At 38.7% G+C, this 234,691-nt stretch overlaps 5 protein-coding genes, 1 long non-coding RNA gene and 1 pseudogene across 14 annotated transcripts; 2 read left to right on the top strand and 5 right to left on the bottom strand.

Moving 5' to 3' along the window:
- The first annotated feature begins 17,306 nt into the window (after positions 1-17,306).
- LOC129656090 (uncharacterized) lies at positions 17,307-20,905 on the top strand. The gene is made up of 3 exons (XR_008716178.1): positions 17,307-17,338; positions 19,964-20,041; positions 20,418-20,905. It is a non-coding gene; the product is annotated as an uncharacterized LOC129656090 (long non-coding RNA).
- A 22,999-nt stretch (positions 20,906-43,904) lies between these two features.
- On the bottom strand, positions 43,905-56,583 carry BCAS2 (BCAS2 pre-mRNA processing factor). Its single transcript, XM_055584660.1, has 7 exons — positions 56,373-56,583; positions 56,174-56,266; positions 54,284-54,354; positions 51,548-51,709; positions 46,042-46,092; positions 45,432-45,512; positions 43,905-44,208 (listed from the first exon to the last, which is right to left on the bottom strand). The coding sequence occupies exons 1-7, from the start codon at positions 56,463-56,465 to the stop codon at positions 44,082-44,084; spliced, it is 678 nt and encodes a 225-aa protein (XP_055440635.1). The 5' UTR covers positions 56,466-56,583; the 3' UTR covers positions 43,905-44,081.
- On the top strand, positions 47,929-48,257 carry LOC129654906 (peptidyl-prolyl cis-trans isomerase FKBP1A-like; annotated as a pseudogene).
- An 858-nt stretch (positions 56,584-57,441) lies between the features above and the next one.
- On the bottom strand, positions 57,442-151,997 carry DENND2C (DENN domain containing 2C). 3 transcript variants are annotated; one of them, XM_055584655.1, is made up of 19 exons: positions 151,871-151,997; positions 97,686-98,700; positions 96,194-96,330; positions 95,665-95,777; positions 94,714-94,884; positions 88,397-88,493; positions 84,198-84,242; positions 82,159-82,346; positions 79,003-79,112; positions 77,325-77,394; positions 76,727-76,804; positions 75,974-76,114; positions 75,359-75,507; positions 74,706-74,883; positions 68,646-68,687; positions 67,409-67,514; positions 60,769-61,008; positions 60,438-60,524; positions 57,442-59,388 (listed from the first exon to the last, which is right to left on the bottom strand). In XM_055584655.1, the coding sequence occupies exons 2-19, from the start codon at positions 98,507-98,509 to the stop codon at positions 59,357-59,359; spliced, it is 2,808 nt and encodes a 935-aa protein (XP_055440630.1). In that variant the 5' UTR covers positions 98,510-98,700; positions 151,871-151,997; the 3' UTR covers positions 57,442-59,356. The 3 variants fall into 3 exon arrangements, with proteins under 3 accessions (XP_055440630.1, XP_055440628.1, XP_055440629.1); XM_055584653.1 differs by lacking the exons at positions 57,442-59,388; positions 151,871-151,997 and adding an exon at positions 151,385-151,519 and having other exon boundaries at positions 59,768-60,524; XM_055584654.1 differs by lacking the exons at positions 57,442-59,388; positions 151,871-151,997 and adding an exon at positions 99,759-100,305 and having other exon boundaries at positions 59,768-60,524.
- Positions 151,998-152,932: 935 nt separating this feature from the next.
- Positions 152,933-176,847, bottom strand: AMPD1 (adenosine monophosphate deaminase 1). Of its 4 annotated transcripts, XM_055584656.1 has the most exons (16): positions 176,749-176,808; positions 175,450-175,461; positions 171,060-171,240; positions 168,665-168,830; positions 165,460-165,625; positions 162,153-162,372; positions 161,566-161,695; positions 160,314-160,508; positions 159,900-160,031; positions 159,022-159,185; positions 157,023-157,149; positions 156,677-156,840; positions 155,709-155,829; positions 154,885-155,058; positions 154,604-154,714; positions 152,933-154,249 (listed from the first exon to the last, which is right to left on the bottom strand). In XM_055584656.1, the coding sequence occupies exons 1-16, from the start codon at positions 176,768-176,770 to the stop codon at positions 154,091-154,093; spliced, it is 2,244 nt and encodes a 747-aa protein (XP_055440631.1). In that variant the 5' UTR covers positions 176,771-176,808; the 3' UTR covers positions 152,933-154,090. The 4 variants fall into 4 exon arrangements, with proteins under 4 accessions (XP_055440631.1, XP_055440633.1, XP_055440632.1 ...); XM_055584658.1 differs by lacking the exon at positions 175,450-175,461 and having other exon boundaries at positions 176,749-176,847; XM_055584657.1 differs by lacking the exons at positions 175,450-175,461; positions 176,749-176,808 and adding an exon at positions 172,325-172,534.
- Positions 176,848-188,370: 11,523 nt separating this feature from the next.
- Positions 188,371-198,287, bottom strand: NRAS (NRAS proto-oncogene, GTPase). Of its 2 annotated transcripts, XM_055584651.1 has the most exons (7): positions 198,132-198,267; positions 197,504-197,631; positions 195,275-195,453; positions 193,159-193,318; positions 192,326-192,449; positions 191,965-192,006; positions 188,371-191,857 (listed from the first exon to the last, which is right to left on the bottom strand). In XM_055584651.1, the coding sequence occupies exons 2-5, from the start codon at positions 197,612-197,614 to the stop codon at positions 192,330-192,332; spliced, it is 570 nt and encodes a 189-aa protein (XP_055440626.1). In that variant the 5' UTR covers positions 197,615-197,631; positions 198,132-198,267; the 3' UTR covers positions 188,371-191,857; positions 191,965-192,006; positions 192,326-192,329. The 2 variants fall into 2 exon arrangements, with proteins under 2 accessions (XP_055440626.1, XP_055440627.1); XM_055584652.1 differs by lacking the exon at positions 197,504-197,631 and having other exon boundaries at positions 198,132-198,287.
- A 93-nt stretch (positions 198,288-198,380) lies between these two features.
- On the bottom strand, positions 198,381-234,444 carry CSDE1 (cold shock domain containing E1). 3 transcript variants are annotated; one of them, XM_055584648.1, is made up of 21 exons: positions 234,287-234,444; positions 226,940-227,333; positions 219,371-219,517; positions 217,543-217,741; positions 215,895-216,004; positions 215,404-215,496; positions 214,680-214,777; positions 212,244-212,325; positions 211,817-211,945; positions 211,582-211,707; positions 210,738-210,950; positions 208,939-209,079; positions 208,682-208,846; positions 207,241-207,348; positions 206,488-206,663; positions 205,755-205,867; positions 204,638-204,757; positions 201,802-201,980; positions 200,799-200,962; positions 200,110-200,242; positions 198,381-199,682 (listed from the first exon to the last, which is right to left on the bottom strand). In XM_055584648.1, the coding sequence occupies exons 3-21, from the start codon at positions 219,506-219,508 to the stop codon at positions 199,635-199,637; spliced, it is 2,535 nt and encodes an 844-aa protein (XP_055440623.1). In that variant the 5' UTR covers positions 219,509-219,517; positions 226,940-227,333; positions 234,287-234,444; the 3' UTR covers positions 198,381-199,634. The 3 variants fall into 3 exon arrangements, with proteins under 3 accessions (XP_055440623.1, XP_055440624.1, XP_055440625.1); XM_055584649.1 differs by lacking the exon at positions 215,404-215,496; XM_055584650.1 differs by lacking the exon at positions 219,371-219,517.
- Positions 234,445-234,691: the final 247 nt, after the last annotated feature.

Below are 234,691 nucleotides of genomic sequence, written 5' to 3'. Positions count from 1 at the left end.
GAACAGAAAAAAAGAAGTCTAATTTAAAAAAAAAAAATCTACTGAGACTCCCCTCTCAAGAAAAAAATCAAGAAGGAATAAGCATTCAATGTAGACTAGACAAAAAGCATGAGTAACCAATTATTTAAAAACAAAAATAAATGCATATTAAGTACATGAAAAATGTTTAAGATGCACTGGTAATCAAAAAAAAAAGAAAGCAACTGTACAAATAAAAAGTGACTTTATTTGTCACAGATCAGATAGTTCAAGAAGATATTATTCAGTGTTGTAAATGTGAAAAAATATATGTATTCCCATGTATAAGTCAAGAGGTACAAGTTGTTATTAGTTCAGTTCAGTTCAGTTCAGTCACTCAGTCATGTCCGACTCTTTGCAACCCCATGAATTGCAGCACGCCAGGCCTCCCTGTCCATCACCATCTCCCGGAATTCACTCAAACTCATGGCCATCGAGTCGGAGATGCCATCCAGCCATCTCATCTTCTGTCATCCCCTCTTCCTCCTGCCCCCAATCCCTCCCAGCATCAGAGTCTTTTCCAGTGAGTCAACTCTTCACATGAGGTGGCCAAAGTACTGGAGTTTCAGCTTTAGCATCATTCCTTCCAAAGAACACCCAGGGCTGATCTCCTTTAGAATGGACTGGTTGGATCTCCGTGCAGTCCAAGGGACTCTCAAGAGTCTTCTCCAACACTACAGTCAAAAGCATCAATTCTTTGGCCCTCAGCTTTCTTCACAGTCCAACTCTCACATCCATACACGACCACTGGAAAAACCATAGCCTTGACTAGATGGATCTTTGTTGGCAAAGTAATGTCTCTGCTTTTCAATATGCTATCTAGGTTGGTCATAACTTTTCTTCCAAGGAGTAAGTATCTTTTAATTTCATGGCTGCACAAGTTGTTATTAAGTATAAATAAATAATATGAATATTTGTTTAATTTTAGAAAATCAATAGAAGAGGGATTTCTAAGGAAGAAATTGGACAAGCACCCAAAGATATGAGAACATTTGTTGTAGCATTGTTAGATAATATATACAATTCATGAGTTCAATAGATTAGTCTATGCCTTGGAGTTGAGTTCAGTTCAATAAAAGAGATTGGTGCAATGCCTTCCAAGTTTATGAGAGTCCTAAAATTTCCCTTCTGTTTAATGTCTATATTATTGGAAACTCATTCACTGCCATCCACTACCAAGTCCTACCAACTATACCTAATTTGCTGGAAATCCTGTCAACTGTTTTTGATAAGAACAAAAGAAAGTATCAAAGTTGAATAAGAAGGAACGAAAAGAGGGTGAAACCAAGAGTAATCATCAGTTCCATTAAATGATAACTTGCTAAATAAGTAATAAACTATAACCTGCTCTCATTGATCAAGCACACTTTGTTTTTACAAAAACTTGCATATCCTTCAAGCATCATGTAGCCTAAACAGTGTCCTGAGTCTTAAAATGTTTGCCCAAGTTTGTTTTTCAGGAACTTTGAGTCAGCTGTTGTCCATTTTGAGCTGGTTAATACTGGCTGAGACCACGGATCCTCCAACTGAACAAGTGCAAGTATCCAAATGATGACGTTTTGATGACAGAAGGCCCCAAACTCCACCCTTAGAACATGGCTATTGCCAATATTTTCTGAACATTTGTTCCATAAAGAAACCTGTAGTTTACTTTCACCTGTAGAGAATGATTACCTGATAATTTCCTTATTTCCAATTGAAGTGTTTGGTTTGCTGTGTGTCAGGCAAAGGAACTTGGTTTGGTAACAGGAAGAACTGGGATTTCTCAGTCTAAAAATTTTGACTTTGTCTGTAGCTATAAGGAACTCAAGGTCTTTTGTACTAACATGAGGGAAATTGTACTGGGCTTCACATGAAATGTAAGTATGATTTAATCATTTCTAAAAGGTAGACTCTTTACTGACCCTTTTCAGGTCATTACTAACAGCTCCACTTGGATCAGTTCAAATGCCCTTGTTCTTTGTGTATAAACTATATAATTTATCATCTAAACCAAAATACTTGATGATGAAAGGGGATGTTATTAATAATTATGCTGTGATTGTCCTGAGAAAACCCTATTTATGCACCAAACGATTTTGCATGTTTGGGGTGGGGGAGGAAACAGGTCTAATTGACTGCAGATATTATTGGATGTAAATTGAAACACAAATCAGATAGACAGCTAACTCAGCTAGAGAAATAGATATTGATTGATTTGAGAAAGATACAGAGACACATGGAACAATAAATTTTAATAGCTATCCATCTTATTTTGTAATATAGTCCACTAAATTTGCTTCTCACCTGGCTTCTTCTTCTCAAATAGGCTGGTTTTTATTATAACTACCTTTACAATTTTGAAAAATGCTGTTGCTAGTTATTTAGATCCTTATCCTTCTGTTACTGAACCAGGTTCATTTGCCAGGTAGATGCTGAGGTCTGCAGCAGAGATAGGGTTTTATTCACGTGACAGTCAAGAAAGGAGGCACGGGAACAAATCTCAAATCCAACTCTTTCAAAGACAAGGGGTTTCAAATATTTATGGGTAGAGGGCATAGGATGGTCAGAAGTGCAGGGGAAGGTGATTGGAGGTAAGAAAAAAGGAAACAAAGTAACTGTTGCTCTGCACAGGTGCAGCTGGGCTTCATGCTCCTTCATAAGATGTGTGTTCAGAAAATGTTGGTTTTGGCATGATCCAAAGCTGGAATTTTTAGCCCTCTGACTCAAAAGGTCACCTATGGAGCACATGAGCACGCCCAGTTAATGGGTCCATGGTCTCAACAGGCTAGAACTGGACAAAAGCTGACTCAGAGTTCCTGAAAAACAACTTGAGCACATATCACGCCAGAGACGCTATCTGTAGCAGGCGGTGAAGTGAGTCTTATAATTCATTGTCTAAGCTACATGAAGCTTGAAGGGTATGCAGTTTTGCAAGCTTGATCAATGAAGACAGATTATAATTTACTATTTACTAGACAAATTATAGTTTAATAGATTTAACTAATAACCATCCTCAGTTTTACTTTTACATATTTTAAAATCTAAAAGGGGAGGAGTGGCAGATACAATAGGTTGGCTAATTCAGCCTTCATTTTGAACTCTTTTTTGCTTTCCTTAATCTAACTGTAGAGGCTTGTGCTCCCAGGCCCTGTTGTTGCTGAGTGTGAGGATGCAACTCAATTCAGGCTAATGAAATTTAAGTGGAAGTCCGCTGCTACTTTCTTTTTTTTCCTTCTTCCTGTTTGGAATGTATAAAATATTTGTTGCACAGCATCCATTAGTAAGAAAGCAGAAACAGGATTGCTAAGGGACTGTTTTCTTCCTGCTATATATGTGTGTTGGTTTTGTTTTTTTTTTTGGGGGGGGGAATGTGTACTTATTCATATTTCTCCTTTTTTATTATACAAAACTTAGCACAACATATATATTATTTTCTGGCTTACAATTTCTCTCCTTCTTAGTACATAGAGATCTTCTTTGTTCTTTTTAATGGCCACATATTATTTCATTGCGTGAACTTTAAATGCAAACCTCAACTTTTAATAGAAAGAAAAACAAACTTCTAGTCCTTCCCTCTCCCACCCCTGGAAGGACTGGATGTTTGGGATTAGCAGAAGCAAACTATTACTATATACAGGATGGATAAACAATGAAGTCCCACAGTATAACACAGGGAACTATATTCAATATCCTGTGATAAACCACAATGGAAAAGAATATATTCATATATATATATGTATAAATGAGTTATTTTGCTGTACAGCAGAAATTAAACACAGCATTGTAAATCATCTATGCTGCTGCTGCTGCTAAGTTGCTTCAGTCGTGTCCGACTCTGTGTGACCCCATAGACGGCAGCCCACCAGGCTCCGCCGTCCCTGGGATTCTCCAGGCAAGGACACTTGAGTGGGTTGCCATTTCCTTCTCCAATGCATGAAAGTGAAAAGTGAAAGTGAAGTCGCTCAGTCGTGTCCGACTCTTAGTGACCCCATGGACTGCAGCCCACCAGGCTCCCCCATCCATGGGATTTTCCAGGCAAGAGTAGTGGAGTGGGGTGCCATCGTCTTCTCTGTAAATCATCTATAGTTCAATAAATTTTGAAACAGAAAATTTTAATTGTATACCAATGATATAGCCTCAGAGAGAAAAATAATTCAAATAATTTTCAGTACACATTTCTCACTGTATACATTTAGTGGGATATGATTTGAAGACAAACAGAACTACAATTATATCTTAAAATTTCACTTAGAAGATTTGTTGTTGGTAGTGATATTGGTGTTGTAACTCTGAAACTCTTGTGTGTGACATAGGGAAGAGAAAATAACTGAGACTGAAACCCCAGAGTTTTCTCTGCAAGAGAAGGAAAATAAAATACGGAATTGGGGAAAGTGAGGAAAGACCTTGAGATGTTTGATTAAATTGGAGGGGTCTATGTAAACTGATGGCTTTTGTTTTATTTTATTTATTTTTTTAGAATTTTATTTATTTATTTATTTTTAGCTGAACTAGGTCTTCCTTGCTTCACAGGCTTTCCTCTAGTTCAGTGAGCGGGGGCTACTTACTCTCTACTTGGAGTGCACAGGCTTCTCGTTTCGATGGCCTCTCTTGCTGCGGTGCCCGGGCTTCAGTAGTTGTAGCGCCTGGGCTCAGCAGTTGCGATTCTCAGGCTCCAGAGGACAGACTCAATAGTTAGAGCGAACAGGTTTAGTTGCTCCGCGGCATGTGGGATCTTCCTGGACCAGGGATTGAACCTGTTGTCCTCCGCATTGGCAGGCAGATTCTTTATCATTGAGCCACCAGGGAAGCCCCTGTTTTAAGCTCTTTTCCTAGCTTTGCCATTGAAAAGGCCTCAGTTCAGTTCAGTCGCTCAGTCGTGTCAGACTCTGCGACCCCATGAATCGCAGCACGCCAGGCCTCCCTGTCCATCACCAACTCCCGGAGTTCACTCAGACTCACGTCCATCGAGTCAGTGATGCCATCCAGCCATCTCATCCTCTGTCGTCCCCTTCTCCTCCTGCCCCCAATCCCTCCCAGCATCAGAGTCTTTTCCAATGAGTCAACTCTTCGCATGAGGTGGCCAAAGTACTGGAGTTTCAGCTTTAGCATCATTGTTTCCAAAGAAATCCCAGGGCTAATCTCCTTCAGAATGGACTGGTTGGATCTCCTTGCAGTCCAAGGGACTCTCAAGAGTCTTCTCCAACACCACAGTTCAAAAGCATCAATTCTTGGGCACTCAGCCTTCTTCACAGTCCAACTCTCACATCCATACATGACCACAGGAAAAACCATAGCCTTGACTAGACAGACCTTTGTTGGCAAAGTAATGTCTCTGCTTTTGAATATGCTGTCTAGGTTGGTCATAACTTTCCTTCCAAGGAGTAAGCATCTTTTAATTTCATGGCTGCAGTCACCATCTGCAGTGATTTTGGAACCCCCAAAAATAAAGTCTGACACTGTTTCCCCATCTATTTCCCATGAAGTGATGGGACCGGATGCCATGCCTAGAAGCAATGACAACTCAGAACTGTTTCTATGTATTATTTTCTACTATGAAGAACCAGAACTCCTTAAAGAAATGGCTGAATTCAGGTCTGGGGCAGAGAAAGCACAAGGTAAGCCTGCAGTGTTTGCTTGTGCCAGAAAGCAAGGAACTGTTCAAAAGACCACTGGGAACAGAAGGACAAAGGAACCAATGTGAAGGGTCTCCCATTGTCCAGATTTGAGGCAAAATGGGAATCAAACAGCATAATGATGGGAAAGGGCTATAATATACTGAGATTTTTTTTTTTTAATTCCACAAGTTCACACTGATATGAGAGCAAGAGGGAGAGAAGCAGATGCTGCTGATTCCCTGTTCCACCTTACCCTCACAACCCACTTGCATTTTTTTTCTAGCCACAATTCACATCACCCTGATAATTCCCATCTTCTTGCCTGTTTTCTTTATCCTCTTCTTGAGATCTTTCTCAGGGACCACTTAAAGTGCATGGCTTCTGAGGGATGAGGAAGGTGGGACCATTAATACCTCCAGGACAGGTCTTAAGTAATGTGTGTTGGGGTTAGTGAGACAATTCTAAACATTCATGTGGTTTCTCCGTGGGACAGAACCCCAGTTATCCACAGCAGAACTGTTCATTGATACACTGTTTACTAACTTTTCTCCTTACCCTAACTTTCTCCATTTTCTCTGTTCCTCCAGTATCATCTCCCAAATAAATACTGACAACCAAGTTCCTGTGTCAGAGACTGCTTTGAAAGACACAGAAAGTAAAAGAGTTAAAGAGGCTAGACAAAGGGGGAAAGGGTAACCTTGCTTTATAAAAGAATGCCTGCTAATACATATAAAAGGAATAAAGGAATTGGGAAAATCACCATTCTGCAACCTCAAATTAAAATTTGATTCAGGCAAGAACTATTATTAATTTATATTTAAATTATTATGAAAGGTTAATGGGGAACAAGATATTCACACACTCTCAAAATATCACCCCTCAGTTTACTTAATGATTACAAGGAGACATACGTGTTATGTGGAAGGACTGGCTACCAACTCTAACAAGTGTATTAGTCTGCTGGGGCTGCTATAACAAAATACCATAGATTGGGTAGCTTGAACAACAGAAATTTATTTTCACCGTTCTGCAGGCTGGGAAGTCAAAATGAAGGTTCTGGCCAGTTTGGTTCCTGGTCAGATCTCTTCTCCTGACTTGCGCATGGTCACCTGCTTGCTGTATCCTCACATGACAGGGAGAGAGAGAGACTGTGCCTAACTTTTGATGTTTCATTTTTTAATGACACTAATCCCACAATAAGGACTTCACATTCATGAACTTATCTAAATCTAACTACCTGCCAAAGGCTTCATCTTCAAATACCATCAGTTTAGGGGTTAGGGCTTTAATTTATGCATTTTAAGTAAGTTTTATTTCTTTGTTGTTTTTGGCTGTGCTGGGTTTCGGTTGCTGCGCGTGGGCTTTCTCTAGTGGCAGGGAGCAGGGGCTACTCTCCAGTAGTGGTCCGCGGCTTCTCTTGTTGCAGAGCACGGGTTCTAGGTGTTGGGCTTCAGCAGTTGCATCACACGGGTTCAATAGTTGCCGTACACCGGCTTACTTGTCCCTTGGAATGTGGAATCTTCCTGCACCAGGGATCAAACCATGTCCCCTGCATTGGGAGGTGGATTCTTAAGCACTGGGCCACCAGGGAAGTCATAATTTATGAATTTTGGTGGAACAAAATTCAGTGCATTCACCAGAGATCACACTTAACATCACAATAGTTGAGCAAACTGACATTATGTACCTTCTAATGTTATGCAAGAAATAAATCCTGAATGTGGAACATTCTACAAGAAAACCCAGACTCTTCAAACAGTATAATTAAATATTTTTAAAAGGCCAGGAGAACCGTTCTAAAAATTTTCAAAAGTGAAGAGACATAACACCAGATGCAAATTGTGAACTTTGAAAAAAAAAAGCAGCTGTAAAAAAGATATTTTACAGACAATTGTGAATATTTAAATATGAGCCTAATATTAGATGATTAGACACTATTGTTCATTTTTCTAAATGTGATAAAAGCAATGTGGTGATAGGAGAATGTTCTTATTCCAAGGAAAAGGATTCTTTACCCCATTTACTTAGGAATAAAGTAACATAATATCTACAAATTACTTCTAAAAGATTTAGCAATAATACATGAAGTAATAAAGAGTTTGAAAAATAATAAATAGATTAAAATTTTTTAAATAAGGCGAGTGTGGCAAAATATTAGCAGCTGGTGGATCTAGGTGAAAAATGTTCATTGTGCTATTCTTTTAACTTTTCTATAGATTTGAAATTTAAAAAAAAACTGAGTTAACATGTAAGCTGTATAAATGTGATTTTTGTTGTCAAAGTGGAAAAATGGATCCCTGTGAATGCCTTTATTCCAAGTCTCCCAGGCCAATGTGTCATTTCTTTTATGCTCTATGATGCAGAATTCTAGGACTTTAATAAAAAGTTTGCCCTACTTCTTGACCACTCCTCTTAAAAGGTTCTAGGTCATTTCTAATGTTTCAGTATTATGAATATATTTTATGTATTATTTTTATATCCTTAAATAGTTGCTTAGAATCAGTTCAGTTCAGTCCCTTACTCATGCCCGACTCTTTGCGATCCCATGGACTGCAGCACACCAGGCCTCCCTGTCAGTCACCAACTCCCAGAGTCTACTCAAACTGATGTCCATTTAGTTGGTGATGCCATCCAACCATCTCACCCTCTGTCATCCCCTTCTCCTCCTGCCCTCAATCTTTCCCAGCATCAGAGTGTTTTCCAACAAGTTAGTTCTTCAAATCAAGTGGCCAAAGTATTGGGGTTTCAGCTTCAGTCCTTCCAAAGAATATTCAGGGTTGATTTCCTTTGAATGGACTGGTTGGATCTCCTTGCAGTCCAAGGGACTCTCAAGAGTTTTCTCCAGCACCGCAGTCAAAAGCATCAACTCTTCAGTGCTCAGCTTTCTTTATAGTCCAACTCTCACATCCATACATGACTACTGGAGAAACCATAGCTTTGACGTGATGGAACTTTGTAGGTAAATTAATGTCTCTGCTGTTTAATTAGCTGTCTAGGTTGGTCATACTTTTCATCTAAGGAGCAAGCGTCTTTTAATTTCATGGCTGCAGTCACCATCTGCATGATTTTGCAGCCACAAAAATAAAGTCTGTCACTGTTTTCACTGTTTCCCCATCTATTTCCCATGAAGTGATGGGACCAGATGCCATGATCTTCGTTTTCTGAATGTTGAGCTTTAAGCCAACTTTTTCACTCTCCTCTTTCACTTGCATCAAGAGGCTCTTCAGTTCCTCTTCACATTCTGCCATAAGGGTGGTGTCATCTGCATATCTGAGGCTATTGATATATCTCCCAGCTATCTTGATTCCAGCTTGTGCTTCATCCAGTCCAGGATTTCTCATGATGCACTCTTTATATAAGTTATATAAGCAGGGTGACAATATACAGCCTTGATGTACTCTTTTTCCTATTTGGAACCAGTCTGTTGTTCCATGTCCAGTTCTAACTGTTGCTTCTTGACCTCCATACAGATTTCTCAGGAGGCAGGTCAGGTGGTCTGGTATTCCTATCTCTAGAAGAATTTTCCACAGTGATCCACAGAGTCAAAGGCTTTGGCATAGTCAATAAAGCCAAAGTAGATGTTTTTCTGTAACTCTTGCTTTTTTGAAGATCCAACAGATGTTGGCAATTTGATCTCTGGTTCCTCTACCTTTTCTAAATCCAGCCTGAACATCTGGAAGATCATGGTTGACATACTGTTGAAGCCTGGCTTAGAAATTTTGAGCATTACTTTGCTAGTGTATGAGATGAGTGCAATTGTGCGGTAGTTTGAGCATTCTTCGGCATGGTCTTAAACTGACCTTTTCCAGTCCTGTGACCACTGCTGAGTTTTTCAAATTTGCTGGCATATTGAGTGCAGCACTTTCACAGTATTTTCTTTTAGGATTTGAAATAGCTCAACTGGAATTCCATCACCTCCACTAGCTTTGTTTGTAGTGATGTTTCCTAAGGCCCACTTGATTTTGCATTCCAGGATGTCTGGCTCTAGGTGAGTCATCACACCATCATGATTATCTGGGTTGTGAAGATCTTTTATGTATAGTTCTGTTGTGTATTCTTGCCATTTCTTCTTCATATCTTCAGCTTCTGTTAGGTCCATACCATTTCTGTCCTTTATCAAGCCCATCTTTGCATGAAAGTTCCCTTGGTATCTCTAATCTTCTTGAAGAGATCTCGTTTTTCCCATTCTATTGTTTTCCTCTATTTCTTTGTATTGATCGCTGAGGAAGGCTTTCTTATCTCTTCTTGCTATTCTTTGGAACTCTGCATTCAGATGCTTATATCTTTCCTTTTCTCCTTTGGTTTTCACTTCTCTTCTTTTCACAGCTATTTGTAAGGCCTCCCCAGACAGCCATTTTGCTTTTTTGCATTTCTTTTCCATGGGGATGGTCTTGATCCTTGTCTCCTGTACAATGTCATGAACCTCATTCCATAGTTCATCAGGCACTCTATCTATCAGATCTAGGCCCTTAAATCTATTTCTCACTTCCACTGTATAATCATAAGGGATTTGATTTAGGTCATACCTGAATGGTCTAGTGGTTTTCCCTACTTTCTTCAATTTAAGTCTGAATTTGGCAATAAGGAGTTCATGATCTGAGCCACAGTCAGCTCCTGGTCTTGTTTTTGCTGACTGTATAGAGCTTCTCCATCTTTGGGTACAAAGAATATAATCAATCTGATTTCGGTGTTGACCATCTGGTGATGTCCATATGTAGAGTCTTCTCTTGTGTTGTTGGAAGAGGATGTTTGCTATGACCAGTGCATTTTCTTGGCAGAACTCTATTAGTCTTTGCCCTGCTTCATTCTGTATTCCAAGGCCAAATTTGCCTGTTACTCCAGGTGTTTCTTGACTGCCTACTTTTGCATTCCAGTCCCCTATAATGAAAAGGACATCTTTTTTGGGTGTTAGTTCTAAAAGGTCTTGTAGGTCTTCATAGAACCGTTCAACTTCAGCTTCTTCAGCATTACTGGTTGGGGCATAGACTTGGATTACTGTGGTATTGAATGGTTTGCCTTGGAAATGAACAGAGATCATTCTGTCGTTTTTGAGATTGCATCCAAGTACTGCATTTCGGACTCTTTTGTTGACCATGATGGCTATGCTATTTCTTCTGAGGGATTCCTGCCCGCAGTAGTAGATATAATGGTCATCTGAGTTAGATTCACCCATTCCAGTCCATTTTATTTTATTTTTTTTTCCAGTCCATTTTAGTTCACTGATTCCTAGAATGTTGACAAGTATCCTTGAAATTTTCCTGATCTTAGAGGGAAAAGCTTTCAGTCTGTTACCATTGAGTATGATGCTAGATCTCAGACTTTATAATAATGTCCTTTATTAGGTTGAGGAAATTCCCATCTATTAGCAATGTATGATCTTGGGTTGGATTATTTTTTTATAAAGTATATTTTGGGGACACCTGGTTAAATCTGAATGGGGCCTAGGGTTTACATAGCATTAATTTCCTGATTTTGATTATTGCAATGTAGTTATATTGGAGAACATCCTCTTTGTAGGAATCACATGCCAATCTGTTCAGGAGAGTTGTGCATCATATGCTCAAATGAAAGTTTTCTGAACTATTCTTGCTATATATTTGAAATATATTTTTCTGTAAGTTCAATATTATTGGGTAGGCTAAAATGTTCATTCAGGGTTTTCTATAAGGTCTTATGGGAAAACCTGAACAAACTTCTTGGCCAACCCAATATTTCAAAATAAGTACTTTTTTTAGGTAAACATTTTTGTTCAAAGAAACCCACCACAGACAAATTTAACAAATGACTGAATGAGATATTTGCAATTTAAATTAAATAAGGGATAAACATCTAGAATATTAGTAAACTCTGGTAAAGCAACAGGGAACATCAGTAACTCCAACAGAAGAATGAACAAAGGATATGAACAGATAATTCAGAGAAGAGGAAACTCAGAAGGCTACCTAGTATATGAAGAAGTGCTCAGATTCACTGATAGTCAGACATTTAATTTGAAACAAAACAGGTATGTCTTTTTAGTTATTGTATTACCCAAGAACTTCATGCCCTGCTGGTGGAGAATGTAGCCTGGTGCACACTTGCGGAGAGCATGTTTGCTCAAATTAGTCAAACTAAGGATATCCATCCTCCAACATCTTCCCTCCTGGGCGTGTGTGTGTGTGTGTGTGTGTGTGTGTGTGTGTATATAATTATTATTTATAATAATAATTATAAATAATTATTATATATAATAATTATAAATAATTATTATATATAAATTATATATAATTACATATAAAAGTATAAATATATATAAATATATGTATTTTATATATATATATATATAATTATCCCATGGGACTATGCAAGGAAATAAACAAAGATATTCACTGCAGTGTTATTTGTGATCATGAATAACTGGAGGCGGTCTGGATGTCCCTGGCTGGGAGAGGGGGTACTCACCATGAAGATTCATGTAGAACTTGGTAGCAATAGGCTAGATATATAATTAGCAACATGGATGGTTCTGAAAAACACATTTTTAAGTAAACAATTATAAGAAACTGAATGATACAATACACTTTTAAATAGTGAAGACAGTAAATTTTTTTTTTACCACAATAAAAAAATGAAATCAGAGGTATGAACATACATGATTTTCCATCTTTGTTACTCATACTAAAAAGCTGTATACATTTTATAAGAACAAGTACAAAGATGCACTTTTCAAAATATTTATTTAGATTATTTAGCATCTGTTTTAATTCCTCTGCTTCTTTTGATAGATGTGTTTTCCTTCCCTACTTTTTCTTCCTTTTGGGTCAGTTCTATTCTTTTTATTTTAACCTGTGAGTACTTATTTCCCTGAGTATGTTGGCCAGTCTTTTTGAAACTGCCTATTGGAAAAGGTTGGAAAGCCAGGCCATAGTCTTTGTCAACCCAAAGAAATATAAGTAGATAGAAAGGGAGAAGTCTTAGGATGTAGAGCCATAGGCGCTACAAAACTAGTGGATCACACCACCTTCCCTTGCTCAGTCCCAACATACACACCTATTAAAAGTTCAAAACAACCTTTTATCTGCTCAGGGGGTTCTTATGATTTGCTGTTATTCCCTGAAAACCCATAGTTTCTCCAAGGTTAATCCTAAGAGTAAGAGCCAACAGCCTATCTATTTCACCATATCGGTCAAAAGATGCTATTAAACACATTAGAATGTGAGAAAAGGGGAGTTGGGGCTAGGTGATGGAACTTAAAGGGAATGACTGAATAAATAAATTAAACAGGAGAAGGGTCTTGAATGTGGCAAAAAGGCACACAGTACTCTGAATTTTATCATAAAAATAGTAATTCCTTGCCACATTACACTCTACTGCAATTTCCACAATCCCGAGCATTCAACTCTTTCAGATTTTTCTTCTGGTACTTATCTTGTATTTCTAAAAAAAAGTTTAAAACTCTTATTTCTTCTTTTTTAGTTCTTTTTTTCTTTGGCTGCACTGCACAGCTTCTAAGACCTTAGTTCCCCAACCAGGATTTCAATCCAGGCCATCAGCAGTGAAAGCATAGAGTCCTAAGCACTGGACCATCTGCTGCTGCTGCTGCTAAGTTGCTTCAGTTGTGTCCGACTCTGTGCGACCCCATAGACGGCAGCCCACCAGGCTCCCCCGTCCCTGGGATTCTCCAGACAAGAACACTTCCCTAAACTCTTATATCTTAATTTTCCAATTTTAGATGCTTTCCATTGACCATAGAGGGATATTTTTTGTTATACTAATAGAGTTTGAGTTTGATTACCTCACTTCCATAGATCTTTTAAAGGCCCCATTCTTAACTTCAAACATGTAAGCTTGTATTATTTTTCTTAAAGATCACCGCTCACATCATAGGTTCCTCTGACTCTACAAAACTCAAATGCATCCCTGATTTATTGCTGAGGCTTCCCTGGTGGCTCAGACAGTAAAGAATCTGCCTGTATTGCAAGAGACCCAGGTTCAGTCCCTGGGTCAGGAAGAACCCTTGGAGAAGGGACTAGCTACCCACTCCAGTATTTTGCCTGGAGAATTCCATGGACAGAGGAGCCTGCAGGGTTATGGTCCATGGGGTTGCAAAGAGGCAGACACAATTGAGCAGCTAACACTTTGACTTTTTGGACAGTGAGGTCTTACCTAACTTATATCCCATCCCCTTCAACACCCACCAAAACACACACTTTCTCCATTCTCAGTATTCCATAATTATAGTCTGTTTTTACTGTGAGCAAGAATCCCTTAGAAGAAATGGAGTAGCCATCTTGGTCAACAAAAGAGTCCAAAATGCTGTACTTGGGTGCAATCTCAAAAATGACAGAATGATCTCAGCTGGCTTCCAAAGCAAACCATTCAGTACCACAGTAAACCAAGTCTATGCCCCAACCACTAATGCCAAAAAAGCTGAAGTTAAACAGTTCTATGATGATCTAAAAAACCTTCAAGAACTAACACCAAAAAAAGATGTCCTTTTCATCATAGGGGACTGGAGTGAAAAAGAGGCAAGTCAAGAGATACCTGGAGTATCAGGCAAGTTTGGCCTTGGTGTACAAAATGAAGCAAGGCAAAGGCTAACAGAGTTTTGCCAAGAGAACGCACTGGTCATAGCAAACACCCTCTTCCAACAATGCAAGCGATGACTCTACACGTGGACATCACCAGATAGGTGATCAACACTGAATTCAGACTGATTATACTCTTTGCAGCCGCAGATGGAGAAACTCCATACAGTCAGCAAAAACAAGACTAGGAGCTGACTGTGGCTCAGATCATGAACTCCTTATTGCCAAATTCAGACTTAAATTGAAGAAAGTAGGGAAAACCACTGGGCCATTCAGGTATGACCTAAATCAAATCCCTTATGATTATACAGTGGAAGTGACAAATAGATTCAAGGGATTAGATCTGATAGACAGAGTGCCTGAAGAGCTATGGACAAAGATTTGTAACACTATGCAGGAGGCAGTGATCAAGACTATCCTCAAGAAAAAGGAATGCAAAAAGGCAAAATGGTTGTCAGAGGAGGCCTTACAAATAGCTGAGAAAAGAGCAGCGGAAGGAAAAGGAGAAAAGGAAGGATAGACCCATCTGAATGCAGAGTTCCAAAGAAGAGCAAGGAGAGATGAGAAAGTCTTCCTAAGTGTGCAGTGCAAAGAAATAGAGGAAAACAATAGAATGGGAGACTAGAGATCTCTTCAAGAAAATTAGAGATACCAAAGGAACATTTTATGCAAAGATGGGAACAATAAAGGACAGAAATGGTATGGACCTAACAGAAGCCGAAGATTTTAAGAAGAGGTGGCAAGAATATACAGAAGAATTATACAAAAAATACCTTAATGAAGATAACAACAATGGTGTGATCAGTCATCTAGATCCAGACATCCTGGGGTGTGAAGTCAAGTGGTCCTTAAGAAGCATCACTACAAACAAAGCTAGCAGAGGTGATGGAATTCTAGCTGAGCTATTTCAAATCCTAAAAGATGATGCTGTGAAACTGCTGCATTCAATATGCCAGCAAATTTGGAAAACTCAGCAGTGGTCACAGGACTGGAAAAGGTCAGTTTTCATTCCAATCCCAAAGAAGGAAGGGCAATGCCAAAGAATGTTTAAACTATTGCACTCATTTCACATGCTAGGAAGGTAATGCTCAAAATCCTTGAAGCTAGGCTTCAGCAGTATGTGAACCAAGAGCTTCCAGATGTACACGCTTGATTTAGAAAGGCAGAGGAATCAGAGATCAAATTGCCAACATCCATTGTATTATAGAAAAATCAAGAGAATTCCAGAAAAATATCTACTTCTGCTTCATTGACTATGCTAAAGCCTTTGACTGTGTGGATCACAACAAACTGTGGAAAATTCTTCAAGAAATGAGAATACCAGACCACCTTACCTGTCTGCTAGGAAACCTGTATACAGGTCAAGAAGCAACAGTTAGAACTGGATATGGAACTACAGACTGATTCAAAATTGGGAAAAGAGTATGTCAAGGCTGTATATTGTCACCCTGCTTATTTAACTTATATGCAGTGTATATCATGTGAAATGCTGGGCTGAATGAAGCACAAGCTGGAATCAACATTGCCAGGAGAAATATCAATAACCTCAGACATGCAGATGACACCACCCTTATGGCAGAAAGTGAAGAAGAACTAAAAAGTTTCTTGATGAAAGTGAAAGAGGAGAGTGATAAAGTTGGCTTAAAGCTCAACACTCAGAAAACTAAGATCATGGCATCTGGTCCCATCACTTCTTGGCAAATAGATGGCGAAACAATGGAAACAGTGACAGATTTTATTTTCTTGAGCTCCAAAATCACTGCAGATAGTGACTACAACCATGAAATCAAAAGACACTTGCTCCTTGGAAGAAAAGCTATGTTAAACCTAGACAGTGTATTAAAAAGCAGCGACATTACTTTGCCAACAAAGGTCCATTTGGTCAAAGCTTTGGTTTTCCCAGTAGTCCTGTACGAACGTGAGAGTTGGACCATAAAAAAGGCTGAGTGCCAAAGAATTGATGCTTATGAACTGTGGTGCTGGAGAAAACTCTTGAGAGTCCCTTGGACTGTAAGATCAAACCAGTCCATCCAAAGGAAATCAATCCTGAATATTCATTGGAAGGACTAATGGTGAAGCTGAATGTCCAATACTTTGGCCACCTGATGTGAAGAGCTGACTCATTAGAAAAGACCCTGATTCTGGGAAAGATTGAGGGCACGAGGAGAAGGGGATGACAGATGATTAGATGGCTAGGTGGCATCACCAAATCAATGGACATGAGTTTGAGCAACCTCTGGGAGATGGTGAAGGAAAGGGAAGCCTGGGGTGCTGCAGTCCATGGGGTCTCAAAGAGTTGGACATTACTGAGCAACTGAACAACAATATTCTGTTTTTAAATTTTAGATCATCTACCATGTCAGATCTTCCTGACACCAGGGCTTCCCTGGTGGCTCAGAGATTAAAGCGTCTGCCTGCAATGTGGGAGATCTGGGTTCAATCCCTGGGTCGGGAAGATCCCCTGGAGAAGGAAATGGCAACCCACTCCAGTATTCTTGCTTAGAGAATCCCATGGATGGAGGAGCCTGGTGGGCTACAGTCCACCGGGTCACAAAGAGTCCGACAGGACTGAGCACTTTCACTTCACTTCACTTCACCATGTTTTAACCCACAGATGTTCTTCTGTGCTCTCTTTTCCACATTATCCTGTTTCGTCTTGTGGATGTGAAACCAAGCAGGACTCTGGGTCTCCTGGGCACAGAAGCCTTTCCATGTCCCCAATCTTTGTAGAGAACAGGCTCCAGCCTGCATGACCTTCCTTTAGTTCCAAAGGGCAGATTTGAACAGTTGCTATTCAGAGAAGGGAGGAGATATGAGATAAGAGTGGAGCAGCCAAGAAATAATAGTAAAGCCTTGGGGCAGAGTACTGGTTCTGCCTCCAGGGATATACATAACAATATCTTTGAGCTCTTTATAGAACTAGAAGCAACAAGTGGAAGATATCAGCATTCTTCATACCAGAGAAGACCACCTGAGGTTGGGTTAAGGGAACCAAAGAAGCTCATCAGGAGATTACCTGTGATCAGATTAAAGAAGTGTAGTCCCTGTACTCACAGTAATCTTGTCAGCAACCCCACCCTTGAAATGTTGCTATAAAATTCCTCAAGAAATCCTGATTTGGACAGTTTTGGAGTCTTCTGCATCCTCCTTTGCCTGGTAAAGCAATATAGCTATTCTTTTCTACTTCATCCTAAACTCTGTTTCTGAGGTTTGATTTGGCAGTGGTAAAAAGAGGCCTTTTGGGGCATCAGATGCAATATTTTATCTCTCTAGTAACATTACAGGATTTGGTTTGTTTTATTGGATAGTTGGTTGGTTTTACAGTTTAGTTTAACTCTCTAAATTGTCTCTGTTTCTTCAAAGTTCCTTCCTTCTTCATGGTCTGTTTAGGTCTCTCTCTTATATTGTAGGCTTTCCTTAAATGTATGGTAATCCAATCACATTTTAAAATGAGGTGCTTAAAAAATGATCAGGAACACAGATGGCGGAAGTTTTGTAAATGGTGGGTGTGGCTGTTGTTGTTTATTCACTAAGTCATGTTCAACTCTTTGGGGTCTCCATGGACTGTAGCCCACCAGGCTCCTCTGCTAATGGGATTTTCCAGGCAAGAATACTAGAGTAGGCTTCCATTTCCTTCTCCAGGGGATCTTCCCAACCCAGGGATCAAACCCACATCTCCTGCATTGGCAGGCGGGTTGTTCACCACTGAGCCCCAGGGAAGCGTGTCCTTTCTCTTAGTAGGCAGGCTTAAGACGTCTCCTAGTGATCCTCAGCTCCCTCCCAATGGTCCTGGCCTTTGCAGTGAATGATTGTTACTGTGTCCGAGCTTGCTCTGCATGCTTCATGATAGGCCAATAAATCCAAGAGATGAGGTGTTGTGGCAAGGAATATGACTTTATTCAGACAGCCAGCTGACTGAGAAGATGACAGACTAATGTCTTCAAATAACCATCTTATTGGGTCTGCATGCCAGATTCTTTTATAAAACAGAAATGGGAGGAGGTAGGGAAATACAGTAAAAAGGCCATTGATCTTACAAATATCTCCTAGAATAGCAAGCCACAGGCAAAGGATGTGTTATTTCTTCCTTCCTACCATCTACAGGGGGACAGGGTTCTGAACATAAGCACTTTAATTTAACTGTCAAGCAGAGGGGCAGGATTCTCTGAGGCAGGTCTTTATGTACAATTATAATAACAAAAGCAACCAAAATCAAGTCAGAGAAACAGTTCCAACACAGAGTCAGAATTGGCTTTTCCCTGCAACAGGATTATTTTTTCAAAGAGAGTTGGTCTTTGCTCTCAGTTCCTGGGAAGTCATTTCTGAGCCCTTGAAATTTTCTGCCTGGTAAGAGTATCTTGTTTATCTGGGTCCTATGGCCATGCCAGACAGTCTATGCTAACAGTGTGATTTCTAGTGGTGGCTCTCGACCATGCAGTATCAGCTCAACCTCCAGAGGGGCTAAAGATTAAGGTTAGCCAAACAGGCAATCAAGTTTACATGATTAAGCCCCAATACAAATTCCTCAGTTGGTAGTGTTAGATGTGTATTGTCACACACTGTTGCTGTAAGAAGTAAGCAGTATCTGTATTCAGTTCAGTTCAGTTCAGTCGCTCAGTTGTGTCCAACTCTTTGCGACCCCATGAATCGCAGCACACCAGGCCTCCCTGTCCATCACCAACTCCCGGAGTTCACTCAGACTCATGTCCATCGAGTCAGTGATGCCATCCAGCCATCTCATCCTCTGTCGTCCCCTTCTCTTCCTGCCCCCAATCCCTCCCAGCATCAGAGTCTTTTCCAATGAGTCAACTCTTCGCATGAGGTGGCCAAAGTACTGGAGTTTCAGCTTCAGCATCATTCTCTCCAAAGAAATCCCAGGGCTGATCTCCTTCAGAAGGGACTGGTTGGATCTCCTTGCAGTCCAAGGGACTCTCAAGAGTCTTCTCCAACACCACAGTTCAAAAGCATCAATTCTTTGGTGCTCAGCTTTCTTCCCAGTCCAACTCTCACATCTATACATGACCACAGGAAAAACCATAACCTTGACTAGATGAACTTTTGTTGGCAAAGTAATGTCTCTGCTTTTCAATATGCTACCTAGGTTGGTCATAACTTTCCTTCCAAGGAGTAAGCATCTTTTAATTTCATGGCTGCAGTCACCATCTGCAGTGATTTTGGAGCCCCCAAAAATAAAGTCTGACACTGTTTCCACTGTTTCACCATCTGTTTCCCATGAAGTGATGGGACTAGATGCCATGATCTTCGTTTTCTGAATGTTTAGCTTTAAGCCAACTTTTTCACTCTCCTCTTTCACTTTCATCAAGAGGCTTTTGAGTTCATCTTCACTTTCTGCCATAAGGGTGGTGTCATCTGCATATCTGAGGTTATTAACATTTCTCCCGGCAATCTTGATTCTAGCCTGCGCTTCTTCCACCCCAGCATTTCTCATGATGTACTCTGCATAGAAGTTAAATAAGCAGGGTGACAATATACAGCCTTGACGTATTCCTTTTCCTACATGGAACCACTCTGTCATTCCATGTCCAGTTCTAACTGTTGCTTCCTGACCTGCATATAGGTTTCTCAAGAGGCAGGTCAGGTGATCTGGTATTCCCATCTCTTTCAGAATTTTCCACAGTTTATTGTGATCCACACAGTCAAAGGCTTTGGCATAGTCAATAAACCAGAAATAGATGTTTTTCTGGAACTCTCTTGCTTTTTCGATGATCCAGCAGATGTTGGCAATTTGATCTCTGGTTCCTCTGCCTTTTCTAAAACCAGCTTGAACATCAGGAAGTTCACGGTTTACATATTGCTGAAGCCTGGCTTGGAGAATTTTGAGCATTACTTTACTAGCATGTGAGTATCTGTATAACTCCACAGGGAAGGGAAGACTGGATTCTCTGCACTTAAAATTGCAGTGTCTCCTGGACACTGCTTTATATGCCTCTTCCCTTGGGTGATTTTGATCTCTCTCCTTTTGCTATAATAACTCGTAACCATGATTGTAATAGCTTTCAGTGAATTTTGTCAGTCCCAGCAATTTATCAAACCTGAAGGTGGTCTTGGAGACCCCTAAATATGCAATGCCTTTGTGTAATCCTCTCCTTTTGAGTGTGGATTGGACTTTCTCATTTCTAGCAAAGAAAATATCCCAGAAGTGATGGGATGTCCATTCTGAGATTAGTTTATATATAAGTTGAGGCTTCCATTCTGGGTGCTTCTTCTTGAATAGCTTGCCCAGGGAGAAGACAGCAGTCATGTCCTGAGACACCTCCAAGGAGAAGCTCACTTATGAGAGTCCAGCAGCCACATATATGTGCTTGGAAATGGATGTCATTTCAGTTGACAGCTTGACTGCAATCCCACAAGAGACCTTGAGCCAGAGGTACTCTGTTAAACTATGCTCTGATTCTTGGCCTGGAAATGGTGAGGTAATAAATTTTGTTGTTTTAAGCTGCTAAATTCTGGAGCAATTTGTTACACAGTGGGTGACCATGTAAGGTGATGAGGAGGATCCTATGTATTGAGTGTCCAGAATTGTTTTTAATCTGTAGGTATTTTTCCTGAGGCCATTCAATTTCTTTGAAGAAGAACTCTCCAATCTCCCAGAGAATATATGCCTGGCTGTCTGAGTTCAGGGGCCAGAGCTGGAAAAGGGACCAAACTTTCACTTATTCCCCCCATTTTTAGCCCCAAGGCAAACCTCTGCCTTCCAGTGTGTTTGGTGTACCTAATTCTGAAGCCTCTCCCTGGGCATCTGTCTGGAGAAGTTGTTGTAGCTACATCCAGGTGGAGAAGGGGCCTGGTGGGTCTAATTGTTTCATGTGTAGACTTTCAAAAATTTTCCTTATTTTCAGCCCAGATCCTTTTTCTCACCTTTTAAAATAACTGATATCATTCACAAAAATCAACCCCAGAACCATTACAGATCTACCACGAAAAACAAAACTGTAAAATTTTAGTATATAACATAGAAGAATATAATGACCTCAGGTAGAGAAAGATGTCTTAATATAATTTTTAAAAATATAAATTACAAATGAAAAAAATATAAATTGGTCTCCATGAAATATAAGAATTTTTGCTTATCTAAAAACATAATAAAAAGAGTAGAAAGACAAGACATATAGAGATACAACACATATCATCCACAACAGGTTCATAACCAAACTATAATATACAAAGGTATTGCAAAAATCAGTAAGAAAACAAAGGCAACCCACTGGAAAAATATGGGCAAAAAACCCTGAACAGGCAATTCACAAGTGAGGCCATTGAACAAACATGTGAAGAAATACTTAATATTTTTAGGAATCAATGAAATACAAATAAAAATCTAAGTGAGGTACCACAACATATCCATTGTACAAATGCAAATATCTATGAGTAGAAGCATCGTTAGTAAATTGTCGTTATGTTCAGACAATAGAATACTATACATCCAAGAAAATGCACAAATACATGTAAGATACATGTAACACAATGGATAAATCTTGAAACACGTTTTTAAATAAAAAAGCAAGATATGAAAAAGTAAATATAGTATGATTCTATTTACATAAAGTCCCAAGTCAGGAAAAATAAATTGTAAAATTTCATATTGATTTTATATATATAAAATATATGTGTAAGCATACCTCATAGATATTGTAGGTTTGGTTCCAGACCACCACAATAAAGTAAATATCACTATAAAACAAGTCATATGAACTTGTTTGGTTTTCCAGGGCATATAAAAGTCTATTAAATGTGCAATAGCATTTGTCTAAACCAATGTACATACCTTAATTTTAAAATATTTTATTGCTAAAAAAGGCTAACCATCATCTGTGCCTTCCACGAATCATAGTTGTTAAATGAAAGATCACTGATCACAGATCACCATAACAAAGATAATAAGAGTGTGAAAGTTTGAAATATTGTGAGAATCACCAAAGTCTGACACAGAGTCACAAAGTGGACAAATGCTGGGAAAATGGGATTGACACATTCACAACACGGATAGACGGAGAGGGCGTTATGCCAAGGGAAATCAATCAGACAACGATGGCTGCCTTGGGACAATATGGGCAATAATCAAGTAATATCTTTGTATGCTGACATATTGTAACTGGCGAGCATTTTTGAAACATATAGAAATATCAGATTACTTTGTTGTGAAACAGGAGCTATAGTAGTGTTGTAGGTCAACTGTACTTCAAAAACAAACTCAAAAAAAAGAGATCAGATTTGTGGTTACCTGAGTTCAGGGGAGGGAGAATTGGATGAAGGCAGTCAAAAAACCACAAACTTCCAGTTAGAAGATAAATAAGTCCTAGGGATGGAATGGACAACAGGATGAGTTAACACTGCTGTATGTTATACATAAAAGCTGTTAAGAGAAAAAATCTTGAGTTTTCATCACAAGGAAAAAACATATTTTTTCTGTTTATGTAATTCTGTTTCTATAGGAGATGATGGATGTAGACTAAGCTCACTGTATTAATCATTTTATGATGTATGCAAGTCAAATCATTATGCTGTCACACCTTAGACTTATACAGAGCTGTATGTCAATTATATCTCGATAAAGCTGGAAGAAAAATTTTAAAATAAATAAAAAGGGAAGGAAAAAAAATGAGGCTGATAGATTTGTTCGACACAAGGTTGCCACAAACCTTCAATTTGTTTAAAAATAATTAAAAAAAAAACAAACGCAATATCGGCAAAGCACAATAAAGTGAAGCACAATAAAATGAGGTATTCCTGTGAAAAAACAGGCAGTTACCATAAAAGTCAGGATAGTGGAGAGAGATTACCATCAGTAAGGAATGCTAGTAATGTTGCATTTCCTGACATGGGTAATGTTTAAGGAGTGTGTGCTTTATAATGATTGGTTATTCTGTATATTTTATGTATTTTTCTGTGTGTGCTATATTTATAATCAGCAGTTTAATTCCTTTTTTTTTTGGTCTTCTCTGCATTTTTGCTTACTGTAGTTCTGCTGTTTAAAATGCTCCTTATTTATTTTTCTCAAGGTTATCTTTATCATGGGCTTCCCTGATAGCTCAGTTGGTAAAGAATCTGCCTGCAATGCAGGAGACCCCGGTTCAATTCCTGGGTTGGGATGATCCCCTGGAGAAGGGATAGCCTACCCACTCCAGTATTCTGGCCTGGAGAATCCCAGGGACTGTACAGCCTATGCGGTCACAAAGAGTCAGACATGACTGAGTGATTTTCACTATCTTTATCGTTACACCTTTATATGCTATCCGTTCCCCTCTTTAAGCAGTATTTATTACTTCCCTGCCATGCACAACGTGAGCCTGGGTGTTTTTTCTCATCTCTCACCTCATTCTCTTCATCCAGTTTCAGTTAGTAACATTACCTGACTCGGTATTAAACATATTAAATATGTTTATTCTATTCCTAGGCTTCCCTGGTGGCTCAGATGTAAAGAATCCACCTGCAGTGAAAGAGACCTGATTTCGGTTCTGGTTGGGAAGATTCCCTGGAGTAGGGCATGGCAACCCACTCCAGTATTCTTGCCTGGAGAATTCCCATGGACAGAGGAGCCTGGTGGGCTATAGTCCATGGGGTCACAGAGAGTCAGACATGACTGAGCAGCAAAGCACAGCACAGCATATCCCAGGCCTCCTTGATTTGTCACCCTTAAATGATACCTTTTTGATTCTGAGCTGAAGTTTTCCAAAACTTATTCTACTTCCAAATTGTCTCCTTCCATTTTGTGATGGTTCTAGTTTCCTTACATTGTCAGAGCACGTAACAGTGCATCACCCTCACTCATAAGTTTCTTTTTCTTATCTGGACCTTTATGTTTGTTTATTTGTTTTTTATCTGAGATGATTCTCACTGACAGCTAAATGATTCTCCTTCAGCTCAAGTTTGCCTATGTTCTCTGCTGTTAGTTCTTGAGCAGTTTCCTTAAGAAAGGTTTGTATAATCAATATCCTTTGGGTTCTTGCTGACTTAAAGCTGTTCATCAGAAACCTTTATGTGTAAAGAACAGTTTGGCTGAATAAAAAATAATCTTTGCTTTTCTTTACTTTGGCAAAGTAATGTCTCTGCTTTTTAATAAGCTGTCTAGGTTGGTCCTAGCTTTTCTTCCAAGGACCAAACATCTTTTAATTTCCTAGCTGCAGTCACCATCTGCATTGATTTTGGAGCCCCCCAAAATAAAGTTTCTCACTGTTTCCATCATTTCCCCATCTATTTGCCATGAAGTGATGGGACCAGATTCCATGATCTTAGTTATTCCATGATCTTAGAGTATATTGTAGTTATTACTCTTGTGTTTTCTGGCATTCAATTTTGCTGTTTGGGGAAGTCTATGTCAATTTGTTTTTCTTTCCTTTTAAATGATTTTAACATTCTACATGCGTGTGTGCATGCTAAGTCACTTCAGTCTAGTCCAACTTTGTGACCCTATGGACGGTAGCCCACCAGGCTCCTCTGTCCGTGGGTCCTCCAGGCAAGAATACTGGAGTAGGTTGCTGTGCCCTCTTCCAGGGTATCTTCCCAACCCAGGGATCGAACCCACATCTCTTATGTCTACCTGCATTGGCAGGCAGGTTCTCTACCACTAGCGCCACCTGGGAAGCGCTATCATGTGGCTCACCAAACAATTCTTCCTTGAAATTTGGATAAATTCACTTTTTACTAGAATTTACTTATTGATCATTGGTTCTAGCAGTTCTTCTGATAGTCCCTAAAATGACATTGCAAAGAATAATAACAGAGGCCAAGGAAAGGCCTTCATTGCTTATTTCTTTAAATACTATTATTACCCTGGTCAAACTTAAAACTCAACGTTCAGAAAACTAAGATCATGGAATCTGGTCCCATCACTTCATGGCAAATAGATGGGGAAATGATGGAAACAGTGAGAAACTTTATTTTGGGGGGCTCCAAAATCAATGCAGATGGTGACTGCAGCTAGGAAATTAAAAGATGTTTGGTCCTTGGAAGAAAAGCTAGGACCAACCTAGACAGCTTATTAAAAAGCAGAGACATTACTTTGCCAACAAAGGTCTGTCTAGTCAAAGCTATGGTTTTTCCAGTAGTCATGCATGGATATGAGAGTTGGACTGTGAAGAAAGCTGAGCACCAAAGAATTGATGCTTTTGAACTGCGGTGTTGGAGAAGACTCTTGAGAGTCCTTTGGACTGCAAGGAGATCCAACCAGTCAATCCTAAAGGAGATCAATCCTGAAGATTCATTGGAAGGACTGATGTTGAAGCTGAAACTCCAATACTTCGGCCACCAGACCCATTGGAAAAGACCCTGATGCTGGGAAAGATTGAAGGCAGGAGGAGAAGGGGACGACAGAGGATGAGATGGTTGGATGGCATCACCGACATGATGAACATGTTTGAGTAGGCTCTGAGAGTTGGTGATGGACAGGGAGGCCTGGCGTGCTGCAGTCCACAGGGTCGCAAAGAGTAGGACACGACCGAGTGACTAAACTGACCCTGGTCAAAAGTAATCCTGCCCTTGTTAACTCTATTTTTCTAGACCTTTGATAGGTATCAACCCAGAAAAGAAAAAACAAAAAAAAAAGAGGCATAATTCCATCCAATAAATGCACATATTTAAAGTGTACTATTTGATGAGTTTTGATATAGACAGTTTTGGCATACATAGGCCCCACAGTTTTGGCTCCTAAAGCATGTGAATACACACAATTCTCCTTGACAGCCTTATTTGATGACTAACTCTGCAAGAAGAAAAAGAAATTTCAATCCTCCTCCAAAGGAAAACTAAACAATACACACAACAGGATGCCTGATATATCAGCTGAAATCCCCAAATACAAGTCTGAGGTTTTGCCTAAATATTCTTCAAAGTCTTTTCTTCTTCTTCTTTTTTTTAAAGGGGGGGCTCTAGTGTCTTTTCTTGTATTTTATCCTGAACATCTTTTTTTTTAATATAACTTCTTTATTTCAAGTATTTGGATAAATAATATATAATTTTGAAAAACTCTGTAAGAATTTAGAAAATATAACCCACCACAACGACAAAAGAATCATTACAACCCTTTAAAACTGTTCAAAGATCCATATTTTTATAGTGTTATTGTCTAGTCCTGAAAGAACCAGCTCATAGAAGCCACATAATACAAATTACAGTACATCTAAGTTATAATTTTATGTTCACATTACATATAAGTATTCCTCAATATATTCATAAGTAATCCCTGGACATTTTTTGTTCATCCCTGAAGGTTTTTATCCTTTTATAAAACAAATACTTTATAGTGGACAATCCTATATATGAAGTGATCATATGAAGATGTGAAGTGATCAAGGTTAACATTACCAGTAAGATATCAAATCATCGTGTTGTATTTTCAGATATCATACATTAAAAAAGGTACATCACTTTGTAGTATCCTTCCAAATAATGCAGAACCTCAATAATTATAAGAAAACGTCAGAAAACTGTGAGATGATTGTCCCAATTGTGGGATAGTGTATAAAATAACTGTATTCTTCAAAAGGGCATCCCCAGTGACTCAGTGGGTAAAGAATCCACCTGCAATACAGGAGACACAGGAGACATGGGTTCAGTCCCTGTGTTGGGCACATCCCCTGGAGGAAGGCATGGCAACCCACTCCAGTATTCTTGTCTGAAAAATCCCGTGGACAGAAAAGCCTGGAGAGCTACAGTCCATGGGGTTGCAAACAGTCAGACTTGACTGAGCAGGAGCACAATAGATAGAGAGATATGATTCTTCAAAAGTGTCAAGTCTTGAGAATTCCCTGGCAATCCAGTGGTTTAGACTCCGTGCTTTCACTGCCAAGGGCCCAGGTTCAGTCCCTAAGTGAGGAACTAAGAGAAATCCCAGAAACTGTGTGGTACAGCCAAAAACAAACAAAAAAACCATCCAGTTTTGTGTGTTCATTATTCTTAATAGTTGCAATGTATTTCATTGTATGAATGCTGTATAAATGACTTAACCAGTTCTCCATTAACACACACTTAGGATATTGCCAGTTTTTCTCTACTACAAACAATGCTCCTGTAATACTATTCTACATATTTTGGGTCTTTTTGCAAGTAAATCTGTAGAACTCATTCTTGGATCAAATACTAGATGCATTCAAAAATTTTTTATAGGTATTATCAATTTCCTTCTTCAAAAGCTAAAGCAATCAATAGTACTTTTTGCTCCAACCTTACTTTCAGCATTATGAAAGTTCCTTTCTCCCCAAATCATCTACAACACTATTATCAATTATTTTTATATTGACCAATGTAATAGAGTAAAAAGTGATGCATTGGAAGGAGGATTTGGGAGAAAAGGTGAAGTACAAAGCACCAGAAATCTGTCTCCCTGCCTAGACAATAGCTGCACTGGCAAAATCTGTCTGGTGAAGCTATTTTGGAATTCTGACATCTGTAGAAAGGCTTGCAACTTCCAGGGGAAGGCTTGGACAGTAAATTGTGGTTAATTCCGGTCAAGCTAAGCTCGTAGCTCAGCAGCAGTCCCCTATTTGTATATCCTAGTCCCACAGCAGGCAGCTGTGCACATGTTTCAGAAGGAACTTGGATGGAGCTTGTGGGAACCAAGGTAGGTAACAGGATCTTGTCCTCTAAATGTGGGGAAATCTGTTCTGACTGGTGATTGTTTCTTTTCATCAAGTGCAGACACAGAGTTGGGCAGCCGTTGCTACATCAGCCCCACGTTGTTACAAGCCTCTCCAGCTCTGTCTGAAATGACTTCCAAGGTATTTAAAGGGTTGATACTCTTTTTTTCTTACTCTTTATTTTTCTATTGTTTCCCTTTTGGAAGTCAGACTAGGACATTTAAGGACTAGGATATTCCAAAGCAACCACATATACAAAAGATTTTATCAAGTCATGCCGAGGGGAAGGTACAGGCTCAGAAGAGATCAATGGTGCTGCAGTATACACGTGGTGCATGTGTCTGTTCAAAATCTGCTTTTCTCACAATATACTCTCAGAAGGGGCCTGCTGGATCACCAGGTAGCTGAATTTTTACATTTTACAAGCATTTCTTTCTTTCTTTTTTTTTTTTTTTGCATTTTATTTATTTATTTTTTTGTAGCTTTATTATTTTTTAATTAATTAATTTTTAAATTTTACATTGCAGGTGGACATGACTGAGTGAACTGAATTAATTTAATTGGAGGCTAATTACTTTACAATATTGTGGTGATTTTTGTCATACGTTGACATGAATCAGCCATGGGTGTACATGTGTTCCCCATCCTGAACCCCGCTCCCACATCCCTCCCCATCCCATCCCTCAGGGTTACACCAGTGCACCAGCCCTGAGCACCCCGTCTCATGCATCGAACCTGGACTGGCGATCTGTTTCACATATGATAATACACATGTTTCAGTGCTATTCTCTCAAATCATCCCACCCTCGCCCTCTCCCACAGAGTCCAAAAGACTGTTCTTTACATCTGTGTCTCTTTTGCTGTCTCGCATACAGGGTCACTGTTACCATCTTTCTGAATTCCATATATATGCGTTAGTATACTGTATTGATGTTTTTCTTTCTGACTTACTTCACTCTTACAGGCACTTCTTTACTGTTCTTTACAATAGCTGTTACCATTTACATCCCAGCAGCACCATAAAAGTGTCCCCTTTTCTCCATGCCATCGCCACCACTTGCTTTTGTCGACTTTCTGATAGTGGCCTCTCACACTGGTTGAGTGATCCCTCGTTGTAGTTTTGATGTGGATGTCTCTAAGAATTCACGATGTTGAGCAAGTTTTCATGGGCATTTTAAAATTTCCAACAGTGAGTGAAAGTAGAATTTACCTGTTGAAGTTGTCTTTTGAAAATCTGCATATTTTGAAAACAATTATTTTCAACAACTTGCCATGGAAATTCTTTGAGAGCAGGTATCATTTACAGCCCAGAAGTCCTTGGGAATCTTAAGTGCCCGTAAGCAATAGGTTTCAGGTGGAACTTTTTGATAATGGTCATTTTGAGTGGTGCAAGGTGATGCCTCATTGTACTTTTGATTTGCATGTCTCTAATAATTCACCATGCTGAGCATCATTTAATATGCTTTTTAAAAAAAAAATCTTGTGGGTTGTATTTACCTCTTGATGATTTCTTCATCATAGTTAGCCCTGTCTTTAATCAGCACAGAGGCATCTATAATAATAAAAAATAAAAACAAAAGTTCAAAACAGCAAACCCTGCAGAAGGTAGAGAATCTGATTTTTAGAATTAACTATATTACTAGGTTCAAAAGTTCAGTTTTCAGCAAAAAGTCACAAAGCATACAAAGAAACAAGAAAGTACAGTCACTGAAAGGAAAGAAAGAAACCAACAGAAAGTGTCCCCCAGAAAGACAAAATGGCAGGTCTATTAGTCAAAGAGTTTAAAATAACTGTTTGAAAGATATTCAAGGAGATACAAAACAGAAAATTAAACCAAAAAGAAATTCCAAAGCCAAAAGTTACAATAAATTAAATGAAACAGGTGGGGCTTCCCCAGTGGCTTGCGGTAAAGAATCTGCCTGTCAGTGCGGGAGACACGGGCTTGGCCCCTGGTCTGAGAAAATCCCACATACTGAGGAGCAACTAAGCCTGCGTGCCGCAACTATCGAGCCTGTGCTCTAGAGCCAGGAACCACAGCTGCTGAAGCTTGTGAGCCCTAGAGCCTGTGCTCTGCAATAAGAGAGGCCACTGCAAGGAGAAGCCCACGCCCCACAACTGGAGTGGCCCCTGTTCTTTGCAACTAGAGGAAAAGCCCACATAGCAACAGAGATCCAGCACAGCCGAAATAAATGAGTAAATAAATAATTTAAAATATGAGGGAAAAAAATGAAACCGTAACTAAAGGAATTTAATAGCAGACCAGGTGGAGGAAAGAATCAATGAACTTGAAGATAGGATAACAGAAATTATCATGTCAAGGAATAGAAAGAAAAAGAAGAAAATCAGAACAGAAAATCTAAACAGAATCTAAAGAACCTAGGTGACAACATCAAATAGATAATACAAACATTGTAGGAATCCAAGAGAGAAAAGAGGGCAGAGAAATTATTTGAAGAAATAATGGCCCCAAACTTCTCAAATTGAAAAACGTTTAAGTATAAACATCCAAAAAGCTTAATGAATCCAAGTATGATATAATGAACTTGAAGAGACGCACATCAAAGTACATTATAATCAAACTGTTAAAAGATAAAGGCAGAATGTTGAAAGCAGCAAAAGAGAAGTGATTGGTTCCAAACCTCCCTCAATAAGATTGTTAGCAGATTTCTCATCAGAAACTTTGGAGACCAGAAGGCAACAGGCCAATATATTTAAAGTGCCATAAGAAAAAAAACACTAAACCAAGAATCCATGGGAAAACTGTCCTACAGATGAAGGGGGAGTTAAAACATTACCAGATTTAAAAACAAACCACAATTACTGAGGGGGTTTGTTATCAGTAGAGCTGCCCTATGAGAAAAGCTAGGAGGACTTTCCTGATAGTCCAGTGGTTAAGACACCATGCTTCCACCACAGAGGGCACAAGTTCGATACCTAATCAGGGAACTAAGATCACGTATGCTGAGCAGTGTGGCCAAAAAAATAAAAACATGGCCTCTAGGAGCCATATCCTGATGCCCAGCAGGACTGACAGATAAACAAGCAGTTCTAACATAAAATGTGATAAGTAAATATAAAAGTATGTCTACAACCTAGAGAACAGGTACAAAAGCATGTAACTGCTACATGGTGAAGGATATTAGGGAAGACCGCAAGGAGACTAAGACCCTTACCTGATCCTTGAGAGATAAGCATGAATTCATCAGCAGCAAGTGGAGAAAGTATTCTAAGGAGAGGAAAAAGCATATGAAAAGAGGCAAAATAATGAAAGGGCATGTCATGATAGGTTTGGAGAATGATGAAAATTTCACTATGGCTTAAGAATTGCATTCAGATAATGAATTGGTAGATGAGACATGAAAGATAACTTGTCTTAATTTTAGAATCTGTAGCAGAACTTAACATGTGCCACATACTGTTCCATGCATTCTATGCACTTTATGTATATTAATTCACATATTCCTTACAACAACCCTGTCAGACAGGCTCGATTGTTGTATATATTTTTCACATGGGAAGCAGACACAAAGAATAAATAAATTTGCCTGAGGTCACATAGCTATAGATGCGCATTAAGTTTACTCCTGGAAGCTTGACTTAAGCACTAGGCTGACTATCTGCCTCTCTCTGAAAAGCTTTGTATGCCACTATAAAAAGTTTAGGTTTTAATTATAAGTAACAAAGAGCCAATTAAGAATTTTAAAGAAAGGAATGACTTATTAGGCTAACTTTGAAAGGATCATTACTTTGGTAGCAGCTTTGAGGGTGAGTAGTAGCGTTCTTGCCTGGAGAGTCCCAGGGACGGGGGAGCCTGGTGGGCTGCTGTCTATGGGGTTGCACAGACTCGGACACGACTGAAGCCACTTAGCAACAGCAGCAGTAGGAAAAAATGGTTATAGGGAAAATAGGGAAGAAGCTATTCCTATCATTTAGAGATAAGGAAGACCTGAATTCATAACAAATGGCAGTGAATACAAAAGAAACCAGGATTAGTGCAACATGTCCAAAGTAAATGAATAGGATTGGGTGGCCAGTTCAATATAAGGGGTACAGAGGTATTAACACCTCTCTTGCAAAGCATCCTGGTGGAATTGTCTCAAGGTTACTGTGGAGAGGGAATTCCCCAGTGGTCCAGTGGTTAGGACTCAGCACATTCACGGCTGGGGTCTGGGTTCAGTCCCTTATTGGGGAACTAAGATCCTGCAAACCAAGCTTCTTGGCCAAAACAAACAAACAAATAAATAAAAAACTGCTGGGGAGTCAGGCTTATTGACCCCTGATCCAGATTATTGAGTCATCAGCTTATTGGTAGTAGTTGAAGCCTATGGGAATAGTAACCCCACATAAAACAACAAAAGAGAGCTTTAGGGAATACCAGAATATAAGCAATAAGCAGAAGAAGAGAAGTAGTCTCTAAAAACACAGATAAAGACTGGTAAAACAGGTAGGAAGCTAATTTTAAAAAATAGAAAGCAATAAATACCATAGAAGAGTTACAAACAAAGTAATGTGGGAGTTCAGAGAAAGATTAATCTTTCTGAGCCTCTGTTAAGTCATCTGTAAAATTAAGTTGGACTAAATGGTCTCTGAAATCTCTTTTGTCTCTAAACCTCTGAATCTATTCAATGTCTATCATACACCCACTAATATGGTAGATGAAAAACATTGGAAATGACATTTATAATTAAGGAGTGAATTTTGTGGCAAAGCCTGTGGGATGCAAACTCATAGATGAGAGTAAGATAATGTGTGTATAAAAGTTTAATGGAGAGAGAGTAGAATTGGGATTCAGATAGAGAAGAAGAAAAGTGTGGACAGAAATAAAGATGTGAGCCCACTTGCTTGACTGAACTTAAAGATCACAGTTGGGAGTTCATGGGAAGTAGGGTTTTACTAGGTAGTGTAAGGTCACAGTATGGTGGTTCCTATAAACCAGAGGAGGGGGTTTAGAATTGACCTGGAATGAGCAGAAAGCTGCTGCAGATTCTTAGGGTGACTTTTGCACAGAATGTTTACTGCTGTCAGTTTCAATGTGGTGGATGCTGGGGTGAGCTACCCTTATCACTCCCCTCTAAGTCTGGAGCATTCCAGCTTCTGGGAGAGTAGACAACTGGTAACTCTCAGCTAAGTCCTTCTCTGGATCTTGCCTTGGGCTGAAGACAGTCACCTTGTCCACTGTAATGCTACCTCACAGGGAGCAGCGTGCATTTAATAACTAGTTGACTTGCATTTACAATGGCCCAACCAAACCATCCCAGTTCAGAAAACTCCAAAAGTGTCATCCCAGCTCGAGAGCTCCCAGTAGGGATTGACCGAAGTCTTTATTGCCACAGTTCAACTTCTTTTCCTGCCCACTCCTTCTTTCACTCTCTCACAGGTTGGATCCCAGAAATACTCCCTAATAAACTTCTTGCATGCTAATCTCCATCTTGGACTTTTTTCCTGGTGAACCACATTGCAACACCCAAGATAATTATATTTTCACTCAACTTTTCATCTACACTATTTAACAATGGAACTGAAGAAAGTTTTTGAACCCAGATTTTGATTTGAGCAGTTTTCCTCAATAATGTTGACATCTGTAGTCTAGAGCACCAAGAACTACCTTTTATAAAACCTGTAATATCTATGATCACATACCTTTTTTGGTAATGTACATCAGTTCAGTTTGGGAAGAGAGTATAGCTACAAACAGCTAAGCATAAATAATAAACACCAATCAAAAGGAAATACTGAGTTTGTTGTAACCATGGCTTGGCAGAACATATACTTGGCTAATGGAGCACATTGTTGGGTGCCTTGTATAGTAATATTCTTGCAAGTCACAGGTGCTCTGCAGAGGTAGTCCATAGCTGAAGATTTTACAGAGTGCTATTTCAGGTCACAAAGAAATTGCAACACCATTTGATTTCTTTTTGTTTGCAGTTGTCCAAAATCTCTTACTTTTATGTATTTTGCACTTAGCGCCACTTAAAAAAATCACCAAAAATTATATTGCCAGATGGCTCTCAGCTAAACACATTACTGTCGTTCAATGTAAAAGCATCAAGAAAGAAGTTCAGAAATTTAAAACTTGGAATAAAAATGGGCAACAAATCATTGTCATTCTAAAATTGGTGGTAAAGTGGTTAGCATTGTTAGAAAGGTTGCCTCAATGTGTCCACAGCATCAAAATGCCTGTGAAACATATCTTACTAAGACAATGACTGGTCTGGCAGCTTTTGGTTCTTTTGGCCACTCTGCATAGCCTGTGGGACCCTAGTTCCCTGACAAGGGATTGAACCCAGGCCCATGGCAGTGAAAACTCAGAGTCCTAATCACTGAACTGCCAGGGAATTCTTGGCCTGGCAGTTTTTGAAGGAAAGAAGTGGTATGGACTGGGGATGGAGAGATTGGCCATCTATAATGCTGATGGGCTACAGACCCTTTTTTGTCCTTATGATGCCTTGTTTTTCAAAATGTCTTTTTCTAAACAATATTAATAGATGTAGTTTAGAAACAAGTAACATTCATTGCCCCCACTCCAGTACTCTTGCCTGGAAAATCCCATGGACGGAGGAGCCTGGTAGGCTGCAGTCCATGGGGTCGCGAAGAGTCAGACACGACTGAGCGACTTCCCTTTCACTTTTCACTTTCATGCTTTGGAGAAGGAAATGGCAACCCACTCCAGTGTTCTTGCCTGGAGAATCTCACAGACGGGGGAGCCTAGCGGGCTGCCGTCTATGGGGTCACACAGAGTTGGACACGACTGAAATGACCTAGCTGCAGCAACATTCATTGCTCACTGAAATTATCAAGTTTTTAACCCTGAAGTAAATAGGCTTACATTGCACTCTTCGTAATACATACAAATTCAGTAAAGGGAAACATCTATTGAAAATGCTGGGTCTGCAATTGACATATTGCCAAAGAATAAATTATATCCTGTGCTGTAATTATGTATTCAGCAATAATGAATACTAGGAGAAAATAGCAAAGTAGTAATTATACCAATTACAATTGATTAGTTGGTATTAACATTTAAAAATGTGCTCATTTTATTATACTGTACTATCTTATGCCACAGGATGACTCATGTATGAAGATATCTTGTTCCTTTTTAAAATCCCTTTTTATAGTTGATTAAATTCAGTGAACTTGGAAGAATACTGGGAATTTGTATTACCCATGATGAAATTTTATTTAATTATGCTACAATTTTCATTGTTTTATGTTACTGGGATTTCTAATTTTCTAATCTGTTTCTCCTGTGCTTTTGGAATACTATCATTGCATTTTTTTTAATCACTAAATTTCTATATAGAACAAAAAACACAAAATAACTGTAATAAGTGGAGTATATCAGTATCCACTATTGTTTATTTTTCGTTAGAAATTGAGATTAAAGGTGACAAAGTAATTCTATTCTATATAAAGTAGAACTCTGCTTCTTTGCAGATCTATAAAGTATGTGTTTGACTGTTTAGCAGAACAAGTTGATAATCCAGGAGTTGTCTTTATAGTTTTTAACCCTGAAGTAAATAGATTTACCCTGCACTCTTTATAGTACATACAAATTCAGTAAAGGGAAACAGCTATTGAAAATGCTGGCGCTGCAACTGACATATTGCTATCATCAATAGCAATTAGCGATGAGCATCTTTTCATGTGCCTACTGGCCAGCTGCATGTCTTTGGAGAAGTTTCTGTTAAGGACACACTTCATAGTTTTAACATCAAAAGTGAAGTCGAAATTAAATTTAACCTCTGAAAAAACAGAAGGATCCTTCAATATGTGAAACATCAGAGTAAGTTAATTATCTCTGTTTTCTCAAGTCATAAAAAGGAGAGCAGACAGGCATTATGAATTCCTGCATAAATAATTTACTTAACTTTTTATGACCTTGTGCCCTCTAGGGTCAGACAAAAATACTACAAGAAATAAGCAGTTCCTCAAATTAAGAGAGCATAACAGAATGTGGATTGAAGGAAAGACCTTCAACTTAGCGAAAAGTACAAGATGTAAAATAAGGCAAAGAATATTTAAGCGTGGCTAGAGAGATGTTCTCAGGGCCAACTTTAGTGAGTGGTTAAGATTTAATTACATATGTGTGCTCTCATGAGGCTAGTGGTAAAGAACACGCCTGCCAATGCAGGAGACACCAGAGATGCGGGTTGGATCCCTGGGTCAGGAAGATCCCCTGGAGGAGGGCATGGCAATCTGCTCCAGTATTCTTGCCTGGTAAATTCCATGGACAGAGGAGCCTGGCGAGCTACAGTCCATGGGGTCACAAAGAGTCAGACACGACTGAGCACACACAAGAATACTAGAATGGGTTGCCATGCCTTCCTCCAGGGTATCTTCCTGACCCAGGGATCCAACCCCTGTCTCTAGTGTCTCCTGCATTGGTAGGCAGATTCTTTACCACTGCACCACCCAGGAAACCCAAGATTTAATTACAGCTATAGCAAAAGCCTAACATATATGGCCATTAACAGAGTTAAATTTAAGAAAGTTATTTCCTAAGCTGTATATACATCTTTCCTTTGAAAGAGTTTGTACAGTATGGAGGATAAAAGGAAGACTGAAGGGAAATGAAGGTGAGACTTCCCCCTAAGGTATAGCTGATTTACAATGTTGTGTCAATCTCTGCTATACAGCCAAGTGACCTAGTTACACACATACATATCGATACATTCTTTTAAAATATTCTTTTCCATTACGGTTTATCACAGTATATTGAATATAGCTCCCTGTGTTATATATTAGGATCTTGTTATTTATGCATTCTAAATGTAATAGTTTGCATCTACCAACCCCAAACTCTCAGTGCATCCCGTCCCCTTCCCTCCTCTCTTTTGACAATCGAAAGTCTGTTCTCTATGTCCATGAGTCTGTTTCTGTTTTGTAGAGAGGTTCATTTGTGCCATATTCTAGATTCCATGTATAAGTGATATCATACGGTATTTTTCTATTTCTGACTTGCTTCACTTAGTATAATGATCTCTAGTTGTATCCATGTTGCTGCAAATGACATTATTTTGTTCTTCTTTTTAAAAAATATCTATTTAGTTCTCTGCATCAAGTCTTAGTTATCCTTCATTTCAGAGCTCGGCTCCAGACTGCGTGGGCTCAGTAGTTGTTTATTATTACTGATGATCCTCCTTTTGATGAACCTCCATGCTGTTCTCCACAGTGGCTGTATCAGCTTACATTCCCACCAACAGTATAAGAGGGTTCCCTTTACTCCACACTCTTTCCAGCATTAGTTATTTGTAGACTTTTTAATGATGGCCATCCTGACCAACGTGAGATGGTACTGCATCGTAGTTTTGATTTGCATCTCTCTAATAATTGGTGATGCTGAGCATCTTTTCATGTGCCTGTTGGCCATCTGCATGTCTTCTTTTGAGAAATATCTCTTAAGATCTTCTGCCCATTTTTTGACTGGGTTTTTTTTTGTTGTTGTTGTTCAATTGTATGGGCTGTTTTATACTTCAGAGATGAAGCCTTTGTCAGTTGCATCATTTGCAAATATTTTCTCCCATTCTGTAGGTTGTCTTTTCATTTTCTTTAATGGTATCCTTTGCTGTGCAAAAACTTGTAAGTTTGATTATGTCCCATTTGTTTAATTTTGTTTTTATTTCTATTGCCCTGGGATACTGAGCTAAGAAAACATTGGTACGCATTTATGTCAGAGGATGTTTTACCTAAGCTCTCTTCTAGGTGATTTATGGTGTCATGTCTTATGTTTAAGTCTTTAAGCGAGTTTATTTTTGTGCATAGTGTGAGGGTGTGTTGTAACTTCACTGATTTACGTGCACGCAGCTGTCCAACTTTCCCAGCACCACTTGCTGAAGAGACTGTCTTTTTCCCATTTGATATTCTTGCCTGCTTTGTTGAAGACTAATTGATCATAGGTGTGTTTCCGGGCTGTCTCTCTGTTCCAATGATCCATATGTCTGTTTTTGTACCAACACCACACTGTTTTGACTACTGCAACTTGGTAGTTTTGTTGTATTGTCTGAAGTCTGGGAGAGTTTTCCCTCCTCTTTTTTTTTCCCCCTCCAGGATCGCTCTGACAATTCTGAGTTTTTATGGTTCCATGTAAATTTTTGGATTATTCTACTTCCGTGAAAAATGTCATGGGTAACTTGATACGGATAGCATTAAATCTGTGAAGCTGAGCTTTTTACTCTCCTGAATGGTGTAATCTTAATCACTTGGACAAAAAATTTTAAGATCTAGAGAGAGGAAATCTCATATTGGGGGTATGAACACCTTTCCTTCTCATATTGTATTTAAAGCATTTCTTTTCACTTACTGAGATATAGTAGTACATTTGCAGTACCATCCATTTCATTGCTAGCTCTGCAGATTACACACTCACATGAACAAAATTTGGTTGTAACAAATGATGATGCCCATTTTAAAGGCATTTTTATCTGTAGCAAGTTTCATATAAATTAATATTTCTAGCATACTTCTTTCTATTCTGAATTGGTTTGACATTCTCTTGTAATCAATTTTTAACTGACGGTGCAAAATCAACTTTGGGAAAGCCAAAGTATAACCAAAGGTAACTCAAAACATTGCAATTGATAATAATGTCAGTTACTGTGCAGTAAAATCCCATTTTAATATCAATTGCTATGTTGTAGCCAAACCTTATTAAAATGAAAATTTCCCTCTACTGTACACAGACTATTTAATCATTTAAGTAAAACAAGTACCAAGTATATCATTCACATCACATAAGCACAGAATTCTCCTTTTTCCTTGTCTGTATACCACCATTTCTTCTAATGTGGCTCGACAGTAATTTATGGTGTGATATTAGATATGTCATCACTATTCAGGTGTAAGATTCCTGGTTGGTAAAAAATTAAGAGCAAGACTTGTACCAACAAGGACCTACTGTATAGCACAGGGAGCTATACTCAATATTTTGTAGTAACTTATAAGGGAAAAGAATTTGAAAAGGAATATGTATATTCAGTTATATACACATATATATACAACTGAATCACTGTGCTGTACACCTGAAACTAACGTGAGACTGCAAATCAACTATACATTTTAAAAAAGAGCACGACTTGCAAGTTGTGAACATTACTCAGTTCCTATCTCACTGAACACAACCCAGCCACACGGCACACATGAATGATTGGATGGAAGTTGGAAAATCAGTTTTTAATTGAGCAGCTGTGTGCCCAGCTAAAACTTCTTTATAGGAGAGGATAACACATACCAGAGAGACAAGTTATCCCTCCTACAGTAAGTCACTGAGAGAGGAAACTGAGTTTACCCCTTTCAGTTTTCATTCCAATCCCAAAGAAAGGCAATGCCAAAGAATGTTTAAACTACCACACAATTGCACTCATCTCACACGCTAGCAAAGTAATGCTGAAAATTCTCCAAGCTAGGCTTCAACAGTACATTAACCAGTGGGAGGAGAGTAGAGGTGAGGGGGAAAAAAAACCCAACAAAAAACAGTACATGAACTGAGAATTTCCAGATGTTCAAGCTGGATTTAGAAAAGGTAGAGGAACCAGAGATCAAATCGCCAACATCCACTGGATCATAGAAACAGCAAGAGAATTAAAAAAAATTTTACTTCTGCTTCATTGACTACACTAAGGCTTTTGACTATGTGGATAACAACAAACTGTGGAAAATTCTTCAAGAGATGGGAACACCAGACCACCTTACTTGCCTCCTGAGAAATCTGTATTCAGGTCAAGAAGCAACAGTTAGAACTGGACATGGAACAATGGACCAGTCCCAAATTGGGGAAGGTGTATGTCAAGGCTGTATATTGTCACCCTGTTTATTTAACTTATATGCAGAGTACATCATGCAAAATGCCAGGCTGGCTGAAGCACAAGCTGGGATCAAGATTGCTGGGAGAAATATCAATGACCTCAGATATGTAGATGATACCACCTTTATTGCAGAAAGCAAAGAGGAACTAAAAAGCCTCTTGATGAAAGTGAAAGAGGAGAGTGAAAAAGCTGGCTTAAAACTCTGCATTTAAAAAACTAAGATCATGGCATTTGGTCCCAGCACTTCATAGCAAATAGATGGGGAAACAATGTAAATAGTGACAGATTTTATTTTCTCGGGCTCCAAAATCACTGCAGATGGTGACTGCAGCCATGAAATTAAGACACTTGCTCCTTGGAAGAAAAGCTATGACAAACCTAGTCAGCATATTAAAAAGCAGAGACATTACTTTATTGACAAAGATCTGTATAGTCAAAGCTATGGTTTTCCCAGTAGTCATGTATGGATGTTAGAGTTGGACCATAAAGAAAGCTGAGCACCAACGAATTGATGCCATTGAACTGTGGTGCTGGGGAAGACTCTTGAGAGACCCTTGGACTGCAAGGAGATCAAACTAGTCTGTCCTAAAGGAAATCAGTCCTGAATATTCATTGGAAGGACTGATGCTGAAACTGAAGCTCCAATATTTTGGCCACTTGATGTGAAGAACTGACTCATTGGAAAAGACCCTGATACTGGGAAAGATTGGAGGCAGGAGGAGAAGGGGACACAGAGGATGAGATGGTTGGATGGCATCACCGACTCGGTGGACACAAGTTTGAGAAAGCTCCGGGAATTGGTGATAGACAGGGAAGCCTGGCATGTTGCAGTCTGTGGGTTCACAGAGTCGGACGCAACTGAGCGACTGAACTAAAACTCTTCAGAAGTAGGACACAACAGAACACTTCCAATAGGTCAAGGCGGGGGAGAATAGGAATTTCATAAGGACATTGAGCAAGTCACGTGCAAGTTAGAAATGTGTGCCAGCTCACCTGGGCATCCTGCTCCTCAAGGTATAAAGATGATACCATGGTAGTAGACATCTTTGTGATGAGAGCTCTCAAAATGCTTGTCTTTAATCATACCACTCCAATCCCAACTGGTTACCCTCTACTGAGTGTACAGATATAATCCTGGGATCTTCTTTCACCCATCTCCTTGGAAGAGTCCCTCTACCTTTCCCCTGCATTAGATCGGAAGAGTTTATCTTCCAGTAGCTCCTTATGATGCTCAGGAAGTAAATGTTTTTAAGATCTCATTTGACTGAAAATGTCTTTATTCTGTTTATTCTTAACTGATAATTTGACCACCTGATGAGGCCTAGGTTGTAAACTTTTTGTAAGAATTCTGAAGGTATGGCTCCATTTTTTTCTTTCTAGCTTCCAGAAATGATGTTGAATGAGCTGGAAGATATTTTGACTGATTTTTTTTTTTTTTTTTAATATGTTACAGATCTCCCCTCCCTGCGATCTTGCAGGACAGGCTTTGCTGTCATTATATCATAAACATAAACTTACCTCTGCAATCCAGCAGAAGGTAAAGAAAACATGGAACCCAAGGAACTGCAGCAAAAGCACAAAGATTATAGGAGACTGTGAGCAGATGGAGGTAGAGGGTGCTCTCCTGAGCTACAGGAGAAATGGTCTGGGCGTCAAATTTTTGAGTTGTCCACAGTCAGCAATGGTGATCTTCCTGCTGGTCTTGCTATTATTACTGGACCCAAAATACTCCATGGCTTCCACAATATTCATACTCTTTTTTAAAAAATTAATTTGTGCCAGGTCTTAGTTACAGCTCTCAGGATCTTCCATCTTTGCTGTGGTGTGTGGGATGGGCATGAAGGATCTAGTTCCCTGATCAGGGAACCTGGGCCTCCTGAATTGGCAGTGCCGAGTCTTAGCCACTGGACCACTGGTGAAGTCCCTTACTCTCTTTTCACCTTGCCAAAAATCATGTGCTTCCCATCCAACCATTCAGTCTTGGCAGTGCAGAAAAAAACTGGAGATGATGGGCTTATTAAAAATTATGCAGTTCAGCTGAGGTTGAATCTGGGGTGAAGGGAGAGAAAGAATGGGGGAGAACGGAACTTGATGTGACAGAACAGTCATGCCTACCGGGGGGGATGTTTCTTGCATATGAACCCCTTTGGGAATCTGATGTAAATTATACTCTATTAAAAATGCATACATACATATAACAGGATGTGAAGTAGTTCATGGAACCCCTGAAACTATTCATAGATCTTGAACCAGTTAAAAATATTGTGTATAACCTTTCAGATATTTGCCCATATGATAGAAAATCACTTCCTTTTGTGTATTACTTAGGAATTTTCCTAAGAAAACTGAGAAAAGTTAGAAGTAGAAATGGAGAGGGTGGGAGAAGGATGCTGTTTCCAGAAAACTAGAACATAGAAAATTCCTAAATCATACAGGACTTTTCCCTTTGAATGTGGCTAACCTTGACAAGTATATGAGCAACCCATGGTGCTCAGTCATGTTTGACCGAGTCATGTTCAACACATCATAAAATTTTAAAACATTGTTGAAATTAAAATGTAATTAATTCCCCTCCCCATTATAAAGACATACATAGCAAGCTTTATCTTCAACAGTCTTAACATGCTACTGAACTTTTCCTAGGGTTTGGGCTATTGTGATGCATTTTAGATGCTGATTCTAAATCATTTAAGATTTTTAAACTTCACCACTGTACCTTTTTTTGGACGTTTTCTAAGTACTTCATACATTTCTCTACTGTCCTTCTCTAATTAAGCAGTCAACAGCTCAGGACCAATGGGCTTCTGACTGAAGCTAAAGACTTGCCAGTTTCAACAAATTTCATATATTCATTTTCCAGTCATTTTTAAGAGCAACATATGAAAATATTTAATACATAAATACTGCCATATAAAAGATGAGTAAAGCTGATGGTATGAGCTCTACCTAATAATATTGAATATTTGATAGATCACAAATGAAACTCCATATTATTATATATCGAGAAAAAGTATGAGTGCATTGACACAAGAATTTTGATTTTTAAAAAGTCATGTACAAATTATGGACTTTTTTGTAGCTTTAAAACCACTGACCCTTAATATTGTCAATTATACTCCGCCCCCAAAAAAGGACTATACCGTCTGTAGAGTCAAAGCTATCATTTTTCCAGTAGTCATGTATAGATGCAAGAGTTGAACCATAAAGAAGGCCGAGTCTGAAGGAACTGATGCTTTTGAATTGTGGTGCTGGAGGAGATTCTTGAGAGTCCCTTGGACAGCAAGATCAAACCAGTCAATCCTAAAGGAAATTAACCCTGAATATTCATTGGAAGGACTGATGCTGAAGCTCCCAGTACTTTGGCCACCTGATGCAAAGAGGTGACTCACTGGAAAAGACTCTGATGTTGGGGAAGATTGAGGACAGGAGAAGAGGGCAGCAGCAGAGGAGACAGTTGGATGGGATCACCGACTCAATGAACATGAGTTTGAGAAAATTCCGGGAGATGGTAAAGGACAGGGAAGCCTGGTGTGCTAGTCTATGAGGTCACAAAGAGTTGGATGTGACTTAGTGACTGAACAACAAAAAGCACTATTAATATAATAGGTTTGACAAGTTCTAGGTTTTAATGCTAAACATCTTTTAACTTTTTTCTGGTGGGAGTTCATCTCAGTGATTTGTAAAAGGTCTCTGTACAGGAAGACTATGTATCCTTTGATATGTTGCAAATATTTTTTCTGAATTGGTTAGGAATCTTTTATAATTTAATTCTTTACAAGTAGAGGGATAAGAAGACACCATGGTGCTAACTACTGGATTCAAAATCTTGATGACACTTTCTAGCTAAAAAAACTTCAGCAAATTACTTCATCAGAACCTGTCAGTTTGTATATAAGAAGAATATGTAATTCCATAGGCTTTTGTGAGGATCCATTTTTTTTTTTAACTCATGTAAGTTTAGTTCATCTACCTCAAGTGCTTAGACAGTGCTCAGCACATACCAAGCTTTATGTAACTGTTGCTTACAGTGATGATGATCACAGATAACATATATGGAATCACTGTATTTCTTTAGTCTTGTTTGGTAATTAAAACTTTGTTTAGAACTACCTCTTTATTTGAAATACTTATATTAATAAACCAAAATTTCCAACTTCTTGTACATGTTGAAAACTTCCAGTAAGGATCTCTTGGGTACAAAATATGGTCCCAGTGACTCAAAATTAATTTTATGAACAAAACATTATTCTAAAGCCATACTAATCTTGGAAATCTAAAGTTCCCTTTTTTTTAAATAGCAAAAACACAAAACAAAACAAACCACCATCATGTTTAAGTTTTTATTTTACTAAAATGTACAAATAGAATACAACTACCCACATTTTATGGTTTCTAAACATATAACCACTGATGGTTTCCAAAAGATGCTGTTCTTCATAGCTAAGATGCCCGATCTGTGAAAGCCCAGCGTACCTTCCTCTCCACCCACCGAGCCAGTCTATTTCAGAAGTCTTGCCGTATGTTTTCTTTGTTTGCCTCTCCGTGTTGCTGCTTCATTTGAAAGAGCTCATTTTCTAATTGTACAATAGTCCTTTCAATCTCATAATTCTTACTGACCAGGGATACCCAGCTAGAAAAGAAAACAGAGGGGAAAATTACCTAAAGCGAAATTTCTCTTACAAGAAGATGTTTACAGTATACACATAACTATACACATTTAGAGTACACATTTTAAACCAGTATATATATATTTAACCATAATACTAACCTTCACTTTTAGCTTTATATTTTCAAAGCTGAGGCACAATTAGGGGGGAAAGTGAGTAAAGGGTATGTATATAGGACCTCTCTGCACTACTTCTTAAATTGCATGTGAACCTACAATTATCTCAAAATAAAAAGTGTAAAAAAAGAACAAATTAGAAAGAGCTGAAGAGATATGAAAAAGTGGTTGAAGTTAGTATTAAATTGGGTTAGAAAAGGATAGAAAACAGGGCAAAGGCAATAGTTAAAAATGATGAAGAAATTTCTACAGCTGCTAAGATAGAATTCCACAGATTCAAAGAATCTTCCCCTTCTCCCAGAAAAAAGTCTCTAGGACAAATGAAACAAACACACATGGACACGCAGAAGATTGTATCAGCTTGAAGAACAGCGTGGAAAGATGCAGTAACAGACTGATGACATGAGTACTCGGTGAGGGGAAGGTGGAGTAAGGACAACGGTGTGGGTGATGAAGGCAGGGAGATCAGGGAAAGAGCAAGTCAAAAAAGAAAAGAAACGATGAAAAAAATGACTGTATTCAGAGATTTGTACAAATTTGAGTATATGAAGAACAACATTAAGAAAACAAAATATATAAACAAAGGGGAAAAACTCCTGAGACATACACAAATGATCAAGAAAGTAAGGAACAGTGATGATGATCACAGATAACATATATGGAGCCACTGTATTTCTTTATTGTTTGGTAATTAAAACTTTGTTTAGAACTACCTCTTTATTTGAAATACTTATATTAATAAACCATCACTTTCCCTCCTTTAAGAGTTTAAAAATAGACTTTTTTTCCTTTTAAAAGGTGGAATTCTATTCAGAACAGTAGTAGTGGATGGAAAACAGGGGGCTCTAAAATCAGAATAAATTGGCAGTGGTTCAGTTTTTTGTGTAACTCTAACTTCCTTTCAAGCCCATACTTCAGAAACAGGCAGAAGCAGTGAAGACTGGGATTCCGGAGAAGCATTTCTTTGATACTTGTGGCACTCATTTGAATACTGTTTGAATCATATTGTTGAATCTTGATCTTAACACGTGGCAAACAATTTAAAAGGTGATGGAATTACAGATACTCACGTTGACTCCATTTCTCTTAATTTAGATCCAGCTGTGAGTTGCATGTTCTTTCGTTGCCAGTTTAAGTCTTGAATATGTTTCCTGTAAAAAAAAAAAAAAAAAAATTTATATAACCCACCTACATTCTAACGTAAGACTAAAATCAACAGAAAAGTCTATAACTAATACGTCTTAATTGCTTAAGAATGGATAGTCCTTCCTTCCATGTGCTTTTCCTTCTCTCTGATAACGTCTGTTCTGTTTTTGGTGAGTATTCTTTCAGATACTTTCCTGTATGTGTATATGCATACAGAGATTAGGGTGTGTGTGTGTTTTTAATTTAATATAAATCATATTATACATATTATTCTACTACTGTTTCCTTCTAAAAGTATCATTTCAATAATTGCAAACTTGCAAACTGCAAATGACCCCGGAGAGATGTTTTCAGATCTCAGGTCTATTTCTTTTCAACTCAGGTAGGGCAAACCCAACACTAAACGGTGGACAGAGTGGATTATCAATTATTTACTCTCATATGACCACAGTCCAGTGGTTCCTTTTCCTTCTTATTGTATTTACTAAGGATTCACCTAAACTTCATTCTAAAATAGAAAGAAAAACAATTTACCTTAACTTCTGAAGCTCTTTCTGGGCGTGCTCAATCATATGAACTAGATTTCTAAAAAAGAAAATCAGATTAATGTACATTAAAATCAAATAGTGCTAACTAAAAGTACACTGTCTAGTTGACACAAGGCCAGGTTTTTCTGCTAAAAATAAGCCAGTATTTTTTGAGCTCCCTGTGCCAAACATCATGTTAGACACTCTACAATACTAACTTAATTCTCACAAGAGTTCTTTGAGGTAGACATCATTATCCCCATTTCACAGGTTAGGACACTATATTCAGATTGAGTAACTTGGTCAAGGTAACATACATGATTAAGTCTCAGAGGTGAATTCAGGTCTTATAAACTCCTGAACCCAAGTTGTTTACTGATAATTCTGATTTCGTGGACTTATATCACGTCTTAAACTGTTATTTTCTTTACACGGAGAAGATGAGGGAATATCTGATGAGTACACTCATTTCATCACTCCTGAGTACACCTCCTTTTATCTCTATTTCTTCACCTACATTTAGTGTGTCACTCTCTCCTCCTGTCTACTGCTAACTAGAGAGAAGAAAAGAACTGTTGTGGAAGGCTGTAGATTCAGATTCCAGTCCAAATCAGCTCTAACCAGCAGAGGGGAGAAGTTGAGTTATACAGAGTTCCCTGCAATTATCATTCGAGAAATGACTCAAGGGTAGAGTTCGATCTCTCTCTTTTCCTAAACTACAGCTTTACGAAGATATAATTCATATACCCTATCAATTTCCTCTTAAGGCAGCAGAGTCCATCTCAACCATACTGGCTCTACTATGCTCTTGCTCTAGATTCAGTATTATTTCTGGGCTTTTGTGGCTCCAATTTCCTGCTCCCCTTCTGAGTTAATTCTCCTATCTCTACCAACTGACTTTCAAAAACTGACTCTAATTCTATAGAAATTTGGTCTTCAAACAGTGGTGCCTCTCCAGGCTTACTTTCAGCTCATCCCACTTTGAAAATTATTCCACCCTGAAGACAATAAAGCTTAGTACTCTATTCCTGACCTCTGACCATTAATAGGGAACTTTCCTTTGAATCACCTCTTTCTGGAAGCCCAGCGTATTTGTTGTCTTCTCCCTTCTTCTAGCTTCCCTCTTAAACACACAAGTCCCTCCTCAAGTATTCTGAATGCTGAAACTGACCACACCATACCATGGGAATCAGAAGACTTGGGGTCTAGTCTCAGCTCAGCCCTAAATAGCTATGCTTCCTTGGATGAGTCATTCAATATCATGAGGACTAAATCTGTTTATTTGTAAAATTAGGGGCTGACCCTGAAGGTTTCCCTTCAGTTTCAAGTAAAGAATTCCCTCCTTATTAATGAAATACTGTTTTTTTAAAGCAGTTCTGCACGAAGACCTACTTAAAATTGAAAAGTTTTCTGCCCAGCATATCGGACATCTGTGAATCCTATCACAAAGAAAGAAAATTTACTTTTCATAAGATATAGTATAGTTCCTCTGGAGAAACATCCATTGGGTTTGGAGGAGATAAAATAATAGGCAAAAGAAAGACCAACACTAGAAAGTGTTATGCAATTAAATGGAAAACAAGTGATGGGCACAGTGATCTGTATAGTTACTCAAAAGAGGGAGAGTAACAGAGGCAGAATTTTAATCAGGGAAGAAAAGGAAACAGATTAAAGTCATGCCTTGAATAAGTTGAATTTGGGTAGAATAGTTAAAAGGTATTTCAGGAGGAGGTAAGGCCTGAGTAAAGGCTCGGAGGCAGATTTTATGATAGTCACCAAAGAGAGGACTAGACTTTTGCTTTGAATATCAAGTTAAATAGCCTAGACCTTGCTTGGTCCACGCTGCCCGTAGCGGAGTCCATCGGCCAACCCAGCGTCCACCGCTACCGCGGCCATGGGAGTGCAAGTGGAGACTATCTCTCCTGTAGACGGGCGCACCTTCCCGAAGCGCAGCCAGACCTGCGTGGTGCGCTACACAGGGATGCTTGATGATGGAAAGAAATTGGATTCCTCCAGGGACAGAAAAACAAGCCCTTTAGGTTTGTGTTGGGCAAGCAGGAGGTGATCCGAGGCTGGGAAGAAGGGGTTGCCCAGATGAGCGTGGGTCAGAAAGCCAAGCTGACTATCTCCGCAGACTATGCGTATGGTGCCACTGGGCACCCAGGCATCATCCCACCAAATACCACTCTCATCTTTGACGTGGAACTTCTAAAACTGGAATGACAGGAGTGGACTCCTCCCTGAGCTCCCCATTCTTGGATGTGCCACAGAAGGATCTGGCGCCTCCAGACGCACACAGTGAGTCTGTATGGAGCTCTTCTTGATGTTCCACTGCATTCTATATAAACATCTTCCCAGACTGAATGTGTTCTGTCACCGGCTTTGCTCTTCCCCTTTCTCCTTGTATGTGTGTTGACCTGAACTATATGCCATAAACCTCAAATTACTCAGTTTGTTTCTGTTTTGGGGTGAAGACTGAGTTTCAGTCCTTTGGATCTAAAGTTTCCAATTAAGTATTAGTCAAGTATTAACAGCACAAGTAATGGGTTAACTTTAGACTAGGAATTGGTGTTGGGGGGGGCGGGGTGCAAGAATATTTATTATTTTGGATGAAAGTTTTATCTCTTATATATTAAACGTTCTTGCTGCTGCACTGCAAAGCCATAGCAGATTCGAGGCGCTTTTGAGGGCCGAATTATTCTCCAAGTTGAGAGATGTCCTTGGGTTGAATTGAAAGCCCTACCCAAAACTGCAGTGGGAAGGGGGAGAGCATTTGCCTCCACTGCCCCACCCTCACCCTCCTCGTAGACCCTCTGCCTTTTGAAAGCAGATCGTTTTCACTGAGATGTTGGACATTGCAGATGTCTGTTCCCTGGGCCAGCAGAGACCTCTGATACCTTCATGGCCTGGCCTTTGTTTTTTTCTTCCATCCTGTGGTTTTTCTAATGGATATCCAGGATTTTTGTAATCACATAGCTATCCAAGCTCTACTTTCTAAATTTTAAGAACTTTAATCGAAAGTTAAATTGAAGGCGCTGTTTGCAGACATGTAACACCCATGAAAGTGCAGCCATCACGACAAATCCCTGAGTGTTGTCTTAAGAAAATGCTGCTGGCCATCAGAGCTTCAGCATCTCCTGTTTTCTGATGCTCAGCTCCCCCTGCTGATCCTCAGTTTCCTGGCTCCTTGCCCCCTCTCCCCTCGGTGCCGTCCTGTGTGGTGATCTGGTGAGAGACATCGCTGTCTACTCCCCAGCGTACTCCCACCTGCTGCACCACACATGACTGCAATAAAAGTGCTTATGCTGGCTTTTCTCAAAAAAAAGAAAGAAAATGAAAAAACAGCCTGGATATTAAGTAAAGAATAATTATTAAAGCTTTACAGCTTTAATTATGGAAGCAATGTTCAATCTGAGGCATCTCTTTCTCCTCCACCCCACATCTGTTTTCCTCCATTCCTAGAATGTTCTTACTCTCCTCTAAACATCCATATTTCACCCTTTTCTGAAAACCTTGTACACTGCTGATGGGAATGTAAACTGGTACAGCTACTATGGAAAACTGTATGAAGGTCCCTCAAAAAACTAAAAATAGAACTATTAATACCATATGATACAGCAATTCCACTCCTGGGCATATATCTGAAAACAAAATGAAAACTGTAATTTGAAAAGACACACGCACCCCAATGTTTGTAGCAGCACTATTTACAACAGCCAAAACATGGACGCAACCCAAGTGCCCATCAACAGATGACTGGATTTAAGAGGTGGCACATATGTATACATCAACAATGGAATTACTACTCAGTCAAAAAAAGAAATATTGCCATATGCAGCAATGTGGATGGTGCTAGAGAATACTATGCTTAGTGAAATAAGTCAGAGACAAATACTGTATGACACCACTTATATATGGAATCTCAAAAGATAATACAAATAAAATATACACTCAAAACAGCAACAGACTCACAGATATAGAAAACAAACTTGTGGTTAACAAAGGTGAGGGAAGCGGAGGAGGGACAAATTAGGGATAGGTAACAGATACAAACTATTGTATGTAAAGTAGATAAGCAACAAGGGTATACTGTATGGCATGGGGAATTATACCCATTATCTTGTAATCACCTATAATAGAGTACAATCTGAAAAAATACCAGATCACTATGCCGTACATCTCAAACTAAAACAAAACTCAACTGTACTTCAATAATCCCCACCCTCACACCTCATTCTTGTACAATGGACCTAGTCCTTAACGTCCTTCTCTGGATCTCTGTAGTTTACAGACCACAATGCACAATGCAGCACATGCCTCCATACTACCAAAATGCACTACTTGGTTATCTGGCCTAGAATATCTTGCCTCCTCAACTAGATAAAGAAAGCTTCTTGAGAACAAAAGTCACATTTTCCCACTTTATGAAATACATGTTGTTTTGGATTAATTTGTTCTCTTAAACTTCTTAATCATCCTAACTCCACTGTTCCTTTATTTGCCTTGCAACATTCACAATAGAAACTGAATTATTTGTTCTGCAGTTTCTTAAATTCTGGATTTTGCCCACAGATCCTTATGTGACCACAGAAGTTTAATGATGATTCTGAAAACTTGAGAAAAGCTATTTATCATTTTGTGACTTTTGCTTTACTGTTTCAGGAATCATCCTCTAACAAATGGTTTTATGCAGTCATGAGGTTCAATGGCCTTAAACTGTTAATAGAAATGTGGGATTTTAGGGCTCAAAGACGCTATGGAGATCATCTAACCACTAACTTTTACGAATTGGAAACTGAACTTTAAATACTATAGACAGCAAAACCTAAAGCTAATTATGTGGAAAAGAAACAGGAATTCAGTAGCACTCTTGTTTCTAGTGTTAATTCTCTACTCACAATCAATTTTCATTATCTGCAGATTCTGTACAAGTGAATTTGCCTATTAACTCCATCCTTGCAGAGTTCTGTGATCATTCATGGATGTGCTCAAAAGTAGCAAAAAAATCAGAGTTGTGGACATGCGCATTTCCAGCTAAAGCAGAACAAGGAGATACTCCACCTTCTTGTTGCAGGTCTCATGAAGAGATAACCAGAGGAGAGAGTGTAATTTCCAACTCTGGCAAGCTACTTAACACTTCTGAACTTTGTCTTCTCTTTTATAAAATAAATAAAATACAGAACCTGTCACGGTGAGTTGTTATAAAGTGTGTAAGACTATCGTCTATGTGAGATGTGTATAGATATATATATACACATACATGTATGTTATTTCTCCCAAATACTGAAATGGTTCAGTATTTGCTAATTCAGTATTCAAGGCCACTTTAAAAAGCAGAAAGTGCAACTAATGAGAGCTGACTGTTATAAGCAACCCCTCACATTAAGGATTATAGTCTACTACCAAGCTGTTTTGTAAATCAGAACTTGCTATTGCAATGTTACACAATATATGTGTTAGGTTTAGGTCCCCTTAAACAGGTGGGATGGGTTAAAAAAAAAAAGGTTTCTTACTCGTTATACACTTTCCAGGCATTGCATCCATGCTGGGACATTAGCTCCAGATTCTCAATTCGAACTGCCTGATGCTCCAACTGCGCCATAGAATTGTTTACGCACTCTTGCCATGCAGTGATGTCATTTTTCTGACCAGAGGAAGGGGCTGGAAGTTCATATCTGAAATTAAACAACAATGAAATAAAACCACATATTCCTCCAAATCTTTCTCTCTACTCCCAACAGAATGCCTCATAGGTCTACACACACTGTAAAAACAGAAGACTGAAAAAAAAAAAAGCCAACCAGATGACTGAAGATAACATGTAGACCTTGCAATAATAAGAAGCCTATTTATCCTAAGAATCAATTTACAAGTAAGATTTAGCATTATGATATACAGTAACAAAAAACTGTTCACTTCAATGTGAAATGATACAATAAGCTACAGTATACATTCACATAAAGGGCTGTTATATTAGCTATTAAATGTTACTAAAGACTACTTAGAATATTAAAATGTTTGCAATACATTAAGGGAAAAAAATCAGGATATGAAAAACTATGCTATCATTTTGTAAAACACACCTACATCTATCCACCCTCCTACCCACATATCTACACCCCTCTAGAGAAAAAAATGGCAAAGGTATATAATGATTTTTACATTTCACACTCAGTCTTTTCTCTATTTTTAATAATACCCAGTCCTTCAAAACTGCCAATATAGCCAGCAACATACACTCTTCATAAACCCCAGCTCATTACTGAGTTGCTACAAACTAACCTTCAATTTCCATTTTGTTATTTTTATTAGATACTATAAAAACTTCACATCATTCCTATGAAAAATTGAGGGACATGCAGCTGGGACTAAGAAGTGATAAACCATTTTCTTTTTTTTAAAAAAAGCAAATTTTACACATGCATCACGAATGTAGCATTTTGAGGAACTTCAGATCATAACCCACAGTAAGAAATATTTTACACTGTGACACAGTATACAAATACACATAACTGAACAGAAGTTTTACAAAGCAGTACTTAACTTTACATGCAATGCATTCTGATATTTTTTTATCTTCCTTAAAAAAAGTGCTGTGATGTCTTACTAAACTTGACAATCAACTGCTTAATGGATTATAACCTACTTATGGGTTTAAAATATGCTGTTATGAAAGAGCTACTATTGTGAAAACCTTTAGAGCAGAAGCAGCTAGAAATGTGAGAACTAAGGAGTCTTGGAAGTTTTCCTGCTTTTATCATGTCAGGCCAGATAGGAAATGGAGCACAAGAAAAGAAGAAATCTGGTCCTTTGGTTCTATAGGCTCAAATCCCTTATAATCTGTACATATGCTGAGAGGATAACTCCACTGTTCACGTGGCCCTCTCCGCTCTGCCAGATTATATATTGGTTCTCATCATTTCAGAGTTATCTTAGAGCTGAAGGGGACCTCAGATGGTAAGCAACCGAATTCTCCATTTTAGAGAAAGTAACAAAAGAATGTTTCGGGTTTTTTCCCTGAGGAAGGAGAAACAGTTTTGTAGTAAAGTGGTATGGGAAGGGAGACAGTAGAACCAAAGTCAAACTATGCAGGCACTCTGAGTTTACTAACACTGTCTGTGTAAGAGTGAAGCACTACATGTCTAATCAGGAACATGTCCTTGGGAGTTCTTAAACATGAACTTAATTATAATTTTCCATTCTCTTGTTATTGGATTTTAAAAGTTTATATTTTAATGATGGTGGAAAGAACATTTTTGAACATTAACAAAAGATTATATAAACCATTGAGTGTAACTATTATATGAAAAAACATGTATTAATATAAAAGCAGACAAGTTTTTTTTCCTTTTCCACATTTGAACATGGCTACAGAAGTTATCAATAACCTCAGATATGCAGATAACACCACACTTATGGCAGAAAGCAAAGAACTAAAGAGCTTCTCGATGAAAGTGAATGAGGAGAATGAAAAAGTTGGATTGAAACTCAACATTCAGAAAACTAAGATTATGGCATCTGGTCCCATCACTTCAAGGCAAATAGAGGGGAAACAGTGCAAACAGTGACAGACTTTATTTTTTTGGGCTCCAAAATTACTGCAGATGGTGACTGCAGCCATGAAATTAAAAGACGCTTGCTCCTTGGAAGAAAAGTTATGACAAACCTAGACAGCTTATTAAAAAGCAGAGACATTACTTTGCCAACAAAGGTCCATCTAGTCAAAGCGATGGTTTTTCCAGTAGTCATGTATGGATGTGAGAGTTGGACTATAAACAAAGCTGAGCACCAGAGAATTGATGCTTTTGAACTGTGGTGTTGGAGAAGACTCTTGAGAGTCTTCTCTTGGACTGCAACGAGATCCAACTAGTCCATCCTAAAGGAAATCAGTCCTGAATATTCATGGGAAGGACTGATGCTGAAGCTGAAACTCCAATATTTTGGCCACCTTATGTGAAGAACTGACTCATTGGAAAAGACCCTGATGCTGGGAAAGATTGAAGGTGGGAGGAGATGGGGACGAAAGAGGATGAGATGGTTGGATGGCATCACCAACTCAAAATGGACATGAGTTTGAGTAAACTCCAGGAGCTGGTGACAGACAGGGAGGCCTGGTGTGCTGCAGTCAATGGGTTGCAAGGAGTCGGACACGACTGAGAGACTGAATTGAACTGAAATGACAGAAGTTTTACTAATAAATTAAAATTAAAGAATGATCTGAGCCCAGCTGAACCAAGAATAGGACTTACCGTTTCATACTGAGCAATTCAATTGGTTGTCGAGCAGCCAATCTTTCAAATTCATTTCTCATTATGTCTGTCTGACATATAAATTGAAGAATTATTTCCAAAACCATATCAACAAACAAATTAAAAATCACCAAACAAATAATGGATCTAACCTACTTAAATATTTATACTTTACTACTACCTATTATATAGATCACCCCCCACCCCCAACTCTTCTCTGGAGTCAGTGCTCTCTAGAATGTGAAAAGTACACAGGCATACACCCATTTCATATGGAAAGGGGCCCTCAAAGAAAAGCCGTTTTTGTTGTTTAATCACTAAGTCATGTCTGACTTTTTTGTGACCCCATGGACTATAGCCCTCCAGACTTCTCTGTCCATATAATTTTCCAGGCAAGAATACTGCGGTGGGTTGCCATTTCCTCTAGGGGATCTTCCCGACCCAAGGATGGAACCCATGTCTCCTGCATTGGCAGGTGGATTCCTTACCCCTGAGCCACCTGAGAAGCCTCTAACAATCTTACTATTTTCAAAAAAATGTGGTATAGTTCTATCTCTTTAGGTCCAATGTTTTAGTCAACATTCTATTTCATTTAGACTGAAAAGTAAGCTAAAAAGGTGTTCTAGAAGTCCATATTCACTGTTTAAAAGTTCTGCATTAAATATGTCTTCGTTGGAGAAAGCCTTTTCTGGACTACTGCTGAGCTTCACATAACTCTAAGAAAATATGGTTATTTAGTTTCCAGTAGAGACTAAGGCATTCTAGATAGAACCCTATGCGCAGTGACAGAGTAAAAATTAACAATTAGGTAAGAAAGAAACTACAAATATACAGTACAAGCTGTCTTCAGCTGTGTAACATCAGAGCCCTTACTTAACTCACGTGACAAGTGACAGATCTGAACTTTTAACTTAACTCTCTTCAAAGACTGAGGCAGCACTCACAGGGCTAAGTTATAAAAGGAATTCTAGGCATGAATGGCATACATTAAGCATTCATTAAACTGGCTTAGAAGCTCTTCATACATTCACTTCTCACCAACTCAATGACACGAGTTTGAGCCAGCTCCGGGAGATAGTGAAGGACAGGGAGACCTTGGTGCGCGGCAGTCCATGGGGTCTCAGACACGCCTAAGCGACTAAACAATTAGACCCTAAACAGTATTTTGGATGGGCTTCCTTTGTAGCTCAGTTGGTAAAGAATCTGCCTGCAGTACAGAAGACTCAGGTTCGATTCCTGGGTTGGGAAGATCCCCTGGAGAAGGAAATGGCAACCCCACTCCAGTATTCTTGCTCGGAGAATCCCATGGACAGAGAAGTCTGGCCGGCTACATACAGGCCATGGGGTCGCAAAGTGCCGGACACGACTTAGCAACTAAGCTACCACCCACAGTATTTTGGTTGCACTTCTAGGCTGAATATCCAAACGGTTCGATATGGTTCACTTAGATATTATTTGTCTCTACAATCAACGACATACATTCAGTAAATATTTAGGCTTTGAAACAAAGGCCGCAATCCTGTGGCTCTCAGAAGCTTTAGGTAATTAGGCTTTTGTGTATTTAAAAAAAAAAGCCTAGATCACTTGTTTTATACTTAGAGGAAGAGGATACCTTTGAGAATTTACGCAAAAAACCTATCTTGGAAAGACGTAACACTAATTTTTGTATTGTTAGGTCAGTTGCGGAGCCCTAGGAAGTCTTGTGGGTCTCAGAACTCTGGAGAAGGCTTATCTATGCAGCTATTTTCAACTGACTGACAATACTGACAACAGGGTAAGTAGTAGTGAAGCAAGTAACACTTAGCTGGAATTTACAATTCACTTTTAAGTGGCAAAGGCTCTCGATCCAAAAGGGTTCACTGTGCGCTGGGCTCAAAATATCACACTTACCTCAAAAGCAGAATAATCCGGGGCCGTCAGGTAGCTTAGATAGTTCTTCGTAGGTCGGTATCTGCGAGTTTCCTCTTCCACCAACGCCGCAGCCTAAGGACGAGAAGGGGCCAGGGTAGGAGCAGCAAATTGTTAGGCGCTTCTTCCGGCACTATGGGCCAGCAAGCGCTGGGCCAGTTACACAAAACCCCGAACTTACCGCTTCGCGAACACCAGGCGCTTCATAACCCTGATCAAAATACGGCAGCGCATCCACCACAACCTCCCCGGCTACCAAACCAGTGCCCGCCATCCTTAGGTTCACTGGCGTTTTCTAAGTCTGCGCGGGCTCAGGTTCACTTCAATACTCCAGTGCCCGACGCTAACGTAATCACGTCACCTGCGCCCGACACTAACGTAATGACGCCACTCGTGCATCTGCTTTGGTGCACGCCCAGTTGTTAATTCAGAGGGCACGCCCGCTAGAAATTGCTCGGCCATTTTTTTTGTTTTGGTCGGATATGACGTCACTTCGTGGTTTCCCAGAGTCCCCGTTGCGTCTGTTGCCTGTGCCCGTTTGCTCCATCTTTTTTGCCGTCGACTGACAGCGAAGTGCGGAGGATTTGGGGCTTTCGGTTTCGACCAGGATTCGAGTATCTGGAAGTGGAATCCTTTAAAATTTTTGGCGGGGAGAAAGATACTGGGTTCCCACCTCGGCATTACTCCCCTACCCTTCCACCTTCTTCCCTTAAACTTCTTTCCCTTTGCAATTCCTGTGTTCCCATTATTCGTTGTTCTCGGCGTCCTGAGAAGCTTTGCAGTGAATAAATGCAGGGAGCGGGCTCTAGTCTCCGGTTAAAATTGCGAGGCTTTAGGCCTGCAGAAGGAAATGAACCTGATCTCCCCGCCCCAGGGCGAGATGGGTGACTGCACGTTAATCCCATGTTTTAAAAAGGCTGATTTTTGCCTTCAGGGCGTGTCTAAAATCCAATCATTTTGCCTTTACACCTTTCGGTAAAGAAGAGCTCTTCTCATTGCCTCCAACCATTCCTGCTATTGCTGATGCCCGTCTGGTCCCTGGCTTCTAGTTCCCTTCGACCAAGCAGGGAAAGACCAAATAATGTAGCAGCAGTATACCCTGTGCCCGGTGTGCAAATCTAGACCTGGACTTCGCCAAGAGCTTGAAAATGTTGGCCAAGGTTATCAGGCTTGGTTACTTTAGGACTGTTTATCCTTTACCTACCATTAGATAAGTGTGTTAGCTATAGATTTAAATGAAGTAAAACATCTTTACAACTTAAGCAATTTTATTTCAAATTCTCCAAGCGCTCCATGGTATTTTTTTGTGTTTATTCATTAAAAGATCTGTGAACAATATTTTATACAAATCTTGAGCGATTATCTTACAAACATGTCCAGAATTCGTAATTCTTTACAAAAACAAAGCAAAACAGACTTAAGGAAGGAGCTTCAGATGGGAGGGATAAAAATAAGACTCCCATCCCTGAAGTAAAGGGCTCCTCACAGAGGGATAAACACTCAATTCCCAGTTACTGATTGTTCCCTCAGGGTGGGAGTGTCAGAAGAGACCAAATGGGGAAATGTCTGGTAAAAGTCCCACTGGGGTAAGCTGCTTAATAAACTTTTTTTTTTTTTTTAAGACACGGGCTCAGTTCTATTTTCTGGACCCACATCTATAGGAATTGTATTAGACAGCACCCATCTTACATGTTGTCTGCTTCAGATCCATCCACACACACCTGAATGGGTTGTAATGACAATACTGCAAAAGTCAGTAAGTTGTATCATAACACAACGATGTTTTAAGTTTGAATATTTTTTATGCAGTTAAAGCCATCAGCAGGAGTTGAAGAAAACAAACTGACACTTGCTATAACATTTATCAATTAAAATTACACCATGGCTGACAAATTTCTCTTTCAAATCACTGCTACTACTTTAGATATTAAAAGTTGGGGTGATTATGTGGTGTGTGCCCAGGAAATGTCCATATTCTGAGTCCAATTTAGAGAAAAAGTCCAACATTTCTAGAAGAACCAAGAAAAGAGTCTCAGTTGGACACCTGTAGCATGAAGTCCTGTATCCTCAGAGCTGCAAGTTGGCTCTGGTGCACTTCAGCTTAAAGCAAAAAACAAAACAAAAAAACCTTTTCCAATAGCTATAATCCCACAGAGCCCAATTTTCCATCTGTAGGAATAACCAGTTTTGTTTTAAAAAATGAATGGTCCTGGCTTCAGTTTAAAGTTATTTAAACTCTGAATTCCACTTTCTTCATCAATGAAATGAGAGATGCAAACAGTTGATTTAAAGAGTAAATTCAAGATGACATACACACACGTATCATTCATGGCACAAGATGGACACTGAAAAAAAGGTAGTTTTCATGCCCTTGAGACAAAATTTCCCTATTAGTTATATATATTTTCTCTTTTGGCCATGACCAGGGAAGGAAACTGTCCCCTGCAGTGGAAGTGTGGAGTCTTATGCACTGAACCACCAGGGAAGTCCCCCTATTAGCTGTAATTTCCCAATGTTTAATGTCGATACATGAGGGACAAGCTACCCAAGTGCCACACAATGTGGAAGGAATGTTGTAGGGTATCTATTTTTATAAGATACTCAACAACAGTGTTAATAAATAGGACTTCCATGTGAGATTCCCCTAGCTTTAAACACTTCCCCCCCGCCCCGCCCCTAAAAAAAGAGATGAATATATTCCTTAAACAGCCCATAGGTTTAAAACTGCCATGGTATTTCAGTGATGAGAATTATGTGTGAAGGGCTTGTGTCCTCTACTTATATCATGCCTCCCTAGTACCTTAAATGCAGCACTTTTCTCACTGTGCTCGACTTTGAGCTGTTTTAAAAAATGCAACACCATGTCCTTCTCTTGTAAAAGACAAGTGTCTTCATAGGCTAAACTCAAAACACAAAGAATGAGCCAAGACTCAAAAGGCCACTTGAAAAAATCTGGAGGCAGACAGAGTAAAGTAAGTATAGGTTCCAGACTACTCCCAACAATTCTCCAGTGGTTACTACAGCAGCAACAGGAGAATCCTCCAAGAACCTGGCCCACTCTGTGACCTTTCAACATTTTGTAGAATACTTCAGGGCATCCTGACTCTTGGAAAAATAGTTTCTTTGGCAGTTTCTGTTCTATTCAGGATGGAGACAGTCAAGATTTCATTTCTTCTGCAGAAATTTCATTTTACTTCCTAAAGGAAAAAAAGAGTGAACTCTCATTAGTTCATTTTTATTTAGGATACATTATTTGATGCAAGGGATTAAACCTAGTCATTCAGAACAGCCCAGGAGTAAGCTGCCATCTCAAGTTATCAGTTGATGTGTTTAACCACCAAAAAACCTAAACCAAACATACACACACAGAACCCCCAAATGTCTATTTGTAGACATAGAAGGAAACTCAGACATTATCTAATCCTGCCATTTTCAAATCTGACTTCAGGTTAAAATTGCTTTTCCTGCTCTCCAGAGATTTCCTGGAGCCTGGTGAGGGGTGGGAGTGGATTTTATTAATTTTTTTTTTGCCGCACCATGCAGCCTGCAGTGTGGGATCTTAGTTTCCCAAGAAGGGATTGAATCATGCCAATTGCAGTGGAAGCTCCAAGTTCTAACCATAGAACCTCCAGGGAATTCCTTGAATTTTCATTTAAGTTCTCCAGAGAGTCTAATATTGTAGTCACAGCTGAAAACCACTGATCTAATCTAACACTGTGGTATAAAGATGAAGTAACAGCCCTAGGCATAATTTGAAGTGTAAAATTAGAGACTTGCAGGAAATCCTCTTTTGCTTCAGATGCCCTTAACCAGGTATTTTTAACCTGGAGTGCATGGATGGGCTTCAAGGGGGTCCATGAACACCCTAAAAGTATATGCAAAATGTGTTTATATGCTCCAAGGGTATTTTTCTGGAAAAAGGTGCAGTTTTTAATAAGATTCTCCATAGGATGTGGTCTAGAAAAAGATGAATAATTATGATATGCAAAATTCTTATATCATAAGGAAGCTTCATCTGAGGAAAACAGTCCCATGGACAACTCTGACGGAGAATCCTAACATCTGAGAGTCTTGTCATTCTCCAAACACTGTGGAAATAGGGTCATGGTTTCTGGTCACTGTATGCAAGGTTATATTGTTGATGCGATGGTAAAGCTTTTGTGATGAGGCATGCGTACATAAAAGTTTATCTTTTTTTTTTTTAACTATATTTATCTAATAATAATAGGAAAACACAGCAACTTACCAAGACTTCGCAAAATTCTATTCACTCCGCTGGGCTCAGACTCAGGAATTGTTTCCAAATACTGGAGCGCCCGGACCTCAAACAAACCTACAAAGAAAACTCATTCTGCTCAAACTGTCATACACTCAAGACTGAAAATCAACTGAATAAAACTCTGTGCTCATTACCAGTGTGCTTCCGGAGCTAAAACAATATCACAAAATAAAAATTTTCCCATAATAAACAACTGATCGTGAGTCCTTGTAGCCTTATGTTATTTTTTGTTTATATTATTTTCAAATCTTTCAAGTGCTCACTAAATATAGAGGGAGACCTTTAGGATGAAACTGACCTTTCACCCCACTTTTCCGAAGCTCTCGGTCCTGGATGAATCCTGCAAACATTTGCGTTTCCATGAAGAGATCCAGGAAGTGGCGTACACTTCGGGAGGTGTGAGATTTACGAAATGGCTCCCTTTGGAATACACGCTCCCCACGCTCAGTGACAGTCATGCTCAAAGAATAATGTCCCACCAGCTCCACAAAAAACCTGACAAATGCTTCGGACACCAGAGAGTTGAGTGTCACATCTTCTGCAAGATGAAAGAAAATAGAAAGGGGGAAAAAATCCCCTAAGTTTTGTGTTTATAGGGACACTGGCTCTGGTTATAAAAGTTGACACCTATGGAATCATAGATTAAAGGTCAGAGAATAAATATAGGAATTCTAATTCTCAGCTTTCTTGCTCTCTTCATGACCAGAAAAATAGCAAATGGCTTATATCCTTACCGTCACTGTCTTCCCACACATACTGTGGTCTGCACATCTGTAATTTCCCTGGAACTGCTCTTTCAAAGACCAGTGAGAACCAGCTGGGTTTAATGTACTCTTCAATTTTTAGTCCTCCTTAAAACTCTGTGCTGCACTTGTGCTGCCCTCCTCCTCATTCCTTCTGTTCCACAATTTGATGCTCTTCCTGATTCCTCTCCTGCCTTTATGACCAAACATTTGTTTTACTCTTGACTCTTCTTCTTCTTCCTGGGATTGGTCTTTGGACCCCTTCTCTTCAACATTCCTTTCCTTAAAGAGCTAACTGGCATGGAGAGAGAGCTGACTTTCTTTGTCAATAATTCTCAACCTCAGATCTCCAGTCCTGATATTTCACATAAATTCACCTTCCACACTTTCAGGCTACATTTTAGGTGATCATCAATTGGCTGTCCCATTAGCATTTATATTCCTTTTGTCTAAAAGTCACCATCTAGGGCATTTCCTGGCAGTCTAGTGGTTAGGACTCTGTGCTATCATTGCCCAGGGCACGGGTCTGATCCCTGGTCTGGGAACTAAGACGCTACAAGCCGCTGCTGCTGCTGCTGCTAAATCGCTTCAGTCGTGTCCGACTCTGTGTGACCCCATAGACGGCAGCCCACTAGGCTCCTCTGTCCCTGGGATTCTCCAGGCAAGAACACTGGAGTGGGTTGCCATTGCCTTCTCCAATGCATGAAAGTGAAAAGTGAAAGTGAAGTCGCTCAGTTGTGCCCGACTCTTAGCGACCCCATGGACTGGAGCCTACCAGGCTCCTCCGTCCATGGGATTTTCCAGGCAAGAGTACTAGAGTGGGGCGCCATTACCTTCTCTGGCTACAAGCCACAGGGCTCAGCCAAAAACAAAAAGTCACCATCTCAGGTCCTTTTAGGGAATTGGTAGACTATAAATCACATAAATAAACAATGCATGTCAAAACCAAATTCATTATATTTCTCCACCAAATCAGTTTCTCACTCAACTTTCTCATTTCATATTGCATCATGATTACTCCTTAATAAATAATAATTTAATGAGTGCTTTTACAAATGTAGTAATAATCCAGACAGGCAGATGTATCATTTCCTTGTTACAGCTGAGGAAAATCAAGCTCAAATCAAAGACATTCTCAGGTCACCTCACCCAGTACCAGAGAGAAGCTGCAGGACCCCCAAGTCAGGTGATTCTTAACCACTGTAATCTAGCACAGTGTGTCTCTTGCTCTTTCCTGTGGGCTGACTGGGAATCTGGGACTGAGGTTTAATCAGATTTCTACCATGAAACAGCTGTATAATAGTGGGCAACTTGTTTTACCTCTCAGGGCCTCTCTTTCTGTATCTGCACAACGAGGTGGCTGATTAGGCAATTTCTAAGGTCTCTTCTGACATTACATTTTTTAAGTTTTTTATTTTATGTTGGAGTGTAGCCAATTAGCAATGTTGTGATAGTTTCAGGTTTTACAGCAAAGCGACTCAGCCATACATATATGTGTATCCATTCTCCCCTAAACCCCACTCTTGACAGTACATTTTTAATTTTTTTTAAGTTATTTATTTATTTGGCTATGCTGGGTCTTAGTTGTGGCATGTGCAATGTACTTCTCTGACCAGTGGCTGAACCTGGGCCCCCTGCATTGGGAGCACGGAGTCTTAGCCTTGGGACTACCAGGGAAGTCCTTATGTTTTTATTCTAATCTAGATTTCCATTATATTTTGTTCAACAGACTTTTTCTCTTCTGTTTTTTTCTGCAACTGAGAATCCATCACTGCTTTTATGGTCAACACTTTTGCCCCACTCTCTCATTCCTTCCAGTTAATTGTCCCATCCCTCCTCCAGTTTACAGCAAAAAATTTCTCGGAAGATTTGTTTATACTTAGGGGGTCCCTAGTGGCTCAGCGGTAAAGAATTGCCTGCCAATGCAAGAGACTTGGGTTCAATCCCTTGGTTGGGACAATCTCCTGGAGAAGGAAACGGCAACCCACTTCAGTATTCTTGCCTGGGAAACCCCATGGACAGAGAAGCCTGGAGACCTACAGTCCATAGGGTCACAAGGAGCAGGACACGACTTAGCGACTAAACAACATCCCACTTTCTTACACCTAATTCCCTTTCTTTTAAAAATTATGTTTTTCAATACCTTATCTCCCATCCTTTGTTTCTCTTTTAATGTATATACATTATACATTCTTTTACATGCATGAATATTTCATAAGCCCAGCAGTGAAATGACCACACAAATGCCCACCATCAAGCTTAGAACAGAACATCACGTGTATCTCTGAAGTTCTCTGTGTGATGCCCTCTCAGTGGTGTTCTTCCCCTACTTTGCAATAGAGGGTGACCGTTATTTGGAATTTTGGTATTTCATTTACCTTACGTAGTCTTACTACACACATGCAACCCCAACAACATAACCCCAACCCCTAACAAGGTTCTGTATGTCTTTGAACATTATATAAAACATTATCTTCTACTGAAACTTATTATTTTATTCAGTGTGTGTGTATGTTGAATCTTTTTTTTTTTGGCTGCACTGGGTTTTTGTTTCTGAGCAGAGGCGTTCTCTAGTTGCGATGAGCGGGGCTACTCTCGAGTTGTGGTGTGTGGGCGTCTCACTGCAATGGCTTCTCTTACTGCAGAGCACCGGCTCTAGGGTGTGCAGTCTCCGGTAGTTGTGGCGCACAGGCTTAGTTGCTTCAGCTTGTGGAATCTTCTGGGACCAGGGATCGAACTGGTGTCCCTGCATTGGCAGGCAGACTCTTAACCACTGGGAAGTCTTCAGTGTGTGTTTTTAAGATTCTTTTTTAACGCTATATTCTCTTGTCAGTGGACATTGAGGTTGTTTTTAGTTTTTGCTATCACATATAATACCACTACAAAAATTACTGTACTTGTTTCCTAGTTATCATGTGCAAGAGCTCTCTTGTGTATATATTTAAAATGGAATTGTTGGGTTGTACCCATTCCAGTACTCTTGCCTGGAGAATCCCATGGAGGGAAGAGCCTGGTGGTCTGCAGACCATGGGGTTGCTAAGAGTCGGACATGACTGAGCGACTTCACTTTCACTCTTCACCTTCATGCATTGGAGAAGGAAATGGCAACCCACTCCAGTGTTCTTGCCTGGAGAATCCCAGGGACGGGGGAGCCTGGTGGGCTGCCATCTATGGGGTCGCACAGAGTCGGACACGACTGAAGCAACTTAGCAGCAGCAGTAGAAGGATATATACACCTTTAACGTTACTAGATGATGCCAAATTGTTTTTCCAAAGGTACTGAACTAATTTAAACATTCTCATCAATACTTGATATTGTCAGACTTTTTAAAATTTTTACCAATATGGTGGATATAATATGGTATCTCAGTGTGGTTTTAATTTACATTTTCCTGATTTTGATGAGGTTCTATATCTTTTCATATATTTGTTGGCCTTTCATATTTCCTCTTCTATGAAATGATTGTTCATATCTTTCCCCCATTTTTCTCTTGGGTTGACCATCTTTTTACTTTTAAATTGGAGGAATTTTAAAAACTAAATTTTAGATACTATTCCTTTGTTAGTTATATTTGTTGAAAATGTCTTCATTTAGTTTGTACCTTGTTTTTTATTCCTTTTCCATGGTGTCCCTTGATGAACAGAAAATTTTAAAATTTAACATAGTCAGGGACTTTCCTGGGTGGTCCAGTGGCTAAGACTCCATGCTCCCAATGCAGGGGCCTGAGTTTGATCCCAGGTCCAATAACTGGAACCCAACAGGCTACAACTAAAAAAGATCTCATATGCCACAAAAAGATTCCACGTGCTACAACTAAAAAGAAAAAAAATCCCACATGCTGCAACTAAAGACCCAACGCAGCCAAATAAATAAATAGTAAAATTTTAAATTAGCATAGTCAAATTAATCAATCTTATCCTTTATAGTCTGTGTTCTTTGTGCCACATTTCAGAAATCCATTACTGTCCCCAAACATAAAATATTTTCTAAACATTTTAAATGTTTTACTTGTAACATTTAAGTCTTTAATTTATCCTAATTAATTCTGTGTATAATGTGGAGTACAGATCCATCTCTGTTTCTTTTCATGTGGAAAACCAGTTGTCCTAGAATTGTTTATCAAATGGTTCATTCTTTTCCCACTGCTATTCAGTGCTGGCACTGACTGACACAAATCAAGTTTCCTTATGCATGTGCATTCTCTATTCTTCCCATTTTTATTGCTCTGTTTGCTTCTTCTGAACCCAAATAATCTCAATTACTATGACCTTACAGTTAACCTTGATGTTCTGTAGGGCAAGCTCGTCAATCTTGTTTTTTTTCAGGAGTGTCTTAGCTATTCTTGGCCTTTTGCTCTTTTGCTAAAATTTTACAAAAAAATGAAGGTCATTCTAGTTTTCTCTTGAACTTACCCCCGTCTCACTTTCTTCCCACCATTTCATTGAATCTGCTGTTACCAAGGTTTCCAGAGCCCTTCCCATTGTCAAATCCACTGGTCAATTCTCAGTTTTCATATTATTGGCCTCTTTGCAGCATTAAATATAACTGTTTACTCTTTCCTTCATGGAATACTTTCTTCACTCAGCTTCTGCAATCCATACTCCTGTGTTTTCCACCTACTTCACTAGCTGCTCTTTTTAGTCTCCTTTGCTGGATTCTTCTCTTCCCAACTGTCAAAAGTTGTAAATTCAAGCACATCATTCCCAACCAGGGCTCAATCCTTAAATTGTTTAAATTTTCTACTTATACTCACTCTATTGGGTTATCTCATCTGGTTCCTCAGCTTTAAAATAGCAATGTATGTCTCTAGCCTAAATCTTTCCTCTGAATTTCAAATTCTTGTATATAAATGCCTACTTGATATCTCCAGGTGAATGTCTGCCAGATATTAGATAGGTATCCAATAGGTAGCCCAAGGGGCTTCCCTGATAGCTTAGTTGGTAAAGAATCCACCTGCAATGCAGGAGACCCCGGTTTGATTCCTGGGTTGGGAAGATCCACTGGAGAAGGGATAGGCTACCCACTCCAGTATTCTTGGGCTTCCCTTATGGCTCAGCTGGTAAAGAATCTGCCCACAATGCGGGAGACCTGGGTTTGATCCCTGAGTTGGGAAGATGAAGCTGTTAAGAGAATGATATAAATCTCTCTGAAATTATGGGCTTCCCTGATAGCTCAGTTGGTAAAGAATCCGCCTGCAATGCAGGATACCCCAGTTTGCTTTGTTCAATTCCTGGGTCAGGATGATCCGCTGAAGAACAGATAGGCCATCCACTCCAGTATTCTTGGGTTTCCCTTGTGGCTCAGCTGGTAAAGAATCCGACTGAAACACAGGAGACCTGGGTTCGGTCCCTGGGTTGGGAAGATCCCCTGGAGAAGGGAAAGGCTACCCACTCCAGTATTCTGGCCTGGGAAATTCCATGGACTGCATAGCCCATGGGGTTGCAAAGAGTTGGACACAACTGAGTGACTTTCACGTTCAGGTATCTCAAACTTAATATTCAAAACTGAACTTTTAGTTACTCCTCTAAACTTGCTCCTTCTCTAATGGTCCCCATCAGTAAACAGCCTTTGAGTTCTCATCTGTAAAATGGGGATTAAATAATAATACCTGCTTCATACAGATATTACAAGGATCAAATAAGATGTATGCTAAGTGCTTAAAACAATGCTTGGCATACAGTAAGCCACCCAATAAATATTATTCATCTTTTCATTTAACAAATACTTACTGAGTACCTATTTAATGAATGCTGTTCAAAGTATTGGAAACAGAAAACAAACAGACAGTCACTGTTCTCATAGAACTTACACTCTAGCACATCAGATGGTGATGAAGGCCATGGAGAAAAATTAGGTCAGGAAGGAGGACAGGAAGTGCTAAGGGAATGGGGACAATTGTAAACAGGACAGTCAGGAAAAGCCTCACTAAGAAAGTGACATTTGAGCATGGACCTACAAGAACAAAGAGCAGGAGCCATGTGCCTAGGGGAATAGCATTCCATACATGGAACTGAGCAAATGCCAAAGTCCTGAAAAAGAAGGGGACTTGGCACATCGAGGGTGAGCAAGGAAGCTGACTATCAGTTTATGAAGGCACAGGCAATCTCATACTACTTTTATATATGCTTTGGCAGGATGCTGGGCATTTGGTTTTTACTGTCTTGACCTTAAATCCTCAGCCACTTGTCTCATACCTTGTGAAAAATTCTGCTCCTGAGCCAATATTTCATTTCGTTCTTCCAAAATCTGTATCAGGGCAGCTTGTAGTTTAGGTGGTAGAATTTCATCCTCATCAGATACCTTAAGAAGAAAATTGAGATTTTCATGAGCTTCGAGAGAGAAAGTCTCAAACTTAGGGCCCTATTAAAGTCCCCCAGGTTCCACAGGTGGCTTTGTATGTATTTCGGCTAAAAGGAGTCTGTCTGAAGCTTCCTTCCCTACGTTGAACAGAATCCATGATGTTTCTGGTGTGGAAGTGTTAGTCGCTCAGTCGTGTCCGACTCTTTATGACCCTGCGGGCTGTAGCCTGCTAGGCTCCTTTGTCCATGGGATTCTCCAGTCAAGAGTACTGTAGTAGGTAGCCATTCCCTTCTCCAGAGGATCTTTCCAACCCAGGGATTGAACCCTGGTCTCCTGCACTGCAGGCAGATTCTTTACCATCTGAGCCACCAGGGAACATCTTAGTTAAATTTAAGAAACATAAATAATATGTCTTATAAGACTCTTTGGAAGTTTCCAAACCAAATAGTTCTCATCTCCAAGTCATATGATATATTACAAAGATCATTCCCAAATAAATGGTGCTTCAAATGTGATGAGCTGATTGATTATGAAAAAAGAAACATTCTTTTCACCCTATGTTCAGTGCTCACAAACCTATATACAGGTTACATACAGAGGGTTGCTCTAAGGCTTTTCTAATTCTCCTCTTCACTATCCAGAATAAGTGACCATTTCTTTTTGCCCCTACTGTATCTTGTGAAAATTTCAAATATATATCATTTCTAAAACTTTATGGCTATATCTGCTCCTTCTCCCCCTTTAAACTGTAAGGCCTAAGGGATCAAGCTGAGTGTCTTACTCATCTTTAGTTTCTGACCGACTAGCAGAACATCTAGAAATAATTGGTGTTGAATGCTTGTTAAATTTAATTAAATTAGAGGCCTATATATCAACCCATAAGACTTGAAGGGAGGGTTACCTCTTTTGAGAATGACATTTAATCTGTTTCCTCCTTCCTTAAATTGAGACAGACAGCTATGAACCCAAGACAAATTTTTCAGGTCAATCTTGTATGATTGGCCACAGTGTCAAGTCAAGTGTGTGTGTAGGAACTATAGGTCTTGCCTGAGTCACCTTCTCTAAGTACTTTCACATATTTTCTGGCCAATTATCCCCAAACATTATGTAATCATCTCCTTTGTCACCCACCTCCTGTAAAAACTTGTCTGTGCAGAGATCAACTATCAGCACCTATGGAATAAAGGAGCCAGACAAGTTAAACCAGAGACATTCAGAGAGAAATACATTAGGCGTTGTTAGATCAGGAAGAATGCTTTGATTCTTTCATGCAATGGGAATAGTTTTAAACTTAAAGGGTTTTTTGGTTTTGTTTTTAATTGAAATATAACTGACTTAAATATTATAAGAGTTTCCAGTATATAAAGTGATTGGATATTGTTATGCATTAAAGTTTTAGCCCATTTAAAATCTAACTCATCAACACTAGTAAAAAATATTTCAAGTTAAAAAAAATGATGGTGGCACACCTAGAGATTAAAAGAGACTAAAAAACCACACCAACCAAATACAGTGCACAGACTTTATCTGGGACCTAATTCAAGCTACGAAAAATTTATGAAATAATTAGAGATCTGAATATTGAATTTTTCTGATATTAAAACCTGTTATTAATTTTTTAGGTGTGATAATGGTATTGTGATTATGTTAAAATGATCTTAGGCTTAGATATTCATATTGTAATATTTAGAATTATGAAATAACATAAGGATATACTTCAAAATATTATGGGAGAGAGGTAGTACAGTTAGTCTAAACTTTATAAGTATTTAAAGAGGGTAATTAATTTTACTCTTTTTTCGTTTTTACATATGTTTAAAATTTCCATAGTAACAAAGTAAAAAATAGGTTAATACCAAAATTAGAAATGTTTCTATACGCTAACAATAAAGTATCTGAAAAATAAATTAAGAAAACAACTTCATCTTCAACTATATCAAAAAGAATAAAATACCTAGGAATAAATTTAAATAAGGAGGTAAAAGATATCTATGCTGAAAACTATAAGATACTGGTAAGAGGAACTGAACAATACACAAATAAATGGAAAGATATTCTGTGCTCATGGAGTGGAAGAACCAATATTGTTAAAAAGTTTGTACTACCCAAAGCAATCTAGAGTCAGTGCAATCCCCATCAAAATTCCAGTAGCAATTTTCACAGAAATAGAACAATTCTAAAATTTCTGTGGAACCACACAAGATTCCAAATAGCCAAAGCAATCTTACGAAAGAAGAATAAAGGTAGAGGCCATCATACGTTCTCATTTCAAACTATTACAAAGCTATAGTAATCAAAACAGTGTAGTACTAGTATAAAACAGACACATAGCTTAATGGAACAGAATACAGGGTTCAAAAATAAACCTCACAAATAGCCCACTAGCTTATGACAATGGAGCCAAGAACATACAACAGGGAAAGGACAATCTCTTCAACAAATGGTTATAGGAAAATTAGCTGCATGCCAAAAAATAAAATTGGATCCCTATCTTACACCATACACAAAATCAACTCAAAATGAATTAACGACTTAAACATAAGACCTGAAATCATGAAACTCCTAGAAAACATAGAGGGGTAGCATCTTTACATTGGTCTTAGCAATGATTTTTTGGATTTGACACCAAAAGCAAAGGTAACAAAAGCAAAAATAAGCAGGTGGGACTACATCAAACTAAAAAGCTTCTGAACAGCAAAGGAAACCATCAGTAAAATAAAAAGAAAACCTACAGAATGGGAGAAAAATACCTGAAATTCATATACTGGTTAAGGGGTTAATATTCAAATAAAGAACTCATACAACTCAACAGGAAAAAAAGAAACCCCAAAGAATCCAATTTAAAAACAGGTAGAGGAAAAAAAAAAACAAAAAACAGGCAGAGGAATTGAACAGACATTATTCCAAAGAAGGCATGCAGATGACTAATAAACATATGAAAAGGTACTCTACATCAAAGAAATGCAGACCAAAAAACAACAATGTGATATTATCACCTGTTAGAATGATTATTGACAAAAGACAAGAGATAACAGATACTGGCAAGAATGTAGAGAAAAGGAAACTATTGTGTACTCTTTATGGAAATGTAAATTGGTTTTGCCACTCTGGAAACAGTAAGGAGGTTCCTCAAAAAATTAAAAATAGAACCAGCACATAATTTAGCAATGCCACTTCTGGGCATGTATCCAAAGGAAACAAAATCACTATTTTGAAGAATAGCTGCACCCCCATGTTCACTGCAGCATTATTTACAACAGCCATAACAATGAAACAACCTAACTGTCCATACAGATGACTAGATAAAGAGGTGGCACATATATACAATGGAATATTATTCAGCTATAAAAAGAAGGAAATCTGGCCATAGTAACAATGTGGATGCTAAGTGAAATAAGTCAAGCAGAGAAAAACAAATACCGTATAATCTCACTTATATGTGGAATCTAAAACAACCGAATTCATAGATACAGAGAATAGATTGGTGGTTGCCAGAGATGGGTTGGGAGATAGATAAAATGGGTATAGGGAATCAAAAGGCATGAATTTCCAGTTATAAGGTAAGTAAGTGCTGGATATGTAATGTACAGCATGTGACTACAGTTAACAATACTATATTGTATATTTGAAACTTGCTAAGAGTCCATCTTAAAAGTTGTCATCACAAGAAAAAATTTTTTCTGTGTTAAGTGATGGATATTAACTAAACTTACTGTGGTAATCATTTTGAAATATATGCATGTGTGTGTGTGTATGAAGTCCTTTCAGTCATGTCTGACTATTTGTGACCCTATGGACTGTAGCCTGCCAAGCTCCTCTGTACATGGGATTCTCCAGGCAAGAATACTGGAGCGGGTTGCCATTTCCTCCTCCAAGGCATCATCATGACCCAGGGATCAAACCCATGTCTCTTATGCCTAATGCATTGGTAGGTGGATTCTTTACCACCAGTGTCACCAAGGAAGCCCTCAAATATAGGCATATATCATATCATATCGTATCATTCAGTTCAGTTCAGTTCAGTTCAGTCGCTCAGTCATGTCTGACTCTTTGCGACCCCATGAATTGCAGCACGCCAGGCCTCTCTGTCCATCACCAACTCCCTTAGTTCACTCAGACTCACATCCATCGAGTCAGTGATGCCATCCAGCCATCTCATCCTCTGTCGTCCCCTTCTTCTCCTGCCCCCCCAATCCCTCCCAGCATCAGAGGCTTTTCCAATGAGTCAACTCTTTGCATGAGGTGGCCAAAGTACTGGAGTTTCAGCCTCAGCATCAGTCCTTCCAATGAACACCCATGACTGGTCTCCTTTAGGATGGACTGGTTGGATCTCCTTGCAGTCCAAGGGACTCTCAAGAGTCTTCTCCAACACCACAGTTCAAAGGCATCAATTCTTTGGCTCTCAGCCTTCTTCACAGTCCAACTCTCACATTCATACATGACCACAGGAAAAACCATAGCCTTGACTAGATGGACCTTTGTTGGCAAAGTAATGTCTCTGCTTTTGAATATGCTATCTAGGTTGGACATAACTTTCCTTCCAAGGAGTAAGCGTCTTTTAATTTCATGGCTGCAGTCACCATCTGCAGTGATTTTGGAGCCCCAAGAAATAAACTCTGACACTGTTTCCACTGTTTCCCCATCTATTTCCCATGAAGTGATGGGACCTGATGCCATGATCTTCATTTTCTGAACGTTGAGCTTTAAGCCAACTTTTGCACTCTCCACTTTTACTTTCATCAAGAGGCTTTTTAGTTCCTCTTCACTTTCTGCCATAAGGGTGGTGTCATCTGCATATCTGAGGTTATTGATATTTCTCCCGCCAATCTTGATTCCAGATTGTGTTTCTTCCAGTCCAGCGTTTCTCATGATGTACTCTGCATGTAAGTTAAATAAGCAGGGTGACAATATACAGCCTTGACGTACTCCTTTTCCTATTTGGAACCAGTCTGTTGTTCAATGTCCAGTTCTAACTGTTGCTTCCTGACCTGCATATAGATTTCTCAAGAGGCAGGTCAGGTGATCTGGTATTCCCATCTCTTTCAGAATTTTCCACAGTTTATTGTGATCCACACAGTCAAAGGCTTTGTCATAGTCAATAAAGCAGAAATAGATGTTTTTCTGGAAATCTCTTGCTTTTTCCATGATCCAGCAGATGTTGGCAGTTTGATCTCTGGTTCCTCTGCCTTTTCTAAAATCATATCATTATGTTGTACATTTAAACTAACACAATGTTATATGTAAATCATTTCTCAATAAAATTGGAGGGGGGAGGTTAACCCATCAGTGTAATAAAGAAGAGTTTTTTCAGTAAGTGGTACTCGGATAGTAGGCTATCCATATTTAAAAAAATGAAATGATCCCTACCTCCTTTCTTTCTTTTTTGGTCATATCGCACAGCTTGTGAGATCTTAGTTCCCAACCAGGGACTGAACTGACGTCCTCAGCAGTGAAAGTGCTGAGTCCTAATCACTAGACTGCCAGGGAATTCTCCCTACCTCCTATTGTATACAAAAAAATAAAATAAAAAATCAATCCCCAGGCTTAAGAGCCAAAAATTAAAGGCATAATAATAAAGCTTCCAGGAACTAACAGAGGAGGCTATTTCCATGAAGCTAATATTAAGAAAAACTTAAGCAGTTCACACACACACACAAAAAAACACTAACCATTAAAAAAAAAAAAAAAGATTGACAGTTCTGGCCACATTAAAATTAAGAGCATTTCCATATTAAAAAAAAATCTTTCTGGAGAATGAAAAGCCAAACCACAAAGGAGTTCATATTCAGAGTATGAAAAGGCCTCTTACAAATCAATGAAAGTAATCAATTCAGCAGAAGGATAGCCTATGGATTTTACAAAAGATGACATTCAAATGGCTAATAAACATATAGAAAGATGCTCACCCTCAACCATAATCAAGGAATGCCAATAAAACCAAAATAAAATACAACTATCTGATAAGCTAAATTATATGAACTGATCACAGCAAGGGCTGACAAGGATATGGAGCAAGAGGAACTCTCATACACTGCTGGAGGAAGTTTAACTTGGCACAACTACTTTGGAAAAGCTTGACTATACTTACTAAAGTTGAAGATATGTTTTCTCTATGACCCAGCAATTCCATTTCCAAATATTTGCCCATAAAACTGCATGCACATATGTACCAAGGGTCATGAACAAGAATATTTATAGCAGCATTATTAATAATAACTCCAAACTGGAAACAACTCAAATGTCCATCAACTGTAGAATGGATGAGAAAATTGCACTACATTCACACAATGGATTACTATACACAATCAGAATGATCAAACTACTGTTAAACTCATCAACATGGGTGAATCTTAAAGATATAATGTTGCTTGAAAGAAGCCAGACTAAGAAAAAAAAAGAAAAGAAAAATATTGCTGTATGAATCCATTTATATCAGGCTTAAAACCAGGCAAAACTGAACTATATTGTCTAGGGATACATGCCCAGGATGTTAAGTTATAAAAAACAAGAAAATGAGCATCAAAATTCAAGATAATAGTTACCTTTTGCAAGGAGTGGGGAAGAGAACAGTGATTAGAGGAAAGCATGAGGGGGACTTCCCTGGCAGTCCAGCGGTCAAGATGCCAAGCTCCCAATGTAGGGGCAGAGGTTTGATCCCTGGTCAGGGAACTAAGACCCCACATGACACACAGTGTGGCCAAACAATAAATAAGAATAATTTTTAAAAAATTTTAAAACAAGAAAAAGAAGGCATGATGAGGACTTTGTTTCCATGGCTGTAATGTCTCTATTCTATTCCAGTGTTGGTTACCATTAGCATTCACTTTGTGATAATTAACTGAGCTATACATTTTGTTTGGGGCACTTATCTATATGTGTGTTATATTTGAAAGAATTTAAAAATTAACCCAGAGTAGTTTTTGTGCATGATTAAAAAAAAAAAAGACCTATTCTTCAGAATAACACAAGAATTAGCCCATGGTTCAATGCTATAAATAAGATATAACTTCAGATTCACGTGTACTATAGTATTTTTCTCATTTTAATAAGCAGATACAAAAATATGATAGCATAACAATAATAAGTACATATTATCATTAATTAATGACATATCCGTCACTGTTAAAAATCACTTGTTTTCATTTGCCAGTGCTGCGATCTTTTTCACAGGTACTAATTCTCCCATATTACCTCTTCAATGGGTAGGTCCTGGAGCTGTGGTAAGGAGCAAGACAGGATTCCAATAAGGAATGGAGTAGGTGAGCACACAATGTCAATCATAGATGCTGGCAGGACCGGGATGTAGGTATGCTGCCAGGTGAATGGATACAGTGTGGCAACCACTGCATGACCACATTTTGACAGGGTGCTAGCCAGAGGAGAAAGCAAACTGATATCACATAAACAGCAACATATGGTGGGCACGTCAGATATGACATTACAGCATTACAAACTGATGCCAGTGATCGCAGATTAACAATTCTGTGATTACTCATTAACATTCTATTTAAATTTTTAACTTAATTTTCTGAAAATCTTTAATCTCAATTCAGTTGTTTCCCACAATTTATATTGCTAAAAACTAGTGTATACTCAGAGAAGCAAGACCAATTTTTAACAAGTTTCAACAAAACACATTTTGAAGGTAAATTAATTGCAACCCTCAAAATAAACTGGTATAGCTAAACGCAAAATAGCTTTTGCATTATCCATGTCACTACAGTATTAAGTAATTGAGATCCTACCTAAATGTTTTTTGTTTTTTTTTTAATATGGCCAAATTCTAAAACACTAAGAACAAGTAAAACCCCAGTCTGATGTGACATATCTTACTTATTTCTCACCTTAGGCTGTTAGCGACAAAGATTACCCTCCGCTCCAAAAGGAGAGAGGCACAGACTCGAATGAGATGGCACACGCTCAGGCACTTAAAGAGACACTCAAAATCAACATGTTCCAGCCGTGAGTCCAGTGGTCGGCACAGTTCAATGGACTGAAATGCAAACACTTCAATCAGGGGAGCTGAGGTGGGAAAAGATCCCTAATGACAATACTAATGGACCCTGTCACTCTTTTACAGATTAAATTCAAGAGAGAGGGGCTGCTGCAGTTTGTGAAGCAGCCTACACTGATCTCAAGACTTAATACTTAATAGTTTCATGCCATAAATTTCTGGTGAAATCTTTTATCCCACCGGACAACATTTGTCATATTGAAACTGACCTCTTGCAGGTCAACTTATGAGTGGTTCAATCTACGAATAGTAGAGAAACCTCTGGTTCTTGGGGTCTAGGATCAACAATCTCACAGATGAACTGGATGTTTCTCTAGGGCTTCTGCGACTGAAACACACTCTGCGTAATTTATGAAAAGGAGAAAGGTTTCTATCACGTAAGGTCTACTAGCATAAGGACTGCGTTTTGGCAGCTAGCGAGTCTCCTCAAAATTAACTAACTTACCCCATCTCCAGCCCCAGGGAGGTAGCTCTTCACTGTGATGGTGCGTCCAGGAGCTGGGAAAGGAGCTTCCATGACACTTCGCATGAAGGGGTAAACCAAAGCTGGAGACATTTCTCTTCTTTTCTCTACTTCGTCTAGAATCTACATACACAAAACATGTCTTTTTTTTTTTTTAATTGAGGACTCAGTTCAAAAACATAAAAGAATCCTATTAAAGGAACTGAAAAACAGAAATCCTATTAAAGGAACTGCACAAACTTAAAAATAATACGATCACCAGATTTTAAGACAGATAAGCTTCTGCCACCTTTAATAAAAGTTCATTAAAGGCCTCATTTCTCTTGGAGGTATCTTTAAATCTCTAAGAAAAGTTACAAAAATAAATCAATTTAATTTTAGAAGGGAGCCCCTTTTTATATCACCAAGGAAGGGGCAAAGAAAGTAACACAATAATATCCTGCAGTTTGGTGCCTGGGAGAGACATGAGACAAGATAAACTTCAGGCAAAGTTCCGCTTTAAGCAGCAAGGTTTAGCAAACCCAAGTGAGGATTACAGGGCAACATCATGTGGTTTAGAGATCTAAGTTTAAGCCTTCAAACCTGTAGTTCGAATCTACTAAAGGAAAACCCTTTCTAAAGTAGAATGTTAAAAGTCTATGCCACTTAACATTGCCTAGTGAAGCCATCAGAAACAAAGATGTACTAAGAGCTCAGAAAGGACACCATCTTTCATAGCACCCATTCTCCACTCACCTTTGAAAAAAGGTTGAAGCAGCCTAGGCGACTGACCATGCAGTATACCTCAGGGAGTCGCTTTCCTTTGCCTTCTGGCTAAACAACAACAATAACAACAAAGCAAAAATTAAGTAGCACAAGTCTTTACTAATTTGGACTATTTATACCTCTTAATACTCCTTAGTATAGAGTAGGAACCAAAGGTCTCATTCTCAGTGAACATTGAAAGATGGAAAAATGCTAAAAAAAAAAAAGATGGTATGATTCATTCCAGCTTAATGAAGGCATCTAAGCAAGAAGAAAGTAACTCAGAGCTCCCTCGACTAGCTCATTGTACTCCATTCCTCAAACATAAGCAGACTGACTTCAGTTACAATGTCAGTGCTTTCATTATCTATTACAGACAAATAAAATAAATCCATACCCTTTCTATTCCAAAACACTCTGTGGCTAACCTCCACCCTGCTCTTACTGTTTAAAGCTAACATAGCTTCTTTGTAATATACAGATCATTGAGTAGCCCCCAGACTCATCTAGAAATTATGCTTCTGAAGTTCCTAGTCTGACTCTATTGTTTCTTGACCAAAGCTGCCTGGAACACAGGTCTGGGACTTACCAAGAGCTTCTTACAGTAACCAAACCACCGGCTCCCATCTTCACCAGTTAAGACAAAGGAGAAGGTTTCACTGAAAAAAACAGTCAATAGTTTGAGATTCAAACAACTACTTATGACATTCCTTGGAACAAGAAATTAAAAATTAGTGTCTAACAGCAGCAATTTTGTGATGTAAGAGGAAGCATCAATATTACATTTATTGCAAGTCATGTTCTTCCTGAGGGAAAATTCTCAAATTCTCAAAGGTGCAGCCCTTGAGAATATCTTGCTTTGTACTGGAGTGAGAGAACAGGTATGGGATGAGCTGCTGAAGCCACCACCTCCTTTCACTTTCTTATTTATCCGGTCCTTTTGTTGAATGCTCAGTTTAGCCAAACACATAGGTAAGCTAAAAAGGATTTTAATAAGCTATTCTTCCCTTCCAAATTCTTCTACTTAGTTTTGAGAGGTCATATGGAACAATGATAGGCAAAAGATTATATCCTTAATATATAAAAATTAATAGGAAAATTGATATCTCATTAGAAACATAGGCAAAAGATAAAATGCATAGGTAACTTACAAAATGAAGACCTAGAAAGGCCCAAGAAATAAATTCATTAACAATCAAAAGGAATTCAAATCTGAACAACATTATATATATACGTCTATATATGGACAAGAATAAAGATAGGAAGGGAACATCTCAAAACACAGTGATTATCTCTGAGTAAACCAGAATGCCAGTGATTTCTAATTTTTGCTTTTTATTTACTTCTCTGTATTTTCCATATATTTTAGAATGAACACACATAACTCTTGGGGAGAGGGAAGAGCCAACCATGGAGCAGCCAGGTCAATATGAAAGAAGCTGCCTATGTGGTCAGCAGTGCAACTGACAGCACAAAGCATCAGGATTGATGGCTCAGAGAGGACAGTGGTGATCAGGCTAAACTGGTTGTGAGAGGCAGCAGCTTAGTCTGGAGGCAACGCAGCGTGGAAGGGCACAGCCAGTTAGGCAACAGCTGAGGCTGTCTTCCAGCAGGTCATCAGCATGTGATATGGTTCACATAATCATGCTTTTCAGCCTAAATACATGACCAGTAATTCCAGTTTTGAAAGAAGCAGTCATCTATTTACAAGCAGGATATGAGATGATGATGTCTTATTAATTGAAAATAGTAATTTCCTCTAGATACTGGGAAGAAATTTCTTATTTCTTATATTTCTTATTCCTTAAATTTCTTATATTCCTTTCCAATATACTTACACCTTCCAAACTCCAGCCTCCTTTTTGTACAAGTTTGACAGGGGAACATACAATCTGGGCTATAGCTATTTCTAACAATTTGAGAGAGATACAAGATGCAGACACTGCCATGTTTTATTTTTGTTTTTGAGTTCTTAAGTTCAGTATTTTTTTCCTTTTATGTCCACTTGGTGGCATTTCTGATTGTATGTAAAGTGGAACTTCTTTTTCTGCAGAATTGGCAAATTGAAGAGACTCTCAAACTTGTTTTCCCATTAACACTGTGCTTTTCTTTTGGGAGCCCCACATAGGAAATGTCCTAATTCTGTTCCTTCCTTCCCTGCCACAGAGTACACATAGCTTCACTACTGGTTCTATCTGTTTTTCGAACATTCTGATTCTACTTTTGCAGTTTCAACAAACAGAAATCAGATAAAGTAGTCTATTTACCTCTTGAGTTCTGAGGTTGGCACCCAGTCCTTTGAATCAGGAAAACAAAATTTAGGGATAACTTTGAGCCTTTCTTCAGTGTCTCTGGATTGCTTAAAGCCATGATCACCCTGAAAAAAACAACACTGGAAGTGACTAATATTCTATGTAAGTGGAGTGCAGAAACAAAAAACTCAGCCTGTTCTCAGGAAAAGAGGTATCCAATAAGTTGAGGTAGAAACCCACTCCAGTACTCTTGCCTGGAAAATCCCATGGACAGAGGAGCCTGGTGGGCTGCAGTCCATGGGGTCACGAAGAGTCAGATGCAACTGAGAGACTTCACTTTTACTTTTCACTTTCATGCATTGGAGAAGGAAATGGCAACCCACTCCAGTGTTCTTGCCTGGAGAACCCCAGGGATGACGGAGCCTGGTGGGCTGCCGTCTACGGGGCTGCACAGAGTTGGACATGACTGAAGCGACCTAGTAGCAGCAGCAGCAGCAATCTTAGAGTGGTTTTGTGCAGTTTAATAAAACAGGAGGGCCAAGACTGTTAATCACTGAAATTTTCTAAGGAACAGTTTCCAAGTAAAAAGAATTCTGTTTTTATATAGAAAGGGTACTTGAGGAGATCCTATAATCTGATATGAGAGAAATTATTGAAAACAGTTTCTTATCTAGAGAAAGAATCTTAATTCAAGTATTCACGTACTAGTCAGAATATTTTTATGAATCATGGACTATGAAATAAATGAAAATCTATGTTATAATATAGTGATAGCAAAAACCTAGTCAGCTCAAGATACTCTGATCAATAATCCAAGATGTTTTGAAAAGTCAGATGACTGTTACTTAGAAAAAACAGTATTTTTAGAATCCACCCCACATATAATCATTTCCCTTAGCATATAATCTTTGTTACCTAATTATGGGTTTGTGACTTCCTGTAAAATTCTAGCATGGAAGACCCTTTTGTGCAAGTTTGGTATTGTACTTTAGAGAACAGTCTAAATTTAGTTAAATCAAAAGACATTTAAAAATTAGTACAAAAATAAGCAGATAAGTCTAATTACCATATTGCCTTCATGTAACTAATGTCAATGACCTACCTTTTAATTTCTAAAACAAAACAGGGTTTTTGATTTTGTATTCAAAGGCATGCTTCCTCAGGCATGAGGATCTTGGGGATAAGTGTGGACATTCACAGGTGCTCAGGGACCCTGGCTCACAATCTGGTGCACAACTGACCCACCAGCTGCGGGGTTTCCCCTCGGGCCAGGCGCAGGACTCAAACCCTGTGTCCTGACTAGGGTAGGGAAGCTGAGCCGGGGTAACTCCCTTACCATGAGCCCACCACTCCAACCCACAGCAGCTGGGCAAGCCTCAAGGGGCTGTAACCTCCACACAGGCACATGCTCAGTACTTGGACTGGGGGTATGAAAAGGCTTGCACCTCTAGACCACCCATTGAATAGGAGTAGCAATGTCCAGGGCAGGGCATTAAGACACTGCATTAAGGCATTAAGCAAGACCATGCGTTGCTTAAGACACTGCGGGGTTAATGCTTGCCACAGAGGGTGGCAGCAGCCAGTGAGTGAGGCTGGAAAGGCGGAAGCCTGACAGGACCTGGGGAACCAAGAAGTAGGAGTGAGGACACCTAGAGAACCCATTTTGGGGAGGAAGCAGGTGAGACCATGCATGAAGCCAGGCTTTAAGACTCTGGCACACGCCCCACTGTCTCATCAGACCTTACTCCTCGCTTACAAAACACAAATTCAAATATAAATTGAGAGTTGCCTGTGGAGCAGGGCCCTTCTAGGAGACAGAGGCCTTTTGTGACTACACTGGTCACATACCCATGAAGTCGGTCCTGCTCCTCACTCAGCTTCAGCCAATTCATGCCACTTAGGATTGTGGGCTGAGTGCTGGCGGTCTTTCTAGTTTCTCAGGAAAAAGCCGAAATACAGATTTCTATGTGAAATTTGACTTTTAAACAAAAAACTGACAACAAAAACTTTATTATTATTTTATTACTATATTACAGCAACCCCCCAAAAATATGTCTGTGGGCTTAATAAGCTCAGAGGCCATCAGTTTGTAAGCCCTGATGTAATGATCATGTTCTTTATTTTTACAGTCACAAAGCTCAGAGCCACATTTAGGGTCTACTTTGTAAGCTCTGTGAGGGCAGGGACCAAGAAGATCTATTTTAGTCGTGTTCTCCACATGTAATCTTGGCAAATAGGAGGTATTTATGAAATACTGATGCAATTAATGAATGAATGTTTTTGTGGAAAAGGCAGAGTAAAGTAAATAATACTGTTAATAATAGTAACCATTTATCACGTGCTTACTATGTGCCAGAAACTGCATTAAGCATGTTATATACATTATCTCATTAAATCCTCACTAATACGGGATAACATTATATTGTGCTGCTATATGCTAGACACTGTTCTAAGTGCCTTATATTAATTATTATATAATGAGCTCATTTAATCCTCACGACATGGGATAGACACTGTTATGATTACCCCTCCTTCACCAATGAAGAAAACAAGACGCAGACCAGTTTAACTGCTCTAAGTCACAGAGTTAATAAGTGGCAATTGCATAGTTGGTTCACAGTCCGTGCTCTGAACTGCTACCTTACTCTGCCACATTTATCATTCCCCTCATTAAAAATGGGGCTTCCCTGGTAGCTTAGAGGGTAAAGAATCTGCCTGCAATGCAGGAGACCTGAGTTCAATCCCTGGGTCGGGAAGATCCCCTGGAGGAGGGCATGGCAACGCACTTCAGTATTCTTGCCTGGAGAATTCCATGGACAAAGGAGCCTGGTGGGCTACAATCTGTGGGGTCAGAGTCACACATGACTGAGCAACTTTCACTCACTCACTCACTCTCATTAAGAAGGAGAAAATTGAGGCTTTGTAACTTGCTAAAGGTCACTTAGTAAGTAGTAGAGCAAAAAATAAAAACCCAACTTGAATATTGAGTTTTATTCCCCCTTGGTTGCAGCTCACGCCTGACACAAGATATCATCAGATCCATGTCCTACAAGAAGTATAGAGTTAGTAAAAGCTGATGGAGACAACAGTAAACAAGAGGAGAGGGATAAATACACAGAGACACAGGAATGCCATCCATTCCTAGATGCCTCATGGTCTCTGTGCACCTACCTTGCTAGGGAATTGTTGTATGACCTGGGGAACGTAGCTTGCTTCTGACGGCTTCTTCTGTAGAGACACCACCACAAAAAGTTCAAAGAGCTGCTGCTCCTGTAATTCAATCAGATCCCGCTCTAAAGTCTGGTAGTGCGGATTCCTCTTGGAAGACTGCTGCAGTTGTGCTACACGCTTGTGGTGACCTACGATGAGACCATGGAGCATTGTCTTCCTTTGTAGCCCTATCTTCCCTCTAGCACCCAGAGGTCACGACCCATGCGGGGCTAACCTGCATTCAGTCGTTGTTAATGAATGTGGACTAACGAACGTCTGCACCCAGACGTGCTTGTTAGGGCTATGACACGTGGAGGACAAGTGCAGATTCTCATAGGCACCTGGGGGCTCTGCAGTGGGACTGATGTTCTGTGTCCCAACTGATACCTAGGCATGTCCCAACACATACTCTGTGTTATCCCATCTTTCATGGCATGACACCAGTAAAAGCACTGGCCAGACCACAGATGCCACTGCTGAGACCATGAACTCATAGGTGGGGGAAAAGATCTGATAAAATAATTGAGTCCTATAGAAGGTAAGTACATAAAGAGACAATTTTTATAAAATTAAAACAAAACTATCCTCACATGAAACAAACTGTTGTTTTCCCTTCTCTCTTTGGCATGTATTATGAATGATGGACATATACTTATATCAATAAATGGTGCTAAACACAAGAGGAAAAGATATTCATCAGCAGATTGTTTCTCAAAAGAAAGAATTTCTAGAAGCATACTATTTATACAGTGTGAGCAATCCCACTCAAAAGTGGATAACATTTATCCTTTATTCTCATCGCTCTAAATTCTGGATAATTTGGGATAGTCTCCACTAGGGGGGACGCAGTACTTGCAGAAGAAATAATCTAAGCATCCCAGAGATTTGCTTATGTGTCATTCTAAGCCAATGACTGAAAGACTCACCCTCTAATTGTTTTGCTTTTCTTTCGAGATGTGATGCATTCTGCCCCAAAGAAGTTATGATGTGGATCAAAATATTAAGAACACTTAAAAAAGTGCTCTAGGCAAGCCTTCTTACTCCAAAGGGCTTAGCTCATATCAAGAAAATTTTAGGGCCTGATTCTCAGTAGCGACAGCACTAAGTTAGTCATCTTTACACATCCAAGTTGAACTTGATGATGACTTAGGTTTCACCTTAAATCAGGCTACTGAATCAAACACCTGAAGCAACTGAGGCTACTTGTAGGAGCACATGATTATTAATCATAAAGTCAGAATATCAGACTTAGAACTGCCCTGTTTTTGGCTTTGATAATTCACGTCTCCTACTTTTTCCATGCCTCAGTTAAACAGAAACAAAATAATTTGCTGTGAAAATCCATTAGATGCAGGATACAGAGCCTTTGAGTACTCGAACAAGTACCACCAAAAATGCATGGTGTAGTTTATACTCTAACAGAAAGTAAATGGCACAGTAATTTAGAATATAAATGCCTACGAATAAGAAACAGATCAGTGTTGCCTATCTCAATGTCAGAGGTAGCTAAGACACTTAATGAATTACACTTGACTGACTATGAAAAAATCAGATATTTTTGTCTCAGAGGATGACTCACATGCTCTGTTTTGGTTGCTGGGAAATGGCTGCATATGTGTCTGAACACGCAGCTCTGCCACTCCCCTCAGAACATTCCATCTTAAGAACTATATAGGTTTGCCTCACACCACCATAGGAGATTTTTTAAACTTTTTATTTTGTATTGGGGGATAGCTGATTAATGTTATGATAGTTAACAGCAAAGGGACTCAGCCATATACATGTATCCATTCTCAATTATGGGAGATTTTGAATGCTGTCACAATATCTGACAGTGTATTGTTTAGTTCCCTAAATCTCAACAGGATCTTATAATGAAGAAATCACCAACAAAGTGAAACTTGGTGTAGAAAACATATGCTTCATCACAAAGGTAGGTGCGACTCCACCTATAACCAGGATCATCACGCGAAAGGGAGCAGCCCCACTGACTCACTCACTCTTTGGTAGATACTCGGCATCACTTTCGTACCCACCGGGTTCACCTGAAAAGAAAGAATTTCCATTTGTATTGTCCAACAACAGCAGGAGGAACATGAGGAAGAGAATAATGGAAAAGTTCCATAGACCTGGGGATTTAAGAGCAAGGAATAATAAAGAGGCTGAAACTTTCTCCAAACCACTTAGCTGTATCAAGGCTCAGAGAAGAAACTACTCCATTCCATCTTCTTCCCACACCCACTTCCCTCCTTAATTCCCCTCACCCCTAAATCTAGACTTTAACAGCAGTCCAAACTAGCTGCAGGAAGTCTTGGTTAGAGTAGATTCTATTTCTACATTCATAGAATGTAGACATATTTGTCTTTTGATTCCCAAATAAGGTATCACAGGTAGAAGCATCAACCTGGCTAATCAGAAGTCTCAACGTGGAACAAACTATGAGTTTAGATTAACAAGAAAATGTGAAGTTAAGAAAGATTACCAAATGAGTTTATGAAGTAACATTCTACCTCTTTTAAGATGCTTCTAAGCCACCTTGAAGGCCAAACTGAACTGAACTTTACTCTGAATTCTTACAGTACTCAGATGGCTTTGAACTGCTCTTATTTTCCACAATTGGATTTTAAGTATTTTGGGGCTAAGGGGCTTTGCTTTCAGAAGGGAATATTCTGTACAATACTAGGTGTATTGTCAATTTATAAAACAACAACAACAAAGCAACCAAAAGATAAAACATTGTAAACAAGTGAATGAAAAATTTCTAAATTAAATCTAAAAAGTTAGAGCAAAATTTTAAAATGTAAAGAAAGGGGAAAAGTTTTAAGTATCAGGAAAAACGAGGACTAGGAGTCGTGATTGTATAAAAATGTAAAATTTCTAATCTAACAAAAAATCATTAGTAAATTCAAAAGGCAAATAACCTGGGAAAATATTTGTAGTATACATTGTAGACACCAGGCTGTCTTCTTAATATTCAAATAGCTGTCATAAATGAATATGGAAAAACAGCACAACAAAAGATGAATAAAGGGTAGGAATAGGCAATTTATAGAAAAAGACTGATAAATCTTGATAAACATAACTGTCCTAATTCATAATTAAAGAAATGTAAACTAAGACAATAAATAAGATGTACTTTTCAACCATGATACTGGTAAAAAATAAAAATCTCTAATAAAACACAGTATTAACTAAGATAATGAGGAAACTATCATTTTCAAAAGTTGTTCATAGAAATGTAAGCTGTTAGAATCTATTTATGAGACAATTCGGTTAGCAGTTATAAAAATATTAATTTATGTGTTCTTTAAAGTATGTGTGCTTTGATTAAGTCCACTGCTAAGAACTCATTCTATAGATGTATTCTAACCAATATACAAAATTATATATAAGTAAAAAGTGTACATCACAGCATTGTTTGAAGAGAACAAAACCTATATCTCTTTATAAACCTTAACTATCCACAGATTAAATAAAACGTTAGAAACAGCTAAATAAATTCTTTTACATTTATACAAAAAAATGCAGTACAGATATGTGGATCTCTGTATGTTGATACTGAAAGAACTCCAAAGTATATTAATTATACTTTTTTTTAAAAAAAGCAAGACATAGTATAAAGCTATTTGGGGGAAAAAAACATTTGCATGTACATAAAATTTTCTGGGAGTAGTAGCAGGAAGTTCTGGAAACATTGGCTTTTCATTTTATCTTATTCTATATTACTGTAATGTCTTGCTGTGTTCATTTTAGTTTTGTAATAAGGAAGAAGAGAAGATAAAAAAATGCTGTCTCTCCATAAGACATGCGTGAAAAGTACACAAGAAATGTTACAGAAAAGGTAGCTATCTAAATATTGTGTACTATCTAGGTTTTATAACTTCAAACTACCTACAATGGCACAAAGTATACTGGGGCTCTATCCTATTGATCAATAAGTAAGAATAAACACTGTGAGCTACTGAACCCTATCTATATCCTTGGCACCAGGCACCTCTTGGGAGCCTGTGAGGTGTCTGGGAAAAAAAGAAAAGAAAAGAAGGAGAAAATGGGAAGGGAGGAAAGGTAATTTAACTGGCAAAGACCTTACAAAAGATCATTTATATGGCTTTAACATATTCACCTCTGGGTTTTGATGACCTGCATTCCAAGACATGGAATGAAGGTTAAGGGGTTTATAAGCCAATATTGAGAATCCGTAAGGATCAAAAAAGTACTATGTTGTCCCTTTTTGATAAGTGACTTCAACACACAAAACTGTACTTTTGAAGAAGGGCAGTAAATCATTTTGTGATACTTGAGAATTGAGAGTTAGGAAATGTTTAGGTTGGAATAGATTCACTAAAACCTAGCATGTACTGGCAGAGTAGGTAAATAAAATTATCTGGTTCTACGAGGCATTGTTGATACACAGACAAAAGCTTAAGGAGGAAAACAAAAACCTGAGAACTGTGACTACTGAGCCAGGAGTCCTCAAGCATGAGAGAAATTTCTCCTGTCCACTGAAGAAGTTGGCCAGAGACTGGGTAAATGCACATTTCCTTTGAGCCATGCAAAAGAAAATAAACTTGTAGGGACTCCTCCTTTCGTGTGTATATGTTACAAGTTGGCAGTTTATGCTGTTGATTTTTTGTTCTTTTCAATAAATACAGTGAAAAAAAGGATTTGACTCTTCAAAAACTTTTCTTAGAGTCAAATTTACTAAAATCTTTCTAATCTATAAAGCATACAAATAAAATAACAGATCAGTGATAATGTACCTAGAGTAGCATATCTGGTGAATATACTTATCAACAGACTGCTGTTAATCTGGGAAAATTGATAATCTTTTCTAAGAATTTGTCCTGGTTCCAGTGTCTTGATATTTCATATAATTTGCAATTTTAATTTATTTCCTAATCTATAAAATAATAATATTTGCTACATACAGTTATTTAGAAAAGACAATCATAATGTATCTGAAAGGATCCAGCAGAATATCTGGCATTACTTTTCATCTTCTGTATCTCTTTTTGAATTACACAAATAAAAAGCATTTGACTATATCTTTACTGGATATATGAAAACATCTAGAGAGGAGATAGTCAAACTGCCAAAAATCAAGACTTATGAGAAAAACTGAGTAATTGTTGGTGATAAAGAAGAATAAGACTTTGTGGTGTCATGTTTCTTGATTCAAATCGATGCTTCCTTTTCTCACTCAGCTTCTTACTCTGTAAAATTAGGATAGTCCCTCACCTCCCAGTGTGGTCATATGTTATACACTAGATAAAGTACATAAAGAAACTATTACTTCATTCAATTAAGTAGTAGCTATTATTATTAATAATAACCAGAAGTATTTCTATAAAGACTAAAATGTTTTAATAATTGCTTCTGAAAATATGAAAATTCACATTTTAAATGGTGACAGAATGATTTTAATTACCACAAAGAAGAAAGAGCTTTGAATTGTTGAATGCAGGAGTTTATTTTCATATAGTTCAATCGTAGAATGAGGAATAGATTTTTAATGGAAATTAAGAAATTTCTGTCTTTGGAAGTCTTTGCAAAAATATGAAACATTCTTCTCTGGTATGATTTGGCTGTTGTTTCTCACTTATGAATCTCATATATAAAAATTGCTAACTTCTACATATTCTGTGCCAGACAAGCAAGTTTGTTGTAAAGAAAAGTCTAATAGTTCATCATGAGTGCTGAAAGGTTCTCAGTCAAGACAGTCTAAGTTTTATCTAGGCATCTGAAGGACAAAACTACTGAACTTATTGGATGACTGTAGGTTGAATACCACATACCTTCAGTATATATATATACTTAATATTTTCATTTCTCCACTGAATGAGTCTACACTGACAAAAGACTATAAATCAAAGGACTCCAAAATAAGGATGAAATCTGTCTATGAAAAATCATTCTCATTGGCTTATAACTATTTTTAAATTTATTTACTTATTCATCCAGTAGCTATTACTTGGCCAAGTCAGACATGACTTAGTGAGTGAACATCAAAAACCAGAACTAAATAAAAGGGATTTGAGGAAGAACAAGAAATAATCCTAAATTTAGGCTAAAGAAGTTTTATGTTTAAGTGGGAGAGACAGGAAAGTAAACCAAAAATTACAATTCACATCAACCATTAAATTATATAATGATCTGCCTAACATATGCAATAGCTATGAACAGCTGTAACAATTCTTACCTTTAGAGGGAGGTGCATCTTTTCCAGTGTAAGGGTGTAACTTTACCCTTTTCTTCCCTCTCTTAGACTCAAATATATCGTCTATTTTTAATACAAACTGAAAAAAAGACCAGAAAAGTACAAGTTAAAACAAACACCAACAAGTTTTGCGGCTTGATAATATTAACTTATTAGTGATTCTCATTCAGAGAAAGATCCATTTTAAAAATAAAGCCTTTACATTTTTCAATTTTGAATTTAAAATTATCTTTAGTAAGATGACATGCTATTCTAATACAAAATCCATTTAATATGGGTAAGATAAGTGCGAAAGGATATTTCCTTTCTAGAGGAATTCAGCACAGGCTCCTAGAGAGATTGCTTGTCATTCCATGTCACAACATGCAGGAAATCTGGCTACAGCACTCTCTGTATTGACCAAGCCTCACCAATGGGCTCAAGTTTTTGCATGCCCAGAGTAAGAAGCGAGACATTTACTCATTTGGAAGGCAGGGTGAGGAGCAGTTATTTTTGCTCCCATGAACTTTTGCAAAAAGAGGATAATCACACTTAGAAACTTTTAGTCAAAAGAAATACTCTTTTTACTACCAAGAACACTAATATCACAATTTATTTTAGAAACATGTCATAAAAGTAGGAGATTCTCAAATAGGCCTAAATACAAAAACCATGTTCCATTTAACATGCATTATTCATTACAATTCTTGCTTTGCTTCTGGGAAGTATATTTAAAAGAGAGCAAGAGAGAGATACAGACTGGACTGGGCTTAAAAAGGAGGAAAGATCAACAGCTACTTTTAAAAGGAGAAACTGACTAGGTTTTCTATGTATATTTTTCTTTTTTCTTAAAATTCCAAGTTTTTTCTTAACTATTAATCTTGATTTAACATATTTAGTGGCCAGAATTAACAACTGTTAGGAGCATTATATTAATGTAAAATGATAACCAACAAAGTTGCTTGAGAAAAATGCTTTTTTCCTTTGTCTTTGTCTCTCTAGCAATCCTGGCAATCCATAAGCAGTGAGTCAGTCCACTGCAAGAAAAATAACATGTGAGAAACATGTGTTTTAAATACACAGATTATTCCCACATTTTTGGATGAGTTTATTCTTTTAAAGATTTTTCTTTAATGATATTTGTAGCTGTAATTCAAATGAAAAGTCACCCATATTCTTAACCCATTATAAACAAATATGAGGATCCAGACATATAAAGTTATTGTTAGGGGTTATAGGAAAGATGTTTGAGAGTAAACATGCATTTTGGGTACAGAAGGACCAAAAATAGTAAAAATATTCATGTACATTTGAGAAGTATACTCAAAAGTACACTGAAATGTTATAAAGGAAAGGGAACTATCTATTCCAGAAATATGAGCTAAAGTAATAAAATTAAAATTTTGATTGTGAGCTAGGAAGAGGAGCCTATGATTGCCTTCTAGCTATAGAAAATACTGTAGAATATTTTTCCTAAGAATGATGGAAACCATATTTCTATGTACACACTAGAGACAAACAACATAAAACATTAGGAAATCTACTCTAGCAAACAATCCTACACAGATTTCCACAGTAGAGAAAGAAAGGAAGGGTGGGGATGAAGCATATGGACTAGATCAGTTATCTTCAAACTATGAAACCAGTTTCCCTTCCAGGGAGAGCTCTAGTCATCAAAGAGGAAATAAGCAAAAACTGCTTTCCTCATGGAATGTTGTTCCCAAAGATAGTCCAAAACCAAAATTTGTATTGCAAATGGAATATCCTACAGGGGTTTAATCCAACGAGGCTTACGAACAGAAATGCTAACAGTTTGTTCCTGCCTGACAATCAAGAATTCCCAAAACCATTCTGTCTTCCTTACTTCTCAAAAAAACCTTTGGGAAAATATTAGAACAGGAAAATTTGAATCATCTCACCTATAATCAGAAAGAGAGCAAGCTTTGAGTACTCAAGGGATCCACAATACATAAACACTGAGGGATGAAATCAAAAGCACTGCAAATTTCCTCGGGGCTCATCGAACTCCACAATTCACAATTTCTAAATACTTGCTAATGTTATTCCAAGAACCATATCTTAATATAATTTCTTATGTGTCTGTGTTCTAGCTCCTGTGAACATAGGATCTGTTCTGTTGTGCCAGCATGATTTATCAAAGAGAACTATGCAGAATGCCTGGCAATTCTTTTTTTTTTTTTTTTTGGAAGTATAGCTGATTTACTTGTGGGCTTCCCTGGTAGCTCAGCTGGTAAAGAATCCGCCTGCAATGCAGGAGACCTGGGTTAAATCCCTGGGTTGGGAAGATGCCCTGAAGAAGGGAACGGATACCCACTCCAGTATTCTGGCTTGGAGAATTCCGTGGACTGTATAGCCCATGGGGTCGCAAAGAGTCAGACAGGACTGAGCAACTTTCACTTTCATAGCTGATTTACAATAATGTGTTGCTGCTGCTAAGTCACATCAGTCGTGTCCGACTCTGTGCAACCCCATAGACGGCAGCCCACCAGGCTCCCCTGTCCCTGGGATTCTCCAGGCAAGAACACTGGAGTGGGTTGCCATTTCCTTCTCCAGTGCATGAAAGTGAAAAGTGAAAGTGAAGTCGCTCAGTCGACTTCATATTGTGTTAGTTCCTAGTGAATAATAAAGTGATTCAGTTATACATTATATATACATTGTTGTTGTTGCTTAGTCATTAAGCCTTGTTGACTCTTTGTGATCCCATGGACTGTAGCCCATCAGGCTCCTCTGTCCACAGGATCCAGGCAAGAATACTGGAGTGGGTTGCCATTTGCACCTCCAGGGGATCATCCCGACCCAGGGATCAAACCCACGTCTCCTGCATTGGCAGGTAGATTCTTCATCACTGAGCCACCTGGGAAGCCCTATATATTATGTATATCCTGGCAATTCTTTAAACCTCTGATTTTTAAGTAGTCCTCACCATACACAGGAGAATAAACACCTGAAAAAATTTTTTTCCAGAGAGATCAGTTTAATATTTTTTAAAAAACTCTGTGTCTTTAACACTTCACATGTTAAAGAGAGAAGGGCAGGAAGTGGATCAGAAGAATTAAAGTAACTGTGGAAAAAGTATTTCCCAAGGAACCAATCAGCAGTTACTAAACCAAGAAACAGCTATCACTTTTGTTTAAAGTTAAAATCAGATACAAAAATCATGGGCTAAATGAATACCTACAACTGAGATGGGGTTAAGAGAATAAATACTATTTAAAAGATTTCATTTCTTCATTTCAGCATCAGTTCAGTTGCTCAGTCGTGTCCGACTCTTTGCGACCCCATGAATTGCAGCACACCAGGCCTCTCTGTCCATCACCAACTCCCGGAGTTCACTCAAACTCAGGTCCATCGAGTCGGTGATGCCATCTAGCCATCTCATCCTCTGTCGGCCCCTTCTCCTCCTGCCCCCAATCCCTCCCAGCATCAGAGTCTTTTCCAATGAGTCAACTCTTCTCATGAGGTGGCCAAAGTACTCGAATTTCAGCTTTAGCATCACTCCTTCCAAAGAACACCCAGGACTGATCTCCTTTAGAATGGACTGGTTGGATCTCCTTGCAGTCCAAGATAGTAATTCTGAAAACATTCTGAATTACAGAAGAACAGAGTAACATAAAGAGTTTTTAAATATTATCATGTCTCTTAAAAATATTATGTATTACAAATAACCCAACTTTCTTCATTTTGGTTCAATGGCTCTCATCAAGATGATTTACACACTTACTTCCTTTTCTCCTTTGAGAGAGAAGTCATTTTTTCAGTATAATTGGCAAAAATTTATATTTCTAAGAGTAAAATTTCTTTTTTCCTTCCTGTGAATGGAAATTTTTGGCATATACTTTGTCATTACTGAAAATTTATAAACTCAGGCACAAAGCTGAGTTAACTTTGGCTATTACACAAATGAGCGAGAATCACTGAAGCCAGCCTAATAGAAGGCTCTTTTACATGAGATTCGAGTGCTTCCTTCACATGGGCAGCTGATTTTAATGAGAACTAAGGTAACTGGAACGGAGAAGGCAATGTCACTCCAGTACTCTTCTCTGGAGAATCCCAGGGACGGGGGAGCCTGGTGGGCTGCCGTCTATGGGGTCGCACAGAGTCGGACACTACTGAAGTGACTTAGCAGCAGCAGCAGCAAGGTAACTGGAAAAGGTCAGTTTTCATTCCAATCCCAAAGAAAGGCAGTGCCAAAGAATGTTCAAACTACCATACAATTGTACTCATTTCACATGCTAGCAAGTTTATGCTCAAAATCCTTGAAGGTAGGCTTCAGCAGTACATGACCTGAGAACTTCTAGATATACAAGCTGGGTTTCAAAGAAGCAGAGGAATGAACCAGAAATCAAATTGTCAACATTCATTGGATCATGGAGAAACCAAGGGAGTTCTAGAAAAATGTATACTTCTGCTTCATTGACTACACGAAAGCCTTTGGCTGTGTGGATCACAACAAACTGTGGAAAATTCTTCAAGAGATGGAAATACCAGACCACCTTATCTGTCTCCTGAGAAACCCGTATGCAGGTCAAGAAGCAACAGTTAGAACCTCACATGGAACAACTGGTTCAAAACTGGGAAAGTACAACAAGGCTGTAAACTGTCACCCTGCTTATTTAACTTATATGCAGAGTGCTGTGTGCTGTGCTTGGTCGCTCAGTTGTGTCTGACTCTTTGCGACCCTATGGACTGTAGCCCACCAGGCTCCTCTGTCCATGGGGATTCTCCAGGCAAGAATACTGGAGTGGGTTTCTATGCTCTCCTCCAGGGGATCTTCCCAACCCAGGAATTGAACCCAGGTCTCCTGCATTGCAGGTGGATTCTTTTACCATTTGAGCCACCAAGGAAGCCCAAGAATACTGGAGTGGGTAGCCTATCCCTTCTCCAGGGGATTTGCCCAACCCAGGAATCGAACTGGGGTCACTGCATTCCAAGTGGATTCTTTACCAGCTGAATTGCTAGGGAAGCCTACATGCAGAGTATGTCATGTGAAATACCAGGCTGAATGAGTAACAAGCTGGAATCAAGTTTGCTGGGAGAAATATCAACAACCCCAGATATGCAGATGATACCACTCTAATGGCAAAAAGTGAAGAGGAACTAAAAAGCCTCATGATGAGGGTGAAAGAAGAGAGTGAAAAAGCTGGCTTAAAACTCAACATTTAAAAAACTAAGAACATGGCATCCCGTTCCATCACTTCATAGCAAATAGAAGAGGGAAAAGTGGAAGCAGTGACAGATTTTATTTTCTTGGGCTCCAAAATCATTGCAGAAGGTGACTGCAGCCATGAAATTCAAAGGCGCTTGCTCCTCAGAGGATAAGCTGACAAACCTAGACAGTGTATTAAAAAGCAGAAACATCACTTTGCTCACAAAGATCCATATAGTCAAAGCTGTGGCTTTTTCAGTAGTCATGTATGGATGTGAGTGTTGGACCATAAAGAAGCTGAGCGACAAAGAATTGATGCTTTCAAACTGTGGTGCTGGAGAAGACTCTTCAGAGTCCCTTGGACAGCAAGGAGATCCAACCAGTCAATCCTAAAGGAAATCAGTCCTGAATATTCTTTGGAAGGACTGATACTGAAGCTGAAGCTCCAATACATTGGCCACCTGATGTGAAGAGCTGCCTCACTGGAAAAGACCCCAAAGCTGGGAAGGATTGAAAGCAAAAGGAGCAGGGGGTGCAGGGGATGAGATGGTTAGATGGCATCACTGACTCAATGGACATGAATCTGAGCAAACTCCAGGAGATAGTGGAGGACAGAGGAGCCCAGCATGCTGTAGTCCATGGGGTCGCAGAGTCAGAGATGACTAAGCGACTGAACAACAACAAAGATAACCAAAATGAAGCCCTCTAAGGGCCTCCCTGGGGGCTCATATGGTAAAGAGTCTGCCTGAAATGCAGGAAAGGAGAGTTCGATCCCTGGGTTGATCAGATCCCTTGGAGAAGGGAATGGCAACCCACTCCAGTATTCTTGCCTGGAGAATTCCACTGACAGTGGAGCCTGGCAGCTACAGTCCATGGGGTCACAAGAGTAGGACATGACTGAATGACTTTTACTCACTCACTCACCTAAAATCAATTTCACAAATCCACACACATACACACAAAAACCTTGGCAAAAGCCATTCATGCATTTTTCTTGCATGAGTAAAACTTAAAACTTAAGGCTGCTTTCCAAATCTTCTAATTCCAGTAGGTCAGTTTTATCCTGCTATTCATTTCAGTCTAAAGTTTATTTATTCTCATTTGTGGAAATGCTGAAATAAGAGTCAAAGAATGAAAATACTGGAGTTCTTACCCTTGGAAGATTTTTCCTTTTCCTGTTTGCAACTTCTCCAGCTCGGAAAAGCTTCCATTCTGTTAACGTGACTGGCAAGGTAGTATCTTTTGTGAGCTTTGACCGTATATAAGCTTGTGAGCTCTTCAGTTCCATAGTCTTCCGGTGAAGGAAATGAGGTTTGGGAGGAAGCTAAAAAAGAAGAGGTATTGGTAAGGGTAAGATCATCTAGGTGATGCCTATGTTCTCAAAGTCAAAGCTATTCTCTCCCAAATATTTATCTTTCCTTTAAAATCATCTCAAATGAGGATTCTGCCTGCAATGTAGGAGACCCGGGTTCAATTCCTGGGTGGGGAAGATCCCTGGGGAAGGAAATGGCAACCCACTCCAGTATTCTTGCCTGGAGAATCCCATGGACAGAGGAGCCTGGCAGGCTACAGTCCATAGGGTCACAAGAGTCGAACACGACTTAGTGACTAAACCACAACTACCACCACCTCCAAGTGAGGATACCATACTTTCTTTTTCACTGTAAAGAAATTTCTCAGGATTCTAATCCAAAGTTCTTCTACAACAATGTAATTGAATTTGCAGAGAACAACAGCTCAGAGTCCTCATTAGCTCAAGGCAGTCTTTGCTTTTGTGGGTGGTGAGTGCTTTCAGGGACCAGACAGGTAATTTAGGCCATAGGTGATGCAAACCTACTACGGAGCTATGGTAACTAGAGTGAACTGAAAGGTTTATGGCTTGTCCAGAGGTGTTTACATTCAAGTTTTCTGAAGTGCTAAAAAGCAAACAAAACCCCTCCCCAAAACCAAATTTAGTTTTGTGCTGCCCCCTCAAAACAAAGAACAACAAACCCATATTTCAGTGCCTCTCTTCAGTTTCGGCCCTAATTAAACCATTTTAACCTTTTTTTGTAGGGATCATAAATAAGATTCTAATGTTTTTATATTAATTCTCTGGTTATACCTTGGGTGTTCTGAAAGCACTTTTAGGGGGTGGGAGCTTCCATGCTGAAGGGGATCTCCACAGGGGCAAAGGCTGCACTGGAATGTCTTCATATGGATTTTCTTTGGTAGGATCTTGAAAAAAAAAAAAGGAAAATGAAGAAGTTTAGAGGAACATAATTACATGAGGACAAAGTGACTACATGTAAAAGGAAAAGAAAAAACTTACTGGTTCAGTTCTCTACTCTACACTGCTTTAGGGATATAGGTCTTAAAATCAGTGGTACTTTACACTTACAAACCACTCAGGCATCTAACCAATCTAAAAGAATTTGCAAGATACCACACTGCAAAAGTCTACTTCTGAACTGAAGAGTCCACTAAACTAGATGTTAGAGAATAAAGGAATTTATATAACAAAGGTTTCAGTACTAAAAAGGAAAATCTAGAGTAAGACATGCTTGATTGTAAAAGAAAATATCACACTCTATTTAAGGGCTGCCCCAACTACATACTCATTAAATTGAATTGCAGAGTTTGTGAACACCTACATATGATATCCTCATAGATATTGTCCTCAGACTGTGTGTAATAAAGTGCTGAGCCAGAATTTCTTCCAAGTTCTTCATGAATCTTCCGTGAGTTCCGATTTCGAAAGTGCTGAATGTCCTCAAACTCAAAGGATTTCCTTAAGAAAGGAGATATACTTTAAGGTTGTATCTTTTAAAACTATGGCATGACAGAAATTAATAAGTAAAGGACTTGTGTGAATAATTACAAAGATGTTTTTATCATATACCTAAAAGTAATAAATTAGGCTGGAGCCTTATATGAACCATGAGAAAACTGAAGGTTTCTAGCCAATTGCATGGGCTTCCCAGGTGGTGCCACTGGTAAAGAACACATCTGCTGATGCAGGAGACAAGAGACCTGGGTTCAATCCCTGGGTCTGGAATATCCCTTGGAGGAAGGCATGGCAACCCACTCCAGTATTCTTGCTTCAAGAATCCCATGGACAGAGGAGCCTGGCTGGCTACAGTCCATGGGGTTGCAAAGAGACAGACATGACTGAAGCAACAACTTACCATGCACACAGCCAATTACATTCATGTTCTTCTTTGGGTACTTTATTAAATTTACTCTCTATAAAAAGTGAGCCTACAGCCAGCATCCCCTAAATGAAATAGAAGAATGCACCAGCTTCCCTATATAGTTTTAAAGCTAGAAAACGGAAGTTTTTCAGAAACAGACTCACAGACTTAGAATGAGCTTATGGTTGCCAGGGGGAGGATGAGGGGAATGGATAGTTAGGGAGTCTGGGGTCAACATGTATACACTGCTATAATTAAAATGGATAACGAACAAGGACCTACTGTATAGCACAGAGAACTCTGCTCAATGTAATGAGCAGCCTGGCTGGGAGGGGAGTTTGCGGGAGAAGGGATACATGTATATGTATTATTTAGTCCCTTTGCTGTCCACCTGAAACTAACATAACATTGTTAATCGGCTACACTCCAATACAAAATAAAAAGGTTTTAAAAAATAATGTGGCTAACATGTAGTTCCACTCTCTTCCAGGTACATATATTTTATGAATATTACTTGATATGATCATTAAACTATCTCAGCACACGTAATCACATTTTTTTCCTTGTGATGAGAACTCTTAACATCTCTTACAACTTTCAAATATACACTATTGTGTTATTAACTAGCTTTATTGTGGTGATCATTTCACAATACATATACATATCAAATTGCTATGTTGTACACCTGAAACTCATATAATGTTACATGTCAATTATATTTCAATAAAAATTTTTAATTAAAAAATAAAAGTTTTTCTATGGTTGTGTCAGTAGATATTACCTGTACTCCTAATACTCTTGTAGGTATTTTCCCCTTGGGTCAATCAACATCTGTATATCAAATCAGAGGTGTAACCCACACGCGGAAATGGAAATTGGTTTGAAAAGGAAAAAGCTCAATGGTTCTATAAGGAGAATACTGAAAATCATTACTTTTCAAATAAAAACATACCTTTTAGATCTCCCTCTGATTTTTCCACCATATTTCTTTGGTTCAGGTTCCTGAGAAGAGGCCAAAGAAGATTCTGCACAAGAATTATTTTCACAGTATTTTCTGTCACAGTTTCTTTCTTTACATGGCATAACGCCAGATTCAGATAAATATCTGAATGTCCTACGAGGTTTTGGCAAAGGATTTATAGAAGGTCCACATTCTTGTCCCTCAGGCTCAGAGTAAATGTTTTCTAAGCTCTTTGTTACTCCATATGAACTATCCAGAACTCTGAAATTCAGTTCTTTTTCTGAAGAGCCACAATGCTCCAAAGCCAAATTTAAGACTTTATCTGGGGAAAGTGCTTCTATTTTCTTCCACAATATCTGTGAGGTATAGAAATTTCCCGGAGGTAATGAAGTCTCTGGATCTAAAACTTCTTTCCAGTTTTCAATTTGTTTGACCCGAGAACATACCCAGTTGGGTTCTGATTCATTTTTAAATAAGTGTGTATCATCATATTCACGTTTTTCACTTTCATCCTCACTTTGACTGTGGCTTTTGGCGTCTTCATTAATACCTTGATCAACATTTTGAGTGTTGGTTACATCCAGCTTTTTGCTCTTTCCCTCAGCAATAGGCGTTTTCTTAAGAAGACTCTCTTGATTACAGTTATTATATCTCACTCCAAAGTCCTTTGCATGCCACTTATCTGGGTTAGATATACCATTAGTTCTTCCTTCCCACTGGGAAATTTTTTGCTTGATGTTTCTGCAGTGGCTTCTTGACAGTGTATGAACAGCAGAACGAGAAAAGCCAACATCCATGTTCCCAGTTGGGTGCATGACAAACAATGAATTTTACTAAGGTCCCATCAGAAGTCACTGTGAAAAACTATATTCATTATCTCACGAGTTAGAATCCGAAAAATTCCAGTATTTTCCTTTCATCTTTAACTTGAAAATCTTTTTTTAAAAAGAAAAATTCTTATCATCGATCCTTGGTGAAAATGGCTACAGCTCTATCTTGAATAATCCTATTAAAATGAGATGATATGTTAACACAGTTTTATAATTTCCTAATTTAAATTCCACTAAAACATTGCCCACCTATCCCTAAATAACTCACTTATATTTCATATGTAAAGATGTACCTGTCATCCATTAAGTAATTCAACTTCATTAAGGCATTCCTAAGATAGTGGCATAATATTATACAGAAAATATTATTTATAGCATTTCTCAAACTATCTGCTTTCATGTTCTGCATAGTTCCTAATATTAAGTAGAATGAGGTTTTATAAGAGATTATAATAGTAGTATACAACATTATTTTGTAATAAATCAATTCTTTTTTTTAAAGAAACTTTAATATTTATTTATTGATATTTGGCTGCATATTGAGTCGTGAGGGCTTAGCTGCCCTGTGGTATGTGGGACCTTAGTTCCCTGACCAGGGATAGAACTCACATCCCCTGTATTGCAAGGGATTGAATTTTTAACCACAAGACCACCAGGAAAGTCCCCATAAATCAACTATTTATGAAACTTTCACTTAACGAAACAGGAGCAACAGAGTACTATCAGAAATACATCTCAAATACCAAAAGTTTATAATTTCAGAGGACGAGTCAATTAGTTTGGAAACACACCAACAGCTGATTTCCTTTTCTAGTCCTATGTTGAGAGATAATATTAGCTCATCACATACCCTTATTTCAACCTTGCTATTAGCAGCCCAGAATTTCATATTGTTTTGTTTTTTAGTTACTAAGTCACGTCCAATTCTGCCACCCCATAGACTGTAGTCTGCCAGGCTCCTCTGTTCATAGGATTTCCCAGGCAAGAAGACTGGAGTGGATTGCCCTTTTCTTCTCCAGGGGATCTTTCTGACCCAGGATTCAAACTCACATCTCCTGCATTGGCAGGCAGTTTCTTTACCACCAGGGAAGAATTCCATATATGCAGAGCTAAAGACAATCCCAGGTGCCGTCAACTACAGTTACTTTGAAATGTAATTACTTATTTCATCACTAACTGAACTTTCCACATCTCTGCCACCACATCCTTGACCCATATCAGCAAAAATACTTACAGCCACTGTCACATCTCTTCCTTTCATGCAGAGGCTTCACTCATTTAGGCCCATTAACTGTTTCCTCAAATGCAAAGTTTGGCAGAGAACTTTTCCTAGTAACTGAGTAAAGGATCTGGTCTCAAGTTCTACTGTATACTGGTTAAAAATAGCAACTGATTCAATACTTCCTGAGGCAGGGGTCATCCTTCCTTGAGCTTTGTCTGTGTGGCCTTGATTAACAGGCAGGAAAAAGTCTTGGCCCAGCTCTGTCAATGTCCCTGACCAAACCAATACATACACGACACACACATACACAATTTATTGTAGGCAGAGCAACTGCTAATCAGGACTTCTATCAATTTAAAATATTTCTTCAAGTTTGTAGAAAAACCAGCTCTGCTAGCAAGTAAACTTTGATGAGGGTCTGATACAAAGAAAAAGATTTTTAAAAATAAGAAATTAAACTCACATGAGTGAAAAAAAAAAACAAAACAGCACCTAAATATAAAAGCTGTTGTGCAGAATTCTTGACAAAAGACGAAAGCATAGACTCCGAACCTCAAATCAGCTTCTACTGCTCATTATTAAAACTCTGAAAATCCTTTTCTACTTTCTGATGTTTACAGAGGATTCCTAAGGCTTTTTAAAGGTGTCCTTGAGACTCAGGTTTTCTTCACTACAGACAAAATAGGAATTTTTTTTTTCTTTACTGTGAGACTAGTTGAGGTTTTTGATACTTCTTAACTTTTTCATTACTCTTCCCTTGTTAATGTGTTTTAAGTATGAATGGGTCAAATTGCGAAGAAAAAGATGAAAACTGGTTGGGCTAAAAAAAAAAAAAGTTTAACTCGAAAAGTACTGGCAACAAATGGAATTTGTTGTCTACAGAATTCATATACAAATATAAATGATGGGTGTTCATGGTGTTTCAGGGGCAACAGAGCAGCATAGCACCATGAAACTCCTAATATATTAATTGGTAGGCAGTATGCAGAGAAGTACTACTTTCTCCTAAAAAAGGAGCTTTTTAAAATTGACAAACTATTTCAAAGCCAAAAATTTTTAATGCATTCTAACTAGATTGATGCCTTCATTGATATTACAGAGACTCTATCTTTATACATCAATGTAAAGCTCTAATTTTTGCCAAATTAAACTTTTTGGAATGTGACTTGCCTAACCTTATATATAAGCTATGATTTTGTCCTATTCAAAAAATAAGAATCACCAAACCAAGAGTTACCTGTTTTTTCCTTACAGCCTTCTCACATTTGAGGGTCCTTTTTAGCCTAATTAAATTGAGTTGCTTTGCTACCCACCTCTTCCTCCCCCATGGCTCTCCTAGCCTGCAAGACTTATATCCCTTGCCCCACTCCTCTAGTTTCTTGCCTTGACCTCCACTATCATTAGACATTCTAACCCCTAAGTGCTGGCCCAGCTTTCCAGTCCTAGCTCTCTCCAAACTTCATCTTTAGAAAACTTCCTAAGCCAACTTATTCACATATTCGTCCGCAGAGATTGCTCTCTCAAGCTTGCCTCAACAGTTCTAACAGAATCACAGCTTAAGAAAATATAACAGCTCCAACAATTTTTAAAATTTTGCTTCTTAATACTACAAAATGAGTCAAAGGCTTCTCCAACTATTAAAGACCATTAAGTCAGGGAGGACTCGCACAAAGAGAAACCAGAGCTCACGAGAAGCATGATGGACAACCTCAGCAGAAGAAACAGCAACTCACTCCCTCAGGGAGCAAAAGTGTAAATGTGACAAACTAAGCATGATTTTAAAATATAATAAAACAGAATACTTGGGAGTAAATACTAGGAGAAAAAAAGGTACTAATCAATTTTTTTTCCCTATTCTTTTTCCCAAAGAGGTGATTCTTAATCATGTCCCTTTGTTTTTATTATCTATTGCTTCTGTGAGTATTACTTTGATCCAAGAAATACTCAACTATAGTTTGTCAGCTTACGATGTAATTCATAATATAAACTATTATATATAGAATTTGGTGTTCTTAGCCTTTTAAGAGAAACCAACCAAAATCCATTCAGGTAAGTGAAATTCTCTGTAAGAAAGAGAATATTAATGTTCTATTTTACTAAATTCACATCTACATAAGAAAGTTTCTCACTCCACACCCTTTAAAATATTTTATTGATTAAACAAAATCTGGCAAAATAGGAAGCATTTGGAACATTCTAAGTGTTAGTTGCTCAGTTGTGTTCTACTCTTTGCATCCCCATGAACTGTAGCCCACCAGGCTCCTCTGTCCATGGAATTCTCCAGGCAAGAGTACTGGAGTGGGTAGCTTATTCCCTTCTCCAGGGGATCTTCCTGACCAAGGGACTGAACTTGGGTCTCCTGCATTGCAAGCAGTTTCTTTACATTGTCAAAGTTGATTTTAAAACTGATAAAAGGGTATACTTTTATTTTTGGCTACACTAGGTGGTATGCAGGATATTAGTTCCCCAATCAGGGATCAAAGCAGTGCTCCCTGCACTGGGAGTATGGAATCTTGACTACTGGACTGGCAGGGAAGTCCCCAAGAGTATACTTTTAAATGGTTAATTTTTTGTTATGTGAATTTTACCTCAATCAGAAAGGTTGATGAAAGGGACCAAGAAAACCCCCACTTTTGGTATGACATAATAATTGGACTAGACTTGCCTTCTCAACATAGATAACAATAAAACTGGTTAATAAATAAATGCTTTCAGATATTGGATAACAGCAAAGAACTCTGGTTCTTGAAAAAGAAAAATGAAGTGGACACCAAGATGGTCCAGTTTTCACCTTCGAGGTTCTTTTCAAAAAACAGCATAGAACATGGTAATCATGCCGAATTAAGGAAAAAGAGACCAGCGTGTGGAGGGGCAGAGGCAAATGGAACCTTCAGGGTACAGTATCAGAGAGGAGGGAGCAGCACAGAGGAAAAGCTCCAGAAATCTAGAGGATCTACCTGAGTCGTGGGCTGAATATGTACAGAGTAATGTGCAGAGTAACACTGCACAAGGCTGGTCAACAAATTACTGGGAAAGAATAGCTAATGGCATCCAGTAAGACTAGTACCCAGAGTTAACAAAGGTCTGGGCAATGTTCAACTTCCAATGATCTACACGAGGGAGGCCTTGTCAAACAGCCAGTAATTCAGTAGAGACAGTAGGAGGTCATAGCTTTCCATAGTGCAGTTGGACTACACTAGCCCTAGAGTGCAGGATGCTTTGCAGCCACCACAGAAAAGCTTTAAAAAAGCCTTAAAAGGATCGAGTTGATTCAGAAGTAATTAAATATCCACATAAGTCAATAATTTTTACGTGACATCAAAATCTAGACATGCTACAATATAACATTTACAATATCCAACATCCAATCAAAATTACTAAACATGTAAAGAAGCCCCAAAATGAGACTCATAATCAGGAGAAAAATCAGTTACTAGAAACAGAACCAAAAGTGACAGACATGATAGAGTTGGCAGTTCAGTTCAGTAGCTCAGTCATGTCCGACTCTTTGCGACCCCATGAATCGCAGCACGCCAGGCCTCCCTGTCCATCACCAACTCCCGGAGTTCACTCAAACTCATGTTCATCAAGTCGGTGATGCCATCCAGCCATCTCATCCTCTGTCGTCCCCTTCTCCTCCTTCCCCCAATCCCTCCCAGCATCAGAGTCTTTTCCAATGAGTCAACTCTTCGCATGAGGTGGCCAAAGTACTGGAGTTTCGGCTTTAGCATCAGTCCTTCCAAAGAACACCCAGGACTGATCTCCTTTAGAATGGACTGGTTGGACTGGCTGGATCTCCTTGCAGTCCAAGGGAAATCACTGCAGATGGTGATTGCAGCCATGAAATTAAAAGACGCTTACTCCTTGGAAGGAAAGTTATGACCAACCTAGATAGCATATTGAAAAGCAGAGACATTACTTTGCTCACAAAGGTCCGTCTAGTCAAGGCTATGGTTTTTCCTGTGGTCATGTATGGATGTGAGAGTTGGACTGTGAAGAAAGCTGAGTGCCGAAGAATTGATGCTTTTCAACTGTGGTGTTAGAGAAGACTCTTGAGAGTTGGCAGAGAAAGGCTTTAAGTCAAATATTTTAAATATATTCATAAACTTAAAGAAAAATATGAACATAATGGGTAGAGAAATTGAAGATATAAAAAAGAACACAAAGAGAACTTCTGGAGCTTAAAAACACTTCACCTGAAATGAAAAGTTTGCTGGGTTATTTGAACAGCAGATTTTATACAATGTAGAGGAAATGACCAGTGAAGTTGAGTAAGTAGTAATAGAAGCTCAAAAACTAAAACAAAAACTGAAGCACAGAGAGCAGAAAAGGTTAAAAAAAAGTCTTACTAGAAATGAGGGGGTGGGAGTCAGGGGACAAATATTTCAAGAAATAACAGCTGAAATCTTTCTAACTTTGACGAACACTCTTATCCCATAGAGCCAAGAGGCTCAACAAGTGCCAACAGGATAAATATAAGGAACGCCCTACTAAGGCAAACCATAATCAAGCTGCTGAAAACTGATGATAGAAAATTCTTAAGAGCCAAAGGAAAGGATATATCTTACATACAGGAACAACAGGGTAAATCAGAAAACAATGGAGGGATTTCCCTGGTAAGTCCAGTGGCTAAGACTTCGATCTCCCAATGCAGTGGGGCTTGGTTGGATCCACGGTCAAGGAACTAGATCCCACATGCTATGACTAAGAATTCACATGCCTCATCTAAAGACCCTGCATGCCACAAGGAAGATAGAAGATCCTGCATGCCGCAACAAAGACCTGGTGCAGCCAAACAGATAAATTAAAAAAAAAAAAAAATTTTTTTTAAGAAAACAATGGAAAATATTTAGGGACTTCCATAGAAGCCCAGTGGCCAGGACTGGATGATTTCCCTGCCGCAGCCTGGGTTCAGTCCCTGGTCCTGTCCTGACCTGTGTGCTCAGGTGCTCAGTCGTGTCTGACTCTTCGAGACCCCACGGACTGCAACACGCCAGCTCCTCTGTCCATGGAATTTTCTAGGCAAGAATACTGGAATGGGTTACCATTTCCTACTCCATAGGATCTTTCTGACCCAGAGATTGAACCTGAGTCTCTTGTAAAATCTCTGATCAGGAAACTAATATCCTATAAGGCACATGGCACACCTCTCCCCTCCTCCGCCCCCACCAATAAAAACACACACACACACACACACAACAAAAATTTTAAATGCTAAGGAGAAAAAAACTGCGAATCTAGAATTCTAAACAAATCCTTCAAGACTCGTGAATTTGTCACTGCTGATCTGCACTCAGGGCCAGTGACGTAATTTGTGGGCCCCAGAACAAGTTGAAAATGTGAGGCGCCTTATTCAAAGTGCTTTAAAGGTATATACGAAGCTTTTTCCTTTTTCCTAGAAGTCTCCCTTTCAATTTGTCTCAGTTTTAAATTGATTACTTAATGTTTTCTGTAAAAAAAATTTTTTTAATCTAAATCGTTTGCAAGCTTTTACCATTCATCTATATATTTAGGAGCACCATTTTAAATGCAAACATCTGAGCATGTAACTTGAATGCAGAATCAATGAATGTAAACAATTCCTATTTTGTGGCCTGTCCTGATGGGTTACTCCAGCTGGCCACAAGAGACAAATGTAGCCAGATTCAGGAAGGTTGGAAGAAGGATGAGAGGGTCCCCTCAGGCATGGGATCTAGCCAAGAGAATGCTCTCAAGCCTAGGGATACTTGGGAGGTGAGTGCAGATCCTCACAAGAACCTGGGAGCCCAGTCATGTGATGTGGGGCATGCACATGCTACCCTGGGCCTAATGGCTGCTGGAATCCCCCGCCTGCTACCCACCAAACCAAGAGGCCACGCTCTAGCTCAGGCAAGGTCTGGGTAAGTACAGTCAGGTATCTCCCCATTTCACAGGCCTGTCTCTTTAACTCATGACAGACAGGTAACCCCTGAGAGTCTTTAAACCTCTGCCAGAACACATTCGATTTCTGGATGGCGGTGGGCAATAGACTTGTCCTTGCAAGACCAACACCTCTGCTTGGTGGCTCACCAGATATACCATGGTGCTGTCAGTATGGGATGGGACAGCCATTTATACATCCAATTTCAACCCTCAAACACCCAAGCGTCTGCTGAGAGTAGAGAGTGGCAGTAGTCAGAGGGTACAGGTGAGAAAGGGGCAATAGGGCAGGGCCAGATATGCCAGGGAGTCAGAGAGAGAAGACAGCTGAGAATCCATACTAAGGAGATGGCAGGAAGTCAGATTGTTTATGAATTGTGACTCCAAGCCCCTAGTGCACACTACATTGTCCAATCAGACTTCACTTACAAAACTCAAATTCAAAGATAACATTTATCAGAATTTCTAGATGGCTACTGCACAGCATAAAATCCCACAGGGCTCTTCTAAGTGTGGGAACCTGTGTAACTATATTGATCATATGCCCATGAAGCTCTACCTGCTTACACCATAAGAAATGCTAAAGAAAGTTATCCAAGTTGAAGAAAAATGATACCAGAGGGAAATCTGGAAATAAACAAAGAAACAATCAGAACCAAAAAATGCTACACATAGATAAATAAAAAACACACGGGACTTCCCTGGTGGTCCAGTGGTAAAGAATCTGCCTGCCAATGCAGCAGACACAGGTTTGATCCCTGGTCTGGGAAGATCCCGGACTTCCCTGGTGACTCAGACAGTAAAGCATCTCCCTACAGTGTGGGAGACTTGGGTTTGATTCCTGGGTCAGGAAGATCCTCTGGAGAAGGAAATGGCAACCCACTCCAGTACTCTTGCCTGGAAAATCCCATGGACGGAGGAGTGTAGTAGGCTACAGTCCATGGGGTCGCAGAGTCAGACACGACTGAGCAACTTCACTTCACTTCACTTCTGGGAAGATCCCATATGTCGCAGGGCAACTAAGCCCATGTTTCACAACTAATGAGTCTGTGCTCTAGGGCCCTTGTGCAGCAAAGAAGACCCAGTGCAGCCAAAAATAAATAAATAAATTTAGAAAAACACATTTTTGCCATTATTAATCTCTAAAAATGATTGACTATTTACAGTAAACATAATAAGGTACTATGGAATTTAAAATAATGTCAAAATAAATGTCAGACAAGAACACAAAGGAGGGAAAGAAAAATGGAAGTACAGCACTAAGTTTCTTACTTTACATATCAAGTGGGATATTACTTGAAGGGGATAGGTTGAAGTAGTAGTATGGTGTAAATTCTAAAGCAACCACTAAAAGAAAAACAAAGAATAGCCAAGAAGTTAATAAAAAATATTAAATGAAATTCTAAAAAATACTCAATGCAAAAAAAGATGTGGAAGTGAGAAGAGACACAAGAAAAACAGCAACCACAAAATAACCACATGGGACAAACAAAAAATGAAAACAAGATGATATACTTAAATATGACCATACTAATAATTATGGTATATAAATAAGCTAAGCTCTAAATAAAAGGCAAAGATGATCAAACTTGATAAAAAAGCAAGACCTAATTCTATACTTCTATAAATTGTACTTTGAATAAAAAGACACAGATCAAGTTAAAGTACAAATACTAAAAAAAAGTACAAATACTAAACACTATCTAAGAACACTGCATTATCTAAATTAACAGCAGACTTCTAGGGCAAGAAAATTAGCACAAATAAAAAGAGACATTTCAGACAAATAATAGAGTCAATTCATCAAGAAGAACTACAATCCTAGATGTTTATGTACTTAATGATAAAATTTCAAAATGCAAGAACCCAAAATGTCAGAGCTAAAAATGACAAATGGACAAACCCACAGTTTTAGTAAGTACTGCATCCCTGTTCATCGGTAGTAATGACAGAAAAACAGAAAATCAGTAAATATATAAGACCTGAATACTACTATCAATCAACTTGACTCACAAGTGATATTTTAGAATACTACTCCCAACAATATAATTCAAATACACATAGAACGTTTACCAACAGACTGTATGTTGAGCCATAAAAAAAGATTTGATAAATTTAAAAGGATGGAAATCATTCTGAGAATGTTTTCTAACCCCAAATGGAATTGAATTAGAAATCAGTTATAAACCAAAAGGAAAATCCCCAAATGCTTGGAAATAAACACTTATATTACAAAAGGAAAAAGAAGTTTAAAAACAATGAATGAGGATATTATTTCTTGGTGTTTTAAGTTGGAACACATTTTACCTCATTAAGTTTCAAGTTTTATTTTAATTTTCTCTCCAGATTAAACACTCTAGCTTAACATTTGTCTAAATTATTTTACAGCCAATCCAGCACAAAATCTACTGTTCTTTTCAAACCTACATTTTTCTAAACCATGCAGTGAAATTTGGGTGTTATCATTTCACCTAAGACATGAACAATAAATGATTTAATGTTCTCCCTCAAAAAGGAAAAAAAAATAAACCCAAGGCAAATAGGAGGAAATAAATAATAGTGAGTATTGATGAAACAGCAACACATGAATAATGGAAAAGTATTAATAAGACAAAAAAGTTGCTTAAAAAGATCAATAAATTGATAAACCACTAGGTAGATGAAATAAATAAAAAAGAGAAAAAAAGGACAAATTAGCAATATCAGGAATGAAAAAGAGGGCATCACTGCAGATCCCACATTAAAGGACATAAAGGACTACTATAAATAAGTTTATGCTAGTAGATTTGATAACTTAGACAAATTTCTTGAAAGAAACAAAGTGACAAAACTGAAGTAAGATCTAGGAATTCTGAAACCTCTATACTTGCTGCTGCTGCTGCTAAGTTGCTTCAGTCGTCTCCGACTCTGCGCGACCTCATAGATGGCAGCCCACGGAGCTCCCCCGTCCCTGGGATTCTCCAGGCAAGAACACTGGAGTGGGTTGCCATTTCCTTCTCCAATGCATGAAAGTGAAAAGTGAAAGTGAAATCGCTCAGTCGTGTCCAACTCTGTGACCCCATGGACTGCAGCCTGCCAGGCTCCTCCGCCCATAGGATTTTCCAGGCAAGAGTACTGGAGTGGGGTGCCATCGCCTTCCCCCAGTGGAGTACTAGTGAAGTAGTAGTAGTGAAGTCGCTCAGTCATGTCCGACTCTTTGCGACCCCATGGACTACAGCCCACCAGGCTCCTCCATCCATGGGATTCTCCAGACAAGAGTACTGGAGTGGGCTGCCATTTCCTTCTCCAGGGGATCTTCCCGACCCAGGGATCGAACCCAGGTCTCCCGCATTGTAGGCAGACGCTTTACCGTCTGAACCACCAGGGAAGTCAATGGAGTACTACTCAGTCATAAAAAGAACAAAATTTGCCATCTGTAACAACATGGATGGGCTTGGAGGGTATTATGCTTAGTGAAATAAGTCTAACAGAGAAAGACAAATACTATATGCTATCCTTTACAGGCAGAATCTAAAATCTGAAACGAATGAATCTAACAAAACAGAAACAAACTCACAGATATAGAAAACATCAGGAGGGAGATGGAAGAAGGAGGGGCAAAATAAAGGGAGGTAATTAGGAGGCATAAAGTGCTATGTATAAAATAAATAAGCTACAAGGTTATATTGCACAGTACAGAGAATATAGGCAATATTCCATAATAAGCATAAATGGAGTATAATGTATAAAAATTCTGAATCAGTTTCACACTTGAAATTAATATATTATATACCAACTATATCTCAATTAAAACAAACAGATGCAGAAAAAGCATTTGAAAAAATTCTTACCCATCCATAATTGTAAAAAAAAAAGAACTCTTTAGAAAATGAGTAATTAAATTTCTACAATGTGATAAAGGGCATCTATGAAAAAAACAACTGGTAATATCATACTAAGTGGTAAAAGACTGAACACCTTTCCCTTAAGACTGGGAAAAAGGCAACAATGTTTTTTTTCCCCACTTTTATTCAACCCTGTATGAAAAGTCTTAATCAATGCCATAAGGCAAGAAAAAATTTTTTTTAAGTTTGGAAAAGAAGTAAAACATTTTTTGGGCAAACATGATGATATATTTAGTCAATCCCAAGAAATCCACTATTATAAGCTAGTAGAATTCATGAGAGAATTTAGCAAGGTCTCAGGTGACTTTCCTAGTGGCTCAGACAGTAAAAGCGTCTGCCTACAATGTGGGAGGACACAGGTTCAATCCCTGGGTTGGGAAGATTCCCTGGAGAAGGAAATGGTAACCCACTCCAGTACTCTTGCCTGGAAAATCCCATGGACAGAGGAGCCTGTTAGGCTACAGTCCATGGGGTTGCAAAGAGTCAGACATGACTGAATGACTTCACTTTCGCTTTTCAGGATACATGGTCAGTATTTAAGATTTAATTGTACTTATAGATACTGAGATTTAATTGTACTTATAGAGCCTGGTGGGCTACCATCCATGGGGTCATACAGAGTCGGACATGACTGAAACGACTTACTAGCAGCAGCAGCATAGATACTGAGAGTGCTGAAAAATAAAATTTAAAATAACATTTATAACAGCATGAAAAATAGGAGATAAACACTTAGAAGTAAAAGACTTACACACTGAAAAGTACAAGATACTGCTGAGAAAAATTAAATAATAATTTTAAAAAGAGATATACCACATTAATGAACTAAATGCTTTGATTTTGTTACGATGTCTGAGTCTCTCAAAATTGAGAGGCAGATTCAACACAATCCTAATCAAATTCATAGCAGGCTTTGTAGTAGAAACTGACAAGTTGATTTTCAAATATATATGGAAATTCAAATGACCTAGAATAGCTTAAATAATTTTCAAAAATAACAAAGTGCTTTCAAGGCATTATAAAGCTGTGGTAATCAAGACTATGTGTACCAATGAAAGCAGAGATAAATGGATCAATAGAACAGTACAGAGCCCAGAAATAGACCCACATGTATACAGACAATTGACTTCCACAGAACTGGAAAGGAGTAATCTGTGGCACTGGGACAAATGGATATTCATATGGAAAAAATGAATCTCAACCCTTACCCACACCATGTACCAAAATTAACTTGAAATGTACAGGAGTCCCCTCCCTATCCATGAAGGACACACTCCAGTGGATGCTGAAATGGCTGATAATACCAAACCCCATATATATTGTTTTGTCCTATAATAGGTGGGTAGCAGAAATAGTGTGGATTCTCTGGACAAAAGGATTATTCATGTTCCCTGAAGGACAGAGCAAAATGGTGGGAGATTTCGTCATGCTACTCAGATCAGCATGCAGTTTTCAAATTATAAACTGTTTATTTCTGGAATTTTCTATTTGGTATTTTGGATCACAATTGACTGTAACTGAAATCGCAGAAATTGAAACCACAGATAGGGAAGGATTACTGTATCATAAACCTAAGCCTAAGAGATAAATCTATAAACCTTCTAGAAGAAAAAACAGGAAAAAAAAAATCTCTGTTAACTTTAGGAAGGGAAGCGATTTCTTAGAATACAGAAAGTACTAGCCATAAAGGAAAAACTTGCTAAAATGGATTTAATCAAAATGAAGATCTTCTGCTCTTCAAAAGATGTTTTAAAAATGAAATGGCAAACCACAGTGAGACGTGTTATACACAATACATACATCTGACAAAGATTTAAATTCATTATATAAAGAACTATAACAAATGAATAACTCACTCAATTAAAATGTGCATCAGATATGAACAGACACTTTACAAAAGATTTTAGGAGTAGCCAGTAAGTACAATAAAGCACCTGAAAAATGTACACTGTCGTTAGTCATCAAAAATGTGCAAATTAAAACACAAGATAGCACTGCATACCCATTAGAATCACTGAAATCAAAAAGAACTGCAGTGCCAAATATCGGAGCTCATGTAACTCTAACACTGCTGGTGTAATATGGTACAGCTATTTGGAAAACAGTCTGGCAGTTGCTTGCTGCTGCTGCTAAGTCGCTTCAGTCGTGTCCGACTCTGTGTGACCCCATACACAGCAGCCCACCAGGCTCCCCCGTCCCTGGGATTCTCCAGGCAAGAACACTGGAGTGGGTTGCCATTTCCTTCTCCAATGCATGAAAGTGAAGAGTGAAAGTGAAGTCGCTCAGTCGTGTCTGACTCTTAGCGACCCCATGGACTGCAGCCTACCAGGCTCCTCCGTCCATGGCAGTTGCTTATAACATTACTAATAAACATGATTGCCTTGTGTGTGTGTGTGCACACAGCCACTCAGTCATGTCTGACTCTTTGTGACCCCATGGACTGTAGCTCACCAGGCTCCTCTATCCACAGAATTTTCCAGGCAAGAATACTGGAGTGGGTTGCCATTTCATACTCCAGGGGATCTTCCCCACCCAGGGATCGAATCCATGTCTCTTGCATCTCCCGCACTGGCAGGTGGATTCTTTACCACTGTGCCTCCTGGGAAGCCCAATGAGTGCCATATGAGATAATTATCAGACAGGCTGGGGGCTGGGACCTGGGACACTGCTGCAGTCCTTAGGACTGGAAAAATGTCTCCTAGAGCAACAGAATACAAAGAAATTATAAGGAACTAAAAATAAATGTGTGCATAAGCAGTTGGGTTAAAAAATGAACAAGATACAAAGTGAGCAAATATGTAACTGCCACATCCAAGGTGCTGGGAGCAAAAGCAAGGTACAGGGCATGATCGCTACACAATGCATCACCAAAGGGGTGGGCAGACCACCGAAGCCACCCCTACCCTCATCCTACTTAAGGGACCAGCTCACTCCCTAACCCCATCCCCCAACCTCAGGGAGCAAGCAAGGAAACCTGTTACTTGTTTCATTGTTTCCTTGTGTGAGGACCATTAAAGCCTTGTCGGAATTTCTTATCTGGCCTCTCATCAACTTCTCTATTGATTAAAGGGTCCAAAAACCAGGCTCTATAACAATCTCACTTAGGCATTTCATATGAAAGGAAAATATGTTAACACAAATATTAATACTTTTACATGAATATTCATAGCAGCTTTATTCATGCTAGTCCCAAACTGGAAACAACCAAAAGGTCATTAAGTGAATACACAAACTGTGATATAATCATACAATAGGGTATTACTCATCAATTAAAAAGAACTAACGGTATGAGCAATAACTTGGATGTCTCTCAAAAGCATTATTCATCAACGAAAGAGTCCATACTGTATGATTCCATTCATATGAAATTCAAGAACAGGCGAAACTAATCTATTATGAAATAAAGCAGATCAGTGGTTGCTTAGGGCCAGGAGGGTAAGAACTAACCACAGAGACATATAAGGGAACTTTGTGGAGTGATGGAAATATTACACATCTTGATTGGGATAGTAGTTATACAGCTGTATACATCTGTCAAAGCTACTGATCTTATACGTGTTATAAAATGGGTATATTTTACTGTTTGAAATTTTATCTCAGTGAAGTTAGTTTTTAAATGTGAAAAAAATTTAGTACACTGAAAATCCTATGAATTTTTGCTCTTAATTTGAATGAGAAAAATCATCCTGACTTTTAAAACATTTAAAACATGTCATTTACTTCAGAAATATGTATGACATCCCTTCTATGTGGAATCTAAAAAGAAATGATACAGATGAACTGACTTACAAAACAGAAAGAGACTCACAGACTTAGGGAATGAAGTTACGGTTGCTGGTGGGAGGGATGGGGTGAAGGGAGAATTAGGGAGTTTGGGATGGACATGTACACACTGCTATATTTAAAATGGATAACCAACAAGGACCGACTGTATAGCACATGGAACTTTGCTTCATGTTATGCAGCAGCCTGGATGGAAGGGGAGTTTGGGGGAGAATGGATACATATATATGTATGTGAACAGTCCGTTCACTGTTCACTGAAACTATCACAGCATTGTTAATTGGCTATACCTCAATACAAAATAAAAAGTTAAAAAAAAAAAGATAAGACATGTCATTTACTTCAAAATTAATTTGCATAGTAGTTCAGTTACAAAGCAGTTTCAGTTAGCCTATCTCCTTTCCTCCTCATAACAATCTTGATTATTATATTATTGGGCACATTTTTGTAGGTGAGGATACTAGTGCTCAGAGAAGATAAATGAATTGCCCAGGTCACAAAGTCCAAGGTTTTCTTCTATATCACAGCTATTATTGAAAACTTGACAGTTCAGTTCATTTCAACCTGTTTTTCCCTTGTCAAAGCCAGAGACACTGAGCTCTCTAATTGTATGCCATTCCAGAAAGAAAAAAAAAAGCCAACAAGATTTAACCTCTTGAATCTGAATATTTTAGGGGAAAACACTGCCAATATCAAATTTAAAAACAAAAGTTCTCCTCTTTGAAGTTAATGCCCCTCAAAACAGGTGTTACTGATCTTCTTTATCCTTAATAATGAAGTGAGAATCTTTGAATTAAACAGTGTTAAATCTGTTACTAAAGTAAACAAAACCCGAATACAATGAATTTCAATTTAGGGACAATTTAACTTTCACTAAAATAATCTTCTATTCAATTTTCACATAAGGCTTACTACTTGGATGCAAAGGAAGTTCTCTACTTCATAAGGGCCCATATTTGTAATGAATTGCAAACCCATGTGTAATGAATCTTAGACCTTTTGGAAACAGTGAATGTATGATGAATAAGATATGTTAATAACTATAAATAAAAATCACTCTTTGTATTCAAGCCTAAATTCTGTAGGATCAGTATTACTTTTCTCTGAACAACAGACTGGTCAGGAAATCTAAAACGAGTTGTCATACAACTGTATTCTTAAACATTGAAATAATCTGACATTTCTTTCTCATAAATGCATTTGGCTCCCAATAATACTACACTATTCACTGCAAAACTTCCATTAAGCTTTTAGCTATTCCTTTGTCTGAACAAAAGAGGGGGCTTAGGTATAGATGCCTATTTTTTAAATACCAGTTTCAGGTGTAATGCCAGAATGACTACTGCTATCTGAAGAAAATGGATGCCAAAAAGATTCTAACTACTCAGACACTAGAAGGAACACAGCCAAATGAAAACAGAATCACAACTGAACTGATGTCATGAGGATGGCTTATTTCAGTAGAGATAAAGCTAAAGATAAAATCTCTGAGAAAGATGATTCCCTCCCCCACCCAAAAACAACCTCTACTGATTTTTCAAAAAGGTATCATATTACAAAGAGGTGAAGAGATTAAGATTCATTTTATGCCTACAGTGTACAAGGTCCTTTAATAATTACAGTGCTCCTCTCAACCATATGAAGTAGATATTAATTGCTCTCTGCATACTTTCCATTTGAAAAGTAGAGATGAGTGATTTTCTCAACAGTCCAGGGTTTCAACAGCTGGAGGAGCTAGGATTCAGACCTGTATGTGCCTACCCCAAAGTCATTTGCTTTTCCCACTCAGTATATTACACTGTTCCCCAAACAAAGAGTTTGTTGAAATCAGAAGAAATAGAGTACAGTCCTAACCCTGTAACTTAATTGGCTGTGTGACCAGAGCTGTGTGACTTTACCTTTTGGGGCTTCAGTTTTCTCATCTATAAATTCTGATTTACCACTGATCTTCATGTAGTTCCTTTAATATTTCTTGTAGTTCAGTATGGTGGTGAACAAATTTCCTCCTCTTTTATTAATCTAAAATAACTTTATTTCACCTTCATTTTTTAGAAGGATAATTTTGCTGGATACAAAATTCTAGGTTGATAGTATTTTTCTTTAGTTTAGTTATCATTCTTCTGACTTGCAGTCAGCATTGTTTCTACAGAATGAGAATTTTGCAGCCATTCTTATGTTAGTTTCCCTGTACATAATATAGCTTTTTCCTAACTTCTTATAAGATTTACTCTTTATCTTTGCTTTTCAGCAATCTGGCCCAAGTGTTGTTTCAGTTATATTTATCTTGCTTGAGGTCTGTAGAGATTCTCAGATTTTGAGTTGGTGTTTTCTATCTGCTTTTCTTGCTGGTTATAGTTTTAGGTATTTTTGGTTCACCTTTGGACTCAAATCTGGCAGAGCATCAATGCACAATTTCTCCATGCCTCCCACACTCACCTGCAATGCTGCTTTCTTAGTAAAAATGTGAAGATGGCAGACACAGCAGATAAGTGTTGGGCCACCTGGTTTATTGTTGCATTTGGGATTCTCCAAATTCCAATCCACATTCCAATTCCAAGAGTCCATACAGTTTACTAAGGCTTGGCAGATTTCCCCCTGACTCTGTAAAGCCTTACCATCTGTGTCAGGGTTCCAATATCCAAACCACATGCTTGTCTCCAGGTATGAAAGTTGCTGTGGCTTTCCACTCACTTATAAACAATTCATTTTGGAATTCAGTTCACTGAAGTTTCTTTATGCACTTCTCTATCTATGTTAGCCACTCAGTCATGTCCAACTCTTCACAACCCCATGGACTGTAGCCCACCAGGCTCTTCTGTCCACAGAATTCTCCAGGCAAGAATACTGGAGTGGATAGCCATTCCCTTCTCCAGGGGATCTTCCTGACCCAGCAGTCAAACCCAGGTCTCTTGCATTACAGGAAGATTCTTTACCATATGAGCCAGCAGGGAAGCCCCAGAGAAATACGTGATTTTTATTTTGTCCAAGATTTTCTTGCTACTATGGGAGCAAATGTTTTCTGAGTCCTTCTAAACCTAATTAGAAGAGAAAGTCATAAAATGTTTTTAATGAAATAGAATAGTACAAAATAGAAAAAATCAGAATACACTGCATGTGAATAAGGAAAAATATCGCTTCAGATATGTTTATTTCAGATGTGTATGTGTTCCTAATAGTTTACAAATGTATTTATCATGTTTTTGGAAAGTTTCTTCTCTAGAGACATTGAAGTCTGCCTCAGAATAAAGCACAAGTTTAGAAAAAGGATATTAGGACATCAATGTGCAAAAAGAACAGTCTAGTGCTAGATCAACTTCATGTATTCAAACTTTTCAGAAACCCAAAGGCTTTTATGTATCAACACAGACAAAATAAGTCCCTGTAAAAATACATAAAACTCAAAATTATCATAATAGGCAACTGCTGTTAGAGAAGACTGTTCAGATATTTTAATATATCTGAACACATTCAGATATTTTAATAATAAAGTCTTTGATTTTTTAATTAAATCCAGTCTGGACCTATGTATTGTAATTCAATTTGTTGTTACTGATTCCTATTATTAGGTTAAGAGTGCAAAGAAAGATTCTGGAGAGAAAATATGCTCTTTTTATATTTTGCTTCCTTAATAAAAATCTTTTCAAAATCTCTTTTTTAAGGGTGGGAGAAAAAGCCAAGCATATTCTCTCAATGTAGGAAAGCTATTCCTGGTCAAGAGAATAAATAGCTTTTAACTCAGCAATCAATGAAATAAACCACAGAAATGTCATAAATGTATATGGAGACTACAATATTTAATTTATATGGGCAGCATCATGGCTTATGGTACAAAGAAGGCAGGCTTTGGAGGAAGACATCTGGATTTAAATTCTCTACAATTTACTCTGTGGTATGGCCTTGTACTCTTAACCAATCCAGCCTTAGTCTATAACAAAGGAATAAGACTTACCATCAGTTATTGGAAGGATAAAATGAAAGAATATATTAATATAAAATATCTTGCACAAAGTATGCAATAAAGCCTATGACATTACTGTCATAACTTACTTAAATATTGTATGTGTATGGGAATCAGTACATAGCCTCGTCAACCTAACCTCCTGAATGAGTCTCTTCATTTCTTTTTCTCCCCTCCACCTCTCTTCATTTTTATCACCATTCAGTTCAGTTCAGTCACTCAGTTGTGTCCGACTCTTTGCGACCCCATGAATCCCAGCACGCCAGGCCTCCCTGTCCATCACCAACTCCCGGAGTTCACTCAAACTCATGACCATTGAATCTGTGATGCCATCCAGCCATCTCATCCTCTGTCGTCCCCTTATCCTCCTTCCCCCAATACTTCCCAGCATCAGAGTCTTTTCCAATGAGTCAACTCTTCACATGAGGTGGCCAAAGTACTGGAGTTTCAGCTTTAGCATCAGTCCTTCCAAAGAACACCCAGGACAGATCTCCTTTAGAATGGACTGGTTGGATCTCCTTGCAGTTCAAGGGACTCTCAAGAGTCTTCTCCAACACCACAGTTCAAAAGCATCAATTCTTCGGCACTCAGCCTTCTTCACAGTCCAACTCTCAGATCCATACATGACCACTGGAAAAACCATAGCCTTGACTAGACAGATCTTCGTTGGCAATGTCTCTGCTTTTGAATATGCTATCTAGGTTGGTCATAACTGTCCTTCCAAGGAGTAAGCGTCTTTTAATTTCATGGCTGCAGTCACCATCTGCAGTGATTTTGGAGCCCAAAAAAATAAAGTCTGACACTGTTTCCCCATTTATTTCCCATGAAAGTGATGGGACCAGATGCCATGATCTTCATTTTCTGAATGTTGAGCTTTAAGCCAACTTTTTCACTCTCATCTTTCACTTTCATCAAGAGGCTTTTTAGTTCTTCTTCACTTTCTGCCATAAGGGTGGTGTCATCTGCATATCTGAGGTTATTGATATTTCTCCCGCCAATCTTGATTCCAGCTTGTGTTTCTTCCAGTCCAGTGTTTCTCATGATGTACTCTGCATATAAGTTAAATAAGCAGGGTGACAGTATACAGCCTTGACGTACTCCTTTTCCTATTTGGAACCAGTCTGTTGTTCCATGTCCAGTTCTAACTGTTGCTTCCTGACCTGCATATAGGTTTCTCAAGAGGCAGGTCAGGTGGTCTGGTACTCCCAACTCTTGAAGAATTTTCCACAGTTTATTGTGATCTACACAGTCAAAGGCTTTGGCATAGTCAATGCAGCAGAAATAGATGTTTTTCTGGAACTCTCTTGCTTTTTTGATGATCCAGCGGATGTTGACAATTTGATCTCTGGTTCCTCTGCCTTTTCTAAAACCAGCTTGAACATCTGGAATTTCACAGTACACGTATTGCTGAAGCCTGGCTTGGAGAATTTTGAGCATTACTTTACTAGTAGTCAAGTGGACCTTAGAAAGCATCACTACGAACAAAGCTAGTGGAGGTGATGGAATTCCATTTGAGCTATTTCAAATCTTGAAAGATGATGCTGTGGAAGTGCTGCACTCAATATGCCAGCAAATTTGGAAAACTCAGCAGCGGCCACAGGACTGGAAAAGGTCAGTTTTCATTCCAATCCCAAAGAAAGGCAATGCCAAAGAATGCTCAAACTACCGCACAATTGCACTCATCTCACACTATTAATTACTTCATGAACATACAATGTACTTTTAAGACCAGTTCAAAACTTTTCCTGTGAGATATTCCTTAGCCCTTTACCCAGAGTTAATCCCTCTTTCTGTGTGCTCCCATTACACTTAACGGTATTCTGTAATTGTTTCCCAATACTGAATACTCCTTACAACAAATACTTCTTTATACTGGTCCATGACCTCAAGAATCTTAATATTTTAGAGTCATTCTTCCTGGGTATATTTAGAAAAAAAAAGAAACTCAGGGATGAAAATGAAAAGAGAGATAGCATTAACAGCCAAGAGGAGCAAATGCTTCTGCAACACTGTCTTTTTTTTTTTTTTTTAAAGATTTATTTGTTTATGGCATGTGGGCTCAGTAGTTGTGGTGCACAGGCTTACCTACAGTACAACAGTAGTTGTGTTGCCTCACGGCTTGTGGGATCTTCCTGGACCAGGGATCAAACGGACGTCCTCTGCACTGGCAGGCAGATTATTAACCATTGGACCATCAGAGAAGCTCCTGCAATGCTGTCTTGAAAGACCTAATGTCTTTAATCTCAGAAAGTCACTCTTGTACTTTTTACAGCAGAGGATGCTAAGACATGCATCAGAGAAAACTGAACATAATAAAATTTGCTCAGGAGGATGGGTAGGAATTTGAACTGCTCATGGTATTTGCTTTTTTAAATTTCTATAAAACATATTTAATTAAATATTAATATAGCATTTAATCTGTAAAGCCTCAGGATAAACTTTTAGTAAAACCCACAGGAAAAAAACTTGCTTAAAATTTGTCATTAAATTTAGCAAAAAATATTTTAAAGCAAATGATAAAGGAATAAAGCAACAAAGGAAAAAAAATCAAGTGTCAGGCTGGCTTCTGCCTTTCAAAACTTTTACCATTTTGGTGTTTCTTGAAAAACAAATCTTCAAAGCAAGCACATACAGGATATCAGCCTTTTTTTTTGTTGGGAGGGTGGAGATATTAGCCTTTTATCTCACTGCTATCAGAGGAAACAGCCTTATAGGTAACTAAAAGTGACTCCCAAAATAGCAAAGAAATGTAAAAAACCCCAACATTACTAATAATAGACAACATAAACATGTCCAGTAGTTATTCTGCATAACTACAAAGCAAGAAATATGATTCTTCAAAAAAACTGAATTTTAACAATTCTATAAACTCTGTTGAGACATCTGTCATGGGAATTTTTGAGGTTTTTCTAAAATGAAAGAATAAAAAATGATAGTTGATTTGATGCAGATTATATTCAGAATTTTGAGGCACAATCCAAAGACTTAGAATAATATTAACTTTGGGATACTGTTATATAGTTGGTTATCCACGTTACTCAAAAAATTTCCAAATGATTATAATTCTTCTTTGCTGTTCACTGATTTTACTGGGTACAACTGGAGGTTTAACTTGCCACAGCTGTGTGACCTTAGGGGTTATCCCTATAACTAACCCAATGATGAATGTTTATGTTTCCCCCCAATTCATAGGACTTCCCTGATAGCTCAGTTGGTAAAGAATCCACCTGCAATGCAGGAGACCTGGGTTCCATTCCTGGGTGGGGAAGATCCCTGGAGAAGGGATGGGCTACCCACTCAAGTATTCTTGGACTTCCCTTGTGACTCAGCTGGTAAAGAATCTGCCTGCAATGCAGGAAACCTGGGTTCGATCCCTAGGTTGGGGAAGATCCCCTGGAGAAGGGAAAGGCTACCCACTCCAGTAACCTGGCCTGGAGTATTCCATGGACTGTATAGACCATGGGGTCGCAAAGAGTCGGATACAACTGAGCGCTTTCACTTTTCAAATGCATATGTTGAAGCCCTAACTGCCATTATGACAGTATTTGGAGGTGGGACTTTGGGAGGTAATTATGAGGTTGAAGCCCTCATGAATGAGATTAGTGTCTTTACAAAAAGAGACACAATAAAGACGATCTCTCTCTCCACTCTGGGAGGTTTCAATGAGAAGACAGCCATCTGCAAACCAGGAAGAGGACCCTCACCAGGAACTGGATAGGATGGTATCTTGATCTTGGGATTCCAAGCCTCACGAATTTTGAGAACTAAAATTTTGTTGTTCAAGCCACCCAGTCTACGGAATTTTTGCTATACAGCGGCCCAAACTTACTAGGACAAATGGTAACTCTTATTGGCTCCTCCTTCAAACATATCTGTAACTCTAACCATTTACCATCTTCACTGCTATCACATTAATCCACGTCACTGTCATTTCTCCCTTTCTCATTTTTCAATTTTTACTCAGTTTTCATATTCCATGTCCATCTTATCTCAAAGGCTTCCTTCCCCACATATTTCTCTATGCCTTCACCCTGCTATATTTTCTCCATACAGCTTATCGCTCAACTGAAATTGTTATTTGTTTACTTGTTTGTCTCCCCTATTGGAACATAAGCTTTTTCACTACTATATTGCAGCACCTAGAAGACTATGCTCCAGACAGTAACCCCTCAGTAAATACTTAAATGAATGACTAAATCCTGACTATAAGAATATATAATAAGGAAAGGTTTATGAAAATTAGCAGTGCCTATTACTTTAAGGGCCTCTAATGATTTGAAATTGCCCCATTCATAGATACAAAAACATCTTAGAATACTTTAAAGATAAATGTGCACACGTGCTAAGTTGCTTCAGTTGTGTCCGACTCTTTGCAACCCTGTGGACTGTAGCCTGCCAGCTTCCCTGTCCATGGGATTCTTCAGCAAGACACTGGAGTGTGTTGCCATGCCCTCTCCAGGCAGTCTTCCCCACCCAGGGATCGAATCCATGTCTCCTGCAGCTCCTGCTTTGCAGGCAGATTCTTTACTACTAAGCCACCAGGGAAGCTCTTAAAGATAAATGAATAATACCAAAACAAGTTACTTAAATAATTATAAGCATTACAATAAAGACTTTTTTGTACATTTCCTATTTGCCAGGACGACATGTATAATCTTATTTAATCCTTACAATAAAACTTAGAGGAAGATATCTTTTCTAGATGAAGAAACTGAGGCTTAGAAGGTTAGATAACTTTTTAAGCTCATATATGTTATTATAGGGGCTTCTCTGGTAGCTCAGCTGGTAAAGAATCTGCAATGCAGGAGACCCCAGTTTGATTCCTGGGTCAGGACGATCCCCTGGAGAAGGAATAGGCTACCCACTCCAGTATTCTTGGGTTTCCCTGGTGGCTCAAATGGTAAAGAATCTGCCCGCAATGTGGGAGACCTGGGTTCGGAAGATCCCCTGGAAGAGGGCATGGCAACCCAATCCAGTTTTCTTCCCTGGAGAACCCCCACAGACAGAGAAGCCTGGTGGGCTACCGTCCATGGACCCACAAAGAGTCAGACATGAATGAGGGACTAAGCACAGCACAGCGTATGTTACTGTTAAGTAGGAAAAGTAGAATTTGAACCCCAAAACCCTTGCTATCTTTAATAACATGTAACATATTACCTTCGTGATAGACATTTTAAAGAGGGCAATATCTAAGTCAGGGGTCTCTAAATTTCTATTCTAAACCCCTATGAACAAGAAAGAATGATTTATGTTATAAATTATAGATATACACAACTATAACCACATCATGCATATTATAAACATAAAAATAAAAACTTTAAAAGCATGAGGTATTTAAAAAATCATGTTAAATTAAATATGTAAAAGGAGGGTAAAATAACCATATGACTAAAATATGATTAATTACAAATATTAGTAAAAGCAATGTGATTAAACATGATGATTTTGCCTTGAAACAGCAATCCAAAGATCTAGTTCTAAATTCAGTTTATTTCAGTTCCTGGTTCTAAGGGTATTATGAGCTGAATTATGTTCAAATTCACATGCTGACATTCCAACCCCTAATACCTCAGAATATGACTATATTTGGAAAGAGAGCCTTTAAAACGGTAGTAAAGTTAAAATGAAGTCACTAGGGTGGGCCTTTATCCAATATGACTGGTATCTTTATAAGTAAAGAAAATGTGGTCACAGACAGAGAGAAGATTCTATGAAGACACAGGGAGAAGGCATTTACTGATTTAAAGCCAAGGTGAGAGGCCTCAGAAAAAACCGTCCATGCCAACACCTTAATCTCAGACTTCTAGCCTCCAAAAGCATGAGATGATAAATTTTTGCTGTTTAAGCCATTCAGCCTGTGGTACTGTTATGGCAGCCTGATCTGACTAACATAAATTACATAAACAGTAATTGAATAGGATTAACTCCCCACAATACATAGAGTCAATGAAAGAAGAGCTTCATGGACAGAATCAAAATACTCATCGGTCAATTTCATTCACCAATTAAGAGAGGGTTTTATTGAAATCTGATTAGTGACCTCCATCTTATCCAATGTTTGTCAACTATACTTGCATTGGACAGTATTACACTATTTAAACTTTTAAGAAACTGATTAAAAATCCCAAGACTACTTTGAAAGATTTCAAAACAGACTAGAAAATTGTTTCCAAGCATGCTAAGTGTACAGATATGGAAGTTTTACAGATGACACACGTACTTTGTCTTGGGCAACAATAAATAGCAATGGGAATATTCTCAATGATCAAAATTCCCTCTCTCAATTTCATGAGTTTCTTTAGAAAACAAATGATTTCTCAGTGATTATTAACTTTTGTCTTTAAGGAAGACATTAAATGTGTTTATATTCAATTTTTTTGCTGATTATGACTTATCACAGAAAACCAACAATTTCTGAATCCTTCTTATGGTAAAGGAAAATTGTGTGACATTTTAAGTCTGGCAACTTCATGCCAATGTTCTTCCTATGTTCAAGGACTATAAGGACCCTATCATTTAAAATATAATTTCTAAATCCACTTGCTGCTAAGTCACTTCAGTCGTGGCTGACTCTGTGTGACCCCATAGATGTCAGCCCACGAGGCTCCCCCGTCCCTGGGATTCTCCAGGCAAGAACACTGGAGCGGGTTGCCATTTCCTTCTCCAATGCAGAAAAGTGAAAAGTGAGAGTGAAGTCGCTCAGTCGCATCCGACTTGTAGCGACCCCATGGACTGCAGCCCACCAGGCTCCTCCGTCCATGGGATTTTCCAGGCAAGAGTACTGGAGTGGGTTGCCATTGCCTTCTCCATATATAAATATTTAAACATATATAAACTGGACACATACGACCATTATTATTTGCAATAACTAAAAGTGAACAATAGCTAAAAGACAAGTAAGGATGTCACTGTCAAGTCCTTTTTGTTGGAGAATGACCATTTTCCCCTCGGGATTAATGCCTTAGATGAAATCTGATAAGACTGGACGCAGCAGTGTCAACCTGTATATTAAATATTTGACAAAGCCTAACTTACTACATTTTTCTTTTTTAACTGACTACTTTTTAAGGTGAAATCAAATGTAACAACTCAAATGCTCTTTTCACATCCTAATATATCATCTTACACACCCCTAGAAGACCTTGAGTATAGAGTAAGATATTTCAACTTATATATGCATTAGCTTTAATGCTTACCATTTTACAAAGGAACCCGAGGATATTTAGAGGTCTGCTAAAGTAACCAGGTGGCTCCAAATTCTATGACTAGAGAATATAAACACTCTTCCCTTTGAAAATCAAGTAAGATCAGTCAGGAGAAGCAAATAACTGTTCCCCCCCCCCGCCCCCCCGGTTTATTGAGATATAACTGACATAAAGCACTGTATAAGTTTAAGATGTATAACATGATGACTGGATACATACATAGTATATATACACATATATATACTGTGAAACTATCAGCACAATAAGTTTGGTTAACATATTCATTACCTCACATAACCTCTTTTTTTTTTTTTTTTTTTTTTTAGTGAGACCATGTAAGATCTACTCTCTTAAAACAGCATTGTTAACTACAGTCACCAAGAACTATGTTTTTGAAAGGTGTACATGCCCACAGAGGTCATTTACATCTGGATAGGTCTCAGGCTTTCCTGAATGACAGTGAAACATAAAGGAAGTCTATAATAGGGGAGATATATTTAAACACTACAGGCAGAAGAAAAGATGAATGTGATTTGGAAGAACTAAATATCAAGGAGGTTAGAAATCACAACAGTAGCTATACTTCCATTGCAGCTGGACCTTAATCTAGTGCTCCAGTTAGTAATCTAGTTTAGAGACAATCAAGGTATGACGACTGCAAATTAGGCCCTATCCAGAAATGTACTGGTCCCAAAAGGCTATATGGGCCCCTGGAGAAACAGACCTTAAATAAAGTTGGAAAAGAACTAACTTCCCAGACCAGCTTCTTATACTATGATTTTTTGTTGTTGTTGCTGCTGTTCAGGCACTAAGTTGTGTCTGACTCTTTGGTGACCCCATGGACTGTAGCCCACCAGGTTTCTCTGTCCATGGGATTTCCCAGGCAAGAATACTGCAGTGGGTTGCCATTTCCTTCTCTGGGGATCGAACCCACATCTCCTGAACTGGAAGATGGGTTCTTTACCACTGAGACACCAGGTTAGCCAAGACTGTATCAGGATTTACAGAAAAACTAATTTTCTTGTTGCAGAACCAGTGTTATATATGCTAATTAGTAAATAGATTAAATCACATCCTTGAACTGAAAAATAACAATTATATTGAATAAAAGACTAGTGTAATACAGTTAACCTATAAGGTTTTACTAAATACCAGTGTTTTGAAGATATTCAACTAAATTTATCCAAGAAAAATAAATTTGTAAAGTTAATCTGAAAAACTGGAAAACATATAATCTAAGTTTGAAATATATTTTTTAAATAATCTACTGACATGGTTCATCATCTACATCAATGTTCCTCTCCCATAAATAAGGCTATAATTTAACAGGCAGGTATTTAATATTCCCTAATTGCATGGCTGAGGTCAAAGCAGTTCTCTCAGTCTAATGTAGTTCCTACATATTTTTGATCTGCAAGTAGAACCTAATTATCACTGTTTAAATATTTTCAATAAGAAAATATAGAGGAAAAATCCAGGTGGTACAAAAAGATACATTTGTATAGTAGTGTAATATTTTAAATATTGATGCTGTGCTTAGTCACTTAGTCATGTCCAACTCTTTGAGACCCCATGGACTGTAGCCCACCAGGCTCCTCTGTCCATGGGGATTCTCCAGGCAAGAACACTGGAGTAGGTTGCCATGTCCTCCTCCAGGGAATCTTTCCAACTCAGGGATGGAACCCAGGTCTACCACACTGTAGGGATTCTTTACCATCTGAGCCACCAGGGAAGCCCTAAATATAGATAATCAATTATTTATTAAGTGACTATATCTGTCAAGAACTGTGCTTAGTACCTATTTTCATTATTATATTTAATTTTCAAAACTCTTGACAGTCATTATCACCTCTATTTTGTCAATGAAGAAGCTGAGACTGAACAGGTTAAGTATTAAAAGGTTACTGAAGGTAATACAAACTTAGTTCTGCTTTACTCCCAAGCTTGTGCATTTAACAACTATATATTACTTGCTTTTGTAGACATAACAATATCAGCTAATATAACAGGATGTCAAATGCAACTCTTCCTGTCCTCTCTGTTCAGCAGGGGCCTCACAGGCCAAAATCAAAACAATAGAAGTCAAGTACTTCCCTATTCTAAAGAGAAATGCAAGGCTTACAAGTAGGCAGCCAAAACCTGGCTCTGCTAACATCAGTACACTACCCTTGCCAAGATGATAAGAGATGAACTTCAATTCTTTAATTATAAGGATTTCAAGGGACAATAGAGAGGACTTTAAAGAAACCAGGTGGTGTGTGTTTCTCTGCCTCCTGAGGGAAAAGGGGGAGATACTTCCTGCCCACCTCAAGCCAAGGAACTGAAACCAAATAACCACTCAGAGTGCTTTAACATGTATCCTGAATTCGCAGGGACTGGACAAGTGCCAAACCTGGCTGGGGGCGGGGGTGGGGTGGGTAAGAAAAGAACTGGCTCAGAGCTAAATTTTAAAAACCATTTAGGTATACCACAGTCAAATGTTTCAATAGAATAGGAAGTTTTACAAAATGCCACATGTGGAAAAACACACATAAAATTAACTTTAAGAGCATGAAACTACAGAATTTCATTACATTAATGCAATGTTAGTAACTGCATAACTAAATGAAGTTTATCTTTTCTTTTTTATTGCAGCATAATTGACATGTAACAGTTTCAGGTGCGTAACACAGTGATTCGTTATGCCTATCATTGTGAAAAGATCAGTACAATAAGTCTAGTTAACATCCACCCACATACATAGTTACAATATTTTAAGAAATCTTTTCTTGTAATGAGAACTTTTAGCTACTTTCAAATATGCAATCAATATTATTAACTATAGTCTTCACGCTGTACATTATCTTCCCACCACTTTTTTTTATACGTGTAGGTTTGTAAGTACCTTTGATCCCTTCACCCATTTTGCCCACCATCCCCCTCTCTCCTAACCACTAATCTGTTCTCTGTATCTATGAGCTTGGGTTTTGCTTATTTGCCTGTTAGATTCCACATATCAACGAGATCACACAGTATTTTTCTTTCTCTGTCCGACTTACTTCACTTATAGCACAATGCCTCAAGATCTATCTACATTGCAAATGGCAGAATTTCATTCTTTTTTAAATTAATGACTAAGTAATATTCCACTGTGTATATATATACCACATCTTATTTATCCATTCATCTATCAATGAATATTTTGGTTGTTTCCATATCTTCATTATTGCAAACAATGCAGCAATGAACATGGGAGTGAAGATATCTTTTCGAATCAGTGTTTTCATTTTCTTCACAAAAATACCCAGAAGAGGAACTGCTAGATCAGATGGTAGTTTTATTTTTAATTTTTGAGAATCCTCAACACTATTTTTCATAGAGTTTGCACCAATTTACATTATTACCAAAAGTGCACAAGGGTTCCCTTTTTTCTACATCCTTGCCAACAGTTATTATTGGTTATCTTTTTGATAACAGCCATTCTAACTGATATGAGGTGGTATCTCATTGTGGTTTTGACCTGCATTTCCCTTATGACTAGTGATATTAAGCAACTTTTCATGTGCTTGTTGACCATCTGTATATCTTCTAAATTAAGTTTTATCTTAATCTGTTTGACTTAATTATTCTTTAAAAAATCTTAATGTAAGAAATAACTGTCCCAGAACTTTTCACCTTTGTAAATACTTAAAATAACCTAGCTTTTATATCATAAACTCAAACTTGGTTAAGTTCTCAGCAAGACATTAGAAAATAAAAGCAAAATTCTCACTTCCTAGAGTGTTCAAAGGTTTAAACAAATTTCTAAAAACTAAAAAGAAGCAATTTTTCAAAAAGGGATTTTAAAAGTCATAAAGTAATACTGTTACTTTTCAGAAATTTTGAAGATATAGAAAACAGGGGGAAATATCTATAAGCCTACCACATCCAGCATAATTGCTCGTATATTTTTGTATACTTCCTTCCTGTTTTATTTCATAAGATATTTTTATATAGATGCAATTATAGTACATATATTATTGTATCCTGCTTTTCTTTTCAGGGTTGTATAAAAACATGTACTTTTCAAGGTTTAAAACTGAAACATAACAAGCTCTCCTAAAAGCATGCATTCATATCCACTGTACAATGCAAATTCCCATTTTATACTAAAGCTTTTTAAAAAACAAGAAGACAGATTTCTCAGATTTTCAAATCACATTATCAAATTACACATTCATTGGGTAAAACTGCATTCACATGGTTATTAAATGTAAATGCTATTCTTCAAATAACCATTTAAAACACATAAAAGTATTAACTCTGCAATATATTAACCCTCAGACCCAACAATATCATTTAGAAATGAAGTTATTACTAAGATAAAAAATTATCACCACTCTTTCCTCTCTTCCTGAACAATTTAGCTGAAAGTCATTAAGTGGAACAGAGTGAGTTAGGCCTCCCTGCCTGATGCTATGGAGCCACAATGGCGGGACAGGTCACCAAAGCACTAGAGCAGTAGGAGCAGGGAAAGCATCTGTGCCAGAGGGCGGTGAATGTGGACTGTCAGGACTCTCAAAGAGCACAGGGGATGACTCCACAAAGGGGCCGCCTCTGTGAAATGTCAGTGCTGGAGCAGAACAAGGGGGTCCCAGCCTGATGGGTGGGATGGTGGGGGCCGTCAGAGCCAGAGCAGGGTGAAGAGAGGACCCTCTGGGAAGGGGCAGCTAGTCAAGACTACTGACATGTGGACCTTCAACACCTCACCTGGGTGTCTACGTGTAATACACAAACTGCTCAATTACATAGGCCATCCTGACTAAATACTACATAAGTATTAAAAGAATAAGGTAGAGATTTGTGTGCAGATATGGAAAGATGTCCCCAAAACAGTGGGGGAAAACATTTCTCAATTATGGTTCCTTTTCTATAGAATTTAAAAAAGAATACACATATATCTATTTAAAAAAGAATACACATATATCTATACATACCCACTCACGCAAATACCTTGCAATAATGTGAGTTTGGATGTTACACAGCTGACCTCTACTCTGTAGAGTCCCCTTTTCTGAAATGGGGGTGGGTGGGATAGATCTCTTAACTTCCTCAAAGTGGAAGAAGAAGGTGGTTAGAAAGTGATCATTCTATGATCATCTGGATATTCTCACTTCTGTATATGGCTGATTGTGTCAACAAAAGTTCTACTATCTTCACATTGGTGCTTTTTATACAATCAGATCATATTTTTAAAACTACTGTTTTTGATTATCCTTGTAATAACATGGATATCATTTAGTGTGGGCGGCTGCGCCCGGCGCATTTAGCGTGGGCGGCTGCGCCCAGCGCAGCTACCCCACGTCCGAGGTCAGGGGCAGAAGCCAGGAGGACCCCATGCCCAAGAGGAGGCAGCCGAGAGGAGCTACCCAGCGTCCAGGCCAGGGGTGGCGGCCGGGAGGAGCTACACCACGCCCGAGGCCAGGGGCTGCTGCCGAGAGAAACAACCCCACCTCCAAGGAGTGGTGGCTCCTCCGGCGCAGTAGGGCCTAGAGGAGCTATTCCACGTTCAAGGTCAGAAGGGGCGGCGGTGAGGAGATACCCCTCGTCCAAGGTAAGGAGCAGGCTACAATTTGCTGGAGCAGTCGTGAAGAGATACCCCACGTCCAAGGTAACAGAAACCCAAGTAAGACTGTAGGTGTTGCAAGAGGGCATCAGAAAGCAGACACACTGAAACCATAATCACAGAAAACTAGTCAATCTAATCACACTGGGACCACAGCCTTGTCTAACTCAATGAAACTAAGCCATGCCCGTGGGGCCACCCAAGACAGGCGGGTCATGGTGGAGAGATCTGACAGAATGTGGTCCACTGGAGAAGGGAATGGCAAACCACTTCAGTATTCTTGTCTTGAGAACCCTATGAACAGTATGAAAAGGCAAAATGATAGGATATTGAAAGAGAAACTCCCCAGGTCAGTAGGTGCCCAATATGCCACTGGAGATCAGTGGAGAAATAACTCCAGAAAGAATGAAGGGATGGAGCCAAAGCAAAAAAAATACCCAGTTGTGGATGTGACTGGTGATGGAAACAAGGTCTGATGCTGTAAAGAGCAATATTGCATAGGAACCTGGAATGTCAGGTCCATGAATCAAGGCAAATTAGAAGTGGTCAAACAGGAGATGGCAAGAGTGAACAACGACATTCTAGGAATCAGCGAACTAAAATGGACTGGAATGGGTGAATTTAACTCAGATGACCATTACATCTACTACTGCGGGCAGGAATCCCTCAGAAGAAATGGAGCAGCCATCATGGTCAACAAAAGAGTCTGTAATGCAGTACTTGGATGCAATCTCAAAAACGACAGAATGATCTCTGTTCGTTTCCAAGGCAAACCATTCAATATCACAGTAATCCAAGTCTATGCCCCAACCAGTAATGCTGAAGAAGCTGAAGTTGAACGGTTCTATGAAGACCTACAAGACCTTTTAGAACTAACACCCAAAAAAGATGTCCTTTTCATTATAGGGGATTCGAATGCAAAAGTAGGCAGTCAAGAAACACCTGGAGTAACAGGCAAATTTGGCCTTGGAATATGGAATGAAGCAGGGCAAAGACTAATAGAGTTTTGCTAAGAAAATGCACTGGTCATAGCAAACACCCTCTTCCAACAAAACAAGAGAAGACTCTAGACATGGACTCACCAGATGGTCAACACCGAAATCAGACTGATTATATTCTTTGCAGCCAAAGATGGAGAAGCTCTATACAGTCAACAAAAACAAGACCAGGAGCTGACTGTGGCTCAGATCATGAACTCCTTATTGGCAAATTCAAACTTAAATTGAAGAAAGTAGGGGAAACCACTAGACCATTCAGGTATGACCTAAATCAAATCCCTTATGATTATACAGTGGAAGTGAGAAATAGATTTAAGGGCCTAGATCTGATAGATAGAGTGCCTGATGAACTATGGAATGAGGTTCGTGACATTGTACAGGAGACAGGGATCAAGACCATCTCCATGGAAAATAAATGCAAAAAAGCAAATGGCTGTCTGAGGAGACCTTACAAACAGCTGTGAAAAGAAGAGAAGCGAAAAGGAAAGATATAAGCATCTGAATGCAGAGTTCCAAAGAATAGCAAGAAGAGATAAGAAAGCCTTCTTCAGTGATCAATGCAAAGAAATAGAGGAAAATAACAGAATGGAAAAGACTAGAGATCTCTTCAAGAAAATTAGAGATACCAAGGGAACATTTCATGCAAAGATGGGCTCAATAAAGGACAGAAATTGTATGGACCTAACAGAAGCAGAAGATATTAAGAAGAGGTGGCAAGAATACACAGAAGAACTGTACAAAAAAGATCTTCATGACCCAGATAATCACAATGGTGTGATCACTGACCTAGAGCCAGACATCCTGGAATGTGAAGTCAAGTGGGCCTTAGAAAGCATCACTACGAACAAAGCTAGTGGAGGTGATGGAATTCCAGTTGAGCTATTTCAAATCCTGAAAGATGATGCTGTGCAAGTGCTGCACTCAATATGCCAGCAAATTTGGAAAACTCAGCAGTGGCCACAGGACTGGAAAAGGTCAGTTTTCATTCCAATCCCAAAGAAAGGCAATGCCAAAGAATGCTCAAACTACCGCACAATTGCACTCATCTCACACACTAGTAAAGTAATGCTCAAAATTCTCCAAGCCAGGCTTCAGCAATATGTGAACCACGAACTTCCAGTTGTTCAAGCTGGTTTTAGAAAAGGCAGAGGAACCAGAGACCAATTTGCCAACATCCGCTGGATCATGGAAAAAGCAAGAGAGTTCCAGAAAAACATCTATTTCTGCTTTATTGACTATGCCAAAGCCTTTGACTATGTGGATCACAATAAACTGCGGAAAATTCTTAAAGAGATGGGAATACCAGACCACCTGACCTGCCTCTTGAGAAACCTATATGCAGGTCAGGAAGCAACAGTTAGAACTGGACATGGAACAACAGACTGGTTCCAAATAGGAAAAGGAGTACATTAAGGCTGTATATTGTCACCCTGCTTATTTAACTTATATGCAGAGTACATCATGAGAAATGCTGGGCTGGAAGAAGCACAAGCTGGAATCAAGATTGCCGGGAGAAATATCAATAACTTCAGACATGCCCATGACACCACCCTTATGGCAGAAAGTGAAGAGGAACTAAAAAGCCTCTTGATGAAAGTGAAAGTGGAGAGTGAAAAAGTTAGCTTAAAGCTTCACATTCAGAAAACTAAGATCATGGCATCTGGTCCCATCACTTCATGGGAAATAGATGGGGAAACAGTGGAAACACTGTCAGACTTTATTTTTTTGGGCTCCAAAATCACTGCAGATGGTGACTGCAGCCATGAAATTAAAAGACGCTTACTCCTTGGAAGGAAAGTTATGACCAACCTAGATAGCATATTCAAAAGCAGAGACATTACTTTGCCAACAAAGGTCCGTCTAGTCAAGGCTATGGTTTTTCCTGCGGTCATGTATGGAAGTGAGAGTTGGACTGTGAAGAAGGCTGAATGCCGAAGAATTGATGCTTTTGAACTGTGGTGTTGGAAAAGACTCTTGAGAGTCCCTTGGACTGCAAGGAGATCCAACCAGTCCATTCTAAAGGAGATCAGTCCTGGGTGTTCTTTGTAAGCAATGATGCTAAAGCTGAAACTCCAGTACTTTGGCCACCTCATGCGAAGAGTTGACTCATTGGAAAAGACTCTGATGCTGAGAGGGATTGGGGGCAGGAGGAGAAGGGGACAACAGAGGATGAGATGGCTGGATGGCAACACTGACTCGATGGATGTGAGTCTGGGTGAACTCCAGGAGTTGGTGATGGACAGGGAGGCCTGGCGTGCTGCGATTCATGGGGTTGCAAAGAGTCGGACACGACTGAGCCACTGAACTGAACTGAACTGATGGGACTGGGTGACATGATCTTAGTTTTCTGAATGTTGAGGTTTAAGCCAACTTTTTCCACTCTCCTCTTCCACTTTCATCAAAAGGCTCTTTAGTTCTTCACTTTCTGCCATAAGGGTGGTGTCATCTGCATATGAGGTTATTGATATTTCTCCCAGCAGTCTTGATTCCAGCTGGTGCTTCTTCCAGCCCAGCATTTCTCATGATGTACTCTGCATATAAGTTAAATAAGCAGGGTGACAATATACAGCCTTGACGTACTCCTTTTCCTATTTGGAACCAATCTGTTGTTCCATGTCCAGTTCTAACTGTTGCTTCCTGACCTGCATACAGATTTCTCGAGGCAGGTCAGGTGGTCTGGTATTCCTATCTCTTTCAGAATTTTCTACATTTTATTGTGATTCACACAGTCAAAGGCTTTGGCATAGTCAATAAAGCAGAAATAGATGTTTTTCTGGAACTCTCTTGCTTTTTCAATGATTCAGCAGATGTTGGCTATTTGATCTCTGGTTCCTCTGCCTTTTCTAAAACCAGCTTGAACATCTGGAAGTTCATGGTTCACATATTGCTGAAGCCTGGCTTGGAGAATTTTGAGCATTACTTTACTAGCATGTGAGATGAGTGCAATTGTGCAGTCGTTTGAGCATTCGTTGGCATTGCCTTTCTTTGGGATTGGAATGAAAACTGACCTTTTCCAGTCCTGTGGCCACTGCTGAGTTTTCCAAATTTGCTGGCATATTGAGTGCAGCACTTTCACAGCATCATCTTTCAGGATTTGAAATAGCTCAACTGGAATTCCATCACCTCCACTAGCTTTGTTTATAGTGATGCTTTCTATGGCCCATGTGACTTCACATTCTAGGATGTCTGGCTCTAGTTGAGTGATCACACCATTGTGATTATCTGGGTCATGAAGATCTTTTTTGTACAGTTCTTCTGTTTATTTTTACCACCTCTTCTTAACATCTTCTGCTTCTGTTAGGTCCATACAATTTCTGTCCTTTATTGAGCCCATCTTTGCATGAAATGTTCCCTTGATATCTCTAATTTTCTTGAAGAGATCTCTAGTATAATTAAATATTATGAAGTCATAACATGTTCATAGTAAAAGAAGAATGTTATAAAACACTGTGTAGCATAAGTTACTTAAAAATTCCCTGGTAGTCCAGTAGTTTGAACTCCACACTTTCAATGCAGAAGGCTTGGGTTCAATTCCAGGTGGGGGAATAAGATTCCACAAGCCATGTGTTGTGGCCAAAAAAAAAAACACCTATATGTATAAATAAATAAAATTGAAAATAAATATGTATATATACCAAAATGTAACAGTGATTATCTCTGGGTATTAGAACTATGGCTGAATTTTCTTTTGGCTATCTAATTTTTAAAAAAATATATAAATTACTCATATAGCACTTGTTCGTTCTGAGCAATCACTTCATAAAAGGCATTGTGGGAAATAAAAAAGAACAATAGTTAAGTTTTAAAAAATAAATGTGTTTCTTACCATATCATGTCACAAATCCTTTATTACTAAATAACTATATATATTTTACTTTTAAAATGACTTTCATAGATCACCATACTCTGTTAAGAGTTAGGCTTTATAAACTGCAAAAACATTACTAATCCAAAACAGGTCAGTTCTAGAACATTCAGGGTCAGACCTCTTCTATCACAGATAGCCATTTAAGTCATAAAAATAGATAACAGAAGAGAGAAAAATACATGGGGTATGTGGAATCATGGGAGCCAAAGGAAGAAAACCTTTCAAACAGAAAAGAAAGGTCAACAGTGGCTGGTGTGCCATCAAAAGTTAAATAAGGTAAAGACTTGAGTGTCTACTGGTCCTTACGACACTCGCAAGAGCAGGTTCAGTGGCATGGAAAAGACTGAAGGAAGAGCACAGTGAACTGAGAAGCTGATGGGAAAGAACAAATGGAAACAGCACCTGTAGAAAACCCTTTCAAGGAGTTCATCCAGGTAGGCAAGTGGACATCAGAGTAGTGGCTAGAAAGGAACGTGGGGTCCAGGGAAGGTTTTTTTTTTTTAAGAAAGAAAATACCTTTCTCAAAATGCTTGTTTAAACACTGGTGGGAAGGAGTTGGTAGAAAAGAGAAGAAATAAAGGTAGAGAGCAAACCCCAAAGGCACAGACCTCCAAAAGGAACTGGAGGAATCAGCATCAGGAAGAGGGACAGCTCTTCCACTGGGACAGAAGGTAATTAGGAAGGAAAGGTAAGGACGCAGGTACATTTACAAGTTTGGGGTCTGCATGCTTATTAACATGCCCCCTAATGGATTCTATTTTCTCTTTGAAATAACAATGTGCAATTATTCGCTGAGAGTAAAGTGAGAGAAAAGTCAAAGGGTTAAGGAAAGTAAAGAAAGTTTAAAATAGACATCTTGGAGAAAAAAAGCAAGAAGACACATAGTTACTTACATATACATTACATTAGCAGAGAGGTTTAAAAGGCAAAGAATTAGCGACTAAACCTTTGAGAACATTAATCATTATTAGGGACCACAGATGAAAAGAAAAGGAGAATCAAATAAAGAGTGGAAAAAAGAGTAGTGAGTGGTAACAGAACCAGGAAAATATGAATCATGGATAATCATTAAAGGAAAAGGTCCTACAAAGAAAAGAAAGGTAAGGAGAATAAAGACTAAGAAAGTGTCCTTGTATCTGGTAACAGGATATTAAATAAATGCCAAAAGGGCAGTGAGGACAGAGATAACAGCTAAAGCTTAGGGAGAAAATTAGGGAGAAAAGGGGTCAAGTATGAACGCAACATTTATTGTAAAGTCAATGAGAAGAAGAGTAAGGTCAAAAAAGAGAAGCAATTTTAAATACAACGCTTTTATACGTGGAATCTGGAAAAACAGTACAGACAAACCTATTTCCAGGGCAGAAACAGAGATGCAGACGTAGAGAAATGGACATGTGGACACAAAAGGGGGAAGGGGAGGCTGGAGCGAACTGGAAGGTTAGGACTGACATACATACACATCATGTGTCAGACAGACAGTGGGAGCCTACTGTATGGCACAGGGAGCTCAGCTCGGAGCTCTGTGACGACTTAGATGAGCAGCATAGGGGTAGGGATGGGAGGGAGGGCCACGGGGGAGGGGATATATGTATACTTATAGCTGATTCATTTCACTGTGCAGCAGATATTAATACAACATTGTAAAGCAATTATATTCCAATAAAAATAAATAAATACAATGCTTTAAAGTTCAGGAGAAAAACTATGTATTTCAAAACTGTAGCAAACAATTAATGAAGGACATAATAAGCACAAGGAAGAGGGAGGGAAAAGTTAAGTCACATGGGAAAAAGAGGTGTCAGGAGTTTGAGAAAGATGACAGTTCTTATGGAACTGGAAAAAAGACAGGGTTTGTATATGCTTAAGACCCAAACCAGGCTTCCCTGGTAGCTCAGCTGGTAAAGAATCCACCTGTAATGCAGGAGACCTGGGTTCGATCCTGGGTTGGGAAGATCCCCTGGAGAAGGGCCTGACAACCCACTCTAGTATTCTTGCCTGGAGAATCCCCATGGACAGAGGAGCCTGGCAAGCTACAGTCCATGGAGTCGCAAGGAGTTGGACACGACTGAGCAGTCGACTAAGCAGAGCACAGCACAGTACAAAATCCAAGCCAAATTAGTTAAGGTCATATTATATAACTTTAACCTATAAAAATTACAACCACCATATTAAGATTTAGAGAAAAAGCCCATCTACTTGAGGATAAAAATTTTAAGAGCTGTTCAACAACAAGCTCAGTAATTAATAGATTAATGGTAGTATATTCAATTGAAGTTGGAAACATGATTCATAGAGGGTCTGGCCTACATGATTGTTCATCTGTGTCCTAAACCTGGGCACAAGAGTGAACAAAGCAAACTGGAGTCAAAGATAGGAAAACTAGCAATTAATCCAGCAGGTGAAATACCTTGCTTCTTGGTGTGCAAAGAAGTTATCACCGTGGGTTTTCATCAAAACCCATGATAAGAAATACATTTGAGTCACAAAACATGCACACACACAGCTGAAACAGGTTTCACAAAACAATTAACCTTATTACATATGATAAAGTAAAACATAAAGTTAACATCAAATATTATTTGATCATTGTTTAAAATTCCAAAATTAATATACAATATAAACATTAAAATTAGAAAAGAGTCTATGTGGAGCAAAGGAACCTAGTGACATGAGACCCAAACTGAAGTCTAGGGCACTGTGAAAGACAGCCATGTTTGCAGCGAGAAACTGGGTTCAAGTGAAGCAATAAACACAAGGAAAGTAGGCATACATAATACTAGTAGGGAACGTGATATAGTGATCAATAGTAATTGTTTGCAGGAAGGATGGAAAAACAAAGACAGATTGTTTAAGAGCAGTAACAGCAAAAGTATACGTTGGTACGGTTTTATAGAATACACACACACACACAAATTCACAGAATCCCTAAGGGCCCTGTGGCCTTATCAAATCAAATCCTCTTTCTCTTGCGCTATAGGTCAGTGCTTCCTGAACCCTTCTGACCAAAACCCATGATAAGAAATACATTTGAGTCACAATACATGCACACACACAACTGAAACAGGTTTCACAAAACAATTAACCTTATTACATATGATAAAGTAAAACATAAAGTTAACATCAAATATTATTTGATCATTATTTAAATACATTTAAAATTCAAAAATTAATACACAATATAAACATTAAAATCAGAAAAGAGTCTATGTAATGCAGTGAGTGACCTTTCCTGTTCATAAACTAATTCCAGTCTGGAAAACACAAGGACCATGTTACATACTTAGCAGGTTCACAACAGAGTCTTGTACGCTTGCTTGAAATTGGGTCAGGGTTGAAAACCCTAGATGAAACAATAAGTTGTTGTGAAAGGTAAAAATAGTACTGAACTTATTCTATTTAGTAACGGAAATTCTTTGGTCTTAATACAAAATGATGGTCAGCAGTATTATTCATAACCACTTCAGAGTACATTAAGAACTAAGCTGTAAGAATTCCTTTTCTCCTTGGAATACTCGTTGAACTCAATTATTGATGCAGGGCAAATGGATCTTTCAGCCAAATGTTTTTCTTCAACGTTTTAAACTTCCCCTCAGGAAAATAATAATTAAAAGTCTGGAGACAGGAGAAAATTTTATAATATCTCTACATTTTATTTTGTTCAAGTTTTTTTCAGAGATAATGCTCTCTTTCAGATGTAGCAACATGTTTGAAAGAGTAAAACAGCAAGAGTAGTACCTGCAAAAACAATGTTTTGGAACCCTGAGATATAGAGCTTCCAAGTTAGTTCACTAGGTTGCCAAAAATATCAGCTAAATATGCAATTTTGTCATCCAAAAATATTGGAAAACATCTGCCAAATGAGAATGTCTTTCAACTAGAAAAATTCTAGATCCATACAATCTGCTCAGCTCTTTATCTCTTAACAGCTATCAAACTCTGCTGTTTGGATGAATGGGTACACCCAGGGAATGGGTACAATTAGCTCTGAATAACACATTTAAAAATCTTGGCTACTCAGCAAGTCTCCTTTACAATAATGAATAACTTGCAATGTTTTTCAATATATCCAAGAGATTCGGAGAGTTTTCCGCATATACCAAAGCTCTGTATACATAAAACAGTGATTCCAGAGAGGCCTCTTAAGTACTTAGAACAAATGAGACAGAAACAAGAGTCCAGTGATGACCTGCTGAGCAGTGTGCTCACTCATGATCAGTCTACTGCTTTTGCCTCAAGCTTCAAGGAGACCAGGGAAACAGCTGCCCTGGACATTCAGAAGAGAGGAGGAGGATGCCTGCACTGTCAGCTGTGCTGCTTTGACTGTTGTCTCTCTGTCCATCTCTGTCTATCACTGTCTCTGTCTCTCTGTCTCTCCCTTCCTCCCTTTGCTTGAGTGTTGGGAGGGTGCTTTGAGGAAATAATAAAACATAAAGTGTGGATCTTTGGGGATGGGAGAAAGCACTATTATCAGTAGCTTCAAACAATGTTTAAAATAATTCTTCTATGTTTTCTAACCATATTTGCAATTCTACTACTTTACTTCAGTTCAGTCGCTCAGTCGTGTCTGCCTCTTTGCGACCCCATGGACTGCAGCACGCCAGGCTTCCCTGTCCATCACCAACTGCCAAAGCTTGCTCAAACTCATGTCTATCGAGTCGGTGGATGCCATCCAACCATCTCATCCTCTTTTGTCCCCTTCTTCTCTTGCCTTCAATCTTTCCCAGCAACAGGGTCTTTTCCAATGAGTTAGTTCTTCGCAACAGGTGGCCAAAGTATTGGAACTTCAGCTTCAGCATCAGTCCTTCCAATGAATATTCAGGACTGATTTCCTTTAGGATTGACTGGTTGGATCTCCTTGCAGTCCAAGGGACTCTCAAAAGTCTTCTCCAATGCCACAGTTCAAAAGCATCAATTCTCTGGCACTCAGCTTTCTTTATAGTCCAATTCTCACACTCATACATGACTACTGGAAAAACCACAGCATTGACTAGGTGGGCCTTTGTTGGCAAAGTAATGTCTCTGACTTTTAAAATGCTGTCTAGGTTGGTCATAGCTTTCTTCCAAGAAGCAAGCATCTTTTAATTTCATGGCTGCAGTCACCATCTGCAGTGATTTTGGAGCCCAAGAAAATAAAGTCTGTCACTGTTTCAATTGTTTGCCCAACTATTTGACATGAAGTGATGGGACTGGATGCCATGATCTTAGGTTTTTGAATGCTGAGTTTTAAGTCAGCTTTTTCACTCTCCTCTTTCACTTTCATCAAGAGGCTCTTTAGTTCTTTGATTCTACCATAAGGGTGGTGTCATCTGCGTATCTGAGGTTATTGATATTTCTCCCAGCAATCTTGATTTCAGCTCGCACTTCATCCAGTCCAGCATTTCAGCCCAGTATGTACTATGCATATAAGTTAAATAAGCAGGGTGACAATATACAGCCTTGACGTACTCCTTTCCCTATTTGGAACCAGTCTGTTGTTCCATATTCTGTTCTAACTGTTGCTTCTTGACCTGCAACAGATTTCTCAGGAGGCAGGTAAGGTGGTCTGGTATTTCTATCTCTTGAAGACTTTGCCACAGTTTGTTGTGATCCACACAGTCAAAGGCTTTGGCGTAGTCAATAAGGTAGAAGTAGATGTTTTTCTGGAACTCTCTTGCTTTTTTGATGATTCAGCAGATGTTGGCAATTTGATCTCTGGTTCCTCTGCCCACGGTTCACGTACTGTTGAAGCCTGGCTTGGAGAATTTTGAGCATCACTTTGCTAGTCTGTGAGATGAGTGCAATTGTGTGGTAGTTTGAACATTCTTTGGAACTACCTTTCTTTGGAACTGGAATGAAAACTGACCTTTTCTAGTCCTGTGGCCACTGCTGAGTTTTCCAAATTTGCTGGCATATTGAGTGTAGCACTTTCACAGCATCATCTTTCAGGATCTGAAATAGCTCAACTGGAATTCCATCACCTCCACTAGCTTTATTCTTAGTGATGTTTCCTAAGGCCCTCTTGACTTCGCCTTCCAGGATGTCTGGCTCTAGGTGAGTAACCACACCATCGTGGTTATTTGGGTCATGAAGATCTTTTTTGCATAGTTCTATGTATTCTTTATTGACTATGCCAAAGCCTTTGACTGTGTGGATCACAATAAACTGTGGAAAATTCTGAAAGAGATGAGAATACCCAGACCACCTGACCTGCCTCTTGAGAAATTTGTTTGCAGGTCAGGAAGCAACAGTTAGAATTGGACATGGAACAACAGACTGGTTCCAAATAGGAAAAGGAGTATGTCAAGGCTGTATACTGTCACCCTGCTTATTTAATTTATATGCAGAGTACATCATGAGAAACGCTGGACTGGAAGAAACACAAGTTGGAATCAAGATTGCCAGGAGAAATATCAATAACCTCAGATATGCAGATGACACCACCCTTATGGCAGACAGTGAAGAGGAACTAAAAAGCCTCTTGATGAAAGTGAAAGTGGAGAGTGAAAAAGTTAGCTTAAAGCTCAACATTCAGAAAACGAAGATCATGGCATCTGGTCCCATCACTTCATGGGAAATAGATGGGGAAACAGTGGAAACACTGTCAGACTTTATTTTTCTGGGCTCCAAAATCACTGCAGATGGTGACTGCAGCCATGAAATTAAAAGACGCTTACTCCTTGGAAGGAAAGTTATGTCCAGCCTAGATAGCATATTCAAAAGCAGAGACAGTACTTTGCCCACAAAGGTTCGTCTAGTCAAGGCTATGGTTTTTCCTGTGGTCATGTATGGATGTGAGAGTTGGACTGGGAAGAAGGCTGAGTGACGAAGAATTGATGCTTTTGAACTGTGGTGTTGGAGAAGACTCTTGAAAGTCCCTTGGACTGCAAGGAGATCCAACCAGTCCATTCTGAAGGAGATCAGCCCTGGGGTTTCTTTGGAAGGAATGATGCTAAAGCTGAAACTCCAGTACTTTGGCCACCTCATGTGAAGAATTGACTCACTGGAAAAGACTCTGATGCTGGGAGGGATTGGGGGCAGGAGAAGGGGATGACAGAGGATGAGATGGTTGGATGGCATCACTGACTCGATGGACATGAGTCTGAGTGAACTCCGGAAGTTGGTGATGGACAGGGAGGCCTGGCATGCTGTAATTCATGGGGTCGCAAAGAGTCGAACACGACTGAGCGACTGAACTGAACTGTGTATTCTTGCCACGTCTTCTTAATACCTTCTGCTTCTGTTAGGTCCATACCATTTCTGTCCTTTATTGTGCCCATCTTTGCATGAAATGTTCCCTTGGTATCTCTAATTTTCTTGAAGAGATCTCTAGTCTTTCCCATTCTATTGTTTTCCTCTATTTCTTTGTATTGATCACTGAGGAAGGCTTTCTTATCTCTCCTTGCTAGTCTTTGGAACTCTGCATTCAAATGGGTATATCTTTCCTTTTCTCCTTTGCCTTTACCTTCTTTTCGTTTCTCAGCTATTTGTAAGGCCTCCTCAAACAACCATTTTGCCTTTTAGCATTACTTTTTCTTGGGCATGGTTTTGATCACAGCCTCCTGTACAATGTTACAAACCTCTGTCCATAGTTCTTCAGACACTCTGTCTATCGGATCTAATCCCTTGAATCTATTTGTCACTTCCACTGTATAAATTGTAAGGGATTTGATTTAGGTCATACCTGAATGGTCTAGTAGTTTTCACTAGTTTGTTCTATTTAAGTCTGAATTTGGCAATAAGGAGTTCATGATCTGAGCCACAGTTGGCTCCCGGTCTTGCTTTTGCTGACTGTATAGAGCTTCTCCATCTTTGGCTGCAAAGAATATAATCAATCTGATTTCAGTATTGACCATCTGGTGATGTCCATGTGTAGAGTCTTCTCTTGTGTTGGTGGAAGAGGGTGTTTGCTATGACCAGTGTGTTCTCTTGGCAAAACTCTGTTAGCCTTTGCCCTGCTTCATTTTGTACTTCAAGGCCAAATTTGCCTGTTACTCTAGGTATCTCTTCCTACTTTTGCATTCCAGTCCCCTATAATGAAAAGAGGTCTTTTGGGGGCGTTAGTTCTAGAAGGTCTTGTAGGTCTTCACAGAACCGTTCAACTTCAGCTTCTTTGGCATTTGGTTGGGGCACAGATTTGGATTACTGTAATATTGAATGGTTTGCCTTGGAAACGAACAGAGATCATTCTGTCGTTTTTGAGATTCTACTACTTAAAACTATTTTTAAAATAATACTATATTAGAAACTTATAATAGAGATCCCATCAATTCGGACTGTAAAGTCTGTATCAGATTATAGCCACCTTATAAGCACTATTGAAATGTCCATAATGATAGAACAGAGATATGTCAATATGAAAAGGTGCAATTTTTGATTTTCCACCAACACCAAACATCATACATGTAACATCCATGCATTATTTTTCATCCATGCATTTTAAACAAAAACTTTTTTCAATAAATGTGTAGCACTTTTTCTCTCATGCCACTGATAATGCAACTAAATAAAATAATGAAACTGGAATAAAAAGGAAATTGACATAGTTTTATATACTTTTCTTTCTTTGAAAAGGTTACTGAAAAGTCCAGAATGCTACTTCCAAAAATCTGTTCAATGTTAAAGATCATAACTTTCATTTGGAACATTAACACAAATACATGGAGTCATTTTCATGTGGTTTTGTACATTTGATAATTTTAAAAATTATCTTCGTGAAAGAGAAGATCTTCATGTAAGATATTTTATACTTTTTCTTGAGTCACCCTTTCCTCAACATTTTTGTACTTCCAGATGCAGCAAGCCTTGGATTTTTTTGCTTTATGCTTTCTTTCTTCTCCTAATAATTAGACAGTACATGTAGAGGGAAAATTGGTCTAATTTCTTTTTGAACAACAATTATCACTGAACTCAAAAACATCACACTTGAAGAACATATTTAAAGTTAATAAATAAATCTTAGAGTCGCACCATCTTTACCAACAGCAAAGAAAATCCTGCTACATTCTGCTTGACCTTTAATTACATTAATATAAATTAGCTGTGCAATAACCACTGCATTACGATCATCACCAAACTGACCATCACTCTAATTCATATAATATTGCTCTTTTGTTCCATGGTACCCCTTACAGTTTAAGTAGGTACCAGGGAAAAGATGATTTGCAGTAAATATTGTTGAAAACCAGGCTGTGTCATTTCCTCCCAGCAGGCTCTAATATCATCAGCCTTAATAGACTTTTATTTAATCAGAGTATCAAAGAATACAGATAAGTATTTAAATACAAAATTATGCTTCATATTGCTAAGTAACCAACTCAAAAATATCCTAGACAGCTGGACTGTTTTGTTTTTTTCACTCTAATGGAGAAAAAGAGAGAGAAAGGAAAAAAACACACTTCTTTTAAGTAGCACCAAGAATAAATCTCACCCTCCTCAAAACTATCCTCTAACATTAACATCCAAACAAGAAAAAAAAAATCACAAATATGTCACTTTTATGAATTTAAACTTCGAAGTAAAACTAATAATTGTCCCCCATGTCCTCTGTTATAAACATTTATCTCTGCTATGAAAACCATGAATGTCAGAAATCTAACTTAAAGAAATACAGGAGAGCATAAATAAAATATATAACTGATATAAATGGATTAATACTGCCTGAACTGAATGCTAAAATTATACTTTAAGGTTCCTAACGAGGAATCTAAGATTTATAAGCAAAAAAAAATATAAATTTCCTCCTCAAAAACATGAGGTGCAAGAGAAAAATCTCAGATGCCAAATGTGAAAAAGTAAGTCCTTTGAACTTCTTTCTCTTATCTCACCATTATTTTTAATTCTTCAATCTTATAATCTGGTTTAATGTCCCTGAAGTGAAGAAAAATTTCATGTTTCCCTTTCCTTAGGAGAAAAATTATTCATGCAGCTGTAAGAGAAAAAAGACAAAAGGTTCCATCTTGTCCAATCCTCTGGGAACCAGTGCACGACACTTCCAATTTTGGTCTTTTATTCCACCCAGCTTTCAATGTCCTCACTTTCACTGAGGAAAAAGACTGCCATTTTACTGGCTCAATAAGGAGTACTGAATACAGAAAAATATTTTCAAATATATTTTTGATTCTGATAGTGTACAAACTTCCAGGGGCAGTGACTGCAGTGTGATCCTCATCATGCTGGGCAGGGCTGCAGCTCCCAGCAGGCCATAGGATCCACAGGATCATAAGGCTGAAAATCCAATACACTCACAACCTCTCTGTATATACAGTCATTCTGTTTTTCATATACAGTATTCAATAAATTACATGAAATAATAATGTATTATAAAATAGGTCTTGTGTTAGATGATTTTGCCTAATTTGGGGCTAAAGTAGGAGTTCTGAGCACATTTAAGATAGACAGTAAAGAATCTGCCTGCAATGTGGGAGACTCAGGCTGGATACCTAGGTCGGGAAGATGCCCTGGAGAAGGGAATGGCAACCCACTTAAGTATTCTTGCCTGGAGAATTCCGTGGACAGAGGGGCCTGGCAGGCTACAATCCATGGGATTGCAAAGAGTCAGACACGACTGAGCGACTAACACTGAACTGAACTGAAGCTAAGCTACAGTGTTTGGTAGGTTAGATGTACTAAATGTATTTTCGACTTTCAATATTTTTACCTTATCTTGAGTTTATCAGAACATAACCCCACAGTAAGTTCAGGAAGATCTGATAAAAGCCCATTTTAAAATAAAATGTTAATATCTCATGTTGTTTATTGACTACTGAATCGGAAGTGAAAAAGAGAATGGTGGTATGGATACTAAAAGGTTATAAGTGTATCAGTTGGTTGTCCTTCTGATTGTGTGGCTGACTAGGAGCTGACTCCCTGCCTCTGCCCAGCATTAAGAGAGAGTATCACACAGCATACTGCTAGCCCAGGAAAAATTTCAAGTATAGTTTCTATTGAATACGCACCAATTTTGCACCATCCTAAAGCTGAAATAACAGAAGTGGAACCAACTGAAACTATATAAGCTATAGTCAAGTACAGAGGATGAAAAATAATTCTATAATAAGGAGGATCTACTTTCTTGACTGGCTGTGAATTTGCTTTTTTTTTTTTTTTTTTTTCACAAAGAGATACTCCAATAATAGTTTGGGCAAAACACTTTGGGAATAAACGAATGACTGTCAAATGAAATTTTAAAAAAACAGGATTCATTTGGATGTAAAATCTATTAAATCTTCAAATAAAACCCATATAATTGTTTTATAGTCATAATTAATAAGAAAATAAGTATAAATGAATGAATAATCCCTTCCATTTATACAAAGCAAAATTCTTTGTGTCCCCGCCCTGCAGCCCCTGCCCCAGAGCAATTTCATCTGCTTTTAGGGCTTCAATTCCCACTCTGGCTAACTCCTAAATCTGAATCTCCAATCTCAGCCTCCCCTCTGGGCTCTGGATCCTCTCTTGCCATCTCTACCTGATGGTCCATAGACATCTCAAACTCATCATGTTCAAATCTTAAACAATTAACTTCCCCCTCCCATTAAAAATTAAATCAAGCTCTTCTATCCAGTTTCCCAAGCTGAGAAAGTAAGTTTTTACTTTTCTGTTGACCTTCAAAGCCAATGACTTTTTAAATTCTACATTTGTAAATGTAAATTCCACATGTAAATTCACTTGTAAATTCTACATTTTTATCATCTGTCCTCTCCTTTTCATCCCTATTACTATTTTCCTGCTCAGCTCTTATCCTTTCTTATCTGAGCTATTTCAATAGCACCAGCTTTCTAACTTATCTCTCTACCATTTGCCTCTCCATCCAATCCAGCATCTACATCACACCACCGCCATGTTATCTTTCTTAATTACATAAAGTCCCTCACTGGCTCACCATTGTCTTTAGAATCAAGTCCAAAGTCCTCAACATGATACACAGGCCCTTCACCAAATGAAGACTCTCTTTCTCTGAGTCATAACTTTTTACATGCCTAATCTGTATGTTGTTTTATAGCACATCCTATACTTCAAAGTATTAAAACCACCTTTAACATCATATTCTATAGTGAAAGATTATGTCAAACAGGAAAAAAAATCTTTATTTCAAACGAAAGGCACTGAAATCCCATACTTAACCTAATTTCTAGAAATTTCAGCAATCCTAACATGACTGGCAACCAAGCTCTGCAACCTTTTTGTTTTTTCCTGTTTATTTCCAGGCACCATCTTTTTTAGCCCAATCCCTCATCTATACACTCTGACGTTTAGTGACAATGTGGACCAAAACACATCCCTGAAACATACCATATACTTCCACCTAATATTCCTGGTTTGCATCCATATCTTCTGTTCCCTTCCCTAACTCAGCAAACTCCTATTCATCCTTCAAAGCCAAATTCAAATATGGTATCATCTCACTAATCCTCCTCTTACCATATATAGAATCATCTTCCCAAATCAATGGTCCAATTAAACTCTTAACTATATCTCTGTTATGGGCTTCCCTGCTAGCTCACCTGGTAAAGAATCCATCTGCAATGCAGGAGACCCTGGTTCAATCCCTGGGGTCAGAAAGATCCCTTGGAGAAGGGAAAGGCTACCCACTCCAGTATTCTTGGGCTTCCCTGGTAGCTCAGACAATAAAGAATCCACCTGCAATGCAGGAGACCTGGGTTCAATCCCTGGTTTGGGAATCCTTGGGTTGGGATCCCCTGGAGGAGGGTATGGCAACCCAATCCAGTATTCTTGCCTGGAGAATTCCATGGACAGAGGAGCCTGGCGGGCTACAGTCCATGGGGTCGCAAAGAGTGGGACACAACTGAGGAACTAAGCACAGCATGGCATGTATCTCTGTTATAACTCTTATCACCCTGAAATTGTAGGGACTTATTTACATGTCTGGTTATAAGCATCTTGAAGTCAGGGAAACATTTTCTTGATTCTAACATTTAACTTATCCTCTGCAAAAAGACATTTTAAACTTCTTATTGAAAAATAATCACCTCTCATAGTATTAAGATAATGCCATAATTGCAGTAATTGAGTGACTGAGAGAGCTCAAAAAGAATCTCACGTCATTCACCAGGAAAAAAAATTTTCATATATATATAAAGCATAATTAAGTTGAAGCTTGGATATGCCTTCATCTATACCTTGCAATATCAGTTTCTCTCTCTCTTTCCATCTTTTTGAAGAAGTTCTTCACAGAACTTTCTTTTAAGTACTCCTTGGATTTCATTTGTATCTCACTCACAGAATTCTAAACTCAGTATAGTGAAAGGGCTAAGATCAGGATTTTTGGAGCCCAACTGTCTATCTGAATCCTACCTAGCTCTGGCACATAGGCTGTTTGATATGGGAAAGTCATTCAACCTTTCTATGTTGCTCAAAGAGGAGACCATAGTAATAACACTCCTCAAGGTGGTTCTAAGGATTCAATAAGCTAATGCATGTAAGAATTTAGAACCCTGCCTAGCCCAAAGCACATCCTAATAAATGCTGGTTGATGTTATCGTTATCATCAGTTGTTAAACAACTTTCTCTGTACTTATGCTAGCCTATGGGGCTTCAGTCCATGGGGTCGCTAAGAGTCGGACATGACTGAGCGACCTCACTTTCACTTTTCACTTTCGTGCATTGGAGAAGGAAATGGCAACTCACTCCAGCGTTCCTGCCTGGAGAATCCCAGGGACGGGAAGCCTGGTGAGCTGCCATCTATGGGGTCGTACAGAGTCGGACACGACTGAAGCAACTTAGCGGCAGCAGCAGCATGGGGTAAAATGTAGTCTCCTAGATAGAAGGAATTAAATCCTGCCCATATAAGAATTGTTAGTCTCTCAGTTGGGTCCAACTCTTTGCAACCCCATGGACTGTAGCCTGCCAGGCTCCTCTGTTCATGGAATTATCCAGACAAGAATACTGGAGTGGGTAGCCATTCCCTTCTCAAGGGAGAAGAGACTGACTTCCCGACCTAGGGATTGAACCCAGGTCTGCTGCATTTCAGGCAGATTCTTTACTGTCTGTTGATCTTGGCAGACTGAAGCCTTATACTCAGATTATTTACTGAGCACCTAATACATTCCAATGCACAGTTTTAGCACTTATATTAGTGTATGGGTGGCTTCTCTGGTGACTCAGATGTTGTTGTTTAGTTCATAAGTCCTGTCCAACTCTTCTGTAACCCCATGGACAGACACCCACCAGGCCCTCTGTCAACGGGATTTCCCAGGCAAGAATACTGGAGTGGGTTTCCATTTCCTTCTCCAGGGGATCTTCCCAACTGAGGGATCGAACCCACGTCTCCTGCACTGGCAGGCATATTCTTTACCACTGGGCCACCAGGGAAGCTGCCCACATAGGAACGTAAGTGCTAAAACTGTGCCTTAGAATATATTAATGCTTAATAAATAATGTGAATATAAGATTTCAGTCCGCCAAGATCAACAGATTAGAAATCACAGCAAACCTTATATATGGAGTACATGCTTGTAATTGGTGTTTCAAAACATCCATCTTGCACTGAACTGTTGAAACATGTAAAACTGGTAAAGCAAAACAAAAATTATATTCACTAGAAATTTTCCCTCTACTTCTCCATTTAATTTGGTCTTGGTACCCAGTGATCTAAAATTCTTGTCTATAATGTAAGACTTACTACAGATCATTTAAAATAAAATTTCCAGGGTTTCCTTGGTGGCTCAGTGGTAAAGAATCTTCCTGCCAATGCAGAAGGCATGGGTTCGATCCTTGATCCAGGAGGATCCCACATGCCATCGAGCAACAAAGCCAATGTGTCACAACTGTTAAGCTTGTGCTCTAGAATCTGGGAGCTGCAACTGTTGAGCCCATGTGCCACAACTATTGAAGCCCGTGCAATCTAGAGCTGGTCCTCCACAACAAGAGAAGCCACCAGAAGGAGAAGCCCAGGCACTGCAACTAGAGAGTAACCCACACTTGCTGCAACTAGAGACAAAGCTGTGCAGCAGAGAAGACCGGGCACAGTCACCAAAAAATTAAGAAATTATTTTAATAACAAAATAAAATATAATTTCCAGTTTTAGAAAACTGCCTATTGTCACATCAGAAAAAATAATATTCTTCCTTTATATCCTTATTTAATAAAATCTATCAACACACACACACAAACTAATGAAAAGCCAAGGGACACAATTACTACATTTCCTGGTTTCTGCCTGGGAAACGACTTCAGAACACGCCTACATTTATCCCTAGTCAAAGTGTGCTGGTTACAAACTGTTATTCCTTTTTTCCTTTCCAGTCTTCCCCCAAAACTCCTCACACATTCACAAACCCACAGAAAAGAATGCAAATATCTATAATAAAAGCTGTACCAAAAAATGCAGCTATATATTAATATATTTTGTTTTGGACAACTTAAATCTTACAAAAGCTAATATAAGTCTCGATTTGAAGCAATACTCCTAGCTTACTTTACCAGGTAACTTAAACTACAACTATTTACCCAAAGCAAAGACACAGATTAACTGCTACCAAACTTCTTGGTAAACGATTCAGTAACAGTGTAGTGTGCCATTCTAGAAAAATTCATTAATCGATGAAAAATGGACCACACTTCCAACAATGGTGATTTGTAAAAAACGAGCTTTAACAATTTACACAGTAAACCCAGATGTAGGACTTTATCTAAAACACCGTAGGTGAACCGCTAGCTTTAGGGTAAAGGTTTACAAAGAGCGTACTATGTGCCTGGCGCTTAATAGTTGTTTCACAGAATATACAATACCTAACATTTATAGGACACTCTCACTCATCTCATTTGACCCTAAGAATACCGCCTGACAAAAGCATCCCGATTTTAGAGCTAAGGAAACGAGGCCCAGAAAAGTCGATTTTAACCGAGGTATCACATCTGGTACGTGGGTCCTGGCCGAAACTCCCGCCCCTGACTCATATTCTGATCATCTTCTGTCATACTATAATAGTTAGAAACTCTTGGATGTTCCACTGTCCGATTTTTTAAATCAAAATCCTACTTGACGACTTTACTGTGCTCGTCAGGTTGTGTTAAGGCTCAAAACACAGAAAAGCAAAAATGTTTGAAAAACCCACCGTCTCAGCCTGTCGCGGCTTACTACTGACGAAAGCCCCGCGTTTCCTCCTGAATGCGGAGAGCTCCCTGCTTCCTCCCCAGGACTGCCGAGCGCCCCCGAGCGCAACCCGGACGACGGTCCCCGCGCCCCGAGGTGAGCGGCGGGGAGACCCTCAGTCAGGCTCCATCACAGCCGCCTCCGCCGACCAGCGGGCTCCCAAATCCAGCGTTCGCTGGGCGCGGGGCCGCACGCTCGTGAGTCCCTCCAGGCCGGGGAGGTGCCGACACCGCCGCCAGCCGGCTCCCGCTCTGCGACCGGACGGCTCCCAACGCTCCAAGGCCCGGCTCCCAACGTGCGACACCCTCCGCTGCGAGGGGCCGAAGCCCCTGCCTCACAACCCGCCCCAGGTCACCCCGTTCTTACCTGCGCTGGGCCTCGAGGCCGCCTCCGCCTCTGGGCAGCCGGGCTTAGTCCTCTCAGCCGAGGCGCCAGGTCTGCTGAGTTCCACTTGGGGTGGGCTCTGTCCCGCCCCCGTAGACCCGGCCGCAGGCCCCGCCCCGGCCCGGCCAAGCCCTGTTCTTATTGGCTCATGTTCCCACCCCTCACCTTTGGACCCACCCTTGGACCCGCCCCCGGCACCGCCCGAGGACCTTCCTGCGGGGAGCCGCCCCCGCTCGAGTCCAGTGTCGGGGCCAGAACCTTGCCCAGGAGCCTGGTTTCCAAGAAGCTGCGCTCCGGCAGGCAAGCGGCAGCCACGGCTGTCGTCCGGCCGAGGCCTCTAGACAAAGTTCCTTAGTCACCGTGCCTGCCGTCCAACAGGCTCCACGGCGATGGACAAGAACTTTACATAATGTTGACTCTTCACAGCTACCCGTGAGACAAAGCCTAATCAAGAAATTCAAATGGCACCTCACTCAAGGAAACCGTACTGTCTCCTGCCAACGAATGTAGAAGGCCTGGTGTCTCCAGTGAAAGAGCAGCATCATTTCTCAGGCTGAGCTCAGGGGGGCAAAAATGTCTCCGGCAGTTGCAATACAGCCCCGACTTGAAATGCACAGCTGAATATAACGCTCCCGACACTTGAGGCTTGAAATCCCAGAGCAGAATTGCCTTTGATACTCCCAGTGCCTGAGGTCGGCTCCCACGCCCTGTTGTGACATGATTAAGCGCTGCGCCTGCAACACGCTCGTCCTCAGGTATGTGCATGGCGCGGTGCCTACTGCGAGCAGCAGCCCAGTTTCACTAAGGCTGCTAGTCAAGGATGAGTTGAGCCTGTTTCCCAGGCACTTGCTAACTACCCAACCCAACCTGGGCCCGCCCGATTCCACCCTACCCCGCGCCACGCCACCGGAGCCTCTTGGATCTGGTGACCAAACGCTTCCCACATCTGTTCACATGAAGGTACCAAAATAGAAGACCAGAAAGAGCGGTGTTTGGTCACACATCACAGATGACTCTCACAGGCCAACTTAGCCAAAGGAGTAAAAGCTGCATATCCCAAACCGTTGTGAAACCATGAGCTATGGGGAATAAAACAGGAATTATCTTCTATAATGGTGGGGGCGGGGAGGGAAGGAATGTCAAGACATATTTTTAATCACTTCTCAGTGAGGAAATAAATGTAAATATTGTTTGTAGTAAATTTTGAACAACGATCGGACCCCTCCCCCTCACCACCAAAAAAATCCTTGTGTATTTAGAAAACTCCCCAAAAGATAAATGTTGGGCTAAAATAGTGTGGTTTTGAAATTTATTTCAAAATTCAGATTTATTCCAGACTTTGCATTCAGGAAGATTATAAGCCAAAATGAGCAGATCAAATTCCAAGTACTAAATATGAAACCAAATCTTCATCTTCATCCTCTCTATGGATGTAATAAATGACGTGTATGTATTCTACTGCCCTCTCATGGGTAAGATGGAGATATACATAATGGTAGTTCATGCCTTTTAAAATCTGAGAATAGAACGTTTAATTTGGCAGTTTGTATTATTTTGGTAACAAAGAGATCAAGGTAAAAGAAAAATCAGGTTGTCTAAGTGACTTAAAAATACTTAGCAAAGAGAACTTCAACTTCAGAAACCAGGGAGAGATTTCATACACCAGGGCTAGTACAAACATGTTGGAATCACACCTATGCTTAGGACCACCTGTACAGAATGTGGAAGCATATAGGAATTTGCTTTTAATTTTTTTTTTCCCTTTGAAATGTCTTTATTTTTTAAGATATTTCACAAAATGCTCCTTTTCACATTTGTACCTACTCATGCTGTAACTTCATGCTGCGAACAATTTGATACTAGTTGTAGTCTATAAAAGAATGAGATCTTATTCCTTATACCTTTGCTGTCTAGGTATGTACTGGACTGAAATTTTAGATGTTTGGTCAGTAATTGTTTATTGAATAAGGTGAATGAAATTATTAGCCCAACCACTAGATGGCAATACAACTGTGTGTGTATAGAAGTATAGTCTGGTTAATTGGAATTCCACTTGACCTTGAGTAACAGGAATGATTCTAAAAAGTTACATGTGCAACTTTTCTTTTGGCAAATAAAATCATTTAAAATGTACCACTATGGCTGAGTATAACTTAATTGTGAATTACATTCTTAAAACTAAGAATCATTTTGTAAGATAAATTCTCCCTAACAACTCATAATTACAGATTTTCTATACTGGGTTACACCACTTCCGTTTTTGTCTAAGAAAGTCACTCTTCAGCTGTATCCTGTCAAAAGGACTTTTCAGTGGTCTAAATGCCTTTAGCAAGTTCCATTCTGTAAACCAAAAGCCTGCATTCTCCCTATAACTAATCATTTGCTTGTATTTTTGCCTTGCCTTAATAACTATTTTGCCTGAAAGTCATGACTCTAGAGTCAGACAAACCCAGGTTTCCATTGCTACCTCTTCCTAGGTATATCTTTATATAGGTCACTAATTTCAGTTTACTTATCTCCCCCAAAATGGGGACAATATATAAAGTTGTGCAAAGCATTAAATGAAATAATGTCAATGGACCAATATCTAATACAATCTTTGGCTTATAGTAGGGATTTGATAACTAGTAACCATTGCTATTTATACCTTACAATGAAAATCTCACCCATGTCATTATTTTGTTTGTTTTATTCTCCTGATTTAATCCCTTCAGCAATTAAATTAAGTTCATAACACCAGGTTTCATAGCGATAGGCCATGCGGATTTGGGCCACATTTGTCTTTCGGATATCATTTCCAGCAGGGCCTTCTTCAAGGTAATTGTTGCCCAGAAACCTTGCTTTCTCCTATAAGAAAAAAGGAAACAGAATGATTGTTGTCACTTTTTACCCTGATATGGACAATAATTACATCCTCCACAAGACTCCTTCCTTATATTAGCTGCAGGCAAGAGGAAAACAATAAACCACTAAGCGCACTCATCCAGTGCCTCAATGTGCATGGTCTGCTGAGAAATAAGTGTATTTTATCTTCCTTGGCCCTGGCCAGAGAGAGAGAATAATTCTTTCTAGACCCTGTTTCTAGTAACTGCACATGATTCCTGAAATAATTTTTCAACAAGTGTTTCTTCAACTAATTTTTCAATATTCAGGTTACCAAATTCCAGACTCAGAAGGATAATCAGTCAAAGGCAGGTCTACCTGATGAGAAATTCCACATTGCAGAACACTGTTTCTTGCCACTTCACACATATCACAGGTACTCAGCTTGAAGACTTGTGCAGCAATGGCATATTCTTCCATTAGGGGCTCCTTGGGTTATTTATTTAAAAGAGGGAAAGAAAAAGGGATGCATTAAAAGAAATAACACACATCCTGCACAAAAGAATAGTGAAATATCATTGATTCAACTTTAAAATTCTAGACAGTAAATAACAGTGCAGCAAAATATACTTGTATTGCTCAAAATTCCATATGTGTACCTTGGTGAAGTGGAATTGCATTGGGTCATCTGTAGACAGTGAGATCATTAGCCCTTTCTGGAGGAAATCTAAAAAAGGATTTCGGGCGTATTCTAGAAATAAGCTGTTGTTACTTAATGGCGACATAGCGATGGGAATCTGGGCTAAGAAAAACAAGTACTGTAACACAGGACTCTGAAAAGGAAAAGTGAAAAAAATATTTTAAAATATTGGAAAAGGTATGCAAATTAGAAATGTTAAAATCCCATGATCTACTTCAGGTTTTGGCTTTCAACAAAATTATCACCTATTCTTTAAATCCTGTTGTAAAAAAGAATAGTTTTTAAATGTAAATACTATTTAGAATAAATTTATGAGATCAGTTTTCAGAAGCATTGAGTCAAACCAAATTGTTTAATTGTCTAAGTTAATGGTCCATCTTAGGCAAAAGAATTCACCGTGAAACTTTTTTCTCAACAAGAAAGTTCTGACTCTCACAAGAGGCATTTAGAAACATGCTACAACATGAAATCTGGCAAAAACCAGTTGAAGGTAGGCCAAGCTGCCTCGCATTTATCCCTTGTCAGAGCTCTAAAATGAAAGTCGGAAGATCTGCATTAACCCCTCCCTGACACTGACTAGCTAGGTAATCTTGAGCAAGTTCCTTTACTTCTCCGGGCCTCTGTAAAATGAAATGCAGTAAATAATCTCAAAAATATTTTTTGCTCTCCTTTTTTTTGATTCCAGTGTTGATAATGACTTGTGACAAAATGATAAGGAGGAAAAAAGCTATCCCTCTTACTCCCACATAAAAGTTAGGGTTGAGAAGAGAGCCTCCAACTCACCTTTTTTAAATTCAGGCCATGAGAGATGTTATCTGCTGTCATGAACGCTGTCATGAGATGAGTGAGAGCTCCAGCTTCCCCACAATGAGGTCGGAACAGAAATGTGTTCATGCCTCGTTCCCTAGGGAGATGGAGCTATTATAGGAATCACAGGTGACTGACCAGAACCTGACAACCATTCTGGGCCTAAAGTGATTTACAGAAAATCTGGTAGGAAAAATTAACACTCTGAAAGGGAGTGGGGCATCCAAAGGATTCAGCAAACCAGACAATTCCAATGCATAATTTTTACTGTTTTGTCACTGAGTCGGCCCACCAGGCGTCCCTGTCCACAGGGGTTTTCCAGGCAAGAATACTGAAGTGGGTTGCCGTTTCTTCCTCCACAGGATCTTCCCAACCCAGAAATCGAACCTGCATCTCCTGCATTGACAGGCAGATTCTTTACCACTGAGCCACCTGGGAAGCCCCAAAACTCTTCTTAAAACACAGAGTTTTGGGGAAAAGAGGCAATATAGGATATGAGGTTATGGAGGAAAGTTAAGATTTGATTATCTGAACAGAAACATCTTCAGTTGCCACCAAAAGTTTACCAATATCACCATGTCATTTTTTTCTGCTACTCACACTTTAGGGGGGAAAGGTTTCCAGAAAACTCCCTTATAATAGTCCTATATTTCTTCCTTGCTCAGATATACCAAGATGGGCAAAATGTATGCAATTTTATCATAAATTGCACAGTGATAAGTGTAGATTCCTAAACTTCCAAAGAAAAGGAATTGTGAAAGTTACTGAAGACTCCAAAATGTCCATCCCCCCTCCTCAAATAAGTAAGGAAACTGAAGAAAAAGTCAAGGGAAAGAAATTTCTTCTCTGGGCCAAGTGGCAGCATCCCTCAACCACTGAGGGTGCCAGTGTATGAGGAAAGAAGTGTGTCAGATAGATTCTCTTTCCAGTTCTCATCTACTTACTTTCTCAGGCTGTTGAGCACCATGATGTTTGCATACATGTAGTAGGTATAGTAAGTGTAAGATGGGTTCTTTTCCATGGTCCACTCCTGGGGCTTAGGGCTCTTGGAGGAGAACATGTGGCCGCTGTGTTTGGACTCATCATCTACACTGTCGAAGCCTGTAATCTGTCAGGAAAAATGAACAGGCAATGGGTTTAGTCTGAATGCAGAGAACCGGCCCTCAGACAGACTTTCGGCTCCCGGAGGCAAGGACCAAATGTCAGAGATAAGCATCAAGAATTCATCACAGCTAGGTATGCAGGCTGGTTCCTGTGCAGCTTTAGGAAGGCCCACAGGGTCATGCTTACGTGCTTGAGGAAAACACTGAGGTCTGGGTGAGCCTGAGGGTCGATGGTGGCTTTGAACACTGGCATGAAAACATTCTCCAACATCTTTCCAAAGTGTGGAAGGAAGTTCTTAGATCGGAACACATCACTAGAGGCAGGAATAAAGAGAATTTAGGAGGAGATTTTGGGACTGATAGTTCAAAGCAAAGGCCAAAGACAAGCAAAGGGCCAAATCCCGTGTTTAAGAAAAGACCTAGTGTTTCCATCTTAGGTCCACCTGGCACCTTCTTCTTGGTTACCCATAAAGAAGGATGCAGTTTGGGTTTGACATTTGTTGTTGTTTAGTCTCTAAGTCATGTCTAACTCTTTTGTGACCCCCCAGGACTGTAGCCCACCAGGCTCATCTGTCCATGGGATTTCCCAGGCAAGAATACTAGAGAGGGTTGCCATTTCCTTCTCCAGGGGACCTTAGTTTTGGCATCGGAGGTATAAATTTCTTGCTGGACCACATGCATCTATACTGTATCTTCTATGAATGCTCTGTGGTAAAAAAATAAATAAAAATAAATTAAATCCTCACAGCTAAGGCCAGATAGAGAATGAAGAATATGGGAACTATGTCATGAAAGGGTCAATGATTTTTGTGTGTGTGGTATACAAGATGGTGAACATGAAACAGTTTATCAAGAACACCTCTGATGTGCTGTAGCCAGAGGCAATCTAACGAACTCATACAGCACTCAACATTTGCCACCCACTCTTTTGAATGGTCAGAAGTATTAGCTAATTTAATCCTCATAACAACACAATAAATTAAATACCCTTATGACCCCATTTTAAAGATGATGAAACTAAGGCACAGAGAAGTCATTAAACTTGCCAAAGGTCACACAGCTAGTAACTGGTAGAGTCATGATTCAAGTATAGCCAGCCCAGGGCCAGGGCCCATGCTTCTAACCACCACACTTTACTGCCTGTCTGTCTTAATGATATTAGACAGGAAGTTTTACTCCATTCCAAAAGTTACTCTTTTGGGACTTCCCTGGTGGTACAGTGAATGAGAATTCACCTGCCAGTGCAGGGGGCACAGGTTTAATCCCTGGCCAGGAAGATTCCACATGCTTTGGGGCAACTAAGTCCATGCGCCACAACTACTGAGCCCACATGCTGCCAACTGCTGAACATGCTGCAACATGTTCTAGAACCTGTGCTCTGCCACAAGAGAAGCCATTCCAATGAGAAGCCCATGCACTGCAACTGGAGAGTAGCCCCTGCTCTCTGCACCTGGAGAAAGCCCACACAGAGCAACGAAGACCCAGAGGAGCCAAAAATAAAATAATAAACAACCATTTTTTAAAGTGTTCCTTTTTTTTTTTTTTTTGGCTAAAGAGAGAGGATAAAGCTCTTACATTGTCACAGGGCACACAGAACACAGCATCAGATGGCCAGACAATACATCAACACTTAAGTTAGATAGAAGATAAGTGATAGGAATATTCCTGAAGGCAATGAGTAATCAGCAGGTGATAATACCATTGATAAATATTCATTGATTATGGAGAACTTGAGCACTCGTAGATAAGATAATCAGCAGACAGTAGTTGAAGTTCTGATACAAGAAAGCTACACCCCAGTACAGACGTGCTTGGGAAAGAAGGAGATGGACACAGAGAAGAGGACCGAGAGAAAGAAAATGTATAGTAAAATGTACGTAGTTTTTCTCCTAGCTAAGTTTTAATCATTCTTAGTAAGTTATTTTGTGATCTGCATCAAGTGCCCTGTTTAAAAAAACAGCCTGGTTAGAAAACTGAACTGAAATGATCTTCCTAACTCCTGTCTGTGATTAAAAGTGCTAAACCTAGAGTGGACAAAACCAGGCACCCACTGGGGACTCAGCACTGAGTGCTGTCAACAAGGCTTGTATCTGTCCAGATGTGCTGCCTGTTCTCTGTTCGTGTGGAGGAGGTGAGGGCAGGTGGGATGAGGCAGGCGTTAGGGTTTCCAGTGAGCGGTTACGTACTAGATCCTGGGGACCTGGATCATCCATGTCATGTTGGGGCAATAGACGCGGTTTTGGACGAACCAGGTGGAGAGTTTGCTCCACTCCTCAGGACTGCGGCCGTAGATGGACAAGCGGGGCTCGGCATGCTGGTACTTGGCCTCCACCAAGTCTGCACCTACCTCCTGCAAAGCCAAGAGAGGAGTCCCTCAGGAGTCTATACCTGTGGGGTCTAGGGAGAGGAACCTTAGGGTCTAGGGAGAGGAACCTTCTTAGGACCTAAAGGTCCTAAGAAGAACAGAGGTCATGAGAACGGAAGTCAGAGGAAAACTATCAAGGTTAAGATTTAAGGAGACTGAGGTGAGGGGCATCTAGTTGCAGTGAAAGACTGATGGGACCCAATGGAGTCCACAGAGAGAAAGCGTCAGACTGCAGATGATGCGATCCCAAGGCACTGCTGTAAACAAATTCAACTTTCATATGACCCTTGTCTCCCAAAACACACATCTCCCAACTGCATCTGTCATTCCTGCCTCCTAATGTTCAAGTGTCATGAAGATCAGGGTGGGTTCTGATCCTGACTCTTCCCGAACTTACAACTCCAAAAGTCTAAAAGAACCAGGTCCTTAATTCCAAATCCACACCCTCAGCTTCTCTGTCCTAGGAATCAAGGCCTTCAAAAATCATTACAGTGGATGTTTCACAAGAAATGATGCCATTTGCTTCATTTGCTTGTGTAGTGCCTGACCCAAGTGATAGCACTCTCCCTCCCCCTCCTCCCTCCTTCCCCTTCTTCTTCCCTGCTTCCTTCCCCCCTTCCTTCTTCCTTCCCTCCCTCTCTTCTTCCCCCTCCCCGAGAATCAGGCCAGGTACCGTAGATCTGGCTGGTTCCCCCTCACCTTGATGATAGTGGCAAAATATTCCCCATTAATGTAATTGTCTGTCTTCAGGTAGAGGTCCCGAAGCTCACTTGCTCCTACGGGATTGTATTTGTCATTGAATTTATCAAAACGCTGGAAAGTCTGACGTCCCTGCATCAGGAAACAGGAACACAAGTGTATCTTTATGAGAGCTGAGTGGACACAGAGAGTTAGGGAATGACTGCAAGGAACCGGGGCCTGGTATGAGGGGAAGGGCTCGGGCTCCAAGAATGGAATACAGGATAGCTGACAATGAGAGAACCTTGAAATTGTGCATGGGTTCTTTCTGTCAGCATGGTAAGCCCACATGGTTAAAGCTCTGAGAAGGGAGTGTTTGTAGGAGAAATGCATTTGGGTTCTGAGTATTAGATGAAACTGACATCATCAACTTACAGCATGAACATCCAGAGAATCAACAGTCAGGTCGTAGGGATGCATTTTTAATTTAGCAAAAAGTTCCTTTAGGGTCAGATTTTTCTCCTTGGTGCTATAGACCACTCTGTCAGCATCAATTTGGTAAGATTTCTTAATAAAGCGCAGTAGATGTTTCTGGTTCATACAAGCAGCTGCATGGATATGAGTGTCCACCTGTGTGTACATTCAGGTCAAGAAAAACCAACAATCCGTAACGCTTCATTATGCTGCTCTGTTAGAGGCTGCAGTGCCCACAAATCCCGCTGTGCTAAGAGAAAGGAGTAAATGATAGGGGTGTGACCTGACAGTTGGTATAGGTGGTCAAGCAAGAATGAACACATAGCACCTTTTTGTGCCCTTGTAAGAATGTGAATGTTTAGGCTGGATGAAATAATATTGCCTGTTTCTCTTGCATATCTGTAATATCCAATTTACTTCGTACATTTGATCCACACAAAATTCTTGGGGACAATTTTCCACCCCTGAGACACAGCCAGAAGTGAAGTAGTTGCCAGAGTTTTCAGCCCCAAGGGGAGAAAGGATTGAAATAATGCATCCATGGTACAGAGATGACACTTATGAGTTAGGTACTTTTATAAGAACAATTTTTATAAGTGGAAGTTTTGATAGATTAAGCAATTTGCCCAAGTTTATACAGATGACAGAGCCACGATTTGGTCCCAAATCTCTGTTCATATATTTCCTACCCCCACGTCCTTGCAATTATTTAAATGATCAGAGTACATCTTCAAAATGTTTGTAGCTGATTAGTTTTCCTCAAGGTTTGGATCATTTGATATTCACAATCCTCCTGTGAGCTAGATTGAGCAGATATATTTTCCAATTTTACAAATGAGGGAACCAAAACTCACAAATACTTAATCACTTCCCCCAATGTTTTACAGTCAGGAAGTAGAAGGAAAAAGACTAGAATGAAGACCTTCTAAATCCTAGAAGAGTGGCTTTTGAGGTTTTATTTGTTTTTGTTATTTTTGTTGTTGATGACAAGTATAACTTTTATGGCAATAATGTGGTAACCCTGTCTATGTGAAAAACAGTAGGAAAGGCATTTGCATCTTTTAGACATAATCTATTTGCTTTCACTAAATTCCACTGAATCTGTAGAAATTTTATACTAATCAGAAAAACAGTATCTTTCTTATCCTGTTCAAGAAATAATTGCATTAATGTTTTTGTCCAGGAATGATCTCTGAGCAGCAAACATGTTTACCTTTCTGCAGTTGTAAAAATCCCTGTGGGGGTTGTTCTTCAGCTCCTTCAACTCATCCATCTCGTTGAGCATCTGATGGACCTGGAACTTGGAGGAGAGAAACTTCAAGCGCCGATGGGTATAGGTCTTACTGTGAAAAATTAAATTACACAATTGTAAAAAATTGCAGACATTTAAGGAACACAATTTCAAAACCATCAGTACCCTTATCACCTTTATCATAAACAATTATGTTTGTTTCCAAATGGAACTGACTTATTCTGCATTAATCTAATTTGAAAAGTGTTGGGCTCCAAGGACTTAATCTTTTCATCAAGGTTGGACATAAATAATAATGAGGGAAGATTTGGGTTCAAATCCTGGCTTAGCCACCTGTGTGACTTTGGGCAAATTACCTAACTCATCAAAGTCTCAGCTTATAAATTTAGAGTTATAAAAAATATCCACCTCATACAATGATTATGAAGAGTGAAAGAAATAATGCACATGAAACGTTTAATGTGTGTTTGAACATAGTAAGCTCTTAAATCCTTAGTCTTACTATCAGTAGTAGTAACAGTAGCATTAGTTTAGGTCTTAACACTTACACAGGTCCTTGGGCAATTAAAGCAAGTAAAAAATTCATATCATCTAAGAAGGTGTCCAGATTTGGGTAAGGAAGTGGCTTGGGCTCATCTTTGCTGGCTGCTTCTTTGTTAGGATAGACATAAACCACACCGTCCTTCATTTTGAGCTGATAACCCAGGTTTTCTGGGAGGTTATCTGTTCGGAAAGGGTCTTCTCCCTTCTTCATAGGAGGGGTAAAGACTTTTTCAATAAAATACACAATAATATATCAGCATATAGAATGAATAACCACATAAAAATAGCCAGTTAAATACTATAAGATTTCATTTGTTTGCAATTCTGTACGTCATTAAGTTGTAATTATCCAAAGCTAAGCTAAAGTTCATTTTTACATTATTTTTCAAATGTGACTAATTTAGTAGTATAAAATAAGCTTAACATTTTATCTAGTGCAAAAATGATTTTCAAGTTCTTTAGAATGCTATTTAATTTGCTATACTACTTACAAATCATTTTAATTATTTAATAAAGTTGTTTACCAAAGTCTTCCTGATAGAGTATTTTATTAACATATGAGATGATTGCATAGAAATAAAAATAGAGTTAAAAAGTAGAAATTGGACTTTTCCTTTATTTAAACTGTCTCTATCAGTCTTTATTTAGAATGGCTATTTTTTAATAGACTTAATTTTTTAGAGTGCTTTTAGGTTCACAGCAAAATTGAGCACCAAGTGCAGAGTCCTCGTATACCCCTATCCTCACACGTGCATAGCTTTTTCCACTATCAACATTTTCAGTCAAATGGTACATTTGTTAGAATCAACAAACCTACACTGACACATTTATATCATCCAAAGTCCAGAGTGCTTACCTTAGGGATCACTCTTGGTAGTGCACATTCTATGAACTTTAACAAATGAATAATAACATGTATCTGCTCTCATAGTATCATGCAAAATAGTCTCCTTGCCCTAAAATCCTTTGTACTCCATCTAGAGTGGTTTTAATACAAATGGAGATATAAAATAAATTCTAAACGTAATTCTTATTATACTTATATTTTCCACCTTGTAAAGCACATGCAATTTTTGCCAAAGGATTTGAGAAGGGATAATGTGGATGAAAGTCCCCTTCTTTCCACTGCTAACAATTTCAACCTCAGAAAGCTGAGGACAAACTCCACATTGCTATCACCTTTAGAGCACTCATTTTACTTTCAACAAGTATGTGTCCAAGGCATCAGAAAATCTGCTGTTCGCAAGTGATGACTAAAAGGTCAGAGTAAGAAAAATAATATAGAAAGAAAAAGCTTGCGTATTTTCTATACAAAGCTGAGAGATAAGGAACCAAAAGAAATACTGTGTCAAATATCAACTTTCAAATACTTACACTTAAATATACTAGAGATATAAAATATAATTTAGGAGAAACAAAGGTGAGATAAGCAACCTAAATGTCAATATTATAGAAGATGAACAAACCAATCCAGTTATCAAACTGGACACACACTTAATATGATTTTAATAATAAAAGGAATTAAAGAGAGGAGGTTCTAGAACTGGAAATCTTTAACAACATAGTTTGATAGTTAAAAAACCTTAAATATTTGCCTCATCTGAAATTTCAATTCTAGACGCTTAATCCTAAAGATAAAAAGCAACTGCACAAAGATGATTTATTCATGATAAAGATGCTTATTGTAACCTTGTTGGAAGTAAATTTTTAAAAGTTGGAAATGTAAGTGCTTAAAAATAGGAATTGATTACATAAATTATGATATAATTATACTATGGAAATTATTAAATTGTGAAATTATTAAAATTTGATTATGTTTAAATATGTACTTAATACTAGACAGAAAGTAAAAAATGAGACATGTAAATAAAATTCTATGGAAAGTCAAAACGTGTAGCTTATTTTTATCCAGAGGTCAGAGGAAGGCAGGAAATGATCACGTTTGGGCAGTACCTTGAAGGATGACATTGGATCTGGATATGTGCACACATAGTAAAAAAGTGAAGGGAAGGGCAGTGGGCACAGGGAACAGCATGGAAACAGTACAGGCACAGGAATGTGCTGGACTAAATGGCTTCCAACCAGAACAAAAAGTTCAAAGGAGTAAAGAAGGTAAGTTTATAAATAGATTGAGTGTGAAAGTCCAAAAATAAACAAGTAATAGACAAATAAAAGATATATACTTTCCTGGCAGTCCAGTTGTTAAGTAAGACTCCACACTTGCAGGGGGCATATGGATTTGATTCCTGACTAGGGAACTAAGATCCCACATGCTGTGCAGCATGGCCAAAAAAAATTATTTGTTTAATTAAAAAAAAAAAACAACAGAAGAAAGCCAGATGTGGTAGTAGGCCTTGAATGCCAGTCTAAAGACTGGACTTAACTTTGTTGGGGGAGGCATTAAAGACTTTTGTCAGGAGAAGGATGTGCTCGGATTTGTGTTATAGTAACTGGTACCAAAATGAGGATGAACTGAGAGAGAACAAGATTAGCATTTAACAGAGTAATTAGGAAGCCACTGCAATGATCCAGACAAAGAGAAATGTGGGCCTAAATTTAGGCTTGGGGAATGGTGAAAAGAGGAGGTTCTGAGAGATATTATACAGACTGAATCAGATAATTGGGCATTTTGGGGCAGAAGAGAGGATGGAGCTTTAGATGACTATACTTCAAACTGTTTATACTTATAACCTTAAGTTTATAAACCATGAACTTATGGTTTAGACTTAAAACCATGGGAGCATATTTAATCATTAGTAGTTAAACCTATGGAGAAGGCAATGGCACCCCACTCCAGTACTTTTGCCTAGAAAATCCCATGGACGGAGGAGCCTGGTAGGCTGCAGTCCATGGGGTCACTAGAGTCAGACATGACTGAGTGACTTCACTTTCACTTTTCACTTTTATGCATTGGAGAAGGAAATGGCAACCCACTCCAGTGTTCTTGCCTGGAGAATCCCAGGGACGGGGAAGCCTAGTGGGCTACGTCTATGGGGTCCGAGTCGGACATGACTGAAGCGACTTAGCAGCAGCAGCAGCAGCAGTTAACCCTAAGGGCTTTCCTGGTGGCTTGGTGGTAAAGAATCTGCTTGTCAATGCAAGAGACTTGGGTTTGATTCCTGATCCAGGAAGATCTCCTGAAGAAGGAAATAGCAACCCATTCCAATATTCTTGCCTGGGAAATCCCATGGACAAAAGAGCCTGGTGAGCTACAGTCCATGGGGTCACAGAGTTGGACATGACTGAGCGACTGAACAATAACAAGTTAAACCTCAAACTATATTCCAGAAATTATATAAGAAAATTACTTACCTGGATAGAAGTTCTCTTTTTCTACCCAAGCCTCACCATCAATGTTCCTCAGGTACTTGGAAGGGGTTTTTGGAAACCTCTGAAATGACTTCTGCATATACTTCTCCCGTATACACAATGCCCGATAAAGACCTTTGCAAACCATTTCAAAATCTTCAACTGTAACCTACCAAGAAAATTTCAGAGTTTTCAGAAAATTTTTCACTTATAAAAATTGCAGAAGTGGGTAAAGCTTGTCTTTGGCATCTTCCAGCTCTCCTGGTGAGCTGGCCCTGCTGAGCCTCCCCTGCCCACCCAGCTGCTTCCCACTTGACTTGGACCCTGGGTCTCCCTCCAGGAGCAGGTTCAGAAGTTTTTCTAGCTCTTCTATTTCTGCCAAGACATATCTGTCCTATGAGTCTTTCCTTGAAGTCCCGTGTTTGTTTTTGGTTTTTGTTAGATATAAGCAATCATCCAACAAATATGATGAAAAGAACCCATTCTAACACGGAAAATACTTCTTCCCGGTGACAAGCAAACACTTTAAGTATGCATTTCTGAAGATAGTACCTCAATTGAAAGACAAAGTTGGTCAAACTTGAGAACTCAAACCACTTGCTGGTCAGTGTGGGAAATACTGGGGGAGGAATAAGGTGTCACACGGCCTTCAAACCCTGCCATGCACACATTGCCTTCTGTAGCTAGAGACAGACAGAGCATCATCCTGTAAGAACTCATTCTTTGGGATGGTTTCAAAGATAATTTAATCTGGAATTACAAATAGAAAAATTCTAGAGTAAAAATTTCTTAGAACTGCAGCAAATTTCCTAAACTGGTCTATTTCTCTTGCCCCATACCTGACTCCCGGCCAGGCCTGGCATGCCCAAGAAGTTGTAATTTGAAATCATTACATGCTCATCATCAGAGCCTGATGACTTTCTGGGACCAACCCCAACATAAGGTTGCCCCTGATGGTTTGAGGTCCAGCTATTGATCCTAAACAGGTGAATTCTTTTTAAAGACCTGCTGACCTTAGCCAAGAGATTCTGACAGGGGTACTAGGTCTAAGGGGTCTGCTTCCAAGGGCATGTTTGTTTCTTTGCCATCTAACAGGCTACGTATCAGCTCCTTGAGGACAAGAGCTGGATCTCATTCACCTTCGCATGCTCAGCACTTAGCGCACAATGCCTGGCACAGAGGAGGTGCGCAATAAGGACTGATAACATTGAATTGTTGTTTATCTGGGATGAGAGGCCTTGGGAACCCTAATTCCCCCCTTTACCTCTCTGTTCAGTTATGAAGGTGAAGACTATGGTCAGGTACAGACCATGACCAGGTGAAGCGCAGCTCAACAGCTTAGCCACCTTCAGCCAACAGGTGTAGCCACATACTTGGTTCTTTAAAAACTCTAGGCCAAGGTTTCAGGTGCCTTCCAGCTTTTATAGGAGGAGAAGCTACTCCCCACCTTCTGTGAACCTTGTCCTTTTTCTCATCTTCTTTCTTTTCATTCCTGTTTTCATTTCCACCAAGCACATAGGGATCAAGTTTGTCTCTTAATATTGGTGGTTTTATGGAACTTTGGACTCTTCCAAATTGCTATTAAACATTTCATTTCAATTATCTAGCATCTAAACTTTCTGCCACTTGTAGAGCACACATGTTACCACACAGAAAACAAATAAAAACAGTGTCCATTTCATTGCTCTGTCACTTTTTTGGTTTATTTTTAATTGGAGAATAACTGTTCTACAATGTTGTGTTGGTTTCTGCCATGAACATGAATCAGCCATAGGTATATATATATCTCCTCCCTCTTAAACTCCCCTCCCATCCCACCCCACCCCTTTAGGTTGTCTCAGATTGCTCTGTCACTTTTAAATATCTTGGGACTGACATTAAGTGGATCCGTTACATGATAAGAGGGCTTAGGACTGGTCATTAAAACTATATTTGGAGCATAGACTGATGGCTAAACAGAAGTTTCACCAATATGATGCTGATTCTGCAAGACCATGTGGCAAAGATTTATTAATTGAACAACTGTTCTGGACAAGACAGGCAGATCAAGTTGTTTGCAACATGAGTTTACTATCTCTGTGGCATACTAGTATCTGTTCCAAGTAGTAATCTACTGTGTAAGCATTTGCAATGAAATTGGAGAGGACAGTTGGCCGAAGAACAATAACCCCATGAGAATGTTCTAACCCCTCTCTCATCTTCTTTTCTCAGTTTCTCCATGCTTCTTTCCTCTTCTCCCTCTCTTTCTCTTGAGCTGTTTTCTTTGATTGTTTATGCTACCTGCAGCCCTTCTATTCATCCTAGGTCTGCTCTGGGTACATGTTTCCACCAAGAGCCTCCATGCCTTCCTGAGGCTCCCTGTCTTGCTTTATGATACCTCAGTGAGACTAGATCAGTAGCTACTCTCTTTGGTTCTTTTGCCAAAATTTGTCCACTGTTTTCTGTAACACACATTCTGTAACACACAATATGCAGCCACATTCTACTGCATATTCTCATGGGCAAGCAAATAAGATAAAGAGAAATTATGTGAGATGATCAAAGCAAAATAGAAATATGTCATAACATGATGTAAACAACAAGATCCTACTGTATAACATAGGGAACTATATTCAATAACCTGTGAATAAACCATAATGGAAAAATATATATTCATAAGTATGTTCATATATATATATATATATGAATCACTTTGCTATACAGCAGAAATTAACACAACATTGTGAATCAGCAATACTTCAATAAAATTTTCTGGACTTCCCTGATGGCACAGTGGATAAGAATCTGCCTGCCAATGCAGGGGACACGGGTTCAATCCCTGATATGGGAAGATTCTACATGCCACAGAGCATCTAAGCCACTACTAAGCCCGTGTGCTGCACCTATTGAAGCCCTTGTATCTAGAGACTGTGCTCCACAACAAGAGAAGCTACAAGGAGAAGCCTGCTCACAGCTACGAAGAGTAGCTCCTGCTTGCTACAACTAGAGAAAAGCTGTGCAAAGCAATTAAGACCCAGCGCATCCAAAAATAAGTAAAATAAAATATTTCCCGAATTCATAGCATATTGCTATTGAAATGAGATAATGAAGTATAACAAATGGCAAGTGAGCTAACACCTTCAAAAGGAAGGGGAGGAAGAAAAGAAGCTGAGACAATCAAGTTGAGTATCTCCCAGCAGCTACATCTGGGAGGCAAGAAGCAACTCACCCCAGAGGCATAATCGCCAGTGATCTGCACTCTTTGAAAATCAGGCACAGTCTGGTAGGTGGGAGACGAAGAAATGTACTCATCGATGAGGGACAGTTTGGTGGACGATGTTTCAGTTTGTGGAACGGACAAACTAATAGTCTTCCGTCCGAAGAAACGCCTTTTTCTGAGTTTGAAATTGAAAAATAAAAAGATTTTACTTTATCTTCATTGGGAGTTTCATAGTGATAAATTTGATGTTTTATTATTTTGAAACAATTTTATTTTGAGGACGAACAGTGAAAATTCAATGTAGGGTGGGAGTCAGGAACAGGATCTAACCAAATGGAAGTTGGTGTCACCTAAGTCTTCCTCTTTTCCTGAATTCCTGGGAATAGTGGGCCTTAGGGGATATACCAGAAGACTCTCAGCAAGACACTGTTCTGCACAGTGCAGAACAGCCAGTCTGGGTGTTGCCCACTCCCAGCAGAACAGCCAGTCTGGGTGTTGCCCACTCCCAGCAGAACAGCCAGTCTGGGTGTTGCCCACTCCCAGCAGAACAGCCAGTCTGGGTGTTGCTCGCTCCCAGCAGAACAGCCAGTCTGGGTGTTGCTCGCTCCCAGCAGAACAGCCAGTCTGGGTGTTGCTCGCTCCCAGCAGAACAGCCAGTCTGGGTGTTGCTCGCTCCCAGCAGAACAGCCAGTCTGGGTGTTGCCCACTCCCAGCAGAACAGCCAGTCTGGGTGTTGCTCACTCCCAGCAGAACAGCCAGTCTGGGTGTTGCCCACTCCCAGCAGAACAGCCAGTCTGGGTGTTGCTCACTCCCAGCAGAACAGCCAGTCTGGGTGTTGCCCACTCCCAGCAGAACAGCCAGTCTGGGTGTTGCTCACTCCCAGCAGAACAGCCAGTCTGGGTGTTGCATAAGCACAGGCCGTGTCACTTAGTACCTGAGCCATTTTGTGCATGTCCCTTAAATTCTGTGAACTTGTCTACCTAAAAAAATGGTGTATTAATGTCTACTATATAAGAATTCTGTGAGATTTAATGTCTAGAAAATGCTTAGCATAATACCTGGAACTTATAAGTTGCTTAATCAATATTACTTCCTCAAATCAACATGTCTGCATCAAGTTTCTACTTTGACACATACCTGTGTTAGGTCCTACAGGGGATACTAAAGGAGGTGGATTACTGTTCTTTCCTTGAGAGTGACAGTGAAAGTCGCCCAGTCGTGTCCGACTCTTTGCAACCCCATGGACTATACAGTCCATGGAATTCTCCAGGCCAGAATACTGGCGTGGGTAGCCTTTCCCTTCTCCAGGGGATCTTCCCAACCCAGGGATTGAACCCAGGTCTCCTGCATTGCAGGTGGATTCTTTACCAGCTGAGCCACCAGGGAAGCCCGTTCTTTCCTTAAAGACACAAAATGAAGGGAAGGACAGCAGAACAATCTTTCCCAGTGAAGCTGGTTGGGAGCGGGGAGTCGGGTAGTGAAGGGAGTGCTATGAGGAGGGAGTTCCAAGTAAGTGGCCAGTAATAGGTTTGAAGACTAAAACGCGGCACACAGCAACAGGTAGTGAGTACTAGAGCGATTCAAATAAGGGAAAACAGAGTTTGCGGAGAGGGATCTGTTCAGGGAAGGCAGTAACTATGAGTTGCAAGCATAGGATGGGTAGGACATGAGGGTGAAAATAGAGGGCTGTATCCCTGAGACCTGGAGGAAGTCAGACTGGCCGGAGGGAAGGATTCCTGTCAGGAAGCACAGCAGTAAGGTCGACCAAGAACAGAGTCTGAAGATGAGGCTCTTGAGTTCCAGTTTCTACACTGATAGTGTGGAAATTGAATGTGTGGACAGCAGCCATCACCCACTTTGCTTTGGAATAACCACAATAATCACATGGTAGATCATTTCCTCTTGCTTGGGTGGATGTGTGTGTGATCAGTCGTATCCAACTCTTTGTGGCCCCATGGACTGTAGCCCACCAAGCTCCTCTGTCCATGAAATTTTCCAGGCAAGAATACTGGGGTGGGTTGCCATTTCCTCCTCCAGGGGATCTTCCCAACTCAGGCATCAAACCCAAGTCTCTTATGTCTCTTGCATTGGCAGGCAGATTCTTTACTACTGAGCCACCTGGATAGGGCTTGGGTGGATAGGGAGGCTTCAACTAAAGGCAGATGAGGATGAAGGTAGGAAGGCCATTGTTTTCTTCTTTTTCAGTCTTTGTCACTTTGCCCTAGGGTTTAGTGTGTGTGTGTGTGTGTGTGTGTGTGTGTGTGTGTCTGGGTGGATGGGGGGATTTTTAGTTCTGGCAGAGTTTTTCCTCTAAGTTGAATCTTCATTCAGAGTGAACCATTGGTCCTGACACTTCCCCTTCCTCGTGTCCCAATGTACGAAGCATTCCCCTTACACCACTTACCTCCTGGTTTCTGTAGGGGTGGACTGAGCCTCCAGGTGGAACATGTGAGCAAACATCTCATGTTGAGAAATTGGACAGATATCATCCACATCAAAGGGGGAAATCTCATGACGGCCTCCCTCATCTTTGACTTCAGAGGCAAACACTTTTTCAGCAAAGCTACGCGTTGCATCATCAATAGCTAGAAGAGGTTTTCATGTGTTAGTCTTCAAGCACTTTCTCAGAACTTATCTAACAGTTTCTGCTACATGTAAGGCACAGTGCTAAGGACTGCCCCAGATACCTGTCTTCCCTGCTCTCTGACAAGTGTGCCAGAAACTTCATGGAGCTTAATGCCTATTTTCTCTTTAGTGGGTTTCTGTGTGGGTAGCTAGGAAATTCATTCTCAGAATCACAAGTCAAATTCTTACAGCACACTTTGAAAGTGAAAGTGTTAGTCGTTCAGTCGTGTCTGACTCTTTGTGACTCCATGGACTGTACCCTGCCAGGCTCCTCTGTCCATGGGATTTCCCAGGCAAGAATACTGGAGTGGGTTGCCATTTCCTACTTCAGGGGATCTTCCTGACCCAGGGATTGAATCTGGATCTCCTGCATGCAGGCAGATTTTTTTTACTGTCTGAGCCACCAGTGAAGACCACAGTACACTTTAGGAGAGTCTTAAAGATGGGATTGTAGCCATGAAATTAAAAGATGCTTACTCCTTGGAAGGAAAGTTATGACCAACCTAGATAGCATATTCAAAAGCAGAGACATTACTTTGCCAACAAAAGTCCATCTAGTCAAGGCTATGGTTTTTCCAGTGGTCATGTATGGATGTGAGAGTTGGACTGGGAAGAAGGCTGAGCGCCGAAGAATTGATGCTTTTGAACTGTGGTGTTGGAGAAGACTCTTGAGGGTCCCTTGGACTGCAAGGAGATCCAACCAGTCCATTCTGAAGGAGATCAGCCCTGGGATTTCTTTGGAAGGAATGATGCTAAAGCTGAAACTCCAGTACTTTGGCAACCTCATGGGAAGAGTTGACTCATTGGAAAAGACTCTGATGCTGGGAGAGATAGAGGGCAGGAGGAGAAGGGGATGACAGAGGATGAGATGGCTGGATGGCATCACCGACTCAATGCACATGAGTTTGAGTGAACTCCGGGAGTTGGTGATGGACAGGGAGGCCTGGTGTGCTGCAGTTCATGGGGTCGCTCGGACATGACTGAGCGGCTGAACTGAACTGAAAGATGGGATTGGGCTCTTATATGATTAGCACCTAAGATCACCTGTTTCTGGTGGGACTAAGTTTGATTTCATAGTAACCTTGCAGCATAGTCCTTCTCATTAGGTTGGTAGAGTTTTTCTGATGGTTTTAAAGATGTGGAGGGATTTCCTTGGTGGTCCAGTGGCTAAGACTCTGGGCTCCCAATGCAGGGGGCATGGGTTTGATCCCTCATCGAGCCACTAAGATTTGCATGCTGCAGGGCATGGACAAATAAACAAGTAAAATGAAGATGTGGTAGGGTTGTTGATCTTTGGTGTTTTCTTACTAAAGAGAGCCAGTGATATCAGTAGTTTTGAGAAATAAATGTGTACTTTAGAGCCTTTCTTCCTCCTAAGACAGAAATTGTGTTGCTGTCACATATCACAACCTCATTTTTTTCAAATCCTGACATCTTGGTGATGTCAGGGGAGGGAGTCACTAAAATTTACTGTCCAGTGTTGGGAATCCAATTTCTTGTGGACATGTAGCTTCCATAATAAATGATCTTTGGAATGCCAATTTTACTTTTACATGTTGTAATTTTCCCATTCTTACAATGGGTGGAAGAATGATCTTTAGCTTAGCAATGAATAACCCCAAGACTTTTAGGAGAAAAGAGAACCAGTTTTATTGAATAGGGTGGTGATGGCCATCAAGTATCTGCTTTTCTGTTAAGCGCCATTCTATTTTCCAGATACCCAATTGTTTCCATCTGAGTCGTCATTACCTCTGATATTGGACTGGCCCAATAAGGTCTCAGGGAAAACCTTAACGAACTTTCTAGTCAACCCAATACTTGTAAAAATCTCTTGGTATTTCCAGAAAAGAGCAGGGAGCAAATAATGAGAATGGCATATAGTTAAATATTTGGAACAATAGTAGCAGACAAAAACATTCTTTATGTAATAACAAAGCAAACTGCAGACATAAAGATAGATCCCCCCACTCTTGCCCCATTGACATCTATACAAGTCTCCAAAATGACACATTTTCAATGATAACTTAGGTAAGTGTAATGTATTCAAGTACTGTTCTGTACTTACCAATTCCTAGACCTTCTTCTGCTTCAGTTTCCTTATCTATAAAGTGGCAGTACTATTACCTACAAACCTTACAAGGCTCTTGTGACATCAGGTGAGATAATGTCTATGAAAATGCTTTTTTAAAGCATTTTTTAAAGGAAAATAAAACATCAGATTAAACTGAATGATATGATTTGGTAGCATTGATCAAACAGATATTTAGTATTTCGAATTAGCTTTGGGTTATTAAGAAAGTGATAAATGGTATGGCTTAGTATAGGCTGAAGCATACACTGGAAATGATAGTGATTGACTCATAACTTCACCAACTCTTAACAGTCAGGTCAGCCAGTTTTCAAACCTGGCTCATCACAGCAGGGTAATGGAGAAGCCCACTATGTTGGCTGAACTTCATGCATCTATTTGTCTCATTAAACTCAAGCACTTCCTGAAACTGAAAAGCATCGTTGGATGCTATGCCTACTGTTTTGGCAAGTGCCATGATCCACGAAGGAACAAACAAAACACTAAGTAGATGCATTTGATGGCCTGAGAATGCCTCCCCATCCCACAGCCAACTGTTCCCCAGAAATAGTATCATTCCTCCCGCAGCGTCACAGGCAAGCACATGCACCTCAGGGATGAATGAAAAGCAGCAGTGAGAAGAGGGTTCGTGCACCACGGAGAGCAAATGGAAATAGGCCAGCTGGCTATGATGATGAGGAGGAGGAGGATGAAGATGAGTGTGCAACTCATTTGTCATGATGGGTCAGTGGCAGAGCTGTTGGAGGCCTCAGGAAGTACAGTATGGAAACAGAGCCCCAAGGACCAAATCCTACTTGCTTGAGACTTGGCTCTTCCAAAACAAACATCCATTATTTGGGACCGCACACGTCTATTTGTTTCATGTCTTTAAACACTGTTTTTTACTAAGGTTGTATCTCCCTAAATCACTATAGACAGTCGAAAAGTAGAAACTCTACTCTCAAGAAGTAGCTTACATTAACACCAAAAATTATACGATTGATATTTCCTTCCACTAAATCAACCAATTGTTTTACCTTCATGTAACACAGCTGAAATCTGATTCCTAATTCAAGAGCTCTGCCCTCCAAAAATACTTTAGGGAGTGGTGGTGATTAGAGAAAGAAAAAGGTGAAACTGATATTTCAAAAGGTGAGTAGAAAAGATTGGGTGACAACCTAATTTATGGGCTCCCTTGGGTTTGTATAGATAATTGCGGAGTTCTTTTTTGAGCTAATGGAACATCTGAGTGGCAATGTCTTGCAGTTAGGACATCCACATTTAGATAGAGTATAGGTGAGAGGAGCGAAACAAGAAGAGTGGTGAAGCAGAAGGAACCCTGGGCTACAAGTGGGCAAAATGTCTGTGACAGCTGGGTGGCCTTGGGCAAATCATACCATCACTAGGAACCTCAATGCTCATCATCATAAAAGAGGAATGTTAATAATAATAATGTCAACTTCAGAGACTTGTTTAATAAAGATTAAACAACAAACTACATAGTATTATCCAGAAGTTGAGGATTATTATTATTAACATGGGAAGTTCAAGACTCTTGAGAAAAGGAATATCATGCTTGCTTTTTCACCCAACAGGTCCAGAAAAACATGCTTATTTCTCAGCAGTGCTTTATTAATATGTAGGAAAGACAGGTCGTAGGCCTCTCATCTGCCACATCACATCTCAGAGGAACTCAGAGGCATCATGAGTACTATTAGTCAGTCAAAGGACAAGTCTGATTTGAGATGGAAGGTAGCATACATAAAAAGTTACAATTTTATTTTAAAAATGGGATTTTATGTTATCTGATCACAAAAATTCACCATGAGAGGGTTTACTAAGGCAGGACTCAGTAAATCCCCTTAGCTAATGTCTATTCGTCTTTTTAAAAAATGTAGGCTTTTTTTTTTTGAGTCAGGAAAATCCATGAGTTCATTTGCTATACTTTGGAAGATCTATGGTCATTATAAATCTTTGTTGGCTTCAGTGATACCATTAATAAACACTGCTGAAAAATATCCATATTTCTGAATTAAAGAATAGTATCCTTAAAATATTGATACTTTGGCAAATGGCAGGGAAAATAGCCCCAAATACTCACGTTTTCCTTCAGCTGTATGAAGTAAAATAGAACAAGATAAAATATGTGAACAACTTTCAGAAATCATGGCTGCTAATCAGTGCTTTGGAATAGAAATAGGCAGGTTGGTACAAGGAAGGGGGGTGGTGGGATGTGTTATTAGAGCTCATTCTTCCCTTTTCCTACAACTTGCTGCCATTAGAAAACCCTGGGGATGTAGTCATCATATACTTCTTCATTTTCTTTTCCTTTCTAACTTCTCTCTTTAAATTTATGTTTATAATTTTAAAGAAGTCCTCTTTGTAAAATGTGATTTTTAAAAACATGATCAAGAGGGATGGAAAATCTTATATAATGCTGGTAGCAAGTAAATGAAAATAGATAATTTGGCAAACAAGTAACTCAGCTATTTCTGAGAATCTATTCTAGTGAAATAATCCTTAGTGTGGAAACTTAGGTACAAATATTATTGTCAGAGCATATTTATACTTAAAAAATCATAAAGAACCTAGGGATTGGTTAAGAAAATTGGAAATATTATAGAACCATTTAAAATGATGTTTAGGAAGAGTTTAGACTTCCATGATAAATGATTAAGTTATCATGTGAAGCCAAAAGGACAGGATACAAAGTCACATGTATAATATAATCTCAACTGTGAGTGTGCTTTTTAATTCTTTACACTTGCAAAGAACATAGTTTGAAAGAAAAACACTAACATGTTAAAAGTGTTATCTTTAGATGATGGGGATTATGGGTTTTTAAAAAATTACTCCTTTTCTAGATTTCCCAATTTCTCTAAATGAGTGTTTATTACTTTTATTTTTCAGTGAAATTTCTTTTATTTCACATGAATCGTGTATTACTTTTATAATGAAAAAGACTTTTATTATTATTTTGAAAATTATTCTGTGTGTAAACCTGGATTGTGAACCATCAGAATATACAGATTGGGTTAAAACTGCTGTTATTCTCATGATTTTAAGCTAATACTATTGCTAAAGACATGATTTATGACCCTTCTCAGAAGTGTGGCAGCACAGGTTTTGTTTAGACTAACAGAGTAGATAATAAATATCTTACATAGTTTCTACCACGATCATCAAGGATGCTACTACATGATACAGTTTTAGAAGACTACCTCCCTCCTAAAACTAAAAACCAGAAACCCTTTGAAAACCTTGCCTTGTCTCTTCCTGAAGTGTATTAATTAAAAATACTATGAACCCCAAATAAAGGATTCCCAGACCTGAAATGATAGTTAAAGGAACGATTGCATATCAAAAGAATTGAACTCTCCAAACACTTTTGCACACCTACCTGGAAGTTTCAACAGAGGCATTGTGCTGGGATCCTGTATTCTAGGGTAGCACAGTGGAAAGGAAGAGACACGACACTGGAGGGATGACTGACTGACACTGTAAAACACGCTGACATTCATTTTATTATTTTGCTTTGCCCCTGTAATTTGACCCTTCTCTTCTAAAAGGAGACAGATGAGCTGTAGACCTATTTATAACTTTAGGCATTGACAGTGAATAACAGGTGACGCCTTCAGTGTTTACCCTGGGATTTTAGACAAGATATCTGTGGTAGGCCAAGAATTGCATTTCAATACTCTCTAAATCTTCCTGTGGATTGGATTCTCTTAATGCATAGTGTTCTTCTCTGACTGGACCACTGATGACTATTTTCCACCCTAGCGGAACACAATGAAGTCTTGCAGGCTCTGGAAAGTCAAGGTTCTCAGGATTTCAGTCCTGAGAACAGCCATCTGTGGTTGGTGAATATGCTGATACATTCATCAAGCTCTCAACACACAGACACACACACACACACACACTTTTGTAAGACATATCCCTGACTTAGCAGAAATTCACCTGACAGAATTTGCTTAATAAGTGGTAAATTTACTTCAAATCTTTTTTAAAACTTGCTTATTTTTGGTTGCACTGGGTCTTCACTGCTGTGCACAGACTTTCTTTAGTTGCTGGAGCAGGGGTCACCCTTCATTGCGGTGTACAGATCTCTCACTGTGGTGGCTTCTCTTGTTGCGGAGCACCAGATCTAGGTGCACAGGCTTCTGTAGCTGCAGCTCGTGGGCCCTAGAGCTCCGGCTCGCTAGTTGTGGAGCACAGGCTTTAGTTGCTCCACAGCATGTGGGACCTTTCCAGATGAGGGATTGAACCTGTGAAATGAACCCAGAATACTTACTGGAAGGAGTGATGCTGAAGCTCTAACAATTCGGCCACCTGATGCAAAGAGCCAACTCATTGGAAAAGACCCTGATGCTGGGAAAGACTGAAGGCAGCAGGAGGAGAAGGTGACAACAGAGGATGGCATCACTGACTTAACGGACATGAGTTTGAACAAATTCCGGGAGATGGTAAAGGACAGGGAAGCCTGGCGTGCTGCAGTCCATGAGGTCACAAAGTGTCAGATATGACTCAGCGACTGAACAACAGCCCCTGCGTTGGCTGGTGGATTCTTATCCACTTTACCACCAGGGAAATCCTACTTCAAATCTTATGGAAACACAACTGCAGCCTAGGGTGCTCAGGTACCTTTACTAAATATATTGTTACAAAGAGAACATCCTTCTTACGTATAACATTTTATAGTATGCAAAGCATTTATCAAATATTATCTATTTGATGCTTCTTAAAGTCCTGTAAGGCAAGGAGTACCTTACCTTTATTTTGCAAATGAGAAAATTTAGGCTCTGAGGAGAGATGTATTCTGCCCAAAGCATTCCAATTGTTAATGCAAAGCTAAGGCTCTCTGGACCAAAATCTCATGCTCCTTTCACAATAACACAAAGTCCGGGTTACATACACCTAAATACAGGAAGACCTCATTTTATAGTGTTTTGCTTTACAAATTGAAGTTTTGTGGCAATTCTGCATGGAGCACGTCTACTGGCACCATTTTTCCAATAGCATTTGCTCGCTTTATATCGCTGTATTATGTTTTGGTAATTATAATATTTCAAACTTCATTATTATTGTTTGCTATAGTGTTCGGTGATTATTGATTTCTGATGTTACCATTGTAATTGTTTTGGGGCACCATTAACCCATGCTCATATAAAATGAGAACGTAATCGATAAATGTTGTATGTGTTCTGACTGCTCCACTGACTGGCTGACTCCCATCTCTCCCTGTCTCCTTGGCCTTGCTAAATCTGAGACACAACTGTAATGAAATTAGGCCACTGAATAACCCTAATGACTTCTAAGTGCTCAAGTAAATGGAAGAGTCCCATGTCTCTTACTTTAAATCAAAAGCTAGAAAAGCTGAAAGCTGAGATAGATCAAAAGCCAGGCCTTGTGTGCCAAACAGTCAAGTTGCGAATGCAAAGGAAAAGTTCTTGAAGCAAATTAAAGGTGCTTCTCCAGTGAACACATGAATGGTAAGAAAGAAAAACAGCTTCATTGCTGATATGTAGAAAGTTTTAGTCTGGATGGAAGATCCAAACAGCCCAACATTTCTTTAAACCAAAGCCTAATCCAGAGAAAGGCCCTCTTTTCAATTCTACAAAGGCTGAGATTTATTAGGAAGCTGCAGAAGAAAAGTTTGAAGGTAGCAGAGATTGGTTCATGAGGGTTAAGGGAAAATAGCTGTCTCCATAACATAAAAGTGCAAGGTAAAGCAGCAAATACTGATGAAGAAGCTGCAGCAAGTTATCCAGAAGATATACCTAAGTAATTAATGAAGGTGGCCACACTAAACAATAGATGTAGATGATATAACCTCCTACCTCTATTGTAGGTAAAATGCTATCAAATAACATCACATGCTACAGAGAAATCGTTCCTGAAAGGAAGAGTCAACTGACGCAGCAAACTTCATTAATGTTTTATTTAATTACCACAGCCACTCCAGGCTTCAGCAACCACCACTCTCATCAGTCAGCAGCCATACCAACATCCAGGCAAATCCTCCGACAACAACAAGATTAAGACTCACTAAAGGCTCAGATGATGCATAGCACTTTTTAGCAATTAAGTATTTTAAACTTAAGATATGTCCATTGTTTTTTAGACATATTGCTAATGCACACTTAAGACTATAGGATACTGTAAACTTCACTTTTATATGCACTGGGAAGCCGGAAAGGTCGTGTGACTTGCTTTATGTGATACCCACTTTCTTGTGGTGTTCTGGAACAAAACCTGCAATATCTCTGAGGTACACTTGTTTGCGATCATTACTGTTAGGTAAATAAAGTCCTTTGGTAGATTCAGCAGAATTTATGAAATTGTAACAATGTATATTAAAGACAGTAATATCAGTGTGGAACTTCTGATCTGGAACAGAATTGTGGGCCTGAACTGAATAATCTTTTATCTTTGCTTTCCTACTGAAAACTGGAATAAGCCTCTTTGCAAAAAAGAGACCATTTTGTAGCTTAGCTTTTTGGCCATCCTCTGCTTTCAATCAACTATATTAGAACACATTACAAAGTTGTTACTGAACCAAAATATTTTTTGTTCCTTTTGAACTCTGTGTATATGTGTGTGTGATATTTCCACCTGGATTTCCCAACGGAACTGACAAACTGATATAGCCAAACCGAACATTCTCCTTCTCAAATCTGCTTCCCCTTCAAATGACTCTTCCCTTTATTTGTTACCCTCCAATTTTCCCATTTTTTTTGTGAGTGACAGATACCCTAGTTGTCTGTTCAAAAATCATTTCTATTTTTTCTTATTAACAAAAGTTACCTAATGTTGACAAGTGTTATCAATGCGCTCAGCCAAAAAACTATATTGTTAGACTTCTTTGCAGTGAGAGTGGCCATGTGACACAGTCTGACCAACAGAATAGCAGAATCGCTGGGTCAGCTGCCTGGAAAAGCTCTTTTAAAAAATGGCAACTCACACAGGGTAGTGGAGGAAGGGGATGGTGGGATGAATTGAGAGAGTAACATTGATGTATATACACCACTATGTGTAAAATGGCTAGTGGGTAGAGGCTATACAGGACAAGGAGCTCACCTTGATGCTCTGTGATAACCTAGAGGGGTGGAACGGGGGTAGGTGGGTGGAAAGGAGCTTCAAGAGGGAGAAGATATACGTATACATATGGCTGATTCACTCTGTTGTACAGCAGAAAGTAACAACGTGATAAAGCAATTATTCTCCAATAAAAATATTCAAAAAATAAGTAAATAAAACAGGCCAACTCAGTTGGCATATGTTTTGCCTTTTGCTCTTCTTCTTCCTGCCTATAATAAGAAAATATTAGGGTAGGGTGAGTGCAAATCAACCATTGTTGTAACACAAATTACAAGCAGGACAAAAACCACATGTGAAGAATGCTTGAGCAGAAAGAAAAGGACAGAGTGTCCTGAGGCCACCAAAGCAGCCCTGGACTGCCCACCTCCAGACTTCTTAACATATGAGAAAAATAAATTTGTTTTACCCACTGATTAGTCAGGGTTTTTTTTTTTTTTTTTTTAGCTACTAGCAACCAATGTAATTCTGAGTAACATGAATGACTTCAAATTCAGATACTGCAATAGGTTCTAATTGTTTTTCCCATCTTCCAATCCAGCAAAAATACTGCCAGAGTATACCTTGATGAAACATAATTTTGATCATTATATTTTCAGTTCAAAAACATTTGCTAACTCTTCATTCATTGTTTCAACAAATTTCTTGGGCACTTAAGAAGACCAAGTTTAAGTGGTTAAGGTAAACAAGACTTCAGTTCCAATTTCGTCTCCTCCTCTTACCAGTAGTGTGGACTCAACTTTTGAGCCTAACGAGACACTGTGCTGAGCACTGGCATTCAGTGAACAAGAAAGACAAGCCCTCTGCTTATATCCTGGTACACAATGCACAATAAGATAATACTTCAGGTAGTAATGGGTGTTGTGAAACAAAATAAGGTGATTTCTAATGATGAGAGATGGTTTTCAGTCAATTCTATCAATATAATGGAGGACAGGAGTAGATCATTTCTCAGAACTGTTCAGATTGGTAGTATAGATTTTTAGATACCTCCAACACTTCTCTACTCTATCATCAAAGACTCTATCCATATGAATGGCAGAACTTCTTGAGTAGATTTCCCCATGATTACGGAGCACTAGAGAGAAAACAAGGTTCCTTGAACCTATGGGATCATCTTTGCTATTTCATGCTCTTATTCCATAGGTGCTTCCTCAGATATTTATTATAAATCCACCTATTTTACAGTCCAGTCCCTTGTTCATAGAATGCACTTTTTAAAACATTTTATTATTTGGTGGCACTAGGTCTTCGTTGCTTTGTGCAGGCTTTCTCTAGTTGTGGTGAACGGGGGCTACTCTGTTGCAGTGCGAGGGCTTCTCACTGTGGTGGCTTCTCTTGTTGGGGTTCGTGAGCTTTACGCGCGCAGGCTTCAGTAGTTGCAGCATGCTGGCTCAGCAGTTGTAGCTCACAGGCTCTAGACTGCTGGTTCAGCAGTTGTGGCCCAAGCGCTTAGCTGCTCTGTGTCCTGTGGAATTTTCCTGGACCAGGGTGGACCTGGGATTGAACTTAAGTCCCCTGCACTGGAGGTGGATTCTTATCCACTGCGCCACCAGAGAAGTCCCATGGATGTACTCTTTTCAAGAATTCATAACCCACCTGAGGAACTGTAATTAGTTCAGTATGGTTGGGACTGACGAGCCTCAGACTGAAGTCTGAGAAAATCTTAGCCAGGCAAATGGGGAGCTCCCATAAAGACTGCCCATTGTAGGAATTCAGGATTGAGCAGAATTGGTCCAACTTTACACCCTCACCATGCTTGATCATTGACTGCGGGATGAGTGGGTGCTGAGCATGGCTTCAAGGTTGCAGGTGAAAAGGTATGGAAACTGGAAGCTGTTCACCAGGGCCTCTTCTCCCACCTCTGTATTTATCTGCTGTACAACACGGGATGAGAGATCTTAGTTCCCTGACTAGAGATGGAACCCACGCCCCCTGCAGTGGAAGCACAGTCTTAACCATGACTGCCAGGGAAGTCCCAGAAAGACATTTAATTTATGTATCAGTATAGACATTGAAAACACCCTGGACAACTTCTACAAGTGTTCTGTCTGGGCAGTGGAATGATGGCGATTGTTTTTTCTTTTGTCTTATTTGCATTTTCTACCATGAACAAGTATTTTTATCATTAAAAAAACCTGAATTTAAAACAAAACATAATCTGGTCCTATTATCATGTGTAGCCCTTAAATAAAAATGTCCAGAAATCCTCTTAAAGGAGACAAATCTCTCTAACTCATTCTTTTTCTGTAATTAAACTTGCTTTTTCTTCAAGTATCGGTATATAAATGTTTCATTTAGTTTTTAGTTTTTTAGCAAAAGAAAACTATTTTATGTCTTTTAGAAATTGTTAATGTGAAATATTTCAGCCAAATTATGGCTACATTGGTTGGAATTCACACTTCCCATCATTTAGAACATTATTCCAATGGAAAGCAGAGTACCAAGTAACAAATTTACAGACTATTTTTTAAAGCAGAGATTTCTTGTATTTTATCAAGAGACACCTGTAATCTGAGGCTCTACAGGGAGGAGGTATCAGGAGGTATCACTTAACAGGAACAAGCTGTGTGCAGATTACTGCTGCCTGGCTTTTGTCCAGAAATCCCTTCTTCTATTATATAGCTGGTTTCCCTCCCTGCTACAAAACCTGCAGGGAGTTCCCAGCCCTTTCCAACCTGCTCTTCACCTCACCCCCTTCAATGCCCTCACAGGCACTCACACACAGTTCAGGTGCCAAAGTGTTCTACAGGGCTCAGGGTACCATAGTAAATGTTCAGGATAAGCTTAATCCTTTGTAACACTGCTTCAGCGGCAGCACCTCTGAGTTCCTCACAACTCCGGTTTGGAATATAATAACCCTTTTAACTGTGGACTTTTTTGGTCACCTTTTAAAGGTGTGTAAAAGTTAACTTAAACCTAAGGGATGAGTTTTAATTTGGAACATAATCAAATTATGAAATTTTATGGTATTTTACTGGATTCAGCCTCATTTCTCTGTCAGTCATATTTTCCCACACATGCCTAAAAATGAAGAAGTCAAATTTGTAAGACTCATCCTTTTCCATGAGACAAACTGACTTTGTCTTCTGTCTCTCGAATGGAACTAAAATTCAGTAATTTGCTTTTAACAAAGCAACCAAAACATCAACAGTATACTGTGTTCTGTTAGGAGAGAACGGGAAGCATGCCCTGGGGTCTGTGCAGTAGCAACAATGCTTAGCATTGTTCTGAGGTTTTTTTGTTTAACATATATTAATGCATTTAATTTTCACAGTAATCTTTTGAGGAAGTATCATTACTTCCATTTTACAGTTGAAGAAATTCAGGTACAAAGACTGACTTGTCCAAGGTCTCATAGTTATTAAGTGGTAGAGGTGGGATTTAAGCTCAGGATTTCTGGCTCCTGAGTCGGGGCTCTTAACCATGGTGTTATATATGGCCTTGCTCTTGCTTAGTTGCATAATGACCATGACTGTGCCCAGAGTGTTTGGTTTTGAACCTAGACATGAGGATGTGACTAGTGATTCCAGCTTGACAGATAGTTGGAGGAGGAGACTGGTGAAGTCGAAGGGTGTTTAAACGTTTACTTATGAAATGTTCAAATTAAATCTTGAATGGAAGCCTAAAATGAAAAGATGAAAATGCTTATATTGATAAAAAAAATGCAGATTGGACAGTAGACAAAATATCACAGTTTACATATTAATCTGGTAAGAGTTTGAAATTTTGATACGTCCCAGAGTTGCCCAAGGTCTGGGATAAAACATTCTTTCATGTACTGTTGGAAGGAATATATTCATAAAACATTATCTGGAACTTCCCTGGTAGTTCAGTGATTAGGAATCTATCTGCCAATGTAGGGGACATGGGTTCAATCTCTGGTCTGAGAAGACCTCACATGCCGAGGAGCAACTAAGCCCATGCACCACAACTACTGAGCTGGGATGCATAAGAGCCTGTGCTCCGCAACAAGAGAAGCCACTGCAACGAGAAGCCCACGCACCGCAACTACACAGGAGCCCCTACTCACCGAAACCAGAGAGCCTGCACTCAACAACAAAGACTCTGCATAGCCAAAAAGAAATAATTTAAAAAAGTATTTGGAGGAAAAGTAAGGTTATATGTATTAAAATAAAAAACGCATCAAGTACAAACAACTATTTTGTGGGAATTTGCTCTATGCATATACTGGCAAATATATGTTAAATATAATGATATCTGATATGTGAAAATCATCAAATAAATAGCCTATGTATTTGTCAGTAGAGAGGTTATATATAGTATTACATACTTTTCAAAAGAAAGATGTTGCTATAAATACGCTGACATAGAAAAGGTGTGGAATTTATGTTATTAAATGAAATGAATAAGGTACAGAACTAGATGGTTTGTGAAAAATTACAAAATTTTCACACACAGAGATGACTGTGTACATATGAATTATAACTCTGTGCATAAGAATCATCACTAAAGATGACAGAACAACAACAAAACTTTAAAGTGATTAATTTTGCGTAAAGGTTAACTGCAATTCTACATGTGGTTTCTAATTCTTTTCAATTTTTTAAGGCAGATTCTATTACTATTAAAAATTAGTAAAACTACTTGAAAGATAAGGTCATTTCATACCAAATTTCAGGTAAATTAAAAATTATCATTCTTGATATTTAAGCCTATAAAAATAAAATATCTAATATGCCAAAAAAAAACCACAAAAAAACCCCAAATCCCAAAATTGATGAAAATGGAGCCTGAGTTGAAGGACAGGGGAGGAAGAGAAGACCCCGCCCACTCAGGCTTTCTCAGACATCTCCTTTATGATACTTCAAGGGCTTTGAGCGGCATGGTTTGAAAATTACAGCTGACCCTTGAACAACGCAGGACTGAGGGGCGCCCACTCTGCACGAAGTTGACCATCCACCTATAGCCTACAGTCAGCCCTCAGTGTGCGTGGTTCCTCTGTATTCTTGACTTAACCAACCTTGGACTGTGCAGTACTGTGGTACTTACTACTGAAAAAATCTGCATATAAGGGAAACTGCCCAGTTCAAATGTGTGTTCTTCAAGGGTCATTTGCACTAGCTGATCCAAAATGAGCACAGAATCTAAGGTCAAAAGACCTGGGTTCAAATCTGGAATAAATCAATCTATTTTTATGTGATTTACATCAGTATAAAAAGACCATTCCTCTTTCACATTACGGGAGGTTCAACAAGATGCATGTAAGAGCACTTTGAAACTGTGAAACAATATACAATTTCCTTTTTTGAGAGCCTTGACTAGAAAAGAAGAGACGCAGGAAGCAATGAAGCTTGAGACAGGTTCTAGTGCCTCTTGGGTAGCCTTGATTATTCTCAGAAAAATCAGGAAGGAGGTGACCTTGGGCAGTGTCATGAGGGTGGCAGCCGGATCAGCGAGGCTAGACAAGTTGTGTCTCAGGGAACAATGTTCTTTTCCTTTGAAATAATCACCAAATTGTAACTAAGAAATGTTTGTTTTTGGGATCTCTTCTCAATACAAGATGAATGAAGAGACAGTCTCTCTGGTTCACTGCTGTACACTCAGGAGTAGCACAGCATCCAGGCAGGTAGTAGGTTCAATAAAAACCTGCTAAGTAGATTAGGAAGGAAAACTTACCAAACCAGTGAAACAAAATCATCACGTGGCTGTCTCACGGTGGAATCTGAACTTGGTTCTCTGAGAGGAAATGTCAGAGAATAAGCTATAGAACCAGGCGGCGATAGGGACACAGACCTTGGTAACTTCAGTTCATAGGCTGTGCTAGAGTTTCGTTTTGGACTTTAACAACGTGCCGTTTTCCTTCAGACAAGTATCATACAGAACTCACACATCTCGAGCTCCTATAGAAAGTGTCAACAGTGCCAATTTTATGACATCCACAGGAGCTATTTTTAGAAGACTGCTTTTCCTAACCAGGATAGTATTTCAGCATTCTGCATCTGAAGGCTCTAACAGGCAACTGCTCAGTTTCAACCACATCCTCCCTGGTTAGGCATGTAGCTGCCTCTATCTTTAGAAACATTTATTATCACCTTAACCCCCAATACTGCAGGCACTATCCCTTGTTTTCTTTATATGATGCCTACAAACTGATGGCAATCTGTATTTATACTAGTTTTAAGAACAGATTAAACATTAAATTGAAAACATCTCCCCTCTCCCCACTACAGGTTAATAAGTTAACTATTTCGGTGCAAATGCCAAGTAAATCATGAATGCAACGTCTCCAGATAAGAAAGATTAATTCACTAGGTCTACTTCCAGTTCCCGCATCTGAACCATTGATACTCCCTTTGGCACTGCAAAGGGGATATATCTGTATTTTGGATGTTCTAGGATGCTCCCAGAGTTCCAGTTTTCCTTTACTAAGGTATAGGACCACATTTCATTGCCCAGAGTACAATGGGAGCATTACAAAAGCATACCCTTCCATTTGGATACTAGACACTGATTCTCCATGCTCTCGAGTCATGGGGCTGGACAGAATCTGAAATGTGTCCTAAGTAGTTTTGCAAAATGATCACTAGCATGACCTCCTGGCCCCTTTACATGTATTTATGGATATCAAATAACTCATGCAACTTTTGGCCTTTTAATGACCTTGAGAATTGCTAGTTCTAAGAATAGAAACCTTAAAAGCACAGAGATATATGGGAGGTCCCCTTATATTCCAAATAAATAAGTTTCCTTAGCTTTTTCATCGTGTGTCTTTTCTATAGCTTCATTTTGCTAAGCAAACAGCTGCTCTCATCAGTAAGACAATATTCTTTCCTCTTTCTCAGTTATCTGGGGGTCAAATATTAGAACAAAACATCTGATGTGAGGCATAGGTAACTGACTCAGGAGGAAATCTGTTTTAGATATACCAAGTCGATGATTCTGTTTGGCATATACATTTTACAATCTAAAGTATTTATACTCATCCTAGTAGCTAGAAACATTATTTTGTTGCTTAAATTTGGTTTCCTAAAGATTAATTCAGTCAAATACTAATGATCACATCTCTGCCTTTAAAAAAAAAGTGAAAATAAATTTGATGTCTTTGGTAGAATGAACCAAGGTCCTCATAATCACAGTATTCTGGTATTGACTGAAAAAGTCTAGGTTTGAAATCACTCTTTTATATCTCCTAAATTAGGACTGGGAAATCTGTGATATCCTTATTCAACTTCCCTATTTTGCAAAATGAGGAAACTACTGGCTAGAGGAGCAAAATTATAGTTGGAACCCATGTTCTCTGGCTCTCAAAACTACACCAAGATTCAAGCCTGAAACATCAGAATCTGCAATTCTTTTTCTTGGAATTTATCCTAAGGAAAAACTGGAAGATGTGCCCAAGGGTATGTGTGCAGTGATGTTTATCTCAGCACTATTTAAAATAGCCTCCCCAACACACTGACCCCCCAAAACCAGAAATGACTTAATCCATCAACAGACAACTAGGTAAATCAATTACAGTTCATTCATATAGTGGAATCTTACACAACCATCAAAAATAGTGCACATCTTATGGGAAAGGAATCCAAAGGGAGGGGATTATATGTATACACACAGCTGATTCATTTTGCTACACAGCAGAAACTAACACAACATTGTAAAGCAACTATATTCCAATAAAAATTAAAAAAAACAAAAAACAAAAAAACTACCAAGATTGGTAGACTGTGCAATAGCACAAAGATAGACCAAAAGATCCAATGGTAGTTTCTAACATTTCATGTTAATGTGTGAGAACCTGACATATAGCTATGAATCATACTTGACATACTAAAGCAGGCTCTGACTTACTTTATACTGACAAAATGAGGAACTCAGACCTTCCAATATAGTCCAAACATCACATCCCAAAGTCTGAATTTAATATTAACTTTCAACAAAGGCACATCAGTGGCAAAAACAATTATGACTAAGCAAAGAACTTCCAGTTTTTATTTTTTAAACATTTAACAAGAAAACATTCAACCAAATTTTAAAAAATTAGGATGGATTAATTTACAATAAAATAGTCAACTTAAAATACCAGCCCTTTCATTTAGGGCCAAGGAGGCCAATAGTTTCTGTTTGAACAGCAGAACTGCACAAAAGACATTTTTACCTTTATTTGATGGCACAGAAATATAAAAGTCATACAACTTTCACTGAGCTCCTCCCTTCCCCCCAGAGAATTCATACAACTGCTTCTTAGGTCAGTACTCAGGCCTTTAAAAATTATCAGTTATATTTTGAAATATATCTACAATTACTCTGAAAATGAGAACACTTTTAAAAACAATTCTTTTAAGAAACACCTTAAAATAATGTTGTGGCACATTAGGTTTCTTAAAGAAACAGCAAAAATGAAAAATAATGTTTAAGAATTATAGTCCCTTGTTTATAGAAACCACCCAAATAAAATAGTTTCTCTAATTAATTATCTTTGCTTCTTATAATTTATTAGCAGAGATGAATTACAAGAAGCAGAATGCACCCTCTTTTGGTTCTTGGTTGTAGCTGCCAGCTTAAGAGTTCATGACTATAAATGTAAAGCAAAATCTAACTATGCTCACCAATTCTGGAATGGAAAAAAACCCAAAGTATCTCTTTAAAGTGTTTCTCTATCCTTGCTTTCAAGTCAAGACAAAAAATTCACAGCAGTTTAAAGGATGCTGAAAAGACTAAACATGGAGCCCACTACAATACACACAGGATCATTCTACCTAGTACACTCCTGAAGTGAAAACTGTAACGAGTATGATATTACCAAGTAGCATTCTGTAGTAAGCTGTTGGAACAAGTACAGCACTCAGTGGATTCATTTACAGACAGGCATGGTAGCTTTCAGACAGAACACCTTATTTTCACAATCTTGAATGTGCAACCGCTAAAAAACAAACAAACATAAAGTAATATGTAATCTTTGACAGCTGGCCAGGCACTTAACTTGGGGAAAGAGACTTTCAGATTTTGAGGTAAACTATAATTGTTTTCAGCAATCACAAACATATTCTAAAAACTATAACACACTAACTGAAGTTATTCAGCGTTTAAAAGTTTGTCACTCTATCCTGCCAAAATTCACACCAAAGTGTAACTTTTTAAGAAGCTATTAAAAGAACATTTTCAAGTCTGAATTTTGGCCCCATTTAGATACTTCTGTGCTTAGAACATACTTGAGAAAACTAAAAGATACAAACATACAACAGTAAAGGGTGCAAGAGCCTAAAATGAGCTACTCCCCTCCACCTCCCCGCATCCCCGCATCTGACATTAGTAAGAGTCACACTGTCCGTCACACAGACAAGAGGAAGAAGAGGAGGAAGACAATACAACTGAGTTGACAAGCCTCAATCTATCCTCAAGGAAATGACAGCGCAATGCTCCAAGAGGAGCAGAAGCAAAGTGGCAGAGAGTTTCTGTCTATGGGTGTGGACTATGAAGGCTTCAGAATTAACACTAAGGAGCACAATTCTCTGGATTTTTCATTCTCTGGGTATACTATGACTTTTTCTTCTCTTCCTAATTCATTTCAAGGCAATGTGGAATTTGCTTAATAAATGACAACTCATATTAGAAGAGGACCTCAGTAAGTATTTACACATTAGAAGACGAGAACAGAAAGTGGCCATTTTGGAACGATTCTTTTATCAAAAGTTATCCAAGTCTATTTTCATTAGAATTATCAGGATATTATCTGCAAATAGAAAAGTCAAGTCTCATAATTATTAATTATATTTTCTATCCCTTCTCAAAACAGCAATTTCAATCCAAAGGCTACTTCTTGTTCAGCACAAACTTATCAGCTTGTTACCTGGTATGCCCAGACTAATTACTCAACATTGTTTTAAACCCTTAAAAGAACGTAAGAATAAAGAATATTTTTAAAATGTTGATCTGAGGCATCCTCACTCTCAAGAACTTGAGAAAAAAGATCAGCTTAATTTGATTTCCATGTGGCTAAAAATAGAGTCCAGATAAAGACTTCTAAGCTGACCCTTCTCAGGAAAACAAGTTTTTCCAGTCCTGGTTAAGAATTTCTATTAACTGACTTCTCCTTTCCTTGCAGGACTAACCACACACATCTGGCAAAACTATTAGCTGGAGTTAATGGTGAGCAAATGTGAAAGAATTTCTTTCTCTGTGATGCTAACTGGCTCACTGAAGTTTTGACACTGTGACCCTGGTCTATTAGCACCATGCTTTACTCAGCTGAAATAATTAATCAAGCCACTGCCATGAGGTGACAAACAGAGAAGGGGACCAAGGACAATTATATACATCAATAATTATTAATACCATGATATACAGTGAAAATGTGTCTATTAACATACTTGAGGCTTGAAAATCATTGATCACAGCTATTAAATAAAACTGCATCACACTTTTACAATTTTTGAACACCTGCAAATGTAGACTTCCTGATATGATCCAAATTAAAATATGAATGGAAGTTCATTGAACATTAGATTATCTGTAAGCTAAAAGGAATCAAATTATATGTTTTTCAGGTAGTAAACTACCAAAAAAAAAAGTGGAGGTTAGGTAAAAATTAAGTGAAATTATTCCTAATCATTTATAGTCTCATCTTTCTCTCGGAGAGCCCCAAAATAGGTCTCCAGAAAATCAACTTTATAGATGTAAGAAATGGCATCTGCTATCATATTGGTGTATCTTTCCCTCAAAGCTAGATGGGTCATAGACATATCTCAGACATTCATTCTCATGTATAACAGTTTCTGAGACATCTATTCCACTGAAGTATTGTAAAGGAAGTCTACGAGTCATTCCCAGGCAAAAGGCACTTCATCGTGAAAGTTACATTTAATTACAAGAAAGTTGAGAAGATGAGGGTAGACTCAAAAGGTCAGTATTCATTTTTGTATTTCTAAATACAGAGTAGATGCCAGTTTATAGAATATAGCTGATAACATTACAAACAAACCAGAGAGCAACATTAACTATATTCTCAGCAAAACAGTAATTTATGACATTTCTCCACAAACCAACATAGTTCCAAGTTCAACAATAAAAAGGAAAAAAAAAAAAAATCACCAGCAGTTGCTACTTTAGAGCTCAAGACATTGTTTTCTACAGAATTTCATGTTTCTACAGTTTGGTTCTCTGTTTCAGAGTATTAATTGCTTTTCAGATGAAAAACCTGGGTGGCAGAGGTGTGTTTGTGTGTGCTGGGGGAGAACCCAGGGTGGAAAAATACTGGGAGTAACAAGAGGTTCAATTCTCTGGTCAGACAACCAAGTGAGGAGGTAGTTATTCTTGAGAACTTCTCAAATAGAGAATATTATATTGATCTACTGAGAGTTGGAGAAATAGCAGGAGCTTCTTTTTGAGACTGAAGATAGCAACAGGAATACTTCTCCTCCAGGGAAGTCAGGACCAGGGTGTCAGTGCAGCTGAAATAAAGATGGAATCTGTATAAATGGCACATAGAGAGTATTGGAAAAACAAGGTTACGAAATCAACATAAATGATAATACATTCATTTCCAAACTTGTCCTACCTTGACAGTGGCTCTTTTCTGATGAGAGAACTTTAAAAGTATCTATGAGAAAAGAATATATACCATGTCATCATCAAATAGTGATCCTTTACGCTTCTGGTAATATATTTCATAAACAAAGTCTTCTAATTTCTAATATTATTGAAAAGGTAACACTGTCTGTAAAATAATTACATGTTTTAAAAACAGTTTAGGCTGCACACTCTCAGAAAGGCTGCCAAAAGGAAAGCAGTTAATTTTAGATTTTTAAATGAGGTGAAACTCTCAGTTAAATGGCAACACAGAAAAGATAACAGCACTCCTCCTCCAAATTGCCTGAACAGTACTTACACCTACATCGAGAGAAGACACACTCACTCACCTTGTTACACCACCACACATGGCAGCCCCATACAGCCTTGAGTGCCATCATCACTGCTGTTGAGCTTTTTCATCCGGTACTGGCGTATTTCTCTTACCAGTGTGTAAAAGGCGTCTTCAACACCCTATACAAGAGAGAAAACGAGAAAGGCAGCTTACACAGCCCAAGTTGTAAGCTCTAATTTGTACTTCCTTATGTGGATTTAAAATGGCAATTATTCAATTACTAGCTGAAAAATAGGCTGAGCGTTCCTACTGTATCACATTAGCAGGCTGATATACAAACAGCACTTTTTGCAAAAATAACATTCAAGCAAAAGAAAATGGGTAACAGGAGACATATAGAACCCTCAAATCTAAAGATTTCATTCAGGAGGGCCTATACCTTAAACAGTAGCTGGTGTTGATGGAGAAAGGACTAACGTTTTAAGTATCTTTAATCAAGGGTCTTCATTTAGAAATACTTGTGCATGTTAAAGCAGGCGTAAAAAAGAAACCAGATCAGAATATTAATAAATTTATTTTGGGTTTAAACTGCAGATTAAAAAAATAGAACTTTATTAAAAAATCCAAACCAGGGACTTTCCTGGTGGTCCAGTGGTTAAGACTCCATGCTCCCAATGCAGGTGGCTAGGGTTTGATCCCTCATCAGGGAACTAGATCCCACATGCAGCAACTAAGACCAGATGCAGTCAAATTCATAAAAAAAACCCCACAAAACCAAAACCAACCCAAACAACAAAGAATGCAGATCACATCTCTAGCGAAGAGTCCATCAATCAAACTTTTTCTGCTTAAACAAACCCTTGCCAGATGCTGAAAGCTGTACTATACCTGTCTGGTCTTGGCTGAGGTTTCAATGAATGGAATCCCATAACTTTTAGCCAGTTCATGGGCTTGTTTTGTGTCAACTGTCCTTGTTGGCAAATCACACTTGTTTCCTACTAGCACCATAGGTACATCATCCGAGTCCTTTACACGCTTAATCTGTTCCCTAAAAGAAGGCAATGTATTATGGTAACATAAGAATAAACTTTTAGGAAGGAATAAACAGTCTAAAGTAAAAAAATAGAATCTAACAAACTTCAGCTAGCCCTATTGGCTTCTAGTATTGCGTTTCCCTGTTTTTGTTTTTAACTACTTGCATACTAAGAAGACTGGTTTAGACTTGATGCAATAGCCACATGGAAGCCAAGTACCAGTTCACTTTCTATCTTGACACAGGCCCCTTTTAGGTTTCTTGATTCTCTGAAGAGCTGGGCTCTGGATTTAACTGGCAACTCAAAATCACACTCTAGATTAAGGTCTGAAGTATAAAAAGTAAAGCTTACTGCTTCCAAATAACTTTTTGAAGATTCCTAGAGTATGACAGTATTTAATGCAAGACAGTCTATCCACTTCTCTGGATGGGTGGTGTCCAAACATTTTCTTCAAACAAAATTACAGCTGGAAGTCCAAGACATAAATTGGAACACACTATAACTGCTTTTATTAACAGCAGATTAAAAGATCTGAACTCCCAACTGATAGTACTCTCTTCAACGATAAGACATACGACACAGCAGTGTGGAAACTATTGCTCCAGATTCTCTGGACCAACCCTGTCCAACGGGTATTCTCATGATGACGGAAACATTCTCCAGCCGCCCCGTCCAATTATGTCTACTAGTCACATGAAGCTACTGAACACCCGAAAAGTCAGTTGCTAACGAGGGACCAAGGAACTAACTCTTGAATTGTTAATTCTACTGAATTTGAATAACCACAAATGGTTTGTGTCTACCATACTGCACAGCACTGCTCTAGACTCTCCCTTTGAATTACACATACAATCATGAACTTGAAATGCATTTCACTGGCTATCTACAGAACTGAGCTTTGTTTGGTGTGATGGCAGTACCCTATGTGAAGGGATAAGACAAGACAGCTGAAGAGGAAAATGATTTGTAGAAATTTAGCAAATATTTATTAGGTGCTTGCCAAGTGTCAAGCATTTTATTCAGTGCTTTATTAATTCCAGAGAGAAAATGGAAAGTAGAACAGGTTTAGGGGAAGAAAACCAGTTTTGGACTAGTTTCTAAGAGTTGACATCTTCATATGGTTGGAGTGTACACCAGGACTTAAAGTTACAGGCAGAACACTTGCGTAGCATTTACTCTGTGGCAAACATTGCTCTGAGGGATTCCCATATTTATTAACTAATTTAATTTTCGCAGCAACTCTGAGTAAGTACCACTGTCTTCATACTGTTAGATAAGGAGGCTCAGAGATTTAATAGTTTGCCCCAAGCTTCCATGGCTAAGAGATGATGGAGTCAAGCTGTAACCCAGGCACAGTTTATATTCCTAACCACTATATTATTCTGCTTAAAAGCACAGGTCTAAGAAAAAGAAGCCCTGGGTTTTTGGTTCTGGGTCTATTAATAACAATCATGACTATGAAAACCTAACAAACCTCCTTCTGAACTTTGCTTCTGTAAAATAAGAATGTCATACCAGAATTTATATGGTCCCATCGAGCTTTGAAAGTTAAAGTTCTGTGCAGAAAGGCCATCTTTACATTCCTTTGTCCTGCTTTCTTTATCTACCCTCTCCCCATTTTTTTTTCTTCCTGTTATTGTCTCTGTTACTGAAGAGTGTTTTTCAGAGGTGTCTTCTGCTCTTGAGATTCCTTAGTGATCTCTCATAACAAAACCTCTAGTTCTAAATCACTACCATTAGCAAGCCTCATGTATGTATTACCACACATTCTAGCTGAAGTAGATTATGTAAAATAAATCCCAGTATTAACTTTCAGTAATAACCCCAGATTTCCAATACCACAACCTAAAAGAAATTCTTTTCATAATTAAAAATCTGTATCTTCCCTAGTGCGGTATCCTCATCCCTATCCCAAAACTTCAGAACACACTTAAAGATCATCCTTTCAGAAAAAACAATGCTCCTAGTACCTGTAGAGGTTAATATCTGCAAATGATTTGCTATTATTGATGGCAAATACACAAAGGAAGCCTTCGCCTGTCCTCATGTATTGGTCTCTCATGGCACTGTACTCCTCTTGTCCAGCTGTATCCAGTATGTCCAACAGACAGGTTTCACCATCTATAACCACCTGTTTTCGGTAGGAATCCTGGGGTGTGGAGGGCAGGAGGGTAGGGAGAGAGGGAGATTCCATTTTTATTAAAAATCATAGGGAATGCAATGTTACTGCCAAGGTTAAACAAACTCTAATCAAGTCCAACTCTGTCTCTTTGCTTTGTCCCTCAAACTGCTAATATATACATAATCACATAGAAAGTACTTAATGTCACCCTAGGAAAAAGTCCCAAATGCTATATGCCTGCAGAAGAGAAAATGTGGTCACTGTTCCTGGAAAAGATGAAGAAAACATGGTAATTCAAAGGATAGTTCTATTGCAGATAAGATAGAGATTAGGTTCATAGTGTATTTCACTGAAGTATGAACTGCACTTCTCTTGTTTGAGTTGTCTATTGTCAATTTACTATTCTACCACCAATTATAACTTGGCTTAGGATACAGTGTCTTTTGTGTTCATGATTATATACACAAATATCATTTATTTCAGAAAAGGTTATAATACCAAACTATTTTTCTCATCATGACAGATGTCATCATGAATATTTGGGAATATTCATCCACATGAATATTTTTCAAATATTCATGAATCAAATTCCTGAAAGTTCCAAACAAGGTTAAGTTACATTAATTCCTTGGGAAGAAAGAGATGCACAGATCATATTTAAAAAAAAATTCAATTTGGCTCAAACGCAAAATTTTTACCTTTTTTTTAAAAAAAAAATTTATGTTCTGGGAATTCAAAGAAAATAACCTCATCACACACTAAAGATCTGGATTCAGAAACAGTATGTAACACAGTTTGCCAGCCTATTCAACAGCTCCTCAGTAACTTACTGCATTTCAGGACTGTAATATACTTTCAAATTAACAGAGAATTCACATTGCCAAAACTTCCCTGAAGCATGAAATACGGTCAAGTGTATGAGTGTTCTGGGGAAATAAGCAAAATTAAAATTATAAAGATAGGTTTTAGTCAAACTAAAATATGATAACAGAAGTCAGAGCAGTGGTTATTTCCTGGCAGGACAAGGGGGTTTACTGACTGGAAAGGGGCATGAGAGAACTCTCCTGAGCATTGGAAACAGTCTATATTGTTATCTATGTGATGCTTACATGGTGTACACAAATTTAAAGCCACTGAGCTGTAGCTATAAGACTTACTTTATGTAAACTACCTTTTAACAAATAAAACTCTGAAAAACATCAAAACGTTACAACCATTAATATTAAAGCTGGTAAGCCTAAAATAAAATGTTGCCAAGGACTAATTTTTAAGGATGCTTATATTAGAGATAGCTTGCATTAAACACTTAGTGGTTAGGTAGTACAAAGACCAGGGTGTGGATTAAAATAATCTCTATAGAGTTTTACATTTCTAAATTGAATAAGATTACAAACTATTTATGTAAAGGGTTTTAGATACCACTTACTGAAATCAATCTGTAACATGAACTCCTACAAACACAACAGAATCCTTAAATAAGTAATAATCACACTGCATCAGCATCCACAAAAATTTAACATACTTGATTTTTCACATCGCTTGTGTGTCAGGCAAGACAAATTTACGGTACTTTACTAGACGAAGAGAGTGATTGCCCACTATCACATAACTAATAAACTGAAAACAGGACGGTACTCCAAGGCACAGTGACTCAAAATCTCATGTTCCTTCTACCTCAACTTGCTTCCAACTATGTAAGAAACACCTAGATCTCTCAATCCTTTTTCTCCTTCCTGCTATTATTCAGATATTTATACTATGACCTGTGTTCTTTTTAACAGAGCTGTCATATGAAGAAACTAAACGAGTTCAACAATGAGTTTGCAACAGTTTACAAAACGGTTAAAAACTGTAAACTTTTTATAAAATCTTCAGCAGCTAATAAAAATGAACTCTTTCCCACAAACATGTTAAAAAAAGCTTAATTTATTGTATTACTAAACACAGAGCCCCAAATTACTTTTTGTCTTCTGATCATTCCTTTAGCTAAAGAACAGCTGAAGGGTACGGGGGAGGGAATGGGTAAGACTAAATGGCAACAGAGAGGTACGGTCAGCGGACTACCACTGGGCCTCACCTCTATGGTGGGATCATATTCATCTACAAAGTGGTTCTGGATTAGCTGGATTGTCAGTGCACTTTTCCCAACACCACCTGCTCCAACCACCACCAGTTTGTACTCAGTCATTTCACACCAGCAAGAACCTGTGGGAAAGCAGCAATTAGGGTTAACTGGCGAATCACAGAAGTTCAAAGCTTTCTGTAATCAACAGTAATTAAAACCAGAATTTGAAATGGATTGGTTCCGTACACGTTCATCTCCACTTGGTTCTCAAAGTGATTCAGGAGTGCAAAAACACTTGCAGGTTACTGTGGATCTCAGAATTCTGGATTAATCTTCCAGCTACCCTCAACCTCGTTTTCAAGACTTTGGGCCCCGCCCTCAGACTAAGGTAAAGGAAACCCCCCTTCCTAGTCCTCCTGTAAATCTCCTCAGCTTTGGGGGACGGCGGCCAGGCTGTCTCCCTTTCTTAGTACCCCTCGCCCCCGCCCGCCTTTTCCAGAGAACTCCCCCGTAGGGCTCAAATCGAAGGACACCTCCGCCCAGGGCCTTTGTTTCCAGTTCGTAGATTCCGCTCGATTTCTGGCAACAACGAATTATCACTACGCTCGAAAGCTGAACGCTACACACGCCAGAGCCTTACCTCTAGCTCCACTGCCTCCACTTCGGATAGATTACGACCACAACCGGGAAAATTGTTGGGAGACCCCGGAACCGCCATGAACAGCCCCCACTAGGGAGCGGCACTTCCGGCCCCGCCCGAAACGTAATCAGCCTGCGCCCAAGTCCCCGCCCCGGCCACGTGGGCCTCTGACCCAGGAGTCACGCGGCAGACCGCACCCAGACCCGCCCCTCCCATACAGGACGTTTTAAAAATGAAAGCGCTAGGTGCTAGTGTCTCAAAAATCAGTAAAACTTTATTCGCTTCCATTCTTTCGCCATTAACAGAAAACTGGAGAAAGCAAAATGTTATGTGTTTACAAAGATAAATGGCCTCTTTACCCAGAGAAGATCAAAACCTCAAACGACAACGGGGAAGATAAAACACCCTCCCCCACATCCCCTGAGCTGACCCAAGTCATCTTAGACAAAGCCTTCAGTCCACTGGCCAGGGACCTTGTATATGGCCAATTCAAGATGAGGGCCAAGAAATCAGACCAATCCGTTCCCGTGATAAAAAGTCGAACAGAAGCTACACCAAGGGTCAAGTGCCTGTATTTTTACAGGACACAGGAACCAGGCGGCTACTTATAAAAAAAACAAGATTCATTTCAGGCACAACTTTTTTATTATTTTTTCTTTTCTTTTGTTTTGAAATCAGTAAAAGAAACTGGGTCCTATAAGCTGCAGTGATCTAAGCAGCAGCAAGTTTGTGCATTCGTCTTTTTGTTTTTGTTTAAATACGTTTAAATTATCACACTGCTGGCACACTTCATTTGCATGAAATTCTGCACCATACATACTAATTGTAGTCAAGTTACCCACCCCCCACGCCAGGAAAAAAAAAAAAACTACTCTGGAAGATAATTTTCACTGAAATCTAACCAAACTTCGTTAAGTGGACTGTGACAAGATTATAAATGATATGAAAAATAACATTTTAACATTTGGCCATCAACTTAAGGAAATGGTTTGCCTATACAAATTTTGGTAATTTTTAATATATTCTACCCTCATATGGTCCTCAGAATTAAAGCATAATAAACAGAAAAGGAAAAAGAATGCAACTGAGTGCTAAGGCAGAAATCTTGCCAGAAGTAATGAAGGTAGAGTATATACTAAATATCAAGTGCAGAATTTCATAGGGCCAACAAGTTAACAGTCTATATTTTTCTCTTACACAGGCGAAGTGGATTTTGCAATTACCAGTTGCGTTAAATGCACCAAATAAAGCTCCTAAAATTGATACTATAAGGCGCCACCTTAAGTTTTCCAGGCTGCAACTGTGCATAATTTTAAAATGGTTTTCTTAAATTTATTTATTTTTTTAAACATAACACGAGGAAGGTGTTAAAACTGGTGTAATAGCTCAATAGAATAAGTATTCCAGATTTTGGGAGGGATGAAGAGGGAGATATTCAGAACCCTTCACCAGAATCCCCCCAACTTGATCATAGTGGATTAATGATGTGCTTTGTGGATGTGGTTAGTCAATCACACCAGCTTGACGGATCTTTCTTTCTGCACCAAATCCCTGTGAAGAAATAAAATCGCAGTTAATGACCCATGTGTGTGACAATCACGGTACATTCACAATCCCAAAATGTAACATGATATATATATCACATATATGTATGTGTGATATTAATATATAATACCAAAGTATTACTCTCTATCACCACCAATTCTTTTGCAGAGGAGGAAATCTATAGTATGCTTTCCTGAGCTATTACCTAAACAATGTTCAAAGTATCAGAACACCAAGAAATGTTCCTCTCATTGTAAGAACCACTATGTCAGGGGCTGACCCAGTATGTAAGGATCCTAACTGATTATGATAGTGATACTTGAAGCACTTTCATAAATTAAGCTCTTTGAGCTATACTAAAATAGGACCTCAAGTAGTATGTTGGTTTATCAGTTGCCCCCATTAACCCCCTATAACTTGTATGCCTTCATACCATTGAGTTATCTGGTCCCCTTGGCTGACGAAGAACCATTAGGCGAGGAGCACTGGCATCATCCAGGGTGATATTCTTCAAGCGATTGACCAGCCTATCAGGTCGTGGAGCTGCAACAGCCTTGGGGCCCTCGCTATAACAAAGTCAAGAGATGAGAATAAGCAACATTTGGTGGGAAGAAAGTAAGTACATGCAGAATGTGTCTTCTACCTAACTATCCAAATGACTCAGTGTTAATGAGGGGGGACTCTTGCCTCACCTAGCCAACTGGCTAGCAAGACAGGACAGACAAGTTGGTTTATCTTTTCATTCCCAACTCAAGGTTTATTACTGTGTAGGAGCTGAAAGAATCATTTGGGTGAGGTTCATCCCTAGACTGGTCCGCAATCAGAAAGACCAGTTCTGCAGACACATAAAACAAGGTACTGGGTATGAAAAAAAACCATAGAAAAGGAAAAATATGAAGAAATATTTCCAGAGGCTCTTAGCTCCTCTCATGCTAATGGTGTTATTAAAACAAAAACATAGTGCCAGAAATGGTAAACTATAAAATTTAGACAATGAAGAAATAACCACAAAGTGGCAGAAGCAAATTACAAAAAGCAGTGATGGAAAGTCAAGAAACATGATAGAGCAGAGATTACAAAAGTTAAAAGACAAAGGTTACTAATGAACAACAACAAACTCACCAGACTCGCCAAACATTACAAGCACTGCACTTGCCAGTGCGCTGATTAAGAATCACTGAGAATTCCACCTCATCTCCTGCTTGTAGCTCAATGCCATCCTGAACTTCTTTCACATGGAAAAAGAGCTTCTTGCTATCTCCTACTTCATAGTTAATGAAGCCAAACTGAAAATTTAAAAAGATAGTAGTGTAAAAAAGACACACCATAGGAGGGAAAAGGAAACTCACTTTGAATGAAGCACAATGCATAACCCTAATTAGAAGGGGATTTATAAAACATGGTGTCAATGCTGATGCTCCAGTTCAGCTGCCTGGGTCTGCAAAACTTAGGCAAGAAATGTATCTTTGAAATCACTGCCATTCACTCTAGCACAGCCAGAGTAACAAAGGTTATCTTGTGCCTACATATAATACGTGAACCAAGCTTTTGAATTAAGCAAAATCAGAAAAGTTGTTACTTGAACATATGCTTGTTCTGCTCCCTTCCAAAATCAAGCTGGGTTATGGTATTACTGGAAACAGACATACAAAATGTTATATTCACTGTACTGAAATTTTTAAAAAAAGTCTTCTCTAAGGACTCACAGATTCCCTTGAGATCTTAAGTACCAGAACAGTTTCATTTGCCCAAAGTTTATTTTATGAAAACTTCTATATACATGGTTTCTTTCTTTGTGTGGTCTACAAAAGAAGCTCTGAGCTCAAGTATGAAAAACTGTTAATATGTCTTTCTATTCTGGAAGTCTCACTCTGAACTTATTTTCCCCGTTATGTTAGTTATTAGTACTACTTTTACTTTCCTTTTGCTACTATTGCCATTTTTTTCTTTCCATGTGGTTTTTCAGTTTTTAATATGCTCTTCAAATCATTGAAAAGGAAGATAAAGTGAAAATTAAAAAAAAATGAATGTTGATGGTTCCTGCTTGGCTGAAAAATTTTCAAGGGTTTGTTTGGTTACCAACTCATAAAAAGATCCAGTTGGATCCAGAGATATTACCACTTACCTGATCTTTCACACACTCCACTGTAGCCCTACGCAGGGGTGTGATGTTGTAGGCCATAGTCTGTGCGTTTTGGCCCAGGACACACAACTGGAACTTGACACTCTCCCCTTTCTGTAGGCAATCCCCTTTGTTGGCCATCCCAACTATGCCAAATGGATAGACCTCACCTTTCATATCCCCTGTAGGGAGAAACAAGTACAAAGTCTAAAAGCTAATATTTCACAACAGCCCTCTCTGTTGATGGTCCTAATAAATTTATAAATAATTTGCTAAAAATACTATATTCACTAAGATTTTTAATACCTGAGAAACTCTACTTTAAAGCTTCAATAAAATCCTGGTAGCTAAACACTACCATGAAAATAAAGGAAAACTTGTAGCTCATTGTCATTTACTAGCTAATGAACAGTATATAGGGAAAATGAAAAACTCCAACAACACTATCACTTACCATCTCATTACCTAATTTTAAAGCACTATGGATTGCTCACATGATCCACTGGATTATCTTCTTTCCAAGTGCACAATATGAGTGAGTCAAAAACATTTCTGATCCATACCCAACTGGGCATTAAACAAGCCAAGCACAAGCAAAAGCACAATGTAGACAAATTTTTTGGCATTCCACCTTTCTTTGTTCTGATTGTGGTGCTCTCAAACCTAAGGCACTTTTCTCCTAGATGGCCCATCACACTTTTTCTTAATGTCAGATAGTAAATATTTTAATCTTACAGAATCCTATCTCTGTCACAAGTACTCAATTTTGCTGTTGGCAGTGAGAAAGCAAAGACAGTATGTAAATGAACAGCTGTGGTTGTGTTTCAAGAAAATTTTATTAATAAAAACAAGTCATCTTATTTGCTGAGCTTTGCCCTGGAATAAAAAGTTGGCTGGAAGTCAAGGCAGGCTACAGATAAAAACCAGGCCAAAGGGTTCATTCAGCTACCTATCAGTTCACCTGGATAGTGAATACACCACTGAATCAACAAAAGTAGAAATGAGGGTAAAAATATCAGATGGAAGAAGTAGCTTCAAAATTGGGAATGCATTTAACCATTCTCTTGATGATTACAGAGGCAAGTGAAGATTTTCTTTTCAAACCGAGAGAAACTAAAAACTATGAGGAGACACTGCCAAATAGAGCAAGTCATACAGAAGTATTAGAGACAACTAGACTAAGTGACAGAGAGGGCAATGGCACCCCACTCCAGTACTCTTGCCTGGAGAATCCCACGGACGGAGGAGCCTGGTAGGCTGCAGTCCATGGGGTCTCAAAGAGTCGGACACGACTGAGCGACTTCACTTTCATGCATTGGAGAAGGAAATGGCAACCCACTCCAGTGTTCTTGCCTGGAGAATCCCAGGGACGGGGGAGCCTGGTGGGCCACCGTCTATGGGGTCGCACAGAGTCAGAAGCAACTTAGCAGCAGCAGCAGACTGTGATATTGGTAGTAACTACCATTTATTAAACACTATACTGATTCATATTTAATCTTTATAGAACCTTTTGAGGTTGAAGATATTATCTTCATTTTAAAACTGAAGAAACTGAGTAAGGAAAGATTTGTCTAAGGTTATACAGCTAGCAAGTGAAAAGAGCTTGTGTGCAGATCTACGTCTGTCCAACACTGAAACCCCTGGTCTTATATTAGGTTAGCTGTCTTCCTGAAAGAGCTGTTCTCACCACCAAGTGGGGAAAATGTGATCTGTAGAGTCCCAGAAAACTCTAGGCTTGGAGATTTCAGGAAAGTTTCCTTTTCTACAAAACCTTGCTTTTAGACTATATCGAAGTGTTGAAGATTAAGTGGATTAGGGGTTGGGAATGCAAAAAAAAGTAAAAGGGAAAATGAAAGAGAGGAAAAAGGGTATTTTGATGTTATCTCATGAGTTAAAGTTAGCTGCCCACACCCACATGGCCCTTTTAGGGGTTTGATAATCATCATGGCATCATAGTTCAATAATGACTTGCTATAAAGTTAATTCATATTTGGAGATGTGCATATATGAGGATACTGGTTTCACAGAAAAAAGAAATTCCTAAGAACTCATGTGATAAAAGAACAGGTCCATCAAGGCTAATTTCCTTCTCTCATATGACCTGCTCTTTCCACTTTATGTTCTTCTATGACTCCCAGATGGCACAAGATTTATTCTCTTTTTAAATCACGCTATCATCTTTCGTTGGCATTTCAAACCCTCTTATCAACCTCATCCTTATAGTAATTCTGCTATATTAATCATCCAGTATTCCCTACTGTATTTCCATTGCAAACCTGTTGGTCTTTCTGTTGTTTGTAGCAAGCCATTACAGCAGTTCTCAGGGAGTTGTCAAGATTGGGGAAAAAAGGCAGAAAAATGAAAAATAGGGAGCCCTGACCTAGAGACAAGTAGTAGGATCTTCATGGTATCCTGTAAGTAACAGACATAGTAAAATTTTACAGGAAGCAAAAATGTTTATAGAATTGAATACTTACTAGGACATTTTGTCAATACTGATGTAAATAACCAGTGAATAATAAGAGGACAAAATTGTATTAAACCCAGCCAATTGTCAATGTCTGATTATCAACCATTAAATGCATATTTTTAGTGTGAGATTTTGTTCTTAGTCTATTATAACTCAGTTAGTAGCTCACATATCAGTCATTTATTCACATAAACCCAGGCTGATCTCATTTCCAAGAAATAAAAAAAAATAACAGCCAAGCATGGGTAGGAAAATAAAATCACTTTTCCTTAATTCAGTTTTTAAGGACAAATGCAACACATTTTTAAATCTTCAACATGCTCATCTGAAGGTAAGGCAAATTTCAAAACATGATAAAGATGTTCTTACCTTCGTCCACGATCTCAATCATTCCTTGGTACTCATTCTGTGTTGGATCAACACTCCTCAAGGGGCGAATGACTTTACCAGAGTAGATGGTGGGATCAGCTTCCTCAGTAATGCCATTCACTACAAAACAAAAGCATGTATACCTCTCTCTCCACAAATATATTGAAATGCTATTCCATAGGATTAAAAATCAAAAAGCAAAAATCATCAGGACAAATGTTAATAGAGGGCTAGCAGGTTGTCTGCTAGTCTTAAAATACTTCTAAGCTCTTATTAAAGATGTTCAAAGAATTAGTAAGTATTCATATTTAAACACGTCTCACCCTCTCACCTTTTCCAGGTGACCAGGTATCACCTTTGTAGTGAGGTATTCCCTGGTCTCTAGAAGTAGAGGCAACCCCAATACTTATATACTTCTCCAACTTATTTTATCTTAATATCTTTCTGAACATACTACATATAGTATTTCACTGATCTTGCATGCCAATTTGTCTTATTTCTTCATTGCTGTACCCCCAGTATCTAAAACACAGCATACATCTAGGTATTTGTTAAACTGAATGAACAGTCTTAACTCCCATTTCTCTAGAAAATCATTAAGAGAAAGTGTTATTTGGGGAATTGTATTACATAAAACCCAAAAAGGAAGCTGCAAGAAATCAAAGATTCTAAACAGCAACGATTTTCTGAAGTTCCCATTATTTTTCACATTTAAACTCATTCTTATTTAAATAAGTCTTCTAGAGGAATGCCTCCCTCTCTAATCCCATGGAGATTATCTTGGGGTTATTTCTGAAAAAGAGATATTGAATTGACAATAAACTCAAAGCATATGACCTAAATAATCTAGAACAGTGGTTTTCAAACTTCAGTGTTCATCAGAATTACTTGCAGGATTTGTTAAAACAGGGTACCCATCTCCAAAGTTTCAGTAGGGTTGGGGTCAAAGAACATGTATTTTTAACAAGTGGCTAGGTGATGATGGCTGCATCTAGGGATCACACCTGGAGAACACTGACCTAGAACAATAGGGTTTTTGCTCCCTCTCCCACCTTACCCTTCACCCTTTTACCTAAAGAACAGGCCTTTGACTTCATTAGAAGTCACAATTCATTACCTGAGTGTGTTTTGTTCACTTTTTCTGCACTGACTTTGTTGCCTTTTCCTTTGGACAAGCTGTACTCGACCATGTCCCCCAGTTCCAGGCTATCAACATCACCAGAGAACTCACTGCAGGGGAGGGGAAGGAAATGATATTTGAATAAATATTTACCACAAACATCAACAGGAGCAAGCAGCCTTTATTTCTTCTATTGTAATATTCATGATGTGCTTACAAATTGGATACGGTTTTAAGCACTGACTCATATGATCTTCAAGAATATCCTATGAAGAGGTACCATTATCCCCAGATTCAAGATAATGAAACTAAGATGCTAGGAGGTTATTTTCATTCAATAAAAAGATAATAAAAGTTACATAGCTATTAAGTGGCAGAGCCTGGATTCAAACTGAAACTGTATGGTTCTAAGAGCCCATGCTATGGGCTATGGCTAACCACTATGCTATAATACCAAATCAAATACACAATTCTCTGATAGCAACATATAAAACAGAATTCTTTTACTGAAGTAGACAGGGTCCTCTACAATGTTCAAAGCAGATACAGGTCTTCTTATATCTTTTGACCACATGTTTTCTATATAGAGGTAGACAATTAACGTTATATACTGCCAAAATTTTACCAATATGAAATCTGAGATTAAAAACTACATAACCACCCAATATTAATATTTTTGACTCTAAAACCAAAGAATGGAAGCTCCAAGTTCCTAAAAGGCAATCCTTACCTGTAATGGAAAAAGATTTCCTTATCATGATTGGCTGTTTCAATAAATCCAAAATTATCCTTTAAAGTTGCCACATAACCCAAGAGCCTCTTGGAGTTCGAATTACGACCTAAGAGTCGCACACAAGTTGCAATCTGCTGTCCAGGCCTCTGTTTGTCACTAATACTAAATTCAACCTGTGAAAAATAAGGATGTGTAGAAATGACAACTCCCCCAGACCTTGCTTTCCACTTAAATAGTCTGTATAAATAATTTGATGGAACAGATTTCCACCACAACTATTACTTCTATTTCTCATTCCACTTTTCACAAGGATCAAGTTGTTGCTCTCCAGTGTGTATTCCTTATAGATTTCACTTTCTTTAAAGGAGGTCAATTAGAAAACCAGACATTCCAACCAAGTACAATAAAAATTAACCGCAATGTAAAAACCTTTGGCATGATTTTACTTTGATGTTTTAACTTTTTACCAATATTATTTATTTTAAATAAGGTAGTTCTTTTGACATATCTAATGCTTAAACACTAACTCTTCAAAAAGCTTTTATCAAAAGCTTGCTAGACCCTATTCTAATTGAATAAACTGCTTTTAAATAGGAAGATGTTCATATATATATTAAACTTGTAAGCACAAAAGAATTGGAGCACAACTTGATAAAATTTAAAGAAACCATTTTTTCAGGATTTAAGATTAAGATGATAACCTTTAACTCTCCCTCCGTCTCCTTTCTCTAGTAAGAATTATTATCTTGCCTTGTCTCCTATTTGAGGAGAAGTAGATCCTTCCACATCCTTGGCTTGAAAAGCAATAGTCAATTTCACCCCACAATCATCATAAGCAATAATGCCATCCTCAGCCTCCTAGAGAGATACAGACAGAAAACAATGAAAAGAATCGAGAACAACTGAAAAAACAGTTATCAGCACAATTACAATTATTATAGAATCCTGAGCCAGAGAACAGGCAGAAATTTCTTATCTAGGGTTCTCTAAAATATTTTTTGTATGACTAAAAATATGGTCTTACCTTAACTCAAGGCCAACTCAATCTGCTATCATCTGGTCTTAAAGTCTTATCATAGTTTTAACGCTGAGAGGGAGAACTTGCTGGCAGGTCTATGCTAGTTTTCACAGCCAATCAGAAATCACCTCCCCAAAGAAAAAGTCCTATCTTCCTGTTAAACTAATTAGTGCTTTATAAAGAAACCTTGAGACTTTCTCATCTGTACCTCTATTCCGTGAGGAATATCCTTTCCTCATTTATCTCCACCTATTAAATGTCAATGTCCTTAGTGAAACCGTCCCAGATGCTGTCAGCTTAAGAATTAATTTTTGACCAAGATCCCTTACTGACCTTTTACAGCAGCATTTAAAATTGTTTGAATTAACCTGTTTCTATACAATTTTTAATCTGTTACTTAAGAGCAAAAATAATCTTATGGATAGCTTCGTATTTAGATTCAGTGGGTTTTTTAAAAAATGGGGAATTCCAATGTGTGAATTCAGTCTACCAAAATTTCAAAGTTTTAAATTTCTTGGATGACAAACACTATCATTTCAGATGAGTGATTCTAAACTGGGAGTGATGAGGAGACATTTGGCAGACTCTGGAGACATGTCTGGCTGTCACACAGCGGGAGAAAAGATACTGGCCTCTAGTGAGTAAATGGAGAAGGCAATGGCAACCCACTCCAGTACTCTTGCCTGGAAAATCCCATGGACAGAGGAGCCTGGTAGGCTGCAGTCCATGGGGTCATGAAGAGTCAGACACAACTGAGCGATTTCACTCTTACTTTTCACTTTCATGCACTGGAGAAGGAAATGGCAACCCACTCCAGTGTTCTTGCCTGGAGAATCCCAGGGACAGCAGAGCCTGGTGGGCTGCCGTCTGTGGGGTTGCACAGAATCGGACATGACTGAAGCGACTTAGTAGTAGTAGTAGTAGTGAGTAAAAGCCAGAGAGGGATGCTGCTAAACATCCCCAAACGCAAAGAATAGCTACCTACCTCCTCCTTCCCAAAGAATTATCCAGCTCAAGATGTTAATATTGCTGAGATTAAAAACTTTGCTTTAGACTGATTCACTGTTCATATTATAGGGAATTCTGAAAGACTAACACTCCATTATTGTGTGAACAGTGGTTTCCTTTAAAGAAAAGAGACAAACTGCAAAAATCATTTTGATTAAAACTTACCTTTTCTTTGCCTTTATTTGGGCTAGTGGTTTTAGGATTCGAAAAAGTGGCCTCTTTTTCTACAGTGCCCAGAAAACGATGATCTGAATGGGAGTGGAACGAAACCGTGCCCTTGGGAAGTTTTTTAATCCTAATAGCATGATTTCTTTGGGCAGAGAGCATATCCTACAAATGATTAAAAAAAGGAAAAAAAGTAACTTAAAACTGAAAAAGGAAGGACCAAGAAAACCTCTCATACTTTCTCAAAAACTACTCACAGGAACCACAGTAAACTCTACTTCATCTGCAATATGAAGCTGGTTGCCATCCAGAATTTCACTGAAGTGGAAGAACATACGAGCATCACGATCCACACACTTGATGAAACCAAAACCATCTCTCATGGCAGCAATTACACCCTGAAACCAAAATAATACTGGCTGTGAAGACTGTCAAGACAACATTCAAGTTTGGAAGTATCATCACATTAAATGTTAGGAATTAAATATCCAAATCTTGTATCCACATTTAAAAATTTCCATTTAAATACAAATCCACTGATTTCAATAAAATAATCCCTAAGCAACTGAGACTCCCCAGATGCTACTCCTTAGCCAATAAACAGTAGAAAAAGTATTTCTGAAGTAAATGTATGCAGCATATTCCATTTAATTTTCAATTGTCAAAAATATTGTTTTACAAGATGAGGAAACTGAGGTCGAAAGAGGTTAAGCAATTTTCCCAAAGCACATAGCTACTAAGTGGCAAACAATGGATTCCAAATAATGCCCAAGCTTTATGACACTGTAACTTCCAGAAATTAAAAATCTACAGAACAATACTTCAAATACCTCAAAAGTCAACTAAAGGCAACTTTATAATCTCAATTTCAAAAATCTTTTGAGCTTAGGCACAGGAGGATTTAAGATTTAGGTTTGAAAAATAAACTATATAAAGTTCCATCCTCATGGTTTTTTTCCTTCGTATTATCAGCTCTGTGAAGGCCTTATATCCAGAATAACTGGACATGACAGATACATGAATAGTTACTGAAACACTATTACTATCAACACATCAATGACTTACATATTGCATATTTACATATTACAGAGATGATTACTCTATAATCAGTTTTGAATACAGCCTAAGCTACATTCTGACATTTAATCCTTGCTAAATCCTGATGACAACCAAGCTATTCAACAATGTTCTCCATACTGTAAAGCAAAACAGATCTAAGAAACTTTTTTTTTTGCAAACACTGCAAATGTCAAACAAGGTCAGCTCTCCTAATGGTTAAAAAAAGTCTCAAGAAACTTCAATTTTCATTGAACATATCCAGCCCTACTGACAACACTGGGAAATATTACAGATCAGCAGTCCCCAACTTTTTTGGCATCAGGGATCCATTTCATGGAAGACAACTCTTCCAAAGACCTAGAGGTGGGGGGTAGGGAGGGGGTTCAGGCTGTAATGCGAGCAATGGGGAGCAGAGGGCTTGCCTGCTGCTCACCTCCTGCTGTGCAGCCTGGTTCCTAACAGGCTGAGGACCAACCAGTCCACCACCCTGCTGTAGCTATTAACTCTAAGCAGCACCAAATGTATATTACATCTGATAAAACTAATTCATGAAAGCTGAACTTTAAATATGTTTGGGCAACACGGGCATCATTTCCAGACATATATTCACTAATAAAAAATTTCAAGTCCTACTATAAAAACAAAACCTACTTTGTGGAGTATTTTATGGAACAATCTGGAAAAATCTACTTTCTACAATGATGAACTTAAATCAACTCAGTCTTCATATTAAGGGCCAGAGAAGCACTGACTCTCGAAAGACCTTAGAAATCGTCCTCTCCAAATTTCCATTCTAAAACCTTCTCACATATATTTCAAGGTAACCAGTTAGGTGTCAAACCAAGATTGATTCAATGTCTGTATTCTTAATCACCTACTACCCAATATTGTCATGCCTCAAATAATTTTCAATACCATATTACAAACTTACATATAACATCGTCCCACCTACCTTCCACTTTGGATACACATCTAATAATGTCTAACCAACACTTACCATCTCTCTGGCTTCATTAGTGAACTGAAATGTATTTGATAGAACTTCTATGTTGGTTGCTCGTTCTAATTTGTCACGACGGTCTGTTGAAATATTAAACCTAACGTGGTCACCTTCCAACAGGGTCACCTTGGATTTTGTATCTTTGTCTCCAAAGGGAAGTTCTTTAGGAATCACAAAATCAACTTTGATACGTCCTGGCAATGGGTCATTCTGATGAGAAGGAAAAACTATTTTAGCTGGAGATTTCTCATCCTTCCTAGTTCTAAGTCAAACAAGAAGAACACACAGTAAACCCATGTTATTTATAATAGATAATTCCCTAAAGGAAAAAAAGGTGTTGAAAACCTATGTTCAATTTGAAAGCTTTTGTGTTCTGTGGTCACATGACACAACCGTGAACTCATGATACTGCAGTTAAGATCTGCACTCTGATACTGAGAGATTTTATTTAAGGGGGAAAAAAAAAAAAAAATCCAATCTCTTATGTTTTACATTTCCTTAACAATGATACCACTGGTCTCATCTTTTCACTCCCCCCAGACCCTATACATACAAGCCCAACTGGGGCCCAAGCACACACACATGAATTGTTTTCCCTCCCATCTAACCAGCAATTTTTTTTTGGTCCCTTTCTCCATATCACCCAGCTAAAACAAACAAACAACATATTCATGAATGTACCTACTAATGGTTTCCTATTTAGTTTAACTCTACACATTAAATACTTAATACTTAAAACAAAATTACATTAATTGAATATAATAAAACTTCTGTATACCACACCATATTACTCTATTTCTGATGAGGCAAAAGATGACTTTCCTGAAAAAAGACTATTTACCTGGTTTTTACTGGGTACTTTGGGGATGACTTTGGTTACAGTTCCTTCAAAATGTTCAATGCTGATATCTTCAAAAATGACTGTTCCTTGAGGCAACAGTCTGACATCTGTTGCAACTTCTTTACCCTAAACCAGAAAGGAGCATGGGGGGCACATATGTCATTTTAAGTGTTTCATACATTTTAACTACTTACTTTAAAAGAAGGTCAAAGATCAAGTTATTTAACTATCTTACATTTCGGTCCTTGATTGTGAATTCCACGTCATCTCCAGGCTGTAAGGATTCTAAGTCACCCTTAAATTCACTATAGTGAAAGAATATCTCCTTTACAATATCGCCTCTTTCAATAAAGCCAAACGCCTCCTAGAGGCAAACAAATATGAAAAAAACAGCAGGAATATTATGCACTATTCAGCATATATATTTATGATTACAATTTACAATTAAGAAGGCTTTTAAGTGGTAACATTATTATTTGGTAAAGTCTAATATTAATACCAATGAAACAGCCATTTTAAAGAATATAATTAGTAATCAGATTGCTTTTGAAGTTAATATTTTTTAAAGGAAAGACAAAGAGGAAAATCAAAAGACTTGAGTTCGAAAGACTTAACACAGCCAAAGAAAAAAACTCAAGTTTGTCAAATTTGATGACACTTACTTTCATGGCACAAACTACTCCCTGATAGCGAGCTTGTTTCTTTTTCAACAGCATAATATTACGAGCACTTACAGCACCAGTACTGGAAAAAAAGAATCAGGTGGGGATAGTGGGGAACAAAGAGGGGTGGAAAATGCATTGATCTGGTTAGATATGATGACTGTAGAGAAACAATAGTTTTCTAAGCCCTTAACACTTCTGCATTATCACTAATATAAGATTTCCTAATACACAATCCTTTTCATATAGTTTCACATGCAAAGGACTTGTGCCCAAACTTCCTAGCTTTTGAAACTGGGCACATATATATGTGACCGTTTTCCTTTTGGGCTGTTGAAGTCCACAAATTGGATGCCATCAGATGGGGAATGCTAAGGTTTTAGAAAGGCCATTACTTGAACAAACACTGAGTAGGAATTATGTACTGCATACAAACATGGGGAAACAGAGATAAGTAAGAGATGGTCCTGTTTGCAATGAATACTGAATTTAGTAGCTGTCCCATCAATTATACAGGAAAGAAACCTTGAGTAAATGCAGTGATTATAGGAGATATTTGCTATGCTTTTAAAAAAAAGTGACATTCACCTCCACTGAAAAGAGAGATGTCATGTTGCTAAACTGTCCCCATCTCTGAGCAGCAGCATGTAAATCTGACAGTGACCCCACTGACTGTAGCCCACCAAGCTCCTCTGCCCGTGGAATTCTCCAGGCAAGAATATTGGAATGGGTAACCATTCCCTTCTCCGGATCTTCCCAACCCAGGGATCGAACCCAGGTCTCTTGCATTACAGGCAGATTCTTTACCATCTGAGCTACCAGGAAGCCCTTAAAGATGGCACAAACTGTATAAGATGGAAGAGTATTTGTTGGTGGTGTTTTTAAGATCTTCAGACCAAGCTACTAGTCTATTACTTCCCTTAATTCTTCATGGACAAAGTGTAGCCCAATTGTCCTTTTTATTTCAGAAACTTAACAGACTAACAGAAGATGCTGGAAAAATCCTATGTGCTTTTGCAACTCACTACAGTGAAAAGGTCTTATTTAGAGCCAGATTTGGGATTGAAATGTCAATTTAAAAGCTGTGTGACTTTAGGCAAGTCACTTTATGAGAACATACCTCACTTTACACATGGAAGACTTATCAGGTAAGGCTGTTCTGAGGATTAACAACTGTACATAAATATTTAGTACAAGAGCTAGCACATTCAAGACTTTATGATTAAATAAAACCCTTTCATTGGCTCCCCATCCACCTCAAGCCCTATTCCCTAGTTTCCTACTTAAGATTAATTTGAGATCTCAGACTAAAACTACTAATATCCATACCTGTAACTCAATCTGATTTCTTCTAGTCTTACAAGAGGTAAAGCTCAAGGCTAATAATTCTGCACACACTACTGGAACTTTATTCTGTACTGCCAGTGAAAGTCCATTCCCAGCACTTTCTCCTATTTTTAAGTTCCCTTTGTGTTTATATCTATCTGTTTCAGTCTAAAGTAAAAATAACCATCCCTGGCCTTTCTTAACTACACTTTCCTTAACTGCTTATGCCAAGGAATTCAACAGCTCTATCTCCTGCCTGTCACTAGCTTGTTCAGATCTATACATACAACTACATATTTAATATCTTCACCCACAGACACCTCAAATTCAAAATGCCAAAAATAAGCGTAATTCTTCTCCCATCCTTAATCTTTCTGCTGTACCTCCTAAGTCCAGTTACTGCTATCATTAGCTGTCTAGTAGCCCAAGCAAGAAAAATGGCATTTGGGACTCCTCTTCCCTTAGATCTAATATACTCCTCTATCAAGTTATTAAACTTGGTCATTTTTTTTTTCTCTTATGTGATTTGAGTTCTATACCCTACCACCACTGGCCTATCCATATTAGACCCTTATCTTTCATATTAACTCTCAAATCTCTGCCTCTTATCTAGAGGATCCCTACTCTCCAAAAGCCTACCATTCCCACCACTTCCAACAATTGAAACCATACTTCCCCAATTAAAATCCTTCAAAGATTCCTGTTACTACTAATGAATAAACTTCAAACTTCATCTTTCTATGATCCAGTCAATTCAATCAACTCAAACTTTTGGCCATTTTGCCCAAACGCTACTTCCTCTACCCAGAATGTTTTTTTCATTTCCCTAGTGACTCCTCATCTCAAAGTGTGCCTCAAGCACTGCTGTTTGGCAAAACTTCCACTGATCTCCAGTAGAGATCCTTCAAAGTTCTGATCATGTTTTAATTATCCTCCTATTTCTGACACCCTGCATAGTGCTTACCATAGAACTGATGCTCAGATGTTTAGCTGATGAATAACAATTTAAAAGATCATGAAAATTATCCAGATTTACAAGTCAGGTTTTGACTCACTTCAAACTTACTTCCAAAAAGAAAAAATACACTTAAATGGGAGAAAAGAACTTACTGTTTATTGTTATCAATTACAAAGTTTATTTTATCTCCAGTTTCCAGCTGAACATTCCCTTCAACATCTTCAGGGGTATAAGTCAGATAAAACACTTCCTGTGAATTAACAAGTTATTATTACTATATTGCAGGATGCATGTTCACTGTATAATGTGATTTACTTTGTTAAATACTTCTTAAACTGGCATTTAAAACCAAATCTCTTAAAATTAAATGACTTTTTGACAAGTACATTAACTTATTCATATAAACACACTTTCCCTCCAAGGTGCTGATGACTTTTGCGAGTCCACAGCTGAGCAGCAATCCAACTTCAAAAAGCTTAAACACGTGGAAGCATTTGCCCAGAGGCTGTAGTTACATTTCAAAAAAACAATTTTTATATAAGGCATTCCAAACAAAAAAGCTGGAGTTAGTGCTTTAAAAGAAACCAGAAAAAAGATCCCTTCCCACAACCCCCCCAAAAAGTAAGTAAAAGAAGCATTTTACCTTAATGTTCTAACTAAGGTCACACTTGGGCAAGCTAAGACACTTGGAAGTCCTATGGATTTTTTTTTCTTTTTAAAGTTTTTGATTATGCTGCACTCAAAGCCTCTTTGAAACCAAATTTAAAACTGATTTTTAATCAACTGCAGCTTACGTTTTCTATTTTGAATTTTAAAGTACGCTTATAGATCACATGGTGGATCAGGCAAAGGTTTAAGAAAAATACACAAGTTTACCCCATTACGTTCGTAGCATACACTCCCTGTTGGACTCTGACCCGGGGCAGCTGGAGATTTACTCTCTAAGTTGTGAGGAACAGCGCACACAACCTACCAGTCAAAAAAAAAAAAATTTCCATTGCTAATCATTTCAGGAGCAGCACTGTTCAATATAAACTGAATTTTAATATCCTCTATACTATACATAGGGATGCATTTTAATATGATCCACAGAGGATGTCATGCTGCCAAGTTTCAAACTTACAGTACATCAACTGACTGTAAGTATAGACTTAGGGTTATATGTAAAAACCCAAATGACTCTTGACCAAATTTTTATTTCAGGTCAAGAAATGCCAGTGCTTCTGATATAATTTTAAAATAGTAACTTTTATATACTATAGCTCTCTTGCGTGCAAACTGAGGAGATGGGGTGAATCTTCCTTTTCTAATGTGAAAGATAAGCAAATTCAGGGCCCTAAGAAAATGTAAACACCAAAGTCACTAACTTGTCCATTAATTCGTTCTTCAGGGAGGATTTCTTGTTTTATCTTCACCAGTTTAACAGCTATGGGTTTCCCAGTCCGCCGATCAGATGATACTTCAAATTCAACATCATCTAAAATAAAGAGTGTTATATTTGTTGAACTAATTTTGGTAAAATGGTATCTCACTTTAGAGTTAAACTTAATGCTGCATTTGAGTTTTTTCTCTAAGTGTAGTCCTAGTCCCTGGACCAATGGAAGCAGCTGCAACATCACCTGAAGCATAGCAGACAGGTAAATTCTCAGGGCCGACTCCAGACTTATTCAAAAACAGACTCCGGGCATCAGGTACGGCTATCTATGTTTTAACAAGCCTTGTAGGTAACTTTGATACACACTAATGTTTCAGAACCACTGCTTTAGATTAAGTTAGTCATATCTCAGCCTTAGTTTTCATGGCACTTACACATACTACAAATACGTGATGATGATGTGATTTGGCAAGCTCCCCCCCACCTTAAAATCCCTCTATACCCTCAGTTACTTCATCTGTAAAATGAGGATTAACCAATATAACACTCTTATACAATATTTGGAATGCCAAATATTCACGTTAACACATTATTGACAGAGACGTTATCAATACATTTTTAGAGAAAGATAATCAACATCACTGTTCAAAGTCGGTAGATCTTAAAATTTATCACAGGTTCATTACACGAGTTATGACTGTCCTTATCATTCACTTTGCTCTCTTTTTGTGCCAACCCTGTGTATATTATAAATGCAAGTTTATCACCGTAAAAATTCTTAAAATGACATTGCAAAATTTTGAGTGAAGAATTTTTTGGTGAATTTTACAGATTCTTTATCTGAGAGACATATATACTAGTGGCTCAGAAGATTAACAGTTCTTCAAAATATAGTTCAGACAATGTGACTATTAGACCAACAAAAACACAAAAATCCTTAGTGACAGATTCCGATACATAAAGTGAAAATGAAACTCATGGTGCTGGAGAAGCCTTTACAGGTGTGTCAGGTGTTAACTACTGAACACAATAATCCACAAAGTGTTAGTGAAATAACAGAATTAATTTCTGGCCAGTCAAGATAAAAATATCAGACACTGGTTTCTGCAAAAATCCCTTGGTCAGTAATGAGTTAACTATTGCTCTTTTTTCTCAAAGATATTTTATAACACACACAGAGACCCTGTAACTTCAGTCCTTTAATAAGCCACACTTTTTCTACACATGAAAGTAATTTCTATGATGTCAGCCAAAATTTCCATATAGTTCAATGGTGACATCGGAGTTATTTTTTTTCAGCTACTACCCAAACTAGGACCTGGCAAAACAATTAAAACTAACAATATAAAAGTTTTATTTTACTGGCTTAAAACCTAATAGCCAAACAATCATTATTATGGGAGTAACAAATCTACCGAGTATTTACTTAAAAAATATTCAAAGGTATCTTTTACTCAATAACTCTTTCATCCCTCAAAAAGATCACCACCACAAGTGAAATCAGGATTCTGCTGATTTATATAGACAAACTTCAGTAATTGGTACAATGAAAAGGCCAAAACCATAGCACTGTCAGGAATAAGTTGATATGCAAGAAAAATTTGGGATCAGTTTTATAAAAAGGAGAACTGACAAATTACCTCCTACTTTTAAGTCCTGCAGGTTGCCATTATACTGTGAACAGTGGAAGAAAAGTCTAGCTTGCCGTTCTGAACACTGAATAAATCCGTAAGAGGTTAGCAGTTTTTCAATAACCCCAGTCTCACGCAGTGCTGCTGAAGTACCATTGGGGTACCCATTATGTCCATTGTTGTGGAGAAGGTTTGGATCAAAGCTCATCTGTTTTAAAAAGAGAAAGAACTCAATACATACAGATCTGTACATTCTCTCTGTAGCATACTACGTCTGATTAACAAATCACCGAACTTTTAATATGAAAAGGCAAAGAAAATAAAGGTAATACAAGTAAAGGGAAGATTATGTGTTTTTATTAATGAAATGTTAATTTAGCCAATAAAACATTTCAGAGGAAGTAATTCAAATTATTTTGGGGAACCGTCCCAATTTATGGTAGGATTTTCACTTCCCACAAATCAAATTTCTGGAGTTTAAATATTAAGACAAAGCAACCACATAAGTAAAAGCTGCCTTTAATTAAATTACTAAAACAACATCAGGACAAAGGTAACTAAATATTCACGAGATGGAAAACCAAACTACCAAGACATATCATTAAGGAATTTATTAACACTTATTTTGAAAGATAAATAGAAACCTTGATGCTATTTGGTAAGCCATGCATCTTGAAGGCAATTACTTACGTTAGTAAAAAGAATAAAAGAAACCTTCTATGCAATACTTATTTCAAACTAGAAAATGCATGCATGCTCAGGTCTTTTAATGGAAGACGACTGAAAACAGTGAGTTAGACAAGAGTTTTCTAAGTACTCCAAGACAACAAAAGCTCTTCAATCCTAAAAATTATCAATCACTTCACAGGCACAATTAAAAGAAATCTTTTCATTTGTTTCAGACACTGATGGAATCTCCAAATACTGTCATTTGTTTCTATGATTAGATAAAGCAAAATAAAACACTCTTTAAGAGGGGCTATTTAAATACAATGTACTGGGACCTATTTAATCATCAGATACTGTCTATCACAGTGTGTATTTCATTTTATTTAAGTGAAGCAGGACACAGGACAAAATCCCTAGGGAAGGTTAGGTCTATCACTGATCTACTATAGCAACATATCTACATCTTTACAACTAGTTTTAGACCTTTTCATTGAAAATTTGACTCATAAGCATTTTCACTTGTTTGATGTTGGGCATTAATAAGAATATTTTTCATTAGGAAAAAGAGACCACTGAAATTATAGAAACATAAACCCAAGTTTCAAGTAGTTAAACACTGTGTGGGATAGCCAAATCATGCAAAACAAAGCCATCACATCTACAGGTGGTTAGTTCCAGTTCTTTCATGGTAGACACTGTTTTGTGCTGGATGTGTTAACTCATTTAATTTTTACAAAAGCTCAGGAGAATGTAATACTGTCCCTATTCTACTAATGATGAAATAGACACTGAGATTAAATGACTTACAAAAGTCAAATGACAGAGGATTCAAAACCATATGTACGATATAGACTCTAAACTAGGGCATGTCAAAGTGAAGTTACCCAGTGATCTGGTTAAAATACAAAATCTGATTCACTGGCAGGGGTTTGAGATGATCTATTTCTAACAAATTCCCAAGGGGATACCGATGCTTTTACTTCCTGGACACCCTCTGAGTAGCAAGCCCTAAGCTACTAAACTTACCTTTCAAGATTCAAGGTGAAGGAAATGCTTAGGCAAGTTAGAAAGTAAGTTTGCAGGGTATTTCAATCAAACTGAGTGATGCTTCTTAGTCATGCTCTTAACACAAAGAAAAAAAGCTAGGATGACTGCTTCCCTGACTTACAGATCTCTGATACGTGGGGGTCCTCTTTTGTTTTTTAGTCCCAGATGAGGTAGAAGATGAAGATAAAGGTAAAGAAAGTGAAGGAGGGGCTGCAGGAGGGGGATGAGGATCGGATGACACAGTAAAAACGTTCTCCATCTCAAACAGCTGTGATAACATAACACAATGTTTATAACTATCATCAATAAAAATTTAACACATTTGACAGTCAACCTGTGTATCTTTACCTTTACCATTAGGTTACTTTAGCAAAATAGAAATCATTTAACCAGATTTCTATCAACAAAATAAATTATAGCACTAACATTAAAAGGTCAAACTGAAATGCATTTTTAAAGCACTTACTTAATCCCTAATCCACAACATTTATAATTTTTAAGATGCTGTAAGGACTCTGGCAGTTGCTACAGTGAGACAATTGAACCCAAAGTCTTCAAAATGTCTCACAACTTCACACAGAATCCAATATTCTTAATCACTTGTCTCCCTAAAGAAGGTTATACACAGGATAATTCAATGGTGTGTAGGAAGAAAGAATCCTAACTAGAATAAATATATTTTGTCAAGAGATAACAATTAGCTTTTTAAAATGGTTATTATGTATTTATAGAAAAGGCTTTGCTGAATTGCTTTGTCAGATCATATCACAGATCAAACATAAAGTATTCTGAGGTTGAGTGGAGAGCCTCACCAGAGATTGACAGTGAAGCCCTCCTTTATTTACTTTCAGCATATTAAATTTACACTTCCCCAACTAAGTGCACATACAAATTTAGTTATCTAGTTTAATTAAACTGCCCTCACAAATAGAAAAAGTGTTGAGAAAGATTCCTAGAGAAGAATCTTAGATAGAAGATAATGCTAATAAAGCAAGCAAAGGCAGAGTACTGGGAGCCAACACTTCTAATCCAAGCATTAGTTCTTGTACTTCCACATTATGAAATAAATCACCATTAATGAGATCTGACAAGTCTCAAAAAAACTAAGATCAAGACTGTGATACTTATGCCAGCAATAGAAGTGATAAAACACAAAATCCATACTGTGCCTTAGATATTAATTCATGATAGAATAAAGTTTTTAAATTAAACACTTACAAACTAAGCATCCAGATATGTATTTTGGGTGAGGCTGGGAAGTTTCTGTTACCAGGTAAACTACTTTTATAACACTGCTTATTTTAACTTTGTCCTATTTGTGCCACTGCTTTGTAATGCAAGTAAAGTATAATCACACAATATATAAAAATATACACATGTACATTTTCAAATTAATTTGAAAACCACTATTTCACCATCACTGACTTAGATCATGACTTTCAATCTGTTTTTTTCATGTTTAGACTATAGTTCTAACCATTCAAGTAAGAATGCAATGATATGATCTGTAATACATAGGCCAGCAAGCTGCAAAAACCACATCTCCAGTCCTAGCAGTCTAGCTAAACGTAGAAGGTAGTAACTCATTTTTCTCACCCTAAGGGAAAATGAACCAAAATCAGAAGGGATTACAGCTGTCATTTCCTTCTAAGACTAAACTGTTCCCCAGGGAGGGTACTGGAATTTAGGCTGTATTGCTGGAGTCTCATCGCACTTTTAGATGTGCACATCAAACAGAATTGAAACAGAACGTCTCTTTTCTCCTAGTATCTTAAATTTTTTTCTCGACCCTTTATCCAATTTGAGAACTACTTTTTAAAAATGGAAAATCATGTATTATTCAAGCAACTTTAGATGAGAGTATGTTAACCCTTAATAAAATTCCTAATATACTTAAATTCTTTTTTAAACAACCACCAACAAAACTTTAAAGAAAGCACCATTAGACAATATGGTAGGTCATTTAAAAAAGAAAAAAGCATATAAAACCAAACAATTACATAAAAAAAGAAATTCAATGGAAAAAGCAGGTAGCTCGGCAACAGATGCTTGTTTATAAAAAATTAAAGACAAAAAAAAGGAGGTGGTGGTGGGAGGAATGAACCAGTATATAAATGTTATTTGGCTTTTTAAAAAAATAGGTGGAAAAATCTATAGTTGCTCAACTCACAGCACACAAAAAGTATATTTCAGATGAACTGTGTTAAATGTCTTAACAATATTAAATATAAATGTATTTATAAAGATTTTTGAAAGGGGACTTTCTAGATTTAAAGTCAAAAGAAAAAGGTGCAAGGGAAAGGATCGATGTTCGATTATGTAAGAAGTATAAACTTTTATTCTCAAACCTAAAGAGAACAAAAGCACATGTAAATATGTAAGTGCACCGTTAAAGAACTTAAGCAAATCAGGTAAGAATTAAACTACTAGAATATATGCCTCATGAGAACAGGTTACTTTTTATTCAAAGCTAAATCTCCAGTGTTGCACAGTGTTTAGCACATAGTAAGCACTCATTTGCTGAACTGTGGAAGACAAATAAATTAGTCTTAAAAGAATATTCATTAAAGACAAAATATATAAGCTTCAATTATGGCAAGCAAATATTTAGATAAAGCAAATTATTCATTTATCAAACTACCAAAGAAAAGATTTAAAAAATATTGAGGAAGTAGGTTAAGAACATGCTAATATTTTTTCATGGTGGTAAACTGGTGTAATCTTTCTGAAATACAATTTAACCACATGTACCAAAACATGGGGGTGTTTTCCTTAATAATTCTACTGCAGGAAACCTATCCTGAGGAAATGTGAAATGTGGACAAGGCTTCATGCAAAATGTGTTCACTACAATGTTTTAATAACAAATTTCTAGAAACACTCTCAAGTTTAACAATGGGTCAATAAGTAATTTATATAACAGCAAAAAATATTTATATGATTTCAACTGGTATTTAAAAACGAAAAGACCATTAAAATCTACTTTAATACTCACAGACGAGAAAATACTTAGAGGGTGTTTTAAGGGCACAGAGGTAAAATTGGTAAATGGGAACAGAATCCAGTACTCCCTTCTCACTCCACCACTCACATTCTTAACCACTGCTTTATGCACTAAACCATGATGAGCGCCTACAATGCGGCAGTGCTGTTCTAGGTTCTACCTGTACAGTAGTGAACACAACAAACATCACCAAGTCCAAGTTTAGACTTCTTGCAACATTTCTTGAGTTGTTTCTCCTAACCTAGTCTGCTTGGCTCTAATTAGTTTAGAAAAGGTAGAAAATCCCATGGACAGAGGAGCCTGATAGGCTGCAGTCCATGCGGTCGCTAGGAGTCGGACACGACTGAGCGACTTCACTTTCACTTTTCACTTTCATGCACTGGAGAAGGAAATGGCAATCCACTCCAGTGTTCTTGCCTGGAGAGTCCTAGGGACGGGAGAGCCTGGTAGGCTGCCGTCTATGGGGTCACACAGAGTCGGACACAACTGAAGTGACTTAGCAGCAGCAGCAGCAGCCCTTTCCCAAGGGGAGAAGGAATCAGATGAATTGGAGACTGCAATGGACACATTTACACTATTGATATTATGTATAAAATAGATAACTAATGAGAACCTACTGGCACAGAAAACTACTCAATGTTCTGTGGTGACCTAAATGGTAAGGAAATCCAAAAGAGGGGATATTTCTAAATTTATAGCTGATTCACTTTGCGATATAACAAATCTAAACATTGTAAAACAATTATATTCCAATAAAAATTAAAAAACAAACAAAAATAAACCAAGGTCACCTAATCAGACAACTGGGCTTTAAGCTACAGACAATAATAACGTCCTCGCTTCCACTTTTTCTCTGTAAGTCTTCTCCCCTGCTCCTATTGTAGGAGCACTCCTTACCACTTCCAGTTTGCCACTGCCCGGCTGAAATCAATAAATGTTCAAATAAACTCTTACCAAAAAAACCCCAATCTATTTCACTGTACAACGGTTTTAGAAAATTACTGTTTTCTTAATCTAAACATACCTTCCCTTAGCTTCCTCTGCTCCTTTCAGTTTTCTGAATGCAACCGTTTTTCAGACTAACTGCTGTGTTCTGGATATGTTCTAAATAGCTATCCACTGAGGGACATGCCACTACTTCTCTTATTGTACTGTGACCAATAATATAATACACACAGCACTGAGTGATTATGTTTCTTGATTCCGTAGACTAAAAAGTTTCAGTAACTTCATATAACTAGGAAAAAAAAATCCTCTGTATTACTTCTTAATAAATCAGTAAAATCAGGTTTTCTCCTTCTCCTATTTCTTATAACTGATCATTCATTACTAAAGAAAAAACTAACCTAATAGGGTTAGTTACTTCATACGAAAACCCTGGAATGATGCTTATACATAAATATACACATAACTACTTATTACTAAATCTTTAAATGGAAGGAGGATAGAATCTGGCAGCACATATATGGAGACCCCTTTGAAAATCAGTCCATTATTCAAAGTCTTTTAATGTTTATTATGCAATCTATATTTCTGCATACTGATCACTATGCTATCATGAGATACTCTGTCAAATCTTACTGAAAATTTTTTATTTTGTGCTCCTGGACTTTTGATAGGGACAAAGAACAAGCTTGAAAGTTTGCACACCTGACTTTGAAAATCAATCAAGACATGTAAAATTCCTGGTCACGGGTCTCCATTAACTACTAGCACACTGCAGCAAGCTACCCCGTCATCTGATTCACTGGGGGCTTTAGTTTTCTTTTAATGTTTCTAGCTTTGCTTTCCTTCTGTCATCTTAAACTGTCTTGATCAAAATACTCACCAAAACAATCCATGTCTGTCTTTACATGCCAACCAAATTTCTTATAAACCTCATTCTTTCTTGGTACTTTTTAGGGTCAATCCCACTCTTCAATATTTATTCATTCCTAATTATGTACTACTTTAAACTGTTAAAAAAACAACAACAACAAAAAACAAACATCTCTTCAACGTGGCTCTCATATGTAGAGAGTAACCTTATGGTTATCAAGGGAGTACGGAAGGTGGGATGAATTGGGAGATGGGGACTGACATATATATGCTACTATTTATTGAATATAAAATAGATAACTAATGAGAACCCATTGTATAGCACAGGGAACTCTACTCAATGCTCTGTGGTGATTTTAATGGGGAGGGAATCTGTAACAAAGAGTGGATATATGTATACGTATGCCTGATTCACTTTGCTGTACAGCAAGAAACTAACGTAATATTGTAAACCAACTATACTCCAATAAAAATAAAAATAAAAAAATCTGTGATCTACTGCATTACCAAATCTGTTTTGTTAGCTGCACTCCTTTTAATTGGAATTCACAACTGTACAATGAGAACATGTTTTAATGTCAATATCCCCACTCATTTATCTGTTTGTAAATATTTACTGTATTAGTATTTAGCCTATGTATTGTAAACTAAACTGCTTACTAGATAGAGTAAAAAGAATACAAAGATTAGGTTAAACAAAAAGCACTTCTGCTTTAAATCCATTTCCACAATTCATGTCAAAGCAATTAAAGCTCTAGCATCTTGTCTTTTACCCTTCTGAATAAAAAGCTGCGCAATTTCAATCTCCATTATTTTATCTAACTCAGCACAATTGGTAGGAGTCTAAAATTATTTTTAAAAAGTCAGACAAGGAGGGAGAAGGAAACAAACAGAAAAAGCAAGTGGTGAAATAGCCTTAAAACTAAGTAACTAAATGTTTATGGGTACTTTAAATAAACTGGTATTACTGGTAGTTCTAAATTAAGAAATAATGCTGGTTCACAGTTAAGGTGATTACCACAATTAAGCTTTCAACCTTTAAATAAATTGTAGATATGGGTCCAGATGCTTTTTGAAACAGTAATGAAGCTTTTGTAAGACAACAATCTAAGAATGATCTGTTTTCATTCCCCATCTGATTTGATCAATGCATGCATGCTCTTGTCCCTCAGTCGGGTTCGACTCTGCGACTGACGGACTGTATCCCACCAGGCTCCTCTATCCATGGGATTTCCCAGGCAAGAATACCGGGAATGGGTAGCCATTTTCTCCTGCAGGTGATCTTCCAGACCCAGACATCAAACCCTCGCCTCCTGCATTGTGGGCAGGCTGTCTGCCGCTGAGCTGCCAGAGAAGCAAGCATTTTACAAAAGGATTACTACCAAGTGCTCCCCGAAATTATCTTCCTTGGCATTCCTTCCTGGCTACCTCTATTTCTTTAAACACTCTTCTCTTTGGCATTTCTTCCTGAATTACCTATAAACTGATGACTCCTTTCTGAATTCCAAGTCTTTATTTCTGATTTCAGAAAATCTAGAAACTAAAGATTTAAAAGAACAACTGCCCTTCACAATCCTACCTCCCCCAAACAACCACTGTTGAGCATTCCATATTACAATATTTTCTCAACTTTAGATTAATATCTTACAAACAAAATAAGATTTCCACAAGTCCCCACTTGAACTTCTCTATTTCTATGAACAAAGGTTTCTAACTTGGACAACTGGATAGACTAAATGAATTCCCTCCAACCTCATTTTCACATTCAACTGGTCACCAGTACTATTACTTCTACCATTAAAGCATGCAGTGTCTGCCTTTTTCTCAGCCTGTACCCTAGCTTTTATCTTCCCTCCACTCTGTCCACTGTTTGTAACACATCTTCCCATTGTCAACCTATCCCTTAAAAGCAGTACCGTTCGTCTTTTAAAGATACACTTGTGAATATATAACTTTAAAATCTGAATTAATAAACTATTTTAGGTTTGAACTACAAAATCCACTAAGTCCTTGCTTATAAACAGCTGATATCTTTCCTGAAGAATAAAGTCAAATATAGTGGGCCCTTTAGAACCGTCCAGCAAATATCCCTTTCCAGTTACTCTTTCTGCCCCATAAACCTGTATTGTCTACTCTGTTCATAACAGACTACTCAATATACATCATGGGCTTTCAGATTTCCCCAGATCGGTTCATTCAGTTATCTCTAGTGAAGTCGCGCAGTCGTGTCCAACTCTTTGCGACCCCGTGGACTGTAGCCTGCCAGGCTCCTCTGTCCATGAGATTCTCCAGGCAAGAATACTGGAGTGGGTTGCCATTTCCTTCTCCAGGGAATCTTCCCGACCCAGGGACTGAACCTGGGTCTCCCGCATTTGAGGCAGACGCTTTAACCTCTGAGCCACCAGGGAAGCCGGCTGAAGTTATCTTTAGATCTCTACCCAAGACCCTTCTCTCTCTTAACAAAGTACTACTCACCTTCAAACATCCCTTTTCCTGCAGATTTTCTTTACCCAAGATTACCACAAATAAGACTGCAAAGGGCTTTCCTTTCTGAAGCCCTAATTTCTAAATAGTACCAATGGAGTTTTCTATGAGATCAAGAAATCAAGAGATCTGCATATATGAATAAATATCATCTTGGGTGAAAAAATCCCAGTTCTGGCCATAAATACTGTCCTCATCTAAGAAAAGACAATTAAGTTAAATAAAATAAACTAGCGTTGATATTTTCAGATGAAGAGTTGAAAAATATAAACTGTTTTCAGAATACTTTTAGAAGCAAGTAGATTAAGATTTTATACTTAACCAAGTAATTAGGAAATCCAGAACTATAAACTAACTCTTGCCAATAGGAAAAGATAAACCTACCTCGCAGTGATAATCAAATATTGCACTTTCAGTAGTATTTGCTGATTCTTCTTTTTCAGCAGACGTTTCAAAGAATGAAAGTTGCTAGTATTAAAAAAAAAAAAAAAGAGCGAGAGAAAACGATCTATCAAGCTAATAAAGAATACAACTGCTGCTGCACCGGGCAATCTCACAGTACAGCACTGAAGAAAACAAAGACTACTAGCAGCGTTGGGAAGTGCTCTTTCAAAGCTGTTGAGTAGGCACAAACTTCTTGTTTCAGATCAAGTGTTGTGTCTTCAACTTAAGTGTACTCTTCTTTGGTCTTGTTGGTTGTTTCGAGGTTTGTTCCTTGCCTGATCTGAACTTGAAGCAGCAGTTTCAGGTGGTAAAGTCTGTTCTGTTACACTTCATACTAGAGATAAGAAATTAAAACATTAAGTAAATAATCAGGGATAGAAGGTAGGTAGAGGGAAAAGCTCATCTCATTAACTTAGAATCAAGCAATGCAGAAAACTTGGAAGCATACACATTCATCACTTAGGCAATCTCTCAAGTGTTAATGGATACCTTTTGTGGTACTGTACACTCAAACCCTGAAATTATTGCGCATTCCTTATTGATGTGCCTTCCCCACAAATAAATTCAGTTATATAATGTTCTACTTAATGTAGTGTTTTATAACTACCTAGCACTGTGTTATGAACTGTGGAAAATATGAACGAATTTCCTGTCATCAGAGAATTTATACTCATTGAAAAACAGAGTTACACTTGAGAAAAAAATTAGATTATAGGACAAAATATTGAAAATTAATCTGCTCAACTAATATATGGATATCTACTACTGACATACTATTTGAGAACTACTACTTATGGTTTATTCATCACTATCTGGGCATTAAAGCTACATGGTCAGAGGCTTTTAAAGAGGTGGCATTATTTCAGCTTAATTAGGAGAAATGGGCAGATTTTTGAGAAAAAGAAAATAGTTGAGTATCCTAGGCATAAACTATAACATAAACCAAACCAGAATACACAATTAAATCATAAGTCCCTTGAGAGCAGAGACCATGTATTTGATTTTCTATACCCGACATCAAGGGAGCTTTATTTGTGAATGACTGTTACAAGTGTGGTGTGTTGTTTCAGAGGAATCAATAGACTAGCCTGGCTAGAACAGAGTGCTGGGTTAAAGTGAAATGAGATATATGGTTTGACAGATGTACCAGAGCCAGATTATGAAGCATTTCAACTTGACATATAACAAGAAACAGAGAGCGTTAATTCTTGATGAAACGGTATGAAGTCCTGAAATCCTATGAGATGACTTCATGAAGGAAACAGATATCTCATTTGAGTTGTTGTCATAAGCAGGTAAGAAATGTCTTGAGAAGAGAAACAATTGAGAAAACGAGAGAGAAATGAAATGTCTATTTCACCACAAAATTGTGCTTTTATTAGCTGTACAAAAATGATTATTTTGCAGTGCCTCAAACGTTAGCTAAAATGGTGCTGTTAACCAAAATGACATATGGGGAAAAGTAAAGGAGGATTTGGTTTTAGATATGCGGAGAAATGGACAGTTTATTTGAAGAACATCAGAAATCAGAATGACTACAAGGTGAGGTCAGAGCTGGTGAAACAGCTTAGAGGAGGAGAGCTCAATACTAATCACCAGTAAATGCTACAAACAAAGTTATTTAATCTCCCTGAATTTCAGTTTCTACAATGCAAAATGAAAACTCAGTAACAGCTGATCTACTGCCATTGGGTAAATATTCCATGACTTTATACTGTAACTTCAAATATCAAATGTTACATTTGTTCAATCTTTCAGTTTTATTTGGATCATTCACCTATTACCCAGACTAGACGCTTCTTTGAGCAATGGTTCTCCAATCACTGGGAAGACTATGTCCAGTCCCCACTCAAACAGTAACCTGACTGGCGTCCTGACTCAGGGCCACTTCTGTAACGACCCTCGAGTCCTTCGTCTCCATCTACACATCCAATGGTGCAAGTCTTATCAATATTTCAAGGTATCTTTTCTATTCATCTTTTGTTCTAAATGACCTGTTTGTCCAGTCAGACAACACATTTGCTAACTTCAGTATCAACTCTTCCCACATTCTGTCACATAACACTACCAGAATGACTTACCTAAAATTCCAATTTCTTCTCACTCATCTCCTTGTCCAAAGGCCTCAGTGATTTTCCCAGCACTCTAAATGGGAATTTCTTAATCCTGACTGCAAATCCAACTCACCCGGACAACTTGGGGTGGGGGGTGCGTGAGGAATCAAAGCCTGGATCCCAACATGAGAATCAAATTTAACTGGGTTTAGGTCCTAGGCACTGGGATATTTTCCTCTTCCACCCATTTCCCTAAGGTGTTTCTGACTTCCAGCCAGCATTTAACCACCATTACTCAAGGTGTGTTTTGTTCTACTTTACATCTTTCTTCTGCTCTCCAATTCTTCTAGATTGGTACATTTTCCTTCCTAATTCTTAAAACATAACTCTTGGGAGATTTCTTTGTGCATATGGGTCTCGCCACAAGGTATATATTTTGTTATCTTAAATGTTACAAAAAAAAAAAAAAAAAATCCTTTCTTGACTATTCTAGCACAGATTACCTAATTCCCACTAAAGGGGGCATTAACTCCCACTGCTGGCATCATTCTTTTTGGTACCAAATTTTCTGCACTTGGTTTACAGTTTATGTATCGTGTTCCATTAACACGCTTCAAATTTCTGAGAGACAAACTCAAGTTTCTTTCTTTATCACAGCCCACTTTAGCACCTTACTAGGTACTGCTAACTTACCATAGCAGAAATTAATATAGCAAAAAGACAATGATAGATAATAAGCAAAAGACAATTCAAGTTGGTATACAGTTCTACCAACTGTAAAAAATTTTGTCTTTACTGAACTAGATAGTCTTAATCATCCAACCAAGAAGTTTTGAAGTGTCTTTGAAAAAAGACACCCACCTGGAATTGAAATAAACTGGCTCTTCACTTATGCCAAGATTATTAGATTCATGGGTGGTACTGACAAATAATTTTGCTTTAATCCTAAGTGTACCCCCTACAGCATCCCCCGTACCCCCCTGTCCCCAGACACTTGATATACAGAGCACTAATTTAAAAAACTAGGGGACTTCCCTGGTGGTTGGTCCAATGGTTAAGACTCTGTGCTTCCACTGCAGTGGGCATGGGTTTGGTTCCTGCTCGGGGAACTAAGATCCCATATACTGCAGTGTGGCCAAAAAAACCACAAAAACTAAGGAGCAATTTAAATGTGAATCTGAGAGTCTTCCTGACCACTAGGCAATTAACTTCTTTCCCTTTGCTCTGTATGGGAACACTATCACCACTAATTATCAACAACTATGCCTTGCTGTTTTAGCAATTAACGCCAATTCTTTTACTTGAACTGAAAATCCAGTCATGCCCTATTTCACCTTCCTTAAAATTATCATCACCTGTCTTACTGTCTCCTCTAGTTGGCTGCTTTATCTCAAAGAGCTAGCTGAAGCCAGGCACACAGTAGGGACTAAAATAATACATATGTTGAACCAGTACATTTTTACAGCATTACTTCATCTAAAGTGTTATCATATAACCTAGTTTATCATTTTGACAAAGTACACTCAAAGTCTGTACAGCATTCACTTGGGAAGAATGTTAAAGAAATGATAAACCAGTCTTTAAGTCTCTCCACCTAATCCATTCTGTTTAAATTACTTTCATTGAAAACAACAGCAAAGACCCAAATAGACAGCATGGAACTGAAAAGGTTCTCTGTTGATTTATGACCAATACTCATTCCTGCCTTAACTCCGAAGTTCCTAATTCTTTTTTCCCCCTCAGTTCATATTTCCTGATGCAGTAACTCAAGACAAGTTTAATTTTATATAAAATAAGTTTTCAGTTTCACTTTGGAATCTAAGGAAAGTGATAAAAATTTAGATAATTAACCACCTCAAAACAATTTAAGTTATCACCATGTTGAGTGGAAATAAAAGACTATCAAACTGCTGCAACTATCTTTTTGTATATATAGGTTCACTGTAGTAAAAACAATTGTGATTACTAGACACTTAAAATTATACCCTCCCATCACTTAACTTCTTTTATATACACTAATACTTTGAAATAGGACAAACAGCAGTGTGGCAAGAAGCTGAAGAAATGCTCCAGACACAAAAATCAGAACAGTGCAGACCAGCACTGTCCAACAGAAATACTGTACAAGTCACATATGGAACTTAAAATATCCTAGTAATCATATTAATGCTGAAAGAAACCAATGAAATTCATTTTAATTAAGTATCTTATTTAGCCAAATCCAAATGTCATCACTTCCCACAGGCAATCGACATGTTTTTAACATCCCTTGAAATAGAATGTTTATATTTCGGCACATTTCAATTCAGAACTGTACACAGTTCAAGGGCACGAAGGCCACAAAAGCTAGTGGCTACCACATTGGCCAGAGCAGGTATAGACTAATTACGGGAAAAAGGCATTGCCATGCCCAATAAAGCAAAAGCAAATGTAAGGCCGTTGGGCAAAGACCTTCGCTGATAAAAAGAAGCAGTACCTAGCAAACTTGCCCATAGACAGAGTTTGCAATTGGCAGTTCACACTTACTATCAATACATCCAATAAGTAAAGTCCAAACAACTAACTGGTTATATACCAGCTGCAACTGCAAACCAATGGATAGTCCACAGGTTCAATGTGAATAAATTGCTGAATTTATTTTCAACTATATATTAATGTTTTACCTCAGTATTAAAGGGCATATAATGCTTCCAAAATAATCTTTCAATGCACTGTACTCAGTTTAATACCTCTAAAAAATGTATCACAAGAGAAATATCTAAGTAAATGGAAAAAATGTTTTGAATTATTCAGTTTTTTAACTAGACACTCATACATGCAAGTGGAAAACACTCCAATACAAGACAAAGAAATTTTTAAAAATCGTAATTTGGCAGAAAGTATTTAACAGCAAGAAATGATGGGATTCAAGAAAACAAGTTACTCCCAACACAGCAACATCACCACTGAAGACACTCCTGCTATTAAGTCTTAAAGAATAGTTATAATTCTTCTAGTTATAATTCTCTATTATGAAAAATCCTACAAGTTAGAGCTCTCCATAAGATAGTCTGGGTTAAAGATCTCAAAGTAGTTCCCATTTTGAGAAGATGATAAATCAATACCTTGTATTTTACAAGATCAAGATTTTTATTTTGTAATACAGTCCTTAAATTCAACTCCTTAAAAATCTGCCCACACAGCATTTCCATTTTTAAACTACCTTGTTAAAAGTATGGTCCTCACAACAATGTGAATGAACTTAATGCTAATGAATTGTACACTTGAAAAAAAGGTAAAAAAGGTAAATTCCGTTCTGTATTTTACAATTTGAAAGAAAAAAATAATCTTAAAAATGTTGGCCCTACATCGTGTGCCTTTAAGTGGAGAGAAGGGAAAACAGGAATAAGATAAAGCAGGACAAGTCAGTTTTCACATTCTCATTTTTTATTTGGTAGGAATTTAACAGAATTTTCAACCAAACTCTAAAGGTCATACCTGTTAAGTCAGAACTTATTTACAAAAAAGGAAAACCTATCTTCTGCGCCTCAAATACTTTACTTTTCAACTCAGCTGCTATAAATACTCATCTCGATGGTAAGCATCCAGAGCAGCTGCAAAATCACTCAAACCACTACCATCTCTTTTATTTCGGGCCTATGGCTAAAAGGAAAAAAAAAAAAAAGGTTGAAAAATTTTCAAGATTTTATGACTCAAGCCTATGCCTGTTCAAGAATATAAACCCCCTCCTGACCCACACCATGAATACCCAATATTGGTTAGTACCAAAAGGACACCAAGGCATTATACTGGCCCTCAATGTAGTATTGAAAATGCTCGCCTTCTAGAAACTCAAAATGAAAATTACTCAGCGTTTTGAAACAGTAACTTAATACTTGGGCCAATAATTTGATCACTACATTTTACAGATTAATAGCTCTAGTCAATAGCTGCCAGTTCACACCATCCTGATAAAAAGCTTCATCACAGGAAATATTCCAAGATTTAACTATCACAGGATCTCTGGACGTCCTCTCCTGCTTTATTATCCTGCCTACCAACTGTTTAAGAGGACCACATTCTTTCGCTCATTTTAGGTGCAAAACCAGGAAATTACCTCGGACAACGTTCAGCCTTTTCTATTTGCGGAATGAAGGCTGTTTTATTAGAATGTTCCCTCCCTTACTTGTAAGTTAAGCAAGGGAGGAGCTATCCGGGTGTTTCCAAAGGAAAACCTTAAAGCACAAAGAACCGTGGCACTAAGATTTCCTACTTAGGATAGAATGGTAAGAACCTCAAAGTGTCTGCGACTAGAGCTCCAAAAAAACTACACAGAATGACGAAGTCAAGCCTTTCATTGCACAATATGGGCCAGGCTCTTACACTGTAAGAACCAGAGAAGGTGGTAAGAAGAACGCCACCGAGCTCTCAAGAGTTTGTTTTAACCCTAGAATTAGAGGGGTGAGAGCCCTGTGCCTAAGTTCAGAGGCCGGTTCTCTTTCTCAAGAAGCTAAAGGAGAGGGTTAGACGGGAAAGCTGGGGTTCAGACCCAAGATAAACAGCTCCGGGTGAATGGCAATCAAGATGACACTTCGGCTGGGCTACCGTGCCAGAAGTGGCCGAAGAAAGGAGGTGTCTCTAAGCAACTTAGATGGAGCGGGGTCTCAGTTCATACACAAAGGAAGGGCCACTGCCGCACTGCGTTCTGGTACTAGTAGGCAGTTCCGCAAGCAGGTGATGGCTAAAAAACTATAGTGTCCAGAGTCAGAGTAGGCCGCTCTCCTCCGCCTCCGGCTCTTCCAGTCTCACACAAAGGACCGCGCCACCACCCCCTCGCCCCGCCCGCCGGGACTTGTAGTTCTCGTTTCTCCCACCAAGCGGCTGAGGGGGAAACAGCCAGACTACAACTCCCAGCAGCCTCCGCGCCCGAGCCCCGCACCCCTGCCTCCATCTTGGCTGCGGTCGGTGCCTCCATTTTCGCTCCCTCCCCCCACTTTAGTCACCAGCACCACCACGCGCTGCCTCCTGGCCTCCAATCTTCACTTCGGCTCTGCAGCCTGATGTGAGGCCTAGACAGTTGAACTGGGGACGGGTGGAAAAGCCCGGGGTGGGGATTCAGGGCGAGGTATTATCTACCCGGAGCTCTAGGAGTGCCCACCCTGACTCAGAGGTCTCTCCTGTTTGTCTTGATTTTTCCATCCGCCCTTAACTTGGCTTCCTGCTACCCCCAATTGGACCCTGAGGTCGTACTCACCCCAACAGCTCAGCGCCCCCTCTCCAGCGCCGCCATAAGCAGCACGGCCCGGTACGTAGGAATAAATCTCGCTTCTCTCGCGAGAGTTGCAGGCTCCGAGCGCGTGCACAGGAAGGGGGGGGGGGTGTACCCTTAGTACGCCTGCGCACGAGGGCTGAATGACGCCAGCCAGTGTGCTGTGCTTAACCACAAAGGAGGTGGTGTCTAAATTCCCCTAGATCCCCTCCCCCTTGAGCTGCGGAAATCAATCTCTGTTTACTGACTCCACTGGGACGCACGGGGCGGGGTGTCGGTTGACTTTCAGTGTCTCTGATTTTAGCCAACTTGAATATGCTTTAGGCTGCGAGACCAGGGTGAACCTCCAGGGAGAACAATTTGGAGGACTTATCAGAAATGTCATATAAA

The sequence above is a fragment of the Bubalus kerabau genome, chromosome 6 (assembly GCF_029407905.1).
Source record: "Bubalus kerabau isolate K-KA32 ecotype Philippines breed swamp buffalo chromosome 6, PCC_UOA_SB_1v2, whole genome shotgun sequence".
Classification (NCBI taxonomy): Eukaryota; Metazoa; Chordata; class Mammalia; order Artiodactyla; family Bovidae; genus Bubalus; species Bubalus kerabau.
This window is presented reverse-complemented; position numbering and strand designations above follow the sequence as displayed.

Excerpts from the sequence above, each read along its gene's own strand:
- AMPD1 (XM_055584656.1), bottom strand. The coding sequence starts at position 176,770 with ATGCCTCTGTTGAAACTTCCAG. Across the intron at positions 157,150-159,021 it reads ATCCAGGTCCCCAGGATCTA|TGATGTGTTCCGATCTAAGA; the intron begins GTACGTAACCGC and ends TCCTGCCTCTAG. Across the intron at positions 154,715-154,884 it reads TGCAATTCCACTTCACCAAG|GAGCCCCTAATGGAAGAATA; the intron begins GTACACATATGG and ends AAATAACCCAAG.
- DENND2C (XM_055584653.1), bottom strand. The coding sequence starts at position 98,509 with ATGCACCCAACTGGGAACATGGATGTTGGCTTTTCTCGTTCTGCTGTT. Across the intron at positions 84,243-88,396 it reads AGATGCACCTCCCTCTAAAG|GTGAACCCGGTGGGTACGAA; the intron begins GTAAGAATTGTT and ends CTTTCTTTTCAG. Across the intron at positions 77,395-79,002 it reads CCAACCTCAGAACTCAAGAG|TGAAACCTTCTCCTTTGTCT; the intron begins GTAAATAGACTA and ends TGTTTTTTTCAG.
- BCAS2 (XM_055584660.1), bottom strand. The coding sequence starts at position 56,465 with ATGGCGGGCACTGGTTTGGTAGCCGGGGAGGTTGTGGTGGATGCGCTG. Across the intron at positions 56,267-56,372 it reads CGCCTGGTGTTCGCGAAGCG|GCTGCGGCGTTGGTGGAAGA; the intron begins GTAAGTTCGGGG and ends TCTCGTCCTTAG. Across the intron at positions 51,710-54,283 it reads GAATTGCTCAGTATGAAACG|ATATGAACTTCCAGCCCCTT; the intron begins GTAAGTCCTATT and ends GTTTAATTTCAG.
- NRAS (XM_055584651.1), bottom strand. The coding sequence starts at position 197,614 with ATGACTGAGTACAAACTGGTGGTGGTTGGAGCAGGTGGTGTTGGGAAA. Across the intron at positions 195,454-197,503 it reads AATATGATCCCACCATAGAG|GATTCCTACCGAAAACAGGT; the intron begins GTGAGGCCCAGT and ends TCCACACCCCAG. Across the intron at positions 192,450-193,158 it reads CCTCAGCCAAGACCAGACAG|GGTGTTGAAGACGCCTTTTA; the intron begins GTATAGTACAGC and ends TCTCTTGTATAG.
- CSDE1 (XM_055584648.1), bottom strand. The coding sequence starts at position 219,508 with ATGGAGAACGTTTTTACTGTGTCATCCGATCCTCATCCCCCTCCTGCA. Across the intron at positions 201,981-204,637 it reads GATTGAGATCGTGGACGAAG|GGGATATGAAAGGTGAGGTC; the intron begins GTAAGAACATCT and ends TTCTCCCTACAG. Across the intron at positions 200,963-201,801 it reads TGGAGTGTGTGAAAGATCAG|TTTGGCTTCATTAACTATGA; the intron begins GTAAGTGGTAAT and ends TTAAATTTTCAG.